Genomic DNA, 223,893 nt, shown 5'->3' on the forward strand with positions numbered 1-223,893 from the left:
ACATTAGCTTTTAATTAATTCTATCCATTGTTCGAGTAATTTGTAAGAAAAAAATATAAAGGGAAAAGAAGGAAAGGGAGAGAGATTCGGTGAAAAATTGTAATGTTAAGTTTATTCCCTAGTCCTGAAAGTTTCACCCAAACTTTTCGTACAATGAATACTTACGTGAAAGATGGCGGAAAATACGCTTAAAAGCTCTACCAAAGGTTTTGATCCAATCATGGAAACAAAAGAGACGGTTACCCGGTTGTACAAAGCTTTTATAAATGCGAGCAATACTCCAATGTATCAGTATTTTGACAGTTATACATTAAAGTGATATTATTGAAGTGTTTACTAACGATGACTATCGGGAATGGAAATATTCCGGAATGCATTATACAAACTTTTGATCCGAAGTTAGATAAATACAGCATAAGATCTATTATCGAGAGAGAAGACAAAGAAATTTGGGAGAATATCACTAGCAAAAATGTTTTACACAGTATCATAAGAATCAGTGTGATTATTCAACTGATTTCTATAACCAATTTAATTATAACGACCTATTCGTTATATCAATACAATATACCTTGCAAATATAACAATTAAAATTAATATTGATAATGAAAATTGTTTCCATAACAACATTTGTTAACATATATTACGAACAAATTGTTTTCAACTCCAATCTTCCACTGATTAACTTAATAAAAATTACCGTTAACTTCGTATATCAACGTATCGCAAGGATATCGAAGTAATTTTTCGTTCCGAACGACAGATTTCGAAGAACTATAGAGAAAACAATAGCGCGTATAGTTAGGAGAAACGATAAGGTGTTAAGTAATATAGTAATTACGTGTACATCGATAATTTTTTCGCTTATCGAACGACGCGTTCATTTAAAGAGTTCATTTAAAGAATAAGGGAAGGAGAGATAGGTATAGGAGTGTGAGTAGATAGAGTGGAGACAGGCGCGGCACAAATAAGCGGTGTAGGCGTTTCGGCACTTGACGTCCTTAAATACGATAAGGTTTGGAATTTGCATGGGACCGGGCATGAGGCTAATCAGCAGCCAATCAGTGTGGCCGGTCGTTGCACGTTATCAGTTTGGAACGCAATATAACTGATGGTCGAGTCCTGGGGGAGCTAGAAGCGTCGTCGACGACGGGATTCGACGATGCGCGCATAACTTTGTCGAGATATTATCTGGGAGACTTAGCATTGGCGTGCTTGCGATCGGCGTCCTTTTGGAGCAAAGCCTGTCATAAAGCGGTGGCCAAGTGTCAGAGGCCGCAAGAGCCAAGTGTAATCGTTCCCACTGCCAGTTATCCGGGAGCTGCTCACTACACGATTATACCGCTGCTGCACGGTCACTTCATCAATCGACCATCGCGAACTTCGCATCGTGCACTTTAGTACACATATGGCAGCTGCAACTGTTTTCGTGGCGCTGGCCACTCTGGTGATAGCCGCGCAAACCTTCGTCATCAAACGCCAGGCTACAGAACAACTTGGCTCCTCCGATAATTGCTTCAGGTTAGTGTCCTCTTTCCTAATTATTGTACGCTTTATAGAGCTGAGATGCGTTATATACTTTTTCCTCTCTTCGCGAGACTCCTCCTCTCCTCCTCCTTCCTTCCTCTCAGTCGCTCCGAGCAACAATAAACCCGACAAGAAAATGCTTTCACTCTCTAGGTTCATTCCCATCCTTCCCCCCCCCCCCCCCCTCCTCCTCCTGCACTATTGACCTTTTCCAGATAGGATTTTGCACTTCCGCGATATCACTCGAGTTAATTATAGCTTAGTTAATTGTGCTGATAATGACCGTTCAGTTTGCGCCGTTGCTTCGATATATAGTCGTTTATAATATATGCTTCCATGTACAAGACAGTGTTTGGCCTACACTATGTATATATTATATTGTCCATTTGCAGAAAGCACGTGCTCGTGCCGTTTCACGCTCCTACACTCAAATGACAAATCCATGTAACCGCGAGCAGATTGCCAATGGCATTTCGAAGAGCCCCGCCTGGCCAAATGAATGAGTCGTATTATTTATACTTCGATTCCAACTAGACAGGTTAATCGAAATTTCGACATTCCGTGTTTACATTACTCGGATCAATGGAAAATTGAATTTCGATAACTGTATAATGATAGATACTGCCTCGATTCAAACTCTATTTACCAACGCTCGACAGAAATTACCTACATCAACGTACACCATTTCGCATAATTATAATTATATATACATATATACAATATATATAGTTTGGCAATTGTCTCGTCGAAGATTAAAAGTACGATAACGAGCTTTTATAATTATGAATCTGGGAGGCTGTGTGAATTGTTATTGTATTTATTATTGATATTGCGCCACTCTCTCGGCGAGTAGTTTAATTGGTTCGATCGATAGATTCTCTACCAGATATCAACGATGATGTTCCACTGACACTAAATATTCCCGCGGACCTTGAGATAAGCGCCGTCATTATCTAATAGCTTCCTGAAATCGGACGATGGATCGAGCAGAATTTTTGCAACACGTGATTTAATGTTTTGGCGAACGTTTAAGAAAGCTTTTGTCGGAAAAGCAGATTCGAAAAATGCTATTTTGGATATGGTCCAGAAGCGGAAGAAACGTAAGCTTGGCAAACCGAAGCGCGACAGCTTTGTTACTTAGCGAGCAGCTTTTCGAGGGGTAAAAGAGGTAAGGGCTGTTTTAGCTCTCTGCAAAGCCTTTGATCATTGGGGAGTGGTCGAAAACATTCGTATTCCTTTCGCATCTAACGGTAAGTCGCTTTCGATAAAGCCACTTTGCCAATTGTCGAGGAATTCTTTCTCCTCGTCTGCTGTGCTTTGCTCGCTCCCTAAACTCTCTCACTGCTGCTTTCTTCGATCCCTCTGTGGTCCCGATAGATTATCGGTCCATCTTGTTTAACGCATGCGTTTGCAATTTTCTTCAATTCAACACCACGAGGGATTTCTCTAAGTAACACCTGATCCAACCGGCTTCACCTTTTCGTTACATGGCGAGGGATCTCTCTCGCCTCTTCATTATTCTTTCTTCTTCTCTTCATCTTATTATATCGCATTATATATATATATATATATATAGTCATCGCTAGAATTCCGCATTCTTCCGAGAAAACATAATCATTGGATTATTACGTTAGGCGGTACAATTCGGATAAGATAGAAACACTATACGTCGTTATTGCTTTTATCACGATTCGATAGTGCGTTATCAATATATAGTGTTATCATTTATCGCCGAGGACGTTGAGGCTACACAGAATATTTCAAAGCTTGTATACGTCGATGATTTGAAAGATAACACTCGTTGGTTCGTAGTCATACGACAAATGTTTTTGACCTCTCACTTTGGATCAAAGGGAAATGTCAATTATGTCCATATTACTACTCGGCTTTATTTGACAAAAATTTGTACAGTCGCTTTGCGTTTAATTCCCTTTAAATAATTCCGTAATAGGACACACCACACACACACAGTTTTCGGTACCATAAAACCAACGTAAAACGTAATCATTCATTTGTGATCAGGCACGTATGGTATATATGTAAAGATACGATTGGTATTCCCGATGATACAGCAGTTAATGATGTAACAATTATTCCGCATACTTGATTGTAAATCACTATTGTTAATAATACATCCGCAGGCATCGAGAGAGTGCAGCAGTCCTTGGAACTGTCGGTCTTTAAAAGCTTTTAGACTATATGCTACGACCATCTGCCATCAAGAGTTATGTTTTCAAGTACGATCGGACAGAATCTGGGTATACGTACTTGTCGTCAGACGGTTGCTGCCATGTTGGATATCGGATCTTTCGAGATACTCTCTGCAAGAACTCGTACTCGGCCTTAACGATTTTTAGGCGTTTCTCGGACGTTAGGCCCGTACTCGCGATACACCGTGGCTCCATTGAGAATCGCTGCTGGGGTCATCAAACTTTTAGTGGATGGCGCAAAGTTTTTGCCACGGCAAAAATGATGATGGGAAAACGAAAGCGCGATAGAGTGCTCGTGAATGAGCAGTTTTTTTTTTGCAAGGGAAAGAAGCAGGTTGGAAAAACTAAAATGCCCACTCGTCTTTTAAGAGAGGGGAAAACCTGGTAGAAAAAGAATATCCGAGCTTCATCCTTGACAGCTCGTTTTTCTTTCTCGTTAAAAGGATGATCATTTGGGGATACTGATTAGTCGATGAATTATATGACTCTTTGGTTAAACGTGAGAAGATGATCGTTTGGCAAATGTGTTCTACTAATGAGGCGGATACCTAATTTCGTAACGTACCGAAAATTTTATCGATACTTTTTCAACTGTCGGACGGAAATTCTAAGATACGGTAAATCTTGGAAATCTTATAATTTTATCCAATCGAATTGCTGCCTATGATTCATTTCTCAAGCGTAGCCTTCGAGCGGAACGATTGCACTTATATTGAATTTATCTACGCTCAGTGAGGCGAGATAGGCAAAATCGATTATCTCAAACTTTGATAAAATCCTCACGTGAGATTCTTCTTTTGTCTCTTATATATATATATATATATATATATATATATATATAGAAAAAATAATCAAATATTCCACAGGGAGTCTATGAGCGCTAGAGAGCTGAAAGTATCTTTCATCCATCAAAATTTTTCTCGATCGATCGTTCACGAGACTCGAGATACACCGCGTTTTATTCCAATAATAACTTAACTAGAACAATAAAAATACATAGATCTGGGTAAAGAAGCGCTCTTAAATAAGTTTCTCCACTTTTACTCCATAAATTAATTGCAAGAGTTTTAACTCTTTCTTCTTCTTCTTCTTTTCGCTTCTCGAACAAATTAATTTTCTCGATTACTGTCACTTGTATTAATTACGGGAAGTATTATGGAAGCAGCTCACTGTATAGTTTGTCAAAGGATATCTCGCATAACGAAAATATTTGGTCACAAAGTTGAGCAGCTGGAGCCGCTCGAGCGGAACGCTCAATTATTCTTGGCATGAAGAATTACGTTTGAGATGATGGGTAAACGCTGTGGGGTTGGTTGAAACGAGAAGAATGATCAACTGTGATGGTGGAAGAATTGATTACGTAGCTCAATTAAAAGGAGGCACTCTTTTAAAAAGCTTCGGGGTTTATTGGCTGGCTGGAAGTTTGTTGGAGGGATCCGGGAATATAAGCAACGAAGGGAAGATCGCGTGCACTCGCTACCACGCCAGTCAAAAGTTTTCCGCGTTGACAGAGGGCCAAGCTCGATTCGCTCGCTGGGTATAATGTCTCCATAAAGACAGGCTTTACGAGGATGGTGAAAGCTGCCTCGTCGATGGCCACTAAATTTTCAACGAGGGAGAAAAATTCCCAAAAACACCGCCAAAACTGTTTATCTTTTACGTTTTTGCAGCCTTCTTAAGCTCGTTTAATAAAATATTCATCCGGGAATAGAAGGATTTTTAAAAAATCCTATATTTACCTTTTATTGCTCTTTCGAGATGTAACAATTTTTTACAAAGCTTTTGGCATTGGCGGCAATCCGATTGCTTTAGCTGCGATTGACTCGTGAAGCTTTCAACCCTGCAGACTTCCACTGGCTATTCGAGACAACTCGAGTCGAAATACTTTATGGAGATAAGCCATTGGACTATATACATATATGCTGCTTCGAAGAAATCTCTGATTCATTCATGAAAGCTACTTTTTCGATCGTTCTTGTACTTGGATAAAGTCGAATCTGTTTTGATATAGTGGTAATATTTATAAGTAGAAAGTCTAGATTCTCTTGGTACGCTCTCGTTGAAGAATAATACACTCGAAATGGATTATATATGGGAGATCTGGTACAAAGCACAGACACATATGCTTTCGTATAATGGAAAATTAAGATAATTTGCAAGGAATCTTTGAAGAACGAGCTGAATAAATTGACTGATAGAGGGTATGAAATAGACTTGGCACGATTTGGTCTATCTAATGGGTTTCTGGACAAAGCTCAATAGCCGTTTTAGAGGAAGGCTTTAAAGCTTCGGCCACTAATCACGGGGCAATAGAATTGAGCCCGTAATGGCTCAGAAGTGTTTGCTGTCAATTTATCAGCTTGACGACTATTTCGCAAAGCGAACACGAGCAAATCCATAAGTCAAGGAACATCGATGGATTTGATAATTAATTAAACCCTGATGGTAAAGTTACATGAGATATAAATCTTTGCCGACCCGCTTCATCGTGTTTGCAAGATCGGCAATTAAGCTTTGGCGAATGTATAAAAAGTTGGTGTGCATGCACGCATACATGGAAGAAACACATCGCTTTAAGAAGAAGGCTCTACTAGACACGTATAAAGAAGAGATGAAATAATGGGAATATAACAAAGAACACAAAAGAATGTAGGTCAGAGCACACGTTAGAGAATGCTTTTTTGAAAAGAACGGGAATCGGTGCTTTGACCTAATTTTTTATTTTTATAAATTACTCTGTACCTTTCCACCAATCCTCGTGTACCAATAGACATTATTAATAAGCGCAATTGTCAGGCTTCTCGTTATCTTACGACGGCACCATATATACGAAGCGACAATTCAATGATGTAATACACGTTCTTTCTAAGAACAATATACGCGATGATTCACACCACGCTCCTTTCAGTCAATGAATTTCATTTTGCTTTTATAAACGATAAAATTCTATTTAAAAAACGTCTCTTTTATATAACGGTGTTTTATTATAAAACGTGTATGCCGAAAGAGTTTTTTATTTCGTAAATAGTAATTAATTTTTCTATCGGTACAATCAAGCGAGCGAGAGTAGTTTTCCATCGCGAAAATGAAAACCAGTATAACATGCATTCGTTGATGCATCATTGTGTGGAATAATATGTGCTGAAAATGTTACAGAGAGATATTACTGTGTATTTTTCAATTCATCACTTTCATAAGAAATTTATATCTGCGAATTAGTTTTTGCATGGCTCGTTAGAAAAATTGGTTACATTACAGAAGGAATAGCATTGAAAGAAATGAAATGATAAATGGTGGCATTCTTTTATAAGGGAATTTTGTGCCAAACGGAACATTGTTCCACTTGTGTCAGCCAACTCTCGAGCCATTCTTCTTTTCGGTATCTGAAATTTAATCGCAACATCCAATATTAAATCAAACTGTTGTGTATATATATGTACGCCACAATGCAATATAATTATTATACATCTGTATAATGGCACATGTACTGCACATGTCGTTGATAAAAATATCGTTAACGCGGCCTATATTTACTTTACCTCCAATCGCTCATGTATTCTAATTTATCAATTATTTATCAAAAATTTGCATATATGTTTACCTACCGGCTGCCTACCTGGATAAGCCGAATTACAAGAAAGAAAAGACAAGAAAAAACACATTCTCGCAGTTATCTTATAAAGCAACTTGTTTGTTACGTTCCAGTAAACTAATCAATAATAATAATTTCAACTTCTCAGTATCCGGTTTAAATGTTAAATATTCAAATGGTAATGACAAATTGTTCCAATTATTTAGAGTTACTTGGTACAATAATAGAGTCTACATAGGCGAGAGTCACTGATAGTTGCACTTGTAAATACTGTCAATTATTTCGACATTGCGGACCACTTTATAGTTGATGGAAAACGTGTACGTGTAGCAAGAACTATTAATAGATTTACTTTGGAATGTATGGTATTTCGCATTTCGAAATGGGCCCTTCTGTTTCACTAGCACAACGCTAATGGTTGTGATTGCTCGCTCATCGGATGAAAGTATGCACCTTCAATTTGTATCTCTAACTCAGTTTAATTCCGTGATCATTAGAATAGCACATTGCAATTATATACACGTATTGCCAGAAATTAGTGAGCTACCAATTTTTACTTTGTATACAAAAAAAAATCAATCTAACAAGCTCCGAAATCGAATTAAATTATTATAAATTTATTTTTTGCGTTGCCTCGGATGAATAACACATTTCTGGAGGTAAAGGGATTGGGTTCTATTCGGGGTTGAAAAAAAAGTAAGATTTATTGAATACATCCAGTTAACAAAAAAGAACTGTAGACATCTCAACATCATCCTCCAATGCGCAAAGAAGGTCGAGTATACTTTTACTGGTGCGAGTGGGAAGATGGAAAATGAACTAGGAAAAAAAAGAAAACAAAGAGATAGCCGACCACGATTTGCCCCCTCAATTGACCCGTTAAACCTCGGAATACTTCAATCTCAAATAAACTCGCAGTCAGAGATATGCCAGGGATGAAAGGTCGCATTACTTCAGCCCAAGCACTAATCAAATTCTCTTCGCACTTTATAAATCTATCAAAATGCGTTGCATGAAATTCAGATTGTAGTATATTTCACTGCGAGTGCAGGAAGTATCGTTCAGATCAACGAAAGATATTTATGCGTAGATTTGCATTGCATGGGCTCCGAATTTCACTATTCCAACCAGAATCTACAATCGTGCGATCGATGTTTGACAAAATCGCTCAGGAATGGTCGGTCGTAAACAAGGGTTCTAATGGCATTGAAAAGAAAGCTGAGGGTTTTGCGGGAATCGTCAGCAATTCATCCTTATTGAGTTTTAAGATAATAATAATAATAGTTGTATCTATGTGCGAGACGAATGTTTGCACATAATTAATTAATCGAAGCTGTGAAATTATCGGTAATTCGAGTGGAAAACTCGGAGGGAAATAAGTCTATGGAGAGGAAGAATCTTAGTGTACGAATAAGGAGGGAGGGAAGCTTTACGATATCGTTCAGGACCTCGAAGTGTGTCCGAGCTTTGTGTTCGACCATTGCAGAGCATTGCAGACCATTGCTGTCTTATTAAAGTGTTCATTGTCCTTTACGACACGGTAAGGCATGGTAAGACACGACTGTTCCCTTGTCTTTGATATTCGACAGTTTAGCTGCTAGGTACATAATACTCTTACCAGATAAATCCCTGATGTCCGAGCTTATTGTCCATTTCTCACCATAGTTTCATTGTAAACCCGAAAGTTTCATTTTAACGCAATATTATTAGCTTTAAATCGCTTTATTCCAATATATATTTCTCTAGAAAATTGTTGCCACAAAACGCTGCAAAGTTTATTCAGATAAATGAATAAAATTTTCGAAGAATAATGGTGCCCCTTATATTACACGATTTATGAGGGAAACGACTAATCTTAAAATGCGAGCAAAGGGATCAACTATTGGTGTATTTGTGTTAAAATAAAACTTTTGGATTCGCAGTGTTCCCTTTATAGATAACAAACGAGCTGATTTCTCTGAAACCTTCTGATTCATTATATTTTCGCATATCTCTTTTCGTGATTCATCATTCGACAGGAACACTAAAACAAACTATTTTTCGTGGAAGCTAATCGTGTCTATGACGCTATAAAAGTTTTGCGTTTGTAAAAATGACACTTTTATATATTGGTACGTGGGTGTGGCGCGAGGCACCGTACAAATGTGTAGGTACAAAGGCAAATAGTGAAAAGTAGTGAATAGTAGTGATAACGTCGGACCAACGCGGTGATTAATATTTCCAGTGATCGAAATCTGACTCAATAGCAGAATGTGATAGAGATATTATCGTTTCTCTTCCCGGTAGGGGGAGTTTTAAAGGTGTGTCTTCGTACAACCTGGGGCTTATGATAGTTCTATAATGGACTTGACAATGTAGGAACTTCATCGACCATAACTGATGCCTCACTAGGATTAACCTGTTTTACGAGGCTTTATCGATGCAATATCTTTAGAACTGAATGAAACCCTTGATTGATGCACCAATGGTGGCAAACTATTAAGGAAATTTAAACTAGATTTATGATGGCATGAAACAATGCTTTATTGCTTAATCTCATTTCATTGCCTATGTATATGCATATATATTCACAACCCTCTCAGAATATATGGTTATAGATTCTTTAATCGCAGCTGAGACTCATTAAGCAGTATAGGTATATATATATATATATACACTTACCCATTTGCCTAATCGTGTTAAAAAGTTACTTCACTATTTTAAACCTTAACTACTCGACAACTTCATAAGCTACCAAAAGCTCATCTCTAAATAATCATGAAATATGTTGCTATTGGTGCAAAAAAAATTCAAAGTACTTGCGAAGCTATAAAAGCAGTAGACAGCAAATCTGGAACTTTTCCGATACGATATTCGAAAACTGAGTAAAAGCTGTAAGTAGAACATCCGCTTTGCGGATCAACTCTGGTCGAACAATTTTATAGTTCTTCCACGAGATCGTGGAACAATTTCGTTTGCTTAGCATGTAGATATTCCAGCAAGCAAGCAAGCTCTACTCCTGTAAACATAATTATGAGGGGAAAAGTTGACAGGCTCATTTGAATAGCGAGGCCGAATCACCGGGAGCTAACGGATTTCTCATGTAGCATAATGAAGCGACGTCTTTACGGTTAAGCTCTGCTCTAAAGATAAAACTGTCTCTATACGAACAGGTGCCCAAAACAATTTTCGCTATGACGACAGTAATACTTCTCGATAGTGCCGCATGTAACCACCAGACACAGATGGGGAGTTTAATGCTCCCATGAACATTTTCAGCAAGCCATTCCTCGGTTTTTAGTGGCGTTAGCATTCAGCACTCTAACCGAGTCATAAGAAATTCATCCTCCAGCGTGTACTAAACCCTTGCACATTTCCAGTAACCACGAATTACGACGTTCGCCATAGCGATTTACCTGGAAGCCGACTCGAACTAATTAACCAACTAAAGACCCTGAAATCTCTTAAAAATTGCGCTTGTTTCCAACTTTTATTAGAAAGTGCCGGTGAGAAAAATTCTGCTCTGGGAGACTACACACACATATATATATATATAGGCGGAAGAAACGGGGATAGGGCGGTAAGTATCTCGAAGTAATTTTGTGAAAAACTGAGGGAAGGAAAAGATTTATCGTAAGTATCTTTCACGCTTATTTTATAGATCATCTTGATGTAATCTTAACTGCAATCTCAAGTTTTCCTTCTCGACCGGGCTAATTTGCATTTGTGCTTAAAAACGCGGATTTTTATTCATAAACTACGTACCCGGCAGAATTTTACGCGAAGGGCAAGAATATTTTAAATTCTCTTCACGATTTTTATGGCACAGATATCCTGGTACTTTTGACAGTATAAACCTTGGCGCTTTGTATATAATCTTCGATAAAGGCAGTGGTATCCGTAATAATAATCACAGCCTCAACGTCCGGGATAATATTACCTTGTATGCACAGCGCCCACGTTCACCACATTCGATTACTATGCAGCTTATTTTCCATTGGGAATGCAAATTTATTATAGTCCGACAGAAATCGGGCTCTGATTGCCCAGTGCGAACGCGCGCGGATCTCCCGTGTTTGCCGAGTTCTTGTGAAATCATGATAAGCCAGACAGATCATTCAGCAGTTTATACAGTATATTATACTATACACAGTAGGGTTGGAAGGCGCAAGGTATCCGTTAAACGGAATACAAATGGACGGATGTGAGATATGATAGTAATCTTAAGCCAGCTTGAACATAAAACCGTTGAAAACAGCAAAGGATATCGCGCGCGCGATACAGATACAGAAGAAATTCTGAGAGGAGTGTGAAATCAAGGCCCGAAAGGAGACCGAGCGAACTATCTGCTTTCGTGATTTTACTTCTGACATGGCAGAGATAAGAAAATAAAATTTAAGAATCAGTCGGAACACTGGAAGCTCACTTTGCTCGCCATAACTTTCCATGACGTAATTCCGTTGGGAATGAAAACGAGAGAAAATACTTTCGGTTGGTGAAGCTTTAAAACTTACAATTCCTTATTCTATAAATAAATCAAGTAAATTTAGCGAAGGTAACTGTTAAGATTAAATAAGGCTACATTGTATCGCGACAGCTTGAATATGCTAAATGGAAAATCGATAAAAGTTTTTCACTTTGATAAATTTAGTGCTATCTCCAGAAAATGAAAAAACCTTCATTGCGAGTGTTCGCAAAAAAATTAGTCAAACTACATTAGAAAAACTTCATATCCGGTTTATCGATTCGTCTTATAAAAAAGAGGCGAATGTGGGAAGGTCAATAAAAAAAACTTTTATCCATAATAATGTGTTCATTAAGGTAATAAACTTCATTATTAAAATCCAATCAGCAATCAGTTTTATAGAGCTGACCAGTAAATTCTTATCAATCGCTTATTACTACACAATTATTATTCAATGTATATAATAATTATATAACACATAAGTAATCATTTTGTAAATACTAACATGATTATTGTTACGGAATAAACTGATTTCATCAATTTTCAAATGATTGACTCGTCATATATAATCATATGCAGCTGTGTATACTATATTCTACCAAATTTAAATTCTCAGTGCAATTAACATAATTACTGTAATCAAGAAAATTTTATAGTGAAAGTACGAAGGTATTTCAGTAAATATAAAATATGATTGATTGTTTCTACTCGATGCATCATATTTAGTTACACAATAAAATATATACTTTATCGTTCGAATGAAAAAAATTATTAAATAATTACAAACCATTCGCAAAATTTAGAAAAGTATTTATGGTTAAACTCATTAAATTATAACAATTTAAAATGAATAAGACTATTATTAATTATATTACAAACGATTATATCTAGTGACGAGAAATTCGTTTCTCAGCAGTCTACAAAATTTCAGCCAATCTCCTTTTGATTCCACAAGATAATCTTTGTCTACTCTTTAACTTTTTAGTCCAATCTACTGCAGAGGAGACCTGCTTAAGACAGTTCAGCTAGCAGAAATCTTCAACGATAGCAAAACTTTCGTCGACCTTTATCAGTACAACGATCCGGAAATCACTCTTGCCAAGTAAGTAACCCTTCTCCTTTCTAATTTCCTAACGAGATATTTTCACCTTCAAAAATTACACGCTCAACTTGTTTCATTTAACCGAGGATTATGCTTGCTCTTCTTTACTTTGTACTCATACATTTAGCTTGATACGTATCTTGACAGACTGACGTATATATGTGCCAGCACGAGAGAATCGTATTGTATTAATAATTTTATTTTTGTTATATATCTACTTGAAAATTACACTTGAATTCGAGCATCCCATGAAATTCATGAACTCGACACGATGATAAATCTTCGACTGTGCACGACGTTAGCTGCACTCTGTAATTTTTTTTAAATTACAACACTTAACAATAACTGTTAAATTGTTCCTTTACAGTCCATTGTAAATTTTCAACAATTCTCTAGTAATAACCATTAAGTTGTACGTTTACAGTGCAATGTAAATTTACAACGACAGTCTCGAGCCGCTTTATAACCTACGACTGTTGTTGTTATTTTACAAACATTTTTTACAGTCCGTCATTTGCCAGCTGAAACTCAAGCTTCGTTTATTGACGATAAACATGAGATAAAGGGACACGTCCGAAAGCCAGTAAACTGAAGATCAGTATTTTAGATTTTTCTGGATCAGGCTGGACCATAGTATTCGTGTTCCAAAGGTGTAGCTATAACTCGCGATTGCTTTTACGCCTTGGCTATTTCATGTTTCGCTGTAACATTCAATGGGTTGCAATTCAGTATCGTGTATACACGTATATATACACTATTCTATATATCCAATGGGAATCAAGGTTTATCGAATAAAATGCATCAGGTAGCTCGAGATCGAGTGCCGCACGGGATCACAGGAGCAAGAGTGGCAGAGATGCATATCGTAAATCTTATGGGGCTGTCGCTATTGGGTTTAAGCTATTCACCAGCCTGTAACACGTATTATCTCAATCTGGGAAGTACGTTATTCCAACGGGCTACGAATTACCACCACCCACAGAGATCGACTTCGCTCATGAATTTCCTAAGCCGATCCGTGAACCAAATTCAATCTGTGTGCAATGTGCCGCTTTCCAAGCTGCTAAATTCACAGTCATGTTTCGTACTGCAGCGCGCTCCCTCAAAACAATACCGCTTTAATATTATCGCTGAACATCCACTAATTAATTGTACACAAAAACACACTCGTATAACAATTATTTTTCTTTCCGATAGTTTTCAGACGTTAATGCGAGAGACGAATAACAATCCGAATAGAACGCAAATTGCCAAATACGTGTCGGAGAACTTTGCGCAACAAGATGAGTTGATAAGTTACGATTTGCCAGATTGGCAGGAAAATCCTCCAATTTTGAAAAATATTCAGGATGTTAATTTTCGTCAGTGGGCAAAGGACTTGAATGCCATTTGGAGGACTTTGGCAAGGAAAATTCGTCCATCGGTTAAGGAAAATCCTCAGAGACATAGCATTATCTATGTGGAGAATGGATTTATAATACCTGGCGGTAGATTTAAAGGTAATTGCAATCTATTTTCATCGATTCATCTTTTTATCCTTGATTTAATTTTTCTTTTTTTCCTCGTTAAAAATTCAATAGAATTTTACTATTGGGACAGTTACTGGGTAATCGAGGGTTTGTTGCTGTGCAACATGCCTCAGACTGCCAAAGGCATGATCGACAATTTCATAAGCATGGTCGACAGATTTGGATTTATTCCTAATGGTGGAAGAGTGTACTATCTTATGAGAAGTCAACCACCCATGCTTATACCTATGGTAAGTAAATTTTTTTTATTATCTACTTTTAAGAAAGTTTCAAGTCACCTAATCCCTATACTTTAATTAGAGAGCGTAAACAGACTAATAAGAATTTACGAGAAAAAAGATATGGCTAAACTTTTTGAATACTATAAAATTTACGATACTTAAATATATATATATAAACAAGTAAAGTTTCCTAGTAGATACATGAACTAATTACTATAATTAGATAATGAAAAGCTACTGTTTAAGCGTTTTAGCAAGCAGCTCGTAAAATCATACTTAAGCAATTAAGCTCAATTGAAAAGCGAGGAAGAAAATATTGAATTTAAAAGGAACCAACGACCACGCGTTTCTTTAGTCATGAGAGTTGTTGTGCATTATAAATTTCTTATTGCTTTATGCAGCTGGCTACGAATAACTTTATCGCGAAGAATCGCGTTTCAAGGCAATCAGCGCAACTTCACAAATTCTCTGAATAAGTCCCGTTACAGAAGTTTGCCCTTCTTCTCTGAGAAGGAAGTTTCTGGGCAACCAAGATTTCTTACGGGAGTCTTCTGTTGTGCACGTGTGTACAATATATAAAATCTTCTCTGCAGTTTAGTTATCTAACGATATGAAAAACCTAGATTCATATACGCGTATAAACAACATTTCCTATCGTAAAGGAATTGGGTAGAACTCAGCTATGTTAAGAGAAAAAGCTATTTCTTCAAGTCGTTGTACAAATAGAAATTGAACTGGGGGAAAAATACAAAGCTTACATTTATATATATATATACCCACCGATATTTTATTTTAAATAAAATAAATCTAAACTCGGCGCATCACGATGTAAAATTTTTCATGTTTAAATATGCAATAGACGAAATGAGAAAATCTGAGACAAGCAAGAAAAGACAGACGGTACAAAAACTGTTGAATCCACTGCAGCATCAGCCTTACTCTCTACCGTTTCTCGTTTACGAAAATTCATCCAAAGCCAAGTTTATTAGTAAATATATATATAGGATCACCGAATTACCCCTTACTTCCTGCCGTTACCCGTTTCCCATTCCGTTTTTCCACCATCCCCACGCTACAATAAAAATACCGTTCATTGCACAATTATCACAGAGAATCTTTAAAGATAATAAGAAGGAATGTTATTATTAGGTTGATAAATATTTGGAGGCAACGAACGACCAGAAATATTTGTCATCCATCATTGCTACTTTGGACAAAGAATTCAGTTTCTGGCAGAACAATAAGACCGTGCGAGTTGAAAAGAATTGCAAAACTTATACACTGGCACGATATAGCGTAGACAGCTCTGGACCGCGTCCCGAAAGTTATCGGTAAGTTAGTTTTATTTCCATTCTCATAATATATATAGTGCTATATTAAAGTCGCATATAACCATACAAGGCGTTATTTCGATAGAAGCTTTTTTGAAACGGAAGAATGCGTATATATACACGTGAAATTAAATCGAGTGAGAGAAAAAATTTCATTAGCAAAGTGCTTAGTTAGCATTTTCTTTTTCATGTGAGTTTTCGATCAGCCTCGGCTAGCAAGAGGGTAGTAGGGTAAGGAGCTGTGACAAGATGGGTGAAAAATTGACGAAGCGATTCGTTACGAATTCTGTAAAGTTTTCTAGTTACAAGAAGGAAGCAAATTTAATCAATAAGTCTCAAGCGCGTGATAAACGACTCGATCTACTTACTATTTGAGTGTAATCGCGAATAAGACACGCCTCTGTTTGAAATTGTACAATCTCTATACAGAGATAAACCCCAAAAACTGTAAGCCTCCATTGCTTCAAATTATTGCTGAATAATATAATAGGTAACTCGAAAATTGACGTTGAATCAATACGAGAAATGCCTTCTATCGGAACAAAGCGGAAATTTAAATTCGAGCAGCACAGCGAAATTCTGATTCGATCAAATTTATTATACGAGGGAAACATCAGGTTGAATATATATCTACTTACTTTGACTGAGCTCAATCAGGCACTGCGACCTTGATGGATATCAAACAAAAGGTAGTCATTCCGGTTCCCGAGGGATTTCTGAATATCTCCCCACCACCCTCCTCTTCAACTTATATATATATATATCTATATCTGTAGCCATTTCAAGAACAATCAAATCAAAGGTTTTTTTTTTCAAGGATTTGGTTTATTCTCCCTAGTAAGGATGATTCGGTATTAAGTCGATCGTCGATAGGGGGCAGAGCTAATGAAACTGAAGGGAGTTGGCGTGTTTTCATTTCTTTTCAGAGAGGACTACACGTTGTCGCAGAAACTTCCCGAGGAACAACGCATACCTTTTTACAACGACATCATCGCCGCTGCAGAGAGTGGCTGGGATTTCTCTCACAGATGGTATAAAGTCAGCGGTGACGGCGAAATGAGTCTACTTAACATCTCTACGTCCTCCTTCATTCCAGTCGAACTTAACGCGATACTGCAAAGAAATGCAAGATTAATGTCACTATTTCACGCGCGCTTAGGAAATGTCGAGGTAAGTTCTGCAGCGACCCATTAGCATAATACTCTTCAAACTCCGTCGCTTTGGTATTATATGCGAAAAAAGCTTGAAAAATCTGGAGAAGAGGCCGCTTCTTGTAATAAGGACCCTCGTATTGTTTATCGAGGCAATCGTTTTCCGCGCGTGTGCGATGATACGATACGCAATAAATTAATACATAAAAACGGATCGTCTCGGAGGAGGAAGGACGTTCACGCGCGGAGCTTTTATAGTTTTATGCGGGATGACTGACCCTACTCCGTAGACCCCACTGGATTTTTTCATTTTTCAAATGTCGTCGACGTGACACACTTACGTCGCGCCATCCTTCAGAGTCGAAGCTCTGAAAAATATCAGAGCTCTGACTTGTCCGGCCGAGTAACGCTCCACGTAATATCGTATTGAGAAGAAGCGAACATTGAGCTGGTATAAGAAAAATCTTATTCGCGAATATATATCAGCCACGCGAAGTCTGATCGTCATCCTTATGTATATATATATATATATATATACACACTCGAGCAGATCGAATTTTAAGACTGCCGTGGGCGTCTAGCTGGCATAACGTATATACCAGGACTCTGCGCGAAATTCGTGTCTCTTTCGTTCATCGAGCGAAAGATGCTTCCCCGGATTTGCCGCAGTTGCATAAGTCGTTGCGTTAATTATATCGTTTGATAAATTGACCGAAATTCGCCGAACGTGACGATGCTTACGGACGACATTATTATTTCACTCGTTAATCCCCCTCCCAATCCGTAAATGCTCTTATGGCCACGAAACCTCGGATATATATATATACCACGACTGCAGGGCGCAGGCTTCGTTATTTTCGCTTATATATTATTACAGTTGGACGATTTGCCAGAGCTGAGAATCCTCGAGGAGAAATTTCAAGGGTACCGAATTGAAATGCTCCTCGGAGGGTACTTTTCTTTCCACTACGCGCAGCTCCACGCTCGTAACGTTTATTCGGAACTGGTAAACTTGCTACGATCTGTCAAATGAACAATCGTAAAGAGTCTTAGCAGCCCCTAAAAATTACTCACGTAAAATCTTCAATGTCGTAAACCGGAACTGTGCAATATTCAAGTGATGAATAAGTGCCTTGGAACTTGCCCAGTTTTCTCAGCATTACTTTTTCGAATGTCTTTTTAAACAGTTGTAAATTTGAGCCAATATCAGATACATCGCTCTTCGGGCACTCTTCTTTTCTTCTATATTTTTTTCGTCTTCGTTTTCATTTGACTTTTATCTTGTTTACGTTATCAGAAATCAAAATCCTACGAGAAAGTCGCACGGGATTATCAGATCGCGATCGATGAAGTTTTATGGAATGACGAGGAAGGAGCTTGGCTGGATTATGATATAAATACGAACCAAGGCCACAAATCATTTTATCCATCAAACGTAGCTCCTCTCTACACCATGAGTTATGATAAGTCGAAGGCGCCCTATTACGCCCGGAAAATTGTGGCTTATTTGAAGAACAACAAAATCGATACTTACTATGGTAAGGAAATTTGTAGGGGAGAGGCAGAGAGGGAATGATATTCAAGCATGTAATTTGACTGTGTTGTACTTTGATAGGTGGAACTCCTGCGTCCCTACTTCAGACTGGGGAGCAGTGGGATTACCCGAACGCATGGCCACCTCTTCAATCATTCGTGGTTGCTGGTCTGCATCAAACTGCTGATAAACAAGCCATCCAATTCAGCGAGGAACTTTGCGACAGGTGGCTAAAAGCCAACTATAAAGGTTACGTCGAGTACGACAAGATGTTCGAAAAGGTAAGTTTAATTGAGAAATTATACAACCTTTTTTATATTAACTCTCCTCTGGTATAATATTGGCTTTTTAAAACTAGCCTTGGAAAAAAGTCAGTTGCACGCTCGGCGTGTTTCATTCAAATTTAAAAGTGCAATATCACAGTAAAAGCTGCTGGGATATTGGTGCGTGTCAAGGTTTTTCAAAGCACGACTACTCTTTCGAGCGTAGAGTTACTTCGTAACTTTTAGCTGGAGGAAAAGTGGAAGCAGCGGTACATGCGTGTACGGATGATTTCAGCATCTAAAATGGGAGAAATTAAAGAACCAGACGAGTATTCGCAGGGGAGCTGCAGCCTTCTATGCAAGGAGGTAAACCAGGCTACAAAAATAATAACTGGTAAACCGTGGATTGGTATATGAATGGAGAATATGAAAAATATAAAATAAGAGTATTATTCTCTCTCTATCTCTGCGGGGTTGAATGATAAGTAGAGCAAAAGTGGATTTATCGAGTTTGGCAGAGTGATTCGCTTCTCTCTTGAAGAAGGAAAAGCAAATGAAATAAAAACAATTGGGATCTGCACCTAGTAAACTAAGTTTTATTGTACGCGCCTTCTCTAGACGTACTCCGATGCTACGGGAAATACAGTTATCTGTTTAAAAACATACCGTTTACCCGAGTGAAAGTTTTTTCTTTTCCAAAAGAATAAATTTGATATTCGAAAGTGGGAAAAGGTAAAGGGTCCATTACATTGACCAAACTCGGTTGATTTAATCGGAATTTCCTCGAAGCGTGCAACGTCAAGGGGAGTGCAGAAAGCGGAACAAAGCTTATCATCCGACAGGGGGGAAATTTTTCTACTATTCTCAGACCCTTACAGAGGCGCTTCGAAGCACTCGTATAGGGCGGACACGTGCGGATGTTTATCGGAGAATCTCTCGCGCGCGATATGGATAACGAAAGAAAAAAAAAAATGTAGAGAAAAATACATGCAGAGAGTCAAGAGGCATTAGTCATTCGAGATTCAAAAAGGAGCTTATAAATATAACCGTACGAGTCAAATTTCCCATGGCGATATTTCGGATGGTACAATCAAAATGATTTTCTACCACTTCAAAGGCCGGAAATGAGAATTACCCTGAAGGAATTGTCTCTTTGAATGGAAAATGAGTTTGCGAATATTATCAGCGTAGGTAAAGTGTTTGAGGAATATAAACGGAGCCTCGGGATCGGTGCGACAATCGAATGAACGAGAGATCAATTTTAATACTTGCGAGAAATGCTTTATGATGCTCGTTCGACTTTGACGTTAGCTCTTTTTCCGAGTTGGAGCGGCTGCAAGTGGCGGAACACGAAAATTCCTGGAGAAATATATCTATCGTGTTGAGAAGTGTGTGCCAAAGTAGCAAGGTGGAGGAAGAAATCACGGTACGTCATTTGTCATTGAGCTATGCATTTCCAGCAAGTCACGAACGACCATCACCCTTCTCTCTCTCTCTCTCTCTCTCTCTCTCTCTCTTGTTCGCTCTGCAACTTGCCTCTCGCTCTCACAGTGTTATCGGATAAAAAACTCGTCAGTTTGGATTACTCTCTTGGGCGACAAACCAAGTCTCCAAAAATTTCCTCTCATAAATCCAAGTTTAATTGTCTAACTAATTTTTGAATGGCGTGGAATATCCGTCAACGTGACACGCTCAACTATATATATATATATATATATATATATATATATATATATTCTTGAGAGTTGGAACTCTGAAAAATATCAGAGTTCTGACTTGTTCGAATAACAGTGAACGTGATATATAGTATTCGACTGATACAAGAGAAATCTTACGTTCAGCCGTAGCGTATATATAGTATATCACCCACGCACAGTCTGCTTCCACTTACCGCTTCTCTTTCGCAGTGTTATCGAATAAAAAACTCATCAGTTGGGATTATATGATCCCTTTGACGACAGAGGAGGAGCCTCCAAAAATGTCCCTTCATAAATCCAAGGTGAATTTCCTAGGGCATTTTTGAACGGTGGAATATCGTGGGAGGACGAGAATCGTGGAATTGCGTTCTATTGGCCAATTAGAATAATCGAGTTTCCTTTGAAAGTTCTCAGTGCACGCTGGAGACTGCGGCGTTCCAGCACTGTTCGGTCGGAACCAAATGGGCTATTAATTGCAGCAAATGTGAGGAAACGTCAATTTTAAGCGCGACATTATATTATTCTGAAGGGAAATTGAAGCTGTAACGAGCTCGGAAGTAAATTGATAGAGATCCCAGCTGATATTCGTTCGTTTGAAGAATGGCAGGAGCACTTGACGGGACAACGTAACGATATTCTTTGTCACCTTGAGAAACGTGAGAAGAGGAGGAATACTGGGAATATTCTAGCTGTGCCTGATTTACATCGAGCGATCGATCGATACCTCGAACGCTGAATATAGCTGTATATCTCTGTGCAGTATCGAATTTCCTTTCCGTTATTGTATCGAATTCAGAACGCGTAAAAGATGGAGGGTGGCTACCAAATGATTTTATTCAGACGTTAGTCAATTCTTCTGTACATCGGTGCGCGAACACAGCAGCATAATCTTTCCCCTTGAAACTGCTTGCAGTCTCTCAGCCAGGAGAATCGCCTTTGTAACAAAATCCATGAAAATAAAAATCCTATGAATTTATCGAAAAATGCATCGGAAAGGGGGTCTGTCGTGAATGGCGACGATTGGACGCCCTTTAAAATTCAGAATGATCGCTGTCGATGGCAGATATATATATAGTATATTATAAAATGAGTTATACGTGCCACTGGTCAACGTCCGACTGGATAATATATCGGAGGGTGTGTGGGGGCGGTCGTAATAGGAGAAATCACAAAGCAGGCATATTAAATCAATTGGGACGCTATTGGCCCATTCCAGTTCCGAATGCTCAAAATTCATTCGCCATATCCGTTATACATATAATACGGAAATAATGGAAAAGCGCTTAAGGAAACTGTGCTTTGCTGGAAGCAATAAAAAAATCTAAGAAGCAATTTCTCAGGATAAACGATCCTGCCATGGGGGAAAACGCTGCGAGCGATGCTCTAGACTCTAGAGTTTCGATCTGTGATTCCTTCTATTTTTACGATTACGAGGAATTGTCGCGTCAAAGGCCGATCCACTTTCAAAAATGGCCAAGCAAGAATCGTATAACTCCTTCCAGACGAGATTAAAAATCTCAAATGGCACTTCGTTAAAGAGTTAGCTGCTGCTTTCCATAAAGAGGCGCGATGAACTTTACGTCATCCGAAGAAACGAACGTCAACAGCTCGACGGTTAAATTCTCGCGCGTCAAAAAAACTCTCAAGATTCATCTTGATTGTTAATTCGTTGATCGAAAATTGCGAATTCTTCGATTCTTGTATTATAAACGAGGCGAGAAGTTCGTTACAGATGTGTCAAAAGAAAATAACGTAGTCGTTGGAGAAATGGAAAGGCATCAGCAGGAGAGATCGCGCGACGAAGGCTTCTATTTTTTTTCCGCGTAAATATAAGTGTCGCGGTGACGAATACTGTTATTACGACCAGCCGATCATTCGCGAATCGTCGAGTTTATTCGAGTCTCCAGATAGTTTCAAGTGGAATATCGAGTAAGGAAATTATATTGCCGCGCAAGACACTGTGTGTTCCGAGTCTGGTTTGCCTACGAAAATTAACTCTAGACGACGACAGGGAATCGCGCGCGGTGACGACTCTGAATGGATTAATTGCAACACGAAGAAGTCTCTCTTTGAGCCAGCTATACCTGATTACTGAGTAATTACCTTTTGATTGCAGTACTCGGCTATAGAACCTGGCCAGGCTGGCGGTGGTGGTGAATACCAAATTCAAACTGGCTTTGGATGGACCAACGGTGTTGTCTTAGGATTCTTTGAGCTTTGCACAAAAGCAACTTCCGGCGACACTGCTGTCCTCATCGAGGACAATGAAGTTGACAGATAAAAGGTGAGCTTACCTCTCTATCATCCCCTTGGTCACTCTGATTTTTCATTATCATTTTCAAACATTTCACTCTCCACTTTGCGTAATATCGACGTGTCCTTCGAGCTACCATGAAACCGTATGACAACTGGTATCGACTAGTCTTTTTCCTTAATTGCTTCCTCGACGCATTAAAGTGGATAGACAGGAGCGTGATCATGGTCCAACGGAAGAACACGAAAACACATAACCAGTCGACTCATTCTTTCTAACTTGTTTATAACTGTTACGTTGGTTATATGTGTGTGTGTGTGTGTGTGGGGGGGGGGGGGGTACAGCTATAGAATTCAATTTACGGTAGCTTTAATATTCCAATATTCCTGAAACGCCCGTGTTTTAACGATCCACTGGTGCAAAGAGTAACAGGTTTTAAGGATTTTTCCTCTTTAAAGAACTCTCACAATGAGGAAGCACGAAATGGACACGTGAGGTCCATCCGACGTGGTTCCACTTCCCGTTCAGATCGATTGCACTTGTGTAACAGCCTCGGTTTAATGGTTTTTAATTAAATATTTATTTAAGTTCGCGTAAAAAATACGCAGCAATTACTGTGAAACATAAATATATTCATTTTACATAAGTATTGCAATGCCAATTAAGGAATTGATTTTATTTCTTTCGTTTTATTGGAAAAACACAAGAAAAGTAATTAAACTCGAAATTCTCTTAATAATCCATAAAAAGGAATTGTTTCAAAAGTTTTACGCTTGGCCGAGATTTTTTAGGTGAAAAAATATTTACCGATAACAAGCAGGCCAATGATCAGACTGTAGAGAGCAAATAAATTTCGCTAATATTTGTGCACTGTGATTCGACGATTTTATTCGAAAATTAACTTGGTACAAACATGTGGGTGAATGAAAGAGAAGGATTTATTTATATAGCTGTCATGAAAAAGTCTATCTCTCAACATGGTCTATTCACTCGTTTTTATTCAATGGTATAAGAGCCGGCTAATTCTTTTAATGTTTTCCATTTCAGGTATCCTAAATGGTTTCCATCACTATTGGCAATGAATCTAGTCAATAACAGCAAATTGGAATACTATTATATACTATATGTGTGTGATACTGAAAAGTTTTATCACTATTTTATCTGACTGGATTTTAAACGAAATATGTAAGCTTTAACTAATCAATCGATCAGTTTTATTCGTGCTCTTTATTGTTTGATTTGTTAATATGTAATATTAAATTATAATAAAGTCCCTATCGAAATGCGAAGTAACTGCACTTCGTAATTGTTTAACATACTTTTCAGCAGTTCGTCAGTATTTGTTTTAAACGTACTATTGATAACATTTATGTAATATTCCATTCAGGTAATGGATAAATAATAAAATGGTAGAAATACAACACTGCAACAAACTGGTATTTGTTGCGACGATTTAAAAATAACGGTGCAGGTACTCCGTTGAATAGACGTAAAACGAAAGTCATATTTGTGCATTGTAAGATTTTTGCCAATCATTAGTATACAATGCTTGATAAAAAGAATAAATTAATGTATATGTATACTTATTTAAGACAATAATAAAGTTGATATATTTGTGCATAAATGTATGGTATAATAAAATTCGTATTTTTGCCTTCACGATGATTTATTAAAACGTTCTTGTAGATGCAAAAATTTATTTTCTTCACTTTATCGATCGCTTTACCTCTTCCGATATTGAAGAATACACTTGGAAAAGTTCTTCGAAGATGTCTCTGGATGGTCCTGACATGGACAGGCAGAAGGCACTTGTAACTCCTAGGTCATACTGAAAAACTTCACTAACGCATTCCGAAGTACTTACCATTCAACCATCGTGTATGTGCTGAGCTTCATCCTCGCTTATATTTTTGAAATATTGCACCTTCCAAAGTATAGCCTACAATATACACCAACAGAAGCTACGTATTAACATGAAAATAATAATACTTTCGGCGATTCTTTCGTACGACAATCTAAAGTTGGATCGTTAGTCTGTATCATTTGGGGAACTTAAAATTCCATATGTAGAAACTTCCAGACATAAAGGACCTTCGCTAGATTACTCTGGTTTTCGATAACTTTGAGAAGAATGTTATGCAAACAGAGAATCTCATTTGCACACTTATCGAAGGTTAAAATTTCCATCGATCGATAAGTTTAAAACTGATTTAAACATCCTGATACAGCTAATCATCTGATAACTTTATAAATTATCCTATCAACGTCGCATGAGATTTAACTTCATTTCGAAGATCAATCTCGCACGCATCTATATCCCCGATGGATTTAAACCCTACACTTTTGAATATCAAACTTCATAGCTTATGTGACATTTCAAGTCCAATAATTCCCTCTAATCACAATGTATTTTCCTCTTTTACCAGTTCTATTTATCGTAGTTAATTATTCCGGCACTGCTTTGTGTCTTCGAGATTCCCAAGATAATGCAAGATTATAAATGAAAGACACTTTATATTCAATTGTTGTTGATATACATATTATTATATACATTATTTATTCCGCTGCTCGCCATTGTTGTATCCAAGCTTGAAAAAGTCTTTCAGAACAATGTTGAACGTGATGGTAACGATTCCCTGCACTTTCATGCGCGTGACTGAAATGTTAGTAAGGTATTGTCATTTCAATTAATGCACTTGCGAAATAAAATTATTGCAAGCGTATTTACTGGAAATACGCTATTTTTTACTAAGCGACACTACAGCGTTTTCTACTTAATTTCACCATTACGCAATAATTAATAAGTTCTTACGTTCCCTTCCTCCACCAGATGCTAAAATAGTAGGGTCTATTAATTCCGGCCTCCGACCCGTTAACCAAGCTGCAAAATGCTGAAACCTAGATGAGGACTCTGGCACGTACACGGAAACTCTGTAAAATTATTATTTCCACTTATTTATAGTTATATGATATTATTTCATATTTTTATTCAAAGTTAAAATTTATGTTCGCGCTAAATCACCTTTTTTCGTGATGACCGGTATACAAAGGTAAATGGCAAACTCCGTATCCTATTATTACATCGTGTCCGAAAAAGTCAAGTCCATAAATGGACATAATAAGTTGAGGCCCTGAAAGAGACTAGATATAATTAATTTCAGAGAGGATAATACTATTACTCATCAACTTACAGCCGTATGGATTTGTACTCTTGAACGTTATTTCCAACGGGAAATTCCAAACGATAAGATTTCTAGGATCTCTAGTACGTTTACACATTTGAGTTAAACCTTCTTCGATACCCTGATAATTTAAATGATGTTAAAACATTTTATGACGAAACCACGTGTCGATGTTGTCATGCTTATAGCCTACTTACCGATACAATACTCCATTCAGGTCCAAAATGAAAACCGTATTTACAATAAACATTATTCGCATCGTAAAACTCTGCATGTTCGATTGATCCAGTGACAGATAAGACAAATTCACCTTCTAGAGACATTTCAATGAACTTTTAAAAAGACTTATAACTACTACTAGGTTAAATGGTTTCATGTGTAAAAACGTAAAAAGTCACAGTGCATGGCATTACATTGTTTGGAGTAGAGTAGTAAGCATCGTTGTCATGGCAATGACGCGTGCGTCCTAGGAAACATGGCGCGGGGATAAGAAATAATCATCATATTCGTTTCAGTCAGGGATACAATTTCAAAACAATCAAGAGTCACCCACAGACGCACACAATAAATCCAGTAAAAAAAAATTACTTAAATTACAAAGATATCGGTAAAAACTTAGAAGGTCTTCGCAATTTGATTTATTTCCAAGAAAACATTCACTATAAATTTGTTCATCCATTTATACAAGTTTTAGGATGTAAATTAATCTGCCTTATAATTAACCATAAACCAAAACGGTTTCTACTTGTCGGGTATTTACAATAATTTCTATTCGATTGAAGTTTGGTTGGAGTAGGATGGACGCGGACAATTGTTACATGCCACCGGGGGCTGTACTTGCTTTTGAAATGGACACGCTGGCATGACAATTATAATTCCGCTTCCAGCAAGATTAGAGTGTGCTTCAATCGCATGCGAAGCAAAACATCTGGTGCGCGATATTGTCTCATATTCCAACAGTTTCTTCCATGAAGTATTAGAAAAGATTCATTACAATTTCTTTTAAAAGAAATTCGATTTATCCGACACAATTCATTATTCAACTAGTATAACGAGATGATGACTAAGTTGAGGTATATATCATAATTGTCGCTCTAGCGAATTATTATTACCCTAATGAAAACAGATCATAAAAGTTCACCTTTTATCGGTAATATTGCCGACGTTGCATTGCTATCGTAATTTGCATTGCTCGATTACTATTCACCATTCTTCAAACAAGAATAGGAAAAAAGATCTGCTTAGGGTAAAAGGAAAAATTGATCTATTATACCGAACATTTCTCGTCCAATTCTTGAAATTTCTACACGCAACTAGCCATGTCCGTGTTTATCTCACTGCAAAGTAAGGCCAATGTTCTTCTCTCTTGGAAGATAATTAAATTACTTTCCACTAGCGATTTCTTTCATACGATTCAAAGCGGAACCAGCTTTGAACCAGCCAATCTGTTGCTCATTCAACGTATGATTCAGCGTAATGCTATCGACCTTTCCATCCTTATGCTTAATCTCTGCTTTCACCGGCTAGAAGAAACCAAAAATAAGTTAAATAAACAAACTTTCTGCTTAAAAAAAGAGTGGAATATTTATCTACTGAATGCTCTACAAACCTTTCCAGGTGCTATGTTTTTTAAATCTAGAAGACTAATTTTATCAGTCGGTTGGACTTTATCGTAGTCGCTAGGATTTGCGAATGTTAGAGGCAACAGACCCTGTTTCTTCAAGTTAGTTTCGTGGATACGGGCAAAACTCTTTACGATTATTGCTCGGCCACCAAGGTGCCGTGGTTCTAGGGCAGCGTGCTCCCGGGAGGAACCCTCGCCGTAATTTTCATCTCCAACGGCCACCCATTTCACATTATTCTTCTTGTAGTGGCGTGCTACATCTGGTACTGCTCCCCATTCACCAGTTAATTGATTTTTAATTTTGTTCACTTCGCTGTTTTCTGAATTTACAGCGCTAAAATTTTTGTGTACGTTTAATGAGAGAAATCTTCTATTAAATGTAAATCATACTTTAACATCAACTTACCCAATGAACATATTGTTTGAGATATTATCCAAATGACCTCGATATTTTAGCCAGGGACCAGCCGCTGAAATATGATCTGTAGTACATTTTCCTTTAACTTTAATAAGAACCGTCAAATCGGTCAAATCTTTGCCATCCCATTTATCGAAGGGAGCTAACAGTTGTAATCTCTGAGATTTGGGGTCGACGTCAACTTTGACAGAGCTTCCATCTTTCGGCGGAGAGTCGTATGTTTCTTCACCGGCGTCGAATCCACGAGCCGGAAGTTCGTCAGCTAAAAACATGTAATCGATTAGAAAAGTAGAATGAAATGACTGTTATCAACCGAATGTAGCAATGAGAGTTTTACCAACCGAATGGATCGTCGAGAGCGAATTCTTTTCCATCGGCACCTTTCAATTTATCCTTAGCGGGGTTAAAATCAAGTCGACCAGCAAGAGATAAGGCAGTAACTAACTCTGGACTAGTTACAAAAGCATGTGTTGCAGGATTGGCATCATTACGTCCGGTGAAGTTACGATTATAAGATGTTACGATAGTGTTTTTATCTCCTTTCTTAATATCTTGACGATCCCACTGACCGATGCAAGGACCACAAGCATTTGCTAACACAACACCACCGAATTCCCTAAGAGTTTGAGCCTAAAAAAAAGACCGCGTTTTATATAATAATATATTTCGATATTTGGCTAATGATCAAGATTGCTTATTTTTAAAAACTACAATTTAACTCACAATGCCATCACGTTCAATTGTAGCCCTAATTTGCTCTGATCCGGGGGTGACATTGAATGCAGATTTTGCTTTAAGGCCATGTTTCAACGCTTGTCTTGCGATACTAGCACAACGACCCATGTCCTCGTAAGAGCTGTTGGTGCAGGATCCAATCAAACCGACCTTGATCTCATTTGGCCATCCGTTCTTTTTGGCAGCTTCACCTGTATATAAATAGTAACATATAATATATTACGCTTTATGTTATTACCATATCCAGTTAGGTTAAAGACCCTTAATTATAAGATGATTCTTACCCAGCTTAGAAATAGGATTAGCTAGATCAGGTGTGAATGGTCCGTTTACGTGAGGTTCCAAAGTGGACAAATCCAATTCAATAATTTGATCGTATTTTGCGTTCGGATCAGCGTGAAGCAAACCGTTCTTATGTTGATCGGCTGCTGCTGCAATATCAGATCGATCTGTGGATACTAAATAATCCTGCATACGGTAATTGTAAGGGAATATGGATGTTGTAGCCCCAATTTCAGCACCCATGTTACAGATTGTGGCCATGCCTGTACAGCTAATACTATCGACACCAGGTCCAAAGTATTCTACAATTGCTCCAGTTCCTCCCTTAACCGTTAATATACCCGCTACTTTAAGAATTATGTCCTTTGGGCTAGTCCAGCCTTTAAGTTCTCCTGTTAACTTGACTCCAATGACTTTTGGACATTTCAATTCCCATGGAATATTGGCCATAACATCAACAGCATCAGCTCCACCAACACCTATACAGAGACCGCCAAGACCTCCTCCATTTGGTGTATGGGAATCTGTTCCTATCATAAGTAAACCAGGAAAAGCATAATTTTCAAGTATAATTTGATGAATAATTCCAGATCCAGGATTCCAGAATCCAACACCATACTTGGCACCAGCAGTTTTCAAAAAGTTGTACACTTCTTTGTTGATGTCTTTAGCACGCTTTAAATCTTGTTCCCCTCCAACTTGTGCTTCGATTAAATGATCACAATGGATCGTAGATGGTACTGCAACCTTTGGCAAGCCTAAAAGTTTTATTTATCAATATTCTGCTACTGAAAGAGTAATTGTTTATTCATTTTATGAATAAAGCTTACCAGAGCTGATAAATTGTAACATAGCCATTTGAGCTGTAGCATCCTGCATGGCAACACGATCTGGACGTAATCTGAGGTAGCTGGTACCTCTAACAATTTCTTGTTTATCAGGTTCATCAAGATGTGAGTATAAAACTTTTTCAGAAAGGGTAAGTGGACGTGTAAGCCTGATTGGATTTAAAATAGACACTTCAATAGAAGATAATTTAACACATATACATTTTTATTACAATAAAAATTTAGTTTAATACCTTTTTCTAACAGCTTTAAGATTAGCTTCCAACTTGTCATATGGGAGATAGCTTTGTGAATCGAATTTGGACATTGCAACTTTTGCAGCTGCAAAGCTGATAGGACTTGAATTGAAGCATCTTTGTTGGACATCTGCAGCAATCCCAGAGAGTTTCTAAAATTAATATTTTACCAATATTAAAAATAATGTGAGTGATTATTCAAATCATTGTCTATTATGTAGTAACAATTAAAATTTACTGTCAAAGCAATTTTTAGTTGTATATGATACTAACGCATCATCGAAAAATGTTTTAATCTCTTACAGAGGGACTTGTTTTTTGACATTTAAAACCCTAAGTGGATGCTGCTGCCATCTTACGTCAAAACATATTTCGAGTATGGGTATTTTAGGTATTTTATTTATCATTGGTCATATGCTTTAAAATAAATAATTGACTATTACGTAATTTTTCGAATTAGAATAGTATCAATAACTAAATTGTTAATTTAATAGAGTGCTTATTCAGTCACTGATATAATCTATAAAATTCGGTGCTGGAGATATCTTATGCGATCAATTTTAAAAATTATATCAAAATATGTCTATCAATCTATCTTTATAATTATGATACTCAGCGTTTCTGCAATGAATTGGAAGATACGCAATACAGCCTATCAATTGATAACGGAAGATTTTTTCATGCTATTTTATTTGCTATTTGGATTCTGAGCGAAAACATAACCTCTACGCTTGCCAAAAATACAATAGACATATATATGCTTCCTACGAAAGATTATGTAACTGGAGAAAAACAATATTTAAAAATCTATAACTAATAATTGCATCTAAACATTACGAATTCCATGTGAGTATACAACTTAATAAATGTATAGTGTTTCAAAGAATTGCTCTTAAAATCAATACATTTGGAAGTGCATATTATTTCAGGCAAATGTGGAACCAACGATGCAGTTTTTCACATAAATAATTGAATGTTTAAAAGTGAATGATGACATTACACGATTATGTTAGCAATGTCTGCTAGAGTGGATGACCTTTAAAACTGGAGGAGTAAAGCAAGTGGCTGAAATATTGAAATTTCGTAGGTATTCCTGGCTTTTCACACAAGGCTCAACAGAGAATATCTTTGGGATCTAGATCGAAAGAATAATAATTTAATTGTTACACTACCTGAGTACGTAATGTTCTAACGCAATACGACATTTTCGTTTAACGTTGTCTTCTGTGACGTCGTAACTGGTGCTAAAAAGATAAATACGTCGTGTAGGCGCAGACGCGTGATAAAAAAAAGATTTGTGTTGATCTCTTATGGCAGTCCTTCTCAAACCGGCCACAAGAGAACTGAGGAAATTTTGGCTCCGGTTCTTCTCTTCGTATCAATGTTAGACAGCCGCGCGTGCGCCGATGGAGTTGTATCGCCATCGTCATGCCACCGATTTTATTTTCCTAACTCTTTCAGACTATGTCATAGCTTAGTGGATACAGTAGATAGAGAAGCTTGACGTAAGACCAACGGAGTAGGCGCTGCCTCATCTACTAGAATTATCGAAACTCTTACCTAAGCTACTTGTATGTTTTACCCTTTGCTACTAACGTATCGGCCGAACTGGGCTACATCTTTCTCTCCATGTAGAAATTTTAATTCTTTCTCAGATAAAATGCACGATCCGTTATAACTACAGTTTTCTTAACAAACATGAAGATCTGATTTACTATGTTATTGTTGATTGTATTTTACGTGAAAGCTGTGCTCTCGCTATAATCCTAGTTGATCAACCTTCCTCTGACATTATCTGCTATTGCTGAGGAGGATATATACGAAGATAAATTCAAAGTTTTGCGATGCTTTCTTTATCTTTTCATATTTTTTTTTATTGATGATGATAGATAAGAGGTTAATAATCCCGTCTCTCTGGAAAAATTAAAACGCTACATAAAAACTACCTTACCAATATTTATTATGACTTTTCTAATGCACATCAAATTATAATTGCGCATGGTTTGTTCTTATGTCAGCATAATTATACTGTATTAGATATACGTAATGTACAAAGATGCATTTGAGTTCTCTGAAAAATTGAACCAGTATCGATACCCCCTTAACCTACAGAAATGTGCAGCATAATTGTTTCGCATTAAAAGAGTCCAGAGTATGTAAACAAAATGTATTAAGAAAGCAAGAGGGCATGGCGAATTCACATAATATGAAAGAATAACATGTTTCCTTAACGATGAAATTCACCGATCGTCGCCATGGATTTGAACTTGATTGATTTCGCAACTATAATAAATTTCGTTCGAACATACAAGTTGCTACAATGAAATTGGAAGAGCAATATTTCCGATGAGTTAAAGAGAATATAATAAGCAGACTCATGTGCGAGGGTCATGGTTTATTTATAACGTGAAATCTACAACAGATGCGATAAGATTTTGTATAGTACTGCCACAATGTTATAACCCAATGAGTATACGAATTCTTTATATTTGCTAAATTTTTTACCACTTAATCGTCTCGTTAGTTATTTGAAGCATGACATTTAATTGCTTTAATGGAACCGAGTGTAGCTCAGATTTTCTTGCCCCATATCCATGTTTCTCCCAAGAAGCGAGTGATTCACTGCTAGGAGGAAAAAAACATTAAATGTTTGGTTACCAAGAAAATTACGAAAACGCGTTCCTCGTGTCAACGTACATTAATGAAATTTTTTAAACTGTTGCAGTGTAACATCATCTCGACTGAAACCAACAACAGCAGTCTTTCTTCGAGGTATAAATGAGATTCGATTGGAGAATGTTCCAAGGGTTGGAAAAATATTTTTTTTTCTATTTAACGAAGCGAAAAGCGGAGGCCCATGTATGGGTCCTTGACATGATTAAATGGCTACTTGTGGGTGGACCAGGACACGTTTCGTCATACTTTAACCGTGGATTCTGCACGTTGTATCTACGCTCGCATTTTGCTCGTATTAAACGATAATATTTTCCCTTGCGTATATTAATGAGAGTTAACTTTGCGAAACTCATTTAAACACGGTGAAATTAAGACGAAGCATACATTATTTACTATCAACTTGGTTCTTGTAATTCGTGTTATCTCTCAGGCAACGGAAGGTGACCTCGTTAATTCGAAAAATTCATTTTGTCATAGCGAGGCCAGATGCGAAATCGCAATGACAAATGGAATGCGAAAAATCGAATATAATTCAATCATGCCATTAGATCCAAGATATTTTATTAGTTTGGCGTAGCAAATATATCGAAGGAAAAGTTGCAAGATGATTCCATCCTAGTTTTGCGTTCTATGTATTATTATAGTATCCATAAATCAACAGTTACTATTAAAATAATAATACGATGTTCGAACTCATATCAATAGGCTCTTGCCTGTCGTTACGTTACACCTACCTTATATAGTTCGAAGGTATACCTTGCAGCTGAAAAAAATTAAGTGCTGCCTACCAGCGATAACCACGATCTGCTTTCAGTCAGTCACAGAATGATGCAATATTCATTTCAAACATATTTCAAGTACTTTTATTTCAAGTGTTTATTTTTTAATTACTGAAAAAGACACCTCTCAAAGCGCGCGAGATGAGAATGAGATACAATTAAGTACTATTATATTTTATTGAAAACTCCTCCATTTATCCTTCGATACCTCGATCCACGACAAACTCTTGACCTCGCATATGTCAAAGACGGGGGTGTAATTTCTCGAGTCGCCTCGGGCAAATTGGGGGGAGCAAAGCATTTTGCTTTCGCTGTCCAATTGCCCACGGGCTCTCCTTGCCTATGGCTAAGCACCACGATAAAAAGAGTCAGATCTGATATTTTATATATATATATATATACGTATACGTGCTCGTAACAAATTCTAAACCGGCGAAACACGAAATTGACAAAGAAAATTTTTAACCCTTCCCATATCAGAGTACGCGTGTGTATAATACACACATATATTTACCTACCGTTAAGGCACAAGTTACACCTATAAATATAAGAAACGAAAAAATGTTGGACTGATTGCTGAATTCTTCATTCCGAATAAGAATCTGCGGCAGTCAAACGCTTCACAGGAGAATTAACCTTTCACTTTTAGTCGAGTCAGGATTAAGAAGCCCTCGGCGAAAAAAGTTTATCTGGTTGACAGTGGTGCTCGACAAAGCATGACAGCTGGCCGTGGCGTGTGTTGGAGCATGACGGTCAATCACGTTACGTGTATTTCCCCTTTGCAATCGCTAGAATTCCGAGATAAATTGATAATCTAGCGTCGTTCCGTGAGAGCTAATGCAATTTTCAGCCATGATACGTAAAAATAAATAACGCCAATGCACAGTGGCCAGTGTCCATACCGATTACAGAGTTACACGAGTGTATAGAAATCTGTCGAGATCGGTAATCGCTGGCATGAAGAAATAGTCCAGTGAAGATGTAACGAGAGAAAGAGAGAGTGATTTGAAGCAAGGCTTTTCAAATTGGAAGATGCGTTCGGTTTAAGGCTACGCGGCCGTGCAATTAATGCCTAAATAGGGATCGATCGGCATGAGCCACGCTGTTTTTCAAATGGTTGGGATTCTTCAGCGGTGGCTGGTGCGACGATACGCGTCAGTTTTGTCATGATTCATATGATCGGTTGCACTCGACTTTGGACGGGTTTGCAGATAAGGCATGGACCTCTACTCTACGACGGCTCGCGTGCCGCAAATCAGCAAATAGGACTGATTTGTACCTGCTTCGCAGTAGGTGCTCGCTCGTTTATTGCTGAATCGTGAATACCGACCAGCTGTACATTTCCCGTTCGTTCTTTAGCGTTACGAAGCTGCCCAGAACCTTGCCAATATTTTATCAAAAACCCTCGTTGGAATCTCAACTCTTCGGGATTGCCAAAGCACCGCTGTGTACTGTGCTTGTCGATAAATTAACGCTTTTCCTACGCAATACGATATACTACGTCCTCTACAGGATTTCCACCTTCTTTCTAACGTCTCGGTAATATCTCATTCGGGACATAAAACGCTGACTTTGTCCAATGAACCACTTTCTTCTTTCCTGTGTCTCGAGCGTTTATCTAAAATTGAGTCTCTCTTCCGTTTTCTTTTGTTCTCTATTCCTATCGTGTACTTATTATTTTGTTCGTTGAGATTGTCAAGTACATGTATATAATGCTATTGATACGTGCAATCGTCAAGATTTAATTTGTGGCTTGTAAGTGGTTTGCACAGTTTAATTTATAAGAATTAATTACTCACTGTGAATAGGGAATAATTGGTTATTATTCGACGGTAAGAAAATGCCGTGGAACAAACGACTTCGGGCGTGTCCAGAAAATGCCGAGGCAGAACAGATCGGGGTGTCCCGTCTCAGAGATGACGTAATTCCGGAGAAAGCAAGTACGAGCATGGACACGAGGACAGACGATTCATGATCGCGTACTTACGCTGGACCTACGGGCGTGCTCCTTACAAAGTGAAAAATAAAGGAGCGAAATGCTTTCGAGGTGGATCATGAATTGTTGCGCAAAGTCGCTCTCCACTCACTCCACATTGCGCGGTGAATCAGTAACGGACGATGCGGTACTGCGCGTATATCGATATCGACCGTTTTCCTATATATGTATGTGTAGTTCCGTTATTTCGCCATTTCTATGCATTTCTCCCTCCCCCCCCCCCCCTCCCGATTTTTACCGATTATAACAGGCACCGATACACGTAACTACACTTTTATAATCAATTTTTTGCCTGACACATTTTCTACACGCGGAAGAAATTTTCTACTGGATAAAATATACGCCTCGTGTCGCGAAACTGATTATAAAATTTCTCGTTAATTAAACACACGCCCGATGACGCTAATCATAAATTTCATAATTTCCTCCTTCGACCTACGTTATTGTCATGGATTATACATACATTCTACCGCTGAACCTTGAATCTAACAAGTCCAGCCAGCATTTCCTACTTCTTTCTCCGATGGCACAATGAGTCTGCGATACACAGCGAGCAAAGTTATTCCACAAGTTTTCTTATTTTCCTCGAGTGCTAAGAGCATCAATCTTGTTTAAATATTATCTACTGTTATATAAAATAATAGTTTGTTTGAGAATTATAGAAGACTGAATGCTACAGTGTTTTTCAAGCAGAGATATAATTTATTTGCATTGCTCCAACCTACTGTTGGATAACCTTAATTACTAAAGAAATTAAGGAATGGCCATCTTAGATTGATTATCTTTTTGATTTTTAGTTTTTTAAACGCTACTGGTAATGCGTGTTGAATATATGAAACTATGAGATTCCTTATCCATTACGTAAATGAAGGGGTCATAAAGACCTTGGCAGTGTGCAATAGTCAAGGGTGAGACCCTCCCCCCTCTCTCCCTCTTTCTTTCTCTCACACACTTCTATTGACAGATTAAATTAGTGTAACCAACTCTAATATTAATTAACGAGTTAAAATATACTCTTAACAAATATTTAAAAATATACGATACAGTAAAACTATACACAATCAGCAAAAATAATTATTACTATACAATGATTACCAATTCATTTAAAGCATAGATACGGAAAAGTTAATAGAAACATAAATCATGTTTATTATAAGAAACGTATAGAACCTGCATTTAAAGAGTAGTATGAAGGTGTAATGGTAATTTAAAATTATAGGTGACAGTCAGTTCGAGCTGACAAAAACTCTCATTTGAATATATTGATAGGGAAAGCAAAAAGAGCTCTTTCAGCCAGAAGCAATAGCCTGTGGATATTTAACACTGGTTGTTAAAACTCACTCGACACATTTACTTTAAAAATGTCATTCTTCCCATAGGCTTTCATATTACACCGTTATATTTTTGATGATTAAGCGATAAGCCAGGAAAGGTTGTACTTTATATACGATAATATTCTCGAGAAGGGCTATCTGTGGAATTTTTGCACGGTCTCCTTTACTTGTTATCGAATGCAAATAAATTCTTTACACTATCGTGAACTTTCTTATCGTGGGGAAATCATAATACTTAGAATTTTGCCAGCTATAACTAGATCGACCAGAGCCTTTGTCTGTATGAACTCCAGGATCTAATAAGGAAGCATTGCTCACCGTTGCTTTTCAATTTAAATTAGACATATCAGCGTTTCGAAAACAAGAAGCAGGTCATTATTTAGCAAAATGCAGGCAAGAAGCTGTAAAGATCCGAAGAATGAAGATAAGCTTAGCAGCTATATAGTCAATCTTTCACTTGGAATACCACTCGCTTCTGTGTCTTTTTTGGAGGCTTTGTAGTCACACGAATAATTTTTTTGATCATCTTGAACTCGGTATTTTATTGCTTTTCTCAGGATATTTTGGCAATTGTCGTCTAAGAAGGTCAAGCAACACGTAAACACCATGTCGAAAGTTTCACACGCATCTCACTTCTCTATTGTTTCGTTCTTGAGAGATCAACAGCGAAGATTACTATTCCTTTCCACTATTTTACACCAAACTCTTGGCAAATATCGTCAAAACGTTTCTGTTATTTCGTGAGCTTCATTTAGAAGATTTAGTAGGATTATAACAGCAAGCAAAATTATGTAACAATTGTGATATGTGTTATATGAGTTGTAAATTAATTATATAATTAACTGTGAGAGCTGAATAGAATACGAAGGGGTTTATTAATTCCAAACTCTTTCTAGTATGTAAGTCATGCTTTGTCGGTGTTCTATAAATTCTTGATGAATAAATGTTCTATGACAGACGTTACATATAGTATGACGTGCAAGTACTGGTTATAAGAACGATCACCACCCAGCTAGCACCGGATCAAACATCAATTATTTTATTTAATATACTGTCTACTGCCAACAAAGAGATAAACAGCAGAATAAAAAATCTTATAAAATCTCTACTTAGGCTAATTCAGAAAAATAAACGTTTATAGTCTTTTATTGCATAATTAAGACGTTGACTAATCAAGAAAGAAGTAGATGTTGCTCCAACATCCAACAGGATATCCTTTAACAGAATTTAGCAACTGATTAAGAAATAAAAAAATCATTGTAATAAAAATCGCTCTGGATAGAGAATCTGTACTCGTGATATCGCCTTGTTCTGTTTATAAACGATATTTATGCGAAGACTTTGCAGGATCATCTTGCCTCGCGATGAATCCAAGAAAACTTTATAAGTCATTTATTATAAAAGACACGTGTATGAATGTTTCTCTACGCCTACTAACAAGTTAGCGAGTCCTTTTCAAGTGTCCATGTTTTTTTTTTCTATGAGAGATGCAATTTTCTAAAAGACTCCTTTCCTTTTATAATCCTCGCATAGGTTGCGCGTGTCGTTGTAATTGCACCAGATTGCCCGAAGCAAATAAATGATCGACGAACTCTGCGATTATGCCCTGTCTATCCCTTTGCTACGAGAGAAGAAAATTTACAAAATTTAAATTTGTTTTGCAAACTCTTTATTGTTCCGAGTCTTCGCTAATCACAATTTTTTAATCCGGCATATTTCACGTTGTACAATGGAATTCATCGCTGTAACTGTAATCTGTTATGAAAATTGTTGTATGCACAACCAACCATGTACCAAGTTTTTCAAGATTTGCAAGAGAAGGTGGTGCAGCGCGTTACTTATTATTCTCGCCAATGACGTAACTTGCAGGAAGATTGTCAAGTTGCAGTCAAGAAACGCACCGGCAGACTCAGCATGACCTTATCGAAGATGATTCATCCTTACATCCATTTGTTTCTAGATTGCGATTTCGATCTAGACCTAATCTTCATCGCACTCCTAAATATTTCCAGAGTGGAATGCGCAACAATCGAGAAATTTCGCCCGAAGCAACATTTAGGACGAGAAATCAAGATTTTTCGTGGGAATAACGAATGGCTTAATCAGCTTACCAATAACATATTTTCGCTTATCGATTATTTTTCCCAAGACTTTATTTCTCTCACCTCCAATAAACCCTTAGGATAAATTATTCTCACGTTTCAACTGTGTATTTCCACAACAGCAACGTTTTGTCAATAGAGGCTAAACTAGGTTGAGCTACAACAACATCACCTCATTAAGTCTCGTTCGTCAATCTCGAATTATCTTTTCAAGATTTAACAAAAACCTGATCCCTTGACAATTAAAAGCACAAGTATTCGCGTTAAATTTCAACAAAACTAAAAAATGTTATGCTTTCGTATCATCATTAAAATGAAGTAAATGAATCATAATTGGTAAACAATAATAGTTTTTTAGTAGATTTTCTGCTAATGCTTAATTTCTTATTTGCATAGACCTAACGTCATCCTATAATATATAGAAGCTGATGCTTATGGTCCCACGAGTAAACAAATGTGCATAATATTAATAAGAGGATCGTGACAGGAATCACCTGCAGTTGTTAAGTTTCAGTCTTTCTCGGGCGTGTCTCTGATCCGTAGGATATGCAGTGACTTTGTTTGCCTCACCAAACGTTCACTCAGTGGATATATATATAAACTTCTCGCAATTTCTTTATCCTTTACGATTTCAAGAAAACAACGAGTTGCAGAGATCTTTACCCTCCAACCTTCGCCTTACGTATTTCTACTCGATACGGAACTTTGCTTTCCCATCGTAAAATACCGCCGACGTATATTAAAGTAGAAAAATTAATTAGCCATATGGACATGCACCGATTTCCTTCAACTGATTACGATTTACTTAACGCGAAGTCATTGTTCTTAAGCCTTTAACGGGGCAATAATTTTCTGCGGTTAAATAAATCATTAAGCGTCGTAATTCTATTACTTCGGTTATGCCTACCATAACATCATCCCATCATCCTAATTGGCAAGTCGCTACATCATCGCGACATCCGTGAAAGACATCTAGTTTTAAATGTGATGGACGCATCTCCCAATCTTCAATTTCATAACCAAACGTGTGCACACACTTTCTTCACCACTCGTCATCGAGAAAACTAACCATACATTTTTTATCCCAGAACTTGGGCATTGTTAGTCAACTGACAAAGCAGCCGATATTTTTAATCTTAATTGCACATCTCCCACTAATACTCAACTTTCTTTCGTCCTATATGAATTTTAAACTGGGTTAAAATAATTCTACCGAATTTGAAGTTAATTAGTCAAAATTCACACTAGAGGAGGGTAGCCGAATTTGCGTCACCTAAGTAAATTATAGAATCCAAAGGAATTAGGAAGATTTTTAAAGTAAGAACAAAGTAAAGTTTGTCAAATGTTTTATTTAAAATCAAAATAAAAAAAATTTGTATTGATAGTAATAGTAAGAGAATACCAAACTTTTATTTGATAATTACAGGTTTCGAATCAATTAAAGAACTAGTCTTTAATTTGGATGAATATAGAATCTGCAAATGGTCCACCAGTTGTAAGAAGCATTATATTATAGGGAGCCGTAAGAAATCGAGAGTATTTGTAAATTTTGGTCGAGTGGGTGTGTGATCCGGAGCAGAGCATGGATGCCCCACCTTACGAGCCGGTGAGTATTCTATCCTGTGTGTCTTTCTTTCCCTCTCTCCGGAGATCTTACAGCGTGGTCCTCGACTTCCATCCGGGCAACCGGTAGGTTTTACTAAGGCGGCACGCGTCCTCGGAAGGTTCAGTACGAAGCGTGCACTCGAACTCGAAGGATCCTTGATCCCCCACCAGTAAGCAAACTTTCCTCCTGTGTAAAACGTGTGGGGCTGAAGTCTCTCGAGCTGATCGTCTCCTCAGCCTCGATGAGATCCGATTTAGCAGTTTCGTCGATCTTCCACTAGTCTCGTGCAGCTAAAATTCGACCAGTGATCCACCCTGCCTCACCCTGTTCACTTCACGATGCCTAGAACCACACTGATATTTCTCTTCCTTAGTCTACTTAGTCTAGGATTTGCTGGACGTAAGTCAATCAGGATCTTTCACTCTTTTACATATTTACATCTAAATATCTTATAACAATTACGAGATTTAACTAAAGAACAAACACACTCTTTTTTACTTATTGCAATCTCTGCATGCCTGACGAGTATATGTGATGCTACTCGAAATCAGAGCAGCTAGACTTTGCAAGGGTGCTACCATTTACGTCATCGGTTCAAGTCAATCCATTATCTTCACCCAGTAAACCGGAGTGTTACAGCTTCGTTTCGAGAAATGTTTTCTCTCACACATAAGCCGATCGTAAAAAGGAACTGAAGAAACTGAGATAGTCTGGAATAAATTTTAATGCCACGATTTCGAGCGACACCTTTATGTTACGCTTGAGAGACCAGAATAACTCATATTTGAATAATTATTAAACGTGTAATAATAATTAGTTTCAATAAACGTGAAATGATTTGGTGTAATAGGTGCAGTATAAACGCATGCACGTTTATCAAGTTTAACGCTCTTGTATACACGTTGCAATCTTGCAATCTGGTCTTATTATACAGTAGCAACAATTTTGCAAGGAAGCGTGTCATTTGCACAAAGTAAAAGTGTGTTTACATAGTAATTCTTAAGGATATAATGGAGAATCAAAGAATGATTGCCACAATTTACTTGCGTCACTTTTATTAGCATAGGTGACAAATTTCAGCACTTCTAATCTCGCTTTTCTTTAATTACACGGAGCGGTAAGGATATGTGTGTTCTTTCAAGCTTAGGACTTGGAAAGCTTATACCCACTCATTAAGTATATTAAGGCTGAGCATAAAGGAGTGCGAGATGAAATCTAGCACCTATTACGTAAATAAATTAGAATTCCTATAACAAAGAAATCTTTCGTTCTTCAAGATACATTTACGATTGACCCTGTGATTTACATATGGCTAATAAAAAGGATGACGAACACTAACATTGTCAAGAACTTGAAATTATCTAACACTCAGGAAGATCTTTCACAATATTATTTACGATGTACTTCAAATTCAACTCATGTTTATTTCGATAGTTTGTTCTTTCATTAAAATATTTCAAATTCTCACCAAGTTGTTTACAGATGAACTATTGTCGGTAGTTCTTTTTAATTAAGAGATTTTGAAACTTCAATTCTGGTATTCGTCGAAAAGTAATCTTTTTACCAGCTGCAGGATATTTGTTGACCTGCTTCAAGAAGGATTGTGCCCATTCATTCTTCCTCTGTGCACAAGTCCATAGTAGTAATCGCGTAACAACCATTTTCATCATACGATTAATATATCCGGCAGTGCTATTATCAACGGAACAGTCATAGATAGGTGGGCAGGTACTTTTCATCGCCCAGTCGCAGATCATTCTACTACATTTGCCGTTTCTCATTTACTTTTTTTTATCACGGTGCATGCGCAACAGGACTATGTAAACGACTATTATAGCACCGGTTGCATCAAGTACGCGTTCGATGATGTCAACAAAAGTGCATACAACCATAAATGTTCGTAAATTTCGAAATCCTTCCTCCAAATTCGACGATTCGCACGATGACCTTGACTATACGATAGACAATCTTTTGGTGGAAGAATGATACTGATTTATATAAATCATTATTCATCAGGAACGAATTTTTTTTTCAGGATGTCCGAAACAGAAAACTTCACCTGGAAGGGAAATATTTTGCTACACCTCGACGTTCAGTCCAGAAAAGCTCAATGACACCATCTGCAGGTGTACCACTGTGGTACACCAAGGTCACGATATTCGTGATTTGTCCATTACTGGTAAATATAGTATATATATAATAGTATAACTAAGTATGAATGCTTTTCGAAAAAAAGTCGGTAGACTCAGCTAGGTACAAAAGTACACTTTGTTCGCAATACTTCTTGTAATATTAATCAGTAAGGATTACACGAGAATTCTTGTCACTCCGAGTTGTTGCGACCATATTTAAACGGTGTGGAAAATCGACTCATCCAGTAGTCCAAATTCGGTAGGGTTCGCTGTTGGGATGAAGCTAACTGGGAGATAAACAGCAGGTGCGTTGGGTTCCGTTAATGGCAAATAACAATTCGATGCAATTGTGCCAAACAAGCTTACATTAGTGGAATCACACGCCTACTTCGAACGTGTCCTTGCACTTGCAACAGAATTACGGAGTTGCTTCACTAATAGCATCATTATCCTATCTGAATCTCTCTCTCTCTCTCTCTCTCTCATTTCAATTCTGCAATTACTTTGTCGATCATTATCCTTTCCTAGCTACGAATGCTAATTAAGGTTTTCAATTTCAAATCAATAATCAATCAAAATTACATACTATAGAAAGTTTTCAATCAAAAGTTCAATACGGTTCGTTATTTGAACTATAAACCTAGGAACATTGTATGAAAATGTGTGTATCTGTTCCAGATAGAAAGTGTTTAATCACAGTCGTTAAGTTTTGCTATCAACCACGGATCTACATAGTTACCGAACGTCGACGATAAATATTCATTTGGCGAATATTCAAGCCAATCCTTTCTTGGCAAATTTTCATTCTCATTTCGCTGGACGTGTTATAGTTTTACTTTCCATTTCGGTACAAAAGTGTCGATCATCCTGCAAGATAAATTGGTCTGGACGTTGCACCTCGGGATCAAGAAGGCGTACTATTGCATAACTGAAATTTTCGTTATTCGCCAAAAGGGTTGCTTTCGAAATTCCACGAACCAAATTTGCGTGGTGAACGATGGAAAACACTGTAATTACAAGACGCGTGAAGACTCATTGAAATTCCTGCACAAGGGAGTAAAATGTGTATATTCGCATGGAAAGTATCGGTGTTTCTGCAAAAGTAGTTAAAGACGCTAGGATTATGGAAATGAGTACCACATAAGAATGGAGAATTTCGTCCAGAGAATTAAATTCCACACTAATTGCATCGGGGTCCACCAAGCGGCTCTACGTCCGAGCACTGCAGCCGCCTGAATACCAACACCGCTGGTTTATTGAGCTATTTATTTAAGGCTATCGAGCCCTCATCAGTATTTAAAGGTGGATCGAAGGAGTACGAGCTACTGTGTTCCAACCAGATGAGTGAGAAGGATAGGGAGATTACGGAAAGTCATGCGCGCTTGTACGAGCTCACGTTCGTGACATAATCGAGCCAGAAGTATAGTTGCACTACCGCAACTCCTCCCTGTTCCTTATCGCGTTTGCCGCGAAAACTTACTATTCTCCTCATGAACATGTATGACTGATATTCATTTTCCCCGGGAAAAGCATTCTCGGTCGTGCCTTATGCTAAAAGTTCCCTAACCAGAAGAAAATCTCCATAATTTCTGCGATAGAGAGAGAGAGAGCAAGTAAAGCTCTCGTCACAATTACACGTGGGAGCATAAATAAGGGAAACTCAGGAAAGCAGTAAAAATAGTCCTTGCAAATATAATAAATAAAGAGATGGAGGAAGAGGTGGAAAGGAGAAAAGTTGAGAGAAATCACTTTCGTTTCGAGCCTATATCCCGAAGTCATAATTTTTAATGCAGGCGTGGTCTGCGAACGAAAGGAAAACTGGATCTTTGGCTAAAATGGATGAAATTTATCTAAACTTACGATTGCGCAACACAATTTTTATAAGAGCCCTGTCGAGGGAATTGAGAAATTCTACCGATTAGAGATTAATTCGAGTCTGTCATTTTATATGGATTGTTGCTCGTAGGGTGATACTTTTACAACCTTCGTTTTGTCTATCACCCCCTGCATTAACGACTATCGTAAATTTATTGCTCTCGTTTTGACGTGAAATAAATGAATGGCAACAAGGTTGAAAAAAGAGAAATGAGTGTCATAGACATAATGTATTACTGTCGAAAAGAAGTTCCGTAAACCAGTTTTCTGGCCGACCTCGATTTTCGAATTCAGCAAGAAGGGACACGACGCTATCAATTGCGATCTTTTCTCTTGTAAAATATCAATTTATTTTCAAAATGTACTTGTATCTCGATCACTGTTACTGCATGGCTATCAGCCCATATAATAGATTATTTTTGTTTCTTATATATACATATAGCACTGCGGCATCTATTACAGGTATCGAGAGCCTGCAGAAATCCTTGAAGGGCATGAATCCTGCTGTGCAGTTTATCCTTTCAGTGAGCGACCCTGCGGAGAGTCTGATAACATCCGGTGTAGTTCGACGAGAAGCTGGTGCTAGATTGGCGAGTATCCTGAAGGAGGTGAGTAAGTAACGACGTATAGCGATAATTGAGTCACGGTGAAACGTGGAGGGCCCTTTCGAAACTCAGTTCCGCTGGAAAAATGAATAATGGACGTCGATTTTTTGGATACGCACGCGTGATTCATTATTCCCTGTTTTTCTTAACGTATATTTTCGTTTCTTTTCTGTAATGTTCGATTAATGGGAGAATCTGCATAATTAACACCTGCTCGAGATACGACAATAGGCTTACCTTTTGTCCAGAGCTTTCCAAGCGTTGCTAATTGTAGCAAAACGGATTGGCTATGAAAGTTACGACTTACGAGCTGTGGCTCTGGTTCCAATGGTCAGAGAATGAACGTCATTTTCCTCCTCGAATCACCGCGACTCTTAAGCTATGCGCGCAAAAAGCAGCTCAGCCATCGAGCGGTTGGAATTTAACAGCCATGTCTGCTTCGCTAAAATCAACACGGGATTGGAAAACGTTTAATAGCACGTGCCTATATGAAACGAGAGATAATTATTACAAGTAACAGCCTATAATCTGCGATAATTTATTTCATGTTTACCAAGCTATTAAACCAATTATACCCTCGATGAAAATGACCAATCGAGTTAGCGCTTTTTACAAACCGTGATTAATCGTTTCCTTAAATGCTAATAATAAAATCGATGCTATACGAGTTTTATTATAATAGTATTATATATATACCATTGGTTTGTTTGTTTTATTATGTCTCAGGTTGATGGCGTTGAGCTGAACGTCACGGCAGGGGCTAAGGAGAGGCTTACGCATTTCGTAAAGGATCTGAAAGGCGATCTTGTGAGAAAGTCAAACGATAAAAGGGTTCTTATGGCTCTACCCACAAAAGCCGAAATCCTGGCGAAACAATTTGATCTCAAGGAACTTTCCAAGTATGTCAACTATTTCTTATTATTCTTTCTCCGTTACACTATCACTCGTAAAGACACACTTACATTTCTACAATTTTAACTTCTATCGATAATAGAGAATCTTTATGCTTGGCATGAAATACATTTTTTCATGTCATTTATTATAACGAGCTGAATAAATTTGATGAAGAAGAGCCGCGTATTGAAAATAAGAAACAATCATTTAATGGAAGATATTCCTTATCCTTGTGCCAGTTGGATTCATTGCAAATTACGAGTGAAGAATGCCAGCTTATTGAGTGAACCAGTTGACTGAATCGAGTGTCAGTGGCTTGGATGTGTTATACGTTAACAGTGGATAAAGTATCCCAGCTATTTCTTTGAATATGGATGAGCTTGCCGCATCGAATACAAATAAACGTCATTCCTAAAGGTGCTGAATTTAGGAGACCTGCAAGGTCAATTCTAACATAGTATTCCACTTTCATTCGCATCCCATTGTTTTCACACGCTAGCTTAATACCCATTGCGCAATGAGTCCATTTGGATTTTACAAAAGATTTAAATTTAAAGGATTCTTAAGTACGACTCAGAGATGTGTCCAACAGTACTCATCCGTGCTCTCGTCATTCGGACTGATTACATAATTAACAAGAACATTAACTGAACTTTCATTTTCCTTGATAAGAGAAATAGAGCAAACGCAATAAAGACTCGAAAGTATTTAAACCGTATCTTCTTCACATATTTGTTTAAGCAACGGAATATTTCGTTTTATATCGATCGTTTTATCAATCGTATATCAGATGATGTTCAGAATTACCTATAATGATACGTATATTGCCAAATCAAGAGCAATCGCGTATAATAGCGGAAACACGAAAGTTTCATTGGTCTATTCAGACACACATAAGGATGCCTTTGATTCTTCTAATCTCTTGCTATCAGCTACGATAATTTTAATCAAACATGAAATCTGATGTAATAAACTATTTAATTAAGCAATAGTAATTTGGTTAATCTAAAATCGTAATTATTTTAAGGTATGTGGATTTGTTTACAATTGGCACTCATTATTTAATCGACGATGAAGAAATGTTCCACACTTTTCATCCCTCAAGACTGATGGGTCTTTTCGACTTGCTCAATACAGACAGCTTAGTGGATCTGGTGCACGGACTGGGTTTGCCGAAATCAAAAGTTTTAATCAAATTACCAGCAAGTGGCTACAAGTTTACTTTAAAAGATAAAGAAGAAAATGCTCCACGATCTTCAACCGAAGACAAAGAGCCCGCTGTTATCGACCGTAAAGAAGTATGTTCTCCTCAAGTTGATTTTCTATATAAATATGAAGTTTAAAAATTAATTAAGAATGATTATTCTATTTCAGCTATGTAATTCGATGAAAAGTGGCGAATGGACGATCGAGAGAGACGTAGACTTAACTGCTCCTTATGCCTTCCAAAACAAAACTTGGTTTGCTTTTGAAGATAAGATTTCTGTTGGAATTAAAGTGATTATTCATTTCGTACATTCACAATAATTTGTTTAAAGGAGACATGGCAATATTTTAATATTTTTAATTATTCCAGGGAAAATATGTATTGCTTCGAGATTTGGCCGGTATTGGAATTCAAGACGTGGAATATGATCTGAAAACTGATTGCGGAAAATCGCTTACCCATGAAGTACATCATTCTTTCACGGACTTTAAAAGAAAGACGCGCCAAGCTATTTTATCTTCGCTTGAGGAAGATATTCATGTAAGCTTTTACTTTTCAATACACCGTTAGGAAGTAGTGTTACAAACAAGTTACCTGCCTGGTAAAGTAGGGCTCTACTGTGGCTATATATAAATTTTAATTTAATAACATTTAGTAAAGAATTATTTAAAATTTTTTATTTTCCTTAATTTATTTGTTCCATTTTAATTTCCATGAATTCATTTTGTAGCGAAATCATTTTTCTTATCCGAATCAAGTAAAATCATCTGGATTTCGAGTTGTTCGTGTTGTGGATACCGAAGGGAAGATACGAGTTGTGCGAGAAAATATGCGCACTGAGTTTTCTTGTACTAGGCAAGGATTTTTTGTTCATCCTAAGAGCTGCAATAGGTAATCTATATAATTTTCACTAGTAAAACCATATAGTTTTACGGTAAACATAATTAATAATAAGTTATGGTTGGACAGGTTTTATCGGTGCGTTAAGTTTAACCAAGAAGTTGAAGATTATTCCGTTTTCGAGTTCGATTGTCCAGCGGGATTAGCATTTGATGAGCGAACTGAAGTGTGCGTATGGCCAGCGTCTTTACCCGAAGGATCTCCGTGTCCTGGTAGCAGCGAAATAGCGCCGGTTACCCGCGTAAAATTCCATTGTCCTGGTCATCCAGGATATTACGCGGATCCGCAGAATTGTCGCTTTTTCTACGCTTGTATCGATTTAGGTAAAAAAAGGGCTATATAAATATAAGAGTTTAAATATTAAAATCGGTACTCATGAGACTAAATTTTATTTTCAGGTGGACCAGAGCTAATGGGATATGAATTTAGATGCCCCTATGGATTGGTGTTTGATGAACATAAAATGAGTTGCGAGTGGCCTTGGCTGGTCCCGGGTTGCTCCGACTCTGGGACTGGTTATAATCGCCCAGAATATTCCAATGGAGGTACCTATCAATTTGGTCATGGCCAGAATAATGGAGCTGGAGGATATGGAGGTTATGGTGATGATGGTGGCTACTCCGACGGTAGTTATTCGGGTGGAGGTTATCCAAGCAATGATAATTCAGGAGGAGGTTACTCAGGCGGTGGGCATTCAGGAGGAAACTACCCAGGAAGTGACCATTCGGGAGGAAGTTATCCAGGAGGCGGCAGTCACTCTGGTGGAGGTTATCCAGGCGGTAGCCATTCAGAAGGAAACTACCCAGGAAGTGACCATTCGGGAGGAAGTTATCCAACAGGCGGCAGTCACTCTGGTGGAGGTTATCCAGGCGGTAGCCATTCAGGGGGAAACTACCCAGGAAGTGACCATTCGGGAGGAAGTTATCCAGGAGGCGGCAGTCACTCTGGTGGAGGTTATCCAGGCGGTAGCCATTTAGAAGGAAACTACCCAGGAAGTGACCATTCGGGAGGAAGTTATCCAACAGGCGGCAGTCACTCTGGTGGAGGTTATCCAGGCGGTAGCCATTCAGGGGGAAACTACCCAGGAAGTGACCATTCGGGAGGAAATTATCCAGGAGACGACAGTCACTCTGGTGGAAGCTATCCAGGCAGTAGCCATTCAGGAGGAAATTATCCAGGAGGCGACAGTCATTCTGGTGGAGGTTATCCAGGCGGTAGCCATTCAGGTGGAAGTTATCCAGGCGGTAGCCATTCAGGAGGAAATTATCCAGGAGGCGACAGTCACTCTGGTGGAGGTTATCCAGGCGGAAGCCATTCAGGAGGAAGTTATCCAGGAGGCGAAAGTCACTCTGGTGCAGATTATCCAGGCGGTAGCCATTCAGGAGGAAACTACCCAGGAAGTGGCCATTCAGGAGGAAATTATCCAGGAGACGGTAGTCACTCTGGTGAAGGTTATCCAGGCGGTAGCCATTCAGGTGGAAGTTATTCAGGCGGTAGTCATTCAGGAGGAAGTTATCCAGGAAGTGACAGTCACTCTGGTGGAGGTTATCCAGGTGGTAGCCATTCAGGAGGAAATTATCCAGGAAGTGACAGTCACTCTAGTGGAGGTTATCCAGGCGGTAGCCATTCAGGAGGAGATTATCCAGGAGGTGGCAGTCATTCCGGTGGAGGTTATCCTGACGGTGGCCATTCAGGAGGAAATTATCCCGGAGACGGTAGCCACTCTGGTGGAGGTTATCCAGACTGTGATCATTCAGATGGAAATTATCCAGGCGGTAGCCATTCTGGTGGAGGTAACCAAGGAGATGGGCACTCGAATGGAGGTTATCCAGGAGGTGATCACTCGTACGGAGGAGGTCAAGGCAACGTTGATGGAGATTATTCAGGCAAAGGCTACTCAGGTGGAGATAACAAACCCAATGATCACAAAGGTGGAAGTTATCCAGGAGACGATCATTCCGAAGGAGACCATTCAGAAGGTGGCCATTCTAAAGAAGGCTCCTCAGGAGATGGTCATTCTGATGATGGATACTCAAGTGGTGGTCATTCCACTGGAGGTCAGTTTGATATTACACATTCTGATGGTGATTATAATAAGGGCAGTACCACTAGTGGAACTTACTTCGGTGGATCTGGTACAACCTTCGAAAGCAGTCATGGATATACAAGTGAAACCACGAAAACTACTGACTTTTCTGGACACTCTAATACCGCCCACGTTGATAACACGGGATTAAATATTGACGTACATTTAAACAATAAGGGAACTACTAATTATGGCCATTCTACGTTAAGCAATACGTATACAGGAGGATATTCTGGATCAAACACTGGATATACAGAATCTGGTCACACGGGATATCCACAAACCCAAACCGAATACCACAATACTCAGCATACATCAACCATCAATGGACATTCTGTGGAATCTGGATATTCAGTGTCGGGATTATCAACAGTAAATCACGGCGGGTATACTGGAGTCTCCGGTGAATTTGATGGGTCTTATTCAACTAATGGAAAATATGGTAATACAGTAACTTCTTCTGGAGGGAGATTTACAAACACTGCCAATGGATATACTACATCCGTCGGTAATCAATTTGAGTCGGGAACAGATAGAAAGATTTATGGAGGATCAACTATTGGTGGAGTTTACAGTGATGGATCCCAAAGTAATTATGATGGTAATTTCGGCATAAAAACTGGAGCAGATTATTCGACTGGAACAACCATATATCAGGGATCAACTGGAAAATATAATTTCCCTATCACAGGTGGTCGAGAAGGTCTTAATATTACTCTCATAAATAATCAAATTCCATCAGTAGGAAGCACATATCCGGGAGTAATAGGATCTGGAGGCTACACAGTTGGTTTGCCAAATACCGTCGGGACTGGTAACAACATAGATATTTCTGGATTAGGCTATACAGGGTCTGTACAACAAGGAACATTTACTACTGATTATCGTCAGCCTGGATACGTTAAAACTAATCAGGGAACACCCCAATATTCTGTTAACCAAGAAACTAAAGCCGTTTATTCCGGTACAGTTCGTCCTCCTACTGTATCCTATGGATCGACAGTAGCAAAAGTAATTGTATCCAGTACACCCTATCCATCCACAATTATTCAAGGTCATACGAGTCCGAACTACCAATTAACAGGACAAACAACGCCCGGAGTGTCGATAGGAGGAGGATTTAAGCAAGGAACTGCAATTGGAAGTACGTCCTACTTTGGTCAAGGTGGATCCGTATACACTGGTGCCGTCAGTACCGGATATCCTTCAACGACTGACTCTTCTCGTGATAGAGGATATAAGACCACCGAGTACTATGATAATGGCGGACGCAGCACTATTAGATTTAATAATGGCAATGTAGCCAATAAATTTACAGAGAATGATCTGCCTGATATTAGACCACCAATTGGTACTCTCCCCGATAGTCTTTTGCCTGATAGTGGAACAAACAAGGCAGCCCTGGGTACTAATGTACCCAGTGGATTTACAAAAACTGGACCCACCAAAACAGGAATAGTAATTGCTGATGTTGGTGGCAGTGGCAGTTACGTGAGTGGTACGACTCAATACAGACCTACACTGAACTATGATCACATTGGTGAAAGAGCATTTGAAGGTAACGTTGCTGGCCATACAGAGTCGACAACAAGATTAACAGCCGGTGAGAGTTCCGATAATTATTCAGGATCATATTCCGGAGTTACTTCGACTCAACAACCTGATAATACTCACATTGATGTCTCCAAGATTACTTTAGGACCTTCTGTTTCTTCAGCTTCTTCAGTTCCTTCCGGTTATTCATATCCCAAACCATCCATCCCATTTGTTACCAGTTCTACCAAATCACCCGGCCCAACTTCCACGCCAAATAGCAATATTTATGGTTCCACAACTCCTTCTCCATTACTAAACGTTGAAGTGTACAACAATCCAACTGTAGCCGACTCTATTCCTATCTCAGCAAAACCAGCCGTGGCAAATACTTACGGCTACAAAGAATCAGCCGAAGGAGAATATACAGAAAGTACATTCGAATCTGGAAAAATTTCAACAGGATCGTCAACGAATTCATTCCGGAGACCGATCGTAGTACCTGATAGAATTCCATTTGGCCGAACGGAGGCGCCAGCAGTTTATACTACTGGACCTTTGGAAAATTACAAGACTTCTGTTTTCGAAGCAGCTAAGATCCCAATTGCTGTTACCACTGCCAGGCCAGTTATAGATACCGGCTATAAAACCGTGGTCTCATCGACGTCAGTTCCTCTGACATTGAATACTGGTGGACATCGCTATACAGGAGGAGAAATTCAAACTGGAACTTCACCCAATTATCTCGATGTTGGAATTTCATTCCAGAGTGACTTTGGCAATCGAAAGGAAGGTTTCACCTCTACCACCACTGCTGCTAGCACTACGCCAAAGTCCAGACTACCTACTGTTAATTATGAGCAAACCGCTGTTTATCAGCCAAGTAGCACAATTTCACCAATTAAGGATTCATCATCGGGATATTCGTATCCCAAGCCAGACGTAACGTTTGAAACACCATCTACGATTAGATATCAAAGTACAGCTAAAACCTATCAACCTCAGGTAAATAATATTTTGTAATATTACGTTTTAGGTTTTTATGAAAAATTATATTTATCTAATTTAATTACTTTTTCAGTATATATCAACTACAACGCTCGCTCCTGCGATTGGTGTGACCTATAGAAAACCATTCCCAGTGGCTGGCGTGAATTACGTTCCAGCGTCTTACACAAGTACTACGGATTATCCGTACTCCAATAAAGGATACACACAAGCAAAATCCACTCTAGGATCAAACATGATAGCTGGAGGTACAATTGACTTTGGTATCTCTAAGGATGAAGCTGACAAGATCATAACTACGTACAATAGAGGTACCGTTAAATATACACCTGGTATCTTCGATGGCTATAATAGAAACGGATTTGACGCAACCGGATCCATCAGTCAGTCTACCGGAAAACAGTCTCTTTCCACTTACAATCAGAATCAGTTTGGTTCGAGAGTCACCGTGACCGAACAAACTCCAGCGATCACTACGTATTCCGGTAGATACTCTAAAATCCCAACCACGACGCCTGCCTACGAAATCGATACAAAGTCATCGACGGAAATTGATAAGACTAAAGGAAAAATAGTAGTCAAGTGGAGTGACCTTCATCCTCTCCTTCTAAATAAATTGGGAGCTGAATGCACTTGTAAATCAGATCCCTTCGCTACCCTGCGAGGTCCTGGCAAGGATCTCATATTATCGTCGAGAGGAAAAGTGGATCTCTCCAAACAGGACGAGTCGAATTTATATGTAGACTTTGAGAAGGAAAGATCATCGACTTTATCGCCAGTTTTGAAGATTGAATCAGCCGCCATTTCCATCAATGGAGAAAATTCAGCTTTGGTGAAAGAAACTCCTCAAAAGCCATTGTCTGTTTATTTACCCAGCAGATCGACCACTGCAGCCCCTGTTTCCTCCACTCGTTCCTTCGACAGCTCGACGTCATATACTAGTCCACGCGGTGTTCCTAGGCCACTGAAATTCGATAATAATATTGAAAATGGTGACTCTAACCGTGGTGGAGTTACTTACAGAAACGGAGCAAGGTCTGGCAAAACATTGAGATCAGGATTCGCATCGAACACGGTGGAGGAAAACGGTTCTAGAGGAAACCAGCAGAGTGGTTTAGGGGCTCCCGTGGAAAACATCCCTGGGGTCAACAAATGTGCTCGCCCAGGTCTTTTCAGACATCCAACTTTGTGCAACAAGTTCTACGCTTGTCACTACGACGAATGGAAAAAGAAATATACCTTACACGTATTCAACTGTCCAATACATTTGGCATTCGACAGCAGTGCTGGTGCTTGCAATTGGCCCAGCAAGGGTCCTGCCTGTCAAGACGGTAATTTGTTAGTATAAATTCAAAGGACCATCGCCTCTGATTAATCATGCGTCATTGTATACCTTTTTGCATCCTCGCAATGACGGTGAGCCGGTTTCTACTGCAATAATAATCTCGTATCATCGTCATCTTCGGAATAATTCTCTTCATAAATGTCATCTACCTTCCGTGCATTGGGAAATTATTATAATCCCTGAAAGTCGTCAATTGTAAAAGTAATTATGATCTGCGTACCTGGTGGTGATGGTGTAATAACAGCTTTGCAATCGGCTAATCAACCGCAACTTGTTTATTCGTACGATTAGAAATGAAAGTCTCCGTTTTGGTCGATTGGATTTATAAGGATCGAGTAAGAGTTGAATTATTGAATTATTCTGGAAAAAGCACCTTAGGATCAATGCTGGACTCTCTCAGGGAGAAGACAAAGAAGAGAAAAGATTCAAGTATAACGAGACAGGAGCAACACGAAAGCACACTGTCGCCCAGAGTGAAAGTAGTTCGTGCTCGTCGATCTAAAACTCTAAATGTTACCAGCAATTTGATATCGCTCATATTTTATTGTAAATAATACGTCGTACGCCTACGAATTTATGTGTATATATAATATTGGCACTTACAATCGAGCACTTTTTATAAATCGTTAATAAAATTAAGATTTATCCAATTCTGTATATACAATGTCGAAAAAAACGGTGCGTTTGTATTTGTTATACAATTGAACAATTCGTGTTGCAAGGTTATTTCATATTTTGTGTTCATTCCGTTCCTAGTTTTACATTAAATACTTCATTGTCATCTTTTGGCATAGGTATTTATTTATCGATTAACGTGGCTCAATAAATACAAATATAATTCTCGTCATCAACGATATAGTTTGCGTTCCCTACGACCATTCGTATAATACAAAGTACATTAAGCATAATACTGATGACTGTAAAAACTGTAGCTACGAATACCGTGCCATTTCATTATGGTTACTTAATGTAATATAGCAGATAATGAATAAATTTCATAATAGTATAGGATATTGTACAGCACTGACTTTTTTACACCCTGCCATTTGCTGAAAATTTATATGACTAGAATTATCAAACGTTAGAAGCAGTCATTGAATTCAAATAATATAGGCGTAGCCACTTTCCACACAATCATAATGGTATTAAAGTTTAAGACGCGTACAAAATATATATGAAAGATGTCTTTCTGTGATAAAATCTAGTCCCTCTATAAAACTTTCTAGCATTCACTGATCGGAATAAAAATTGCTTTGTTTATTATTTCAGTGCTTCTGCTTAGGATGCTATAAGGTTCATGTAAAAAAAAAATGGAAAGTACGGGTCATTGACCATAGTCTGACAAAGATCCGGCAGCTCGCCAGATGAAGGCTATTAAGAAATGTCCTAATTTATCCCATAAAAAATAACCAACAAATGACGAAACTAGCACTTTCACCAATAATCGTTCATTCCTACTGTAAAAGAAATAGTAAATTTTGAAAACGATATATCGATGAATGACAATGCGGTGTAATAATTTACTTTCATAACAATAAAAAAGACTAACGAAGAATCAGGTTTTATCGTGGGTAGTATATGTAAAAGGTACGCTCAGAAAAAGGAGATGAAGTCGAGGAGAAGAGAAGCTGGAAGGGGAAGTGGAAGTAGGTCGTCAAAAGTGAACTCAGGTTTTAGTGACCCACTGATATATTTTCACTGACCAAATTTGCCGCCCAGCAGTGAAAGGGACTTTTGATTAAAAATGCTTTATTTGTCGTCGTATACATTCACTCTTAAGAAAATTATTCCGTCCTATACCGAAATACCTTCGTGTTCCTTGAGAATACTAACAACAAAAAAACTATTGCCATAGAGAGAAGAAAATTGCTGAAACTTTCAGCTTGATAGTTTCGCGAAAACCAGCTACGAGGTTACTGACCAAGAATTATACCTGCAGAATTAATAATTTACCAGTCCAGTTTATGAAATTGCAATTCCTTGACGGTAAATTGCACAGAGTTGCGAGTAGAAATCGATTCGATTCTCGACTATATTTATAAGTAGTTATAGTAGGAATATAAAAAAATGGTAGCAACTGCAAAACGGAGCATTGTGGAGAGGATAAGGCTATTGTCCGAGGATTGGTCTTCGCAGTTAGGTATTGGCAAATTTCCGTGATTGTTCGCGACGGTTATAGCCCGGGAACAATAACGCGGAGCTGCGGACGCTTAAAACATTCGTCGCGATTATAACAGAACGGGACAGATATATTAGCTTGGTACAAAAGGAATCGGTAATTATCTTTTTTCGCACTGCTGGGGCGCAGGAAGCTTTCGGAACGTGGAACAGCTTTGTGAATGCAATAAAAATAAAGTATCGTTGGAAAAATCGGAGAATCCGGTCATTTTGCTATCGCTCACCGCGTGACCGTCATGAGCAAGTTGAATGAGCAGGGAGCAAAGAACAGAACAGAGTTTAGTGCTGAATACTGCTGAAGAGCGAAGAGTGGGGTTTGCCCTGCAGGTTTGCCCCACGACTCACGACGGTGCGTACGGTGTACGGGAGGAACAACGCGCTGATACTCGCAGTTGGACACCTGGTGGGGAGCTCCGGGAGGGAGGGAGTGGTGCGGACAGAAAGAAAACGGTGGTGGTGGCGAAGAAACTAGGTAGTTTGGGTTAGGAAGTAATATAAAGGCGTACGTACGTCTACGAACACCTGGTTCGATTCAATTCCAGCAACGAACGGTAGCCAACCCAGCTCTGCCAAGGAACTCTCACTGCCACACCACTTTCAACTACCATCATGTGAGTCTAATTTTCTATTTTATTCACTATGTCACTCTCGAGCAGTAAATTATCCACGACTATTATTTTCTCATAATTATCGCGTTAACACAATGCGTAATGTTTGCTTTTATTAACGCAGCTAACTTTGTAACATCCTCGTTAATATTATTATTATTAAGAAAATATGTGTGATTGCATTAATTAACAAATGGAACTACTTTGTAGACAGAATTTATTTACATATGATCGTATGATTTATGGACGCTGTAAATGGCTGGAAACAATAAACGCGTTGCATTGCGGTTAGCGTCGACGGATTGCGTCACGAAAAAAAGTATTTCAAGAAAACCGGTAAAATCTTGTTTAGTAATTGCGGATAAATTAAGCGTGGTATATCTTGACACTTGCATATTTAATTTTAGCTGCACAATCCATGCTGACTTTCAATTCTACTTAGGAAGAGCGAAACTAGAATGTATCTCTCGGAGTACTCAGAGCGTGTAATTGGTTTTCTAGAAACAATTGGAGGGGTTGTTTTTTAATTTAGACAGGTTTTAACATTTAATTGGCCACATTTTTCTTAATCTCTCTGCACAACTTATTTTGTCTGATCCTCTTACGCGCGTTACAGCGGCTCATTATTGTGCAAATCATTCGCTTAGAAAATTAACGCGCTACAAATATCACGCATTTTGAACTTTATCGGATAGTTAATGAGTACTATTTATCGAGGCGCTAGATCGAAAGCAATTTTTACCGACGTGACGTGACGGGATCGAGTCATTTGTATATCGTTATTACCTTGAAGCATATATGAAAGTGAAAGGGTTCCATGTTTTATCTGACGCGATTGCGAGACTATACCCGTATATTCATTAAGGGTGAAAAGGGTCACCACTTTTACATAACGAGCTATCGCAATTAAAGTTTTTATCCGAACGATCTGGGTCGGGGCCCGTTCACGCTCCTCAAACGTTCTCCTCGGTCCATTTTCTATGCTAATAGAAATGGAGAAAAGGTGTCACGACGAATGAGATTATATGCCGAAGAAACTCTGGCGTTTTATGCTCAGCACATATTGCCAATAGCGAGTTTCAACTTTCCCTCAATGGAATAGAAAGTATAGTAACCCCATTGGCATGGTCGATCAAGCTGAAAAGAATTGTTCATTTATTTTGTTTTCCTTTTCGAATTAACATTAGAGATGTCGAGCTATCAGAGCGAAACTCGCAGTACTCGTTTTCTTCTGCAATAAAATATAACTATGGGAGGAGGGTTAAACGAATCGATCAGTTTTTATGATCGGTTTGTAAAGAGGGAGTGGTTCGTCGCACGACGATACCATGGAATATTTGGAAAAGGGAAATAAATCAACGGGCAAGAGTGCATCTTGGGCCACTGGAGAGTTGACTGGGATAGCCCGAAGCAGTGAAAGTTTCCAAACCGGCTGAGCTTTATTGCGAATGGTTACGTCGCCGGTCAACAACAAAAATTGTCTTAAAACGATAGAGGGGGAGAGATGGAATTTAAACCAAACTCGCCTACATACATGCTTATGTAAGAGCTGTTTGTCTGGAACATGATAATTACTACTTGACAGGAAATTTTAAATCTTGACAACTCGTCAGTATCCATTGCTAATTAATTTTCTAATAAAAATATTAATAGCCTAATTAACACACACCCATATATTTTCTTGAAATAAACCAGTAAATATAAATTAATAGAATTTAAAATAACGTTTGACATATTTTGCAATTATTTTCCTACGATAATCAACATGAGTTTATAGACATGATTTAGATAATAAGGTCAGGAATAATCACTCTGGTCGCCATTTATGGTTATAATTATATAAATATATTTGATTCTGTATTTTATTTACAATTAGTTAATTCATTTCTCCTTTTATCTGGGTTCAAGAAACATAGTTAGCAATTGTGTCCCTGCAGTATTTATGATGATTTGTCATACATATTCGTATAGTTTTAACTTATTATACCAGCTTCTTTGATCGATTTATTTATTTCAAATTAAGTATTTCTACTTTTTGCTGCAAAATATTAATGGAGCAACCAAATTTACTGTTTAAAAGAAAGATAGTCTAATATGTTAAAATAATTTGTTTTGATTTTAAAGGGTGGTGTGGCCGGTGCTGGTATTGGCAGCTGCCATTCTGTCTGAGGCAGCGGTACCAGACCCTCCATCAACAGGGATCACAACAATCGGTTCCTTAAAATTAGCAACCGCTGCCGATTGTTCTGGACCAGTAGCTTTTTCGGCCACACAAGGCTCAGTCACTGTAATATTTTATTTACGACTACCTTTTTTCCTCTTATTATCGCATGTAAAAATATTTACTATTTTTCTCTTGCTCTTTCAGACTGGCAAGGTCGTTCTTGCAGAGACACTAGTGGATAAAGCTGTTGGATATGTGGCTCAAACAGGACTCTTCACCACTCACTGTCCTGGACTTTATCAGTTCAGCTTTGCTGGTTATGGTAGCACTGATCTACGATTGACCTTGAAACGTAAACTCAATCTGTCTGACATTTGGAGACCAGTGGTAAGCGTTGGCCCAGGCGGAGGATCCAATCTTGTCCTGCTGGACGTTGAGGCTGGTGACCAGCTAGCCATCTTCGTTGAATCTGGAAAAATTACTGATGGTGCCACCTTTACCGGCTATCGAGTAGCTAAGAAATAATCATTCAAAACAACTTCACCAGCGTCGAGCCCGAAAACACCTTCCACTGAAATATTCTTTTATCATATACTTAGAAATCCTGCATAAACCACACGTTTCGTGACACAAAAGTTACCACGAGATTTTTTCACAAATTTCTTTCATAGCAATTAGAAATTTCCCTTCTAAACGAATATAATACTCTGTGATAGCTTTATTATTATAGAACACTACAGTTTCATTAAAGTACGACAGTAAAAATATCGTACAAAATTTGATACGATATAATGAAACTGTAGAGTTACAATCCTCCTTCTCTCTGTCTTTCAATTCTACGTCTTCCAAAATTTTTACTTCTTTCAATCTATTCTATTTCAACTTTATTTCTACTTCATTCTCTTCTAAATATTTCTTTCTTTTCTCAATCTCTGTTTTCTCTCTCTCTCTCTCTCTCTCTCTCTCTTTCTCTCGCTCTCGCTCTCGCTCTCTGTCACTCTCTGTCACTCTCAACTTTGTCTTATTCTCTTTTCATTTTTACTACTATCTGTATTCTCATTTCATCTTTTCTCTTTCACTATGATCGTTTCAAATAAAAGTCTTTTCTTGTGTCTATTTTCTTCAATCGTAATCTATTATTTTATTTTACCTAGACTACCGTTTTATTTTTCTATTTTTCTTGTCATTATATTCCAAATTTTAAGCCGAATCTTGCCACGCAGTATTTTTCTAAAAATTTCTCTTGCTTGTCTTACTTTCTTTTCCTCAGACTTCCTTATGTTTCTACTCTGGGTTTTCTGTATTCTTCTCAAGTTTCTCTTATATTTATTGTCTGACTTCCTTATGCTTCTTCTTTGGATTTTCTGCCCTCTACTCGATTTTCTCTTATACTTATTATCAGACTTTATTCTATTCTATTTCTAACTACTATTCTAACTAAATACCTCTTGAATTTCAAAAATATTTCGTGATATTTTGTATTATATTTTTATAATCCAAAAATCTATCCTTTATTGTAAATATGAAACTATCTGCGTTCTATTTCTTCCTCTTTTTCTTCTTCTATGTAAAAATATAATTTCAATTTCTTTCATCTCTCTTCTTTTTCTCTCTTTTATCGGGATTCTATTTCAATAAAAAGACTTTTATGCTGTTTAGAAAACATATTCGCTAATCGAAAAAATCAGTACAACTAATGCTCTATTACTTCTGGTACCTGTCTGTATTTAAATATTTTCTTACTTCGTCTTCTCTTCTATTCTTTTCTCTTCTCTCCTTTTTCGCAAAATTTATCTCTTATATCTAAGCTCTGAATTTCTATCTATACTTTCTATTCTATATGAAAAGTTAAAATTCCAAGCATTGTTTTTTCTTTATAGATCTATATTATTTCTTAAGTAGATTCCATGTGTCATGGCCAATAGCCGTGAAAACGTTCTAAGTGCTAAACTCATATATACTTATATTATCAATAACAAAATTGTTAATAAAGCTGTTGAGTTACCATTTCACTTACATAGTTTTAGCGCTTTCCCGCAAAAATGCTTCCAAAGACACATGGAATATTTGGAATTTCCGCTCTTCATATATTCTTACATGCTGTGATTTCCTACTACTACTTCCATTAGAAATTAAGTCATTGTAAAATGATAATTTGTTACCATTGCTTATCTTTATTCTATTTCTATTATCTTACTATTTTCTACTCTATCTAAACTGTCTGTACTCTATCTATATTTACTATTCTCTATTTTTCCAAAAATTCTTGTAAACTAGTCTTTCCTAAACTATATTTCATGACTTTGTATATACGTGTATTTACTCGCTTCTTCTTCCTTTTTTTACTTTCATTTATTTTCACTACTCTTTTCTAATTTTCTAAAATCTTACTCTCCACTGAATGTAAATATTTCAATCTTTGCTATATGTCATGGTAACACGATTGGAACACTTTATCTCAATAAATCTATTCTTTCAATGCTTTTGCCTTCATCTGCTAAAACCTTTTTTCCTCACTTATGCTATCACAGCAGTTGAGCTAAAGGGACAACAGTATTTAATCATTTGAACAATCCATTATACACAGTGGAAAAATAATTAGAATTATCTTAATAAAATATATGTGCAGAATTCTAGGACGGTGTATTTTATTTCTCTGTAATCATCATGCTGTTTAATGGCACTATTAGCTTTTTATTGTACTCTTACATGCCAATAACAATTTATATGTACATCTTATCCTACAAAAAAAAAAGAATCAACTGAGAAGCATTATAAAAATGATTTTTAAGTCTTTTTTTACAAAACCCCCTTTTCATGTGTGCGTGTTTGCATTTACAATTAAACAATTAAATGTTAAGCTCCACTGGTCCACCAATGGCACCTTTGTACTGTTCGAGCACGGGATAAACTTCCTCTTCCAAAAATTCTGTAACTTGTTCTGGAGCTCTGCCAACGAAGGTTGATGGGTCGAGAAGCTGATCGAGTTGATCTAAGATGGGTTGGAAATAGGCATCCTTCTTAATCCTCATCACAAGATCATTATCTAGGCCATGCTGCTTCACTTGAGCTCCAGCTTCGTGAGATAGTACACGAATCTTTTCGTGACAGACCTGAAATAAGAATTGACTGTATAAATATGTCTGTCGGAACTAAAATGCAATTGGGCACGTAACTCTCACCTGTCTATCTCCACCAGCTTTTACCATGGCCATTATAACATTTTCCGCGGACATAAAAGGCAACTCCTGAGCTACGTGTCTGCCAATAACTTTTGGATAAACAACTAGACCTTCCGTGATATTTTGAAGGGTCATCAGGATAACGTCAGCAGAAAGAAATGCCTCTGAAAGGGTTATTCTACGATTGGCCGAATCATCCAGTGTCCTTTCCATCCATTGCGTTGCTGCGGTCTGCAGAGTGCTATTGATCAAGGTCATCAGGTGTCTGGCTATACTACAACATCTCTCGGAGCGCATTGGGTTTCTCTTATAAGGCATAGCACTAGAGCCTATTTGAGTTGACTCAAATGGCTCCTCGATCTCTTTCATATTTGCGAGAAGACGAATGTCGCTGCAAATCTAGAAACAAAGACTATTAATATTTTTGCACATAATAACGTTGTACACAACTATGTCTTGTCATTAGTTTACTTTATGGACCGTAGATCCCAGGGAACTCAAAGCATTTAAGCACTCAACGTCAACTTTTCTGCTGTAAGTCTGTCCAGTTACGAGGTAATATTTTTTGAATCCTGCCATCTCGGTCACGAGACGATCTAATTGCTTAACTTTTTCAGAGTCACCTGTTGAACAATTATCACTTGCGGTAAACAGAATAAGCAGAGTACTGCAGCAACAAGCTCGTAATCAATGCACCAACCATTGAATAATTGTAAGAAAGAGGCTTGAGTGCCCGTAGTGCCTTTGACCCCACGGAATTTAAGATCATCTCTCGCACGACGTATGGCTCTTTCATCCATCACCAAATCATGAATCCATAAGCATGCCCGTTTCCCAACGGTTGTCAGCTGGGCTGGTTGAAGGTGAGTAAATCCCAAAGTAGGTAGATCCTTGTATTCTGCAGCAAATTTGGCCAATCGAGAAAGAACTCCAGCCAATTTTGGCAAAAGTATGTCGAATCCTTTGCGTAATATTATTAGGTCCTGTATAAAGAAATGGCAGTTTTCAACTAATCATGTATTTTTAAGTACAGAGATTTACTACAATAGTTTTGTATGGAGAAGGTAGAGCAGTGGTAATTTACTGATATACTGGCTTTAACTACTGACCGTATTGTCACCAACATAACAGCTGGTTGCGCCTAGATGGATAATGGGGGCTGCTTTGGGACACTGATTACCAAAGACGTGAACGTGAGCCATAACGTCATGCCTAGTTGCCTTCTCCTCTTTTGCTGCAGCCTCGAAGTCTATATCATTTACGTGGGACTCCATTTCAGCAATTTGTTCCGGAGTTATGGCCAAACCAAGTTTCTGTAAAGTTAAAAGAACGTATCAAATACTGCATATTCGAATCATTACAGCAACAATGATTTAATAGTAAAATTACAATATTTTTAAATTTTCGAAATATAATAGTATAATAGACTCATTGCGAAATGCAATATATTTTATCGAGTTGTGTAAAATTATCTAACGAGATAAGGGGGTGCATACGCAGGTGCATCATGTTTCTTCGGAACGTTGGATAAATACGAAATACATCAGTGATAGTAAAAATTTTTTTTAATTTTCTAAGAAAAACAATTATGAAGAGCACAAGTGGATTAACTGATATTGACAGAAGAAAACTATTATTTATGCGGAAAAATCAAGATTGCATCTACGTTTTAGACTGATCTACACAGTTACCAATTGTGAATCTTAGTGAAAAATTCTGTATGTAGCCGGACAAAAATATTTGGAAAAATCTTGTAAACCTCGTATTTAAATATTGGAATGCAAAACCACCTAATAGTAAAATTCTCATACTAATTCAGATAATCGCTTCATATATATTAAATTTTAATTGAGAAAAAATTATGAATTTGTAAAAGCATTTATTATCTTTTTAGGTATGAAGCTAGCTATCTTGTGGAGCATACTGTACTGTCTACGTCTCTTATCCTTCCGTTAACGACCATTCTGTATCATCTGATTAGATAAAGAGGGCTTGGTTCGGGGACGAGGTAGAGTACCGGTGCGGCCATCACTTTGTTTCAAGATATCACCGTGAAAGAGTGAAAATGGTGTCCTTAGAAACGATTGCGACTATAGTAATAAAAGTTCTTAAATTGGTAAGAAAATTACACTTTCTATAATTATAAGTCAAAGTTTCGAGTATGTTATCAAAAGGGCAACTGTTCAGTGTTGGATTAAAGTTTAGGAAAATTTTGTGATGTATTGCTAAGAGACGTCGTCGGTTATTATAAAAGTATGTTTACGTATAGCAACAATTAATATTGATACTTGAAGTAAAACCAGCAAACTACGAAATAAGTTAACATTTTTTTTATATAAAACCTTATAAAGAGAAAAACGACCAAGCCCTGTTCATTCAGCAAGTATTTTACTAAAACTATGAATCATTTTGGTTCTTATCGATGAACGATAACGCACAATATTTGTCAAGTGATATGGTTTCATGCTTGATATATTGCAACATAAAGACTAAAACAATAGTGAGATGTTCTTTTAATTCACAGATTTATAAATAGAGCAAACAATTTTTTGCAGGTACTAAACCTGATAATTCTGATCCTGTATCGCACAGGATACTCAGGTGAATTTCTCGGAGTTGGTGGAACATGGAATCTGAATGAAGATAAAAATCCAGATGCTGAAATTGTGGCATCTGGTGTTTTTGTAGGATTTTTCATTTATACGACTGTCGTATTAATATCCTTTTGCATCGGACAAACGGATCATAAGAGGAGCCTCGTGGTGAGTTGAAAGTTTGTTATCATTTCACTCGAATCATAAACTCGTATCTGTATATCAGATTATCAATTTTTTCTTCTTTCATTTCCAGGAAATTATCATGAATTTCGTAGGTACTTTCATGTTTATCGCAGTTGGTGGTACAGCATTGCACTATTGGCATGGATATCAAAGCGAGCACAAATTCGACCGTATCGTATCTGAAAGACAGGTAAAACTATGATAATAAAATTATTGATAATTTAGATATACACAATTATGTGTTTGCGAAGCTGGAAGTCCATTTTACCCCTTTTTCAAGAGTTCTAGAGTTCCTGATGACATTTAGAAAGAGTTCTATTGATTTACCTCAGAAAATTTAAATTTCAAAAATAGGCTTCCACCTTCACGTAACCAAATCCCTAATTTGACAATTTCAAAGTCTCTTTTAATTTACGTCAGTTTGATTTTGAAGAATGTGTAAATAAATAATGAACTTTTTCACACACAGGTCGGTCTGGCTGTGGGCTCTTTAAGCGTTTTGGTTGGTGCAACCTACCTTTTGGATCTAATATTAAGTTTTCTACATTTTGCTAAAGAAGAATTTAATTAATTAATTGTGATTACCGTATCCATCCTACTTTAGCCATAATTCATTCCGTCATTTACAAACTCAAAATTAATCAATCTCATTATTTTCCAATCATTTATATCTATTTACGAATTAAATTTCTGTTCTGGCTGTTCACTATACGCATTTAATTTGGTATCGACAAGTGTGTAATATACATATACGATTGTATATTGGTAGCATAGCGCTCTTTAATATTTGGTTATTTCATAGTATTTAGAAAATTGAATCATTGTACAAAAGAGCGTTTGTGCGAATGAGCGTGTGTATGGCTGTATGAAAATAACGATAATTATTCACTCATATCCATGATGACCACATCTGTCATATTAACACCCTGAACGTACATCTTAAAATTATTAAATTAATCGGTATTTAATAAATATAATCTATGTATATGTAAAAAAAAGTCTACATTTATTCAAATTACATATGTATCTTTTATATGAACTGAAATATGCTAAAATAAACAAATAACAAGAAAACTTCAATGTTCTGAAATTATTCACTAAGTTTTAATTGCATACAAATAAATAGACGTTTCAACTTTGCAAATTCGGTAACCCTAACTTGCATCATGGAAAATATTATTTATAATTTTGTTAGAAATCATGGCATTGTCTTGAAGTTTGCAAATTTGGTATATACAATTATATTTAAATTATTTAAAGTAATTAATAGTTTTAATAACCTAGAATTTCTTATAGATGATAGTTGGCGCATGCTTAGAGTTTCTTAAAAATTCTTACTATGATAGCGTGATCCCAGAATGGATATGGATACTTCAATACATAGATATGGCCATTTCTACCATTATCCTAGTGTGGCTCTCAATGTCACGTTTTGTTAGTAGAATCTTTAATTCAATTAATTAAATTGCTTCTAGAGTATACTGATAAATTAATCCACGAAAGTAAATCGTGAATTTGTAGGAATATCTGACTAGGCTAGACATTAAATAGAATTCCTTATATGAAAGAGTAGTGTATGCCCCAAGTATAACCTCATTGTCTATTTTCTCAGAATTTTCTTAAGGTAGTTCTCGGTACTCTATACTGTTGGTTCGGTGGCGTTACCAATATTGTTATGTTTACTCGCCAAGCAGAGTCCGCTTCAAAGCAGTGGTCACTACTAATTGGCCTTCTTCTAATAAGTATGTTAATGATTAAAAACTAAAGTATCAGGAAAAGTAATTTTTCTAATTAAATAATTTTCTCTTTTAAAGCGTCTATTCTAATTATAATGTTGGAGATATTTTGTTTTTATGTAAGCCTAAAAAAAATTACACCGGAGGAAGAAATCACCGAAGAAATCGACTCGCTCCTCAACGATGATTGATTTCATTTCATCTGTAATAATCGTTATACATGGAGTAATTAATAATATTAATGTAATGAAATATAGCCTAATAAAATTGTTAATGGAAATATATAGAGTCCAATTCATGAAAATTAAACGTTAATTAAAATAATTACTAGGAGCTATTTAATAGCTACTTGGTAATTAGAAGCAAGAGAAATAATCTGCTATCATTTGAGAGAATTATAATGTTAAATTCGTAGTGTCTTCAATAGAGAGAAAGTTGCTTATTCGGAAATCGTTCACCACACTAGATATTAAAACTTTACGGCCCTAACCTCATTTTCTTATTCAATATATAATCACAATACGCTTGAAACTTTACGATTATTATGGAATAGAATTTTCTTTTAACACGTGTAAAAGAATAACACTGTTGGAGCTAGAGTAATTTATTTGTATGTATGCGCGTAATTCGAATTCACATTATCTATTCGAAATGCTTCAACAAATACGACGAGTACCCTATCACAGAAAGCGCGCAGTATAGATATAATTACAATCGGAACGAAATGTCTATTTTCTTTTTAATGACACAGCTAAAGCTGAATACTTTGCCTTTTCCACAATATTTGTAATGACCGCTACATTTTCTTGCAATATCGACACAAGCTGCATACGTGGACATAACACCTTTAAATAAACAATGACAATATGCGACAATTTGCTAAAACGCGCATGGTTGTCGAAGAAAAAGTTGAAAGGTAAATATTTAAAGTAAGCGAGCCACCGAGCTGCGATGATTCATATAGTAGTTGCTTGCTAACAGCAATTTTAAGGACCGGGCAAGACTCTAATTATTCCATTTAACCCTTAGACCTTCGTGGGTGACCGGTAAGGTTCTCCACCCACGAACCGGATACCTAATCTGGCTAATTATAAACGCCACGATGTATTAACCCCTCGATGAGGTGGACCGAGTTCAAAATCATCATTAATAAAATAGTTCCAGACACACAAAAAATCCGGTACGAGTTTTTATATTATATCCTTATATTTATGATACCAATTTGAATCGTTGAAATGCTGCGACACAGCAAAACTAGTCTATTCCTCTCTCCGCAAGGTGGTTACAAAGAAATTTAATACAAGTACTTGTTGCATTTGCGACGGAGCTGTGAAATACGAGAATAGCTAGACCTTTTCGCTGTATTAAACAGGATTGGATAACACGGTCTTGCTAGAGCGTAATACAAATTTGAAAATCAATCTACAATGAAGGATCTTCAGGGTTTATTCTTGTACACAGGAAGACTGATGCTAAGATCACGCGATGATCTTCACCAAAGATCAAACCGCACCCAGTAAGCATCGAGGCATGCAGTTCTCCTGACGAATCTCCATCGGTGAACGTTACGTGTCACATGTAAGTATATATATACAGGCCAATGCATTCACTCACACATGCGAGTAACCTCACAATCAGCCATGAATCACATCGACAATGCTAAACGCGTAATAGGATCAGGGGCACTTAAAATGTATTGCACAATCTAAATCAAATACATTTTTTTTTTTGCTATGCATTCCTCGTTACTTCCAGAACTCTGTTTTACCGTAGACGTTAATTTTCTCGCAATCGAATGGATAAAATTCGAGCGTTGGTTCTCGTCCAGGGATATTTGATTAATTATCGTCGAGTTTCATCTTTATTTGGATATAAAGTTCCCGATTGGTTTAAGCTCGCAGCGAATGGAAAACGTGGTCAAAGCATGTTCATCCTGTTAAATATTCACGCCCCGCGTCTTTAGCGTGTCATGGACGAAGCGTTTGGTCGCGCGCGCTATGCTTTTTACAATGCTATTGTGGACTCCGCTTAAAGGTGATCTCCGCGTGAAAACTCCTTAAGAGCAGACACACTTGCGTGTTCCAGTTTTTTTGCTGCCACGCACCATGGACGGAATGAGCTATGACGTCATATCGTAAAGGGCTCCTGGATTAAATGTCTCAGTCGAAGAAGAAATTGAAGAATTCGCTCGAATGATTGATAGAAAAAAGTACTAATTATAATGACGAGGAGGAACAAGTATTTATGATGACATATTGCAGTAAGATTTTTTATAATCGACTACAGAGTGTAACGTTAAACTATCATCATTGGTTTATTTCAATTTTTTATTTAATATTGCCTATAATAAACAAGCGAGATCACGGTTGTTTAAATAAAAAGCTGTTTTTATCGAGAGAGAGAGAAGCATGAATGCTGAAATTGGTGGATTTTGAATCGAACGCAGTCTGAATATAACGTATACTATATATGATAGAATATGAAAAGAATGTAGAGTGAATGGCAATTGTTAGGGACAGGAAGTATAGAAATTGCTTCCTAATCTGGTTTACTAGGAAGATTGAAAATTCGAGTTACGTGAATGATGTGTGAATCACCCATGTTGTTTTGGCTTTCACGGTATCCCTGAGGGAGGGTTTCGCGTACATACAAGGTACGTCGTATACCATGAGTCACGTGACGTGAGTCGTACGGTGCATTCAGTGAGAAACACGGTAAACCTGGCACGTGCTCGGCAAGTAATTCGAAAAGCAGCGAGTGAATTGACAATCGACAGAGAGACACGCCCGTTATTCGAGATTCTCCAAGACTTTACGCTTGCACGCTTTGCGTCCACAATTGATTTTTCCATCCTTCCTTACCTCCCAATCGTTTCACGCTCCAGTTTTCCGTAACTGTGGTAATTTCAGCAAATTCGCTCCAAGGAAGCTTCGATGAACCGTATGAAAATAAATACTCTTACGTTTTACTATATATATATATATACATATAGCTATTAAAAATTCAAGAAAGCGAACAATGATCGAATAACGAGAGAAGAAAAAAAGAGAGAACGGGGTTTATTACGGTATTAGCGAGTAAGAGAATTTTATGGTTTTTGGCTGAAAGTAGCCTTATCGAAGGAATGCGATGTTCCAGCAGCGCTTGGAGAACGCTCGGATGGAAGGAAGGTACCGTGTGTTTTTCCGGCATTAGCCGGTACTCGGCACTCGGTAGTCGTGACACAATAGTGTGTCGTCGTCGTGAGGCCGTGAGTGAGTAAGAGTGTATTGGTTTCTGGCCTGCGCAGTGAGCCTCAGTGAGGTCGTAGCGTAGTAAACTGAGTAAACCCCGCTCGACGCTCGGTCGACACGGAGAGTCGGAGGCCTAACTTCCATTCCACTCCTTTCAGTCTAACGTTTTACGCGAGCGTTGCATGGCAGCACTCGGCGATTCAACTTGCACCGCGAGACGCGTCATTGCTCGGCTGCTGCTTTAAAATACCGCGAAGAAGTGAAAGAAGACGAAGAAGAAGAAGTGGAGAAGAGTAAATCGGAAGAGCAAGAGTGTCGATCGTCCATTGGTTTTTTACAGTCGAGCTTCTTCAGGTATATACGGATTACGTTTCTTCGACATTCCTGCGGTGTCCCGAATTTCTCCAGGTTCGATCGAAAACAAGCGGTTTTCTACGTGCGATTGGCTCGCTACGTGTATACACTTGCGCGCAATAGCGAAGGTCAGTAAGAAACTGAAGGAAAGCCTGTGCAATCACGACTGGTTTCTGCCAAGAGAGGAACGGGTTTCTCGAGTCAACAACGAGCAACTACGCCGCGGTGTGCACGTGCAAAATTTTACTGCACCTCGCCAAGTAAGGCTGTGTCCAAGTAGTCCGATCTGCCTACTCTTTCCTACGGGAATGTCACCATTGAATATTGTTCCGTATCTCTACATATGTTAGAGCACTCGCAAACTTCGTTCCGGTTGCGATGTTAGACCCAGTATTGTTGTCCTCAGGCTCCAACATTTTTTCGTTACCACTGCAGTGTCGCTTTTGTAAGAAACTTGTGCCGGTTCGATCGCTGACCCTTAGGATTATGTATTTTTTATGCACACGAGAGATACTCTGTATTTGACGCTTATCGTGCTTCCAGCAGTGGGGTTGGCTGGTCTCATGAGGGAGGACTAGCCAGGGGATTAAACCAGGAGAGCAGAGAAAACATCGATCGTCGTGAAAGGCGAATTGGAAATTTATCAAACTGGGCGACGGCCGAGGAAAACATCGTAGAGTTAGGATGGCGGACGAAAGCCAAGCTGCACCGACCACGAAAAGAGGATCCGTCCTTGGATCACAGCCGATTCTGTTTAAAATCGTCGAAGTTGTGAGTATATATATATATATATATATATATATATTACATAGCTATACTTATAGCGAAAAGTTTTATATTTACCAGCTTCGTCAATCTTCATCTTTCGCAACTATTTATTCTCTTCAGGGTCTGGCGGTTTTTGCGATTGGACTGATGGTGGACCCCTTCAATTCGTTCCAGCAAGTTTTTAACAGACCTCGAGTTAAGCTGGACGATATTGCCATAATTTACATCACGATTGCTGGGTACATCATTATCAACTCGCTTTTCATCATCGCGCATTTCCTTGGCGACCGGATACCAAAGAGAACGGTAATCAACGCAAAGTGGATTAGGAATTTTTAGATTTATTTGAAATTGGTCTCGTTGGCGAGGCGTAGCCCATTTACACAGCTGAGTCAGGCGCGTGTGAGGCAGTGTTCGATAATTAGCAGCAGACCCATCAAGGCCTCGGAGAGCGCACGATTCTTCTTGCCTATACATATATCGATACCCGACTTAACGGATCATTGAAACCCTTGCCGTAGTGTGTTCTTTTAGGCGGGGCTCTCGCCACACGTTCAAATTCCAAGCTCCACTTTTACAAATTTCACTCAAATTCTTCTATACAATCGCCAGAAAAATTTATCAACTCTGTATAGACGAATATTAAATCGATTACTCCTATTAAACAGCAATTGTTCGCTATTCTATTTTCAGTCATGTAACATTCGCTCAGCGATTCTTCAATCACTGTAATTAATCGAATAATCGGTTCTTAATCGAGTCTCAATGCCGGGCTGTGTTAGAACAATAATTTAGATTTTTACGTCGATTCGCATAGAGCAGAATCGCGTGTTTATCCAGTAGTTATGTTGTCATCCTTTCGCGTTACTTTATTTTGCAATTATTGCACGAATGAAATAGAGTTGCCGTTTGACGCAAGCAATGATTTCGTACTGACGAGATGATTCTTGGTTTTGCAGGTAATATTGTTTGCTTCGCTGGGAGCTATTCTCCACGTGGTATCGGGAAGCGTGATGATACACAATTGGAGAAAAGTGCACGGACCATTTTTCCATATTTCGAACAACGAACTGTATCCCAGCAAGCAGTATATGGACATGCTGATATCGTCCGCTGTTTTCATCTACGTGAACGCTCTAGTTTTCATTGTGGAAATATTCATCAATGCGAAGTATGCTTAGAGAACGGACTTCTCGATACAAAAAAAAAACTGGAGAGAATGCGACGTGAGAATCACGAGAACACGTTTTGGTAGCGATCCTGTACTCTCTTCAACGCTATCGTCAGAATGTAGTTGTCTCTTGTTGATAGTGCAAAATAATATTATGGTAGGAGACGAGAGGAGACATCCACCACCAAATGTGTTCGTGATATATTCAGCAAGAAATTTTTAGTCCATAGTAATTAAATACCGCGTATGATAGATCTCAAGAGACATAGCTGCTTTGTTATTTTAATGAACGTCTATACGAAAAATTTACATTATTATAAAGCACAAGTTCACGCGTACAAGTAAAGTTCGAGACAAACTCTGGAAAGTCGAAGACTCTTCTGGGTTCGTATGAGTATACGTCACTTGATGAGATAGAATCTATATAGAATAGTTTCTTTCATTGGTTATAATACACGTATATAGGCTATTAATCGTTTTTAGTTTCTGTTGTAATGTGTTGTAATTGTAATGTTTTTTTTTTTTTGTAAAGCCTGCATAATTTTTTTAGTTGCTAAATAGCGACGTAAAAGTAAACGCACGTACAATGCTGTAATCCAAAGTTTGTTAGATTAAAATATAATCAGTTAATATATAATATATAAATTTATCATTAGTCAGCATAGTTGAATCATAGTAATCACACTAAAATTTCTATAACTGGATAAATGTTTATTCTTGGAAACTATGTACAAGAATTGGTGTTGCTTGCCTGTATAAGCAAATAAGGCGATTATTCCTCGCTGCAAGTACAAATTTAATTACTATTCCGTCCATGATATATAGTATTTCATTTTTAACAATATTTACATTCCAATGTGTATATTTGTGTACTGTTTATAAATAAATATGTATATGTATAAACGCGCTTGTGTGTGTATTTAAAACAGAATTTATTATAATTTATTTAGACATATTTTAAGTGAATAAGAGTATTTAATACGTGTACGAAAAAGATCGAATCAAAATGATAAAAGGTAGAGATAGATAGCGCGGATTGTGTACATATGCAGTACTACACATTCTCACCTCAATTTATTACTGTGCTCGATAGCACAGAACAAATATCATGACCGAGAGAGACTGAAAAAACAAAAGAAGCGAAATATATATCGATCGCATAACCATGCGTACATTAAATAAATTAAAGTCAAGTTTTTTGACGTATTTTGCACGAATTGCATTTAATCTTCTTTGTACTAGTTTATTTAAAGAGTAAAATACATAATTATGGAGGAAGTCGATTTGTCCCAGGAGAAATTTGCCTTTGGTCTGCGAAGAAGTCACTTCTTGAGATTAAGTATGTAATGCCAAGCAAAACGTGTTTGACTATTTTTATAAAAGTAAAGTATTAGAATTGTTCAAATTTTTAAGAATTTTAATGACAAAACTTTTTACATGCTCTTTTCCAGCCAAACTGTTAAGGATTGTCCAATTCGTGAGTTTCATTGGCCTAGTGCAAAGATATCTGTATAAAAATAACCATAAGATTTTTTGTAGTTATTGATACTTTCATTGTTTATCATGGCAATCTACATGATTGCACGAGACACGAAGCCTTTGCAGCCAGGGGTCTGCATGCTGTTAATTGCCTTAGCAGGCGTATATATCTTCTGTATGGCCATTGACCTCATAAGTCAGATCCGTAAAGGCACCAGCGCACTACACGATACGCCAGTAAATTATGCATAGGCTCATTCATCATTCAAGAGTACATCATTTTATCATTGTTTACCTAAAATCATTGTTTCTTAACACAGATGTTCATAATTGCCACAATTGGAGCACTTTTGTTCGGAATAACTGGTGCCCTTCTGATTAGTCTTTTCCTCGCCAGTCCTACGTCGTGGATCGTTATTACAGCAGCAATCGTCGCTTTACTCATAACTTTACTTTTTCTTATAAACATGTTAATGATAGTCGTGTGAGTGACCAAAAACCATGATAAATATTCCACTGTTAGAAAATTTGGCAAAACTTTTGCTTTGTGAAGGTAAATGTTTACTATTTACAGTGTTTTAAGGCGAAGATGCGAATCTTGCAAAAAATGCTGCGGCAATCAGATTGAGATTACGGAATTTAAGAATAATCAGTTTTACCCAATGCACTTTGATGTAAGCTGTGATAAAAGTGTGAGTTCTGACTTTTCTGTTGATTTGAAAAAAAAAACAAATTATTTGCTAGCAGATCTCGTGTGATAAGACAAAGGATTACGAAGCCTCGACAACAGATAAATCGATAAGTCCCACCGCAATTTCCGAATTTTTGCAAAATAATGCAAGTTGTGCTTGCCCAAATTTAGAGGTTAACAACAACTCCAAAAAATTATTTGTATCCTCTTACAATATAGATGTGATTTAGAGAAATAATGTGTAAATTATGATAGAAGCTTTCCTATATATGATACAAACCATAAACTGTCAAATCGGTGTATTTCAGTACGACTCGAGGCAAACGACAAAAGAGTGTACAGCTTCTATGCAATGCGAACCATCCGATTTCTCTACTTCTAGAATGACGAATACCGAAGGGCAAATAACGGGGAGTTCGGTTTGTCCAGCTATAGCCCAAGTCTTGGCCATCTCGAAAGATTCGAATACTCTGTGCTGCGATAGGTAAATCACCAAAATAATCAAACTTTAAGAAGGAACAAACGAGCAAATCTTTGCGATTATCTTTCGCGCAGCTGTGACTGCGGATCCGAGGATTCGCCACAGAAAAAACCAACGGCGAAAATATCAAAACATATAAGCATGAATCCAGTACTTTGGGATTCTGACTCGAGAAATACAGATGGGACAGAGGACTTGACGAGCACGAATCAGCAACCTTCGTCAAATCCGAATGCGCAATCCGAAATATCATCAGAAATGGACGATTCTGCACCTAAGTTTAATATTAAACGGGATACATTCATGATGTATGCAGGAAAAAAGTGGGATAAGAAGAGCGTCCAACCTGATAGAATACAATTGCGAAAACTTTCGCAACGCGATCTTCCCGACGATTATTCCAGCCAGTCAAGGTCGGAGGACACCGATTCAAAAAAGGCTCGTTCGATATCGAGAGTAACCGATCGTTCCGATCCATCTCAATTGCAACAGAGACTACTTTCGGAGCAAGTAAGACGATTGTCTTGGACACAAAGAAAGAAGAGCACTCATTGGTCCTCGGATTCGGTAAGCTAACATTTTTATTTCTATCTCTTATCTCTCTTATTGTCCAGGGATTTAATCATTTCAATGAGGCGATATTCACGATTACTTACACTTTTCTCGATCCTATTACTATGTCTTTTTAACATTACGTTACCATATATATAGAGGAAAAGACAAATATCGAATTTCCAGTTGCAATTCTTAAAGCCTCTTATTACCCTTGCTTAGTCGATTTCTGACGGACCCCAAGAAATCAGACGTTCGACTGAAAAATTTCCCCGGAGTTCTTTACAAAAACCACGAGTATCTTTGGCTCCCAACAACCCTGATTCCAAGAAATCTTCCAAGCAAGGCTCCATAGTTCAGCAAGAGAAAACCAATTCGAGTGAATCCGTGAGGAAAAGAAGTTTGAGCAAAGTAAGTAATTTATATATTGATTAAATTATTTGAGGAAATGACGAGACGGTGTATGGTATGCTTCGTTTTACAGAAAAAGTCAGGAGCATCCGAAGTATCCGTACCATCAACAAAGACTTCTAGTAAGCGAGATTTGAGCGGGTCGTATAAGCGATCATCGGATAGCAAAGCATCCGGCAAAAAAGTATCAATGTTAGGTGTGAGATACGTAAACAGTCGAGCAGCGACCGATAGTAGTCCTGACGAAGCGAAGTCGAGAAGATCCGATTTGGAAAGATTGTCCGTTATAATGCAGGAAATGCCTGCGGAGAATCAACCGTCTTCCGTAAGACGCGAATCGATGAGGTTGTTGAGGAAAGAAATGACTGATTTGGAGAGACAGAAGTCGATGAGGCAAAAATCTCGTTCACCAACATTGCAGAAGCGTCAGTGGTTCGATGCGTTTGAATCTGCTTCGCTTAGTAAGCAGACTTATATCAATTACGTAATATATCCTTTAAATTGCCATGTAAAAGTTATGCAAAATTGCTGAAGGTTCAAAGACGAATCCTAGCAGTGTTGACGAGAGGAATAGTAGGAGCGAATCTATGAATGTATCGAATACAGATAGAAGCAGTCAGGGGTGAGTTAAGAACGCAAGATTGTTCAATTGGGGAAAGAACTGTTTTGATGATTTTTTGAATATTTAAAAATAGGGCGAAAAGATCTACGATGCGGACACTAGCGGACCAACAGCAGAGTCTAGCGCAGAGCGCGGAGGATCTTAGAACGATGCCACGAGTATCATCCAAAGCTTCGTCCAAATCTTTGGAACTTGGTAAATGTAGTAGAGAGTGCAAACGAAGAATATCAGCACCATTCACCAAGATGGATATGAAAAGCATCAGCCTGGAATGTACGAATAATTGCATTAAGAGCCTTCTCGAGGAGTATGGAGGTCTTAAAAAATCAATTCCAATCAGACAGTCATCCCAAATGCTTCAAGACAACCCTGTATCGATTCGAGGCAGCAAACTAATGAGTGGGCAAAAATTTTCACAGGATTCTCCACAGTCGGGAAAAAGTTTATTAAGATCTAGTTCGTCGAAGAGGAGCCTGAAATCACCATCAAAAACAAAACTGAGGAATGTTGTATTAGCGGCGAAAAATAGACGAGTTACTGATAAGATAAGGATAAAGGTTTCACCGAGACTTTTAAAGAAGAAAATGGCAGAAGAGAATGAGAAAGGGAAAGACGTGAAGAAAAAGACGAAAATTATAAAAATAGAAATAAAAGGTAGGAAGAAGGATAATAAGTCTCTAAAAGAGAATGTAAAGAGTTTAACGAGGTTTGGGCAGAGCTTGAAGAAAGAATCGAAGCAATCGATTTTGAGGTCCCAAAGATCAGTGGAGGAGGAGAAAACTATAATGGAAAATTTGGCCAAGTCAGATATAGATATGAGTAAGAAGTCTTCCAAGGAAAGAATGATGGTCGTAAGACCTGTCGCTAATGTTATACAAGTGTCAGGAACAAAAGAGCTACCAAAACAGATTACTATATCCGTTCAGTAAGATAACTGTGAAAAAATTCCACCGTCTTTTTGTACACAACGTTACATAATTTTTTTTAGGAGCGATGAGGGAGGTGAGTTCCCACCACTTGGGAAAATTAAACACAATATGAGATCCATAGTAATATCTCGGAAAAATAAGATAGAGCCAGAATCTGACGATGTGTAAGATTCTTGATAAAAGTATTACTCGTTCTTTATAGAGCTTCAATTCTTGCATTATTTGCATTTGTAGAAAAAGCAAAAACATTTCCATCGGTGATACGCCAAGACGGATGGAGACTCATATTCTACATCGCAGTGCTTATTTAAGTAAAGAGACGGTTGAGGTAAAATAATTGATGCAATATTTACTGGAAAAGTAGATGTAAATTGATTAAATTTCAGAACTTGTTGAGAGATTCCAATCAACTAAGAATGCAATCCTTTCAAGGTAACACGGATAATCAATTTACTTCTGAAGGTTTTATGTGCCCATCTTGCAAAAAAGAAAATGTAACTTCGGCTTATCGTTAAAAAACTTGATAAACATATCGAAAAGTGTAAAATGAACAAAAATTAATAATTTTAATTAAAGCTTTCAGTTAACTCTACGAGTGCCCAATGTATCAGCAGCAAAATGGACAGTCAAGACCAAACTTTGTGCACTAATTGTTCAGTTTGCAGTCCTTCTAATGTACAATCTAATATATTAACTAAAATCTATAGGAAGTAAGATATCTATAATGGTTTATATTATATTTTATCTTGCAGATTCCGCAAGACGCAGACGCTACCTGCAACCAATGTATAGATACCAGATGCGGAGATTCTGCCCAATCCATTTCCGATGTACGTAATATCAACATAGTTTCTTTAGAGTAATTAAAATAGCCAACACTTATACTATGCACATTCTAAAATAGACTCTCGCAGATGACGATCAGAAAATTCAAAGTTTCAGTGAGGCAACTGAAACTGAAAGTGACATTAATGAGTATCCTGTTTCAGAAAACAATACTAATCCATAATAATAGTAGGATTACTAGTTGTAAGATTTTATTTGGTTGCAATAATAATCATTTATTGTATTAAAAACTCACATACTTGTTTCATACATATGATAAAATAATAGTAAAGAAACTTATACTACACACAATGTTGTAAAAAGTAGTCATGTCACAATTGGTTTATAAAAATCAAAATTTTTTTCTTCAAACATGCATATATATTATTTAAACATAAGTAGCAAACATTAATTCACATTTGATATAACGTCCACTTTTTAACGATGTGTAAAAAGAAAGATTGGAAAACAGATTGTCTGGTTTATAGAATATTATATGATTAAAAATGCTTATCTTTCAATTCTTTAGTGTTAATACCTTATAAATCATTGATTGATAAAAAATGAAACCAAAGGCAGACAATAGCCTAGAAAAATTAACATCTGCAGTAAATAAATCAACTGTACGTAGTGCAATACATGAAAACTTATTACGTTATAATATTATCGATGATCGTGTAAAATTTTATCTTGCAAACTAAATTTCTGCATTACAATTGTTTTTTTGAAGAAATATTTTAACTGCATTATTTAATGCTGTTTTATGCGTTTCTATTTTCTGTTTTAATTTTCTATATAAAATATGCTTATTATGAGAAGTAAAATTTAGAAGCTTTTGAGTAATGTGTTGATGTAAAAAAAATTTTCTCTTCAAAATTTAATGAAACACGTAACAATTTATGAGCAAGGTGGATACCAACACTGTAGAGTTGCTTAACCTACAATCTTAGTAATCAAAAAACAATGTAATTTGGGGAGCGCTCTTAATTTTGGCAGTGGCTTTGGATTCTTTAGACAAGTGTCTTTCGAACAAAACAACTACTTTTTCAAATAAAATTGTTTTGAAAACCTAGATCTCAGTTTAAACCACTCCATACTGTTAGTGTACGCCTCCCCATTAATAATTGCTTTACAGATACCATTAGGTTTTTGTGAAAAAATATTTCTTATATCAATATATATATCAAAAGCTTCTAAATTTTACTTTCCATGGTAAGCAGATTTCATTTAAAAAAAAAAGGTAGATGTGTAAGACAAAGTTATATCATAATACAGTGAGAATATAGCTTTAATAAAATATAATGGTGTTGGAGAAATTTAATCAGAATGATAAAATTTTATATGATCATTGATAATATTCCAGCGTATTCAGTAATTAGCATGCAATGTATGGTTAAAAATTTCCAAGTTTTTATCTATTGCACGACGTACTAATAATTTACTTAATCGATATGTTAGATTTTCTAAGCTACAATGTGTCTTTGGTTTCTTGTTTACCAATCGATAATTTACAAGGTATTCATAGTAATCATCTGAAAAGATAAATCTTTTATATCCCATAATTGAATTATGCAGATTAGACAATCTATATTCCGGCGTCTCTTACTTCACGCCTCCATAAAATAGATCTACAATAATTAAAGCTATTGTTGCTTACTGGATATGAGTTGTATTTATTATAGGTCTACCTCGTAAAATCTTCTGCTCATACTTAACGCTCAATATTTTCTTCTTCCTTTCAGCTGGTCTTTGAGTATTTATTACTGAAGCATTCGATTTTTCTTGCATAATTAATTGTGGTAAAGGTCGATTTATTTGATAAGACTGATTAATTCGATTTACTGCATTCACCTGTCCAGTATGGTTTAGAGGCATACTTTCGTAAACATAGGTGCTTTTATCACACTGTGTTTCACAATTCAACACATTTTCGGGTTGATAATGATTTTGCACATACAGATGACGGCAATAACATGAGCAATATGACGAAGGATCGGAATTTTTGAGAATAATAGGAAATACTGAGTTTTGCCGATAATTTTGTGTCATATACGGTACATTTTCTGGAAAGAGTATAACTCCTCCAGACGTAGATACAGTTGAGTTTTGTGGATTATAAAACTGCATCTTGTTGCAGTCCATATAATTATTGAGATCGCTCAACTTAGTATCACACATCTGATTATTTTGCGTAGAATTAAAAGGCTCAAAGGAAACGAGACCATTATTGTTTGCGTTATCATATTTCACCATCCAAGCAGCAGAATCATTGTAAAAAGTTTTCTCTTGTGCGTAATTAATATCTGTTATTGGATAATTAGTTTGTGAGCCAACAAGCTCTGAACACAACGCTACCTGATTCGCGTGTTCCAAGTTATTTTGTAAAAGAATATTCGACTGATTATAACAATTCTCGTTTGATCCTGTTTTTGAAATCTTTGCTTGCATTTCATTTTCACCAATGCTTAAGTTTTTATTCTCAGAGCTATCGCTCGAAATTTGATTTGCAACGTAATTTGAGCTCTCGGATTTTACTACGCCGAAAGGCGAATAACCAGAGCTGTAATCTGCGATCAAATTGGTTTCGAAAATCTTTAAATTAGGTAGATCTTCTTCGGCCTTATTATTCTTTTGGCAAGATGCGAATAAAGAATCCAACTCTCCAGAACTTGCAGGGAACCAATTATCATCGATCAAATGTTCTAATTTTGCATGATCCAATAACTTCATTTCGTTATCGTTTATATCGTGGTAAACTTCGGACCCATTCGTCGTGAGTTCCTTGAAAGCCAAACGGCTCTGCATAAGATTGTCACGACGATAGGCAATTCTTGAACACATATTTTCCTCAGAAGCCTGGTTTTGTTTCTTTAAAATACTTATGGCATTTTCCGACGAAGTCTTCTTTGTACCACTCGTTCGTTTGTTCGGCGGTCTAATTGGACTCAAAGACTTCCTATCTTTGCTTTTTGACGCCTGATTTACATCGTGCTTAGCACGTTTCTTACCCGACCGGACTTTCTTCATTTCCGGCGGTGGGATAAACTGATGCTGCAATTGGAGCTTCCCATCGCTGTCCAAAGTTGCCAATTCCTCATACTGTAGAAACGTATAAATTAAAAAACACATTCTTCAAAAAATATTTATAGCTTTTATCAAACGACCGATCAATCGTTCATTCTGAAATTCTATCAAAAAATACTGGTTACATTTACAGTGAGATAACTTATTTGTAATACTTGTATTTGCAAGTGTTCGTTTATTACATACACGCTCCTTTAAGACCAATAGATAACGAGACTGAAAACAAAATTTTCAAAGTAGCATACCGAAGGTTCTCGCAAAACGAAGGATAACCTTTGTCGTATAAACAGACTGTTGCTGGAGTTACTTTCGTAAGCAAGAAAGATGGTGTAATTTGATGATATTAAAAACATGTCGCAACAACGACACGATTATTATTTTCAATAGCTGCGAGGTCTTACTATTGATTAATGAAATGAACCAACGCACTGTGAGATTCGCTGATCAGGTTGGAATATGAAATAGGAATGAGTCCATATTACGTGAATTTTATAGGAAAAAAACAATTGTTATTATTTCTTACAAACCATTTCGGCCTTTGCCAGATAAATCCAAAGCTGTCGCCACGTGCTAAACTTATGCTGATCGCTAAAGTTGTAACGCATCTCTTTTGATGCATATCTTGCAGCCAAAGGGCTGCGATAATCACAATGTTCACTATTTACTTGTACCGAAGCCATTTCAGAACAATTTTACTTCGTAAGACTTATTGGCTTTTATCCGAACGTAAATCTTATGTGACACAACGTCTAAGATCAGCTGATTGTAACTGAATGTAGTTTTCGTTGGAAAAGTATGCTTTGTCTATATTCCGTGACGTTCGTGACTAATCAATAGCGCCACCTCCGACGAGTGAGAGAACTACTTAGGAAGCCATATTGCTACGTTGGAAAGGTCACTTTAGCTTTTACCTTTGCTAAACAACTTGAACGCCAGCTATTGATAACATCTGAATATATTTTTTATCTTTTTCAAATAGTAACATCCTGTGTAATTCCTTTTTCAAAAATATTGCTAGTAAAAATGTGTTGAATATTTTTATTTTACCAATTAGTAAACAAGTTTAATAAATAGGATGTTTTTAAGCATTAACTATAATATCATTGCGTAAGATGCGTGTAGCAAATTTGAATCATGATTAATGGACCCACGAAGGGTAAGGAAAAAAACTTTGGCCAAAATAATCTCCAGCAACGTAATGAATCTCGCAAAGCCGGAAACGGTGACCTGCATCAAGGATAACTCTCGGAATAGGAATCGCAAGGTCGTTGGTGTAGTGATTTTATTTTACCCTCGAGCAAGCTTGTGTTCAAGAGTATTTATGATTCTCACAAGCTGCAAGAAACCGCATAGAAAATGCCTAATCGGCGAAAGTACCCACGTTCCATTTTCACGTACAAATGCTAGTGCAATTATGTCACATTGTACTCGGCGTTGCAAACAAGTTTCTTTGCATTGGAAATAACAATCGAATTTTAGAATGAACGATCAATATATGGATAATTTAACTGTACAACGATTACCGTATTAAAGAAAGAGGGCTATTGAATTTGGAAAGTATTTTTATAACCAAGAAAAACGAAGAAAAATACTTACCACGTTAATAGGAGACATATCAGGATGTGCCCATTCTATAATTACTTGGACGTTTTCAACAAGTTTCAACGACTCTGGGACAAGTCTTCTTCTAGCCATGGCAGCACCTCTGTGTGTCTGATAAGAAAGGATAGCATAGCCAGGACGGCTATTCGGAAACCGGTAAACTGCCACATTGTCAACATCGTTCGTCAGCTTATAAATACGCTGCAACAAAACAAAGACACACCTAGCACGGATTTTCTCACGAATATAATTTATTAATTAAACGTTTAATATATTCAACTCACTCTAACTATGGTTTCCGTGTTCGTCGATGGAGGTATCCGTCCGATAAAAAGCCGGCAATTATTAATACTCGCCACTACACCGATCTTATTTCCTTTACGAATTTCGTACTGATCGAGTTCTTTTACTGCACGTTTCGCGTACTCTGGTTTTGTATACATGATGAAACAATATCCACGATTCGTACCGGAAAAATCCATCATTAATCGTATCTCGTAAATTTCGCCAACCGTCTTAAAAATCGGATATAAATCATTCTCATAAAGCGTTCTAGGTATTTTCCCAACAAAAATTTCACAGCCCGGACCCGGTGGTGGCCCTTTCCATTCAGGAGGTGGACCGAGTCTTCTTTGTCCATTAATTTGTGTCATTGAGAAACTGGAATCTTCGATCAGTTGAAGAACCTTCATATTCGTTGCCATTTCTTCCTCGAAATTCAACGACCTGCTCTCGGAATCCGTTCGACTTCTCCTTCCACCTTGCAACACAAAAATTAAAGAACGAACAAGATATATTCTGCATCGTGTGGTGTTAATAATATTTAATTGCCGACATGTTTAAAACAAAAGTGTAATAATGGCGATATGCCCCAACCATATACATTTATAACAAAGAAAGGCAGCTTGAGAAAATTTCCTCCAATCACTTACTTGATCGTTTTTTATTTTCTTCATGGTTATGTTGAGGTACTTGATAAGCTGGCCCATCCATTCGACTTTCTTTAAAATTTTTAGAGTTTGTACGAATTTTTAACACGATCTTATTCTTTTTTTCACAATGATCTTCACTGTTCGCCATTACAACCGTAACCGATCACAAGCAAATTGATAGAAAAATAGCATTAAACGAGATACAACAATCACCCTATTAACTGGGCCCGGGCTTGAAGAAATACTGATACACTCAACACTGGGCACACTGCAGCAGCAGGCAGGCAAGAGTCAAACGAATCAAACTCAGGAGAGGCCACTGCCAAGGGAGGGCGCGTAAGGGATAGGATGCCGCTAATTCGTGTACACGTTACCATTGGCCAAACTTGAGCTTACATGTCAAGTAGAGGGGAACCTTCTGTCCGCGCGTCTTCTCTTCTCTCTTCCTCTCTTCTCTCTTCTCTCTGTTCCCCTCTCTCCCCGATATAGGCTCTTTTCCCCCTACGACCTCTCGCAACTCGCTCAATTCGTCTCCCGAGACACCCAAGAACACCCGAGACTCTCATCTTTTTTTGCACAACACAAACATACCACTAGGCTTTCACCTTATAACTCTATCTAATGTGTTTTAGTGATTACTATAAATGCAGCAGAAACCCTGAGTAAAACTTACAGTTTTCGACCATCTTAACCTTAACTCTCCTGGCTACTAATTGTCGTTTAATACACTTTTTGCGTAACAAACCTTTAGACTCTGATTCTTCTTAATTGTTCCTATACTACCAATGTTTACATTTTCAAAATCTGTCCCGCTAGTTGGACAATTACAAGTTATACCCATTCTGTTATTCTGTCACCTATTTGGCTATTCAGACATACCACATATATAGTACTATTGAAAAATAAAGACCGTTGATATTCACTAAACATTTTGCTCTTGTAATTTGAGCCTCTCTTCAATACTCTATATATTTTTTACATGAATTTCTAAGCGATTATTGATACAAAAATAGCTGCGGTTGATGTTGTTTTGTTTTTATTGCAGGTGGCGAGTAGGAAGCATGAATTTGCTTATATACAAGGAAATGCAAAATCTTAGAAGAAAAATAAATTCGTTTTAAATTATAGTTAACTGGTTATGCTAGTTTTTATCTAGTATGTTAGTCATTACAGCTCTAAGACTCGTGCTTTTCTGTATTACTTTTAAAATTTTCATTATACAAAAATCTCACTTGGTAAATTATGCTGTATTCGACCATTCATTCCTTCAATTGTTCCAGAAACATCATTATAAAATCTACCTATATTCCCATAATATTGTACCTCGAATAGACCTTTTTCATTTGTGTTAATTCTTATACTTTCATTTCCGGTGAGACATAGTAGTAATTACATAGGTTGGGCGACTATTAGTTATTAGTGATTCACGATCTGAGTCAAGACACGACTATGATTTAGTAGTGAAATTGAATCTTCAGGGAAACCTTTGTCAAATGTTTTACCTTAACATTGCAAGATTTGATCGAATTCACGTACATTGTCGTCGCTTTTGTTGCGAACAGTGATATAAGGTCTTTTCAGAAGCGATTAGTTCAAAGATAGTCACAAATCGAGAACACAATAGTCGCATTATTTGTTACGTTACGTATGATTAAGTATCCAGGCTACATATATCTGCCGGTTGAAAAAGAAGTATAAATATAATGTAGGCAGCGACGATGCAAAGCTGCAATTGCCACGAACGATTAACCGTAAAAGGATATCTTTCGAATTATAGATTCGTCGAGACTACATTTCCACATCAGACTGTGTCTGATAAAAAAAAATGTAGAATCGTAAACACCTCGACTGTGTAAACTTCCTACCATGCAATTATACTTCTAATACTCTTTTCGCATTTATACTCGAACTCGACTTGGAAAAACATAAACAATGCACCTGCAGTATAAACATTGAAATTATTTGGTTCGTCTCTCCTATTAGTTAAATAAAAATATGTAAACAAATACAACACAAAAGCTAATAGTTTAAAATTTATTACATTCTGCACGAATATCGCATATATACCAGTGCCATAAAAAATTAATTTCAACGCAGCGCAATTTTTTATCTCATTACACCTTTGTCATACAGCTTTCCTTTTTGTAGAATTGGCTGCAATTATATATTTCTTGGAGAGTATGCTGTTTTTGAGAAAAAGTGTGTGATAAAATTGTCGAATGGTATATAATCGAAGGTGTTGGTCGCTTTGAATGCTTTTGCAAGAGTTTCGAGTGGAAGCAGTTCAAGGTGTTTTAAGTACGGTTAACCATGGATACTATGCAAATTCACACCGTCCTGCGCCAATGCATCGTGCGATAATAGTATTGTTGTTTCCATGCGTACGCAGACCTCACCGCGAGACACTGCGGGCTACCTGGCCTACCTGCAGACCGAGCCACGAGCTTCGTTTCGCTATCTCCTCCACTGTGCTACCACTGCTACCAGCTCCACTCCACCTTCGGTTTCAGTCTCTTCAGCCTCAGTCGTCGCTTACACGTCAACCGCACGATTCGAAAAGCATCCGCCTCTTCCTACAACTTTTCATTATCTTCACTCCTCAGTCTACGCGAATTCACCAGAGTGACCGTCGTAATCTCACGAGCCTTTTCTCAAGCGCATAATTTCAACACGATCAAACTACACTGCGAGTTGCAAAGTGAAGATGTGCGTGATTATCCGTAAAATTCACCAGAACTTTGCAAATGTGGATTAATATTATTGTGTAAAGTTTTAAGATAGGATTAGGTAATGTCCTAACTGTAATTATTCGCTACTTTCCTCTTTGAGTTTTGCGACGAGATTTCTACAAGCGTTTTCATTATGTGGAACCGTAAAGTGTTCATTAGGATCGTAGAAGTGGTAGGTGGAAGAGAATTTACTGTATGCGTGTAGATAAAGCCTTTCTCCCGATACATGTATAAAAATGTTCATATAACAAATCTGAATTTCAGCTTCTTTGCATATCTTGTGTAATCGCTTTGAGAGTGACTGACGACGAGAGTAGAAGAGTAGCACATTACTTGAGAAATATAAGTAGGCAATGGTTTCAATTGGACAACGTGACGTGGGGTGCTATAGGTAATAATAGTTCTTAATTTATTTGAAGTTGTCCAGGTAAGCATTCTCGTGTACATCGTTTGTTTTCTATTTTCTTGTCTTTGCAGGCGCTGCTCTTGCGGCCGCAACCTGCGGTGGCTATTTGATCATAACCGCGGGTCTCTTGATCGCAGCTGCCACTGGAGAACTGAAAGGGCGCAAAGCGGTAATTAAAGCTCCTCCGTTTACACCATGACCAATGCCATATTTGATTTTATAATTGCCATTAACGCGCCCTTTTCGTACATCGATTAAGCAACTCTGCTACAACCTGGCAAATTGCCTTATTGTTTAGACATTCCAAACTATCGTCTTCTCTGCAAGAATTGCATTGTCTACTCAATGACGCTGATTTCATCCAACCGTACGCACTCTTCGCTGTCTTTTAAAACCACGAGGCAATTTCCAAAATTTACAAAACAAAGTGTACAATACTCAGGAATTATACGATTTTTCCCATGGCAGACTGTAAAAATGCACGAATACTTTTTGTGCTCTACGCTGGCAGTCAATTAACGGACAAAAACCCTATTGTTTGATATAATATATTATATTTGTAAAGTAGAACGGTACGGCCTTGAAGTGACAATTTGATGTTTTTCTATACGACGCGAATGACGCAGTTAGAAAAGGTTATTCGTGTACGTGCAGTGTATCTGTTCTAATGAATCCTCTTCTTGCACATCGTTTGTCTGTTATACGTACAGTGTATAATATGCTGCATGGGAACGATCGTTGGACATTTTGGATACGGAGACGCCTTTAACGGTGACGGACGTAAATCTTGAAGAGTGCATTATGCTAACGAAGGGTGTGTAATGTTGAGAGATTTGTTAGCTGAGAATAGAATATCGTTCGTGAGAATATCGACGACGTAACGTAGCGTTCGAGAAGCTGTCATTGATGGCCAAGGTGAAAAGACTCCTCCTTAGCGAACTAATAGCGAATAACGCAACTACATCCTTCGTCGAACGTTATTATGAACGCCGCGTAACTCATACGTATGCAACTATAACTTATCAAATGACTCATAATAGGGCTGGGCTCCTCTCGACTGAATCTTTTGACACTGAACCAAGCTAATAAACGCAATTGCAGGAATGCTGAATATACTTCCATATGTATCAGATCATTTCAGTAGCTGTGTAGTAATTTAGAATGCCCTGATGCTATCTATGTTTCTTTTTTTTTTATATAATTCCACGTAATGCAATGAGAACTTTCGTATAATTGTACAGCTAAATCGTCCTTTTCATTTTAATTCAAGGAAATCTTTATGCTGGGTTTGGGAGTGATACTCTTCGGGATCGTTGGTGGACTTTCCATGGCGTCCATAGAGAGCGTCTCACCCGATCTCGTGGATAATGCAGCAGTTTTTGGAGCACTGTGCCTAGTGACAGCACTCGTATTCATAGCAGATATTTTAATGTCTTATCCGAAAGATAAAAAGAGGCATGGTACCACTCAAACCTTCGTGGACAAGGACTCAGGCAAGTTTCGTAAAGGACAGGATGTCTCTGCCTCCGCGTAATTTTTCTCTCACCTGTAGATACATCTGGTGATCTTTCCACACCTAGATCACTTTTTTCTTTTTTTTACTTATCTCTTTAAAATTATACCCCGAGTGTTCACACACTTACCAACTGTTTATATGCACCAGTTCTCCAATGGACTTAATAAAAAAGATTCATCAACACATACGTCAGAGTTCAAACAATAAATCTCTCACCTGCGTTAATAATGAATGATACTCTAAAAGCTTTGGCATTCTTGTGTCTTACGACGTGAATACTTCAATCGGACTCTTTTTCTTTCAACTATTCTTAACCATTGTACACCACGTTATTATTTTTTATTGTGTTGTATATGTATACGGATTACGCGAGTACGCAGTACCGTCTTTATTACACCAGAAATCAACGTACAATAGCGTATCGTATTCACGGCTGCGTGTCAGTGGAACTTATGCGCGTGTCTTAATTGCGCACACGTGTGTGTGCGTATACGCGTGTTTCCACGAATTTTCCCGTGTATACCGCTGTCATTCCTCTCTTTCGTTTCATTTTCTTTCTATTAGTACTGTATAGAATTACCATAGGTGTTTTACGAGTATTACAAAAGAAATTCTTCGCAATACCGTAGCCAGAACACAGGTGATACCAATGGTGACGACGGAGAAAGAGGGCAAGCCGAAGTTGAACGGTAACGCAAGAAGCACGGAAGTTGAGGAGGAAGGTGGTAATGTAAACGTGGCGTTTGAGAGGATGGACGGTCATCGGGGAAAAATGGACGACCGCGACGGAGAATTTCAAGAGATTGAGAGACACTCCTCCAGAGCGCCGCTTGCAACGGCGGATGAATTCGAGGAGGATAGAAATCGAAAGTTCGATCACGTGGAGAGACAATTGAGGGAGTACGCGCAAAATTTTGAAAATGGCCTCGCGTTGAGAGACTCGCAGAGGTATCGCGATGAAAAATTGCACGGGAAGCAAATGAGGGAGCCCTACGAGAAGGATCGCAGGTTCGATGAATCGAGGATCTCGTACAGGGGTCAGGATATTTTTCAGCGGCCCGTCGACGAAGTCGATACTCCTCGGTTTCCGGTTAGCGTTGAGAAGACTGCTGAACCGATGTTTGCCAGAGTCGTTAATCCTGCTGTGAAAATCATGAGAGTCGATCGAGAGGTCGATGATCACGAGTACAGGTAGAGTTTTGCTAGGTTGATTTTTCTCATTATCTATTGTTAGATGCGCATATTTAACGTGATGCTGTTTTTTCCCCCCCAATTAACAGGTATTCGGATAACAGTCAGTACGATAATGTTCCAACGAGAATAAGAGGTACTTCACCGGGGATCTTGAAAAAAAGTCGAGACGTCTCGTTTAACGTACCACCACCACCGAAATCCTATAGCGATAGACGCGATAATGCTAAGGATGATATTCAGATCCTAGAAGAATCCTTTAGCTCTCTGAGAACCATTAGCACGGGCACTCAGACCGGAGTACGACTGCCTTCTTCTCCCACGGATCCTGGATACGTTCGTCACACGGCGAGTAACTGGCCTCAGGATCGTAAAACGAAAACTCCGGGATCTAGCCCCGAGAGAGACACTAGATACTAGTATTTCGTTATTACTCCGAAACAACCTATCTTCTTCTGCTAAGTTCAATGAATTTTTCTAACAGCTGCATATTTTACTTATTTTTTTAATATAAATTTGCCATTTTTTGTATGCATTCTGACTACTCACAGAGAGATCTCCGAGTTGCATTTCTAACGAGTAATACAGACTGTTCGTTCTACTGTTTTATACTTTGTACTTGAACCATTGACATTATCGTATCGATAAAGATTGTATTTAGGCCTTGGGGGAATGAAACTGGCACGATTATGTAATTTATTTTTACATGTATAAACTTTAATGTAAACATAATCATTTGCATTCACTTTGTATTTGTATATGCGTACGCACAGATATTAATAATTATTGTCTTGGTTATTTTATTTGTTAGTTTCTTATAACACTGAATGATTAAGATAAGACTTGTACCTTCTTGGGACGTAACATTTCTCTTAAAATTCATTATAAACAAATGTCCACAATTTTATATAAACTATGAAATGCTGATGATTGACAATCTTAAGAGTTATGGACGGACATTTGACTTAAAATTAAAACTAGAATTGGCAACATCTTCCTCGTTCATCATCGGATAAACAAAATTTGTATTGCTAAAGAAAATCAAATGTTAATACGTAGATTTATTATAAGAATCTATAAGACTCTTTCCAAGGTTTCTCTGTTTCCAGAAGTTTTTCACGCACGTTCTATTACTATTAGTAATAATAAAAACAATTAACAGTTCATCTCTTAAAACGAAAACTTACAACGGTAAATATCGATGTGTTCAGTTTAAATGTATTGATAGCTACTATATTAAAAATTCGAAGCTTCTTGCCCCGTTGAAATATCTTCGGTGCAATGTAATAGTTGCTTTTATTAATTTCAACTTAACAGTTATTAACGCGTATGTACAGAGCCGAGATTAAACGCATAATTATTTGAGCATTTTGTTTCTTCTCGTTATTGGAGGACATTATTGTTCATCGACGGGATAATTTCTGAGACATTTTTGGAAGACCATACATACGTGACTGTAAAACTAAATATTTACAGTTCACAGTTTAACAATTTTATCTCATTCCGAATCCAATGCCAGCGCCTTGAGCATTCGTTGTCCTTTGCTCCATGGTAATGTATTGCCGGATCAGACGAGAAATTTCATGAGCCTGTTCGGTTTGAAGTCTCGTGATTCGTTGTTGCATCAAATTGCCGCATTTCATGTCGAGATATAAAGTTCCTTCCTCGGACTTTACCTTTCTCGTAGAAATCACCTCCGAATATGGATACTGATGCAACGTTTCCTACAAGATCATAAAGCATTAAGGTTAATCCTTTGGAAGACATAAAATAAATTGACTGATTGCTACCAATGACTTACGTGAGTTATTCGATCTATAAAATGCACTCCATGACGATTTAAAGCCAAAATGTAATCACCTCCCTTCTCTTTCCCTTCGGGCACTCTTGTTACCGCGAAGAAACTAGATCCGAATAATGGCCACTTGGAAAGAATTTCTACGAAGGATTTCATGATGTTAGCCACGACCACTATTACAAATAAAAAGAATCAAGTATCTTATCGCTTTACCAAGAACTTGTGCTTTGGAGGCGGCTGCAGTGATATGCTGAATATTGTTCCAAGCTTGCAGGACCATGCTCGACCATTGTTGAGGTCTTGGTTCTCTTAAACTTAGGGCTGGTTTTGGCAACAAAAATTTTATTTCTTTCGTAGCTGGTTCGTGAGTCATGTCGGCTGCTCTGTGCAACAAAGCTGCTATTTGAGCCATGTCGTACTGAAAATAAACGTGATAAAATTAATTAATTGCCATAAGAGTAATGCGATATGAGCCAACCAATATTATGCACACTATAAGTGAAAAAACTAACAATTATCTCCTGAGGTAAGTGTTCTCCGGGCAAAACTAATAACAGGCCCTCCAAATAGTCTGGGACAATTTGGTTGAAGACAACCTCTATATACAAAGGTGCATCCAGTCTTAGGGGATAGTACCAAACAGATCTGCATAAATTTTAATATAAATTAGTATAAGGTATATGTGTATATTATCTTTTATTACACGACAATGACACTTTAATTACCTGCAGAATATCAAGTAAAACACTTGATGATTTTTATGTAGCTCCGTTGTAACATCAAGTACATACTCGTCTCTTGCCAGTGGCATAGTGAAAGCATCCCCTTCCACAATGCAATATAACGAGAACTCATCCATTTCATGCAGGTTTCTTACTGAGATTATGTTACACATTTCTTCAATCACATCCTAAAATGGAAAATAATACCACCATTATATTGACATTAATGTGTGTGTGGGATTTATTTTTATTTATTAAAATAATGCGTTAACTCACTTGAACGACCGTCGTGCATTTTGTATTAATGACTCTTTCAGTACCACCAGGCAATCTGTAAATTTGTCTCTTGGCATTTCTCCCAGCACTGATTGCCATAATTTCCTCGACACTGGGTACATTTTTCCTTCCACCATATTTGACAGTTTTCCTAAGATTTTGCAAGCAAACGGTAGCCGTACCATGGTAAGCCCGTCGTTTATCGTAAGCAGCGGTTTCAAGATATTTCGTCAGATAAGGCCGAAGTCCGTCACTGCAAGTGAAGTAAGCAGCGACAATGCTGAAAAGTCGCCAGCCACGTTGACAACTATCAGGATTCGGACTCTTGTTGTTAGTCGTTTGTTTCATCAGTTGGCAATAAACCTCATCCCGAAGATGCTCGTACTTGTGACAAAGCTGAAAAATATAGAGCATTACGGAACTTTCGATATAACTAAGATTTCAAGGTCTGTTATAGAGTCGAAAATGACCGAGTCATTTTACAATCAGGACAGAAAGATGAGTCTGGAGTGAAATGGAAAAAAAAAACAGCTTGATCAAGGTAAAGAAAGTAGCAACCTCACGGAAGTAATGACCCAGTAATAAGAAAATGGCGCCGAGCTCATTGATTCAGTAAAAAGTTTTTGGTTTTCAGAAAATTTCCATGTAAATGTGTATAATGATGGCTACTCACAGTGAGAATAGCATAGACGCAATTAACTTCGTTCATATCCGCAGGCAATGGTTGATCACCCATGTATCCCATGAGGCACAAGAAACATTGTACTGCGAGAGCACTCAAATCGGCGTCCAGCCTCAGGAGACTTTGTTCTATTGGCACCGTGGAATATTTCACAAGATCCACTTGCTCCTTCCAGGTCCATTCTGCACCATCCTGACTCTTTCCCTTTTTATTTTTCTTCTTGCCCTTCAGTGACTCGATAACCTTCAGCGATCCGCTTATCGAACCATCCGCAGTCTTAAGCATTTCGAATCTGAAGGAAAGAAAAATCAGTTCCATCATGGTACCTGCGATTTCATCGAAAAATTATCTTTTTATCTTCTTCCGTATTAAATTATCAGCACGCGCTATTTCTACCTATATATACGATGTTAAAAATAATTACTGCAGCCTTTTGTAGCAGGAAAGAGAGAGAGAGAGAGAGAGAGAGAGAGAGAGAGAGAGAGAGAGAGCGAGCTCGTTTGTAACGCGCGTGTGCGTGCACTCATCAGACATGCAGTTTATCATTGGGACGCTAACTATTCTAGCGAAGGTACACGAAGAAATGAGGAGGAGTCTAGGAAGAAAAAGAATAAAGACTGAGGATGTACGGTAACCGGTCAATGCTCGGTGATATCCATAGGCTGCAAATGTTATGCTTTCTCAACACGCTTCTTGCATAAGACTCCTGTTACACTGCATTAATTTTATTTTAATTGATACACCGCCATATTAATCATCTTACGATTCTCTTGGGCTAGTTATTTATTCGATGCAAAAGATTTGCAATTGAACGTAGGTAAAATGTGCTCTGGTATAAAAATCCGTATGACTATATAGCGTCGATAATAACTTACTTTTCTGTGCTTTGTCTGAAATTCAGCATGGCATACTGCAAAAGAGAATGTTTGCCATCGTTAAGAACTGGCCCACTCTCGTAAATGCCCTCTTCGGGAAGTCTGCCATTGTCTTCCGGCTGACGCCATTCCTGGTTGGGGCTCAAACGCTGGTTCTGTTGATTCTTTTGATGATTCGCATGATTCACGGCGGATACATGATTCGACATGCGATTCGTTGCCATGTGGTTTTCGTGATTCGTGACCAGATGATTGGCCTGACCGTGCGACTGTATGTGATTCGCTGATCCATGATTGGCCTGGGACTGGATCGATTTGGTGATCAGAGATACGTGATTCTCCGGATGATTCGACTTGTGCAGCGGTTTCTGGTCGATCTGCGAGAAAATCAGAAAAATCTTGTTAACGCGATTGTTCGACACAATTTGTCTTTCCACGAATTACCAAGGCCTGTAAATTACTCTCTTGGCTTTTCATGATTTGACTCATTAGTGTGTTGAGCTATTAAATTATAGGTTTTTACGTCGACAAACTTGCAAGTTCTGCCTGGCACTTGCGAACAGCGAGAATAGGATAAGCGGATAGTCGACCCTGACCTACATAGTCCTCAATGCATCGAGATGCACCGTAAGGTGCAAATTGTGGTCACGTTACAAATACAGCAAACAGCTTGGCTGGCTTATCTTTGGCGAATCAATTATATTCAATAGCTTTAATAGGAGACAATAAGCGAACCTTTCAACTTGCCTGCCGCGATTCGTTCACTGATTATGTTATACAGCGGTAGAATCCGCGTGAGTCTTAAATATATTCAACTTCCTGTGTCTTAACTCGTCCATCTAGCGGTAGTGCCATTTTTACCTAATTCCATAGATCGAAATACATGCAAAATGCGTGTATGCCACATCCGCAAGATTTAATAGTCTTATAACAGGTTTTGAAGATAGCATCGAAGATGCGCAGAAAGACGAGACGTTCGCTCGAGTCAAGGACACTTTTTCAACAGGATAAATTTAGAATATTCAATTAAATGTTTGGCAAAAAAAATCACACGCACGCACAATCAATGTAAATAGATACTCATGGATATGTAAAGTCCAGTCGCGATAACGAATTTTGGTGGACGCAAGAATCCTCGAAAATTGATTAATCAGCGATTTGCATAAACGCAAATTCAGGATTAGAGTGTTATCTACTTTCCGGATAAGAAAAACCTCTGGACGAGTGTTTCTACAACCGCGTGCGTGTCGTCCCTGAAAACCAGTGGTGTATATAGCGTAGAGAGGAATATTATAGCGAATAAATGGCAGAAGAGATGCTTATTAATCGAGGACAGTCAAGTGTTATTGGGAGCGCATGACCTGGTGGTAACTCTTGACTTTCTCGTCGAGCTTCTGCAGAGTTTCCTGGATGGTGGTGAGTGTCCTGTCGTTGGATTTTTCTTCGGCCTGCTCGTTTTGAGTTCTGAGCTCCTCGAATCTCTTCAAGATCTCTCTAACACTGAGTTTACTGCCGTCCACGTTTTCCTCCCTGATGGTCTCCATCTTGGACACTTTGCGGTCGCTATTACCGCGCGTCACGATCTGATCGCTGTCGTAAAAGTCCTGAATAAGTCCGTCGAGACGCTCGTCGGCCGTAGCATCCTGACGATAACGAAGCTGCGAGGAAAGCCCGTATTTTCTGAACTCGTTGGAGTCGGAGTTGCTCGGCGGACCGGACGAAAGACTGGAGGAATTTCGGCCACTCCTCAATTGGCAGCCCTCCTCCAATCGCAGCTGCTCGATCGTAGGCTGAACTGGACTTCGACCGTTCGATCGATCGTTGTCCTCCTGCGGAGACGAATTGTTCGAATTAAGCGAATTGGTCGCGCGAACCACTGGATTCAGATAGGGCTTCTGGTCCAGTTTCGACACGTCTATCCGCGGAATGTTCTCGTATTCATATTTCTGCTGATGCGCGAAAACATCTTTCTTCGCGAAATCCTTCCTGGAAGATTCCAGAACTCTCGATAATTGCTTCACGTTGTTCTTGTTCACGTCGAGATTCGTAGTGGAGTCCTGAGATATCTTTCGCTCCTCCAGCTTCTTCTTCCGCTTGCAATCGTCTTTGGCAAAGAATTTGATGAATCTGTTCTTCTGCTCCTTCTCGGCTCTTCGATCGACGTTCGATGCTTTTTCCAAGAAGGCGCCTGAATCATCCGTATGACCGTACTCGTCGCTGCTCAGCTCTGACTCCGAAGACTTTACCAGCAGACTGTCCGGGGAATTTGTCTTCCGATCCTCGTCCGAGAGACTCTTCGGGTCGTACTTGCTGATCAGATTGCTCAGGCTCTTTCTCCTCGAGCATTTGTCGTGGTCCTCGTAGTGCTTTCTGTAGTCCTCGTTGAGATTGCAGGGAGTGGATCGTCTCTCGATCCTCGAGTCCCTCTTTGGTTCCAGCTCCTTTCTAGGATAATCCTGAGATTCCAACTTTCGCAGGAACTCCGACCTTCTAACGATACGCTGGACATTGTTGAAGGGCTTCGCTTCGACCTTGTGGAACTCGTACTCGGATGACTCCGAATAGTCCGTGAACTGACTCAGGATCTCCGGTCGATGCTTCTGCTTCTTCTTCAAGGTCATCGGTAGTTCCGCCCAATTGCCCGAAAACCTCCTCGAGAAAACTGCCTCGGCGTCAGAGACTTCCCTCTCCATTTTGCTCGTGCAGAATTATCAGGGTGTCAATGAGGTCACTTTGATTTCTCCGACTTTCCCATCGCGATTAATCCCACTGACCCGATAAGCGATTCGTCATTAATCCTTCCTCCACAGCAGTCATATCGCCGATGATGTTGAACCTACAATTTTTTAGCTCGCTAAAACACGCCCTTCGCCAGAGCCACTGTCCCCATTCTCGATAGTACCACTCTATCTCCGTTGTAGATCGTTTGGTTCCATGCGACAAGCAAGAGTAAGTGCCTTTGCAAATTACACGAATACCTCCACGTACTTTGCTCGATAGGAATGATTGGTGGGAAATCGGATGCCCGAGTGACGTTTAACGCGATATTAAAGCACGCGAGAGGGGGACCGCTAGAAATCGTGTTCCATTAAGCTGGAGGATATCGGTATGTGTGTGTGTGTGATTGTCGTTCATTTTTTTCTAAACCGCCGAGCCGAGCTCCGAGCTCAACGACACGTGAAACCGGCCACGTAAATTCATCGATCGACTCGGTGGAAAAGCGTTCGAAGGCCAAGTTTGCATAATGCGTTTTCCGGAGTGGATAAAAATCGTTGGAGGTAATTTTGTTGGAGTACCATTAATCCAAGATAGAGTTGCATCAGGATTCTACTATAAAATATTTCATAAAAAAAGAACGATGGGAACCGAATTACAAATAGTTGTCTGTCAGCATCGATGGAGCGTTTAGAAATTCCTCCGAGAGATATGCTGATTCAGCCGCACCTCAGGGTGGAACAACAACGTCAAAATGTCTCGATAGAGCTCCGCGCATTGTTGACCGAACACGCCCAGCCGGAAGATGAAATTATATCAGCCGCTCGCTATAAGCCGGCCGATAGGCGCTTTGTCATTGAAAGCTAGAATATTCCTCGAGTTCGGGGTGGGTGGTTCATTTGCAAGGCAAAGAAATCGTAAGCAGGGCTTAATGATTTCTCCAGTGACGCGGGAGATAAGGTTATCGAAGCTCGATCTTATTAAACAGGTAAGTTTGATATACTGGAGGGCAAGGCGTATGCTGCCGCGTTATAGGCTGTGGATCACGGAAGCAGAATCTCTTCGTGGCGCTCGTCGTGAGAAATTCCACGGAGAAGAAGCAAACTTCTCGTGGGATCCGGCCACTCGCGGAACAATATACACTTTTAATTATAATTATCTACCATTAACCGAGTCTTCTCTAGAGTCTCTAACTAAATGGGAAAGGCCTCGACTTTCCTAGGAGCTTAATTCGTGTACGTTGCGCGAAATACACGCCATAAAAACCAGCAGCTGAGCCTTCGCTTTTTATCAAAACTCATTTTCACGCCACCCACTTTGTCCTCCATCACTTTTCCATTTATATGCATATAAGTACGTAAATCCTAACAACGGGACAATCAAGTTTTATTTCAATTTTCTAGGTCATTGCTTATTTTCACACACACACTTCTTATAACGATTGAAGAATCTTCTTCCATAGATCGCATAATCTTCATCATCTGCAGGGGGCCGGCAAGTATACCCGTTCTTTTCATATAATACCTTCGACGACTATGGTGAAACAAATGTACGGTTAATCAATGGCTATTATTCTTGATACACCGTAGATATATACAGATCGATATCAGCTTTCTCTACTTTGGCACGCGTGTTTCTATGCACGTGTATAAGTACGAGCCACGCAACTTGGCTCTTTTTCAGTATATACGCACTATTCGCGAGTGTGTATGAACACACAACGATCGTTAACGATCTAAACGATCTCGTGACTATTACGCGAGATCGAAAGGATTCGACTTGCGCAACGAAATCATGACCATAAGTCTGCCACATGCCAAACTGGCCAAAACAATGACTGGAAAGAAACTTCGTAACCTAATCCACATTTCTCAAGTGTGCAGCTTTATGGCCGAACAACGCGATAATAAATGCTCGATAATTACCGGCTGCAGATTTTCTCCCAATTATTTTCCTCCTCTATTTCCGTACTTTTTATTACTAATCGCATCGCTTAATTACGAGGTAACACCGTGAGTGATAAAGCAGATAAAGCCGGACGAACAATTTTATAGTGTTATAGAAGGATACGCGTTGCGATGGTAGGTAGTAATTATTTTTTCCTAATTAGCATGAATAATTATTCGAAGCTGAGAATCCTCAGAAATGATGAAAGTATAAATTTTGATTGATGGTAATGGTTTTCATTTACAATACTCTATTTGTATATATACAACACGCGACTGTTGCACGTGGACATCCATTATGGAGTGTTTCTCAATGCGCAAGCGAATGGGACAGTATAGGATGCAGATCTACGATTTAAAGCAGCCACTTTCGTCACACGAATACCAAGTTGTTTCTCCGTGTAACTATGCGCGCACTCCCGAATCGCCAATTAACTCGTATAGGGCAAAAATTTCTTCCTATACAACACGAATAAATTCTGCATGTTCCACAGAAATTCTGCCACTGTGATCGCAAGTATCGCAACGCGTTTTAGGATCAAGGATAGAAACAGCAGCAGCAGGATTGTGAAAATCATGTTTTTGCGACATCTTTTTCCGAGCTTCTTCTTTGCCGGTCATGCGCTATTAATGATGCGTTCATCCATTAATTTCACACCGTCTCGCATATTAACGAATAGGTATAATTACAGTTCCAAAGAGTGACGCGAAACGCAATACCATCGAGACTCGAGTACCCTCGACCCCGTACTCGCGGCATATCAGAAAACAATGCATCAACTTTGCTCTCTAAACGCGACCCCCCAAAGCGAACGAATTTACGAAGACTTTCAAGGTCAGGCGTGGTTCGCTTTCCAGAGAAAATGACATTCCGTCGTTGGACGCGCGAGTTTCCCAATGTGAAACGGTAGTAGGGGGAGGGGGGAGGGAAAAGTAAAATAAGGTGAAGAATTGTGAATTCCCACGAAGAGAGCGAGTGATCCAAGTGGTACGTTCGAGAAGGGGCGGTCACGAATGATCGATACGAACCGGTCGTGCAGTTTAATTCACTCCACTTCTCGAGGATCGCTTATTAAGGATTTCTCTTCCGGATCGGCACACAGAGCACTTCTCGTGAGCCCGCACGCTAATTTTTCTTTTCCTCTTTTTTTCTTCTTGTGTTGTTATTGGCGCGGTTGTAAAATTGCAGCGGAGGTTGAGCGTTTCAGGCTCAACGGTCGCGTTATAGCTGCAGTCGGCGCGGCGACAGACGATGAACTGAAGGAAGAGAAGCGAAGCAGCGTTGAGAGCGTAGTAGAGCCGCGGAGAACCGGAGAGTGTTGTTCGTGTTGTTGGCGTTCGCCGAAGGAGCCGAGCGAGCCGGCTCGGTGCGGCTTCCGCAGGCTTCCGATAGGCGCTGCTGTTCCCCGCCATGCACACACCGACACATGCACGTACATGCCATACACTTCTTTATACCTTTCGGCTTTCCTTAACTACCTTTGCTGTCCTCTACTACCTTTACCTCACTTTACTACGTTTGCTACGCTTGCCTTCTCGGTGGAAGCTGCAACCCGATCGGACGATGCCTTCCACACCGATATCTGGGTCGGACCCTCCGCTCTGTACCTCTTCTTCTTCTTCTTCGTCTTCTTCTCTTTATCTGCTGCACCGTATTTAGCCCATTCCTGCGTGATACGCCACTTCTAAGAATGCGATCCCTTCGTTTTCTTCGAAACACGCAGAGAAGAATTTTAGTTACAGGCCGAACAAATCATTTTCTTCCGAGACCATGCCGAGTTTTGACTACCTCGAGTATCGTTGTGCAAACAAGCTCTCCGAATGCGAGACGCGTATCGACGTATTTATTCCTTCTGAATAATCCTTAGGGCCCCTTGAATAAGCTCTGTCGTCTTCCTCGCGCGCAGGGTCATCGGAGCAGTTAAAGTTTTACGATAAATTTATATTCCTGATTTTTCAACGTCCCGACACTCTGTGATTTTGAGATCATTTTCCATCTTGCAGAACCTCTACTTCGTTTATCTTTTTTATAATAAAGTCTGCGATAGTATTGTGAAAAATAGAAATCAAGAAAAAATTAGAATCGTATATTACAAATGTAACAGTTGGAAGCAATTTGTATTCGCAACAGCTGCTTAATGGATTTTACCGGTGGTAACAAGCTTTACTGTGTGGATGACAAGCAATGAAAGAAGAAAAGGTAAAAGGTGGAGGTTCTCTTACGGTTCGTGCGCGATGCAAGTAGGCATGATTCCGCGTAACTATGCGAACGGAGGGCAAAGCACAATGAAATAGAAATCGGAACAGGAAAGGGTCGAGAAAAGTCGGAAGCGATAGTGCATTATGGAGAATTATCATAATTTTATTGTCGATGAGAACTATCTCAAGTGCTCGTAGCATAGCGCCTCTCTAATTATACACTGCAGCTTGGATATTTCTCCAACACTGCTGTACTCCCGCTTTTACTAACAACGCCAGCTTTATTATCTATTAACAAAGCGTTACCGTAATTTATAGTATCGCTAAGCAATACTGATCTGTGCGGACTGCCCATAAATCACACGATCTTAACTACCGACGTACATTTGACAAATCCAAACACCGAGACAAATTTAAATGTGAGAAAGTCTCACTATCAAATCTATCGTAGAGGAAATGCGAGAAAAAAGTAATCACAGATTAAACAGTTAATTTTAAGTATATGAATCACGTTTTATTTTAGAGGATGCTTTAGTGAAGACTTTAAAATAAGGAGACGGTGCAGTTATTATTTAAATTGCATCTATTATCGGTGCCAGCGAGGAAAATTAGATAGAGATCTCTCCCACACACACACACACACACACACACGTGCATACACAGAGGGTTTCTAGCTATTTCCACGTCTATCTCGGAGAGGAGTACTTTATGCGTGCACGAAGTAAATGTGGCAAAGAGATTACTGGCATATTATTGTGAGTGGAGGAGAGTAAAACGGTGGTTTCCCTGTCATTATATGTGCTGTAATTTTAATTTTCGGCGGGTATACAGAAGAGGGAGCAGTAAACACAAAAGGTGCGTGCTTGGGTACGTCACGGCATGTTCAGCAGGTAAGCTTATGTTAGTAGGCGGTGCACCTGCCGTCGACGGAAACGGACGATTAAAGCCAGGACCCTTTTGAGGGTCCCATGCCACACTAGGCACAGGACCTGCTTGCCAAGATTCCGACCCTATACGCTTCTTTGCGCTTCCGCCTTTATATACCAAAGAATCGTGAGACATTTCCCTTTTTTATCCACTATTATAAACACCGACAAAAATGTGACTTGATTCAAATAAAATTTTATTCGTGTAAAACCTTCATTAAATATACACATTATTTTAATAAAATACCGATGAAAATTCTATAAAATTACTTTAATCAAATTAAAGTTTAATTCGTTTGGTTAAATTTCATTAGTATCATGTAAATATTTCATTAGTATACTGTGTTCAAAGACAGATTTTTTTTTCATCCCACTATGTTAACTCTTTCGCCAAGGAATCTTCCAGCGATGAATGAATTTCTCGACAAGACTCCTCGTCTCACCCTGCAATTACATCGTCAGTCCCTAATTACTAGGGCTGTTTCCTCGGAAAACCCTGTGGCCCTGACCCGTTACATAAACGAAAGTATAAGCGGACTCACGCTACGCTATATCATGCTATATCCGAGAATAGAGGAGCAGTAATTTTTTAAGCTACCGCAAAATGAGTAGACGTTTTTAGAATACCTCGGTTGTTTTCTATCGAAAAGAATGTGGAATTTCGAGGAGAGATATTCCCACGTTTGAGATGTCTGCAACCTTTTGAACTTTGTCTCTTTTTCTTCTCCTTGATTGGTTCTCATAAGGAAACGATGATTTAGAAGTTGCGTCAGGAAAGCATTCTACTGTTCGAAAATGATGAAATCACTGGCACTAATGGAAAAAGACTATGGACAATTGCGAGCACCCATTTTGTCTCGTTTCGCAAAAATTGTGTTATTATATGGTATATAACCCTGCCGCGTGAATTCTGCCACTTGGAGTTTTTCTTCCATTTCGCGTGAAATTGCGAGTTTATTTTTATGATAACAGCTTTTATATCGCAATTATATCGTTATTTTGTATGAATTTTTGCCAATTGAATTTATTAAAGGGCACAAAGGCACGAACTTGCGCGCATATCGTGGCTTCGGTCAATCGTGGCCCTTCTCGATTTTCGTGGCTTCCACCCAGCTGAAACTTGACTCAACTTCCGGTCGATCGTAAACACACGGTGAAATGCTACTACTCTCTCGAACCCTGAGTGAACCATTGTTAAATTTTCATTGCTCTTCAATTAGCGTGTTCTCTGCATTTAAAATTCAATCTCGAGCCATTGTTTACCAAGCCAGTAATTTTCCTACGTTACTGCTGTTTCCTGGTAGAAATACAAAATTCCAGTTATGGAAAACTCGCCTTTCGATTTTCAACGATTTTCCAGCGGATATGGAAGCTCTGGTAAATACTAGCCGGAGAAATACGCGAATGCTTTCACACTCGCGGCAACGGGTTTATCATGTAATTTTTAAAGAACCAACTGCCAACTTTTACTCGCCTTTCTTGTTTTTATCGACGATGGCAGAAAAAAACCTGGCGAAATCTCTTCTGCTGGCTTCTGCAACGTTTGATCTGAAAAGGCACGCTTCGACGGGAGGAAAAACCGGTTAACGGAAAACTCTACGGTCCCCAGAGTTATTTCCATGTTGAGATCACTCTACCATTCCGCGTCCCTCTCCCGTGCGTGCATTACACAAACGATTTCCAAACTTTGATGAACGCGCCGCACCGCCGCGTCAATATTCCCAACTTTCCTTTGAAATATCACGCTATTTAGCGTATTCACGCTTGGACGTTGCGTAAGGCAAGAAAACACGATAAAATATTAAGGTATGTAATTTCTGATATTTTATACCAGTGCGCCGTCGTCACGCGATGCGTTTGTAAATGAGAAAAAAAAATGGAGAAACGGTGACGGGGCATTAAGGCGATGAACGAGGAGCTGGATGTTCCAACGACCAGAATCGAAGCATCGAGAATATGTCGAAGATCGATAAGAACAAAAAGAACAGGATTGATTATTTGAAACAGATGCTGAGGGATCGTAATAAAGATTGCTGCTGGATCATTGACGATTCAAGGGACTTCCGGCTTCCAAGCGCCACGTATAATACAAGAAGAAGGCGTCGTTTCCGGTTAACAAGCGAGTCTCCTGAACTCGATGATTCGAAGCAAACACAACCCCCCTTCACTATCGTTATAAGAACATTTTTAAACGAATCGAGAATCGACTGTTTGTTTCTTCGATATAAAACAAAGGGGATATTCTCGAATGAATCCTTGACCTTTCACGGTTAAATGCGCGGAAGAGAAAGCTCTTTGGTGAGGACTCTCGATAGGGCTAACGTAACACAAGACTTATAATTACAAGTTTGGAACACGATGTTATTATAGTTAATCAAGTCCCGAATGGAGAGACAATAATTTCACGCGACTGGAACGACGACAAGGCAATAAAGTCTCGAACGACCTTTCGTTAGGTGTAATATATATACACGAAAAGGGTTCCCGGTGTAATAAATCCGAGCGAATAAAATTTCGCCGCGCACTATCGGTTTTGATGCGCGACGAGGAAAGCGAGAGTCCTCCTGAGCGCCGGCTGGCGAAGGTAAAAGCGTGACCTCGCTTGACCTTCGTAACGTTCGTTCCTGAAAAGCATGGAAAAGTGTGTCAGTCCACGACTCGAGTTCGATTCACCATCGGAAGCGACCGGTAAGAGCCTCTGACCGGATGAACTTTCTTAACCCTGCTCTTCTTTCCACAAATAAACGCTAAGATTGTGTCGAGTAATATTTGCAGCAGCGAGGTAAAACCACGCGTCACGAATCACGATGCGATACTCACTGTACTCTTGTGTTCGTCGAGAGAGATCGGATTTCTCGTGGAGAGTACAGTGGAGGGGCGGGGGGGGGGGGGGGCTTGTGGTTTGCGGATGTGCAGTGCACATCACATCACGGTGCAAGATGCGCACGTATGCAGGGACTCGGCGATTCCTTCGCGAATAAGGTGTTTACGCGATTTCGTGTCTCGTGCACTAACGCTGCCAGATTATACATGGATTCCTGTAACGAGAGAAAGGCCAAGGGATCTTGCTTGTGCCATGCAATTCTGTCGACGTTACCCGCGCGACCAATGCTAACTTTTCTTCGTCAATCTTTTTACCAGTGACTCTTTGCAACGATCGATCCTTGCGAAATATGCAGTGCGGTTATTATTGTGCACAACCGTTGCACCCTGGATTTGCATAATATCGAAAGCTTATTATTATCACCGTTTTATTTTCGTATCGAAGCATCCTTCCTCTCGCACACAATCGTTTGGACCACGCTGCAGTGGTGACTCGAAACTGACCTTAACATTCCCACAATTCCACGTCTTCCACTTGGTATATAATTATAAATAAATCACTCGACCTTGACAGAATTGAACATGAGTAATTTAGATGGCGTTATTATTTTCATGTTTCTTGATCCTATTTTTATAGAGGGGTAATAATGGTATAGAACTTTACAAGCTGTTTCGTCACGCTTGAATTCGCCAGTTCTTTCTTTCAAAGATTCGTGCTGGCAGAACATTCAATGGTAAACATATCCTGCATGTATGGAAACGCGTAAGCGGCACACGCATAGCTCTCTTGCGATCCAGATGTTTTTGCTCTATAAGACTCTATTGAAAATACACTTATGTACATACCACTGTGGTGGCCTAAAAAGGGATCGTGCATACCGTTGCAGGATTGATCGACATAATAATGAGCTCTATGGGCCACGAGAAATGTGAAAGTAGAATTTTTTCAGGAAGAGAGAGAGAGAGAGAGAGAGAGAGAGAGAGCAAATAGCACACGGTATACGAAATGTGCTGATTAACGATAAATAAAGTCTTTATTGCTGCTGTCCCTTTTGTCACACCTAAAGCAACGACGACGTTGCGCGGAAAGTGAGTTTTTGCACAATGCAGTGGCTGCAATATGTATTCGGCCAAACGGAACGAGGACTAAGACTACAGGGCTCATACGAGTTGGCAATGGGTATATACCTACGACGGATAATACTCGGAAAGCTACGCGCAATAAAGCTCAATTAACTTGCCATTCTCATGAAGTACAACCCAGCTGGCAACATTCCAATGATTTTAATGAATTTAATTATGACAAAGATACCGATGCACTCGAAAACTCGGGAATTCTATGATCGAAAGCTTGAAATGATTTTTCACAGGGAGGAGATAAGATATTCGTGGAATTTCTGCCGCACGTCGTAATCGCATAGTGATACAACCTCGTTGCACGAATATAGCATAGACAGGATTTCCTATTTCCAAGGTGCGCGTCGTTAATTTATTATCGCTCGACGTATTTTCCTTTCTCGATCGGCTTTCATGGAATTTCTGATTTTTTGAAAATCCGCCGCGCTAGCGTCGCGTCGTCGCGTCGGTCGAGGTTCGAGTCTAATTAGCAACGATCGGAGCCGGAAATTATAACGGCACGATACGGCGGAACGTAACCCGAGGGCAACGCCTAGTGTAAGTTGCATTTCCAGTGAGTGGTCGAGTGGTCATATGTGCTGGCCAATGCCTCCTTCCTTCTTCTCCGACTCTTTTTCCCCGCCTCCATGTTCTCGCCTCGCACGAGAGCTCAAACCAACTCACACTTGCACGTACTCTAATACTATATATATATATATATATATATATATATATATATGTACACCGATGATGCACCGATTTCGGAATACCGAAAAGAAAAATCGAGCAGATCATTGATTGGTAAATGCCTCCGGGCGATAACTCGACACCTACCACACGCGAGGCTCAATCAGAGGACACTGTCCGATCGGGGTCGAGGGGTCAAAATCGATTTCGAAATAACGGTGAAGCGGCACTATTTTCTTTCGTATATTTCTGGATTCCTAGGAGGATATAATCAGCCAAGACGATGGATAGCAGAAGGAATTCCTCGCGCCAAATCACTCCCCGACTGGTTCGAGTGAATTCCGCATAGGAGAATGGCCGGTTATTAATTGGCTGAGAAATGCGCACGGCGAGGCGTTGTCGATCGTAAATATAAAGGAGATTAATTTACAGGAGAGCAAAAGGTGGGCGCGGTATTATATTATATAGTACCGCTCGAAATACGTCGATCGGAAATCGGTCGAGTTATGCAAGAACAGCTGATAGTTCCAGACGAAAATACGGGAGGAAAATTGCAGCGTCGAGGTAAAAAGTCGAAGAGAGCACCGTTAAGGACATATCTATATACTTGTGTGAAACTAACAGTAGCAACAAAGTGTATTATAACGGGTATTTTCTGCCGATGGTCGATTGACTCTTGCAGTATATTTGACGTTCCGTCGACACGCGCTGAGACGCATCCCTGGGGACGTCGTTATCCCGAATGATGCCAGGGAAATCGTAGGTTTGCTTTTCGCTACCCACGCATTATCGTGGAATGCCTTGGCTGTCGCTTCGAGTATTTTGCCTCTGGCCACATCTATTTCTATCCTACTCTACTCTACTCCACTCTATTCCATTCTGCTATATCCTTTTTGCTTTGCTGCATTGCACGCATATACCAATTTCCAGGCGTGCGTTCGCCTTGCTTAACCGGACGGCCGATTAATTGCGCAAGATCCTCCTGGATCTACCGGCTGACCTTCGACGATCGGAGATAGAGGGAAGATAAAACGATCGATCGTCGGGAAAAATTCCACGGCACTGACACCGCCAATTCCACCGCAAGGAAAAGCCAGGATTAAAACGTTTTGCGCTCCTTCGTGCGCGGATGAGCAAGATTTTTTAATATGCAATTATCATATATTATTTCACGTCGCGCTATCTTCATTATGCACCCAGGAATGCTGTTTATATATATACTTAATCTCGCTGTGTCTCCTCCAAATAGCTCGCAATTGTGGCCTTTTGAGCAACCACTGCCTTACGGAAAGACTCGGCGACAACTATAACGCGAGCTAGAAAGTCGTTATTTAAACCGAACTTTCACGAATCGATTTTACCAGAAAAACCAAGGAAAAACCACACTTTTGTCATTGAGATGTAAGCAACGTTATGTCACTACACGTGTACCTGCTTTTTAATCAGCAATTGACATTCCTCTTATGGACAGAAAGAAACTTATAATCAGGGATCGAGCATCCCGGTTCTAGTACGTCGATCCGCGCCAGATGTCTTTTACTAAAGCACGAAAATAATTAACAGGCCACGATGGCAGTTAACGCGACTTTCACCAATCACGTTCATGCAAAAAATCTCACGACAATTTTCACATTGTCATATTAGATCTTCGCGCAATTTGTATGCAATGATTCCAAAATGTCGTTGCAGTGAATTAAATAAAACCAGAAGCTTTCACTCACCAGTCTGATGTATTTGCTGATCATCTCTGCAAGTTGTGGAGCTCGGTTCGTGTGGAGGGGGAGTCTCACACCGGATGAAATTTGCAGAACGCACACACCGGATCGTGCAGGACTCACCGACACTATGTCCTCCAATGGTAAAGTTTCAAGAATCACCAAATCACCGTTGGACGCGCGTTTCACCAAACGGAGTCCGTGATGAGAAACTGCCAAATGTTGGGTCTCCGGATGTTGAGGACCAATCTGTACAATTGGGAGGAATTAGAGAAGATAGTCTTATGGTTTAGGTGGTTATTTTGATAGAATGCTTACCGAGACTGGGAAAATTCGTGCAAAATACAGAGGCCACTGTTTAGCCATGTCGACGATATTCTTCTTTATAGTGATCTTATGCTGAGTGCTCTGTAAGTTATCGAGCGTCACTCCATAGTTGTCCAGCATCTTCAGCATGTTTTGCCTGTCCTCTTTGGTAATCCTAATGCTGCAAGTGGCGAGAACATCATAAGCCACTTGGCAGAAGACCAGATGCAACGCCAAAGGACTGTTCAAAGCCTCGTTAGGTGCGAATACTTCTTTCTTAACTCGCAGTGTCCACGTGACTCTATTATATGTAAAGTGAGCCGAGGAAGTCTGTGGGTATAGCTTGGTATTAATCACCTCCTGCACTTTTTCAATCTCCGGCTTCTCAGCCGGAGGCAAAACTGGCTTTAAGAACTCTGGCCATTCGTCGATTTCGATTCTCTCCATTTTATCCGTACGCTGAGTCGAAGCCACGCTCGACCTTCTATCGTCACGATCCATTTTTTTGAAGCTTTGTCTAGCCACCGAGAAGGACTCCCTGGTATTCGCCACGACACCGAAATCCCGAGGAGATGGCATGCCGAAACTGTCCCTCGACTTTGGAGAAACGTCCCTCGTCATGCCGAACGGATCGCGTTTCGCATTGGGATTCTCGAAAATGTCCCTGGAATATTTTGTCTCGAAGATGTCCGAGTTCAGATCTCGGCGAGAGTCGAAATCTGAATTTCTGTCTCTGGCGGAGCTGCCGATATCTATGCTGTCCTTGCCGTAGAATTCCTTCTTCGAATCCTGCGAGCGAGATTTGTCAATTTCGTTCTTGTACTCGTGGTTCTCCCGAAGATGTTGCTGGGACGCGAAGATATCGCGACTCTGGCTGAACATATCTCGTTTGTTCTTCGGGAAGTGATCGAAATTATCGGAGTCTGGCGAAGTTCTGAAATTGTCTCTTGTCTTGGGCTCCACTGGTGCGGGTGGTGATCTGGGTTGAGGTACTCCAGATTGACTGAAAAGCGAACGTGATTAATGTAGATGTTGATGCTAATTATCTTTACCCAATAGAAATGTGTCAATGAACTTACCCATTGCTGTACATGCTCCCACCTCTTGGACTAGGAGGTTGCGGCGGTGATATCGGTGGAGGTGGTGGAACTGGCCTCTCCATCCTCTCAATTTGTGTTTTAACTACCTGAGCTTGCGTCATCATGTCGGTAGTTCCTTTGGAAGTTACGCTTTGAGCATCGTCGACAGTCGAGGCATAATCGTCCCACCTACCACCTTCGGAAGAACATCAATCCTCAGACGAATGCTGATTACTCAATCGATAATTAAAAAATTCCCACTATTTACCCAACTGCTGTTCCAACAATAGTTTTCTGTTATCCTCCAACCTCTTCACTTTGCCATCCTCTCGAGGCAGCGCTGGCTTCTCCGTCGTCTTTGTCGATCTTACGCTGTGATTGGCAGTTACTTTTTCCAATCTTTGTCTCATCTCAGAGCTCAGCTTCAGTTTGCCAATGCTCCCTGGCGATGGACGTTGTGCACCGATCTCCAAACTCGATCTACGTTTGGTAAATCAACCAATTAGAAATTAATACAACTGTCGTCCCAAGAAATTAAGATCACCACCACTTACTTAGATTTCTTCTTCTTTTTCTCGCCTTCCTCCTTGTAACCATTCTCAATCTTCGTCACACTCGCCACTGCGTGAACGATCGTTGACCTCTCTTCGGTAGTTACAATATTTTCGATCTCAAATTCCTCCCACTCCACACCACCTTCCATAATTGGTCCACCGTCATCCTGATATTCTTGATAATGGGGAGTGATTTTCCTTTGCTGCTGTTGTTGGCGCATTTTAAATTCTATGAAGCTGTCTTGTCCTTGAGCCTCGTTAGAGTCGCTTGGCGGTGGCCATCTAACGAGACAACATAACGTTACAATTGCTCATTTATCGCAACCTACTTTCCATTCCGATCAAAACCAATACGTTTATGTTCCTTTAAAGACGCTTAAATCATGCTCGTTAAATCATACGTTACCTCCACTTTCCAATACGGACGGTTTTGGCTCTTCCATAGGGATCCAGGAACGGTCTGGACTCGGATGGATCGTGAGATTCCAGAGGGGGTGGCATCGGTGGAGGTGGTGGCACCCCTTTGTTGCTGGTACCATTCACAGGACTACCGTCAATGCTGCTCTTTCGATTTTTCAATTCGCTCAGAACATTCGTGAAGTTGCTCTGTACGTTGCTCTTATTGGAGCTGGTTCTTTTTAATTCTTGCGAATTTGCCAGCTTCCCAGATGCTTTCCTGTCCACGCTTATCTTACGAGCGTTATACTCGATTCCAGTCTTCCTCAGATTATCAACGTTCTTTCTAGGTGGACTCTGTGATCTGTGTATCTGAGCCTTGACAGTCACGGTGTCCTGACGTTGGCTGTTCGGCGTCGATTGAGACAGTGGTCCTCGTTTTTCAGCAGCCCAAGACTCATCGTCCTCAGTATCCTTGAAGGTTTTCTGGTTGAAAATATTGTTAAACTATAGTATACAAATAGAAAAATGTATTACAGAAAATAATAATAAAATATTCCCATACCGTTTGGCCAGAATTCTGAGGACTCTGAACCAGCAGTTGTTGTAGTGCTTGATTCTGTGCGAGAAGCTGCTGTTGTATTTGAATATTTTGTGCCATGGCACTTTGTAGGAATGCTCGTTGTAAATTTTGTTGATAAGTAGCAATATCACCGTTTGCATTTGGAGGTGAATTTGGATGAGGCAGATTCAGGCCCTGCATGCTGTAGATTGGAATGGGCATGAAGCCAGCATTCAAATTGAGGTTGGCATTTTGAGAGGAGGACACTTGTTGGGGTGAACCGAACATTGGCATCATCATAGGTGGGGATATCATACCCGGTGCCAAAGGATTAAAATTGTACGCTGAATTCTGATTCGGTATGTCCATGTTACCACCCCCTTTGATTCTTTTAGCCAATTCCTTAGCGTGTACAACTTCTCGGTGTCCATCGCTGATCAATGAACTGAGAAAATCGTTCAAAGAATCTTCATTAGATTTAACCTCGTCTTCCGTCGCAGTTCCTTTTATGCTGGCAGCTAAGCTTCTGGCATCCGACAGCTCGTCCAGATTTCCATCCAAGACAGGCATGAAGAGCTCGTCCAAGAATTGATCGACGTCCGAAGCTTGACTAGGTACCCTTACTCTTCTCACGTGAGACGCAAGGGAAGGTGCTTCGCTGGTATCGGACATTGCCGAAGATTTCACCCCATATTCACTTTTCTCGATGTAAGCTCGACTGGACTGACTTCCAGGCTGCGCTCGTTTTCCTGTAAGAACCAAATTGCAATCCATTAATTCCAATCAAGTTTAATTTAAGTCCAAGGAGATGCAGAATGAAGGCATCACTTACCAGGATACTGAGATTTGATAAATCTGCTCTGCGATCTGATGTAACTGTTTTTATCATCCTCGGATCTGCCAGTTTGACTGACAGACTGAATATCCGGATACTCAAAGTCTATCGTGAGATCCTCCTCCTCGATGTTAGGCTCGGTCGTTCTTGTGATCCTACTGTACTTTCTTTCTTGCGAAATTTCAGTTCTCGTCATGTACTCCACATTGCTAACAGCGGCCGTTTCGCCGATTCTCTCCAAGCTATGATATCGTTCGTTCAACTTGGACGAAGAAAGGCCAAGATTAGCAAGCTTGTTTGGCGAGGGAGCTACTTCTGATTGAAGTAAATTATCCAAGCTTCGACTGCGCTGTTTTTCCTTTTCAAAGTAACGGTCGTTCAACGCCGATTTCCTGGACAGTCCCATTTCCGCGCTGGACTCTAATATGGGCTCGTGCGACTGCTTCCTCATCTGCGATAATAAATTAATCATTGATCAAGACAGTTTTTACGACAAAAAGTACACGAGTACTGTCCCCGAAGGTTTACACTTGCCGGGGTCTTGGAGACTGGTGGTTGAGGTGGAGGAACCGCCGGTCGTCTTGGTGATTGTATTTCCGGTTCAACTGGTTTATCCACAATTTTTGGCACAGTTTTCCTCTCCAGAGGTTGGAAGGTTTTCAGAACAGGTATGTCCATTTCCTGTTCAAGCTCTCGAATAACTTGCGTATGCTGCAATGATATTAATATATAATAATAATAATCCGGTAACGTTTAAAATTGAACTATCGATTCTATTCGATCGGATAACGAACTAACTGTTGGACTCACCTCCCGTTTCTTTATCGGCGGAAAACTATTTTTCCTCTGCTCGAGGAACATGTGTTTCGCCGCTGGGAAAGCAGGGGCCAATTCCATTTCGGTAATTAAATCGAGAACGTAGTCAAAACCGTTAGTCTCTGTGACGATAGCATCTAGACCATCGAGCTGGTTCCAGAGAGTTATTGTCCAGCCACTGTTCTCCACCCCGTGATTCTGAACTGCAAGATTTCCCAATTCCTCGCACGAGGTCCAAGAATCAACGGCGCACGTGGTTGTCTCTCCTAATAAGAGCGTCTTAGTTAGTATAGCGTAGAACAGAGAGGAAAGATGTAGGATATATATTAAGTTGAAGTCTTAAATCTTATCACACGCACCGTCGTAAAATCCTACAGTCAGAGCCATGTTTACACGGTTTCTATTTGCTCGCCATTCCAGTACACACGGAGGGTAATTCCTCGGTACACTATGGAATGTCTGCTGGTTATTGCTCATTATTCGAAGCACCGTCCTTTCACCTTGCAATAGCTTGCGTTGGCAGAATGCTTTGTACCCATTATATGCATGATCAGATACGTATCTATAAAATAATGAAACGAGCCGTACAGTAAAAAGGATTATCAACCAAATTCGAGTTTCTATTATTGTGCAACTTACTTGAGGAGATACTTGAAGAGAGTTGGACTCGGCTGGAAAGCGGATAAGCAATTTGACAGTAATAGCCATCCTCTTTCCTTATTAGCGTCGTTGTCATTTTTCCAGGTTTGATTGGCAAGCTGGCACAGAATTTCATCTCTCAGCTTCTCATTCACGATACCTTTATTGACGATATAATCCCCCAACGCTTGCTCTCTCTTTCCGCTCAAGTTATTTTCATTCATGAAGCGTAGAATCATTTTAAACATCATTAAAGAATCGCTATAGTCTTGATCGCGAGCTTTCGCCAGGAATGGCGTTTTGATCGGTTCTCGCTTCATTCCGAAAATGTGACTCTTGAAATAAATATTGGTGAATTTGGAAAATTGGTACTGGTCGATGTCCGATGGTAGCTTGTACATGAGAGGTAGGGGAACCACTTGGCCAACGACCTTCAGAAGATTTCTTTCGGTATGAGTGGGTTGCCAATCTAAAAATTAATCGAAGTTTAATGTAGGAAAACACGATGTAATGCGAGCATTTAAGTAAAATCGTTAAAACTTACCATCGAGTTTACTGTAGATGAAAGCTAATTCTGCAGGTATCTCGAGGTGATTGACACCAGCCACAGCTCGAGATGCTCGTTCTTGTTCCTCTTTTTGTTGTTTGGCTTTAGCTCGTTCTCTACTAGCCCTCTCAATCTCTGCCCTTTTTGCCATTTCTTCCTTAAGAACCTTGAACTTTTCCCTTTCCTTTTTACCCCGATACATTTTCTGAGCCATCAATGTTCCTTTCTTCAGTGCTCGGAACTTCTTCCTCTCGCGGTAACCACGATAAATCGCTTGAATCAGAACCGTGCTTCGCGAAATGTTCAAGAATCTTCTTCTAGCTAAAAATCCTCTGGTGTATCTAATAAAATAGCAAGAAAATTATTGATCTAGCTTTATTGAAACTCGATTAATCAATCTTGTCATATTTTACACAGATACGCTGTGAATACCTTTGAACGGTAATTGCGGCTCTCTCTAAAATCAATGCTCTGTTGTATTCCAGCGTTCTCTCCAAGGATTCTCTTAGAAATACTCTGGTAAGTCCTAACTGGTATTGTGTTTGAGCTTCCAATGGTGCTGCTTTTTCTAGAATTATTCTGCATAGCTCCTTGTTGGGTGCTCCTCGTGGTAAATGGGTGGGAACTAGATATCTGTACCGATCTACGAAATGACTGAATAGAAGACGAACAGGGTATCCCGTTTTTCTGATACGAATAGTTTCCAGCATTCCAGTATAGCGCAGCTGCTCAAGAACGCAAGGCATGTCGAACTTCATCGGTGCTTTCTCCGTGTTGGGTTTAATGCATCGAACGAACCATGGATTGCACCTGGAAAAATTGATAATCAATAGACCAAAATAGACTTCATTAATATTTATTCATGGGTTTGGTACCCGTTCCACATACTGAGACATAGATTCTAGTAGCTGCTGAAGACTATCGTGAAATCTGGCTGATACCGTTGGCGTTCGAGGTTTCATAGTAACAAACCTTCCATTGGGCTTATTAACAGTCTTGTTTGCTTCGTGTGTGGTTCTCACGTGTTGGAACATTTTGCTTACCATCTAAAGCGAACGTTTAAAATGAAACGGTAATCTTTGACGTACATAATTCTGTGCTGTTTGTCCCAGATAAGACTTACCGAAATTTTACTGCTGATGAGCAATTCCACAACATCAGACCTCAGCGTATCTCTATTTTTATCTAGAAATCCTTCAACGTTGTACCACACTTGCCCGGCATAATGCTTTATGGCAAATTCAGCAGAATTCATTCTCGGTCGAGAATACAGCTCACTCAGTGCATGGTTGTAATGGCACTTCTCCAAGAATGACAGATCCGTTGCTTTGGGGAAGTTACTCTCGTCGTCCAATAGATGAAGAATGCCTACAGGCTTTTTGGCAATCAGGTGAATCACCGGAAGATTATCCTACGAGGTAAAATCAGAATTCTTCGATTATTCAAGAATTAATTTAGTTATCGCGAGAAGTATACTATTACAAATTCCATGCTGCATACCGTATAACTTATGGTAGTCCAATCAATTTTCTCCTTGGCGTATTCTTGTTGCTCCAGCTTGAATATGTGTTTGTTGAAATAAAATTGAAGATTCTCATTGGCGTAGTTGATGCACAATTGCTCGAAGCTGTTCTCCGCAAAGTTTTCAAAGCCGAAGATGTCGAGAATCGAAATGGCTGCAGTTTGTTTCGTGCCTTTGTAAACGATGTGATTGACACGAGCTACCAGCCACGAGAAAAGCGAGCTGTACAGAGCTTTGGCGAATGCATCGCGAGCATCCAAGGCTTGATCTATGTTCAAAGCTGTCAAAACTCTTTCGTTCCTTGCTTCCGTGGTTTTGGTAGTCAATGCTCTTATTATGCCATCGGCATTAACTTGCAGCAAATGGGCTGCCCATCGAATCTCCGCGTCAGATCCAACTTCCACTCCTTCCTGACCGTGCCTCATTTGTTTACGATGGAAATACACGTTTCCTAGATGCAGCACGCTTGCTAGGATCTTAAATATCGTATCTTGTTCCTCGGACGTAAATCCCAAAACCTGCATCGCCGAGAGCAGAGCCTTGAAATCCTGAGTGTCATTTTTACCGTCTATCTCGCAACTTCCGCCCTAGAAAAACAACATTAATACAACGTTACGATAGAATCTTTTTCTGCTCCATCATTGTGGTGTATATACAGCTGATGCTGATCCAGCTTACCTGATTCAAATAGAAATATTTATCCGGTGTAAGGAGACCATATTTATCTCGAAGCTGCTGATCCAAACCAGCCAGTAGTTCATAAAAAACGTGATAATTTCTTTCTTCCGTTGCTTGAGTAACGATTCTACTTTTTTCCAAGAGATATTGCGTTACTCTACCTCCAACGATGATTCCGCTGAAAACGATATCACATACAAATGAGAATTAAGATAAGGACGATTTCATTAGCTGGAAAATACGATGAGTCTTTCTTACTCTCTGAAGAAAACCTCCAAGTATTTTCCAAAACGGCTGCTATTATCGTTTCTCGGTGTTTTGGCATTGCCGAAACTTTCCAATAAGGGTGCTGCTTCGAGAATCTGCTCGGTGATCAGATTACTAGGCGCCCGGTTCACCGCTGCCAGATATTGCATCACTAATTTCGTGGATTCGGTCTTTCCAGAGCCTGATTCACCGGAAATCACCACCACTTGATTGGCACTTGCATTGTTCGAAGCAGTTACTTGACTGTACGCGGAGGAGCCCACGGCGAAAAGGTGCCTACAAAAATTTCACGCTTAATTGACTAGCTTGCATTACTCAGATATTTCATTTTGTGTATAACGTAAGAAGGTAACTTACGGTGGTAATGTACCAAGAATTCGTCCTTCGTAAAGTTTCACTTGTTCCAAACCATAAATATCAAACATTTTGTACGGATTGACCGCGACTAGGATACTTCCAGTGTAAGTCTACAATTTTGCAATTTGGGATTAGCAAGACTCTCGATAAAGATATACTTTCACATTTTAAAAGCTTTAATTACTTGTAACAAAACTCACATAAATCAATTCTTTGTCGTAGCGTATTTTTAGATTCCATAGCAGCGAAGCTTCGTTTAGATCGCTGAAATAACATTTTTTTTTCTATTACACGTGAACATATAAAACTCGTTTAGTTTTTTATAGATTGAAAGACTTACGTTAACTGAATCATATCCTCGACTCCATTGTGACCGAGGTCTTGTCTTGGCTTTACACCACTTAGATTTGTAAGAGTAAAAACTTGAGGCTATAAAATAAAATTATATCACATCAATTTTTATTTTAATACTTTTTAATCGTTACTTCAAATGTTGACTTTAAAGAATTCGAGGCGTATCGAGTTATAGTTCTATCAAGTATAAATTTAGACACAGGAATGTGCTAAGTGTTTCAGGATGAGGCTTCATCGGTTTTGGACCCGAAAGATAATTTTCTTTTCACGTTTCTGTATCTTCTCCAGTGGTTCCTAACATTCTTATCATTTCTCAGTAACAAGCACATATCGATACTCGAAACTGGATAGCCTAGACTAAAGTTAACATTACCGGTTGAAAATTAGTCAATAGAGAGATTTCCACATTGAGTTCGTTCTTAAGTTTGGACTTGGACTCAAAGGCAAGTGCTTTCCTCATGTCTCGATGTATCCTTTTCAGTGGTTCCTGAAATTCTTATCATTTCTCAGCAACAATAAGTACTAATTAATGTACGAAACTGGACAGCCTGATGGGCTAAATACAACATCACTGGTAAAAAATAGGTCAATCTATAGAGTTTTCCATATTATGCTCTTATGCAAAAATATCAGTTTTATACTCCGAAAGTATGAAATATGTTTTCTTTAACAGAATTATATTTCGCAGACTAACTATCAAAAATATCTCATTTCTTGCGGATAAAATTAAATTAAGTAATTTTTATTTCAATTTAACTAATTATTTTACTATTTAATATATTATTTCTTATCAGTCTCTACTTCTAATTCTCATCCATGCGAAAAACTATATTGTTCAAAGAAATATTTCAATTAAAAATATTTATTGTGTTTTTACTCCAAACTACCTTCACCTACATCATTTTAATTAAATGGGATATATATTGTTATTAACAGGGCATTTTAGGACAATATTGCTCAGCTTTCTTGAAGGTAACCTGCTTAGAACGACTATTTTTCCACAACTTTCTTGGCAGTCTTTCTTCCCTCGGTACTTTTTGCGCAGATTGCCCGATACTTACGACTTAGTCTCTAGAGAATGTTTAGCAAAAAAGAAGGATTCGTGCGAATTCACATAAGTCGCGAGAGCCACTCACGTGAAACCTAACCGGATACTAGCCTGAGTTTGCAGTTCCATTGGCGTCGCCACCATCGTTCTACGCACATCAGGAGGCACACCGAACGCGAAGGAAGCAAATTCATCAAAATTTGCATTTAATCGACGTCAAAAGCAATAGAATAAAATATCAATGATCAATTTAAAAGTGGAACCACCTCGGGTCTCTTCGAAATCGACAAATAAATTTTATTAGAAATCTGAGAATAGCGATACTCTACGCCAATGTGTATCATCGTCTATATAATCAGACACTCTGTTGGAGCTAGACTTGAAACAGTAGCGAATCGCAAAGGAAACGTAAAGGAAGAAATGCTTTTCTTATAAATCGTACTATGACACGCGATTCCTATTGATGATTCAATGCGATTGCATTGGAATCATCGCTGTCATCTATTTACGTCTACCATGACCCATAATGCATTGCTTCGAGCGAGGAAGGGAGAAGAGAAATAGGTGAGATTTCTCTCTGACTCGAGCGAAGCGTGGTCAAACGATTATTGCGCGCGCGCACGGCACGAAAACCCTAAGAAATGATAATTAATGCCGGTGTCCTTGGAACAGGAAAGTCTGCGGAGAGGCGAAGCAGCCCGAGCGGCGCATAATTCGCTGGAGTATGAATTTTCCAGCGGGGAGCAACGTTGACCAGGGAGGAATATTATATTCAGTGCAGGACACCTGCAGACCACTTTCGCGGAAGTTTTTCGTCGTATCTCATGAAGTATGCAAGGTATTCGAATAATTCGCTGCCGCGCGCCGCTCGATTCAACTTTCTAGCCGGGCTTTGGCCTTCTGCATTTGAATACTCCGTTAGACGAGATCGAGATTGAAACTCTTTCATCTTTTTCTACTTTCCGTGCTTCCTCTCTTCTCTCGCACAGTTTCTTCGCGTGGAAATCAAGTTCACGCGATCGTTAAGATACCGACTAACCCATTATTTCAGTATCCAGCGGTATCCATTTTACATTTTCATGCCGCTATAGGTAAATATGTTATAACGCTTGAAGAAATATCAGAACGAATTGGAATCATTGATGATTAAATCTTTATTCTTCCTTTTCCAACTTTTCAATGCGATAGCTTCCTGTATAAAATAAAACACGTGAAGTATTTAAACTAATTATGATCGAGCGATTGGTGCTTGAAGAAAATGGAGAATTGGGAAAGAGCCAAGGCGCGAAGTATCGGTCAGTCGCCTTTGCTGACGTTCCAGTCGTTTTAAGGAAACGCAGACCAACCGGTTGTTCCAATGCCTCTAGGTAGACCCGTATTGTTAAGCCGAGGAGGGTCGTTCTAGCCCAACCTACACAACCTTTCTATTCCAATGAAGCACTATAATACACACTGTGTATATCACGCGTGATCTATAGTCCGTACTCATGCTATAATCTATGACAAACGATTTATTTACTCATAATAGGACCCGACTACGTCGTGTTTACAAATATATTAGTCTAATCTATGCCCGGCACCTGCCTCTCTCTCTCTCTCTCTCTCTTTAACCCAAAAATTCCTCAACAGCGATTTATCAACGTTTGAAAAGGTCAATGAACGATTTCGTAAACGACAACGTACCTTGCCAGCAATGACAGCTTGAACTGACAGTACATTGGCAGCCCTATGGTACTCCAACACTTCTCCTGGTAAGACATGGCCGACACCAGGATCGAACCACACCAGTTCACCCTGCAAGATAAAATAATGTATATTTATTATGGTAATTGCGAATCATTGAAGAAATTAGTCGTGTGTGATTAAAATCGACGCGTATTGAGTTTTCGCACCACACGTAGATCCCAGTCCAGATAGACCGGCGTTTTGTTTCTAGAGCTTCCCGAATTAAGAGCGTACATCTTCCTTCTACCCGTGCAAAATCCGAATATCGATGATGACGTTGCAGGGGAATTCGAACGGGCACTGTTGGCATCGCTGTAAGCCCTGATGTGCGTCGAGGATGTTTTGCCAGTGCAATTGGCTTTTTGTTTGATTTGCTTGGAACGCGCTGCTGCGCTTTCCTTCGAAGGCTTGCGTTGTCGTTCCAAGTATCGTGACTCGATCCTGATAGGGATCATAGAGTGCAGCGCCCCTGATGATTTCCTGGCGTTCTTTACGTAATTAGGAAGAGTCGAGGATATTCTAATTGCCGAGGGGAAATCCTTGTGCTTGGATTGAAAACTTTCGAAAAGTCTGCTCTGCGACTTTGATCTGTATCTATCGTCCGACCGGTCGTCCCTTCTCGTGATCCTGGACATCCTGCTTCTCGCATCGGGCTCCATCGATCCATCAACATCACAACTGTGCAACTTCTCACTTTCCTGTAACTCAATCTCGTGCCTGGTCGACGCTCGTCGAGAATCGTATCCACTCACCGGCACGTAATTATAATCGTACGAATTATTCGGGCCTCTCTCCAACAACATCGACTCCTGTTCCACATGAACGACATCCTGGTTGCAGTCTCGCTGTATTCTCCTGTCCAAGGATCCCATGTCCTCCATGTCCATCAGATTTTCGATTATCCTTCTTCTCGATATCGCTCTCTGAATCCCGGTCGGTTCGTATCCTTGTCTAGGACTGTCCCTACCACCGTAGCCATCGGGAATTCTGGAAGCTTTCCGGTGGACCTTCGCGTAAAGCGTCGCTTTCTTAGGGTCTCCTGCCGACCCGTAATCCGGTAAGGATCTCGATTGGTGGTAGGAAGCATCTGGGACTGGATCTCGCAAATATCTGACGTACTTAGCGGCCGCTGCGTCCACCTCGGAGTTGTCTTTGCTTTTGTGTAAATTGGTATCACGAAAAGAAGCAACCGGCAAGGACGACTTCCTCCTGCGGATCTTGCCGTAGATCGGTGGCTCCTGCTTGCTCGTGTCCTTCGACGGTCTAGAGGCGACCCAGTCGTTCGTCGCCGGTCTAGACGACTTTGACGCATGAACGATCTTTGGCAACGTCGATGGCCTTGGCACAAGGCCACGGGTCAAATCCTGCAGTTTGCTGGTGACTGCCAGAAAATCGCAGACTGACCTGGTCTCGCCTTCGTCCTCCTTTCCCCTTCCTCTAACATGTAGTTTTCCACGATTCGAACTATTTTTCGAGAAGCCCGAGGTCCTCGTGTCCCCTTTCACCTGTGACGATTCCGGTTTAGGGTCCTTTCTGCATACCTCCAGACTAGCTCGTCTCCTTAAAATATCCTGCCTGGACACCTTCTTCGGGAGCCCTTGGCTACTGGACGAACTTCTCTCGACGTTTCTCAACAATTTTTTCCCCATAGAGGGTAGGGTCCGCGGTCTTTCCTCTTCAGCATCCACTCTGGTTACCGATGGTCGTCTCCATTGATTTCGAAGAGTCTCGATGACCTTGGGATTACCCTCCCTCGTCGAGAGCCTCTTCAAGATTTCCTTTCTAGAGACCAAATTCCTCGGAATTGTGTTGAACCCATCCTGATCCTCCGATTTGGAGTCTCTTCTTGTTCTCCTGTCTTTGCTTCCGGTTGCTTCCTGGTCCCGGAAGGAACTCGAGGACATTCGGGGTATCGTGTAAAATGGAACTTGCTCGGATAGTCTTGACGCTGCAGATTCGCTGTCGTTTCTAGTTCCGGTAGGCTGGCTTCTCGTTGCACCGGAAGTTTGCTGCTGCTTCCTCGTGTTTCGTTCCGCTGACCTTTTGGAATTTGACGAGGAATTCGTATGTGGGTCTGGGCCAGAAGAATTATGCAACGCGCGTCGACTAAATAACGGTTCGAGGCCCGCATAGAAAGCTTCCGTGCGTGGGTTTCGCGACGGAAACTGATTCTTCGAGGTCGACGATCTCGCCGATGACGCGCGATCGGCTTTTCGCTTCTTCTGCCCAGCGGAACTCATGTCTTCGATTTCAAAATACGACGCTCATTGACTCGCTGGCTCGTTAAACGGCGCAATCTACCCAATTGGCCAATAATGGTTAAGCCTGACTCACTTGTGTCGCCCACGGTAATTGGTCTCTGTGCAATCTCATCGTCAACTAATACCCGATCGTTTTAAAGTCACGATTTAATGCGATGGGATCTGATACCATCCAATTTGCAAATCACGTTATCAATATTTATCTTCGAGTCGCGTGTGATGTATCCCAGGTGAATTGCTCCAGTGTGTTGCTTCCCAACCACGGTTAATTTTATAGTTTCCCTTTACCGTAACAAACGCTCCAACGAGCTACAAGTTTTCAACACTGTACACCAGTTTTGAGGTTTTACGCTGAAGCTTCCTCTGTGCATGTGGAAAATCAAAGAAACGTGACGTCTTTGAGCACGTATAGGCCAACAATTCAGCGACATCGCAAAATAGAAATCACTTCACTTATAAAAGATTGCTAACAATCTACTCGCAATCTTTTTTCAAAAACAATTATATATACAGGACTTATCGGTACACTATCCTTTCGAAAAGCTCGCAGATTTTAACCAAGTTGATCGATCCAGCAGCATCGAAGGTACCATCGACCAAGGTTATCTCGGCTACCGGAACTCTATTTTCGGTAAAGTTCAGAGACGTTGATGCGTTCCTATTGTCATTGACCCGTGGCACGAGTCTTCGGCATTGGGATCCGAGTGGTTCGCGAAGAGCCACGACGACGCTGCGCATATTAAATTTTAGCGAAGGAAGTTAGGAGGTCACGAAGGAGTCTATCGAGCTCATTGGGTCAGCAGGCTCGCAAAATCCGTGCAGCTCACGTAGAATTCGTTAACGGTCTTTCGGTCGTTCCTCGAATGCGATCACGATGAGGACACAGATATTTCGAATCTCACATTCCCGTGCGGTTCTCCGAACTCTCGATGAACCGCGAAGCTTTCTACTCTTCGATCCTCGCGCACATCATTCAACGACCTTATCCATTGAACACCTTATGCAATCTCTGTGCCAGGCTGCGTGCAATAGCCTCGCGAACCCACTGCAGAAATAAAGGTCTCCTCGAAATTATCATCTATGCACCTACGTACAACGCAACTACGCAATTCTATATATCCGATTTCACCGTTTCTTGTTTACATCACCATAGACACACACACACACACACACATGTAACGTACACAATTACACTTTTCCTTTTTCCTTCATTTCCGTCGACCACGTCGAGAGAAGAACACGCGCTCCCCAAGGGCTGCTGTACGCAAGCTTAACCCTCGAAAACATGTATATACTATCAGAGAGTTCCGAAAATTTATCGGTGTACGAGGAAAAACGATCCGGACGCAAGGATGTTCGATGCAACACTGGAGTTTGTGGAAGCCTCTTGTTCGCAACAATTGCCTCGTTCGTGCAGTGGCGTATATGTTTTTTTAATTAAAGCACCAGTTAATTGGCCCTCTCGCGCGCCAAGAGCAGCCAGGAAGCGTGATGGAAAAATTGAGAGGTCTCCCCCCCCCCCTTCTCCTTTTCTTATGAAAATATTAGCACGGAGCTAGACACCTTTGGCTGGGAGACTCCTGCAAGGACTGAGGGTGATTCATGAAGAGTGCAGTGTTTATACAACTGTTGCAAGAAAGGCAAAATCATATTGTGCTGGCGCCAGTGAATCGAAGTGCTTTGGGGTGGAACCAAGCGTGCCTCTCTTCTTATATAAATTACGCGCTAAATACGAGTACGCCTACGTGTATAGCTCGTTTCAGTATAGACGCTAGACAATTCACGAACGGGAAACGATTCTAACGAGCCAGGTTGCACGAAAGCATCCAGTCTGTCGATGGCGAAAACCCACCAAGCTCGCAGAACCGTTTCATCCTTCCATAACACGGTGCATCATTATTATTATACTCCGGAGAATCCATGATCCGTTTACTTTTTCGACTAACGATGCGTGTATACCTATATATACGTATATATATAGGTGTGCTTCTTTCATTCTGATAAATATTTCTTAGCGGTATCATTAATATCGCGAGTTTCATTCATTCTTCTCATAACAGACAACCACCGTTCAAATTTCCTTCCTTTGTTATTATTCTTGTAATTATAAACCTGTTAAATGACTGACAGACGTCGACGTTGCGATTTTCACTTTTGTTTCTCGGCGAAAATCTTGCGGTCAATTATCATCGATTATTGGCGAAAGTGTCCGTTTCGTGGTCTGGGATTGCAGTCCGTGACGAGTGATCCAAGATTTTACGTTACCAAGAATTTCGAGCTACACCGTAAGAAGTTAATTCCTGTCGGTAGATTTAGTTGTAACTGCTACAGTGATTTTATGGTCTTGCTTATTCACAACGATTCGCAATACTCGAAAAAACACGCTTTGAGTGTTTATTGTAAATTGAATGGTAATGCCTGTGAAAAATGGGAAATCAGAAGCGGGCAGAGCATTTGTGTCGCAAGTGCGTTGAGCGTGGCTTCCTCACTCGTGCGAGTGGAAAGTACTAGTCGCGACGCAATTGCGTGTGTGCAGATCATTGACTCTGCGCTATAGCTATCCAAATGTCTCGATGCTTAAATATCCACGTGAGCGTGTCGAGGTAAATATTCTGACGCAATTGTGAAATTACCGACGAATAATAGAAACCTGCCCTTTGATGATTTCTTCAAGAATTTCCATGGGAATTACATTCAATTTCACGATAATTATTGCAACAGTTATCAGCTTTAAACGCGTTCTTATATCACGATTAAATATAGTTACGGACAATCGACGTACGATATGTCAAAGATATTATTTCATTTTAAACAATAAAATTGATAGACGTCTCACCTTCTGCCACTCTGAGTGCATGTTGACGATGGTTAATGAAACACTCCGTTAAAATCCAGCTTCATTTTGCATCCCACGGAAAAATATTGGTCCTCCGTCTGAAAAAAAGAGAAAACTAATTATCGTTCATCAATGGGAAGGAGCTACGAGAAAAATAAACAGAAATTTGTGTGTAGGAATGAAGGTTTGGGGGACATTGCACTTGAAGAGGATGAGAAAGGCTATCGTCGTTCAGTGTCATGGACAGTTTTTCAAGAGGACTGCGTGATCAGAAATTATACACGAGCTGGTCGCAGTTACGACTTCTTTATGCGAGCATCGAGCGGAAGTGTCGTTCACTGGTCGATCGCTCGCAACTTCCGTTCTCGATGACAGCATTCTTTCGCAGCGTGGAGCGCAGGCGGATGGTAGCTTAGAAAGTGAGCCAAGTGCAAGAAGTCAAGCCGGTCATTCGGCAGACTTGTTTACGCGGTATCGGAACCGGCGAATTCCAAAGGTGGGTCGACCTTGAAGCAGAAGGAATCGGAATGCGGACTCGGCAAACGCATCGACGAGCCACCGCCCTGGCGAGCAATAGCAAAATCAGCCATCAGCTGCAAAAAGGCGTATAATAAGATAGCCTCTGTGTACAAATAGAAGTACCAAAGCAAGCAAAGTCGATGATTAAATAACGGAAGGTCTATCACCAATGTGTACTCTTAATGGAATCCATGTTTTTCACCAACGTACCGCAACGAGTCGATAATGACAAAACACACTGTTTCCTCTCGAATACCGCCGACTCTTCGAGATACTCCGACTGGAAAATACTCCCTGAAAGAAAACTCGTACAAAAGAGCGATACGAGGAGGATTCGGTAGATCGAGAGAATATTATAGAACATGGAAGGAAGACTCTGCGATTGAGAGTGGAATTTATATAATAATTTTTCCTTCTTCGTCCACTACTGCTTTTTTTTCATCTAGCAAAGTTCAATGACCGCATTGCTAAACCGTTATCCGCGTTTTGAAAGTAGCATAGTTGGCGTAGCATAGAGTCATGATGGAGGGAACACGCAGCGAGACAGTCGCGAGCGAGCGAGCGGTGTCTATGAGCATCGATCACGCGGATAAACGACTCTCCAGAGTAAAAGTAGCATATAGTGTCCTTCCCTGGTATATACTCGTGGAGGAATGCATTTCACAAGCTTATGCTAATTTGTTTAGTCACCCTCCTCGCGCGAGCGCGTATATCGTATATCTCTGCTCGGAAGATCGTCGTCCTGTGTCGGTGGAAGATAATCCTATAGAGCTGGACCTCTGAATAAATAAGGACGGAGCCATCGAGAAAACAATGGCGAATAATAATCTCGCCTTTCGTCACTATCGATTGTTCATTGTTCATCTCGACTCGGTGCGAGTCACGAAAATTACCGACAACTTTCCTTCCACGACTTACAGCGCTTCATTTGACATCTGGATCGTCCGACTCTTGCCAAATCGACCAATAAATCTTTTTCTCATCACCCGTGCCGTCCAAGGCTGGCCAAGAATTTCTCCGTTGCGTCATGCACACTGCAGCTCGAATTTTCTTTCGTTGTTGGAACGTGGCGAGCGATCGATGGTCGCGAGTATACGTTTTATTCCAGTGTGCTGCACGGAGTGTGGTATTGTGTATATCGAAGGCAATGATCGATCGAGCGAGAGTCTCCGGACAGTATATATATATATATATATATACATATACACTCGCGTGCATGACGAAGAAGTACCGTGTCACCCGGATGAAATGGATTCTCGCGAGTCGGCGTGTCTAGGGCCGAATCCAGGCTCCGTCAAAGATCCAGGTCAGACATCGGAGAAAGCAGCTCGCTGTTGCGCTGATAAAAGCCTCTTATGTAATTCATAATCACGCTTCTCGTATATCTAGATCGAGAAATCGCGCGGTAAGTCATTATTTATTAACGGTAATGACTCTGTATCGCCGATAGGAAATTCATCGGTGACTCGTGCATGCGTCTCATGCCTCCTTTGCAATTAGCTTTTACGAGCGATGAGATATATTTTTTTCTCTTTGATCTTCATCCACTTTGCATTCAAGGATGGACCACTCGTGTAGATGCCAACGCGACGGATCGACGTGTGTGTGTGTGTGTGTATTTGTGATTGAATCGAGGCTCGTTCGATTGTCCTTGAACGTACTTTCGCCTAATCGAACATTTAGATCGTTGAACACGCGGTGATAGGATGCAAGTTGGAATAAACGATCCTTTCTATAAGTATATAAATACTGTATCGAGGGACGTATTGTGCGAAGCACTTATTATAAGAAATAACGGAAACGTTAATTAACTCTTTCCCATGTTGATATGCAAAGTATATTACACGTGACTGTGCCCCATTGAAATATAACAAAATAAATATATACCGCCCGGTATTGTTAAGAAATGTGACGTTCCAACCTGTCTTGTATATACGTACACCGAACAGTCATTATGAATATCTTTTCGAGACACGTAACAACTTTCACTGATTGTCGGAAGCGCATGGAGAAGGAATTATTCTTTTTTTACGTAAGCAATTTCGAGCAAACGAGATATATCCATCGAGTCCTCGGAATAAAGACTCTTATCAGTGACGAGATAAGACATTGTCGAGATGCCAGTATTGGTGTGCTGTTTCAGAGCAGTGGTAGGCCTGCGGTGGGCTGATGGCAAATGGAGTCTCGGGATTCGAGAGGAATCTTCGAGGGTTGGAGAAAACGTCAGGTCGGATCTTTGGGAGAGTCCGAAGCACCTTCGATAATGCGATACGAGGAATGCTGCACGTGGAAGGCACATGAGTGGCACGAAAAAGTTTGCGAGCTGGAGGTGGCATGTATTTAATGGCTCCCAGCCAGGCTGCCGCCAGGAATCCTCAGGCTACATTTGCGCAGCCCTCCAGTTACGATGCAACGCGCCATTTTAAACTTCATTCTCTCCAGCCTCTTCGTGTCAGCCGCAGCACCTACTCCCAAGCAATCCCAACCAGATCCGTCCCCTGTGCATGCTCGCTAAAAATACCTATATCCCACCTCCGCGAATAAGAAAATTAATTAACGACATTCCTCGCGTCTGTTCTATCCACTGTAACGATTGATCATGACCCGAGGGACAGTCACACTCGAGATAATTTGATTAACGACCCCTGCAATTCACCTAAATGATAAATTAACTCGAGAATAAGGTTAAACCCGATCGAGATTTCTTCGGGAAGGCTCCAGGCCTGTTCTGCTTTCTAGGTATTTTTATTATGGCCACCTTGTTTTCTTACGTATTTTGTACCATCGGCACTCAAGCTTTCCAGAATTTTGCGGTAAAATCGAGCAGTTTGAGTTGTCGAGTGTTGAGCTGACGATTGGGAATTATGTTTATTCAGCTGCGGGATGGTAAACACTGTAAATAGATATATTTTGGGCAATTTAGAGCAACTAGGCCATGTTGGCAGAAATTGCCTGACGCTGAACGTTGCATACTGAGGGTGACGAATCGTCGAACAAGCCAGCTGTGACCAACCTGGAAAGGTTTCGAATGCTTCAAAGCGTAAAAGAATTTTTTCTGCTTTCAGCGTTAACCCGTTCACGAGCATTGCTTGCAAATTAACCAGATTGTTTGGTCCGAAGCAGCCACGTCGTCGAAAGTTCCATATTAAAACTCGCTTTGCGTACGTGTATGTAGTATACGTATATACATATATATATATATATATATGAAAAACCAGAAATAGCTATCAAGCGGCTCGAACAATGAGCTTCATCAGGCTTTTAAATGATGACGAGGAGGTATATACGTCAACAGTAAATATAAACGTGTTCTCACACTCTCCTAGAGAGCTAAAACACGGCATGGGCGATTCCCTTTGTGAGAATAAAGCCCAAGAGGTCAACTGAACGATAAGCGAGCATGCACAACAGGCATCGATGTCTCCGAGATCAACATGGACTCTCGCGAAATCTCCAAGTACATCTCAATCCTCTGCCACCTCGAATTGAAACTGCGCTTCTTTTCACGCTAAATATTCTCTTCACTGTGAAACAATTTAAAACTCGAAATTCCAAACTGAACCACTGATTTCAGGTCTCCGATAACAGGGAAATTTTCCAAATTCTTCACAAAATTCTCGATGCAACGCACACTATACGGTAAGACGCACTGGACTTTCTCACAAGAATCTTTCGTTGACAAGAATCACTTTTCCTCGTTACGCAAACATTAATCTTCCTGCACTGGGAAAATAAACAGCACGCTTGAGCGAGGATCAACGTACTCGGGATCGATGGAGTAGGTTGTTGGTACCAGGGGAGCGAGAGAGGGAGATGTAGTGGTGTAGATAACTTACGTCTTTAATCCAGAAAAATATGGTAAGTTTTCGCGCGAGTCTTCCTTGGAAAGATCGAGTAGAGCGCGAAGGAACACGCGATCGCGACCGAGTCCACGAGGATTCTCAAGGCAGGCAGGACAGGCAGGATGGGATGATGGTGAGCGGAGCGGAGCGAGGTACGGAGAGACGGAATAAGCACAAGGGGGAGAAAGAGGGAGAGAGAGAGAGAGAGAGAGAGAGAGAGGCCAAGGATCGCCGAGGTGGAGGAAAAAGGATAGAAAAGGGCGGTGTTGTCACATGCACCGGCCGAATACTATATAGCACAGGTCAAATTTTCCTCTCTGCACATCTCACGCGGAGCGTTCCGGCACTTGAAGGTCAGTGACGCGCGTTCAAAAGGAACTGTTAATTGGAATGTTTTGCCGGAATGAAACGAGCCTCGACTGTTGCTGCTGCTGCTGGCTGTTGGCTGCGACGCGATTCCGGATCGTGATCGTGGTGTGGTATGCGGTCGCTCGACCTCGCCTAAGAAACTTTTAGTTTGTTCTGCCTCCGCGGGGCGCCACAGTACACGCTGCGGTACCGTTACGCGCATTACAGGTGGTTCTCGACTCGGCTCGCTCTAAACCTTATACCGCTTATGCTGCGTGGCTCTGTGTACTACCAGTGCTCTGGCACACGGTTCCTCTTCTTCTCTCCGAGAGAGTCTGAGAATGTGCCAGTACGGAAGCCTCTGGTATTTACCTGCGTTTTCCCGAATACTCTCGGGGCCGCGTGCAAGGTGCTACGAGGACCCCCAAAGAGGTCAAATCCCCTGCTCTTCTCCTTCTACCCATGCTAATCCTCCATTGACCACATCCCTCCATCGTAAATGCTAATTATTCTCGCCGCTGAATCATCCGTTAAAGCGACGAAACGATTTTTTTTAGCCCTCTTATATTCGGCTGTTGTAGTAGCCATTACTTTTTTCTGTTCTTTTTTAAATGCTACAATATTTTGCAGTAATATAAAAGCGATTCTTTTTTCTGCAAATTTTTTTTGTAAATGTAGAGCGACGTCTTTGTATCATAAGTAATCCTACTTTGCTGCTTCGGTTATGCGAACTTTGTGGCGAGGAATGCGAGTAACTCCGAGAGTTCCGTTGCGTGACTATAACAGCCAATCAATTTGCATTAATTTTCATCGATCGTAACTTAATTTTTATAGATTGTCAAGCATGCGAGGTTCTATTCTTCTAAACAAAGACTTAAATTACACTGTGAATTATAATTGGAAGAATTTTAATTGTTGTTAGATTTCATATTATGCAAAATATTGGTTAATATTTTTTTTCTGTAGTTAGTCTTTTATTTAAATTATATATATAAAGTTTCTCTCTCTAAGACTAAGGTGTACCAACATCTTTCCACTAAAGTCTACCTTGCCTACGACTAATATCGAAGGAGCCGCTGTTGGTAAAGTAAGAGTCCTGCTTACTTTCAACCGGTTCTGTTTTTCAGTGTGCTCGAAAGATCGTACAATTATCTTTCAACGATGAAATAGAAAGGAATCTCTTGGTTAAGTTACAGATGGCGCAAAATTTAACACTGGTTTCCATTTTTATTTCAAAGGAAAAATAAGGAATCTTATTCCTTATTTACGAATACCTTTTTCCCATACTATGAATTGTTATAGTGAGATTGACATTAAAAATATAGAGCACTAGATTATTATTTGCAATGAAAGGGCATGAAAAGACACGCAATACATTATCGCTATATTTCGCTAAGAAGTAATACAATTCTGAAAGGAGGCGCTACACCCTTCCATTGATATGGATGAGATATGCCGAATTTTGATATACGCTCGATTTGAAATGGAAAATCATATCTGAATTGGATTTGTACGTGAGATGAAATAAAGTTATCTACCGATCTTAGCTCTTTGATATTTACATGTGCCGCATAGATCACTCATGTACAAGTCGTAGCGCGTTTCTAGAGATCACGCTTTGCAATGGGCGATAAATTTGTGGCGGGTAAAAAATGTTGCAGGACACGAGAGCGAGTGACGCTTGATTCTGGCTGGATATTTCTCTGATCGCAGTTTTGCGAGTAAAAATCACGTTGGATGCAGCGGCCAGACTGAAATATACAAAGTTAAGAAAGAATGAAAAATGTGGGAGAGAAGGGAAGAAAAAGAAGGGAACGGACGATGTAGTCCCGGGTCGCAACTTAAATTGACTCGATAAAAGTTTGCGGAATAAAACGGCACGGAGCTTCGCCACTATATCAGAAACATCTGCCAAACGTTATTACAACTTTGAATAAAGAACGACGTCGCTATTGGAGAGAAGAAGAGATTTGAAGAGGGGGAGGAAGGGAGGGAGAGAGAGAGAGAGAGAGAGATGGTCGGAGCTAGGTGAGGGGAAGGAAAGAAGAAGGAACGAAAGAGGGAAAGTAAGAAAAGAGCTTTTTTCCTGCCAAACAGAGACATCCTAAGGTAAAATCTCTTTTTTTCCAAGCAAAACTTTTTCGCTCCTCGACCGTGAGAACTTTGGCGATAAATCAAGTCGTAATTTTAATTTTTCCATCGGTATACGCCTGCCGCTGCTGTGTTTTCTTCACCAGCTGAATTAGCCTCCAACCTGATTGTAAAACTTTGCCGCATGCTGGATCGACGAGCGAGCTTGAAATTAGCATTAGAAGCGGCGAGCTTTCGCTCGCTGGATAGATTGGTTGTAGAAATTTACAATAGTTACAATGTTCCAGTGCCAATATTACGAGTAATATTTCTCCAGCTATTCATAACGCCAATTTCTTAAATTATTTGCATTTACAAACCGTAGTGGATAATCGATTATTCTATATTGTCTCAAAGAAATTCGCGTCAATCATCATTTAGCACCAGATAATTGGTATGAAATTAAATCGTAATAAAATAAATTTTAGATACGGAATTAAAATTTCAAGATATGTTTTACAAACTCTACCAGATGGGAGAGATTCAGTTGTCGAAAAGGATGAATTTTAGTCTCGGGTTCAGCGTAGCCGAAGCAGTCAATTCATTGAATTGAGTTGTGTACCATGCATGGTTCCAGGTTGTGCTGACCAAAAGAGGGAAGAACTCTGTCGATATCAGTTCGGCCATCTTTTGTCACGGCTTTCGAGCTTCCAATAGACTTCCTCGAAGAAACTCCGAAGAATTCGTTGGAGCGCTATATCCTATATATCTCATGATCGAGCTCGTTCATCTCTAAGATTCTCCACTGGCACCCCAATATGCTCCCTCTCTCTCCTAATTCCTTTTCTTCGCTCCTGCCCTTCTTTAAACCCTTCTTATCATCGATTTGATGTTATCCCATGAGTAATTGGCCGATCGTCGAGGTCAACTCGAGTGCTCGAAATGTCCTTGTGAACAATATGCTCTCGCTCCAACTAGAATTTCCGTAGTCACCGAGAAGAAAAAAATCCATTAGTCGTGAGGATTGCGATCGCTCTTTGCATATTTTGCTACGTCAAATTGAAAGAGAGTTCTTTGCGATAATTATAACGCGGAGTAAGGGAATCTGCTGGCGATTTAATTTCATGGGAAACTTTCGTATATCGTCATTAAAGGAAAGCGCAAATGCTTTGGGTAAATTGCAATTGTCTCGGTTTGCCATTGTACTGCTACAGCAAGCACGTTCGATACTCTCGCGCCGAGGATTTCATGGCAGCCATTAGTAACCGAATTAATTAGGCAAATCGCTAACCGCGCTGCAGTTACAATTAATCTACGGCTACTGCCGCCATTCCAAATGTTTCATGACCATGCGACTATAAACACTATATAGATATATACGTTGAAACGAAACTTGCTGTTATACGGTGCAGAAATCAAAGGCAGCGCTCCTTTTTTAAACTCGAGTCTCGCTCCTTATGAAATTTATTATAATCCAATGAAACACGAAGGGGGTCTATATATACGTGCGTTTATATTCGAATTGTTCAATGGGTAAATTAAAATCTTACTTAAATAAAGACAGTATAGAGCTTGGAAGAATGATTAATACGATAACTGTTTAATTGGAATAATTTATAAATATATTCGCGCAAGGTTATAAATTTTATTTATTGTAAAAAGAATAAATTGCAGGTTTAGCAGAAATTTATATAGCGAGTGAGAAACGTCACATTTTTGTCGTTATTTCCTCGTTGTTCTCGACGCCTATTATACAAGAGTTATTACCAACCTCCAACAAGTTTCACTTGTCTTTATTTCTCTTTTCTTCCGCAAACTACATAAATTAATTTACGAAAGGAATCGCTGTCACAATATTGCTGATGCTAAAACAATGAAGAAAAAGAAGAAGGGAAAATAATGTGCACTAAGATTTAAATAGCAGTAATTGCTTCTTGCTTTACGATGCTTGAAGTTTGATAGGATGAGAGGAAAGATGGAGGGAAGGAGGGGGAGGGGGGGGGGGGGAAGGGGAGGAAGAGAGAAGTGCAGGGTAAAGAGACATAAAACTTCAGACCGGAATGTACAGAATTTTTCATTTCAGTTTTAGATAGCTTTATATTCCGGGAAGGTAACCACGAGAGAAGCCGTACAACATTCTGATCTCCAATCGTGCCGTCGCTTAGCGGAGCGTGAAACACATTTGCTCGAATCGAAACTCCCTCAGCTTTGCTGACTTTTACATACCGTTCGGATCCTCTCGAATATATGTCAAAGCAAAGCTTTACATAAAATACTGTACTCCGGCTAGAAAAGCATTCTTCCTAAAATTGCAGATTCATAAAGTATAAGCTTGGGGAAAATCTAACGTGTTCCACGGAAAATTTCTTAAACCAATTGCATTTCCAAAGCGAGTACCACCTTTTTCTAAATAAGAATTTCAGGATCACCTCGACGATCGAACTTTCCAATTGATATAAGAAGAAGAAGAAGAGCTAAAAAATGGCAATTCTACTTTTCCCTTATTTGATTCGTGACCACATGTACGTACACGTAGAACCATAATAGAACAGATAAAAACTAATGACACGTTGTAAGTTTGATATTTCATTAGTCGAGGACGTATCTCTCTGAATTCAGGGCGAGTCTTGGTGAGGAAAATAAACGCGGCGGAGTCGGTGGTCGGAATTTTTATTCGCGAAAACGATTTGCGAAGCGGCTCGCTGTCGCGCAGCGCACTGCGAGTGGAATTGAGCGCCGGATAATTGTTTCGAACAATCCCGGGCGACGCTTTTGGCGAGTAACCATGGTAACGCGCTTGGCAGCGTTGGAGTAGTGGAGTGTCAGTTAACCTGGGCGAGAGATAAAGATAGAGAGAGAGAGAGAGAGAGAGGGAGAGAGAGCGAGTGGAAAGGGCCATGCACAGGCAGGCAGGCGAGCAGAAAGGCAGGGTGGCTGGTGTGTAGTCGGTGGAGATCGAAGCTTGCCGCGAGCGCTGCCTTTGCCAAAAGGGGGAGAGTTGGAAGGGCTTAGGAGTGAGAGAGGGAAAAGAGGGGTAGAGGGAGATGGAGAGAGAGAAAGAGAGAGTGCGAGAGAAAGATGGTAAAAGAGAGTTGGGTCAGGTTGGTAGAAGAGCGGGACGTGGGCGGGGCAAAAGTCGTGCCAAGAAGCCGTCATAGCCAGAATGGCTACGCCTCTTCCGCCTGCGTGTTGCACGTGTCTCTCCCTACTCTCCTTCCTACCCCATCCTATACAATACCATGGCATATAATATAGCATATAGCATACGATACCACACCATGCCATCTCATCCCTCAGGCTGCCGTGTGGACGACGAGCCGATCCCACTTCTCGCCATGCCGAGTCCAGCCGAAGCACACACACACACACACACACACACACATGAGAAAGAGAGAGAGAGGTACCTTCCTCCAACTTCCGAGGCCGAGGCAGGGCGAAATCGTTTCGTTTTTATTATCGCTCTTAAAACAGTCGAGCCACGACGACGTCGGCAGGGCACATCGATCCACATTAGCTGCTAATTTTACGTTATTACCCTTACCCTTCTTCTCCTCCTCCTCCACCCCCTCCACCCTCCCCAGAACCCACGGATTTTTTACTTTCGCCACCTTCCGCTTCCGGGCTCCGCTAAATTGACCAGACCCTCTCCTCTTCCTGCTTCCGCTTGCATCCACGCCAATAAATTCTCCGACCGATATCTTTCATCGTGTTACATATATATATATATATATATATATATATATGTCATAAATAATATATAATTTCCAATTCTCTCCCACAATAATTATGACGCTCGCTCGTTTCTAAGCTGGATCAAAACGTGCGTTAACTCGATTAAAGCGCGCGTGGAAATCTGCTGCGGGGAGGAAGTAAGACAAACGATGGAAGGTAATTAATTTACGGGGACAAAAACCGGTAACGAGTCCGCTGCATGCAACCGACTTGCCATTCTCAATTCTCTTTCACGCAATCTCTCGGCTATTTATGCAGGATTCACGGCATGTAAAGCTCATCCTAACTTCCACACCCCCTCCCTCTTCCGTTTCCCTCCACACACAGAATCGAGTCGACCACTTATTCTCGCTCTTTCCCGACCATTTCTTTAAACCTAATTATTACCACCTCCCATTCTTCTCTTTCTTCGATTCTTACACTTTTCTCTCGTTCCTTCCTCAAATTACAGTTCAAGCTTAAATAATCAAAACACACGTTGTATATATATATATATATATATATATATAGTTAATCTCGTTCCTACAATAAATTACTGGAATTTAATATTTGGAAGGGTCTGCAGGGTGTTGAGAAGTTACGCTAGATTGACACGTATATATATATGTGTCTGTGTGTGTGTGTGTGTGTAGGTAATAAGGGCGAAAGAGATACAATTGAGACGATATGCGCACGTCGAGCTATAGCAGCGATGGCTTGACGTGTTTCTCGCGTTACTGCAAGGAGAAGAGCTGTCTCTAGTTGGCGCGAATCCCGTGGCAGCAGGAAAATTAGGTACGGATTCTCCTCCAGTCTCGATCGGAGATGCCCATCACGAATTAGCATTTATATCACCGCGGCAGCGTGCAACGGGTTGGAAATGGAATACCCAGAACGCAGCTGCGGAGATTCCCTGCAAATGCAGCACGCGGATTAATTTGCGCCTCTTCCGGCCCGCTGCTTATATAGACGCTCCTCGTTACATTGCTTCGCGCGGTATTAATGATTGTCATTACTCACAATAGCCGCCTAGTGATAATCATGCACCGTTTACTTCCTAAGCAATCGTCCGCGGCCGAGTCATCTCCCCATTTCCACTTTCTTCCGGAAATATCATTTTTACCCCTCGACATGTATATGTATACACGTATAGAAAATTATAGAACGTAACCAACAACAATCGCACTCCTTAAAAATCTGCCGATCATCCCAGGAAATCGACGGGGGCTTCGTCGACTGATCAATGCTACCGGACCGGAAACTTTGCGAGGGTGGAAACCTCGGTGAAAACATCGTTTTGTCAGGCAACGAACGACTTGACGCTAGCCGCAAATGTGGCCAGCCCCCTTGAGACTCTCGGAATCGAATAACACGCATTGTTACGTCACGATCGAATAGTTACGCGCTGCTCGCCCTTTTCCTTCCAAATGTGCCGCTCGTCTCCCGTACTTTCACCGACATAATCGCGATAACGCGTAAATAAAACACAGCTCTGCGCAATACCGGCAGAACGCAAGGTTGTAACCATGAAGAATTTTTACCACAATAATAAACAATCGCAGCCATAGGTTGATCGAAGGATTTTCGGGATGTTTACGATTGTCGACGCGTAAACACGAGTTGCGAAGGGGTCCGCCGCATTCGGTTTCTGGATACAATGGACGAAGGAGGAAAGGCAACCCACGGGAACCGAGCGCTCGTGTCGCAACTCGTCAGATCGTGACACGTCAGCACAGCAGTGTGTCGGGGATCCCCTTTTTCGGTCCTGTGGGACGCGTCCGGCCACCAAGTTGGAAAGATCGATGGTACCGATAAGGAGACTGTTTTTGATCGGTCGCCGGATCGCGTTACGACTTGGCCCCGATGATCGGTCCTTAATTACGAGCACCGTCGAGGCTCCGATGGTCGACTGCTGTGAACATAGACGCACTAGTATATATGCATATATATGTGTATACCAGCGGCTCGAAGCGAGCCGCACAAAGCATCCCGTCTCTCATTGTCAGGGCCCTTTGTTCTGAAAGATCGCGCTGTCACCGACTCAAAGTTCAACGTTAATTGCAAAATGCACACCCGCGGAGATGAATTACAGACGATCGAGTGGATTACGAATTCGCACGCGGACGCGTACGTATGTACACCCTTTCGCTCGGACAAGCTGCATATCACGAAACGTAATAGATATTAACGTCACGAGTTGTGCGTCTATGCGCCGCGCGCACATAATACATCCTCCACGACAAATAGAGTCGAGCAATCGCCTCGTGATCAAAGCTTCTTCCCCGCAACAATAATTTCAAAGGTAATAATTTGTAAGTGGAAAAGAGAGTGAAGATATAGTCGGCGTGGCTGATAGTCCTCCAATCGTTTCATTCCTCGTTTTCACGGGCCTGTTTTGCTCCCGGGACTGCCCGCTGCCTCCAATCCAAGCCATCTGCGAGCATGCGGCCGCGCAGCAGCCTTCCTTCTCTCCTCCGCGCTGCTTGGATGGTCGCAACGCTGCAGCCACAGGATGCCTTCTTCTTTCATTATCACCCGGTCTGCGCTCCGCAGGATCGCGCGCTTTCTCTTTCTCTCTCTCTCTTGGCTCGAGTGAGTTGTAACCACCTGAGCACCTAACAAGACGCAAAAATAAATTGAGAGACGCGAGATTAATGAAGCACCCTAAGGCGGCGCGGCGAGCTCGAAAGGCGGACCGGCAAAAAAGCCTCCTGCCGCGAGACGAAGAGCATCGGTTGCCTGCGCAGTGAGGAGAAAGAGGAGAGGAGATGGGTGTACGAGAGAGAGAGGGAGAGAAGGAGAAAATCCTGGTTACACGCGGCAGCGAGCCAATGTCCGTAGACACCTCACTGCTCCCGGCTAGCTGATTGGCCTGATTTACTTAGATTTAATTACACCAGAGTAATCGCTCGCTATCTCACCTCCGTCAGTCTTTCGCGCTGAATCGGACGACCACGTGGTTTTTTTCCTCCATCCGTCACAATACTCCGCCAAATGTCCGAAAAACGCTGATTGGTTAAAATCATATCCCTGGGCTTCAGTCCCGTAATAGCCGCGTGCGTCGCGAAAGTTGCGTGGTAAAAACGGGACGAAAATTTGCTCGATTGGATGCTGTAATTTCGTTGGAGCTGGAAAGGTCCGTTATGGGCGAGGAGGAAAAGAATAAATCATGTTGAATGTTTCGAGAGTGTCCTTTCGAGGTGAGTATATATATGTATACTGTGCGTGGAAGGCTCGTTAAAAAATCATCACTGGAATTAAATCGCTGCTCGCGTCGTGTAAACACCCTCTCGTGTAGGTTTCGAGAGGAAGAAAAAGAGTGTGATACAGGAGTAGAGGAGGGGGGGGGGGGCTGATCAGAGCCCAGTGGGGTAGCAGGCTTCTGCCGGTACGGCGCGACCCTCGATAATAGATGGCACCCCTGGGCACCGCAAATGAACCACGAAATGCTGCCGGTGCTGCGAAGCAACCTGTCGTTGCTCCTGCCGAGACGATGTGCCATCTGTCCACCGCTCCAATGCCATGATGCACCACTAGATAATTCTCGCCTCTGCAAAATCCAATGCAGAGATCCCGCTCCTCGATTGTGTCAACTCAAAATTCACCGCCAAATGCCGGCTTCGAGCTAGCGACTAATCGAGCGTGAAATTTCAGCTCGCTCGCCATTATTCCAACTGGACCTTTTACTGCACGTCGAGCAGTCCAAAACTTTTCAGGGTCTCTATTCTTCCTCGATCCGGAATTCTATATCGATAAAGGAGAACACCCTAATGTGGTTTTACCGTCACCCATTCCGTAATTTAGACTTATTACCTATAATTTTCAAACCACCCCCCCCCCCTCTTTTCCCCTAAGAATATTCATTTCTAATTGAAAGTGTGATCGATGGTTCGTTGAATTTTTCTTCTTCAATTATCGCTCGATTCCACCTTTTTCTCTAGACTTTGTACTAGATTAACTCTTATAAGCGATGGCTGAAGAAACGAGGGAAACTTTGTACAACGCCGAGCAAGCGTTGAATACATTATGCAAGTTATAAGGTGTTTCGGGATAGATTAGAGAGGTGGGGGGGGGGGCAATAGAGTCTCATTAATCGACAGACTGCGAGGGTCTGTATAAGGCTTAGACAGGCCAAATGGCGAACGCGACGGATAATCGAGCGTGAAATTTGAAAATTTTCATTATTGCCGGACACGCAAACGTTATACCGTCCAGCTTGCTCCTCGCCAAATGGAATTTCGAATCTCGTGTCCGGTGCGTATTATAGAGATTGGCGAATACGCGTGATAAATAGCGGGTTGGGGAATTTAATGTACGGAATGGTAAATGTGCGCGACTGTTGACGTTGATAAGTTGCTGCCTCATTTCCAGCTCGCAAAGATGCGTAAGACGTATGATTACGATTGTTAAAGTGGATTGGCCAACATTAAACTTATTAATTAGCAGTGCTGATCGTTTGTGCAGTAATCCTACGTATATATACTATAAAGAGTGTGTTAAAAAGCGTAGGAACAAACTCGACGTACGAGTATAATGTATATACATTTCGTTGTACGGATGGACCTTGCAAATGCTATTATATAGAAGAGAATAGGAAAACTAGTGGAATAAAGCCTAATCCACGCGATATCATGAAGAGAGCGCGCGTTTAGCGAAATAAAATTGTTGAACAATTTAGGCTCATAAGCCGTTGTTAGCATAAATCAAGGCTGTTTTAATGGGAGTTTTAAAGCTCGCGTTAATCCCTGCAGTGGCATGGCCAACCAGAGTCCACTTTGGTGAGGTTGTGTCGCCAGTTTTCCGCTGTACTGCCAATCAGCTTGATGGAGAACCGGCCTTTTTTTATTTATTCGTTGTCCCGGAACCGAGCATCGTTAGCCTGGATGTGTGTCAGGGGGTGGGCAACCCCAGGTCTCCGTTAGCTAGCGTTAAATTGGAAGCATCATGGCGGCCAAAAGCCTCCTGGCAACACCGCCAGCATGGTCTTCGCCGTGTACTTTCGAATATTTAAACCTACCGAAAATTTCAAAGTGTCTCATTTCGAGGAAAGTTGCCTCGTTAAAGGGTTTCCACAGCCCCTCTCTGTCTTATAGGACAGCTGGCCGTTATTAGGAGTGCACCCCCTTATTCCAGTTCAATGGACCACGATTCTAAATTTTTTTTACTTGATAATCTACCAAATCTCTCTATTAAAAAAAACAAACAAACAATTAATTTATCAAGTATTCGGTACAACGACGCCTCTCGAGAAACAAATAAAACTTGGCGAACAGGAATCCTGCTATATATATATATATATATATATATGTATAGTTGTGCCGAATGACGTAGATCATATACCTTTGGTTTTGGTAAAAGTTTAAACGTGTTCCTGACGGAACATCGTTTTGCTTTCAACATGACGCATGATCAGTTGTTTAGTGCTCGCCGTCAGTTTTTTTCCGAATTAGCTGGCAACGATCGGAGATTATCGATGGATTTTTGGAAATTTTCGATGAAGCATCGACGCGTCATCGATAGGGGAAAATAAATCGGGACGTCCCGGGTAGAAATAAACGCTGATGCATTTTCGTCATAAATAACGGGCTCGGCAACGAATAAATAAATGCTCGCGTGATCAGCGTAACTCACAATTATGCCGGGGAGATTTTCGATATGCAAGCTGGGCCGTTATGCTCACGGGGTCCGTCACTTTTAATTTTGCGCCATGCCCGTTTGACACGTTTTGATTCTCAATTTATAGCCGCATTCGATATCTTCCGCCAAATCCGCCATGATGATTTGTGCCATTTCCTCTGCATTGTCGCCTACGCGCCTAAACGCTATTTATCGCCAATTCTATATTTTTTTCCAGCGCAAATAATCCGTGATTATATCTCCCTGATCAAATCTCGACTCTTGATCAAATTATCGAGCTTCGTGGGTGGAAATTTCTCAACCACTTTTTCTTCTTATATGTTATCCTTATATATATTTACCTCGCTGGTGTTGGCAATTATTTTTGGCTTGAAAATAAGTAGCAGGGCGAGTTGGAGGATGAAGCCGTGAAGAGAGTGGAACGAGCCGACGATAGGGGTAAATGCCAGGGGGTAGAAACTGTTGCAGGCGTATAGGTGCCACCAGGGTGCCGTTACTTTGCCGTGCACAGTGCCGGAAAATTGTTTACTGGATTGTTTAAACGAAATTTACTAAAGCTTACTGATTTTATATCACGCCAACGCAGCCCCCGGGAACCACCCTGGATTATACATTAACGAAGTTAGTGTCATGGGAGGGGCGGATGAGGGATAGGAACAGAGAGAGGGAAAGAGAGAGAGAGAGAGAGAGAGTGGGGAGGGGGGAGACACGCGAAACAGGATCATCCGCTTCAAATTAGTTCGTGGCCAAACCAGATTATTTCCAACGCTAAATAAATAAATTTATCAAAAAACCAAATATCCGTAACGCGGTACTTCGATAAATTATTTGCCGAAAAATGAATTCATAACTGACCGAAATACGCCAACGAGCTATAACGAGAATATTCAGCTTTTATCCCACAGCAAGATAATGAATAAATGTATAGATGTAGCCATGTGTCAGAGTTTATGTATACAAATTGATTAATGAATAATTAATACAGCCATAAACTTGCACCGAATTATTAGCAGAAGTTTTGCAAAAATTTTAACGTACCTATACAGACCCCAAAATTGTCAGTTTTTATATATTCAATACCACTACACACGTACGCGTTTCGTTTCAATTGGTAAGAACGTTTTCTTCATTATAAATAGAAATAATAACGATGGTTTTACACTGCGGAGAGATTTGTAGAATAGCTTGAGAGAGGAAGGGTGGAAAAATGTTTGCTGGTAGAAATGAAAAGTTACGTGGCAGTTGAAAGCGCATCGGTCCAGGGAAAAGTGGCGGGCAGTGAAGAGGCACATATATATATATATATATATATATATATATATAGGAAAGCGAATTTATTTATGGGGTTCCATATGCCATAGTGGGAGAGCCGCCACTGAAAACGGCCGACCCATTTGGTCAAAGCGCCGATCGTAATGTCCGCTCGGTTATCACCTATAATTTAGGGTAATATATTACCTGGCAATTCGTTACTCAGTGGTGTAAGATGCAATTACGAGTGCGTAGCCACACCACGTCCGCCACATGTCCCATGGATCATCGATCGACGCCCTCCAATCGCCAATTTCTGATCCCGATCTACACACCAGGCTGCTCGAGACGCTCGGCTATATACCTTTCGCGCGCTAGATAACTTAATTCGGCAGGTGAACACAGCTTTATTTACTTCCCATCGCCAACAGGCTCGAGCGTATAATTCATATCCACAAATAATGCATAAATGATTCGCTTACCATACATCCATCCATAAATCCTGTACGAGAACAAATTTAATAAACACTGCAAATAACGTTTTGATGCAACGAGAGTTGGTCTATACAGGATGATGTAAATTAGCGTAGTTACCTCGGGATGTATAGAAATGAAGAAGGGTTGCAGTTAGGGACTGATAGATAGGTATAATTAATAGAGTAGCGGACAAAGTCTCTCTTTTCGAGTCATTACTGATGTCTCATTTTTTTCTTTTTTTTTTTATCAAGAAATTCAAAAGCACGCAATTAGCTGGGAGGTTAAATAGGCAGTCCCGTGCTTGCCGGTTTGCGCCGAGACAGATTAGACTCGTAATAAAGTGCTGGGGGTGCAGTCACGGTGGAAACGGTCCACGAGGGAGCCACTAAGGCAACGCCCGCTGGAAACTGGTCTGAAACAGATTTAAACTCGTTTCCTCCGGGCTGTCGTGAAACTTTCTCGCGTTTTAATTAGCCGGCCGCGTGTTACCGAAAGAACCACACACACACGTACTATATACACAAGCAAGGAATTTAAGGAAATTTAAAATAATCGACTGACCGAGCTTGCACCTCCAAATGAACTTTTCTCTAATTACGACTTTGTCTGCTGTAATTCGTATCATCCACACAAACACACACATTCAAGCTAGATATTTTCATGAACTCGCAACGTTGCAACGAGTATTGAAATCCAAGGATGTGGTTTGTATCATTGCAAAGACATCCTATCAATGGATCTGCCATCGAGCATGCAAGCGAGTTTTCCTTTGTACAGATTAAACACATGCCAGTGAAATCGATAGCAAGAATAAGGAATAAAAAATTTGCAGAATAGCAGGTTCGAGCTTATATTCGAGAGGAGAAATTACTTAACTCTCGGATGATACATAAATTAAGTTGAAATCGTAAAGGGGTCTGTGGCAGAGTTGCAGTCAGTTAGCGTGAGGGTGCCCCAGGGGGCAGTATACCCCTTCTATAGGACGTCGCACTCTCACCTCCTCAAGCCTTTACGATTCTACGCCATTGCCTAATAGAATTACCCTCCAAAGCTACGTCGATTTTTCTCCGAATTCCTTAAGGTCGATTATCTCAGCTTTCCCAGCGTCCTCTCCTATTTACCGAGACTCTGGAAATTCTTATCAAATGCTGTACCAAAGTAGAACGATCCAAAGCTGTAGTTATTACAATTAAAGGATCCAGAAGCGAGTGGTGATAACACGCAGTATATATATAACACAGGGACGAAGAATATCGTGACAAATTGGTTTCTCTCACGAAGCCTGGGCTCGTTTGGCCGATTTTTCCCGCTGGATGAGTGCATTTGATGCAAATCTCGCAATAATTTCAGCATAAATCATGTGGCGATCCCGAGCGGCCAGAGCGGAGAGCAAGGCTGGTGGAGCGGCAGCGGCAAAAGGCACGATGCACACAAAAGCAGGGGGCAGAGGCTGAGAGGCAGGGTGGGTTGGCCTAGAGTCCATTAAACCTTAAGTCCCGTGCGAAGCGATGCGTCATTGAGATACATGAGGATCTTCGCGATAATAATTCCTGGTGAAGCGGGTGCTACCAACCCCGTTCTTCGGGGTTGGCCCGCTGCGGCTGATGGGGTAGGTGAAACAGTGGCGTATCTACCGCGGATTACGAAATATGTTCTCTAATCCGTGAACGCACGCCCATTGCGTCGATCTTGTCTCTCTCACGGGATTTCGGATTATCGCTACTGATATAAGCTAATTTTTTCCCCTTCCTGCGCAGGGACCAGACGTGAGGGGCTCTCCGGGTCTCTGCGATGCGACGATGAAATTGGAAAACCACCTTATCCTTGAGCTTACCAATAACCATGATAATGAGACAAAGGGATAGTCTCGCCCCCCCCCCCTTTTTATTGATTTTTCCTATCCAACTGATCGTTCGTTAAGGGCGTCACTTTATCGCGCACTTCGAAGCTCGCAGAGTTGAATTTCCCGAAACAGAGGATATTCGTACAAAGTCGCTGCAACTTCTTTCACGCTGCGAATTTCACGGCTAGAATCTCATTCGGCATGAAATATTCGACTATATCCGGCGTTACGTGCATTCGCGGTATGATTTTTCATTAAAGTGTCTCCGCTCCGTTGAGATATTGCTGGGACATTGAATGTAGCTACTCTTGTGAGCGGGACGAAGCGAGGTCAATATGTAGTCGATGCCACGGAATAAAGCGAGATGGGAAGAAAAAGTTTAAAGAGGGAAAAGCATGAGTTTGCAATTGTGCAGCGAATAGAGTCAAAGTGAGAAAGAAAAAAGCACGTTTTGCGCAATATTGCGTTTGTGATATAGGATCGGGATGCTTCTCCCGTGAATGTGCAACAAAGACGCAACGCGTAACGCCACAAAGAGAAATCATAATAATGTATGTATACGTATATATACTTCTTTTTTTCAATGCAGCGCTGCACTTTTTTTATTAGAAACGATGCTACCACTTGCATCACTTTCCAAATTACCAACAATATAATCTTGTAACAAAATAAACCGTGCAACAAAGTTTTAATGGAATAAGCGAGGATTTTTACGAAAGGGAGTGGAAAATCTGTGAAATATATCACAAAGATGCGACGTGTAGGAAGGATACAGTTTGTCCCACGAGAAGAATAAAGAAAACATATATGGTGTGTATATACATAGAAGAATATTGTTATATGCAGCAAAGCGAGAAACGGTCGAGTGATAATAATATTTTTTCCAAGTAGATTTCACGAGACGAGCGGATCGTCGTTATTCGATTTTGAGGAGGTCTTTCGTGAGGAAGTGTATATAGGATAGGACGTCGAGAGGCTGTTAAAATGGTGGATGGAAGTTGGGGACTCTCATACAAGGAATGCATGAAAAGAGGCATAAAGCGGATATCGAGTTGCTGACGAGGCTCGAAGATCCGAACGATCGAGGATGAAGCAGGTCGTGTCCTGATCAAACACATTAGAGTCGAGTTCCGGTGGAAGTTGGGCCGCGTTAAAGTGGCCTGCCATTGTATCCCTGACAGCTTATTGTCGCGGGCACCGGCTGGTCTGTCGAGGAAATGGGAATGTCGAGAGGCACTTTTAACCACCCTCGAGCGTCATCATGGTAGAAAAATAGAGACGCGTGCTCGCACTCGACGGAAAAGTCACTCTCTCCTCTCTCTTTTTACACCCTAGGTATACCATGCATACATAGGTATATATATATACGTATGATAAACGCTCGATGCAACAATAACTGTTCGACATGGCGAAAAGCTGATGACGCTGGCAGAGTCAAAAAGATTATTCAACGACATTCAATCTGCATATCTGGCATTTACATATTTAGATGGAAAAGCGTAATACAATCTACGTGCTAAGCAATTATTTAATCCTTGGCACACGGTGCTGGCTGGTATGACGTGCATTAAATTTGCATGGGCGGTGAGGACTGCGCGGTTCTGTGAGGTTGCCTCTGATGCCTCTAATGCTGAAGTGGCGAGATGAATTTTCCGAGTGCGCACGCCGTTCTCACGCGCCGGCAGGAAGGAGAAGGCCCGCTCCCTGTGTAAGTCCATTGATTCGCGTATCATCGTAATTTCACGGCGCGTTACCTACGCGAAATAACACAAGGGACCTTGGCGGCATCAGCATCGCAGCTCCTGCCTTCGGCTTTAAACAAGCCACGAAATTGGTTTACTTTTGAACCACCCCTCGTCTAATCGCGAAGGGCCAACTCTCTGCCAAAGGAAATGTGGAAGAAGAGGAGGTCGCTTGAATTACACGACGACGAGCCTCTTCTGCATCAGCAACGGCAAAAAACCATCGAGCCTAATTTCCTAAACTTCTCTCTTTCCTCTTTTTTTTCAGGAGCGTGCGCGCGCTCCGCCCCTCTTCGATCTTTTTCTCTCTCCCTATATATATATAGTGCATGCACATATAGCTCTGTATATACGCGTATACAAACTACTATGTATATGTGTACCGGTTTCACCTTAAACCCCCGGGAATCGACCTTTTAAATTGCCTCACCTTCACTGACAAATTCTTTTATCCGGCTAAATTTCTTGTTTACCGATCTCTTAATTATCTGAGGCCGTCTTTTACATTCCTGTAGGTGTATTATATATATAAATGGAACTGAAACTTTATATTTCCGCTGTAGATTAAATTTGTAGGGAAAGAAAAAGGTTTTGTGAAACTGTGCGATATCGAGTTTCGAGTTGATTCAGTGCGAGAGGAACGAGCTAATTTCGCAAAGCAAACGTTTTGTGGGACGGGCAAATATATTCATAGAAAAATTCAGTTTACGAAAAGGGAATAAAGTACACATGGTGAAAACCAGAATTCGGGTCTTTTTTGCTGGACAACAGGAATTATCGGATCTCGTTTCAGCCGACCGCTGGAAAATGATCCCATCATCCTGCTCGTAAACCGGATTCTATACCGATTCGCTCCCCCGCTTCTGTTCTCGGACAGTCGAATCCCAAACATATTTTCGCTAGGTTGGCAAATTTGCCCGTTTTCGGTCTGCAGTATCGCTGGCTGACCGCATCTACCGTGCCACTTCGAACTGTCCCGTGGGAACCTTATTCTTGCTATTCCAGTCGAACGTCGACCCTGCAAATCTACGGGATCCACCTGCAAAGAAAAAAGCTTCCCGGTTGCAATACAAAAACCAAATAGCAATCAATACTAAATTTGACCACTTGTTAATACATATATACTGAAGATATGGCAAGCGAGATTGTGAACGCGTATAATCATGAATACATGTAGGAATGCAATTACAACTTTGTGTGTGTGTGTGTTCTGTATCGAGTTTTATTATATTTAGTGGATGAAACAAGGGAGCTCAAAGTCCAAGGGTGAAGAATTTAGAGAGAGAGAGAGAGAGAGAGAAGCGGAAGCACGAGTCTCGTAAAGATCGGAGGCTAGGCAGTTTGATGCGTGTATATTTACATAACTATGGGTCTGAAATTTGAAAGGTATCATTGGAGGCCGAGCGAGAGGATCCCTAGGGGATATTATCGCGGTCTTGGCAGAACTGGGCCTTCGACCCGGGGTCGTCGAAAAGACTTTCACGAAGAGCGTGCAAAGTGGTCGACCTTTATAAGGCAGTTGGAAAGAAATGGGAAAGGGGAAGAGGAAAATAGTGGACTCGTGGGTGAAAGAGGCAAAACTCTCCACGTGGGGAATCTGAAAGAAAATCCCGTAATACGTGTATCTACATGGCCGAAGGGCTACGATTCGTTGCGTATCCCGCGGCTGGATTCCCGTGGGTGCCATAACTACCGTCTCTACCCTCCAACGCACTCTGCTGGACCCGATCTCAGCAGGACACTCCCTTATCGCCTGTCCCGAACACCATATGCACCGGCTCGGATCTACCATAGACTTCCATTCTCCCCACTATTCATCCCTTTCCTATTTCTCTCTCTCTCAACATCATCGATTTTCCAATAAATACCAGTACCACTCTCGTCCTTCTTATCGCATTATTAATATAATCTCCTTTCCTCCCTATATATACGCCAAAATACATACATACAGAGTTTTCGAGCAAACTGTATACATATACCACCCCATGCATGAATCGCATTGGAATTGTCCAGGTATAGCTATATATACATATATATATATATATACCATAGACGTGCACATGTGTGGAGAGTGCTGGTATACACTTGTCGCAGGAGAGAGTAACGTATTTCGGTGGAAAGGGGGAGAAGCAGCTAGTGCGGAGGAACAAGGGAAGACGAGAAAAAAGAGGAAGAAGGAGAGAGGGTGCGGAAAGGGGTGGAGGTGAGTGGGTAGAGGGATGGAGAGAGGAGGGGGGAGGGGACGATTCTTTCTGATTTCCCGGAGCCGAGACACGAAAGCGATATCGCGTATACGTATCCCTCGGGGGGTGCGATGGTTATTTTTATTTATGAGGAAACCACCATGAAAAGGGACCCGCCACCGGGCGACAAACCCCGTAGCAATCTGCTGGGATTTCCACAAGTTGAATTCGCTTGGTCGGCATGCCACGGGGCGTGTCAGGATTTAACGATAATCGTGTTTCCTTTTTCATCGCGCAAACTAACAATCCATCGCGATCGTAGCCTAATTTATAAATTGATGTTTATATAGCTTTATTCTGCCATCACGCGGACAGCACACTCCATGGCAGGACGCTTTAGGAAATACGCGCACGTAAAAGTATCAGGATTAATTCCCTCCGTCCTATCAAGGGAGAAAGTCGTTTTCTCCCTCAAATTGCATCTTCACCCTTATAGCTGCTCGATGCTGCTTCTCGTGCCGAGATAATAAACTAATTAATTCCATCGCTAATCGTCGGTGACCGAGACTCGTGACACGCCTAATCAAACTAGCTATATAGCTCGACTATAAACGAGCTTCGTCCCAGGTTCATCTGTATTTATATATAATTCCTTTTCCTCGGGTTTAATTCTCACTCCTAGTCTCGACGGAAAGTATATAGGTACATTTGCTCTTTCTATAAAGACGCGCGAAATATTTTCGCGCGGTGCAGTAGCGAGCGGTTCTCGCGTGCTCGTAATTGGCCGCATCACAGCCTCCGTTGGCTGGCTTGGGTAGAGATAACGAGGCACCTTCGAGACTTTTTCCACGGAAAGTATCAGTGGCTTGCCCACAATCGGTCCGCGCGCTCTATTTGCACTTCTGATCGCGGCGTGTTTACACGAACTTGCGGGATCGCTCGCCCGTATCAGTTATAGCGCCAGCCGTGTCGAAGCGATGAGGAATAAACGCGCGGGACCGTCCAAATAAGGGGAAGAATGCATCCTTCGACTCGCGTGCAAAATCCGACCTCGTGTCTCACTCGCGTGCATACATTGAAATTTCACCTGCCCCGGAGCTTTCGCGAATTTCTGCGGCTAAAGCAATTTTAGCCAGCGGCCCGGTGTAACGTGTAATATTTGCTGGTAGCACACGGACCGTATAGGAGAACATAATTTTGCGATCGGTCGGCTGGACGAGTAAATCGGAGCAGATAGTCGCGTCGACGTATCGGTATTAGTTTCTTGGATGGTTTAACGTAACGACATTGTCGAGTGTGTCGAATCGGAAGGCAAAGAGTCTCTGATCCGCGTGTAATTCGTCCGCAGCATTGGGGTTGCTCTGGTTTGCTGCTCCGGGAAGGCCATCTATCGTTCTATTTGTTAGTGGGCTTAGCAAATCACCCCAACGAGCTTACCCGCTACTTTGGAGGGCGCTACGAGGGTGTTAAGCCCCCCTGCCATTTGCCTTTTGCCCGTCGCTGCTAGCCACCGGCAACGCCTTCCGATATTCACGCTAATTTCGGATTTAACCGTCAAAGCTCAAAAGTCAAACAGTCGTGGGAAGAATGTCAATATTTTCATTTGCATTCTTATATACCACGCGATGTGACTCCTCCCCTCCCCCCCCCCCCCCCACCCTTCCCCTGCTTTCCTTTGTTCCTCCATCGTATATACACTGGCGAAGCCCGCAATCACTTAAGCTTTATACGGAATAAAAGAGGGATTCGCGAATGTATCGTAAAGTCAAATTTCGTGCATGACCCGGGCTAGGAAATCGCGCAATAAAGAATCATGAAAATTCTATGCTTAGCGAAGAAGCAGGCGAGCGAGAAGGGAGCGCTCAATTTAAACTTACAAATTCGGCCATAAAAGTCGAAGAGTGTGGTTCGTCGTGGGGTGAAGGAGAAAAAAGTGTGGTGGGGCGGGAGAAGAGAGAGAGAGAGAGAGAGAGAGGGTGGGTGAGAGGGGAGAGAGGAGAGAGGGAGAGAGTTTGGGGTTTTCATAGAGAGGTCGCGACGTCGACAATCGAGCTCGTATTTTCCGATTAGAGGGTGGCATTCACTTATAAGCCGTGCCATAACACTTGTCCGGCGAGCGTTATGAGCCTTTGCGTAGGGCTGAGGGTGGTTTGCAGGAGGTTGGGGGAGGGGGGTGGTGCGCTCCAAAGGGACAGATTTACGGCCACCTTGGGTACTGATTCACTGCTTGCCGCGAGACTCCATCGGTCCCCGAATACATCAGTATTCCTGCACCTCCAAAACGAGCTTACCGCACCATCGCGCCAACCACCACTATCACACCCCACGTCAGATTCCTACGCCACATGTTCAGAATTTCGAGAAAACTTCACGTACCCGTATAACTCACGTTGTACTCGAATTTCCTGCTGCGCCAAAGTTCCTATAAAGATTTCGATCGTGTCTGTGTGTGTGTGACGTAGTATAATTCACTTGTATACCTGTATGCGTAATACGGATGTACATGTACATGGACTGCGCAGTGTTTGAACGAAACGCTCGTTTGTCAATTGGCAAGCAGTATTGATATTAGTCGAACCGATAGAACGCATAATGCTCGCGGGCTTTTCATTATCGCGCAATTGGCATACATTTATCGTTAGCCAGGAAGCTTCTGCCTGGTTCTCTGTAATCGGTTATGCGACGCGCCGGACCGCTAGAATTTCCACGCTATAATTATTATTTTACGAGCACCGAGAGCGTCGTCGAAATTGCATCGGGAATCGGTGGGAGCGGATCGTTCGAGTCAATAGAGTTTCTACTCCCTCAGGATGATTCCACTGGCTGCATGCTTTGCTTGGGAAACAGAAATTTCGACGTCCCATCGCCATGAAAATTTTCAGCGGAAAATAGATAGCGTTTCGATTGAAACGGTTCGAAGTGAAAGTTTTTCTATGCTCCAGTTTCGAAGCTAGCCAAAGTGTGAAGCGGATCGATACTAGGGGAGTCTATTTAGCCGGAAACTCGGAGGATTCTATATATCTATATATATATGTATATATGGCATTTGACAGTATATAGATGCGGAGGCGAGTTTGTGCAGCATGGCTTAAGCCGGAGAGAGAATGATCGTTACGGGTCTGCTTGCTTGGTGGGTGAACTGGGAGGGGGGAGTGGGAGAAGAGGGAAATACTCTAAGTCGTCTAACAAGGTGTCGGACGCCCCGGGACGCCGTGCTTTCATCTCGACCGACTGAGAATCGACTTTATCTTCATCTCGATGCCAGGACTTGCCTCGTGAATCTCGAGTGAATCACGTACTCGAATTGATATTACCACTGGACGCTCTGATGTCACTTTGCACAGAATTCCAAATTATCTCCGTCCAACTCTGCCGTTAAGAGCTCATGAAATTCCAGCATCACCTTTACGGTCCTCCTAATTGTGATGGAACTCTGCTTTATTTCAAATAGAATCAATCTCATTTAGCTGGATTATTTGTCAAAGTCTAGCTAAGAATATATATGTATACATATATATATATATATATATAGCTGTTGCGGACGACGATCACGAGAGATTCGATCTTTTTAGCAGCTACGAATCCTGGGAAGACCTTGCCTAGGTATATAGCTGTGTGTATATATATATTAGTACGACTATGCTCTATACTGTTGGAAGTGATTGGTGGCAGTTAAGCTCCACGAGCGAGCAAAATGCAGGGAGTAAGCGAAAGAGCGGTGTGAAAGAAGTATTCCATCAGTAGGAGATAAAGGAGGCTGCTGGCGAGATGTTTTGCGACCGTAAAAGAGCGGCACGACTGCCGGCAGGATCTTGCCTGCGAACCATCTATGGTCGCGGAAACGCTTAAATACCTCAATAAAATTTGGTCGACCGAGAGGAGAAACGATGCAAGAGGAACGGTGAGACGCGCCGGCTAAAATAGTGGGAAAAGAAGGATAAGAATTTTAGTAAGGATGGGAAATGAAATGACTGCTCGAGAGGGGAGGGGGTAGGGAATATTTTCTTGCCCTCGCACCCTTTACTTTAAATTCGCATCCAGCGTCGGTCGATCCTTTGTTCTCTGCCATACTCCAGCGCTTTTATTGCTCCTCCTATCTTTATCCTCCTCACCCCACTCTAATCTCATCCCTTTGGACTCTTTCGATCTATATCTTTCTCACTCTCTCTCTCTCTCGCGAGAGAGAGCGCGCGCGCGCGCGGAACTACATCCACATTTCACCCATTACGGACAGGGATACCGTGAAAATACTCCGTCTTCATCCGCGGCAATAACGATCATCGGGAAACTAGACCGATTTTCGTCACATAATTCTCAAAGTCATAAAATTTTCATCGCTCTCCACTCGATCCACGCGAGATAACGATCTTTCGACGAAGCCGATCGAGTTGCCACCTCATCGATACACACGATATACCGTTTGGCATTATATTTCTTCAGCCAACCAAAACCACATTACAGCACGACCGACTTTTAATTTGAAATTTTCAATCGTCTCTCCTATAAGAGATATATTACTCCAATTTGCGAAGAATAGAAGGCTCGATAAGAAAATTTTCTTGCCGAGCTGTCGACTCCCTGTATACGTATCAATCTGTATATAGACATCGTTTCTCCACTGCAATTATACCTTCCTTCTCGGAAGTTTGTTTATCCAGTTCTCCATAAGCTATAATCTCTAATTGGAGAAGCACTCGAGTGAAGCGAGATATATAGTATTTACACAGATGGAAAACCGATCATTTTGAGAGGGTGTAAAGAGAAAAAGGTGAGGGGATGGATGTGAAAATGGCTGCGTGTTCTCACGTGGTGTAGGAAGCACGAAATCGTCGTATTTCCACGCGTTAGCCGGTCAAGCTGGTGAAAAAGTCTGTGGCCGAACGTTAAGCTATGCTGTGGAAGGGGCTGGAGCATTGCAAGAGGGCATAAAAGCTACCGTAGTGGTACCAGGACGTATAACGTTTAACATTTAAGCCTTTAGAAGGTTGTAAGGTTGGCTCCCTGTAATTATCGCCGAGGCGCGGCGCCTTGAGGTCTTCATTATGGCGAGCATCCTTGTTATTTCTCTGTACTCGAGCGTGTACGTTCGTGCGTGCGTGTGTAGGGGTATATAGCTATAGGTATATATATATATATATATATACGTGCTCGGCGAGAAGAGAACAGTGTAATGTGGGGGAGGGGAGGGGGGTGGAAAAAGCCTTTCGACTCGGCACCATAAAGAAGAGGATGTAGAAGAAGAAGAAGAAGAAGAAAGAGGTGGAAGAGGAGGAGGAGGAGGAGGAGGAGGAGAAGAAGAGGACAACGACGTGCAGCTCGCTTTCTCACCCCACCTCTTTGCCCCCCGACAACCACTATACTCCACAGCTTTGCCGTCACTAAACTCCTACCTTTCACGGCTAGGACACGCCGGATTATCCGAGAAGCACCCCGGGCCCGCATTGTCAGATCGGACCTCTTTAATTCGCAATATCTTTCCTATTTAATTTACATCCTCTCTCATCATTCACCCCTGCTGCACCTATACCAGAGCAATATTGCAATGGCATTCCAATTTTTTGTTTGTCTCGAATTAAAAGTTCGCTAAGATTATATTGCTCTGGTTGTATATAACACGGTTTTATATTCAAGAGAGACAATTGGATCGGATTTATCCTCGTGGCTGTTTCTCATCTCGCTTCCAGTTCGTAATGTATGGTCAGCGATTTGGTTTATGGGCTATCGATCCCTGGAATGACTCACGCGGTATAGATGACCGCTGGCTAATCACCGAGGAGGATAATTAATTCCTAGCTAGATCAGTGTCCTATGATATTCCTAGGAGCTGCTCGGAACGTATAGCTATATAGCACATACATTTCTTACGTCGGGATGAAATTAACCAAAGGACGCTAAATGGCTGTGGGATCCGCGTTTCAACTATACACAAGCGCGATGAGGTACTCCCGAGCAGCAGAGCAGCAGCTAGCTCTTCATTACCGAATCATTAAAATTACTATTGGCCGTCCGATGCTCTAAAAACCCGCGAGGATTCCTCCCGTGCTCTAGGCCATAAATAAGCCGACCGTACATTAAGTGCGAATCTTAAAAGCAACACCTTCAAATTACCAGTAATTCCTGCTGCACGTTATTTACAATTATATTTATCGACGAGCTACCGCGATTGCTTCTTCCTGCCACCGCGGAGCCAATTACAACGCGATGAGTAAAAATCTTTAGCACGGTAACGGACGTACCGGATTGGCAAAAAAGTGACAACAAGCATATTATCTTTACATTATTATCGCAAGAAAACCCAGCATTATAATCCTGCATTTTTCATCTCACGCGGTCTCTCCACGAATGCGTCCATGCATGACGCGTCAGAGTTTTGTTACAAATTTCGAGGAATTCGTTTTTTCCCCTCTCTTTGTATGAGTGTGATGCATGTGTGTGTGTTGAGGATATGCAGAGAAAGAGAGAGAGAGAGAGAGAGAGAGAGAGAGAGGGATATACGGGAGTCCGTATCCGGAAGGGTCAACGAGATATTCATCTCTGGGAGCATAATAGGTTTGCAGGACTAAGTGCATTGCGGTAAAATCGTGTGTCCAGCGGAGTAGTAGGAGAATTCGTACGGGGCGCCATATTTCAGTTAAAATGCGCGGGGGTGGCGTTCGATGCCTTCGCTCGGCGTTGCCATGGCAATTAATTACCTTCATCCCTACCCGACCATAGATACGCCTGTATAACGGGTGACCTGATAGAGCGTTAGCCAGCAAAACTGTACACTCTATATTTTCCGCTACAATTCTCTCGGGTAAATCCGCATTCGGAGTTCGATCTCTTTAAACTGTCACTCTATATATATGTACAGTTTGATCGATATACAAGTGATTTTTTAAACGTTAAACGAGTTTGCTTTTTAATTGCGAAAATAATTAATATCCAGGAAGAAAAAAGAAATATTTCGATACACCCGATGGAACGTAGGTATAGGCCGAGAGTAATCGTGGATTTCCTAAAGCACGGTCGGTCTAGAGATAATAGTGTAACTGATAGTAGTGGCTAACTAGAACCTTCTCGCTGTTCCTCGCTCCCCCCTCCTTTGGTCAATTTTCGGCTTTTCCCGTATATAGAGCAACACAACGGTGCCTGGACCAGAAATTTCCTACGATCCTAACAAGAATTTTATACTCGACCGAACGAATCTCCAGAATCGTATCACTTTTAGTTCCCACCGAGTCTTGGGAAGAATCGGATTTTCACGGAATTACGTGGCTTGTTTAGCGTGACGAATAATAAGAGTGGGGTATTTCACTGTCCACGTTTCTTCAATTATTGCTCGGTAGGAGAGGGGGGAGGGGTAAATATTTGTCGCAGGGTGAGCGTAGCACTCCGCCAGCTTAATTGGCCGTTTCTCGTAAAGCCGAAAGGTAGGAGGGGGTGGGGAGGAGGGGGGGGGGGGGTCGTGGCAGGTTGCAAGGAGCAAGCGTAAAATCGTAATCCAATTTGTCGAGAGGTACCCTCGGAGGATGCGGGCAGGTCAATGAAGACGTTGCGCGCCTCTCGAGTCGGAGCCGAACGTTTAATCATCATAAATTTCGCAAGAAACCACAAAGCTTTTCTCCGCGGCGGCGTTATTACGCCCGTTTCGTAGCCGTCGGCCCATTTGCCAAACCTAATACGTCACTTTTGTACTTTACATCCTCGCGACGCGACACAACACGCTGCTTTCTTTCCTCCCTTCTTATTCCTCTCCGCTGTCTTATACCTTTCTCCACCTCGAATTCACTCTCGCCAATTTGCAGTTTCGCTCACCATTCCTCGATTTACACCTGCGATAAATCCTTCCTTCTCGCAACCTTTGATTTGGATAAGCATTAACCGGCAATACCTTAATTATCCGCTCGTTTCGACCTACGGTTCCCCATCCCGCACAAATTCTCTCTCTCTCTCACACACACACACACACATCCAACGATAATCATTTTTCCATATAGCATAATCTTTGAGAATATAATACGCGTGCCTTTTAATATTTCGATCGCATGACGTTTCGGCATTTGCACTCCGCTTCGATCCATTTGATACGCGATAGAACGAGATGAATCCGTTTTACAGCAGGTGAATCGCGATAAGTCAATCTAATTGGTCGTGAGTTAATAACATCTGTTTCAGGCTCATTCCATATCAGGGATTATTACGCGCCTCAATGCCATGTGATTAAGTGTATAACTAAGTAAGTAAAGCAAGCAATTGGACAAAAATTATAAATGAGTAACCGAGACTGTCTGCCATTAAAGCTAATTATATATATATATATGTGATCACTGTGCTATATTCCTCATACCGAGAGAAACGTTATTAATGAGAGGGGCTAATTGTAACTAATCAAAGTACACCTTTCGAGATTTAACTATACGTGGCTCGTAACACTAATTAACAGCAGCCCATGGAAGACGTATATATATATACACATTGCACACACTCGTATCTCGCCAATATCGTTTGCAACTCTCATTGGCTCGGTATTACAATTTCCACCCGGTATATTACACTCTGCATGTAACGATCGTGGAACGTCCTCGATTTCCAGGCTTGCTCCACCTTAGCGATCCTCGCCGTTTCCAGCATAACTCATTGTGCAGGATAAACGCGAGCGACGCCAGGGTAAGAAACAGGTATAATAATGGGCAATACATAGTTCATTTAACACGCATTCGCATCATCGCAGTGACGATTACTCCACGCCAGATTGCCTCGTTACATTCGCACGTGTGCAGCTTTCTCGAAAGATCATTCCGATGATACGCTTCAATGATATATTAATTAGCTCGAGTTTAAACCCGCGTACAAAGAAGAAAACGAGTGAAATTGATTGCACATGTGTTTGTTGGTGTTTGCGGAGAAGAAGCGTTGCATGGAGCAAACGCGGTGGTTAAATCTATTTGGCAGAAAATTGGAAGCGCGTTGGGCGCGGAATATACAAGGATTGATGGGTTTTTGACGAATTTGACAAATTGTAAGAGGAGAGAGACGCGAAGCAAGGGTCGTTGACTCTTGTGGAACGCGTTCCCCGAAACGTAGCGCCATTATTTCGCAGGGTCGGAGAGATGAAAGGCGGAGAAATCATTGGGCATCCGTGATGGGTGACGGGGATGAGTCCGCTTGCACTGGACAGTCGCGTAAATCAGTCGATTTGCTCGATTTCGAGAGTCGTTCATGTGTGATTTCTCGAAAACTAGACGATCGCGCTGCTGCGCGACGTATCAATCTCAATTATAAATTCCGGCGAACAATTCCTGCACTGCGTGGCTCGTACGTCGGGATGGAGTTGAATACTGGAGGAAGGAGATTGCGAGGCTTCTCTACCATATTAACTTAATTTATTTGTCCTTTATTTGGCTGTCAGGCATGCCGCCAGACGATGCCCCGACTCGCGAGCGGCCATTGGCGTCCTCTTCCTTCCTCATCGCTTGCCCGATTCTCCATCTTGGTCCCAGTCGCGCCGCAATCATAAATAAATTCTCAACCCTCTACGAAAAGACCGTAAATTTTTCTCAACCAATTAACGCTCGCCTATTAATTTCAATACACCGCTATATCATCGCTAAATTCCTCGCGATTCTGTCTTGCCGCTAATAAACACACGCAATGCTATAGGTATGCATATTCCGTATATGCTTTGCTTAAGTTATTTCAAGTCAATACATGGTAGAAAGTTAAACTTTAAAGGTTGTCTAGATATATGGATGTACCAAATCCTATCAACAGCTTATTCGTATCAATTATTATAGTTTTGAAAACAATGTATAAAAATGACAATATGTAGACTCGTTAAATTTACCGATACCATGCTGTACCGTTTACAGTGTTACAGATCAATGATGTGAATTTTAAAGTTCTTGTTATAAAAATTTCGGAGTAAACAAATAATTCCCTTGTGAATTATAAATATTGTTTTAACAAATCCGCGTTGTTATATCGAAGAAAAATCTTTATAAAATTATAACAACTGTCATCTAAAAATTGAGAAAACTTAGCGATTTGTTGTATTTGGACAATTTTTCAGGTTTAACATTTTTCCCCATTCATGGGAAAATATTGAGATCGATCAACGAGCGATCTTCGATTCTCTCAATGGAGGCAAATGGAAAGTTTCAATCGATCGTATTAGCTGGTGGAATAGTATATAGAGCGCGCAGTGTTTTCAATGGAATCGGCATCGATTCATAATTAATCGTGAGAGTTGGTGGGGCTGCGATAACAAGGATGATAAATGCGCGCAATCTTGGCCTAATTTCTTGCTGGTACTTTGCGCCGTCGCTCGATAGGAGATATTGAGGGATGAATAAGCGGAAACCCCAGGCAATTCGGCCGCCATAAAAGTCAAGTTTATGCCAGGCGATAATGCTTGTAATCCAAATATAATTCAGGTCGGAGCTGGGGTGAAGCCTGTTGTGTCGAGTTAGTCTTCGCACCGCGGGTGTTAAAAGCACACGCCACGCCATACGCGTATGCGTAACCTACCCTCCCGCAGCTTATTTTACCGTTCGCTTCTGTAATTCCGTATTCAGTACGAGATTCGTACAACCTACCCTTATTTCCTATGTACACCCAGCACCGTGCTGCTTTTTGGTCCTCGAAAAATCCACCAGTTTCCTCTCCGTTGTACTTTTATATCGACGCGACGTAACGAAATCCTGCTGTATTTGGGTATATATATATATATAGAATGATTAAAACCGATGATGCTCTTGCTAGCAAAGTGGAGCAAAAGGTATCAACTTTCTGTCAATCGCTGATAAAACTTTGCCAGTTTCTTGCTACTGGAGATTTTTTTGTCTCGTGCTGGAGAAGAAAAGCCAAAGTCAGCAGGTTAATATCGGTGGGTGGACGTTGAAGAATGACGTAATCTCCCCTCCGCCTAGTTACCTACCACCCCCGGACACGAGAAACTTCTTTTTTCTTTCCTCAAATCTCATTCAATGTCTTTCAATCAGGATGATCGATGACAAGTCTCGCACCTTCTGCCGCGCGTTTACGTGAGAAACTGTGCGAATTTTAAAATGGAGGGCGCCACTTTTCGTGTCTCGATTTTCTCATCAGGAAATTGCTGGTCGAGGAACAAGTATGGAAGAAAAACTTTTCAGCGATATCTTCTCTCTATAACGTGCATATACACACACACACACACACACATATATATATATATATATACTCGTACATTGCACTGTATCAATTATAAAGTTTCCTATATATATTACATATAGTTGGCGCGGAGTCTGATAGAACTCATGGTGAGAAAATGATATTTTATATCGGACTCGGAGTAAATTGTATTTTGCAGGGCGTGCGTTGTAAACTCGTCGATCAAGCTTGTCGCAATGTTTGCAGGTCGGAGAAAAAGCGGAGTGTTCGTCATTCTTGGAGCGTCGCACGTGACTTCGTCAACGTTTTGACAGCATTTAGCGTCAAAGTCTTTTCTTCCGAGTGTTCGGCAGCTTCGGAGCCCTTTAACGGGATGATGGATGCTTGGCACGCGACCGACACGCCCACGAAGCTCGGTTTCTCCCGTCAAATCCCGAAGACATCGGAGCTTGCCGAGCTACCATGCACCAGCAGGACGATTCATCCGTCTCCCTCGCTTTCCTATCAAACAATTCATATATCTCCTGCCCGACGTGGCGAAATAATAGGGAAATGAATTCGCGAGTAAGATGAAAATCGTAGGGTAATCGGGTCTGGAGATTCTGCTAGCGCGAGCCTCGTCCTTTCGGCATTAACCACCTATATATACGCATATATATATATATATATATAGATGTAGATGGATAGGAAAAAAAGAGATTGGCGCGAGTATAATAGTAAAAATAACGTCCATTACGTAAGAGAATCTGGCATAAAAGTGGAAATCGGGTGTGTTGGACGTTGGTTTGCTATATTATATACATATATATATAGAGGGGGAGGGAGGCTGACCGAGGATGAGAGAGAGAGAGGGAGAGAAAATGCGCAGGTCCCGGATAGCTCCGACTGCGAGCTAATAAATTCGCAAGCTCTGCAGCGCCCGGGGCGGAAGTTTTTTAATCGCGTCGCATGGAGCCGGGCACAGCACGCAGTTGGAGAGAGTCAGCCAGCCAACCAGCCAACTGTGAGGCACTGCACTCTTGGGATAGCCCCTGCACTGGCCTCGAGCGCTTGTCATTTTAAATCACTGCCACTGTGCGCGTTGCACCACCACCGACCCCGACTACTCCGAGATCACCTCAATGACACGAAATTCCTGAAGAAAATCGCCCCCCCCCCCTCCCCCTCCTCTATAACATCTCCTTCTAAAACCCCACTCCAAATCAAAAGCTGTACATCCGCTTGATAATTAATATCGCCGAGAGAATCAAGGAGAAATTACATTTTATCTCGCCGTACCGATCCTTCGTTAAAGAAATAACGTACACAGGGACTTTGGGCATTTTTGAACATTAATCTTGCTCGAGTCGAGAGGAGAGATATGGATCACGTATGCGTGCATTGTGCTTCGCGCCGTTTGTATTTAGCGAAACGCTACAAGCAGTCTAGACTAAACAATAGGTAATTCTGAGGTGTACAATAGTGGCGCGATGTCCTTTTCCTCGAATTAGCAACTTTGATAATTAACTGGCTGCTACGTGGCGGTTAACCAGCTTAATACAATAACAAGCTCGTGCTGCGCGCACCACTTGCAAATAAATTACGCTCGACGGTATTAGGAAGACAGCTAGGCGAGCAGAGGAATGGGGTGGTGGAATAGCAAGACCCGCGCGTATTGTATTTTCACCCTCCTAATAATTTCGTTACTCACTTTTTTACCCAGTCACGTATATAGTTGCTTCTCCCCCCCCCCCCCCCCCTCCCCCACTCTCGACGCCGAGCGGTCTATTTATTTTTGCTCCTCGGTACACTTCATTAGAGGCTCGACCTCTCGAAGCTTTTATTCCCAAAAGGAATTTTCAGCGGTGCCCGCGAGCAAATTTAATAGAATAATCGAGAAAAAGTCGGAGGATGGTGGAAATAAATTATGCGAGTGAGATTTGCGAGTGTCCCATACACGACTCGCTGCTCGTATTTACGTGACGCGAGAGCGCAGAGGGAACGAGCGCTAATTACGAGGATGAATGGCGAGCGAATGCATGCCGTCCATCTTACGAAAAGCCCGGCTCCCGTTTTCGAAAGCCCACCACTCGACTCCGCCAGTTCGCTCTCGACTTAAACCCCATTTGCATCTGTCGTTCTACAGGAACGACCGTTAAATTGCTATAGTATAAACCAAAAATCTAATTCAACTGGGCATAGTTCGCTCGTTAACAAAATTCCTATATATATATATATATATATATATATATTTTTTTTTTTTATGAACTTTTCGTCGATTCTCCTCGTACGATACATACATTACAACGCGTTATAGCGGAGGTATATCTCTGTACGTGTTTGATACAAATTAACGAGAGGCTCGCAGCACCATTTCCTCAATTATGCGCTCTTTTCTGCTTTTAATTTGCGATTCGTGCCAGCGTCAAGTATTAATTAGTTAACGTTCAACGCTCTCGTGATAAATTTATGCTCTTTCTTATCAACCCGGAACTCCAGTATAATGTTGTTTGCTCGCGGTATACTGCAGTCGAGCCGTCAAACAATCAATACTATTCACTTTGCTCCGGCCATGTAGTATACATATATGAATGTATTATAAAAGAGGAGGAGAAGAAATTTTTCGTTGATCGGAGAGTGCGCTCCCTCGCGATAGGCTGCCAGTATAAATAGTATAATTGATCGATCTAAATTTAATAATTATTGAGCCAGAGAGGAAACATAATTCACGCGGACACACGAGGAAATTAAAAGTCGCTGATAGACTTCCGTTAGCTTTTCATTATGATGAAACGTATCTGCAGACCAATTAATGTATTCGTTGCTCGCACAATCTTTATCGCTCGGCATAATTAATATCCCTCGTGACGTGTGTAACGAGGGGTGAGTCTGGGAGAGAAAGAAATTTTTCAACGAGGGAGGTTATGCAAAAAATGCAGAGAGGGAGAGGGAGAGGGAGAGGGAGAGGGAGAGGGAGAGGGAGAGAGAGAGAGAGAGAGAGAGAGAGAGAGAGAGAGAGAGAGAGAGAGAGAGAGTAAACGCGACAGATGCCGAAGAGTCGACACACTCGTTCACAGCTGGCCGACCATGGCAGACTTTAAGACGCCGCTATCAAAGGAAGTGAGGTCGACCTCGAAGATGGTCGCGTTAATGGTTTTGTCGGGCGTGGGAGACGGGCTCCTCATGATTGACGAAAGAAAGATTGCGGAGAGCGGAGATACGGCGCTAAACCTTAATCAGGAGACGGTAGTTCCTTCGGAATTAGCGTGTATCTTTTCTGTATCTTGTCTTCTAATGGTGGATCGACCCCGTTGATCCCAGATTAAGACTCGTATATATTTTACGCCGTTGAGTTACTCGCGAGATAGCCGGGCTACAAAAACTTTACAAGTCCACAAATTTTGTACGGGTCTCCCGAAATTATCTAAATGACAACATCAGCGGTTAAAACATTTGTTTGAGAGGTATATATGTATACGTCCTAATGCTCCTCTTTCGCGTTATCCAATATGGCTTCCTCATATTTTTACACTGTATAAAGCGTTGAAATATATACATATAGCACCTTCAATTGGGTCAAATTCGTTCAATTTTACGCGAGGTATTTCAAGACTAAAATATACTGATTTGCATAACTCGATCGACGCGTGACTCTGGATGATGTTGCGAAAGGTTAAAGCTGTAACTTGCGCGAAAATGTGAAAATCGTTCGGGGAAAAGTATAAAAAGAGAGAGAGAGAGAGAGAGGGAGGGAGGGAGGGAGCCAGATGCGTAGCACGAGGCGTGTCGAATTCCCCCATGTGCTTGGGGTTGGTTCGCATTCCCATATTAACATAGTGGAGATACGGTCTCCTTCTCGACGAGCCCTAAGCTTTGGCCTGCATCGCGCCATCCGCGTGTGTATTTTAGGTTAGGTGTTCTCTAATGGAGGCTCGCACGTGGCGCCACGTGGCGTCGGGTTAAGCAAACTATCGATTATGGGATTTCACGCTAAGCACCTATAGGATTACAGCGGCGATGGCCGATAAAGCCACTGGATTTGTTGCTCTTTTCCAGAGAGATCCCGCTACAACACACTACACTACTCTTATCGGATCTATCTCTCGTTTTACCTCTATCTACCTCTCGTTTCTTCTTGTTGCCTTGCGTTACGCGTACTACGAGCCTCTCCGTGCGAAAGTCCCGTTTCATATTTTATCTCTCGAAACGCGACATTCTAAAGGTCCACTGTCACACAGCTTCCCCTCTCCCTCCCTCTCCTCTCCTCTTCATCGCTCTCTCTATCTCTCTCTCTCTCTCTCTCTCTCTCTCTTTCTGCCTTCGAGACACAACGCGAGCTAAACAATCGTGCATCGACTATATCTCCGCTCTCTTTTTGCAGCAACTTTTTTCTTTCCGTCCTCTCGCATACAATATAATATCGTCCGATTGGTTTTATCGTCGTAATTATTGCACGTTGGGTCGGTGGTGGAAAAATAGGAGGTCCGGTAGTCGCACGGCTGCAAATATCGAGCTAATTATCCGTGGCCAATCGACTGCAGCCCCGGTGAAACAATTTTCACGCTGATTAGAATTAAATGCGTCCAACGGCCCGTTCCCATGGCGCGGAAACGAGCCGTACTTAATCGTGTGTGCCGGGTATTCGGTGTGGTTGACTCGCCAGTTGCCTAAATGATTCGTTTACCACTCACGTCGGGTCATACTTTCTCATGATTTTCTGCTTCACGCGGCGGTAATCCATCGGATTCGTTAGATTTTATTACCAAATTCCTATTCTATTAATAATCCTGTCTCATTAAATTATCCATCGATTCTTCGTACTCGCAAGATGGAATTGTTCAAACAGGAAGCGAGCATGGAGAGTCTTCTTATTGTTTGCAAGAGCATTATCGTCCCTGCGTGTGGAGAGACGGAGCGAAAAAGTCTACGAAGAAACTACGAAGAGGAGGAAGAGAAGAGTACATCGGCTGAGAAATAAAGGGAGAAGTCGAAGAGGGGGGAGGAGGGAGGGTGTTGGTGGTGGTAGGAAAGCTCGCCGGAAGATAACGCCTTTGAATATAGCCGCAAGGTCAGCGTGGAACTGACCCCAGCATCCTGCTCGTCTGAATTCGACTTTAATGAATAACTATTGAATCCCGCCTCTATCGCTGCCAATAAGAATATAAAGTCTGACGACCGACAAGGCGGTTGCTACGCGAGCTACTATCTATTTATAATGGCCGATTTAAAATAATCGACTATAGGCGGGAATCGATTAAAAGTCCCCTCTCTCTCCCTCTCTCTCTCTCTCTCATAACACACGCGCAACCATTGAGAATTCTCAAGATCCACGGAGAAATGGACAGATCCTCGCACCTCGTCCCAATATGACTGGATCCGCAGTTGATCAAGAACAATTAGGAAAAAGCTGAATATATCAGTATAGAGTACAACAGTGAGACTATATATATAGTGTGTTCTCTCCGAAATCTTCGGAAACATTATGATTGTTATACTCGTCACTGCTTCGGAGAACGCCATTGGCTGGTTGCACACGAGTTATACCGTCTATCATTATATACCTATATCCGCCCATAGGCACGATTGCCAGGATCGTATAGCTTACGCTTACAATATGCTTATTCCGCAATCTGTCGGAGTTATACGTGTAAACACACCTGTAGATCGGAGGAACGAGCGAAAAATTTGGGTTCGCATCCCTTGAACCTATCCTGCTGTGCAGAGAGTTATATCGCTGTGGAGGCAACTTCCGCATCATTGTTGTCCGATCCCGGGAAACGCAGCGATAAAATTATATTCTTGCGTTCCTGGAAGAGACGGCGTTGCTACGCCAGTGTACGTAGGTGTCTGTGTGTGCGCACGGGCTATGATCGCGGGCAGGTGCTTGGTGAAGAGAGTCGCGGCGCTCACGGAAAATGGCCGATCGAATTGAAGAGGGTGTGGTGGGAAAAAATAATAATCCCGAAGAGGACGATCGGGGGTAATCTCGAAGGTGCCGTGGCATCGGTGCCATCGGGCCGTAAGGCTAAGTATACATTTTACCCGTAACGTGTTCGCCATTATCCTACGTAACCGAGGCCACGGGCTAAGTAACGGCTCGCGAGTCTCGAGAACAGCTTCGTAATTCGATGTGTGTGCAGCATAAGTGGCCATCAGCCAACATAAACAATCGCCATGGTAAGTATATAGTGCGACCATGCTTCATACTTCGCTCGTCTTTCTCCCTTTATTCTTTCGTAACCTTTTCTCCTTTCTCTCCCCTCTCTCTCTCTCTCTCTCTCTTTCACTGCGAACCCAACTCCCACCCCCACCCCTCCCCTCCAGCTAGCCACTCGAGGTCTTACCTGCTGAATCGAAGATCGCAAAGTCCTTACCGGTCCGCCAGACACAGCTTCGAGATGGTGCGACGTAATGGAGCCATTATCGCTGGATAACTTCATCATCGGCCAGTGGCGTAATCTTGCAGAGTTTCTTCTGGTTCCCTTCACCGACCGAACGCTCCAGCTGCTATCGTTAAAATCGCTACGCGATTGTGTGGATAATGGGCTATTAAAAAATTATTGAAACTCTCGGGAAAAGAGTCCGTTAAGAGACCCTCGCAGCCACTGTGCGATACGCCAGTCAGTCTTAATAAACTGTTTTTGATGGAACGCGTGCTACTCTATAGTATGCGTGTGTAATTACGATAACACAATTAGTCCAGCGGGTATACTCTGCACGAGCGGTGACTGCAATCTTCCTCGATATTCCACAGCAGGCTATAAATTAATTATATCAATCAATTCGACTCGATTGAAGTAAAGAAAAACAAGCGAGATTAGGAAAATTCAACAAGTGCTTTATCGATACAGATTAATCCTGCGAAAGTGGCTATATATTTATGTCCATGTATATATATATATATATATATACATATATAAGTATTTTGGTATTGGCGAAAATCGACGGACAGGTGTGCGTAAAAAAGGAGGAGGAAGAAGGGCACAAAAAAAATGAGGAAAACAAAGTCGTATCGGGTGAAATCCATGGGAGGATTGACCACCTCTGACGGTAATGGTTGCCTGATTATAAAGTACGCTTCGCTTCGGACCTGCCCCCTCTTTATATCAATATCTTTCTCGCGCTGGCACACGCACACGCGTACGTGCACAGTGTAGATATAGCTATAGTATACATAGGTCGAACGAGCAGCTTCGCAAGTGATTATGTTTGTCGACTAATAGGTGGCCTTTTAATGATACACGTAACTCGGATACACATGTATACACTATGTAGAAAACAGTAGATCGCTAATGAAGCTATGATAAACGACTTATCGAGGGATGAACGGGATTGCGAAATTCCAGGTGATATCGGAAGAAACGTATTTTCTCTAAAGAGAAAAAAATCGTAAAGTTCCTTCGCGATTCGCAATGGCAAAGTGTATCGGCTATGTTTATGGGACGATAATGATTTGCAAGAAATAACGCTCATCGGTATCCGACAGTGAAGAAGAACCGTTCCTCGTGAAATGATCTCGGAAAGAAACGGGACTGAAAGTTTTCCTTAGAATTCGAAAGATGGTGCGAGAGGGAGAAGGGGGAAGTGGGAACGAGGGGGGGATGGGATTTCATACTTGTTTCGAGAAGCTTCTCGTTCAGGGCTGTTTTTGTAGCTGCACGTTTAAAGCACGAAATCAGCAGAAGCCCAGCAGCAGCAGCACCAGCACCAGCATCGAGTAGATCGGGTATATCGAGCATTTTACATGCCAGTGCCTGATTGGTTAGCGGGACGATCGTTCCAGTCTTCCCTACTTCGCGTACGGTGCGCCATGTCGTTTTACGACGCCACTTTTATCAGCGATTTCCCGGTGATAAATAGTTGATAGCATTCCTTCGCCTGACGAGCAGATAGAATCTTCCTTCGCACCCCCCCCCCCCCCCCCGCCTCTCAGAAAATTCCAGCAAACCGTTTATTGTCCCTCGTACCACATTTTCGTACTCATCCACGCTTAACGATCGATTCTCACTAATTAATAACTTCCCTGGCTAATTATTGCCGTGTTGCGCTCGCCGTATCGTGTATATATACATATATATATATATAGCTGTTTCTCTTTGGCTCCCATGAAAAGTCTGCCGGGTAGCTGATGGTTGGATCGAAAGGAATGAGAAGAGAAGGGGCGGGGGTTGACTGCTTTGAAATCTGGCGCGCGAGCCGGTTGGGAGGACAAAACATTCCCGGCGATGGCACGCCAGAACGTATAATAAGACTGTGATTAGCATTATTTACGGCCGGTTAACTATTAACTCATAAATCAACCGGGGACTACATTATCCAGCGCCTCCGTGTGTTCGTGCGTGTCCGGTTGGAGGAAAACGGTATGGCACGAGGAGAGCAGTCCATAGATCGTCCAATCGATAAGCTGGAATCATCCGAGTCTTCGCGGCTAACTGGGAAGACGGAGAGGAAGAGGAGGAAGAGAATGGAGGGTGGGGGAGGGCAAGCATCAAATCCAAGAGGAAGGGAGGAAACATCGACCGGTGCACGTGTGTAAGTGCGAGGTATAGAAAAAGGGGGAGGAGGAAAAAATACCGGTCATCGTCTTTATGATTTAGGAGAATTCTGATCGGCCCTTTCACTCTTACCAGCCCTTAAACTCTGCTCTTCTTTTTCATCGCTTTTGTAATACGTTTCCTCATACTACACCATCCGAGGCGTTACGTGCTAAATCTCTCGCGACTTTTCAAGCCACTTATTATGAGAAGATGACGCACCTATTATATGGTATATCGCCTCGTCTACTGCTTTCCTATTACCGGAATTTTATTATTCTCCCCCTCTACCCCTCACACGGGAGTTGGAAAAACTCGTAAGAGAGTAGAGATTCCTCGAAGCGAGTAATTTGGATTTGGAGAAAAAATTGAGTGGATAGGATGAGAATAATGGGCCGCCGGCGTACTGCTGGAATATTTAGCGATGGCAAGTTCTATATCGCGAGTCGCGCTAAATAAATTCTTATAAGTCGATACAGAGAAAGAGAAAGAGAAGAGAGAGAGGGAGAGAGGGGGCATACACGGGGAGAAGTTGCGGTTAGATTCTGGCAAGGACTGCTTGGGTATTCGAGACACAACGCGCTGGCAGTGGTACGTCATTCGGCCTGTCGCTAATCAGAACTAACCGTCGAAGCGTGACCGGCATACTCGCTCCTCAAGCTCAAGACAAAATCGTAGAAGAACCGCCATCTTTGCATCTCGCTCCGCGTAAAAGCCAATTCGCCATCTCGGTTCACCACCCCCTCCCCCTCTTATCGTGACGTGATTCTTTCGAAACTCTATAGATCCTCCAATATTCCCTTTTACACTCATGGAGAACCGCATTATTTGCACGACGCGGTGCGGTTCTCCGGAAGACAAAAATAACCTTGATCGTTCGAACCGGACACACTCGCTCCTTGCGGGAGCAAAACAGGAAGTATCGCTGGTGCAAAGTTCAGAAACTGCACGGGTGCACGTCTGCACGCGTGACGGCAGTTTCAATGAGCTTGCTTATTCATAGTCGACCGGGCGCCGATATCCAGACGTATATCATCCGTCAAAACTGAATGAGATTGTATCAACGCCCTACTTGAATGAGACCGTTCCCCCAGAAGATGCGAATTGAAAGCTTATCGGCTTATTCATCGTCTTATCGACTCGTTAGCGCCCGACATTTGTTTACAGCTAGCAGTTGCTGCAAAACGATGTCAATCATAAATAGCGATATACAAATAACTTCCTTTCATCCATCAATCCCGCCAGTCTCGTGTGATTCTTATTTCGGCGTGCGAGATTTGCTCTAATGGCAGATTAGAGAGTCTCCGCACACATATATATATATATATATATATATGTATATATGAAAACTTATCTCCACCCGCAGTAAAATGTGCCAGCGGCTATCAGCATTTCCGTTCTCAAGTTTTCTCGCTGGAAGTTTCAATCGAACTCGCGTCGATCGTCTCGAGACGATCGCGCGACCTCGCCGCAGCCACTGACGTCATCGATTATCTTCACACCCCATGTTATTATGCTACCGCGTTTCTCGTAATATTCAATCAATAATTGGGAAAAATCTAACCTTCAACCGAGCTAGACTCCACTCTCGCTCAGTCAGCGTTTTGCTCCCCACCCTCCCCCCAATCATCCCCCCTCTAAAGACACTCGACAAAGTCTCCAAGTAATTAGCTCGATGTTTACACAGTTTAGAGTTTCCCTCGGATCTTCGGCTCTGCCACTCTCCTCAGAGCGGCAGCTCAATTAACTTACGGCGTTGCTAATTAGTCGACGACGTAGCTCTCTCGGTGCACGAAAACGAGCTCCGGTGGCTGTTTAGTGGCCGTTGCTGGTTCACCGATAGCTCGCTCCTCATCGCGACATTGTGTCTCTATGTATGCAATAATGATACATTTTTAAGTGGAGCGCCACCCCTCGTCCGAGAGAGCAAAGTTTCCCTCCTCGGGCGTAATTAGTCATTTCCACGGAGAAGGAAATGTATGTGAAAATTTTAATTGAAGCTCTGACAAGTTCCGAGTGCGAATTGTCTTTGGAGCTAAATTCAAGGAAAAGTTGCTGGAAGCAGACCCGCACTATCCTCCTCCATCTTGCACCAACCACCCCTCGGTACTTTACGCGGCAGGAAACTCTTGAGACCCTAATTTACACAGCCGCCACATTCCCCCCTCCCCGTCTTACAATCCCCACTCCCCTTGGCTCCGCTCCACCAAAACTTTCTCGACGATTAAAACGCTTTGGTAATTAACGGAGTCTCCTCACCTCCTCTGATATAACAGTTTTACAAACTCGATCTCTCCTTTTACCAAGATATTTTTGGCCAACGCGTACAAGTGGCAGAGCCGTAATCTAGCCGGCTCGTTAGTCGTGATTAAAGTCGAGCGCCATTTCCGGGGAGTACAAATCGGATAAAAATCATGGAAGTCGCGTAATTAAAGTTCCGGGGAAGCGTGAATAACGGACAATACTCTCTTATTGTATCCATTATTGGATATAAAACACACATTGAGAAGAGTCGAGATGCGCGAACAGTAGCGTCTTTCTTTTCGAGGCGAGAACGTACACTCGCGTGGCTCGGTGTGCGAGCGTCACGAACGAGGGATGACAATGTGGAAGGAAGGAAAGGGAGCGGGGTAAAAGTAGGGAAGTCCCTAATTTACACAGCTAGAACGTTTCGGAGCGGGAGCAAGAGGGGGTGAGGTGGGGGGTGGTTCTGGCAGAGACTCGGCTGTGGAACTTTGTCGACGATTAAAACGCTTTGGTAATTAACTGGGTCTTCTCTTCACCTTCCGTATAGCGTTTTCAGCCTCCCCCCTCCACTCGTTCGAAACGACGACGTTCCCGCGGTGCATATTTAGGGGTAGCGAATCAGGGGTTGCCCGGCAACCACGTCGAGAATCCCTCTAGCGTTGCCAGGGAAACCCTCTCGCTGCTTCGTCTTCTTCCCTCCGAGCGGCGAATTCGTTTCTCCTCTTCATCGGATTCAATTCCTGCGGCAGAGCGAGACGGAGAGCGATGCTCGGTTTCGGACGCGCGGTCGGGGCTGTCGAAGGGAGGGGAAGGGGGAGCGGAAGAAAATGAAGAAGAAGATGGTGGCCCGCTCTTGGTGATTGTATTTGATGGCCGGGCTGAGGACGTGCCAAATGGATTTGACCTTGATCGAAGCTCCTCGGCCTAGCTCTCTGGAACTTTAATTCCCCGTATACCGTGCTGCTGTACTTGGCAGTATATACGTGTATCTATATGTACGGATGAACCATTATATATTGACTCTGTTCCACGCATATAAACGCGGGAGATTGACACGAGTTTCCATATACCGCCTCGTCATGACCGTTTCGCTTAATAAAGAGGGACGGCTTCGACTTTTGTTAGCTGGGAAAATCTGCCGAGTAGCGAGACTGGCTGAAAGTTATGAAAAATTGATCGAGCACGATATCTCACGTTTAGGTGTGGGCCGCGCTGAAGCAACCAAGACACGCGCTGCTCGTACATCAAGAAGCCCGGCGACTCGAGATCGTGCTTTAATATAAAACTTAAATAACGATACAGGCTGCTCATGACGAAAATCGGAAATAGTCTTATGAATAAGTTCCTCCTCCTACGCTATATGCCCCAGAAGAGCGCCTTGCCTCCCTTGTTCGCCACTAAATGGATCCTACCAACTCGAAACTTTATCGCAGAAATCGAGACTGCAGTTTTATCGCAAGTGTCAAATATTCATTTAGTCGGTATAAATTGGAGCATTGGTAACAGGGAAAGGAGATGGGATTGTGGAGTTTCGTGCGTCACGAGGATATTGTCCAGTGAAAGCTAGGGCTAACGTAATGAGGATATTTGGAGAATGCAGGGGTATTTATTGTGACGAGTCGACGCAAGCGCCACCGGCCTCTTGCTAATCGCTGCCACGAAGTCACGCACTAAATAACTTGGTTAACAAGGTGCCGCCGCCACTGTAAAAAGATTACGTAAGCTGTAATGGCCGCTGGCTCCTCCTAAATTCGAGAGCGAAGCGTTCCGCGCGACTGCTCGCTGAGTGTGTGTGTGTGTGTGTGTGTGTGTGTGAGAGAGAGAGAGAGATAGGGGAGGAGAAGGAGGGTGGGGAGTTAGAGGGAGAGGCGAAGCGAGACTCGTTGTGGAAGCGGAAGTGAGAGAAAATAAGGGAGGATCGGTGGAGGAGAGGAGAGGAGAGGAGAGGAGAGTGAAGAGGAGGTACTGCGTGTTCGTGGAGGGGGTTAATTTTAATTTCCTAATTTTTCCGACCCCGAGGCGCAGGTAATTCCCTTCCTCTCTCCTTCAGAGGAGAATAGATGTAATTACTTAACGCCTCCGGGCCCCTCGCTCCTCTTATTAAAAGAGGATCGCGCCCTCGAGGCTGGAGGGGTGGAAGATTTGTCCCTGGTGGGGACTCCTACGACTCCTGACTTCTGATACGTGTGCTTTTCTATCTGCCAACCCCTACCAAATCTCACTCCTTAACTTTTCTCCTAAGAAACGTCCAAATCACCACTCATCAGTATTGATTCCATTACTTCTCTCAACATCCAAAAGTCTTCTCCACGCTCTTTCACGCTTTTTGCACCAAATCCCGAGTACCCCAGGCGCTCTAGAATAAACCGATACTCGTAGGTATGTTTTCCCCAGTCTGCAAGGGTAGCTTTTTGGATAAACACTCAGTAGGCAAGAGTAATTTGTCGCTGAAGCGTGTTTTAATAAAGAGGCGAGCGTTATAATAGATAATTCGGATTTTCAGCGGTAAAAGAAGGAAGGGAAGTGGGAGAGGGTCTGTAGACGCAGGGAGAGTTTGCGTGTGTGCGTGCGAGGGAGAGGAAGAAACTCGGTGGAGGGTGTCCAGGGTTGGATCGAATTAGAGGGTAAGCGATGGTTGGCTGTGTGACGGGTTTGGGGTGCGCGTGGGGGGAGATGCAGGGGTAGTTTGGCCAGGCTGTGGGTAGGGAGGAGCCATCTTGCGGCCGGTTTCAGACCAGTCAATTGATTCGCTCCCACCAGCTGCGGCAGCAGGTCCTCTTGGAACGGGGCGTCGATTCAATTCCGGTGAAAAAAATCTTAGCGTGGGCGGAGCTCCACCAGTAATCCGCCACGTGCGATTGGTCGACGATATTGCGCCGGTTGGAAAGCCACAAGCCGTACAGCCAATCGACGCCCATTGGGTGGAAATACAAACCAGTTTGGGATCCGTGGACAGAGGGGAGTCGTTTACTCGGTTCTTCGAGCAGATAGTGTTGTGCCGTTGGCTCGTGCCGTAGTGGTCCTGATCTGACACTGACAGCTCCTCGCAACCAACACAATCCATGGATTCCGTCTGACCTGACACGCGCCGTGGATCCTCGCACGACACACCACGACGACACCCTCTACCCCATCCCACAGACCAGTGTAATCACCAGTGTAACATTCTTAACGCACTCTCCTTACACCTACGACCAAGCCTCGGCCCTCCTATACATCCATCCCGAGTATATCATACCGCACCAATTTTGTCCCGGCACCTCGTGAAAAACTACGTCATCTCCGTATACCGCTGTGTCTGACTCGTTCGTCCAATTGGAACTATCTCCGTTGAACGCGCGATCACGGATAAACTTTAATTATACCTTGTGTAACTGTGATTACAAGTGATTGGCTGCTGGATCCAGCCTGTTCGCCAGCTTCGTTATACTCGGACTCACGGAGTACGGAGCGAAATATTATATATATATACATGCATGTTTTTCCCAATCGTGGAAACTATAAACTCTCGTACGCGTCACCGATCGTCATTATTTTCACACGTGACAGATAAGTGGCCTATGCCACGACACGTGCTCCACTCTAATGGACTCCGTTTCTATTCCGATCACTCTATACAGCCCGCGTCCTTTTATCCTACGCATCTTTATTGAAAATACTACGAATTAACTTCGTCGAACCTTGACAATTGTTCAATATCAAGAATTTTTTAATTTTTTTCGCGTCAACCGCTGATCTTGCAATTGGAGCATGTGTAAGGGCTGTAACAAGAGTGAGGAATATCAATGACGAATAATACACGAGGGACGGGAGAGACTATGTAAAGTTTCTGGAAAACAGTGCGTAAAGGTCTGCTGAACGCTGCCCGACGGTAACCGACCGGTTTCACTGCACGCCGGAGAGAGTAAGCCGTGCCAAGGGTTCGCGTCCTCTTTGATTTTTATCACTCGCAGTGGAAAAAGTCGTTTGGAACATTGTAAGCGCGGATCGTGGAAAAATCATAATAGAACAGTGCGGTGGGTATGAGAAAAGTGAGGGAAAAGGGTCGAAGAAAAGGTCACGGGTAGAGAATAGAGCACAGGGAGCTGGAGGATTGGTGCGCAGGATAATAGGAGAAAGAGTTTGAAATCGAGTAAGAATGTAAGAGGGAGGATCGCATTGATCGGAAGAAATCGGATGAACAGTGTGACTGGAAGAGGATACGGAAGAGATTAGAGGTGGGGGGATAGATGTTGGTGGTTTGAAGGCTCTCGAGAGGCGAGAGCAACGGCGATCAAGTTGGTACCCAAGATGGTTTTGGAGCCAGGAGGTGGTCTTTCGTTCCCACCGCCTCCTGGTGGCGCGACGGCAGCCACTGGTGGTTCCCTGCTGGGACCGACGAGGATCTTCCAGAGGGCAGCCCCCGTCTTCCCGTTTCACCTGGCAGGATGGCCTCCGCATCACACGGTTTTAGGCCAGATGCAGAGCCAGGTCCAGCAGAGTATGCAGGCCCAGCATCAGGCTGCTGCTGCTGCGGCCGTTAGGTTCCTCAGCCATCATCCTCATCATCCACATCCGGCCATCGGCAGTCATCCTCTTGTGTCCTCCATCGCCGCTCATCATCCAACGGCTCACCATCTTCATCATGCCAACGGAGATCACGGCGACGACGACGATGAGAAGAAAGGTAAGTGCATGCAGTATATATATATATATATATATATATAGATGACGCTAAAGTTCGACGAACCTTTTGTTATATTGTCGCCACTTCCGGTGCTACCACGGGAGAATCGCGAAAATTCTCCCTCCAACGCGATCTCGTTAATCAGAGTTACAGGCTTGTTTAACGTAACTTATGCCGAGGCACTGATGCGTGTAACTTTTTTCTTCTCCAGTGATTCCTCCTTCGCAAATTGTGTATATAGTTGTTGCATTATTGCGGTGAGGAGGAAATTAACGAGGGATCAATATAGCTATAATACAGGGATGGAAAGGTAGATATTGACCGAACGATTTGGAGCATTTGTCTTGTTCGAACGGCACACGTAACTTGGTAAATTGGCCTGGGGGGAGTTGCGCAACACGGTCAATCATAAGATCGTTGCTGGCTGGCCCTTGGGATCGCTTACACCGGTAACTCCCTGTTTCGTGTTTTTTCTCTCCCTTCCTGGCAGCGATCGACGCGTCGCACCCGCGTTTACCGAGATTCCTGCAACGGGGGTGACTTTGCTTGGAAATCTCTTTTTTACGTGATCCCATTCGCACCCCTAACTTGCTGCTTTATACCTCAAAGGGGAGGATTGCTTAAAACGTTGCTTATAAATCTGTGGTGCTTTTATGTACGAGGTTGCACATATATTAGAGCAACAGCGTGTACACAATAACAGCAACAGCAGGTGTTACACTCAGGTGCTACACCTCTATTGCTTATTCTCTATTTTTATGCTGAACTCTTATTGAATTACAAGCTTGTTTATCGAGCTTGAATATTTTATCAGCTGAAAACATTTAATCACCTGGTCGGATGATGTTTTTACTACGTTTGTAACATGCTCAATCTGAGATCGCGCATTGTTTGTACCCGGTTCTCGGTAGCTCTTATCGTTTTAATTAATGTCGTACATAAGCGCGGACTACACTACAGAAGCAAATAGATCTCCCTCGCTGTCCGACTGTGCAGGCTGCCTGTCAAATCGGCTCTTGCAAACGCTGGATCTACATATAACCAGCCGGAAGAGCATGTTTCTCTACGTTGCTTCATATCGCTGGAAATGAGTTATAATAAGTTATGGCTTTGACGCGATTAAAATGGATCGGTGTAATGTTTTGTGCCTTCCCTTTATCGGTGAGCGAGTATCAGCACAAAATGAATTTTCTCGAGAAGAAATTAACGATTGAATGAACGAGCGTGGAAGGAAAGCTCTTGCCCTCCCTTAATTATTAATATTATTCCGGTAGAAAAATATATGCGATAAATTTTGAGCGGAACGCGATGAATCCTGGTGGGCCTATAATTTCATCTCCCTTCGGAGTCGAACCAATTAAGTTTGTAGAGTCTTTAACTTTTTCGACGTATCGTCCCTTTTTTGTCAAACGTCCTAATGTGCTCCGTTTGGTCTAATCGGAAAATAATGACAGGATGTCTTGATAACGCGAACGGTTACAGAATACAGTCCCAGCTTGCTTGATGCTTCTCTTTCTTCTTCAGCCTGCACTGCCTTCGCGTTCCATTTTACAACTTTTTACCATATGTTCAGCGTATTTAATTTTTTCCTCGTCCAGATTCTCCCCTAACGATTTCATTTAATCAATCTTTTGCAGCTTGCTCGTAAATCTTCAATGGCACATCGCGTGAATTTCATTATTAAATACCTCGAAATTGATTATGCTAATGTGGCTAATATTCGTGTCTGTGGAGTATTAAATAGAAAACTGAATTTTACGAGAAGAAAGAAAAGTAACGATTGTGTGAGAATGCAAAGCTTGCCAGGGAGTTTATATATCACGGTTGATCGTCGTTTGATTTTGAGAGAAAAATACTTTAAGGGTGGCGAAGGGGAGAGAAAATAGTGAGAGAGAGAGAGAGAGAGAGAGAGAGTGGTAGAGTGGTAAAGGGTCATAGACGAGGGGAAAAAGGACAAACAAAACGAGTCGGCTAGGGGTAATAACTTAATTTAAACTAAACTACAGTTTAATAATTCTCGGCCAGGCTGGCTGTGGAAGATGCAACGGGCAACCAGCAATTTCAGAGCCGCCGTTAACTGCCGGTCGTTAGTCCCTTTTCAAAACTTCTTTCTTTCTTTTCCCGTGTGCATCCACCTCTCTTTCTCCCTCTACTACTTGCTTCCCCACTTTCCACTATCCGCATTCTCCTCCTACTTCTTCTTCTTCTTCGTCTTCCTTCACTACTCGGTCACGAGCTAATTTTCGAACGTGGCTTGCGTGTCGTGAATCTCGCCACGGGCCCCTCTCGCACACTAACGCTCACGGCGTACCTGACAAATTGAATCGTCCTTGTGCTCTATCGAACTCTACTTCCAATTCCCATTTACGGGAAATCCCCCTAGAAAAACTCGAAAAACTTATTCCCATTTAACCATCGCATCGACTCCTCTCAATTTTTCTTTTACGATTGCTTTGCTTAATTGTTTCTCAGTTTTACTGTTGTGGAAAGATTGAATCAGTGGATTCTTACTTTGACTTGTGGTATGTTGTAAATAATAATAATGTCTTAGTTATATCTCCTCGTCGTTTCAAAATATTCTCTAATCGATTGAATTGTGTTGTGACCAAATCCATATGGTAAGGAAATTCGAAACATCGATAAATTATATTTATATTGTTATACTCAACTATATACACATATATATATATTGAATGTGAAAGAAAATATGCACAGCTGAAATGGTAGAAATATATAAGGCTGTAAAACTTTTGCATGCCTCGTGTCTCATTTATTATAGGTTATGACAAAAGTCTTATTTAGATTACATATAACAAACACAGGAATAAAATTGTGCAAAGACACTATTCGCTTCCACACACAAATCAGTCAAGTTATCGCATATTCTATATAGTACAAACACTTGCTATTTATACTGAAGCACAAAAGTTTGTGAATATAAAAAGATCAAGCACACATGTTTTCTCATTATTAAAGTCATAAAAATAATCATCCGTCTATATAAAACACTGCTCTAATCTGAGGAAAATAAGAAAAGATTTTACGACCGTCCACGACAACGCAAGAGTCGGATAATACTTCGCGTTATACATAGAGTTGACGCAGGACTGATCTGGAAAAGATTTGTCACTGACGTAAAACCGGTTAGCGGGAAGAAATTATTGTTTGGGAAAGCCGCAATTACGAGTGAATTTAGGACACTCTGTTAAAACAATAACCCTTGTCGCGATAATCAGGAAACACTCCAGAAATTTGTGCTATTACGAAAGAAACAAAAAGCTCCCTCCATTAAAATATTATAATTTTGGTGATTCTTAAGTCGACTGGCAGAATCACGACATATATCGTGGTGGAGCTGAAACGCGCCATATATTCTTTATACAATAGAAATTATACTGCTTTGATATTCGAGTCAGTGGTGAATTGTGATGTCAAATAGCCACGCGAGGATGTTCGTGCGAATCGTAAGATCCTAATTGCAAAGGGCTACTGCATTTCATGGGTTTCCTCGTGACGCAAAAGCATAGCCAAGAGTGCGTGACTAGATACTAACTAATTATTTTTTTCCGGTTTGTTGGGCTCTGTTTAAGCTGTATTTTAGCAACGCAGCATGTAGCAATTACGTTAAGTTTATCACGAATTCGCTATCGGTCCGCGTATTGAAAATGACTCTGTCGTGGATACACGAATCACCGATCATTCATAACAAATTGCTCGGATAGCAGACAGAAGACTGAGCAAGAATGCGCTCGTCCCTCTATTTTCAAGATTTATCTTTTTTCCTCGTACTCTCCTCTCTCTTCTTAACAGAAATATTCTTGAACACAAAGAGTGAATGAGTCCTAGTGTTAGTACAATTACATCGTTTTTTTTTATCGAATAATCCCTTTCTTGAACAAGAATCTCTTTGTATTGCAGTATCTTATTGCTACTCTCAAATCTCATTCCTATTTCACAGACTTAAATGTACGTATTAAGCTACATGAAGCAAACTGCGTGACCCTACCAGTTATTACACGCATTATATATATCCCAAGAAGCGATGAAATTGCGAAGTAATATGTTTGGAAAAAAAATGTGCTACTTAGCTAGATGATACTTTGTGCTTGGCAATGGCATCACGTAGCAATCTAAAATTTAGTATTTATTAAAGTGAAATATTTCTCTTTATTCAAAAATACATTAAGAAGTCATTTCATTTTTCATACGTCATCACAATTATTTATGTATGTGAGGTTGGCATAAAGAAAGGAAGAGAGAGAGAGAGAGAGAGAGAGAGAGAGAGAGATGACAAGTGGCAGATTCAAGAATATGGTGTTAATGTTGCTAAAATTCTTCGAAAGTGTGTAAGTTACCAGTTTTGAGGAGAAAAGATGAGATTAAGAGTTTAAGACCAGTTAATTTATGGAAAATTGACCAATACGACTGAGTTGTCCCGTTCAAGGGTCCCTAAAAGGAGAAAGAAAGAAAGTAAAGTGGTAAGGAGATGGGATGGGGTTGAGAGAGAAAGATGATAGAGGCTTGGTAATTACGGCAAGTTTGTCACGAATTCACTGCTTGTACGTGCCTTACAAATGACTCTACTAAACGGACGCGAATTGACCGTCGTTTATCACCGTGGATGCACGTACACACACACCTTAAGCGGATAAACGCCCATAGCAGCACCCTCATGTTGTAGCACTCGTTACTCTCGTACACACCCTACTAAGACCTTGATTTACGAAAAAAAAACCCTCGAAAGTAAGAGAAATGAAACAACCAATTTCTTTGGTAATGTTGAAATTTTTGCAAAATACGAATCAACTTCGTTAAACGTTACACGAGCTTCTCGATTGATGGAAATAAAGTTTTCGCCTTTTCGGCGGTTATATCGCGATAGGATTGACAATGCGAATGCACGAATGTTACGCAATTGATCGCGCAATGGAAATGGAGTTTTTGACAAATGCCCCGAGCGGCAGATGGACGAGTCGGTAGAGACACACTTGTCGCGTTCGTGGAAACGGCATATGGCCTTAGGTCGACCAAATTGCACGAGACGACTGAAACTTGTCGGGAAAGTCGTTGAAACGACAGGTTTTGCATTAATTAAGCTGGGTCCAGCAATAGCAGGGACAAACAAATCACGTCTCTTTCATACTTGAAAATTCTGAACTTTGACCTTTAGGCGTGAATCCTCTCGATCTTTGTTAAATTATTGTTGAAAGCCTGGAGAAAAGGCTACTGGAAACCACAAAGCGTTCGGAGAACAAACGATCCAGCGAATTGCTCATGACACGTTGACGCACAATTAGGGAATCTCTTGAAAAATGAAGCGTTCGTTAAGCTCTAATAGCTAGGTCGATTTTTCGACGCGAGTCGGCTCGTCTGTCCAATAAATTTCGTAGAGTTTATTGCTATATAGGTAGCAAAACGACGCTTTCTATTTGGGAGGCTGTCAGCGATTTCTCCGGCATTGATTGGCGTTTAACAAATTGCACTTTGGTTGCTAAAATCTCGACAAAAACGCGTTTCTTGCGAAACTCATTTTTACCAAATTCACACTTTTTAGGTTTCCTCTCTCTCTCTCTCTCATCACAGCTATGTACCTATTAATTATACAAAGCTCTGGTGCAATCTCTGTGTCCGAAAATAATTTTGCGATTATATATATAAAAAGAAGAATTTTTTCTCGGAACCTTCCAGCGAATACATTTTAGCACGTTCTCCTGATCCCAACGTAACCCGATTATTATACTCATTTCTACGGTATGAAATGGAAAGAGCAAGATATCACGAGTGGCTGAAGAAATCAATTTTTCTGATCCACATCTTCCCCGGTTGATATGTATAGCACGTTTTACGTGGCTAACCGCGTATCTAACCGCTCGTGTCTTTGTAAAACAGGAAGCAGCACTCTTGATACTTGAATCGCTCGAAGGAAAAACCGGCAATTATCTACTTTTTGAGCGAACAATTTACACACTTACTCGAGCGCGAATATATTTATCCGCTTGGGCCAACTTGACCGAAGACTTATCGCGCTCTGTTTTGATATATATCTCAATGATACGTTAATTAGCCGATAAGTGGGCAACGGCATGTTACCTGTGTTATTATGAGCGAGCGATGATCGGTGTAATAAAGTGCGTTGCTCAAAATAAAATAAGCGGTATAGCGGCTTGGACGTACAGTACGATTCCGATCGGTCGTTTAAAACAATCGGAACGCTCGCTCAATGAAGTCTCACGCGACGGCCGGGATATGGCGTCGTCGAGCAAATGACACGGCAGCCCTAACAACTCACCAATTAGGCTACCCAGAGGGTGCTAAAGTCTGATCATCGACACGCAAATATCCCTTTCCTTCTTTTTCTTACGATCAAAACCCCCCTACCTCTCCTACATCATCATCTTCCGCAGAGATCGAGACCAAATGTCTCAATTCTCCCCCATAATGCCTTTCAATCATATATTCCATTATGCGATTATTGTACAATAATAATATATATATATATACAGTCTGAATTGTACATCTCGATCTTAATCCACACCGATGGAAATCCTTATCACTAACTTATCTCATTCGATAGTAGAGAAAAATCAGACTTTAATTTAGTATAATAGACTTCAGCACTTCTCCACGTGCCATGTCATACGAAATTCGGACGTCAAATCGTATTAAGACGCACGACTGCTTTCGTGTATGAGAAAAACGAGTCTTATATACTTCCGCATCGATAGGGATCTAGAAATATTCTATTCTACACGAAAGAAACGGACTTCTCAATCGAGTTATCGCGATCGTAGACTGCACGCGGACGGGACGGCTCTCCGTTTTATTGGTAGGGATAGCTAGTTGTATGCTACATAGGGTATAGAGAATAGGGGAAGGGGGAAAGGGGGGGGGGAGTTGGTATAAGCAGAAACGTCTCAATTTTACGGGCGAAAAATGCAAAAGGCACGCAGTAGCCTTTCGCCGAAACTCTTTTTCGCCTCTGGACGACTCTCTCGTTCTTCCTTTCCTTTCTTTCAGTCGACTTTGGCATCGGCGCACCGTCGTCCTTCGTCCTTCGTCCTTCTCCCTTTTCCCCTCCCCCTTCTCGGCCACTTTCCTGTTGATGCCGACTATACGCAGCCAAGAATTGCACGCAAAGGTATTAATATATAATTAACCGGCCTGCTTGTAGATCGTATCTGAAAGCCTCCTTATCGTCTGGCAGCTCGCAGCTCGCAGATACGCTACCCGTATTATGCGAGCAGCGAGGATTCTTTGCGTGGTTATTCCGCCCGTGTCTATATATGTATAGCGTATACGTATACTCTATATTATATAGTAATACTAGTCGGACGAGCCGCATCTCGACGCTGATAGAACGTTGCGAAAGCATCGTTTCCCCCCTTTTATATAATCGATCAATTAACGAAAGCATCGTCATCCATTTCTCATATATAATTGAGCAGCGAGACGCCGGCCACAGTGTGCTTTCGGAAAATTAATTTTACTCCTCTGGTATTTTCAGAGGGAAGCCGCGTGGAGCATTAAGGTAATGAATTTAAAAATCGACAAACCCGCATGATAATTACGGATGGCCAATATTCAGCAAATTGCTACGGGGTGAAGCGCGGAGAGTGTCGGTAACGTGATCGGAATTGGCTGCACCTGTCGGCTGTCGGTGAGCCGAGCAATTTTTTGCTTCCCTTTTTCCTCGCGTATCAAGAATACCCACAATTTTTTTCGCTAATTTTCATTTATACGCCTTAATAAAGTAAACGTTGGGAAACGATTAAAAGTGAGTGATTATTACATACCGTACGATATTCACCACGAGTATTTATATACTTAATATAGTCGATAGTTTGGTCTTTCCTCGTGGGCTCCGGTGGTTTTTTTTTGCTGCACGCGGCTATAATTGAACAAGTTCTCGCTAACCGGATGCGCGATGCATTTTATTCGAATATTTAATAGGGAATCGTATAGAGATTGCGGTGTATATTATAACAAGGGGGTTGGTTGGAGTCCCCGCGGGTTAGCAGGTATATATATACTATATAAGAGTGGGGAGGGGGCTAGGCAGAGAGCGAGAAGGGATGATGAGGTAAAGAGGAGGGGAGGGGGGGGGGGGTGTAACAGGGCGTCAGCGGGATTGATGGTGTCTAGATGCAAATGTAGTCAGTCTGGCACGCAAGCAACGCATCCACCTACCAACGCCTTATGCCAGTTAACGCCTTACAGCTTAATAATATCTACCTGTCTCGCTTCCCCGACCCCGATCCTCCTTCCTTTATCACTTTTTCGCGCCGTGCAAATTACTTTATTAGTCTCCTTTTGCAGGCCTCGCCGACTCGCGCGGGACCCCCCCCCCCCCCTCCCAGAAATCCGGAGTGGCTATCGTGGCAGGAAGTAGGAAGCCCGTTCACCTCCTTGCCTTACCTCCTAAAAATACAATAAGGCCAATTTGGCAACGCTGTATTATTAGGGAAATGATTCTGCGTTCCTGTGCTATACCACACTCTACTACTGATATACGATACATGCGTGTATATGTATATACCGCTACGTGAGATGTAGCACGGCGAGGGTTGCTGTGGGACAAGAAGAAGAAGAGAGGGGGGGGGGATAATAGCCGTTGTACGGTGCTTGTATGGTTTTTGGTATCAATCATCGTTCGCTTTATCGGGAATTTCACGGCATCGGGAGATACTTGACGAAACAAAGGAAACTTAAATGGAAACTATCTGTATCGGAAATTTCCTGCTTCGCTATCTTTGCGCATGCATTAACCTTTTAACGTAGTGGCGTGGGATGCACGAGCTTCGGTAATTTTGCCAAGACACTTCATTATGCTCGTTACCGTGCACTCGCCTCCGCCAATCGATTTCTCGCAATTTTTTCCCTCTCTTATCCTCAACTACGCAAGGAGCTTCGCGTTAATTGTATACACGTGGTCACGTAATTCACTGCACTTTCATTGATTTCGTTGTTCATTTGTTTCGTTCAAAGTGACGTCGATGTGGGATTGAATAGGATTGATCGATGAAATTTCCAGTACTTTGTTGTATGTATATACATATAGGTGAAAGGTTGATGGTGTTTGTTGCGTTGTTGTAGAGCTGGCTAAATCTATAGCTGGTATATATATATATTACGGTAAAGCTGAAATTTCGTGTTGCTCTGGTCGAGGTAGAAAGTGGCGGTCTCCAGGGTGCCAGGATGTCGTTCTAACGTTAATGACGTCGTTGACTCTCACTTAACAAGAGACTACCCTCTAAATGGGGGGTTGTGTGCCATGAGCCAGTCCAGCGATATTCGCCAAGCCGACGATTACGAAACTCGAATTTGCAGCAGAAGTTACGTCATTACTAAACACCTCTAACGTCATGCACTATGTTATCATTGACCGTAGGCCATTCAGCAACTTCAAACTGTACGTGCTACTGCGTTTAATGGGCACGAGAGGGGGGACAGGTGGATATATAATTTAAATCTACAATAAATCTCGTCCTACCACCGAACAATGTGTCAGCTGTCCCAAATACTTTGCTTATTATTGCACCTTCCGTTCTCTCCTCAGCATTGATCGAGTTTCGCATGTCAGGAAGGCATTCCTCCTAAATTGACGCACAGAAAAGTTTTCGGTGGGTAAGAATAAGTCATTAAACTTCACGCTATTATAAAGGTGTCAGTAAATAACAGTGTTAAGATGTAAAAGCGCGAATACACGGTGTATGAAAATATGCAACCAAGCTCAAAGTACTCGCCCTCGGGGTAATTACAATTTAATTGCGTGTTATTTGGAGCAGGAACGGACCAGCAGGATTACTTCATTAAAAACTACATTAATAACTCGATGCAAAATACATGATCAAGTGGTAACAGTATGTAAAAAAAAATCTACCCGCCTTTAACGCTATATAACAATAAACGTTGTACGAACAAAAGTCTCGATACAAAGAACCCATCTGCCCGTCAGTATCTCTATATATATACGTTTCTTAATTACTCGACTCAAATACGATAGATGCTCGCTTTTTATTCTCCCTCCATTCAATCATCTCGCCACTTATTAAAACCCGATCATTGGTATGCAAAAGAAATATTAATAAAAATCTGCGAAACGATTACGACGATGCCGTGTCGAATAAAAGTGTTTCTTTCAGATAAAATTTACACGGTTCATTAATTTAATTGGTTGCTTGGATTAGAGGTGGTGGAGAGATAAACCGAGAGAGAGAGAGAGAGAGAGAGAAAGCTCCTGGCCTCCCCGCGGCCAAGAGAGCTGGTGATCCTGATCGTTTGCCGCAAGTATAATTGTAATTTAATTGTATTTCTGGTCGCACGTTTGTATATTCGTGTATATACGCATCGACAGAGAGGCTTATTAAACGCCTTCAGCTAACACGCTATCCCTCACTTTGCTGAGAACTGCTGCGTAACGACCAGCTCAAACGCAACCATCTATACACTCCACTGTACATGGACATAGTCCCTGTGCAAGCTCAAAAGTAATATTTTTATTCAAATTTCCAGCAAGAATCTGCTCTTGGAAAATTTTCGTCACGGGCAATTGGCTGCTTTCACACGAATTTGATATCCTCGCGTGATTACCGGAGCCCTTGGCACACGGGCAACTGCCTTTCAATTATACCGAGCAACGGCGTTATTATATATACCTTCGGATAACTCGACTGTCCTGCACCGACGTACCGCTCTCTAACGTGACAACGCACAGTTTCTTCGCTCCCAGCGCGAATCTCGCGCACTCTTCATCTTATTTCCTCCTCTATACAAGATCACCCTGCGAGAATACACGGGAGTAAAAAATAATACCGAGTTCCACCCGTAACGTATATAGCATTCAGTGCGCGAAGGGGACATCCGGTTATCCGACTATTATCGCACGTCGATATTTTGCCATTGCGAGCGAAATTGCTCGTTAGACGTTGTATAGCACTGGCGATCGATGAACGCGAAGGATCGCGTTTCGCGAAGACGAGCCAAGCGAGCAAGAAAGGTATAAGAAAGACCAATGAACGGAGGCGGAACAAGAAACTCGGATGAAGATTGAGGATGGAAAAAGCGGTAGATGCAAAATTGCTATCTCGCTCGGTGGATGAGGGAAGAGTCGAGGGACCGATCGAGGCACGACGAACGCGAGTATTTTCGCAGATTCGAGAATAGCGCAAGGTGTTTTGCTCGCGCACGGAATGAAACTATTGTGAAAGGTGGATTGAATGCGAGGATTGGCTCGATTTAATGAAATTGATAGGAAGCGATAAATCGATCGAGGTAAATGAGGATTTTTAATGCGACGGACTGGTTATTGGCTGATGCCAATAAGTGTATCGATAGGCAGCCGGTATCCGGCATCCGGCAATCAATTATTGAAACCGAGTGATATCGTACGTGTCAAGCGAGGAGCGTGGTGGTTGGCTGCTGCTGGCCGCGCGGCTTCGAGCGACGACATACCGTTTTTTCGACTGGTTTAATCGCACGATGATACGCTACTGCCATGTCAGAGCCAGGCTCTCTTCATCGGCACGCACGCGACCCTTCGTGCCGGTTTAGCCGCGGTATATAGTCGAATCGCTCGCTCTTCATGTACCGGCCATCTTGCCTCGCTGCTGTTGCCCATTTGCCTGCTCGGCCGGCTCGTCTGCCTCGATCCGGCGAATGCGAGAAAAAGAAAGAAACGATCGACCCTCATGGCCGATTCTCCGAAGCTGCCCCGAATCAACGCCAATTGATGCTCGCGATTCAGTTACCAGCGCGACGCGGCTCTCTGCTTTGTAATCTCAATGTGGCCAGCGTCCACGTCTCGCCCACCGATAATCATCCATTTCGGATCATACTTATCTCGCGACTACCGGTAGCGAATTTCTTACCACTCGAGACGCCAGTAATGAGGATTAACGCGTCTGTGTTGAGTACTAAATTGTTTTGGAACTTCTTTGAATATGTACCACAAAATTTTTGTGATACTGCTTTTGTATAATGTTTATAATCGATTTGGTTTCGTATTATATAGGATTGGCTGATAAATGTTGCAATTTTTATATCTGTTCGATCATAATCTTTTATCGATCCGCCAGTAATCTCGATGATACACTTTTCGTAGCGTTGCTGTACGAGGGAAAAAGTGAATACGGTTTGTACTATTAGATAAAGTACTTGGATAACCGATTATCCTGTATTGGGTGTACTTCTCATAATGATATATTTATATCAAAGCTCATGTACGTGGAATCGACTGTATCAGGCATTGATCACACACGTCAGGGCTGGAATTGTCTCAATTAGGAATCTTGCAAAAAGCTGTTTCGTATCTTACGACTTTTATGCTTCTTACAAATAGCAGACTATGTAGTGTAATATTTCATACAGAAACTTGTCGATGCAATTTAACGATAATTTTGTTCCTCGAAACTTTCGCATTTTGTCTTCGTGCCTCGGTAAGATAGGATCGCTCGATGAGATAAAGACGTTAAACGCGTTACGTAATAATAAAGCTACAATAGGATTTTTGTTATGCATCGATAGATCAAGGGACAGCCGTGATACGTCTATTTATGGTCGAGTGTATAATCACATGGTAGATATACGAAACAATCGACGTATCAATCGTACCAGACTCAACCTTGATCCTTCAAAAATGATATAGAGGAGCAAGAGTTTCTCGCAATCTTTTCAGCTGGAAAGTTGTTTAAAATTGAATTGGGAGTAGAGCACACGCTTGGGGAGTGGGGAGTGGGGGGGGGGGGGGGGGGGACAAAATATGATTTGCAAAGTGAATGACGTTCTAACGAACTGGTATATATGTCCTTATCAGATTCCATTGGACAAATTGAGGTGTTCCGGTGAAGCGTAATCCTTCAAGCTGCCACCGTGTTGTGCTGGCTTATTACGGATTATAGATTATCAATAATGAGCAAACCGATCGGTATCCATCTTGCTCGGTTGCGTCGAGCCAGCAAGAAAGACGAATCGAAGGAAAAGAGAGAAAGCGACAAAAGAAGCGACTTTTAGATAAATCGCATCTAATTACGGTGATTAATGCGTTGCACGACGATTTTTCTACGCCTTCAGCTGTGCAACGTGCACACGTTCACTATAATATAGCAATATACCGATCAAAGTCTCTAATTTGCTTCGCTCTCGACCCACGCTATACGCCATAATCCAAAGCAGGACAATGCGGGATGCACAGATCTGAAAAGTATATCAGGCCCTACACCAGACACCACTATAAAGTCACTTTGTTATTACCAGTAAGAAACTGGCGAAACCCTCTTAATTATTCGCGTTTCGAGCAACTTATTCCTTTAAAGTATATTAATCTGTAAATTTATCGATCGTGATTACCTGAAATACCTCTCCCTCTCTTGGCGAGGCAAAGTTATAGTTGCGGTCGAGCCGCGAGCGGAATCTCGATCGGTAAATCGTGATTGGACGGAAGCGTCTTTGCAAGTGAAAATGCTGCTGGCACAGGCTATTGACCTGGATAGACATTCAATTTACACCAATTACGGTTTGCCACGCTGCAGTTTATCGACAGGAAACTTGTCTCATAGGTTTTCTTCATTCACTTGCAAAGTATATAGCAGCCTGGAATCTCTTTATTATCATCAGGCATTCGGTGAATATTTTTATATACGAAACTTCCTATTGGCCGCTCTCGTTCGATCGAATATCGAAAGTATCTCGTCCAATGGGGGGCATGATTAATCTATAGCTGAATTGTTCGCGCTGCTGGCAAAGATTTAGTAGCGCAAGAGTTTCGCAAGAATATAGAGAAACGGTGGCTAAAGCCGTCGATAAATCTCGCGATCGTCGCGTAAACTTTGTTAAAGTTCGTGCTATTTCTATTGCTAAAGTTTCTTAATGTCTTTGGATAAGTAGCTGCTTGGAAAACGAACGAAGTAGGATTATGCCAGCGAATCACGGGACTGTTCTCCTCGTTTCTTTTTAATTTCCTCTGACAAAATTGAATCTCTTGTACTATTCTCTTGTTATGTCCCACAGCTATTATATTCCTATCCTCTCTCTCTCTCTTTTTCTTTATTAAAATAACCTAGCTTCTCTCTACTAACGCGTAATCACTCTCAAGAGTTCCGCATAAAAGAGACGTGACACCGGATTCCTTATGATTATAAATTATTGACTTAAAAACTGGGACTTTTCGTTTTTCTCTCAAGAACGAAACTTCAAGTCAGACTTAAACACATCGATTTGAAAATTTATTTCCTTTGGTCAAAGTGTAATTTGCAAAGAATCATATTAATTCTCGAAGGTGGGATCAGATTAGAAGCTTCCGGGTAAAGGATAAAAATCACTTGACTCTCATTGTCTTTTCTTTTGACAAAATCATTTGCACATTGTCGCGATTCACACTGGTATGCGTGACAGTGCGGTATTACTGTACTCGTGACTGACTATGTAGAATCATTAACGTCGTGTCAATTAGCTCATTACGAGGAGTCTGCTACATTGGCAAAACTGCTGAGTGATCTAAAAGGTTTGCATCGTACAGAGAAAATAGATTGAAACGTCGACCCTCGCGATCATGCCGGATGTGGAAATTGTTTAACAGGTTATATCATAAATTATTTAAAAGCGCTACTAGTGTCATTTATCAAGTTCGATAGTCGGGCCCGATAATGACGCTCCGCTCTCTGGAATGCATTGAATATAAAGTGACTTTAAGCCGAGATCAGAATCAGGTTGCACCAGTGCGAATCTTATCTTTATTATTATTATTATTATTATTTTGTGTCAATCGCATCTTCCACGTACACGGTAAGATTAATCGAGCTTCGTATGAATTATCGCTTCGGGGATGATTCAGGATTTATGCTCAGCGACTTATACCGCTGGTTAGGTTCTCGCGATACTGCAACAATAATGATGAAGCGCGACGTTGAAAAAAATACATACACACACAGAGATACACGCGCACGCATAGAAACTTAATAAGATCCCTTTGTTTTTCAGAATCTTCTTCCTAGGAGATTCATATTTTTATGAGAAGTATATATATATATATAAGTATGGGTGAATTGTTCCTGGAGGGTGATTCCTCGGTAGAGTATCCCAGTTATCTCTAGATCGACCACGAGAGATCTTTCGTCCGGTTGATCCGGAGATCGCGATACCTTCGCTACTGTCGGGTCAATCATAATTCTCGATCTTTTATTCAATTCCGGTACACTCGCATTTGCATACATATGCGAGTACATATACACAAGTACGCTAGCCAAAACACTCGTTGATACGGAGATCTTTGCGTCGGATAAAGGCCCGAGCCAGATCTACCGAGTCTTCCTCGTAAAATCACTGAGATTTCATGTTTATTCAATATATCGAGATTTCCCCCACCCTCTACCTCCCTTACAGTTTTTCTCTCTTTTTCCGTTACTCCCACTTTAATTCTTTCCCATTCCTCAGTTTCCCTCTTATCTATATGTATAAATATGTATTCCCGAAGCAACGAGGGAAGCATCGACTTCTCGCCAATTTCGATCTGTTCTATCGATACATGTACAAATCATTAAGGAATTTCTAGATTCCAACTGTAGCGTTAGCTTCTTTGGCCTCTATACGACAGTTGTTTATTATCATTCCGCATTTTATTATTACCCACGAGACAAAGACTTTATAACTGAGATTATATGCACTCGTCATATCAAACAGCTCATGCTTTTATTCCACTGATTTTTCAACTGGACGTTTCCGCGTTTTAAACCATTCGATCAAACTGTATTTTTCCGATTTTTCAAGATCTAATTGTCAAGTTTTCAATTAATTAAAAAATAGGAAATATATTTAATACTGAAGTTAAATAAACGTTTTCACGCGTTAAACTACTTTGGGTCAAAACGGGTTAATTTTTTATTGTTTATATTCAGGTTTAAAATATAATCAATGAAACTAACAGGGTACGAGAGTCCTCGTGGCTTCTGACCTTGCACCGCTGCAAGCGCAGAGGACACACGACACAGCTAAACACAAACACAACAAACGTGTTTACCACTGGTAACGTTCGCTATAGTATTTCACTAATTACACGAATTTTAAGAAAGATAAAAGCTTTCACTTTCACCACAAACTGCACTTCAATTTCATATCGTTTTATAAAAGACTAATTATAAATTGTGAAAAATGTGAGTACACGACACACGCGCTACGCACTGATGATATTCACGAGTTTTCTAGTTATTAGAATATATTTCGGACGTTTTTTTTTATTATAAACTGAGGAAAGCACAAATCCACAACACAAACGCACCACGCGCACTAGGCACTGACGTTTTTCACGAATGTTTAACTTATGTCGGTGCATTTTGGGAGATTTTTGATTTAAAATGGAGAGAAGCGCGAATTTTGGCGAAATTATTGAAGAAAAGCGACGAAAGTGCACCGGGGCGCGCGAAAAGTGAGGAAAAGTCCGGTCGGCCTCGGTCGCGCGATTGAAAAATTCGAAAAACCGTCGCGGCGGCAGATTCGAAAAAGAAAAACAAACATGGCGGAGAGATATCGGGAGAGAATCTGTTCGGGCAAATGCGAAAACGGGAATCAATCGCGCGACCGAGGCCGACCGGACTTTTCCTCACTTTTCGCGCGCCCCGGTGCACTTTCGTCGCTTTTCTTCAATAATTTCGCCAAAATTCGCGCTTCTCTCCATTTTAAATCAAAAATCTCCCAAAATGCACCGACATAAGTTAAACATTCGTGAAAAATGTCAGTGCCTAGTGCGCGTGGTGCGTTTGTGTTGAGGATTTGTGCTTCCCTCAGTTTATAATTAAAAAATCTTTTGCAATACAATAGAATATTGAAGTGCAGTGTGTGGTGAAAGTGAAGGCTTTTATCTTGCTTAAGAATTCGTGTAATAAGTGAAATACTATAGCGAACGTTACCCAGTGGTAAACGCGTTTGTTGTGTTTGTGTTTAGCTGTGTCGTGTGTCCTCTGCGCTTGCAGCGGTGCAAGGTCAAAAACCTCGAGGACTCTCGTACCCTGTTACTTTCATTGACTTTATTTTAAACCTGAATATAAACAATCAAAAAACTGTACCCAACTGTTCATTATTACAATAAAAGGTACTCTATTCAAATTTTGACATCTGGCAAATTGCTTGTATTTACGTATCAGGCAGTACCAAAATAGACAGTAACTTATTAATGAATTATGATTCTTAATTTAATATTTTGAAAGGAGAAAGAGGAGTTATATTTGTGTATTTATACGAGAAAGTCATTGAATATTTTAAATACTCTCAAGTATGCACATTACCAATCGTATATACGCAACTCTATAAAATATTGTAGTAGCAATGGAATCAGATTATCGTTTTGTTTTTTTTTTTAGGGAGAAAGATAGTTAAGTGGTTAATTACGGGAAACTCATTGAACATATTTAACAGTGACATTTTTGTTGTTGCAGGCTGCGATGGGGAATCGGATGAGAATGGAAGCAAGAGGCGAAGGAGCAGGACGAATTTTAATAGCGTCCAACTGGAGGAATTAGAACGAGCCTTCCTGGCCAGTCATTATCCGGACGTGTTTATGCGCGAACATCTGGCTGCGAGACTCGATCTGAAAGAGAGCCGCGTTGCGGTAAGTATATAGTATAATATCTGAATTGCTTCTTGTAAGAATTTCTCATATCCCCAAGCTCATATGGTATCACGATTAAACTCGTAGTACAGATATAGTTACTCGGCTCGAAATGTTTGCGTGCTCGCGTCACGAACCAAAAAGGATACTCGAATTTATGAAAATATCATTAGAAAATCCTTTAAAATTCTAACTTACCACCACTCTTCTGTTCTTGCCGCAGTTTTGCAATTGAGAGTGAAACAGTATCGAATTAAATGCGATAAATGAGCACACGTTGGCTCTTCCGGCTGAGTGATTTATTTGCGATTAAGTTAGCCATGGTTCCGTTTAATGGACAAAGTTCAGATATGACATCATGATTTTTTATGGGTTTGTCTTTGGTACGGAAGCATTATCTAAGATGGGCTGTAGCGATAGAGAAGAATTTAAAGCAAGTCAAGCTCGGATTTCGAGGGTTGATGCTCGACAGACGTTGGGGGTGTATACGGGCCTCGTCCTTTCGCTCTCCCGGGGATAGTTAGTCCATCTGCTCACTTCTGACTGCGGTTACCTTGGCAAGGAGACTCGCTGCCCAAAATACGTCCGAGAGTGTTAAACCGAAAAGCATCTATCACCACTGATCTACCCTTGCTCTCCCTCGTCTCGTCAAGCGCCTATTTATATATAATAGCACGAATAAATTTCTCCAGTACGATATAGATAAGAAAAATTCATGCATTAAGTTCAACTTTTCCCCTCTCTTTCTGTAAGCATATACTCACACATACGTACAGCGTAACGCTAACGACATAGTAGATAGAATAATATTGATTTTTTTATTATATTATTAATTGCCATTTCAAAGTCAGACTAATTTAATTAACCTCGTAAGCTAATCACTTATTCTTTAATTGGGAATTAGCGAATGATACCGCACTATATCGTTTTATAGAATTGCCTCAATCTTGTTATTAATTAGTCGAAAGACGGTCCCCGAACCAATTATCATTATCTACCTGATACAAGCTTTTTTTTAGGGCAATTTCAGAGCGGTTTGATGAAATTGATTTGACGAAAAGCGTATTATCGTTGGTAAGCTAAAACTATTGTTGGGAAATTTCGTTTGTTTCTTTTTTGAAGAAATTCGACAAAAGGTTTGATGATACGAGCTTCCTCGGTATACGTATATAGGTATAGAAATTACAAAGTAATTCTTGATCCAATGAACCTTGCATCTGGTCAGACTTCTTCCGGTCTCTCGTAACCCGATACGCGGAACATCGACGTCCCGTCTGGATTCTCGAGTGCAAGGCTGGTGAAGGGTGGACCCTCAATTTCACGGCCGGTCGAATCGACGGCCACCCCTGGCCACGTCTTTCACGGGATATTTATGCGCTTAGACACGCTTCGGAAGTCCCAATCTTTTCCCATTCAATATGTCTGTAAATGTAACATTTTCCCCCAAAAACAAGATACGGAGCTCGCTCTGAATAAAATAACCGTAAGGAGTAAATTTATTACTCACAACTAGTTAACTTCTGTTATTTTATCGCGAACATTCAATCTACCGATAGAGATTATCGTAATATTGTCCATATCCAAACTATACTTTCTGCTTACTCTTATCGACTGTACATATACGCTCGTTTAATCGCACATGTTTTTAACTATCGCGTTTATCACGTTTTGTCTCAAATTTTTTTTCTCTCCAAATTACTCGTCGTTAAACGTCCCGCTGTCGTCCCATATCGGTATTATTAAAGCAGTCCGAACCTGTTCGAAACGTCAATTTCATGTATTTTATCTAACTAATTGCCCGACTATTTTTCATGCCAAGATGTCACTCGACGATGTTATTATTTATACGTATTATACACTGTAGTATAAGTGTTTTCTCAAAATTAAGAGAGGGAGAGAGAAGAGGAAACAATTTTTCGCTCTTATCTTTCCACGTGACAAATTGCTGGGTATAACTTTGAATTTATTTTTCTCGATGCAAGTAGGAAATTTCGGGATAATTTGACCTTGGAGCAGGGAGGGAGAAGAATACAGCACACCCTGATAACCCCTAGTGGTGACATCGTGTCGAGCACCAGCCGGTGTGGCTTGGCTTTTTCGAAGGGATACTGGCATGTCGAGAATAGCATTGACATAGATTAGATAATGATGATCTCAGAGTGCGATAACCTCGTGAAAAGGGCAACGCGAGTGTCTTTTTAAAAATATCGTCATATCAAGATATATGAATGACAGCGTAGCGTCACTAAAGTTGGAAGCTAAAAAGCGCCGAGCACACGTCTGCTGTGTACCTTCCCTTTTATTTGATCATTGGTCAATCCTTGGCAACGATCATAATAATTTATCTTTTGTGTGAAAACGCTTCGAATCATTGTCCATATAATCACTGGACGGAATGACCGGCCATCTTCTAATTCGTAGGTTGCTGCAAATGGTTCGATGTTATTGGTATCTGGTTATCCCAGCAGGAATAACCATAAAATTTCTCCAAGGCGAAATCTCTTCTGCGATTCAATGCAATCAGTTTACAATTGAATTGCCACTGTGCGGGACGAAATTGCTATTGCTTCCTTGCACGATGAATATGTATGCTGTTTAGGTATAGCTCCAAGGTGCCAATGCAATGGCATGGACAAAAATTATTATAGTATAGGTTGTCTTCTATCTTTCATTAATTGGGCAACGAGCATGTACTGTATATATATACGCTTTGCCCGCCCTCTCTTTAATTTTACTGCTCGCTCGTGTCATTATCGCTTTAGTACAGCACTATAAATTTTCTACCAGCTACACTGATATTCCCCGGAGCGGAGTGCCGGTAAATGTGAATGGATATGCATACATCCAGCAATCATGCCGAACTAAGAACGCTACTTAAATCAATGTACTATCTCCAAAACAATTCAATTTAGAAACTTTTAACGTCAATTATACCCCAGATTAAATATTATTTTATGTCACTCCTGGTGACAATATAGTTTCTATGATTTTCAGCAAAATAACGTCCCGTGCATAAAAGTTTCACCAACTTTTCGAGAGAGTGAGAGAGTGAGAGGGAGGGAGGATGTAGCGGCACACAAGCTGGCTTGTCGTGCAAGATGCAAAAGTTGGATCGTTACGTGCAATTTGTCATGTATATGCACGAATGGCTGCAATTACTAGGAATGATTCTATTATTGATTTTGGCGGAATACGTAATAATTGTCGACAAATCCAAGAAAATAGTTCTTCGGACAGTTGTAATTTCAATGAAGTAGTAATAATGAATAACTCTTTTTAGTTGACCTGGAACTTACATAGCGATATTTGTCACGCGTAATAGAATTATTTACAACAATTAACGAGGCAATTCAATCAAATACTATGTGCCGGAAAAATGGTAAAATTACCACTTTCAGAATGTACACTATGATTTTACGTCGCAGGACTTGATTACCTCTTTGCCAACTGTATTCGTATAATTAATATCCGTATCCAGTTTTACCAGTTTATTTACTTAATCACTTTTGAATCTCGCCTGTGAGGTATCACGTGAGATGGATAATAGTGCTTCTTTCCTATATGATTTTAATGAGGGCAAAAAGGAAAGGTGGATGTTTAGTTGGAGAATAGGAGAAAAAAAATGTATGATGGAACGGAGTGAGGAAGGGAGAGACAGGGGGGAGGGGGTATATAGGTTTTAGTCAGGTGGTGTGATGTGACAAGAGTCTGTTGAGGCCTCGAAGGGGTCTATTGATCTTTGGCTAGCGTGATTCTGGCGCCGCGTACCGGTGAAAGCTTCAACTAATGTCTTCATCTCTCTCCCTCTCTCCCCACTTACACCTTACTAGCCAAAGCTTTTAATCTTTCTCTCTCTCTCTCTCTCTCCCTATTCATATACTTGCAAAGCTGGTACAGCTCACGCTACCCTTAAATCGTGCTTCACGCCAAGAGCATTCACCCAAGCCTACGTGCAAAGGGTTAGCCTTCTTGATGAATCAGGACACCCTCGAGGGTCGTTGGTCCTACCTTCGGGGACGTGTTGCTTCAACAAAAGTTCCAAAGTCTACGCAGAGTCTTTGACGCTCAAAAGAGTAACAAATATTAATCAATCGCCTTATGCGAGAACTAGAATCCACATAGATATATATATATATATATATATATATATATATATATATACTATACGCAATATGAAATGTGAATTACTTAGATACAAATTTGCATTAATTCGAAATGGATTTTATAGGTTTGGTTTCAGAATCGAAGGGCAAAATGGAGGAAGAAGGAGCACACGAAGAAGGGTCCCGGAAGGCCGGCGCACAACGCTCATCCTCAGAGCTGCAGCGGGGAGCCGATACCCCCCGAAGAGCTAAGGCGAAAAGAGACGGAGAGGCGGCAAAAGAAACTGCTAAAGGCGCTCGAGCGGCAGCAGCGAAAACTGGCGGCGAAGGCAAGTCAATTCCAATTATAGTCGGTGAACAATGTCATTAAGCTCGGTCTTTAGAATAGTTACGTAACTAAAATAGATATATCTGATCGAGAAACTAATCCAAAGGACAAGCAGGCAGGTATACACTTGAATCGCTAAATCACACGGCTACCGCACCTATACATATACATAAACACACACATATATATATATATATATATATATATATATATATATAGTATTAGAAGTAGGCGCCTATAGCCTGTGTTTCCTTCTCCCTCGTCCCTCATTAAATCTGACAAGCTATAATTATTACACAGCTCATTGATAGATGAAAATTGATCAGCGATTTTTCACGCGGAGCAAATCATTCTGACAATCTAATCAACCGTCCGGAAATCTATTATAACTCACTTTATATAACATCTAAATTTTGTTCTCGAGGTGACAAGGATCTAAGAGAAAATATCTTGCAAATTTCAGGGCATTTCCGTGGACCTTTCGACCTTGAGAGCCGAGTGGGAATCTCGAAGCGCCGCTGCTTCCGGCGGGAACGCACTGACCAATCATTTAGGCAGCTCGTTCGGTCACTTGAGTGGAAACAACGAGGGTAGCAGCATCTCTGGTTCCGGGAACGACGGGAACGAGGAGATCGACGTGGTCGGTGGATTGGATTCCTGCAGCGAAAGTGGCAGCGAGCGGATGGATTCGGCAGCCGATGGCTCCGTGGACGGAGAGAGTTACTCGAGACTGGCCAATGGGAATCTCAGCGATCCTCGCAGGAATCCTAACCTCAACGGTGCGAACCACATTCAAAACCCGAACGCAGGTATCAGTCTGGATCACCTGAACCATCAGAGGGGCATTCACCATTGGGGCTTGAGCCTGCTGGAGAGAAGACGCGAGCTGGTGAACATTGGGAACGTAACCGGTGCTCGGCAATCGGTGAACAACAATAATAACAATAGCAATAGTGGTAGAATGGTGTCGCAGCAGTCCAGTAACGAGGAGGAAGTGCAGAGCAGCAGCATAGATCTGTCTGTGAAAGGTCGCGACGAGAGGAAGAGGCTCAACCCGTTCTCCATTGACAGTTTACTGGGGAACAACAGATCCAGCACTCACAGTAATATCCACGTTGACAACAGACCGTCCACGCCAACCTTCTCCAATGGCAGAGAATCAACTACACCGACGACACCCACGACGCCCACTTCGCCAATTTCTCTACCAACTTCACCCTCCACCACGTAGTGCTGTGTTTAATAAACTCCCCTATTCGAGTGTTCCGAATTCGAGACTCTCCGAAGACTTAGCCTTTTCGTAGCTGGGTCAAAGGCCCGTGATACAAACCTGGCGCGATGGTATCTCGAGTTCTCGTCGAATTCGCCAAACTCAAACGTTGATCTGTCTTTTGGAGGAGCGTGGATGGACGCTGAAGAGTGAGCGTCGATACGACGGGAGAATAGACCGGAAGGTAGTCTTTTGTAATATCCTCGAGATGATGAAAAGTAGCGTGGACTGCGAGGAGAGTCTCTATCAGCTTTAACATATCTGCAACGACGAGCGTTGTGACATTTGTATCAGAGTATTTGACTGTAGGGTGGGTTTCGTCTCATCAACCCGTCCGTCTCCACGCTCCGTTTCTACGAAGGGAGACAGCGAGGAAGGAAATGTGCAATAAACCAGCGAGTCTGGACAAAACTGTCATTTAATAACTTTTGTGGTGATTGGATGAAAAATATTCGCTAGTGAGAGAGACAGACGTCTGTATTTAATGTAAATAGTTATTGAAATTAAGTACGAAAGATCCGTTTTATTTAATTCACATAGTTTATAATCCGGTGTTCGTCAATTGCGAATATTATTTAAAGCAATAGATTTCGCCTGGTGCATGTACATAGAAATAAATGAGAAGCTAGGCTTATGGGGATAAAAGGGAAGTACGATGCGAAGGAAAAGACGGTAATCGAGAAACTGCCACTGTCCGTAAAAGCGTATGTGAAAATGCTATGATATAGCAGTGGTACGATAATACGGCCTGAGAAACAAGAGTAACGACGTTGATGAATCTGGGATCGAGAGACAGTACCTACTGTATATCCATTAAAAATATATTAATTTATTCTCAAGACTATATACTTTCGTGTTGTGTCGTATTAACCTGACCTCGTTAATCCATTTCCTTATCAAAAATTTCTGTTTGTTTTTGCTCTCTTTAAGATAATTCGGCGTTGCAACAGTTTTTACGAGCTACGTCTAGACCACCAAGTATCACCAGCACTGAAATATCACCAAAACAAATTGATTTACAGGCAGGGATATTTCACAAGAAGATATAAACTATGCATACCATTTTCTTCTTTACCACTCCATCTGCTTGTAAAGTTTTACAGATTTCCATTATTTTACTCGAATCTCTCTCTTTCGTCTGCCGTATACAACGATCTATTGCAAATTGATCGAACGTCGTGATTTATTACGACACGACATCCCATATACTCTCGTCTCTCGTTTGTGCGATTCTGGTGATCCTAGCTGGCTTGCATCATAATTAATCGCAATACCAATATAACGATCTTCGGCTCCTTTATAGAGATTAGCCCATACATAATATAAAGGCAATGCCATAAATGGCTTTCCCTCGAAGCGCATGCCAAGAGAACCGCTTTTCCACAGGAGGGGCAGGGGTTCTCTCTTACGATCGGATGGAAAGCCATTTTAATGGAGGTGCCTGCACACACACACACACAACCCTGCGTCATCGCAGCAGTCGCATCGTGCCAAAAGTAACGAATCTCCTTTAATAATGTTGCAAAGCCGACAAAGAGATTTTTTGCAAAAATAGTCATTCGTCTTTCGAATTCTCGTGTCGCCCACGATTGTTGGAAACAATCGACTAATGGTAGATCCATGAAGACGCGGTTGCTTATTGAATGAGAGACGCTTGTGATTGAGCGGGTGTGAAATAAAATGCAAGAGTCGGACGCAATTGTCGTTGTTGCTGCGGACAATGAGCCGCGAGTAATTTATGTCTTGTCTCGACACTCTCGACAGTCTCGCTCGACCCGTCTGCTGTTGCTGTACATACTAGGGATGGATGGAAGCAACCGGTCCACGCAGGCGCGAGTATATTTACGTTTACACGGATGCCCTCAACGACATTCCCTCAAGCACCACGACTAACTCGAGTTAGCGTTATTGCCATCTTTAACGCGTTCTGCTCCTTGCTGGAGGAACGCGATTATCAACCAGTTGTTTTGTCATAATCCCTCCTTCCCCACGGTTCACTATAGCTTTATCCCAACGACGAGTTTGTTCCTAAAAAAAATATCCCTCAATTCCACCGAGTAAAAACATTTCTCCTAGTCTTCTTAAAACTATGATTCGCGAAAAATGGGCGATTCGCGAAAGAAGGAAGGATAAAATCTAAACTAACAAGAAACTGCAACTACGAAGAAAATGAGTCTGCTATCATTTCTATGGAATCAGATATAATCTAGTGATTTTTCAAATGGAGGTGAGAAAATTGTGCTGCGTCTACAGAAATTTGTGCAGGATTTTCTCTCCGAGAAGACTATACGATAATGATAACGCGATTATCGTGAGCCAGAAGGCAAGACGTGTGCACGGCAACGTGCTGACGAGAAACGAGGCGATGAGTCGGATAGGTTTCGAATGTTTAGCATGGTGATAAACATCGGTGCAGCGACGATACAATTTTCAGGTAAATGTAAATGTGTGGATAAATAGTGGTTGGTAATAGAGGGGCAGGGGGGAGATGGGTGTAGTTTGGCGGGAAAGAAATAGACCTCGTTTATGGAAGCGGGCAACATTATCCGCAGGTAAGAGACGTTCGCGTTAACGAAGCAGCGGATCTCGTAAATCTTGGGGTTATTAATATCCGAGGATGTCCGTGCGTGAATCCGGCAGGTGGCTGACCGGCTCTCTAATCGCGATCTTCGGACTAATTTACACTCGTACGCCTCTCGGGAGCCTATGGAAAACTTAACGACTCATCGGTCTCCATTTTCTTCGCGTGATTTGCCAGAGGAGGAAGAGGAGCGGGCCAGCTGACGGGAACGGGTCGGTTAATAAAGCGTTCACGGGTTTAGGTAACTATATATATATATATAAAGATGGCTCTCCACTCTCTTTCTTCGTTCGATCACTCCAATAGCATCGGGTTAAAATTGGTGATCGCCGCTCTATCGTGTTACGTCGTTTCGTGACGCGTGTATGCAAGCTGTATCGCGTGCTTTCCACTCTCCGGCAATAACCGCCTCTTCCGAATACATTCTTATAACAGCTTCCACCCGATTGGCCTCTCGCATTGATTCCACCGTAGCAGCCTTATTACCCTCCAGTTGCATTCCGTTCGGAATACATATTTATTCCATCCTAATTTAATCAGCTCTTTGTGTTGTCCAAAAGTACAGGCGTGCCTCGCGTTTTATTCGTGTCGGAGGGAGAGAATGCAACGCGAGATTTCTCCAACTGATTTTACGAGCTCCGAAATTACCATTATTGGTCCGTGAGACGAAATTATTTCAGGAGAACCGCTTACTCATTTGTAGCGTAATAAGTTCTGTCCTAAGGCTACTCAAAAACGACCACAGTGACACGCTCTCTTAAGCTAGAAAACTTGTCGACAGGTGCGAAGATCTCACCGTTATTAATCACAATCACAATCGTATTACGTTCATCAAGCCTATTTTTTGCGAGCATCCTCGATAATTCCCAGGTAAACACTGCAACAATTTCATTAATTAAACCGTGCGCATCGTATGGAGTAACTGGACGTATTTTATAAATTGCCAAGCGGAATATCAAGGAATAAATCTCGATTTTCAGACAGTTTGAATAATGACGAACATGTATAGCAGCGGAAACCTCGTTATTCTGCGACTAGTACAGAAATCGGTTGGGTATAGTCTATATATACTGTGCTATGAAAGGGAGAGAGAGAGAGAGAGAGATGGAGAGATAAATAGTGTCTGCGTATGGGTACATCCGTATAAGCCAGAGACACTCTCACGCGTTAGAAGCGAGCCACTTTCGATCTGATAAATCGGCGATCCCGTCGATTATCTCGTTGCACTTTTTTATATATATATATATATATACACCTATACTTGTCACGATTAGTCTTACGTTAGCTATATAGACTTCGTATAAACTATATATATATATATATATATATATTTATATAATATACTACATAGGTTCTGATAGAAGATGCTCGATTAAGGAGTCGGAGAATTATTGGAAATTGGAATATCAATCTATCGGCAAGGAATAGAGACCCGAGGGCATGGAAATTTATTTTCGATCCTATCTGGGACCCGGCGTGATTGCGTGGCTAATGATTGGAGAACACTCTGGGGTCATCTTTAATAGATGAAAAAGCAACACCGAATCTTTATGGCAGGTTCCGAGGCTGGACGTGTTGTTCGTTATCTGCATTGTTCCAAAAGGTTCCCCAGCACCCTGAAGAGGATCCTCGCGAGCAAGGTGTAAGTCGATCGAGTTCGATCCAATAGATCAGCCGGCAGATGCCTTGCCAGTTATTACAAGAGTTCAAAGGTCGATCGCTCGCATAAACCATTTAGGCGCGATCGACTATCGATAGCGATATTTCCCAGAGGTATCGGCTATCGATTCGCTCGATCTCTCCCCTCTTCCCTCCTCGTTACCAGCCCCACCCACGCCAAGCCAGATTAAATATCTGTACCTGGATTACTCACGCTCTCCTCCCGACATTTTTACGCCCCGCATTCTGCAACGTGTCTGCGAGAAGCCCAACTTCATCCTCCCCGTTATATCCAGTCTCGACTTAATCGCCAATAATTAATTACAGCCTCGCGTTTCTACCACACAGATCCCTCGCTCCCGATAGCCGAAGAATTTTGAGCGATTTTCCATTTTCATCGGTATTGAGATTCAATTTGCGTTATTGCGTCGCTGTTAAAGCGGTGAGTGAGGAGGGGGCAGGGGATTTTCCAATAATCTCACTTACGGTATACTCTCCGTGTGATTCGTACATGAGAGGAAGCTAGGTTGGTTGGTAATGTGGAGTGTTATAGGGAAGGGGGGGGGGGGCTCGGTGCAGGGGGTCGCTTAAGAATAAGAAGGGGAGAGGGGAGTGGCGGGACGAGTTAATACGTGGGCAGACGAGCTCTTGCGTCTCGTGCTACGTACTTGCTCGCACCGATTTATGTACATACGTAATGCGAGAGAGCTCCATCCTCTCCGGAGCAAGGAAGCGCCGAGTTTGCGGGGGAATGTTCGGCTTTTATGGCCTTCTCAGATATTGAAAATTCTCTCGAGCGTCCTCCTCTTGGACGGGGTAGCTGGCCTCGTAGATCAGAGATAAAGAATTAATAGGGCCTCTTGGCAACGTGGACCGGCCTAACTGGCGGGAACAAATTTTATTACCAAATTTCATTGGGGCCGGGTGCGCCAAGATGCCAGATATATGCCTCTATACTCTCTTGGCGAAAAATCGCTGGCTTGCTGGTACACGCATGTATATATATATATATATATATATATAGGTACGCATATCCCAGTGCACGGTGCACACACGCTTATCATCCCCTAGCACGCGTTCTCCGCTCTTTCTCGCTGTGTACATACGAAATACCGCGGGGGACGGCCCACATCGGCCCCAGCGCGGCCATCGCTCGTTCGATTCACTTTTCTGCCAAAATCGATCCGCCATCTCTGCTCCGCTCCACTCCCCCCTCGCATATTTATATCGCACAATTTATGCGAGAGCCTCGAAACTGCCAATATTCACCGGAGCGAATTATTATAGCCGGCTAAAGGCCTCGATCGGCCACGGTACCTCCATAACATTCAATCAATTCTTTTATCGCGGGACCAATCGTCGAAAGCCAAGAAGTCGAATAACGATATCAATTGCTCGTTTTACGCAACGCGCATTATTTGCAGGATGCTCTTTCCTCGAACGTTCTCAAGATATTCGTGCGAACTCGGGTGATTTTTGTTTTCCAGATACCGCCGGGAATTTATGGGGTTCTCGGCGAACTTGTCGAAAGTTAAGGTGGAGAGTGCGAATAGGGCAAGGTTTCCTATATAGGTACGCGTATACACTGGTATATAGCATATATATATATATATATATACGGCACATAGGGTTAACACAAGCAAAGAGTTAGATACGGTATACACGGCTATATCGGGACGCGATAACTATCTCCCGAGACGTCTTTTCGAAGCGCGAGTGAGCCACGATCTCTGCGTAGTGGTACATGGTACTTTGATGGCGGCCAGCCCAGTCAGAAGTAAATCTAAGGTTTACGAGGCAGTACCGCCTCTTACTAGCACCTCCTCGAGCACGGTTTCATGGGGCACCGCCAGAGCGAGCCAGTCTCGTACACTCCGACTCAAACTCGAACTCATAATTCTCATAATAAATCGCTTCGAACAACTGACGCCCGACTCGCCGCCGCGCGATCCATATACAAAGGCCGAACCGGCCCAGCCAGCCAAACCCTAAGGAGAATCTGATAGCGTGTCGCTCTCATCTCTCGCTACGATTTAGCTAATAGCATCCGAGAGAATTTTTCCATACCACGCTGCACAGTGCATTATATATATATATATATATAGACAAGCTTCTCGCTCGGTTCTCTGTAAATTTGAGTCGATTTTCCAGAGGATACCCGCAAACTTTCTATTCCACTGCAACTCTCCTTCGTGGGGGTGGAAGGAATATCAGCCTTGATTAAATTTCAGGAATTTACTTTGGAGGAGGGAGATTGTTTGGTAAAAGTTTGTGGGAGTCCAATCTGTGGAAACATGCAGGTTGATCGCGGTCGCATTAGCACGATGTTTCGGTAGGAAGCTATCGAAGGGCGTCCGCTGTACTTTCTCGTGTGCTCGAGTGTAGCGAGAGACGTCGAGTATAGGAGGAGGGTGAGGGGGATGGGAGGAAGAAGAAGCTTCGCAGCACGAAGCCTGTATCGGGCTCAGCGCGTGGTCATAGGGACCGATAATATAGTTATTACCGGCAGGGGGCCCTCCGGCCACAAGAAAGCGACGAACCCCGCATTAAAAACCAATTTTTGGTTCCGAAAAAACATCCGCTCTCCGTCGTAATAACAGGCCTGGTAATCTATAGTAGGTTTTCTGTCCCGTCTCGAGGACTGGGAGTCTCCCTCCCCCCTACAACTCCTTCTCTAACCCGACTTCGGGATAATCGAGCAAATTGATGCCTCAGCCTCCGCAACCTCGACTATTTTCAATTAAAATGGCCCACGATTCGGGAACGCGCAGCTGCCGAACGATATATATATAGGTACCCCGTCCATCCTAATCACGATTCCGTCCTCGGAAGGCGATAAATTGAATGCCGCGTTCCAATCCTTTCGATCATTTTATTATTAATCTATCCCTAGTTTCGGAACCTCCAACCTTCGTCACGAACATCCTCCTATATTACACAACGGAGCTTATATTTTTCTAACCAAAATCTTCGTTTCGGTCACTCGACCTGTAGAATCGAGTTTCAATTTGGAAGAAAAGGCGTGACTAGCCTATATACCACGGTCAGTCTTTTGTCTTTGATTTGGGTCAAAAATGATTTAACAGCGTCGAATTTGCCACTGCTAGCTACTAAATCAATGTTACTCGGCGCTGCAGGGAGGATCGGATCTAATAGAATTCATCCAATTATCCCTCTCTCAGGTACACTACCTAGTTGCCTGTTTCTATCAGCTCTATTATTATAAGTATTCCATAGAAGGCTGCCAATTATTCCAGAGGGTTTGTCATAAAAAAATGAGGCAATTAAGTCCTTTACAGAAGTAACTCTCGATTTCTCCTGTGTATACCTGTAAGAGAATTAATGCTGTCGGAACAATCGTTAGATCCAGCAATAGTTGTCTGACTTTAATTATTCGTATCACCGGAAGTCACTGTCTCTTATGCGATTAACTAATAAATACATATAAAATTAAACAAATTCCATCACGAGAACACATTCACTATAGATTTACGAATGGAGCAGTATCTCCAGAAACAAGGACACAATTATAATACTTGGATTTCTAGAAGAGCGGATGTAGAGCTTGCAGTAAATTTCTATTAACGGTGTGGCGTTCGAAACAATTGACCATTAAAGCGAACGGTCCCGCGGTAGACAATAACTGGCAATAATCGGTCGGGGGCCACCAGTTAGTTTCGATGAAGCTGGGTTCTGCAATCTCTCTCTCTCTCTCTCTCTCTCTTCTCTCTCTCTCTCATACATAAACGTACACATACATCCCTGGTCTCTCTCGGTATCGATGCAGTGAAACAAGCCGAGCATCGGTAATGAGAGGCCAATTAGAACACCCCGCCGATGGAATTATCCCCCGACGACGGTTCGAAATTCAAACTGGCTGCCGTGAGCGTTCCTCGTAATGCCCGACAGGCACGCGAAAGACAAGCGAGTGCAGAGCAGGATGGTAAAACCTCCACCTACCCCCACCCCGTCTTCCTCCTTCCAATTCACCTATTTCCCTTCCTACATCGCTTACCTTTTCAACTTTTTCTCGCCAACTTTCCACGAGAATCCAAGATCCCTGAGAATCCATGTCTGCACAAATGAGGATCCTATTATAAAAAGTCACATATCTTCAATTCGACTTTTCTTCCACGCGAATCGCGGCACAAAACTCCCAACAGGAACTAGACTGAAATTGGGGTGAATTCGAGAACGACTTTACAGCGATAGAAACGAGAGAAGACACGAATTTCCCGAGTGTGAAATCAGATTTTAATTTCCAATACTTTGTTTGCTTCCGTATATGGATAATTTATATCCTGCGCAGAGGATGCACGAGGTTGTTATTTAATTATGTCTTTACGCAATAGCGTTTTCTTGGCGTTTTTGAGTCGGATAAGCGAGGTCTGCCTTTGACGCTAATTACCCCTTGGACGAAGGATCTATTGCTTTTTTGCATCCAGGATATCGATCACTCGTTTATTCTTAACAGAGATCTGCGCGAAGCTGCACGCGAGACATAGTCTGCAGGAAAAAGTCGGATGACCAGGGAGGAACGTTGGGCTCGTCTGAAAAAAGGAAGAGAAAGAGAAATAAAGGTGCAGGATGAGTAGGGGGGGGGGTAGAAGAAGATTCGAGAAAAAGCATAGCGACTCGTTGCTATACGGACTCTCCTTCAATTTCAACTCGCTTATAATTAAGCTGGGATTGTAAAAAAAGGCGCAGCCACGCGCTACCGTCGCGTCGCCTGACCACTCGAGATTTATAGTTATTAATTTTATAATAGACTCATCAACGGGGCGTCGCTCGCACTTATGCATCCGCCATTGCCGTCGACTAATGGCTCCCTTTTAGCCGAAGATAAATCTCGCTGCTTGCACTTGCAACTTTTCGCACTTGTCAAAATCACCACGCATTAACCGCGTTAATCGCAATTTTCATAAATCAATATTTTCTCCCTGTAATTTATTGGCATTCCCGCTGCTTTCTAACGATATCAATTTTGCACTGTGTATATATATATATATATATATATAGGTATTCGAGGGTTGAAAATTTAGTCGAAATACCGACGAACTCTAGAATGCAGCTAACCCTACTACGTTTCGGTGCTTTTCTCGTACCCATCCAGCGGCCATATTGTTTTATGACGAAACTCTCCAGTAAAACCGGAAGTACCCGCTCGATCCAATGTATATCCGCGATTCTAACGTAAATTAATCGACGTGTACCTGACCCGAGCAAGAATATAAATTATATCAGTGGTACCGTGTGGCTCTCGCTTCATAAATTATCCCAGATGAACGCTGCGTGCATGACGACAAAAAACTCGACGTCTTCCTCGCGAATTTTTCACTTTTCTATATATACATGTTATTTTCTCCCCCAGAAGGTTCATTATAGCTCTTATATGAATTAGCGGATGCGAAAATTGAATAGCGTTTTGCGCGTATCATTTTCTGTCGATGTAGATTTAAGTGGAGAGACGTGCTGTGTGGAATTTCAGTGGTATGGGCTAAACGAGGTACGTTTGTATATAAAACAAAAAAGGAGAAATAGAGAAAAGTGTAGGTATATACATACAGTATATAAAGGTAATGAGGGAAATATGACGAGTTTGCATAAAGAGCTCGGATACTAAGTGTGTGTAGGTATAAGTGATAGTCAATCCGGCTGATTAATTTGTTAAGAACAAAGGAGGACGCTGCTGTAATGATTCGCGTGATTAATGGTAGCATGAAATCTCGTCTAACCTTTTAATGGAATTACGAGACGGCGCGCGTAACGAGACGGCGTAATAATGTGGTTGCACTGTCGCGTAACCTGGCCAGGAATAACTGCTCCGCAATGCTCGCAATTTTCGCAAGAAATTTTAATGAAACGTCACGTCGTTATTAAGGGTTGGCCAATTCCTTTTTGTCTTCTTCCTCCGCTTCTTCGTTTTGCATAAATTCGTGTAATCCTGTTGAGATCGATAATTGCGCGTATAAATAAGTGTCTATATATATATATATATATATACTTTTATTTAGTACTTTTATTGTATATATATATATATATATATAATACTCGCTGCATTATATTCTATATATAAAACACAAGCAGACTCGAGGCGTCTCGTAGAGAATTACCGTTCTTATTATTAACAAGAAAATGAAGTGTTTCCTCGGCAGGGTTTGTGTTAGAGAAATATGATATTTTAATCACAGAGTGGTGGTGGCTGATGCTGTTAAGTCTGGAGAGCGCATGCCTATTAAGGCGGGATTAATAAGAGAGCGAGTCCAATCGGCTCTATCAAAGCAATAAAAAGGGAAGAATATACTCGCGTTTCGCCATTCCGGACAAGCACATGGAAAAGGTGTGAACTCTTTAAGGTGAGGTGTCGGCTCGTCAGCAGTCAGGAAGGTGTTGGACCACGATCATTTATTATCTCGAGATTGAATTTCTTCTCGGCTCGGCCAGCGCCTCGGTTTAATTAAAATATCGTTATGGGTAGGCGTGGATTCGTGCCGCCGTATAGCGTTTCGCCTCTTCTCCCTTTCCACCTCTCTCTCTCTCTCTCTCTCTCTCTCTCTTCAAAAGCCATCCCACCCCAACGGACACAGCCTGTATACCTCTCCTATACACAGTATAATACACAACGCGAACGGATCAACGGAGAACGCCCGAGCGAGATGCCTCGCGGAGAAAACTATCAGCTTCCGTTATAAATATCCCCAGAGAACTCGTGCAGGACTCTCCCAACTTTTTATCTTATTTTCCACAAGCTTTTTCAAATATCCCCAAAACTTCTCACTGCCTCGTTATTTATCCTCTTTATTTTCACGTGCTCTCCGCCGCTTCTTAATTAAAACATTCCACGCTTCTTTCGATTATAAAATGTTTTCCAATTGGCCCGTACGGTCCCAGTTACTAAGAAATATCGAATATATTTTCCAATTTTAATTATACCTTCGAGAATCAATTATAAACTTAGCAGCCGTGGCCGCGCGAGCTGCAACGCGGACGCATATATTATCCTTTGCGTTACAGATATATTTTTCGAGGATTTCTCGTCGTTTCAGGAACGATCCTTTCATGCATGTCGTGTGTGTGTGTGAATAATAATTTCACGTAGAGACTTTCCCGGAATTTAATCGACTCGTGTGATGGAAGGTGCGAGTTGTGGTTTCAGAGAACAGGAGCATCGAGTGCGTTTTCTGGCGTGACTGTTCCCAGAAGGATTCGTAATTAAGCGGAGAGATAGCATTTCGATACATAGGCTCGTATCTCTCGCGCGTGAACACACTGCAGACTTGTGTTGTTATTCGTATATATATATATATATATATATATACACGTGTACAACACAGCGCAGGGGTATCGAAGCGCAGCAACGAACCGTGTAAATTTCGGACCGTGGCCGAGAAAATATTGAATAACAGGCAACGTCGTAAACATCGATATACATTGTTGCACGGAGATATCGCTGGTTGTTCCTGGCCATTACAATTATCTAACAAATCACGATCCGCTAATTTACGAGAGATCCTGTAACGTACAGTTCGATATCGCGTAGTCTCACGCTCATTAGCGATCGTAATTACGATGATCGCTCAATGAAATTTTACGCGGTCCAATTAGTCAATACGATATTCACGCCTGTAATTATAATCAATAAAAATTTTCTCTCCATTGATGTACGGGCTAGACCACACGGTGCTATATGGGAATTAACTATTACCTTCCAGTATATATATATATATATATGAAAGGAGCTAGAATTCACATCGCACACGTTCTGCCTCCGTTTATGAAATAAAAACAGCGCTAACTACGCTTTAACAAACTGCCTGTCTTCGGCAATTAGTTTTCTGTCCGCAGACACAGCGTGGCATGAAAATTGACTGTATTCAGAAACGCGTTCGATGATTTCGCTTTCTCGAGATTAATCGTTCTAGTGGCACTCGTGGCGCAAGCGAAGTGGCGAGATAGAGTGGGAAGGGAGGGGGGAGCGTGAGAGAAGAACTGGTTCGGGTTTAATTAAAAATTAATCGGCGCAAATTAATTTAAATGCAAAAAAGAGGTCTCGTGGTGGGGGTTGAGTAACGCTTGTAGAGGGCGGGACCACTGAGTTAGGCGATCGTTAAGAATATTGGTGGCTCGCCGCTCGATAATCGACAAGTTTCGAGGACGAAACAAAAGCCTCGCGCGTATAGCTTCTCCCGCTGTATCCACGTTTTCAGGCTGAATAGAGGCCAACCTGCCGGTTAATACCTCGTTATCGTTCGGCTCGGAAAGAATCTAGCATCGATCACCCCATCTAGTCTACGCTATATATATATAACGTTCCGAGAAAAAAAGCAACATCTTATTTGGCATTCCACTCTTCAGGGTTAATTAATTTCACTCCGAAGAGCCGGCGCAAAGGAATTGGTTTTGTGGCGAATTCGAAATTTTCAGGAATTTATCAGAGCGCGCTCTGGGCAGAGTTTCAGCATCTGCAAATAAGAAAAGGGAGCGATATATTGGATAATGGACGCCTGATAATTCGTGCGTTAAGCTCGAGCGGGATGAGCCGCGTGAGGAATTATCGGCATCGGAATCGTTAGTGATACTGAGTATATAATTTGTCTTTTTTGCACGGTGCACGGATGATTACAATGTTGCAGTTCGCCTTGAGCCGAGATGCAATTTCACATATCGTTCGTGTTAAATTTTATGGCTGGCCAATATAATAACGTCGCAAAATTATCGGGAGGAAATTACACGTGTCCCCCGCAAGAGCGGAACAACAAAATAACGCTGCGTCGCGCCACGCCGTCTCTCGGAAGTCATCAGCTGGTATAATTAGTGACTCGTTTCGCTCAACAGCGAGATATTTAATCACGAAGCTTCTGAAATAGATCCGCGTCGACAGCGGCGATAGACGATGCCTGTTTTTACACGCTCGGGCGGAGATTAAATATCGGGAGGAGCCGAAACCTTATTTTAACTCTGCCCATTGGACCCCGCCAAACCACAAACGCTTTTAAATTTTTGACGTTGATGAAATCACCGCGTTATTTCCCTTTCTTCTCGCTTAACTACGTAGAAGAGCCGGCGATACGTCGATCGACGAATTACTATAAATCTCCCTGGCAGAATATAGTCCGAAAAACACTTAAAATATCCATCCAGGGTAACGTGCAGAGGGATATGTACCCGAACGAATAAATTGTTCAAACCTCGGACTGGTCTTACGTAAAGGATCATAACGGCTTAGAAATTTATAATACGATAATAATACTTAAAGGTGAGATTTATAACCGCGGTAAATCCAGATTAAAATGTATGTTAAACTTTGATTCGGATAATAAATACCTTACGGTCTCCGTCCATACAACACGATATAATTCCATTCCCCAATATTCATTTATGCGAAAAGGGTCTGTATACTTACGTCACATTACAGTCACACTTGAAAATTGTTTTTCCGGGTCGTATATATATATATAGTAGGGAGAAAAATGTCTGAGAGGTTTTGAAAAGTTTTCATCGTGGATGATGCATGGCTCATCCTGGGATTTTCTATTTGAGATCCAGTTAGTAAAATAATTTTCGACGTCTGATCTCTCCGTGCGTGTGTTTCGAAAGGAAAAGAATGACGCACGGGACTCTCTCACGAAAGGCAGAGCGGCGTTCATAAAACGGCCGTAAAACACTAAACGGCTGTAAAGTTGCCGGGTCCAAAACGCGCGAGCGAGCGAAAACGCGTGCGCGCGACTGTTCCTACAACCGCGTTGTTGTTGTTGTTGGTGGTGGTGCTGCTGCTGTTCATGGCGTTGTTGCTGTTATTTCTTGCGGCATCGCTGTGCCTCTTTTGCGGCCTGGCCAGCCAGATAGAGACACGCACCTCGAACGTTAAATCATCCTGGGACCACGCCCTCTTTGCCCTTCTCAGCCGTTCTCCAACCACCCCGACTTTCCCCTCGTCCACTTTCGGCCTACAACAGAAATTTAGTCGCCTCTCTTCCAACCAGAAGCGATCACTGATTCCACGATCTATATATATATATATATATATGTATATATCACATAGGTTTCCTATTTCTATTCCACCTCGATTCGGGATTATAACTCTCTATTATACCTATATAACACCTGCAGTTCTTGAAACCTTCGAGAAACTCTGACCGATCAAAAGATTTCTATGAAAAATGTTGCTAGCACTGAAATAGAGAAACGTATGTGTATATATGTATATAGATACTTCAGTCTCTGTCGTGTGAAAGGATTAATTTACGAGCTTCTCAAATCGTTCATTATTATTATGATGAATTTTTAACACTTTTGGAAGAAATGCGATAAATCGCTGGCAAAGCGATTCGATTGAATAAAGATTTGCTTTTTGCATTGTGTCGGAGCGTTTAATTTTGTGGGGAGAAAGATCCCGCGAGGTGGGATCGAATGAAGAAGACTAAGAAGAAGAAGAAGAAGAAGGAATTTAGTGAGCGGTCCCAGTTCGGACAACCAATCATCCCGCATGCTAGGGTGGAGGGGGAGGGAGGTGATGGCGGAGGAAACTAGTGGTGGAAGAAGGCCAGGAACGTAATCTTACGTATCAATTAGCCTCACGGTCCGAGGGGCTTACCCCCCGCGGGCCTTTGACCGTACGCCGCTTCGTCTTCGAGGTGTGAGAACCAAGACACGGAGCGTACATTCGTTTTACAACGTCTTCATCGTTTCAACCTCTCCCTCCTCCCCCCTCCACCGCCATTCCCTGCTTTCCTCCGCTCGAGAGACGCCACGAGTGCGAGAGAAACGGAGCAGCACGAGAATGGGCACCTGGACAGGTAAGATGGACCTACGGAACCCGCTGTCCGAAAACTTGATCCGTCATTCTTATTACGGTGGGTGGAAGTTTTGGTAGCTGATACTTCTTGTAATTCACTGTATCCCTTGGAATTTGTCCTTAATAAGCCTTTCGTCCTTTAATCCCCGTATAATAGACACCCAGCTATTTAATAGCTTCCCCCATAGATCTTCCTTGATTAAAAATCAAACAGGTTCCCCGACTTTTTCCAACTATCCTCACAATGCGTATACTCCTCATCGCTGATTGATGGGTCATTGCTTGTTTATGATATTCCTAGCTTTCATTAACCGTGTAGCTATAGGACCCCGAAGAAAACAGACCAGTATTACATTAAATCCTGATCAATCATATACAGAATGTATATAGCGATGACGAGATTTAGATTTAGATGTCATCGCCACGTCTAGTAGCTGATACCCACTGGTAAATTAACTCGGTCTTGTATTTCGCTCGGAACCATTGTTAACGACGTTATAATCATCGAATTACTCGCGTTTGTAAAAAATTAGGAATTACAAGTGAGAGAATTGATGAGATTGCGCTTTGAATAGATCGCGAGTTTGTGCTCTCTCGCGCATCTTCGGATGATAATAATAAACCTGCTGTGAAATCCTGAGTTGGATTTAATTTCACACCTTACGTTTCTCGTGTAATGTCTTTATTGGTCGCTGCGCGGTCGCTTGGAATATAAGATAGGCCCGAGAGAAACAGGGTGGACACAAAGAGATTTACCGAGTAACGAATTTGTAAAGTCATTCGACCTTCGATGTTTGTTCGATAGGCGATCGTGTAAAAAGACAACTTTGTATTAAGATAGAATGTAATGATGCTGAGCAGAGAGAAAAACAGTCAGATGCAGGATCGATGTTCTCCAAGCTACGTTTAAACAATTATGTGGGAATGGTAGAGGGGACGATGCAGGTGGCGCAAAGACGGCTGAAAACCTGATTAACTCGATCATTAGCACTTTAATCGGTATAGAGGAAGGAGCATTCGTTGGAAACTAATTTGTGCTTGCCAGATCAACGAACTTGGCTAAACGGAGGTTTAATTGACCAGTTGTGTTATTCCGATATCAAAGTCGATAAAAGAGAGGGGGGAGATAAGGTTAGGAAGGATGGAGAATCCTAGACCAGCGTCGATAGGTCTAGTCACCGTATAGACTGGATTATCGCCTGATGCGCGCGTACGTGAGCAGCCAACACTGCGCAGCTACTATTATGATACTACATGACGTTTGAGAAAACCTGATCGGGTATTAATTTCAGGAGGAGCTCGCGTTTCACGTTCGTACGTCTGGATACAATTCAGGCGGACAGGTAAAAAGGGCTCTCGCTGATTTCTGCCTCGCACGAAATCCACGTCCATCATCCTTCAAAAGTAAAGTCACACTTAAGGAGGACGAAGGAATTCACGAGTATACATTTCTCTTACAGCAAACGACCATATAACCGGAACCACAAGAAAATTATCCTTACAACGTGCAATTTTTATTTTTCAATTAATTCGACCCGTTAGTTTCAGCTTATATAAGAAATATATGTACATGTTTCTGGAAAAGGAAAGGAAAATTAGGAAATATTGGAAAGTTTAACGGTGTTTGATTTTTAAATGGAGAATGGTAAACGACGATTTGATGATAACTGGAGTTAATCATTGGATGCTTAAGTTTATAAGGTGAGAAAGCAAGGGACGGTACGGTTGGGTGGATTAGGACTGGTAGGCCCCCCGTTGTTGCAAGCGGATATCTTTTTGGTGGGTGTTAAGTAATATATTATGTGGCTAACACCTGGCAGCGTGCAGACGGCCGCATAAAAGACTCATCGCTTCGGCAAAGGCAGAAAATGATCATGACTGTTTATAATGTATCACGAAACACCCCTGGAACCAAACCCCTCGCATCCCTGAAGAACGAGGTCGATCGTTCCAATATTGCTTTACCAATCTCTGTCATGTTCGGATTGAAAAGTAGGTGCAATTAAAATCCAGGGAATTAATAAACACGCGGAGGCTAGGAATCGCAGGGTTTGATAGAAAGATTGGAGAACAGTGTAGAGGAATTTGGTGGAGGCACGAGACGTTGAAGAGGGGGGAGTCGGTGGTGAGAGGGAGAAAGTGGAGGGGATGTTGCATGGTGTGGTCAGGAGGTGTTGGGCAATACTTTTCAGGTCGTCCGTCGCTGCTTGACGTCTTAATGCACGTCGAGAATAATCTCACCGCCAATTTATTACACTCTTTCTCATTTCTTTCCCTCCAGTCTTCCCGGCGCGGCGCACCTAGCAGACCTTCCTTTTGTGCGCTCGCTCCGTCCAAACAGCACCGCTCCTCTTCCACCTGATTTCTTTTTTTTTTCTTTATTTTTTTTTTATTCTTATCCTAAACCGGAGTCGAGTCTCGCACCTAATAGAATATGTAATTTGAATTCTTGAATTATACCGCGAAACCCCGTTGGAAGTGGAATGGCAAAGCGCCGAAAAGAGCATCGATCAATTCGGTCGACTTTCGGCTCTGCGCGATTTACTAGCTTTCGAAGGGAAGGATTAAATATCGATCGTTTACCGATTCTCAACTATCCCTCTTGATTATTACAGATCGCTTAATTAAATCCGCTAGCGGAGCTCGTAATTTATGCCCTCTCCCTTTAATCCTTCTTTTCTTCCATTTGCCTGGCGAGAGCTCTGACACCTTATTGCGAAACCTCTAATTAAAAACTCTCTGAACTCTATACATGTTGCCTGCTGCTCTTCGTCGAATACTATACATATATATATATATATATATATATATATATATATAATATTTTTCGATGTTGAAAATGTTCAATTTCCGAAATAAGTCATTCAAGTGATTCGTATATATATGATTCGTTGTTATGACTTGCAATTAACGCGAGCTTTATATTCTCGATATACATTTAAATATGATTGACACATAACGAAAATGTTTTTAGTGCATTGTATTGTTTCGGTTAAATGAAATGCCTGAGCCTAATATATCAAGGGGTAAAATCATAAGGTGTGTCCGCATCGAAAAGATGGTCCAATTTCGGACATCGAGCACCTGGTGGACCTGCCCTAATGGAACCATCAAGCAATCATTCGAGGTTGTTGATCCTTCATGACGAAATAGCCGGTAAATCTCCACTCCTATAATAATTTAATAAGGTTTCCATGCAGGTATGCGAGTGGAACGCCTTATTTAGGCCCGGCTGTCCTCTTACGTTCATAAATAATCGTCTTCGGATTAAGAGAAGCGGCTCTCGTGGAATTTTCGTGCTCTCGCTCTTCCCAGTATCTGAAAACCCGGACTGTGCTACTGCTTTGAGGAGCCGGCAAGAAGAAAAAATGAGATCCAGCAACAAAAAAAGGGAAAACACGAAAGCCACACGTAGGGTTATGCTACATATCTACACTGAGAGGATTTACAATTTATTTTTCCACATTTTTGTCCTCGTGTCTTTTCTTGCTCGAGCGCAGCAGGCTTTATCCCATTTCTCCAGATGAATTATATCCTTTGAAATAAAGATGTAGGTTTTCCAAATGAAAATTGTGAAAGTTACTATCATAATATAATTTTCACGTTTCTTGTAACCCCTGTTCATTGATTTCTCGGTCTCTGGGATATATCTAAATTACACCATACATATTTACTATTCATTTCACATTGTTGCTGAAATTTTGTCAAGGCTTCATGCAAATTGCCATTTTAGCCTTCTTATCAATAAAACGTGTCGCTTCTTTTGATTTCTCTCAGGCATTTTTCATTAAATTAGCATCCGACTATAACATTTATTATTCGGACGTTAATTTGACTTTATGTGGTTTCGATTCTTCGACAACCAATTTGGTTTGGAAGTAGATAGCCTCGAGAGACAAATTCTCTCAGTCTTCTACGAATCCGACGTTAATAATCATTAATAAATCATAATCGAAATTCTATTATGCCAAACGCATGTAATAACGTTTCGAAAATTGAAACCTACCGATGTTTCTCAAAGCGATGGCATAAAAACTACAATCACCATGCCGAAATTAATACAAGAAAAAAGTGTGTTTCGACTCGTTCAATAAAGCATGATGATGAAACAATGTCACAGCTGGGATATTTTGTGATGAAAACAAGTTGTTCGCAGTCTGTTTGAGTAATGCGATGTTGGTCCTGCGGCTAAATGTCTTTGCGATTGGGGAAATAAAGAAGGCGAAGGAGAAGAAGAAGAGGACGAAAGGGAAGAGAAGAAGAAAAGGAACAAAAGTGAAACGTGGAGTCGGTGGGAGGAGGGCTAGGACGCGGCAGCTGTTGACCAAATTAAGTGATCATCTCGTCATCATCAGTGAAGCCGCCACGAGGGGAACGAGTCAGAAGAGTTTCACGTTGCTGCCACGTTGTTGCTGAAGCGATAGGCTCCGCGAGCCCCGTGAAATTAGCATTGGAGGATCGTAAAGTCGGATGGAGCGAGACGGAGACAAAGAAAAGGAAAAATGGTGTGTGTACTTGTGCTTGTGTGCGTCTGTAAGGATGAGAAAGAACGTCAGAGAGAAAAGGAGAGAGAGAGAGAGAGAGAGTTGTCAGGTCGAAAAAGGAAGGACGAGAAAACTTGCCAAAAGAGCCTGCATACATTTACGAAGGAAAGAGGATGGAGAGTGAAATATGAAAAAGGACGAGTGAGGAGGAGGGGAAGAGGAGGAGGGGGGGGGGGGCGAAAAAGATGAAGACGTCGCACGCTCCACGCTGGGATTGGACGTTGCGCGAAAGTGAAGGATAAGGAAAAGGGGAGAGAGGGAGAAGCGAGAAAGGGGAATAGCTTTCGACTGGGAAGATCAACTCGTTGCATATATCTATATGTACACTCGCATGTGTTCGTGCGCGTGTGTCTCTCTCTCTCTCTCTCTCAGGAGGATCTCGACGTTTTTAATAAGCACGGGCGATAATCGCCGTATTTACGAGCGGCCTAAAGAGTCTCGGGCTAGAAATTAAATTATTGTCACAATAAAGATGGCTGGCGTTGAATACCCCCCACCCCACTCAGCCCCTTTTTCCATCAACCTCTCTTTATTCCACGATTAAGACTATCTCTCGCCGCGGAGAGACATTCTGATGAAAATTAAACAAGCCAGTCCTTGGACACGAAGCTATATTTGCCGAAGGTTTTTATGCTTTACCTAAGGATGATATATCTATAGTTGATCGTCCAAGCTTGACGAATCGAGCTGTCTACACTGCACACTGTGCTGTACACTTAAGTGTGCTTGCCCGCTCGCTAAAGTTCAGCCACCAAGTTCAAGTTACGCTTCGTAAAATCTTCGGCTATTTCTAAGCGTCATGTCAATTTGTTGCGTTGGACACGCGTCTTGAGCAACAAACTTTGTCTTCTTAAGTTCGTAATTACGCGACGACAGTGCAAAATGCGCCAAGATGCGCCAAGCAACATTGTGAAAACGTGCCGCATGCACTACCAATGCTTTTCAAGCCAGAATATTTATTCCTGTGATTTAAAGCACTGCGTGAAGTGTGTAACTTTCCACTACGCCAATCTATCTTTGCACTCTGCAATTCTAGCAGCAAATTGACTCTCTGTTTGCTTATTAAAAAAGTAGCAACTTTGTCTCATCATCTGCAAATGCTAAATGCGTATGTATACAAGTAGATTCATTTTGAAGAGTCATTCTGAGAACTAGTTTAGTTCCTTCTGCTCCGCAGCTTTGCTCCTTTCCTTTCTTGCACTGCCGAGGGATAAAGAACGAGAATAAATTGCTTTTATATGGAGGAAAAAATGTTGTTGTTCAAACAATAGACGGAATATATTTAATAGAACGACGTTACCCTTTTTGTTGCCCGGAACAATTTTCACCAGGGCAAGATTTATATTCACGTACGACTCTGTTAGCAAGATTTTCAAGTAGACATGCCTATGTATGTGTATGTGTTCCAGTGTGTGATTTTTTTGAAGCGGAAGGCGGGCAGCGAGGTTAGGTGATACGTAGGTTGGCGTTGAAACAATGAACCGACCAACCGGCGCGGTCCCTGCAAATCTAGGGGCTTAGCACCCCCATTGTCACCCTTCCACCCCGCAGCCACTTGCCGGAAAGGGTGCTTCGTGGATTTAGACGACCCTGTCTCCATAGCAACTGCAAAGCGGCCTCTCAAACTTTTTCTCCGCAAGCTCAAAAGCACCGATACCATTCACCGTCAGCCCCCCCCCTCTCCCGCTTCACTCTCTGACTCTCAAACCGTCAATACGCTCTTACAAAATTACTCGATTCCCTCCAAAACGGAAAATTATTTCAACGTTGCTGAAATTTGAAACCTCTCGAGGACCTTTGACAAAGTAAAATTTGCATATTGCCCGTGTGTATGTTAATGAGATAACAAGAAAGTGATATTGGTAGCTGTATGTGTGTATACGTGAATAGTCCCACACAATGATAAACATTAACGATAGATAGTTCTGCAAGCATGCACATGCACATCAGTAAAGATTCTCGTATATATTAATGTGACTGGGTTGATATGCACATAGCGAATAGAAATTCTACACTAGTCCAGTTGATCGATGTCCAATTTTTTTCTATTAATATACGGAAAAGTAGAGAAATGTAAAACCTCGAGTCGAAAATAATAATCTTCTGACGTAATTTTGATTTATTATTTTCCTCAGAAATAGCAAATTCTTTCACCATTGCTGAAATTTGAAAGTTTCCAACGACTCTCGACGAATTAAAAATCTTTTATCCGGATCTTGCGCTAATTCGGTTCATCATCGTTAAAATTTTAGCAAATCAGAAACATTTGGAAGACACTCTGCGCGCGTGAGCTCCATTACACACGTTTACCGGCTCGCTTATCACACGCGTACCTTAAGTCCTGTTGAGAAAACGATCGCAAGGGATGATGATTTCAGGGTAAAGAAACCCCCGGGATAAAGCGTAGAAGATGGACTCCGAAAAAAGTCAGGTTCTTTGTCCTGTAAATGGAGGCGTTTCCACGCTATTCCATTTTGTCCGATCCCGTGGGATAGCAAGGACCTTATTTTTTTCCCTGACACCTTCTCGACCCTCTTTGCCGCACGTCCCTCAAAAGTTTATCACCGCGCGGCTGAAGAAGCTCGTAAGCTCGGCATATCTTTTATTTCGATCCCGAAAAATACAGAAGATCCTCGAGTGCGATCCGTGTGTGAAAATCGACGGACGCCAAATCGAATTACGTGGATTTATTCCTGGTCCCTCGGTGCGATCAGTTTCAAATTTATATACAAATCCGCAGCAGATTCTGCGGTTGAAAAGCATAATTTCTCATGGCCGTTTTAAAACGTGCCTCGTTTTATTTCATTCATCGCGAGATTAATGAGTACATGCCTTACAGGTAACTCGCTGATTTGACAAAGTGAACGAGGCAGCTCGCTTGTCATCGGATGCAAATGAACGAGTACAGTTGAACTTGCATAACTTATCAGTTGCCATTTGTTAAAATCAATAACGCGCGGATCGAGAACGCGCTGTTCGGTTCGCCTGAGAAGCTATAATATATGATTTCCTCTATAAGGGATAAATTAATGTTTTCGCTGTCGAGTGTCGTGGCACACGGAAACAAGAGATTTCGGAATACCAGTGTTTTGCGGCTTTGAGCCGTATACTGGCTGGGAGTCGCTGCCAAATGAAATTATCTTCGAAAGCACTGACGACCTCCAGGGTTAATTTCCCGCTTGTGTGGGGGGAGGTCTGTTATCGTTGCAGTCCGTTGCCCGGGGCTAGCTATAATTTAATACAGGTTGCTAATATGTTCTTCCCCTTCCATCTTGAATTTGATAAGGAAAGACCTTAGCTTCATTCAAATCCTAATCACGCACACTAACTGATAAATTCCTACACCCTTCCCTGATGACGAGCGACGATAATTAAGAAGTAATCCAAAAACTTGCCCGGATTCCCAGCATCCTCGATAATAATTGTGATTTAATCTGTTTTAGGCTGCTTTTACAGAGATTCGTCGCATCGCGACAAGAAATTTTATAATTATATTCTCCAGTTGCTCTCTGGAATAATTGGTAGATCGATGGATAAACTTAACGATATTTTACTGCCTGCAGTTTTTCATATTCCAGTAAAAATAGTTTCCCAAAATTGCTGGTATATTTTTTATAATAATGTATTATTGTTCACGCATAGCTTTACTTTTAGTACTTGCAGCACGAGTCTCTTGATAAGAGACACGAAATGTCAATAATTGATTGTTTATACGCGTTCTATATATAAAAGATTGTATTGTTTAGCAATTGTTCGTAATTAAATGCTGTCCATGTCAATCACCACAAAGTTCAGCTTCGTTTCCTTTGTACAGTGGTACACTTTCCAATGTCCCTTTACGCGATAAGACTATCTCTATGAGGCACGCTCGAGATGCAGCAGAGCGCGTCCCATTCGGCATAAGCAAATGTACATTACCATTAATTCAACGATCTATCTAACGGCTTAGCCAGATAAATCGGTGAATTAGCACTTGGTCAAGTGCGAGAAGCGCAAATCCGTCATGTATCACGCGTACGATTTCCACTTGCCAACGAGTAATTGCAGCACGGCCGTCCTTGCCGCAGGTAATCTGCCTTTATTAGCAAAGGATCCCAGTCATCCCTGAATCGCTTCTTTAATTTGGACCTACTTATCACTGCCACCGTATTGTTAACTAATCGATCCAACTTTTTCATTTATTGTGCTTCGCACCTTCTACATTTTGTAGATTTTCTATACGATAGCCCATAAAAATTTATCATTTTAATTTGAAATGGGCAAGAGGGAGTGAAAGAGAGAGAGAGAGAGAGAGAGAGAGAGAGAGAGAGAGAGAGAGAGAGAGAGAGAGGGTATCTTAAGGATTCGAGGATTTGGCTTTGCTCGGAGGATAAGAATTATGGCGATGACGGAGCGAGGTAAGGTATATTCATCACGAGTTATTAAACAAGCCAACAAAAGAGGTGACTCCCCCGTGTAAAAAAGGCGGAAAGATAGAATTGGCTAACCATACCGGCACCCTCGATGATAGATGGCGGTATGGATTAAGGTATGCTCGTAGCTTTCGCACCTTCCTCCGAAATCTCCGTGAACAATTGTAACGGGCAACGAAAAAGAGAACGACAAGAGTATGCTGGGATTTATGCGAAAAGAACCACCTAGATATGATTAAGGATCAAAATCAAAAGAGCAGACACAATGTATTGACCCTGAAGAAAATGCAAAAATGCACCCCATAAATCTCCTGTGTAAATTATTTTCTTACCTGGCTGATCCCACAAATTGATGCAGAGTTATGATTTAAATTAATCAAGAAGGCTTTTTTCGTCGAAAGGGCTCGGTCAAGGTTCCGTTTCATCGATGACTCGATTCGCCAAAGCGATTCGCTTAATTTTGAGGAAATTAGGTATATCGCGGTATTGTATAAAATTAACGTGTAATTGAAAATATTTTATTACCCGTCGTAACCTGTATTTTGTGGTTTTTTGTCCTCCCTCGCGTTACGGCCCGATCGCAGCCACCCTTCCTGCAACATCAATTAAAATTCTCGTGGTCGATGCTCTGCTATTTCGTGCAATCGCCTGGCTTTTTTAATTGGATTAGAGCGAGACAGCTGTATCATGCGGGGGTGAGACAAGCCAGGGCGCGAGATTACAAAAAGGGGCTGGAGCGAATGCGCGGCTTGCAATGCGAGAGGGGGTGGCGCGTAAATGGGGAGGATGGTCTGCAATAACCCTCTCGCTTTATTTACGCTCATAAATGGCCATATCGATCTCTCGTAGATTTCATTAAAAATATAATTCTCCCAGCGAGAGAGGAGATAATCAAACTTTTTATCGCATCTCCTACAACAGACGCGTTTATTCCAATTGAAAATCCTTAAAAATTTCCTTAACAAACTATTATTGATCTCTATGATTGTGTCGTTAATTCTAAATAAAAGTACATCTTTCGATTGTTATCGGACGAAATCTGGGCTCATATCGCGTATTAATGCTAAGTGTTTAGTTTTATTAGCTGAAAATTTAAGGAAGCCAACGATCTGGCGATTCTAAATCTTTTCATCTGTATTATTCAATTGCTAGAATGATCACTAAACTGCTTTACGCAGCTTGTATACTCCATTTGTATTCGTAACACGTTGTATTAATTATGTATTCAATAAATTTTAAACGCATTGAAATGAATTCAAATTGCAGATTAATATTTAACGGCGTG

General features: G+C 41.3%; 12 protein-coding genes across 19 annotated transcripts; 7 read left to right on the top strand and 5 right to left on the bottom strand.

Moving 5' to 3' along the window:
- The first annotated feature begins 979 nt into the window (after positions 1 to 979).
- LOC136774540 (trehalase-like) lies at positions 980 to 24,479 on the top strand. The gene is made up of 10 exons (XM_066728912.1): positions 980 to 1,521; positions 12,759 to 12,875; positions 14,073 to 14,374; positions 14,456 to 14,634; positions 15,775 to 15,956; positions 16,883 to 17,126; positions 18,405 to 18,645; positions 18,723 to 18,922; positions 22,718 to 22,885; positions 23,903 to 24,479. The coding sequence occupies exons 1-9, from the start codon at positions 1,409 to 1,411 to the stop codon at positions 22,880 to 22,882; spliced, it is 1,743 nt and encodes a 580-aa protein (XP_066585009.1). The 5' UTR covers positions 980 to 1,408; the 3' UTR covers positions 22,883 to 22,885; positions 23,903 to 24,479.
- Positions 24,480 to 25,349: 870 nt separating this feature from the next.
- Positions 25,350 to 26,534, bottom strand: B9d1 (B9 domain-containing protein 1). 2 transcript variants are annotated; one of them, XM_066728914.1, is made up of 6 exons: positions 26,451 to 26,534; positions 26,235 to 26,369; positions 26,047 to 26,158; positions 25,878 to 25,986; positions 25,668 to 25,786; positions 25,350 to 25,511 (listed from the first exon to the last, which is right to left on the bottom strand). In XM_066728914.1, exons 2-6 carry the CDS (start codon positions 26,358 to 26,360, stop codon positions 25,408 to 25,410), a joined length of 570 nt encoding a protein of 189 aa, XP_066585011.1. In that variant the 5' UTR covers positions 26,361 to 26,369; positions 26,451 to 26,534; the 3' UTR covers positions 25,350 to 25,407. The 2 variants fall into 2 exon arrangements, with proteins under 2 accessions (XP_066585011.1, XP_066585010.1); XM_066728913.1 differs by lacking the exon at positions 26,451 to 26,534 and having other exon boundaries at positions 26,235 to 26,444.
- Positions 26,535 to 26,656: 122 nt separating this feature from the next.
- On the bottom strand, positions 26,657 to 31,528 carry LOC136774539 (aconitate hydratase, mitochondrial-like). Its single transcript, XM_066728911.1, has 9 exons — positions 31,353 to 31,528; positions 30,178 to 30,332; positions 29,927 to 30,093; positions 29,099 to 29,854; positions 28,803 to 29,005; positions 28,421 to 28,709; positions 28,068 to 28,341; positions 27,647 to 27,995; positions 26,657 to 27,560 (listed from the first exon to the last, which is right to left on the bottom strand). The coding sequence occupies exons 1-9, from the start codon at positions 31,383 to 31,385 to the stop codon at positions 27,420 to 27,422; spliced, it is 2,367 nt and encodes a 788-aa protein (XP_066585008.1). The 5' UTR covers positions 31,386 to 31,528; the 3' UTR covers positions 26,657 to 27,419.
- A 9,409-nt stretch (positions 31,529 to 40,937) lies between these two features.
- LOC136774419 (uncharacterized) lies at positions 40,938 to 55,257 on the top strand. The gene is made up of 11 exons (XM_066728699.1): positions 40,938 to 41,072; positions 42,709 to 42,852; positions 45,143 to 45,288; positions 46,012 to 46,184; positions 47,207 to 47,477; positions 47,554 to 47,676; positions 47,756 to 47,926; positions 48,117 to 48,277; positions 48,356 to 48,609; positions 48,685 to 52,910; positions 52,987 to 55,257. Exons 1-11 carry the CDS (start codon positions 41,012 to 41,014, stop codon positions 54,259 to 54,261), a joined length of 7,005 nt encoding a protein of 2,334 aa, XP_066584796.1. The 5' UTR covers positions 40,938 to 41,011; the 3' UTR covers positions 54,262 to 55,257.
- A 1,650-nt stretch (positions 55,258 to 56,907) lies between these two features.
- LOC136774061 (uncharacterized) lies at positions 56,908 to 61,992 on the top strand. The gene is made up of 3 exons (XM_066728130.1): positions 56,908 to 57,047; positions 59,169 to 59,331; positions 59,413 to 61,992. Coding segments are annotated over exons 1-3 (486 nt in total). The 5' UTR covers positions 56,908 to 57,045; the 3' UTR covers positions 59,734 to 61,992.
- AdSL (adenylosuccinate lyase) lies at positions 61,882 to 82,258 on the bottom strand. Of its 2 annotated transcripts, none has more exons than XM_066728122.1 (6): positions 82,034 to 82,258; positions 63,500 to 63,703; positions 63,091 to 63,373; positions 62,862 to 63,013; positions 62,391 to 62,789; positions 61,882 to 62,321 (listed from the first exon to the last, which is right to left on the bottom strand). In XM_066728122.1, the coding sequence occupies exons 1-6, from the start codon at positions 82,184 to 82,186 to the stop codon at positions 62,058 to 62,060; spliced, it is 1,455 nt and encodes a 484-aa protein (XP_066584219.1). In that variant the 5' UTR covers positions 82,187 to 82,258; the 3' UTR covers positions 61,882 to 62,057. The 2 variants fall into 2 exon arrangements, with proteins under 2 accessions (XP_066584219.1, XP_066584220.1); XM_066728123.1 differs by lacking the exon at positions 82,034 to 82,258 and adding an exon at positions 70,081 to 70,201.
- Ssk (Snakeskin) lies at positions 64,354 to 66,244 on the top strand. The gene is made up of 4 exons (XM_066728388.1): positions 64,354 to 64,506; positions 64,946 to 65,152; positions 65,241 to 65,360; positions 65,640 to 66,244. The coding sequence occupies exons 1-4, from the start codon at positions 64,456 to 64,458 to the stop codon at positions 65,739 to 65,741; spliced, it is 480 nt and encodes a 159-aa protein (XP_066584485.1). The 5' UTR covers positions 64,354 to 64,455; the 3' UTR covers positions 65,742 to 66,244.
- LOC136774060 (uncharacterized) lies at positions 68,362 to 73,339 on the top strand. 5 transcript variants are annotated; one of them, XM_066728126.1, is made up of 4 exons: positions 68,362 to 68,484; positions 71,037 to 71,264; positions 71,382 to 71,567; positions 72,221 to 73,339. In XM_066728126.1, the coding sequence occupies exons 2-4, from the start codon at positions 71,178 to 71,180 to the stop codon at positions 72,440 to 72,442; spliced, it is 495 nt and encodes a 164-aa protein (XP_066584223.1). In that variant the 5' UTR covers positions 68,362 to 68,484; positions 71,037 to 71,177; the 3' UTR covers positions 72,443 to 73,339. The 5 variants fall into 5 exon arrangements, with proteins under 5 accessions (XP_066584223.1, XP_066584226.1, XP_066584221.1 ...); XM_066728129.1 differs by lacking the exon at positions 68,362 to 68,484 and adding an exon at positions 69,148 to 69,166; XM_066728124.1 differs by lacking the exon at positions 68,362 to 68,484 and adding an exon at positions 70,291 to 70,493.
- On the bottom strand, positions 78,675 to 84,412 carry LOC136774057 (uncharacterized). The gene is made up of 4 exons (XM_066728121.1): positions 84,041 to 84,412; positions 83,393 to 83,868; positions 83,103 to 83,309; positions 78,675 to 81,521 (listed from the first exon to the last, which is right to left on the bottom strand). The coding sequence occupies exons 1-4, from the start codon at positions 84,186 to 84,188 to the stop codon at positions 80,076 to 80,078; spliced, it is 2,277 nt and encodes a 758-aa protein (XP_066584218.1). The 5' UTR covers positions 84,189 to 84,412; the 3' UTR covers positions 78,675 to 80,075.
- A 2,092-nt stretch (positions 84,413 to 86,504) lies between these two features.
- On the top strand, positions 86,505 to 91,370 carry LOC136774113 (uncharacterized). Its single transcript, XM_066728213.1, has 6 exons — positions 86,505 to 86,941; positions 87,034 to 87,160; positions 87,247 to 87,344; positions 88,446 to 88,672; positions 89,325 to 89,882; positions 89,972 to 91,370. Exons 1-6 carry the CDS (start codon positions 86,903 to 86,905, stop codon positions 90,300 to 90,302), a joined length of 1,380 nt encoding a protein of 459 aa, XP_066584310.1. The 5' UTR covers positions 86,505 to 86,902; the 3' UTR covers positions 90,303 to 91,370.
- Positions 91,371 to 91,372: 2 nt separating this feature from the next.
- Positions 91,373 to 129,879, bottom strand: Myo10A (Myosin 10A). The gene is made up of 33 exons (XM_066728212.1): positions 129,500 to 129,879; positions 125,145 to 125,242; positions 120,006 to 120,116; positions 117,261 to 117,349; positions 117,121 to 117,184; positions 116,921 to 117,030; positions 116,555 to 116,839; positions 116,297 to 116,474; positions 115,597 to 116,205; positions 115,220 to 115,507; positions 114,985 to 115,142; positions 114,529 to 114,906; positions 114,094 to 114,437; positions 113,550 to 114,018; positions 113,270 to 113,472; positions 112,905 to 113,176; positions 112,629 to 112,805; positions 112,092 to 112,545; positions 111,263 to 112,008; positions 110,708 to 111,183; positions 110,302 to 110,583; positions 110,016 to 110,227; positions 109,748 to 109,943; positions 108,681 to 109,671; positions 108,369 to 108,611; positions 94,236 to 94,612; positions 93,352 to 93,652; positions 92,679 to 93,074; positions 92,406 to 92,590; positions 92,193 to 92,325; positions 91,894 to 92,098; positions 91,684 to 91,820; positions 91,373 to 91,606 (listed from the first exon to the last, which is right to left on the bottom strand). The coding sequence occupies exons 2-33, from the start codon at positions 125,163 to 125,165 to the stop codon at positions 91,376 to 91,378; spliced, it is 9,321 nt and encodes a 3,106-aa protein (XP_066584309.1). The 5' UTR covers positions 125,166 to 125,242; positions 129,500 to 129,879; the 3' UTR covers positions 91,373 to 91,375.
- A 43,740-nt stretch (positions 129,880 to 173,619) lies between these two features.
- On the top strand, positions 173,620 to 199,441 carry LOC136774108 (homeobox protein unc-4-like). Of its 2 annotated transcripts, none has more exons than XM_066728208.1 (4): positions 173,620 to 175,323; positions 192,744 to 192,916; positions 197,157 to 197,348; positions 197,811 to 199,441. In XM_066728208.1, the coding sequence occupies exons 1-4, from the start codon at positions 174,948 to 174,950 to the stop codon at positions 198,576 to 198,578; spliced, it is 1,509 nt and encodes a 502-aa protein (XP_066584305.1). In that variant the 5' UTR covers positions 173,620 to 174,947; the 3' UTR covers positions 198,579 to 199,441. The 2 variants fall into 2 exon arrangements, with proteins under 2 accessions (XP_066584305.1, XP_066584304.1); XM_066728207.1 differs by having other exon boundaries at positions 173,624 to 175,323; positions 197,145 to 197,348.
- Positions 199,442 to 223,893: the final 24,452 nt, after the last annotated feature.

Source organism: Prorops nasuta, unplaced genomic scaffold, assembly GCF_024137725.1.
Source record: "Prorops nasuta isolate Cenicafe-Biocafe unplaced genomic scaffold, Cenicafe_Pnas_1.2 PNAS00006, whole genome shotgun sequence".
Lineage (NCBI taxonomy): Eukaryota > Metazoa > Arthropoda > Insecta > Hymenoptera > Bethylidae > Prorops > Prorops nasuta.

Bases quoted from the DNA above. Each gene is read 5' to 3' on its own strand.
- LOC136774108 (XM_066728207.1), top strand. From the start codon at position 174,948: ATGGTTTTGGAGCCAGGAGGTGGTCTTTCGTTCCCACCGCCTCCTGGT. The intron at 175,324-192,743 runs GTAAGTGCATGC...TTGTTGTTGCAG, and splicing joins CGACGACGATGAGAAGAAAG to GCTGCGATGGGGAATCGGAT. The intron at 197,349-197,810 runs GCAAGTCAATTC...TGCAAATTTCAG, and splicing joins AGCGAAAACTGGCGGCGAAG to GGCATTTCCGTGGACCTTTC.
- LOC136774540 (XM_066728912.1), top strand. From the start codon at position 1,409: ATGGCAGCTGCAACTGTTTTCGTGGCGCTGGCCACTCTGGTGATAGCC. The intron at 14,635-15,774 runs GTAAGTAAATTT...TGTTATTATTAG, and splicing joins CACCCATGCTTATACCTATG to GTTGATAAATATTTGGAGGC. The intron at 18,923-22,717 runs GTAAGTTTAATT...TTTTGATTGCAG, and splicing joins ACGACAAGATGTTCGAAAAG to TACTCGGCTATAGAACCTGG.
- LOC136774539 (XM_066728911.1), bottom strand. From the start codon at position 31,385: ATGTCGTATTGCGTTAGAACATTACGTACTCAG. The intron at 30,333-31,352 runs GTAGTGTAACAA...TATTAATTTTAG, and splicing joins TTAGAACATTACGTACTCAG to AAACTCTCTGGGATTGCTGC. The intron at 28,342-28,420 runs GTTGGTAAAACT...ACATGTTTTTAG, and splicing joins CGCTCTCGACGATCCATTCG to CTGACGAACTTCCGGCTCGT.
- LOC136774060 (XM_066728126.1), top strand. From the start codon at position 71,178: ATGGCGGACGAAAGCCAAGCTGCACCGACCACGAAAAGAGGATCCGTC. The intron at 71,265-71,381 runs GTGAGTATATAT...TATTCTCTTCAG, and splicing joins TGTTTAAAATCGTCGAAGTT to GGTCTGGCGGTTTTTGCGAT. The intron at 71,568-72,220 runs GTAATCAACGCA...TTGGTTTTGCAG, and splicing joins ACCGGATACCAAAGAGAACG to GTAATATTGTTTGCTTCGCT.
- LOC136774057 (XM_066728121.1), bottom strand. From the start codon at position 84,188: ATGGCGAACAGTGAAGATCATTGTGAAAAAAAGAATAAGATCGTGTTA. The intron at 83,869-84,040 runs GTAAGTGATTGG...TTGTGTTGCAAG, and splicing joins AGAAAATAAAAAACGATCAA to GTGGAAGGAGAAGTCGAACG. The intron at 81,522-83,102 runs GTAAGTATTTTT...ACGTTTCTACAG, and splicing joins ATATGTCTCCTATTAACGTG to TATGAGGAATTGGCAACTTT.
- Myo10A (XM_066728212.1), bottom strand. From the start codon at position 125,165: ATGCACTCAGAGTGGCAGAAG. The intron at 117,031-117,120 runs GTGAGTTTTGTT...GCAAAATTGTAG, and splicing joins ACGACAAAGAATTGATTTAT to ACTTACACTGGAAGTATCCT. The intron at 91,607-91,683 runs GTAAGTCATTGG...ATGATCTTGTAG, and splicing joins TTATAGATCGAATAACTCAC to GAAACGTTGCATCAGTATCC.
- Ssk (XM_066728388.1), top strand. From the start codon at position 64,456: ATGGTGTCCTTAGAAACGATTGCGACTATAGTAATAAAAGTTCTTAAA. The intron at 65,153-65,240 runs GTGAGTTGAAAG...TTTCATTTCCAG, and splicing joins ATCATAAGAGGAGCCTCGTG to GAAATTATCATGAATTTCGT. The intron at 65,361-65,639 runs GTAAAACTATGA...TTTCACACACAG, and splicing joins GTATCGTATCTGAAAGACAG to GTCGGTCTGGCTGTGGGCTC.
- AdSL (XM_066728122.1), bottom strand. From the start codon at position 82,186: ATGGCTTCGGTACAAGTAAATAGTGAACATTGTGATTATCGCAGCCCT. The intron at 63,014-63,090 runs GTTGGTGCATTG...ATTGTTCAACAG, and splicing joins TTTCTTACAATTATTCAATG to GTGACTCTGAAAAAGTTAAG. The intron at 62,322-62,390 runs GTGAGAGTTACG...TTCTTATTTCAG, and splicing joins AAGCTGGTGGAGATAGACAG to GTCTGTCACGAAAAGATTCG.
- LOC136774419 (XM_066728699.1), top strand. From the start codon at position 41,012: ATGCCTAGAACCACACTGATATTTCTCTTCCTTAGTCTACTTAGTCTA. The intron at 46,185-47,206 runs GTATGTCAACTA...AATTATTTTAAG, and splicing joins GATCTCAAGGAACTTTCCAA to GTATGTGGATTTGTTTACAA. The intron at 48,610-48,684 runs GTAAAAAAAGGG...TTTTATTTTCAG, and splicing joins CTACGCTTGTATCGATTTAG to GTGGACCAGAGCTAATGGGA.
- LOC136774061 (XM_066728130.1), top strand. The intron at 59,332-59,412 runs GTAATATTTTAT...TTGCTCTTTCAG, and splicing joins CCACACAAGGCTCAGTCACT to ACTGGCAAGGTCGTTCTTGC.
- LOC136774113 (XM_066728213.1), top strand. From the start codon at position 86,903: ATGTGGAACCGTAAAGTGTTCATTAGGATCGTAGAAGTG. The intron at 87,161-87,246 runs GTAATAATAGTT...TTGTCTTTGCAG, and splicing joins CGTGACGTGGGGTGCTATAG to GCGCTGCTCTTGCGGCCGCA. The intron at 88,673-89,324 runs GTTTCGTAAAGG...TACCGTAGCCAG, and splicing joins GTGGACAAGGACTCAGGCAA to AACACAGGTGATACCAATGG.
- B9d1 (XM_066728914.1), bottom strand. From the start codon at position 26,360: ATGTCTCTAGAAGGTGAATTTGTCTTATCTGTCACTGGATCAATCGAA. The intron at 25,787-25,877 runs GTGATTTAGCGC...ATAATTTTACAG, and splicing joins ACCGGTCATCACGAAAAAAG to AGTTTCCGTGTACGTGCCAG. The intron at 25,512-25,667 runs GTAAGAACTTAT...CTAACATTTCAG, and splicing joins ATCTGGTGGAGGAAGGGAAC to TCACGCGCATGAAAGTGCAG.